Source organism: Carassius auratus, chromosome 17 (assembly GCF_003368295.1).
Source record: "Carassius auratus strain Wakin chromosome 17, ASM336829v1, whole genome shotgun sequence".
Lineage (NCBI taxonomy): Eukaryota > Metazoa > Chordata > Actinopteri > Cypriniformes > Cyprinidae > Carassius > Carassius auratus.
Genome location: NC_039259.1, coordinates 3076586 through 3364943, shown reverse-complemented (window position 1 = coordinate 3364943; position 288358 = coordinate 3076586). Strand labels below are relative to the sequence as shown.

Below are 288358 nucleotides of genomic sequence, written 5' to 3'. Positions count from 1 at the left end.
TTAATTTGCATATTTCAAAAGCAAATCAGAGATCTTATGAAAAAGGATAACAATTTTAAATTCATGTACAAATATTCAAATGGATCATTATTTAATGGTGGAGCTGATTTTTTTAGACCGTCGTAATTTGGGGGGGGGGGTTAGAAAGAGTAGTGTGTGTGTGTGTGTGTGTGTGTGTTTGTTTTCCTGTAAATATATATTTGTAATTTATTTAACTTAGAATTTGGAGTGGTGTTTTCAAAGCTATGTGCCACAATTACATTTTGAAACAGTTCATAATTTACAATTAACTACAATTAAATAAGTGAAAACCTGTAATTAAATGATACACAGTTAAGACATACAGTACTATACGAATAAATGAAATGCTGCATTCTGTTCAGTAAAGGCAAGATCTCAGCCTATACATGATCACACAAAAAAACACCGGCATCTGCTTTACGGCTTTATAGCCCACAACATATGTCCCTTCTTCGGTGACAAAGCTGCCAGCATCTCTCCCGCTGTTCCCTCTCCCTAGTCCAAACACACATCTTTAGATACCTGTCAGCATTTATTATGTTGTCCTCTGTCGCGCCGCAGATAAGGCCAGTTAAAGTTTAATGAAATTCAGCCTGGTTACGCAGGCCTGCCTTTCATAATTTGTCACAGCCTGTGTGCTGGAGACCCACTGCTCAGTAAACACGGCGCTTACATTACCAGCCATTAGGGTCTAAACGGTGTGGTCCTGTATGCAGTGCTAGCAACACAGCCAACCGCTGCTAGGGGCTGGCCATTACTCTGTTGCCCTGCATGTAAACGCTGCTCTCTGTAACAAACATTGTAGGCATGTGACTGAATATTATTTGGAAATGCTTTTTTCTACACACCTTTCTGTAATACTTCCTTCTGTCTGGTCAATCGCAGCATTCTCCAGATTATTGTATAATAATCACTGAACTGTGTAATTGACCCAGGCGTTGTCCCAGGCAAACATTTCTCTGCACGGTGAACTCAGTGGACTGTCTGTTTTCTCTTTTAATAAGAGGAATCAACATTTTATTTAAGTAGACATATCATAAAAAGCATAACATATTATAGTACAAGAAACATGATGACTCTATAAATTATTTATACATTACATAAGCAAAAACTATAAATTTACTTATATTAAATTTATTATATACTGTATGACTGTCTACTACTTGTGCTAAATGTTTTTTTTATGCTCAGTTTTTCCGACATTAAATATCTAAACATTGGACGAATGGACTTGTGCATAACACTGTGTCGTACACAGTTTGTGCAGGTAATGTGTGTTTGTGTACAATCAATAGCCATATTGATGATAAGGTCGAGCTCAAGTGAGAAAACTGAAAATGGATGCTGCTCAGATGGCCTCGGTGAGTGGTTATCTCCGGAGATTATTAAGCTCCAGGGAAAATGACTAGCTTGTCTTAGTAAAGGGCTGAGGTCAGGCCTGGTGTGTCCTCTCGGGCGCAGGGCTTCTTATCCCTGAGTAGCCTCTGTCAATATGACAGCTGGAGCTGTCAACTACTCTGTACTTCAGCTTCAGCAGTTGAAACACTTCAGCACAGCTGTATCTGCTGGGGAAAACTTATTTGCCTGATAACATTTGTGATTGCAAATCCCCTTGTTTTCCCGATTCAAAAAAAAGAAGAAGAAATATAATACATGCACAAACAAACAAATAAATAAGGTTTGATATGTTTGATATGTTTGTAGTGCTAAATAATTTGGCCACAAGATTGTGACTATATATTAAAATGGCAATTAAAAATAATAGTGATAATAATGATTATTATTATTTGGTAAAAAAAAAAAAAAAAAAATATATATATATATATATATATATATATATATATATATATATATATATATATATATATATATATATAGTAAATTTAAAAATATATATATTTTACAATGTTGTGTGTATGTGTGTGTGTGTGTGTGTGTGTGTGGAAATAAAATATTAATATAATTTACAATACAACAGTGAAATGACAACACCATAATCTATGGCTGTACTCCTTTCTTCATTTTCAAACATTAAAGTGTTGATTTTTTAGCACATTCTCTGTCACACACTTACTCAGCCAGAACATTTTATAATAGTAATTATTATTATCATTACTAAATAAAATTATAAACAGAACTAAAAAAATAACTAAATATTACAATATTATGTTGTATGTATCATACATATATAATATTTCTATTGTTATATTTCACTTAAAAAATTTAAGAAAAAGAATGTGATAATATTTACATTTAGTCATTTAGCAGACACTTTTATCAAAAGCGACTTACAAATGAGGACAATAGAAGCAATTTAAACTAACAAAAGAGTAATGATTTGTAAGTGCAAATTACAAGTCTTGGTTAGCCCAACGCAGTATATGTAGCAAAGTATTTTTTTATTTAGAATAAATAGATAGAAATAATAGAAAGCTATTATTTATTTATTTGTATATAAAAAAAGAAGGTAAATAGATCAAATAGAATTAAAATAAAACAGAAAGTTCAAGGCTTAGAGGGTCAAATATAGTTGGAACAGATCTTTATTGCAATATACGTGTTATTATGTATATACATTAAATAAGCATCAATTAGTGACTTTTTTCGTTTTTTTAATTGAACAAATCTAGTTCCAAAACGACAGGTCCTCTTGCCAGCATGACCCAGCTAAAAAATATGGAAGCAACGCAATAACAAACACTTATTACCATGGGACAAGCATCTTTTCTTTCACACATGCACAGCCAGATATAATAAATAAGTATAATAATAATATAATAAAAGCTAAAACCCTCATGCCACAAGAATAAATAAACAGCATTAAGGAGTTTCTCCCCATCCGTACAAATACAGACTCACTCGAAGCTTTGAGAGAAAATTGTCTTTCTTTCTCACACTTGCTGTAACGCGGGGGACAGGAGCCACACACATACACTCACACACCCAAAAGCGAGCTGCACGGCAGGCTGTAATCAGTGGCTCTATGACAGTGGGGGGAGGCAGGCTGGTGGGGGAGACAGAGGGACAGGAGTGATAACAGATTGAGCGACTCTGATAAACTCTCCTTTAATGGCTCTGCCTGTCCCCCCTCGCCTCTTTTTTTCTCCAGCACCTATTTAGTGGAGTCTTTCACTGCTGCAGGGATTAGGCTGCTGGATAAGGGCAAGTAAACATGGGCTGCTTCTCTGAGCAAGCAATGGAGAGACAGAGACGGGGAGAGATAGAGAGAGGGGAAGAAAGGGAAGGGAGGAGAGGGAGAGGGAGGGAAAGTGAGAATGCTAGAAAGAACGAGAGTTTGGTGAGAGGGAAAGAAGCAGAGCAGGAGAGGAGGAAGAGGATTTTCTAGTGGATGAAATCAGTCATGGCAAAGGAGAGTGCGACTAGGAGGAAACTGGAGTTTGGAATTTTCACCTAACTAATGTTTTCCACAGAAATCAGTTATATGTTAATTGTTATTCTTGTTATTTTAATTTTTTCATTTGTTTGGTGTATTGTGGAGCTGTTCGTAGGTGTTGCCGTATCTCTGTTGGGGATATAGTTAATGCGATTCCCAGTGGTGTCAGAAAGGAACCTAATTCTGTGTGTTTAGCACTGGGGCACGACACACAAACCCAAACACACACAAATTCGCATGCAGACAGCAATGCAAACATGGATTACTGTGATGTCTTAATCGTGGTGTGGCAGGCAGGCAGACAGACAGGTCGCGTCATCTCCGCTGAGTTCCTAGAAAAGCATTTCAAGTACAGGACACACTGACGAGGGGGAGATGAAGACAGCAAACTGATGGCAACTGCTTGCATAATTTTGTAATTAAACACAACACTATTACCCTTAATGCATTTTATAGTCACAATAGTAACCAAACAAAAAACAAACTTTAATTGTTGATTATGGAATAAATTGCAATGTTATTAGTTACGTTATTAAAAGAATTAAGCAGATTCTTTATGGCTGGACTATAAACGGCTTTGAACCGGGCTAATCATGATATCTATTAGCTAAGCTTTTAATCAGCCACCTGCCTAATTGCATAATCAAATCAGCAACCTCTCTGAAAGAAGATGGTGTGTGGCTAGCAGTCTGGTGCTCTTTCTAAATCTTTGCTTTCCGAAGGTGAATGTAAACCAACAATGCATAATCTGAGAGCCGTCAAGCAAGCCACATGCTTGTCTGCAAATCACAAATACGCATGCATTCATCCATACATGTGTTTACGTCAGCAACTGTATCTTTAGGGCAATGTGGTAATGGCATGTTGTTGACATGATTTATTGGTCTTTGTCTTCTGTTAGGCTACTAATATCTGATATTAAAATACACACTTTTTTATTCTCAAATAAATACATACATAAATTCTGCTTAAACTTAAAGATTTAATAACTGTTTCTATTTTTCAGTTTTATTTTTAATGTCCGAGCAGGTACATCTGGTTTGTAGTTGTACTATTTACTGCGGTTACGGTTACTGTTTACCTGTAGCAACTAATACATTACAAGTTGCACATTGTCCTAATTAATGCTAAAGCTATGCAGAATAAGACCACATTTATTTTGCAGTCCTTATAACCATAGTAGTACAGTCCACCAGTACAGTGAAATATATCAAGTGTATATAAAATATACATACATTATACAGTACATATAAACATACAGAGAAAGACTTAAAAATGACTAGAAGAAAGATTTTAGGACTAGGAATGCACTCGATGATTTTGTATACTGATGACTGTAGTGTGCTTCCAATACTATATTCAGGATTTGTCTCTCTGTGAACACAGCGCGGCATCAAGCTGCAATCAGCCCTCTTCAGCTGAGTCTGATTGTGGTCAGCTGCCATGAGTAGGCCTTAAACAAACACCTTGTGTGCTGTCATTATTGGCCTGTGCATTTCAGCACGAGGCTGGGCCACCACAGCCAAGTGTTTCAATTCCTGAAGAGCTTCCAGAAGAAATTAGTATGTAATGACCGCACTCTGCAAGAAGAAAGGCCCATTATGGCTCTCGCTGACTGTACTTGGCTTTCATTTGCAAGCTAAATGGATGCGCGCGAAGGTGAGAGTTCACTAGCCATTCAAGTATTTGGCTTTAACAGGCTCCAGTACTCTTGCTTTAATTCAAGCAGAAGGAGAAGTATGAATAATCGTTCTAGATAAGACTCATCAAAACACGGTTCCAGCGCATGCCTGCTTTTTTTTTTTTAACTGCCAGCCTCTTTCTCGTCCCCCTCCTCCGCATCCAAAGGACAGTGAAGCCCGGTGACAAAATGCACTTCACATTGTGTCTTTTCATTTGTGATTTGCTTGCTGTTTGCCGATGTTAACAGAACCCAGAATGATTTTGATGGACTGAATATTGAAGTTTAGCTGTAGTTGTGCAGAGATTTTGGTAGAAAACGTAATAGGCCCTATAAATGTAATTCAGCTAAAATAGTAAGCAATCGTCACCTGATGCTAATACATGAAAGTGGCGTCCCCCCTCCTCCATCAGACAGCCCACACTCCCTGTAGCATATATAGCCCTCCTAAATGATGTGTGTGTGGCCAATTTGTAGAGAATGACTGTGTAAGAGATGTCTCTTTGTTAGCCCATAATAGCCAAGGACGGAATGTTTTATTTAGATACATGAGGGTGCACAGCCAAAAGCGCTAATTCGTGGCCCCGAGGGTGTTCATTTCATGTAATGTATGCACAGGCTAATTTATAACACTGTGACTAATTTCCATTTCTTGTGCTTGGAGTTGCCTTGCTAATTACGGGATTTTTTTTCTTTGGTCATTTTTTCTAGACTCTTCTTTCATAATTACAGCTCAGCATTCAGGGAAGGAACTGTTGCAAATGAGATGGGCCTTGCTGTGTTGGGTGACTGATGCACTCCTGTGTCCAGGTGAGCCCAAATCCCTGACAAGAGCCACCGTTTCACCCCCATCTGCTCTAGTCGCCGCTCTTGCCGCACTTCTTTGATGTGAGCCATCTTCGCTTGTGCGACTATACCTTATCCTGTTTCCCAATGATCAGATAGAACCGCCTGTAATTAGCTGGGCGACTTTAATTAGGAAAAAGTTAACTGTTACATGAAAGCTGCCACATCTGTGATCCTACTGCTGCCTTGGCGTCAGGCTCCCAGGGGGTCCCATCAAAGGGCTCCCTCCCGCTGCGCAGCCCCACTCTAGCATGCTCTCCTCTGCCAAATCAGGCCTGCAGATGCCAAGTGACAGAGCCGAGCGGAGATGTAGACATGAGTTAACTGTGCAAAACAAAAACAGAAAAGAAAAAAAATAGAAGGACGGAACGCATCACTTCGGTCTTTCTTGTCTCTCGTTAGGCGAGGAACACGAGGCTGACACAAAAGGATCTGAGGCCAAACAATGTCACTTAACAAGACATCACTGGCTCATCATTAGCAATTTACCAGGGCATAATTTGTTCCTCCCCACACATAATAGGTATCTTGGGATCTTGTGAACGGCCTTCTGCTTGTTTCGCTGTTTATTTTTCTTGGCCCGAGCCTCAGAAGCAAACTTGCCACCTATGGCGATGAGCAGGACGTTGCTTTTGTGATTTCGTTTCACAGTTCCAGTAAGTAAGACCTCCTTTAATTAACTCCCAGGCTCATCCTCTTTCATTTAGGTATCTATTTATCTGTTTTACTTGAGACAATAAGCGACCGTCAGGCATGTCACTTTAAAAGTGCAAAATGCTCGCAGAAGGAAGATTAAAAGCACTGAAAACACTATGATGGATGGCATTTTTATTTTTGGAACCTATTACCCCTTGGGTGGAATTACAGAGGCTGGGAGATGCTGCATGACCCTTTTCTTTTGCTTTCCATCCCTCTGCCCTCGTCTCCCTGTCTCCCAGCCATATTCAAGAACAGCTGCATTCTGCTATAGTCGTGGCAAATATGCTTAAATGGCTTGACGTGTATCACTGCCATTAATCAGAAAGAGAAAGGCTTTTAATGTCATTGTGCTTGCATCCTGTGTTCCCCACAGATGGTACAGACAGAGCTCTAGAAACCAGCTCGCGCTCTGTCTGCCTGTCCCATCGCTTCCTATTCTGTGGGCCTTTTGTCATCAACAGACATTGAGCTGCCATTTATATTCAACGGACACGTGCGCTGGGGAAAAAGCCATGCCAGCTCATAACAACAATAAGATGATGTGAAGACTCAGATACATCACACGTCTTGACAAGTGCGCTTCAGATGTCAATCACTCGGAGAGGAGCTCAGGGTTTTACTCCTTACTTGCTATTAGCAGTACTTAGCATGCTAATTAAGACTTGCGTACAATCTAAGATACCACCCCATGTATTTTTGTTTTCAGCGGGGAATGTTTAAGCCTTCGGTTTTTGTCATCCAGGGCCGCAAAATCCAAAAGTTGTCTTCAAAAATGCAACTGTAGTGGTACTACATTATGTCAGCAATCCAGTCAATTTCAGACCAATTGAAATTTCCTACCCGTCTTCCTCTCATCCGAACTCAAACCTGCATTAATTTGTCAAGCTTAACAACGGTAGCATAAATTGCTAAGTCCTTCATTGTTGAGTGTGTTAAATGTACAGACATGCACCGTGTAGCACTGACATAGCGCCTCTCTGCTGGCACAGTGAATGAGGAGATTGTGAAATCGATTTCCACATTGTATTTCACACCCTTTCATCAGGCATGGTTCCGCTGCCTGGAAAGCTCACAATTTCAAAAGCACTTAACATACTCTAGCCCTTTTGTTCAAGCGGCACACTACTTCTGTTGAAACATCAGTGCGAATAAAACCAAATATCAGCGTGGATGTGACTTGTACTGAAGAACAACCAAATTAGTCCTAGTTAATGTATCTTCATTACTGTTTTCCTTCACCGGCACCAAAAGAATCTGACGCGGTAATGATTGCGCGGCATTAAAGTGACAGCTTCTTCTGTCGCTTTGAATGTGAGACGCAAAAGCAGATTATTACAGAGATTTCTTACATTCCCTGCTGTGAACACCAGAATGACACTTAAAACATAATGATGTTTATAACCACGCTCATTAGCACGGCTGTGTCTCTTCCGCAGAAATAATACTCCTCTTCATTGGAGCCAAACAGATTTAAAATTGCAGCAGAAGAGAAGCAGGCAGTTATTTTGAGAAAAAAAATATTGAACACAGAGAACGGGCTGTCTGTTTGGTCCTGATTAGAATGCATACTTTAGGAAATACCACGCACAGTTAGAGAGGGGAATGCTGCGTTTCAGTTTTCACTTTGTGGTAAGTGTGAATGTATCTTCATCATGTTTCCATTTTTAATACAGCTTTGAATGACACTGACACCTTTAAAACAATGGCGTTCGCTTATTTTTATGTCGGGATGGGACTGCAGAAACAGGAAAGGAAGACATACAGTACCTGCAGGCCATAGTTAATATGTATTTTTCTATTACAACTGCACCTCTACATAAATACAGAGCATAAATCTTTTACAGTGACTCACCAGTATAAGCAGGGACAGGACAGAAAGTGCATGCATAATAATGAAAATAATACATTTTAATTTAATACTTTATGCCATGCGCTGTTGTCTTATGATAAGAAACTAAAACACTGCTTGTAATAGTCCTTGCATGACCTGGAAACATTCCTGAGAGAACAAACTCGTCTTGTTCTCTCAAAGGGGCCGGTGTTAAAATGTGGACAGTGATTAATAGCAGAGACATTGCTGTAGTACTGTTTGTGCAAAAACAATACCGCTAAGTTCATCTCTTTGAAGTGTGAACCTTCTTAAAAAATAAAAAATACAAAAAGGAAGACAAATTTGTGGTAGAAATCCACTTCTCTTCAAAGTGCATGGTCACAACAGTTATTTGCTGCACTTTGTGGCAGGGTGTACAGTAGACATATGGCAGTACCTAAATGATTCTTTGTCAACACAGACATAAGAAAGTACTGATTGTGCTGTCAGTGTTAATCCGACAGCAGAGGGAAGCAGTCATTTATCTAATGACAGTTTTCCGTGTGAATGATCAATGCCTAATGAAGAGAGGGGAAATGATGGCACTGCAAAGTACTGCTCCTTTATCAGTAACAAAACCTTTTTCAGTGGGACTTGTTCTTGCTTTGCCCGTAATACTGTCAGATAGAAGTATTAAAGAATAAACAATAGCTTTTGTCATGTCATTCCCCTACAGTCACGTTGTGGTTCATTTAATACAGCATGATAGGGACCGTTTTGGTTTTTTAATGGTTTAAGGTAATGGATTGGTTAAACTGAGGACATCTGTTTTGTTTCAGTTTCAGACACTTAGAGGCGTCATTCACACGGTGCTTTGGAGTTTATCCTTTTTCCCCATCTCTCTTTTAATGATTAATCTGTGCAAAATGACAGAGACATTTTTAAACAGCTTAAATTGTTAAAGAGCCACAGAACATTAAGTGGTTCAAATACAGCTGTTAATAGAGAGCCAGACAGTGAATAGACAGACACCTCTTTCAGCACTCTCCAGAACATTTAGTTTAACTCTCAGTGTACTTCTATGTGTGTCTCTTAGGTCAGTTTATCTCTGCTCGGCTCTCTTGAAAGGACTGAATAATACAGGAGAGAGAGGGCACTGGCACATACCTAGAGTGACCTCTGTTTGCTTCATATCTCCAAGAGCTGGAACTAGTTCTTTTCTTCAGACTGGGCATAATGGAAGAATTTGTCGTGGCTTTGTTGCTTTAGGGCTGCAGCTGATGTCACTGTAAATTGGATGTGCTCATAAATAGATTGCTACAAAGGGAGCATTTGAAGACTGGTGACCATGTGAGGTTTGAGTAAGGTGCCACCTACACAAGCGCATATAGATTTGCTCTACCTGACTGCTGCAATTCACCTATTAGTGAGCAGGCTTTTCAGTGCTTTAGACTGACTGAATGCAGTATTGTTAAAATAAGTATATGTACTGGACATTGGATCAGTAATGTTACACAGAATACAACTTTGATTTATCAATGCCACTGCAGCATTCTAAAGCTGAAAAATGTACTGGCATGTGGTGAAAACCATGTCATCGTCATCAAAAACCGTTATCATGATTTTATAGAGATCAGCGAAAATAATCGCTGGCTGTATCTAAATGCTTGCATTTCACAGTCGATCGAAGTGATGAAACTTGTCTACCTCAATCCGGTCTTTTGAAATCATGAATAGAGAATCAAATTGAAATAGGACTCATATCGGAATCTGTCTTAACTAAGTCTAGGGATTCATGCATTTTGACAGGGCATTTCAATTGCACTGTCTGAAAGAGATGTTGAAGCACAAGAAAAGGCAGGAAACTTTGACAAATATCATTCTTAACATTCAAATGGCCTCTATTGTCATTACGGACGGTGAGATTAAGTTCACCTCATCAGACATGAGTATGACAGGTGACTCAATAGGTTGATGCCAAGCCGCGAGCAGAGGAGATTAGCAGGGCACTGATATCATTATTTGCAGCTATCGGGGATTCAGCAGGGAGGCAATTGTAATTTCTAGGCTTATTAGTCCACACTCTGTGCAGGAGAAAAGCCTGGTGATAAAGCTTGCCGCTGACAGCCCAGCATTTCGCCACCAAGTGCTGTCACCGTGACACTTACCAAATGCCAGCAAGCTAGCAGCCTTGTAATCCTGCCTAATAGAGGTTAAAACAGACCACTGAGAGGTGCTCATTGATGATCATAACAAATGGCACTATTTGAATTTGGATCTTGCAAACAGTTCACGGACCAGGGAGCAGGTTTGGTTGAAGACTTGCGTCACAAACACACAAATCCTTCCTGTTGAAAAGCAATTGTCAATCATAACATAACATTTCTGTTTACCACACAATTTGTTTCTGTCTTAAACTTGTATTCTTTGAAGAAGTCTCTTGCAAAAGCAGCTTCCTATGCTATCCTGTTCTGACATCTGTCTCTCAAACAGTGTCTTGTGCCCACAGTGGCCCTGAGGGGCTTCTGTCGGTGCGGTTCTAAGCCTACAGCTCTTTGGCAAGTCTAATTAATATTCCTCTCTGCTTCTTCGTTAAGCTCATTAATGTTTGTGCATGTCCGTTACTTGCATGCAATGTAAACAAGCCTGGAATTGAAGGCCCTTTTGGAGACCGCGACAGTCACCACCTCCGTGAAACAACTTCAGAGTGATGAGACTTAGATGAACGATGAGAGAGGAAGAGGCACCTGAAGCTTCCTTTGGCCAGATTTGCACATCTAAATGCAGGCATGAATGAAAATGTTGTCCTGGAGGAACGGAGATGTGTGACAGTATTTGGCTGTCAGTGCCCCTCATTACTCTTCATTTGTAGATCAAACAATAGCTTAGCGTCTCACCGTCTCTGACAGCTTAATCTGGTTCTATACCGGGATATAAGGAAAAGCAGCAATGGTATTTGTATGTTTTGGAGGCATTTCTCAATTATTTTTACATTCAGGTTGTACGATAACCATCACATATCGGGGCATGTGGTTGTCGTTTTATCAGTGATGGAAACAATTCCACGGCAGAGGGTGGAACAAAAATGACATTCACCGAGATCCCCTGAGAGCTGTGGGTTTGATTTCGTCTTCAGGTACTGACATTTCAGAGTAATACCCTATGCAGTCCGGCAAGACGGAAGTGCTCCATACAGCCTTAGAGGACAGAATGTGGACACTGTAACAACAGAAGTAATCTCATAGAAATTAGAAATGTCGCCTTTTAAAAGGCCTTTCATATTGCCTCTATTTTGAATTGTACGGAAGACCCGACTAGCACCCATGAAAGGTTAATTATACTTCACAGTCCAGAAAACCGTGTTAGGGTTTCTTTATTTCCCTCGTACTGGATATTGCTCTATTTGTTCATGCTGGATTCCATCTTCCTGGTCATTGTTTTTGGAATACTTTTTCTGCATGCTTATGCATAAAGAGTCTGATGCGTTTGACCGTAACTTAGAGCAAATAACGGACTGGAGAGATAGGGACAGAGCGAGAGACAGGATGTGTTTCGGTGTGGGCGTATTGGCTGAAATCTACCTTGGTTTACCTCGACTGCTGCAATTATCATTAAGCCCCCTATATAAGCGTTCCTCTCAGACAGGGCTGAAAGCGCTGCGAAACCCACATATAATATTAGATTAAATGGGCCCCCCCAAAAAATCAATACACAATGCAAATGAAAAGCAGCACAAGTAGCCACTCAGTATGCATATTTTCTGTCAAGTACACTCTCTGACCTGCTGCAGTGCACTTGCCAGCAAACTCGGCACTGTGGAAAATAACAGCTGATGTATTGTAACACCGTTCCTACTTGCTCCCTTCCCGCTATATCTATGGTACAATAAACCAGCTATGAGCAACCAATGTATTGAACAGATGCTGGCACAGATTCATTTACTGATTGCATGTAGAGATAATGTTTGCTTCCTTCCGCTGCAAACATAGCTGTAATGAACAGCTTTAAGCATTGGGGACTTGTTTTGTGTCAGGGATGTACAAGGATACAACGGTGCAAAAGGAGGCAATTATGTGTGGGGCATGTGTTGGGTGAGCCCACGCCTCTCTCCTCCGCTTTGTGTCCATTGTGTGTGGAATTACCACTGGACGTAAAAACGAGGGGAAGAACACTCAGAGTGGAGCACGATACAGAGCGACTACAGTGCAAACAGATAAGTGCTCATCATGTAAGTCCAACCAGCAGGTCAGAGTCAATATTACCTGTGAGTTTTCAAGATTCTCAGCAGGGCTCTGAACCGGTTCAAGGAATGAAAATGAAAACCAGAAGTGAACCAAATTTAGACAGGAACAGAAATTTAATAAAATGTTATAGTTCTGACCGGAATCGAAAATTTTAAATGGCCATTAACCTGTTCATAATGTTATTTTAACGTTCCATTTAATATTTGAAATTTGCTGTCAACCAATCAGGAATTCAAGTAGTAAATTATGGTTAGCAAATGTGACGCATCCAGTGAGTGAAATGCCCTGCAATGCACCAGCATAGTGTTTACCGAGAATAGTGTAAGATGGATTCAACAGATCACATGCACCTGTAAGCGCTTCTGTAAATGGAGAAAACAGAACAGAAAGAAATGCTTACAAAAAAGGAATATATTTCTTAAATCATTGTAAGATTAACAAAACAAAAGAAAATGTACGTGATCAAAAGTTCTTGAAAAGGAAATCTAGATTGCAGACAGTGGTTTTCTTTATTTTACAAAAGCTTTGTTTATTTTACAGTTTAATTTGCAAGAGTTTTGAAGGTTGTCTTGCTTGTATGACCATATCGCACCGCCCCCTCACTCACACAATCCACATAACATAACATATTTTTGTGATAGAAATAAATGAAAATAAGAAATTAACGTAAGAAATAAAAGAAATTTATAAAAAGTTCAGTTGTACAATCTGTTGCGTTCAGCATGACTACTGCCTTACTGTGCTGATATAGCCAATGTGTAGGATGATGTTTTACATTGATGCGAGTGAAGTACACAGCCTAGCCTATAATAAATAATATTTTAGCACCCAGATAAATCGCGAATATGTACATATTTGGAATTGTGAGGATTTTGAGGAATTTGTTGTGGAGAGAAACTAATAACTGTTTATAATGTTTGTAAACATTTTGCTTTACCGGTATTTTAGCCTACATAATTGCTGAATGTAATAATAAAAAGCTAAATGAGCCTAGCCTACGCAACTTATTTTTATTTCAAAATGAAATGTTATAAGCTACAAGTAGCATTTTTTTTTTACAATGCAGTAAACATGTTTTTTTTTTGAGTAAAGAAAATGCTGTACTTTATAATTATTATAAGCTTATTACAAGCTAATTCTTTTTTTTTTATAAATACCATTATTAACCGGTATTTCTTCTTCTCAAACCGGTTTCGGAATGGTAATAATACATAGAAATGCAGGAACAGAAACATGAGAATATCGATTCTGCTTTGAGTGAACTGATTGAATTATTTATTTTTTTACATTTTTTTTTTGTAAAAGTCCTGATTCTCAGTTTGCATCCCAACTAGTTGGCACTTTATTAAGCAAGGTTTTCATCAGGCTGAAGTGTTGGCTCAAAAAAATTACCTGACTCTTGTCATTTGCATTTTCCATTTCAGTTACTCTAGGAGATCATGTTTATTTATGGGTTGTTTGTTTGCCATGTATTTTTATAGAGTGGCTAGCATTAAAAAAAATAGAAAGATCTATATTGATATCACATTTGTAACAATATAAAAAAAATAGTTTTAAATGGTGTGAAAGGAAGTAACAGAATATTTTTCTGTAAAGAACAATTTTATAAAGGCTTTCTATTTCTGGATTGTTTAGATGTAGGTGAGTTTGTCTCATCTATCATTTCCATTTGTTACTTTATTTTGTATCTTCCATGGTTTTCTTTTGCTCCTGGTTCTTGTCGCACACCTCAGCAGAGAGCATTTGAATGTATTGTCAGTTATGGTGTGAACTCATTATTGAAAAGGTCAGGTGTATACATAAATGTATAACATTGTGTTTAGTATCCCAGACTCCTACTGGAAGCCTCTGGGGAAACACAAAGCAGACTTAAACACACAGCAGCCTTAAAAGAGCTGTCAATCATCCAAACTCTCCATCCCAAACCACTTTTATAATTGGAAGGAATAGTGTTGACAAAACTTGGGGTAAAAGGATCATTGACTGTGATTCATTGCATGATGATAACGCCAGTATAACGGGCATAGGTCCTGATGTTCGTGGAATGTGGAAAACGTTTGGTGGACACCCAAAATTAAGAGGTGATTTGGGGTTGGCTAAGTCATCTCCTAAATATTTTTTGGCGTGCCTCTCAATGAATAGGTTTAAGTGAGAAATGCAAAGAATGTATTGCTGAACTGTGCGTTTACAGTCTTCATAAGATCAATTGAATGGAGAACTATGAGTATCATGCATGCAGTTCACCCTTGTGGAAGTGTGTTAACCCAGTGGTCCCAGCATAGAGCTGCTTTTCTTCTGCTTTGGCATTGTCCATTCACACCCCCTTGGCTCTTAAAGAGTCATATCCTGCCCTGTTTGGCTAAAGAAGACTTTCTGTCTGTATGGACCCTGTAACCCCCCCCTCCTTGTCCATCACAATGGGAGACTTTAAGCTTCGACACTGGTGATGGTGAACAGGATGGACCACCAGCACACTTGGCCACCGCATGTCCCATAATCGGAGAGCAAAACAAAAGCACATTGAGGCCTCCCAGCCTCTCCGTTCTTTTGTGAGACAACCCTAAGGTACTAACACTCACAAGGCACCACACAACCACTTCCTGTGCCTCGACCGGCAAGAAATTTATCACCCGATCCATCAATAACACATCCGTTAGAGCTGGAGATGGATGTCTAATGAGATGACTTTTTAGATGCTTGGTTAATTAGTGGTCCTTTTTTTTTGAGTGCGTTTTTTATACAATGGGTCCTGTTATTGCCAGTTTTTTTTTTGTCCCCCTGTCTGCTACTCTAATATATGAGACTTGGTGGGGGAGCTTCACTGTCCCACTGGCAGATATCAGGAGCGCTCTGTCTTCACCCAGCCTGCTGCAGCTTCACCCTTTGTTGGGCAGCTCTAATAGGATTAAAATGGGTTTCCAGGTCTATCAGGGAAAGCTCCTCACCAGCCGTAAATGGATGCATCTCTTGGGGGACGTGTCATTGTTGTGTATCCTCCAGCCATAATGTTTACGGTAAACTCTTGGTGTCCTGGTGTGGAGGGGCAAAGAGAAGGCATTGCCTGAGGTCAAGCCAAGGGAAAATCCCAGGATTATGGTAACACTCATTACAATGCACACAAAAGCAGTGGGACCAGAGAAAGCACAAATAGGGCGCTTAAGTCAAACAGCGTGGGCCAAAGGATTCTCTCCTCAACCCTGACATTGATTAGGTTTGGCTCAACTAGAACCTGTCTCCACAGTGTGTAAGGTGCATTATGCAAGTTTATCACTAAATATGCAAATTCATTATTAAGTCATACTTCCTCACTATTTACTAAAACTTTTGCTAACATAAACTTCTAATTTGTTTCCTATTAATATTTGGTAAGGTAGCTGTTAAGTTTAGATATGGGGTAGGATTAAAGGATCTAAAATATGTTTGTGCAGAATGAGGAGTGCAGAATATGCTTTAAAAGTAGTAATAAACATCCAATATGGTAGCAATACGTAATGAAGTCACAAAATTTGGGCAGTTATATGAGTGCATATCTGTTCGAGGTGAAGTTTGGAGGGTGGGGGATGGGGGGGGGCAATTTTGAGGACATTTATGTCTTCACTTAGGCTGTCCAAATAAAACAAATCAGTTTTTGTTAAAGTACTGGTTTTGTTGATCTGTATTTTAGTGGCCAAAAGTTATATTCACACCAACCTGCCATTGAGACAACAATGAGAACAATTTGCATACAGATGAGACTGTACAGAATATGCGTATTTCATTGCTATCCCAACAGTAACTGAATTTGGCAAATGCCCAATGTCAGAGAAACCTAGCAGGCCACTACATTCTGACCCGCAAAGCTGTAAATGTACTGGGGCTGGCACAGAGTGATGTTGTGTTGGTTTCAATGGGTCTCTTGAGACTACCTCCTGTGGAAAATGTGACTTCTCATGTTGCATATGAATATGATAACAGCATTTCAAAATAAAGGATGTTTTTTGTTCTTCGAAATTAGGAAAGTTGTTATGCATTAGGAAGTACTATTAAGACAAGTTCCACCTTACAAATGCATGGCTGTATTAAATCTTTCAGTCTGCACTCCAGCTATTGAAAACTGTTGTAGATAAACAAATATGTACTGTCAGTGTCGATAAGCTTTCTTCAGATTACGAATTGTTACCACTTACCAACATATTCTCATAAAGATGCATTATTCTAGCAACTTTTATCCTGTACATTAGTGTTGGGCGGTATGGTCATTTTTCAAATCGCCATATTATCAGCCAATGAGATCGACAATTCACGATATTATCGTGCATGGGTGGAGCAAGAGAGAGACTCTTTGGTGTTTTAAACCGCGCAGGTGCACGAGAGAGCGCCTATGAATTCACCAAAAAAATATATTTTCAAACATACTGATAAACTAAGGTTAAATATAAAAATACTGTATTTAAAACAGCTATTTCATATATAGACATACGCAGCTGTCATATCATGCGTCCTGTGACAAATCTGCCGCATCTGTGCACAGGAGTTATCAGTTTAAATATTCAGCAAAATCAGTCAACAGTGAAAATCAATAAAAGATTTTGTTTAAAGTCCAGCATTCTAACACTAATATTGGACATAAACAAACATGTTAAATATAAAGTATTGAAAACAAGTAAGTTCATATGTTTGTGTGAAAGATCCGTCATGAGCCTGAGCAGATCACAACAAAACAAATGAGTACATAGCCACAAAACAGGGAGAAAAGTGGTCTTCAATTGTGATAGGTTTATTAATTCTTGCTTACGCAAGATAAAAAGTGATCTAACCTCATTAGAGAGGAAAAAGACCAAAAATGGTATTCCCATGTAGATTACATCACAGGAGATTCACAAACAACATAACTGGGTATGATCCTCTCAAACTGACGGAGGACAACATTCCACACCACCTTTACCAGGATACAAAAGTTTTTGTTAATGAAAAAGGATTCTATTAGACAAAAATCACACTGATCAAGACATCACATTTTCCTATGTCCCTTCTTATACATCAAAGTTGGAATAGTCTCATTTCGTTTAGAATTCACATAAAACAGAACAACTTCCTGTTTGAATCTCTTTGTTACTAGGCTGGTCCATTCCCACAACACAACCGGTAATAAACATTTTAAGTCATTGAAATTTCAAGACAGAATGAACTTTAACAATTTGCAATGTTTATATAAAATCACATTTTAGCCAAAGAGGAATTTTAACTGGTTTTAATGTTTTAACCTTAAGCCAAATAACTAAGCTCGTGCACTGACTCAATACAATGACAAATAAAGATTGTAAACCAAACCAATATAGTAATGTCCATTTATTTGATCAACTGCAATGATGAATATATATATAAGAATTGTGTGGTTTAAATCTAGGCCATCACAATTTGGAGTAAAGTTGAATTGAACTGCTGCATCAGTCTTACATCGCTCCAGACCGCGCAACCTCATGACGAGACCGACGCACCACCACAGAAACAAGAATGAGATGTGTTCTAACATAACTGTGGCATTACACTCAGTTAGTGAGGGCTCGTTTAAAATATTACATCCATATAGGCCGTTCAAATTATTTGTAATGGCCATAAGTATGTATTTTGCATGCATCACATTATAGTGGGGAAAATAATAACAAGGCGGCAGAGCGAACTTATCCATAGGTGGTTCTCACAGTCCTTCTACATCATCACCACATAGTGTGCTTTATAAGTTAAGTGATCAGTCTTTAAGCGAAGGACTATGTGAGAACCATTGTGGATGATAAGTTTGCTCTGCCGCCTTATTATTTTGTCTTTACTTTATTTGTAACGCAAAGAAAGATTTAATCTCTCATGAATGAGAAGAGCGCGTTGCTGTGTAGCAGCCATTAAATGTGTGGGACACCAACTCCTCGTTTTCTATCTCTTTCATTTCATGGATTTAACGAATTATCTGAGTCAAAGCGGACAACTGCAACTACAGGCTCTAATCCTTCTGTGCTCACGCGTGCGGTGTGTGTGTGTGTGTGAAATGCGTTGCTGAAGTGAAATTGCTTGGCAGTTTGATAGTCGAGTTATAATAAGCCGCGTAATAAAAATAATACTTATTATAATCTAATACATTAATAGGAAAATTAGTCTAATATCATCTTGATTATCGACAGAGAAATCTGCTTATGCTGATATCTCTGACTATCGCCGACACATGATACTATCGTCTATCGGCACAACCCTACTGTACAATCCAAATGTCATTCTGGTACCTTTTGTTCGTACATCACCTTAACCAAGGCTAATTTAAATGTACATGTACTTTTTTTATTTAAACCATTTGAAAACTCTCAGAGCTTTTTTATGTAAATGTTTTAATTATTATTTATTTAAAATTATTGCATCTGCTTTTGTCTGACAGTTAAACTGCAATGCAGTAGTTGAGGGTAGAAATAAGGTTTGAGCTATACTAAACTATACTGCACTATACTATACTTATGTACACCATTTTTTACTATGCATTTCTTATTTATAGTCATATAAATATTGTATGCATGTACATTTATCTTAAATATAATAAAACATTATAAAATGGTCACAAGTTGAGAATGTCTCAATCTCATATTATGGAGGTGCAGCATAGTTTTTGAAATGTATAGCTGTAGCTGTAATGGCAATGAAACAATGCATGTAGCTAACTCTTCTTGCATACTGTATGTTTCTTACCTTAGACACGTAAAAGTGCTATACCCAGCATCCATCCTAGTGCTACAGAGATTTGTTTATTTGTGTTATCCGAATTAGATCATAAAATTGTTAAATTATTCTCAAATTGCTTTTTCGAGAATGGCAGGATACTGAAAATGTACACAAACAGAACACGAAGGGGAGAAAATCTTATTTTACCATGGGTCTGATAGGCAGGCAGGCCACATTTCCATAGCTTTAAATAATGTCAATCTGGGCAGTCCCCGGAATGAAGCCCAGGCGCCGCAAGGCACAATTTTGCCTTTGCCTACAGTCTGATAATTTTCAGAGCTACTGGCAACTTGGGAATTTCTGTCTGTCTTATCACTTGGGCTCAGCAAACTTCACTGCAGCTAATCGGAGCTGGGATCACTCACTCAAGGATTGCGCGATCATGTTTTTCCCCTCGCCTGTGACAGCTGTCCCCTGCCCGCATTAGCAATGCAGATGAGCCTTCCTAATAGGTTAATGCGGAACACCCGAAAATGAGGTTTAATCCCCCAGTGAAATAATCGAACACTGGCAAATTCCTTGATGTGGAGAGATAGAGTCATTGGCTGTGACTCAATTAGGCCTCACGCAGTTCAGTGCCGAGGTACCTTGTGCCCCGTGTCCCTAAACGCCGTGTGGTGCGCTGACAGCAAGGTAGGCGTTGTGTGCGACTTGCTGAGCCGAAACTGCAGGGACACAGAGGGCAGTCATAATGCCCACCTGACAAACCTCATCCCCTTATTTATTCCCCTTTTACTCGGCCCACCTCTGATGTCAACACACACACACACAGGCGAATGAAATGAATAAACACGTAGCTGTGGAACCTGCAGAGCTGCGATAAGTCAGGCACTGTGCACGGGCTCTGCCACAGCAGCACTGTTTTCAGCCTAATTGGAACTAAGTAGCAGACGCATGTGGGAGCAAATATATGGCTATATTCATATGCACGTTCCCCTATTTGGACACGCCGTCTATTTAAATATAAATTGAACTGGGGCTGCTCAAACTCAATCCAACTGATCAGGCTAATGTCAAACCCAGTCTTGCATTAGATATAGTGGTTATTATAGCCTCCGTTTTTATTTAACAAGTAACTGCACGCTGACCGTGCTCTGCCGTCATCGAAAAATAAAGCAATCGTGTTATGCTGGTCAGTCAATTAGTGGTGAGTGGAGTGTCCACGATGTAGGCTGGGACTCTCGGGCTGTTAAAGCTGCGTGTCTCCCCGTGACCACGGCCTCTCTGTGACAAGACAAAACAGTTCGTGAGACTCTTTTCCAAGGAGACTGTCAAGAGAGGTTGCGCCTCATTTCTCAAAGCAGGTAGCGAGTAATAAAGTCCTCTCTTAAGCCGTCGTACATTAGCAATCCAGCGAGAAAAGTGAGAGCTTGGAAAATGAGCAATGTTGTGGAGGGGAGGGGTCCATCAGACATCACAATTACAGCCTGTGCGTCTTGTGAAAAAGAAATAAGCTGAAATCAATACAGAAACAAACTGCACAATCAGCCGGGGCTTGCTATCACGGCTGGAGTGGAATATGCAAAAACAGCAATTAAATGTGTTAGCATACACACTCTTTTCCATGATATCGGGGCATCTGTGGCATTAGTGAAGCGACTCCTTATGGATAATGGAGTCAGGAAATGAATGCGCAATCTAGCTCTGTGTTTTCATCATTAGCGGGAGACAACTCCGCTAACATCACCTAGCGATGCCAGGCAAGAAAGAGGAGAGAAAGAATTTATGTGCCCTCGCATGCCAAATTAATTCTTGTCTTGACATCTTAATTCTCAGTTCTTGTGTGTGGTCAAATCAGCCCGCGATAGAAAAGCAATCAAGCAATTATTCCTAAATTATATTTGCCCAACACACACTGATTGGTTATTCTATTCTTATTGGCTAAGCTCATTAATTCTGAGCAGCTTGCTTGTTATGCCTGTGCCGTTACTCCTTTCCCTCTATCCCCTACCCCCTCTCTCTCTCTCTCTCTCTCTCTCTCTCTCTCTCTCTCTCTCTCTCTCGCTCTCTCGCTTGCTCATTCACCCTCTTCCCATTCTGTCTTCTGCCGTGGCCTATCTTCTGTTGCCAGCCCTGCCAATGTTTCAAGATGACACACGTTTTAGAGAAAGACCCCCACCCCCCACCCACCCCGATCTGTGGCATTGTCTCCTCCACCAATTACCATGCCCATCTCTGATTAACTTTGATGTGGAACCTAATGAGATAAGGCCGACCGTCAAGGCAGTGGCTGATAGCTGCCTCATTTATGCCCATGTGCAGCATTGCTGAGGCACACTGGCTAATGAGAGGAGAAGGGGAGTCTTCCTCATTTCATCAGCCTCGCAGGAGTGCCGCACTATCGCTGCATTCGGAGACACTCCATATCCATGCACATATGGCCATAAAAAGAAAGCCAAATATACTTCAAGAGTTTGGAAAGCAGGAACAGACTCTCCACTGTCTCGCACACGTCATCTTTGCCTGGTTAATGGCTGCACTAGGGTTTAACGGCCACGCTAATTGCTGGAGTATTTTGGTGTGTGTGCTTACAGAAGCCTCTATCCTTATCTACAGCTCCAGCATTAAAACCTTATTGTGACACATCTGGGTGCCCTGTAAATCCTGCCTGTACAAGAGAGAAGGAAAGGAGAGCTGTTATTGTTGTTGGCATTGTTTGTAGTCTCCCATTAGCACTTGGAAGGTCTTGGGAGCAGTACGAATATTCCACTGGCAGAGAATCATTATACCGTTCTCATGCATTGACCTCTGTGACTTAATTCTTAATGATGGATTTCTTTGTTTTAATATATATATATATATATATATAATTTTCTTATACATGCATATATAATGCCTTAAATGTTCATTTGCCAATGTATAATTTTGTTATTGTTAGGTTTGCTGCTATCATTAACAATTAATGATATTATTGCAATTAATTGTAGAAATAAATTCTGTGTAAAAAAATTATCTTAATTTAGGTGCTTTTCTCGGCAACTATATGTGGCAATTCTTTTTTTTAATCGTAATAATCAAGCACATAATGTATTGTTTTGGTAACACTTTAAGATTTCATTTATTAACATTGGTTATGATGGACAAAAATGAACAAAACTTCAATTTTAAATCTAAGTTTATGTTAATTTCTGCATTTACTAATGCATTTTTTTTTTTTTAATTAGTTGTTGTCTGTGCACTGTAAAATAACAATAAACAATTAAATTTTTTTTTAACTACCATTAACAAATGTTAATAAATGTAAATGTTTTGCTGATAGTTCATGTTAGCTAATGCATTAAGTAATGTTAACAAATTAAAACTACACATTTTTTAATTAATAGACAGTCTTAATTTTATAAAATCAATATTGAAATTAATATTGTATACTCTTTATATTGCATTATATTGCAAGGCCATCAAATAATGACAATAATAATTACAGCTGTAATATATGTAAGAACTTAAAATGTAATATACAATATATTTAATACATTTCAGGAAAATAAACATTTACTGAGCTTTAGCTTTAGTAACAATTTTATTTTTGTTTAATGCATTTTTTTTCAAATGTAAACTTAATTGAAAAATGTATTTAATATATATTTAAACATAATTTTCCATATAATGGAGATTATTGTTTCTCCTCTATTGTTTTGCCTTCTGAAACACATCGATTTTTATAAGGCTTATGGGTCTGAAAAATTGAGATGTGCTCTTATTGGCCAACTATCCAGTGTGTCGTGATTGGCCGAATGCCTCAAATGTGTGACAGAAATGTTGTCCCCCTTAACATAATGTACAAGTTGAATATGAATATTTTATGAACATTTATTAGCCAGTTGCTCTGTTATTATTATTATTATTATTATTATTATTATTATTATTATTATTATTATCATGGCTCCAGTCTGCGACCAAATGGTCGTATTTTGTAGTCCACCACATTGTTCAAATTGTGCTGCCATTTCTGTTACATATGAGAAACATAACACAGCAAATAAAACAAAAGTGTAAGAAAATCCTGCTACTCGTTTGAGCTGCATAGAGTGGACCATTTATCAGCTCGCAATGTGACGCAAACAAACGAGTCTGAGCTCAGAACAGCCTTAGTCATAAACAAAAGTTGAGCTTGCGACACTTTCAGTAGATCGCTGTGAGATCCATGCAGTAATGCTAATTATAACCATGGTGTTGTGGAAGACATACTCAAATGTTATTACATTCATTTCAGGGTTTGTTCAACCTTTTGAGAGAAAAATTCAAGAAATTTTTAACGACTTACAAGCATTTCACAACCAGCATTTTAAAGCTCCTAAATGATCCAATTTGAATGTTATTTTCAATGGGATGACCGAAATATACTGTGGTAAACAAACACTAAAATAAAAAAATATAAACAGCAAATCATCATTATAACTTGTAGATGGCAGCAGAGGAGCAGTTATTGGCTTATTAGTCATTCGTTTATATTTTTTCCTTTATATTTTAAAATGATACAATGATACAAAAAAATGTTTTCAGTTTGCGATTAAATCACGTAATCACTGATTGAATCGTGGTTGGTCAGTGCAGTAGAAATAATTTATTTTTTTAAGCTTCCCAACTCAAGCTTAGAGTTTTACTGTCAAATGTGTATAAATATGAAATAAACAAGAATATAATATATGTAATATTATTATTAACTGCACTTATTAATGCAAAACCATAGTAATTTAATCATATATATGTTTGTCATATATCTCTGTAATTAAAAGAATACTGCACATTGTAATCTCTATGAGTTAATTATGTTTATTATTTATGCATTTGTCAGTAATACAGTTACAATCAGGAAAATATGTGAATGATTGCATTGCAGGCTGATTTAAGGTTCGCCCCTAAATGTTCTGCTTGCACTCCTAAAAATTTCAGTCGGGGGCTACAGTGCTCCTAGTAAAATGAGTTAGTCTAAAGCTCTGATTATTATTATTATTATTATTATTATTATTATTATTATTATTATTATTATTATTCCCTTACTGAGTTCTCTGTAAAATGTAAAGAAGACTGCAATCCCTCTGTGTTTTGTGGCTTTTGATTTGGATTATAAATGTAAATAAAATATCTTCATCTAGCACACACTCGAGGTAAATGGGCAGAGCATGAATGCAGCTCTGTGAGCTGTGGAGAGCCCTACAGACTTTAAAGCACAGGCCCAATTAAGCTGTGCCTCATCAGCTGGAAGAGAGAGACATACCCAGAGCTGAAGACTGAAGATAATACTGCCTTACAAAGCAGCCGCTTCGCACTCAGTGTAAAATTAGAGCCAAACATCTTGATAACACCCAGAAAAAGAAGAAACCTCCAAACAGAAGAGAGAAAGAAGAAAGTTACGCAAATCCCTTAGCCAAATAAAGGCCTTCCTAGTCAACACAATTAATGGTCTCCTTTTTGTGTTCTAATAATACATCACAACTGTATGTGAGCGCGTGCGCATGTGTGTGTGTGTGTGTGTGTGTGTGTGTGCATGCATGTTAGGTGGTTGTTAAGGGGGGATTTTTTTCTTTATCTAAATTGTAACCAATTAAGGACAAAGCAGTGCCCTCTAGCTTTCCAAAAAAAGGAGTCGCGAGCATAAAAGGAAATTGACAGTCGACATTCCAATTTCATTCAAGGAGGCAATTTCCTAATGCTAATCACCATCTGCAGATGTTGTCCGCTGATATATTTCTCTACATTCATTTTTTTTTTTTCATCCCAGCTGCGACCATGTAAAATTTGTGACAAAGGCAGAAAGCTCAGTGCTAAGATGCTTGCACCAGGTTTGTAGAGTTCAACAAGCCAGACAGCTTTCTGTCTCTCGTACTCGGTCTCTCTCACTCTGATATATCATCAGAGCTTACTGTCTGAGGCGCTGAATGAAAGCACTCTTACTAGAGAGGTGTTAAAAAATAGCAGCTCTCTGGATGTCTTTGCACAGATATTTCAGTGTGAAGAGTGGAAGCAGATGTGATCTTATGTGAGCAAATCGGTTTTGCTTTTGTTTGGATTTTTCCTTATTATTGCAGAAATGGATCATGCATTGCTTCAGTGTTTTTAAAATGATTAGCCAGTTGAAATTAAATAATTATTTTTCTGACTTTATTTTTATTTAGATTGTTTAAATATAATTGCAATTTTAAAAAATGTAAAAAAGCAAATGTGCTTCTACTAGACATATAATTTCAAGTACGGATTTATTTAATTATTCACTTTACATTTAATTATTTTGATATTATGATTTTGTCATTTAAATACATTGCAATTAAATATATTTCAAAAATCAAACGTGCTACCCCTTACCCCTAACAAAAATGTTTAAGTACTGATTTATTTTTATCTATTAATTCTAATAACATATGCATAATAGTTACCAAAAAAAATAATTATAATATTATTGTATAGTATTATTAATATTATATTATTACTATTACTGTAATAATGGTAATATTCGGCTATTAAAGGCTTAGTGTTATTTTTGGAGAATGAGGGTTAAGAGCTCTTGAACTACACACTCGTGAAATCACCACTATGAATGAAGAAACCTTTCTGAAAATATGTGCCATCACCGGGATCCATTATTGACTGCTAACAACATTAAAATTACAAATCGAAATACCTATTTTGCATAGTTATTACACAGCTAAAAATTCAGCATTTACAAATAGTAAGTATATTCTTCTACTGTGACCTTATACATTTGTGTTGGTGTTTAGTAATATTCCTGGGACAGAATGTGTCTAGGTTTTTGGCTGCGACGCTGAAATAATCTCTTCTTTTTCTCGCTCTCCTTTCAGAATCACATTTGTTCCTTTTACACTTTCTGTTTGGATTTTGGAGATAGCAACCACTACAGCAGTCCCAGCACTTACAATGCCAGACTCTGTTTTGAAACAATTGTGACTCGTGGCCTCTTCAAGCGTGCTAAGCAATCAAAAACAGGCCAAGACAAACAAGGCCTGCAGCTGTCCACAAAACAAAACCACAGATAAATACTCAAACACGTCCGGGCCAGCGGAAACGGCTTGGCTCTCGCCTGGCTCTGAAAGGACCCATTGTGCTCCCCAAAACAGCACAATGTCACGCAGCCCACATTTGAGAGAAATTTTTATTTACCACCTCTTTCATTCGCGGAGCGCCACGGCGGTGGGAGCGAGAAAAAAGGAGGAAAATACCCACCCTGCTGGAACAGAGTGGAACGGCTCCAACCTCCCTCGCTCAGCCTGGTTTTACAACCGGATCTCTCTCATCTTCCAGCCAGAGATACTCGACGTGCCGAAACAGTTCAGACGGCGGCACTGAAAAGCCTCATTTTAATATGCAGCACGGCAATTCATTATCATTCTATTGGGTGCTACAATGATGACTGAAGAGTCTTTGACCCCCCTGATTGTCAGATCAAGGTCAGTTACTAAGAAAATAAAATCTGCATTCCTGTCTGACTGCTCCCACCTCAATCTGCATCTTTCCGCTTATGAAAACTAGTTTCTCCTCTCCCCACTTTGATGGGTGTATTCATGTTCTCAATGGGGCCACTTCTAACAGAATGGACTTGTTTTTAAGCAAAATAATTGTTTTGATCTTGGAATATGAAAGGCAATTTTATCTCAAGGGTGAGAGATGTGCAGCATGATGGCTGCTGAAGGATGAATTTGTCGGATTGTAGGTTAGCTATACACGAGCAGGCATGCCATAAAAAGGATAGCGTGAGTGAAGACATGGGCGACAAGGCTTGTTGTGCTGTAAATATGTCCTCGTATTCATGTGGGCAGTTCAGCGGTGGGAACACAAAGCCTAATTAAAAAGCACCCAGACGCAGCGCAGCTTTAGTGGGTGTCAATGACGATCCATTAAGAAGTCTTTACAGTGACCTGTCCCAACCCACTGTCATGTATCTCTCTAGCACACACGCACATGCATACAAATCTTGCTCATGCATACTAGGTGCTCTTCCCTCTGAGCGTCCTCCCAGAGCCACTGCTCCAAGACAGCAGTAGTCGCTTCTATTAGCGCCTGTGTGGCCTGCCTGCCCCTGGGGTCAGCGGTAATCCAGGGGGAGTTTTCACATTGTGTTTAGGGACATGGGGTCAAACTGTTTGAAATGAGGGGGTTTTGTTAAACATCCATTAGCAAGACCCAATCTATTGTCTTGATTTATTGGGAGATGGAGGCACTCCACCCCGCTACCGTGGTGAAAGCTGTAGACGGCAGTAAAACACAGAACAGCTCGTATTTAACATGGGTAGTCGAGCAAAATTATTATTTTTTTATGTTATAAAAGAAAAAAATAAATAAAAACAATTAAATCCCACTGATTTCCTAAATGTGACAAAAATGGCCGAATAGATGTATAATATTATGTATAATAATATATATATATATATATATATTTATTTATTTATTTATTACCAGTTCTGATTCTGCCTTTATTCTAGCCATGCATGTACTGTGCATAATTACACCAATTACCCCGATTCAACAGAAGAGAATACAGGACTCGTTAAAACAATCTACTTAAAGAATTGAAACTCCACTTTACTTTATTTGACAAGTTATCCTTCGTGGGATTTTGGCTTTTGGCATCATGCGGAATGATAGAACTGTGATTTTATATCATCTTCTGGAGACTGAAGGTAAACAGGCTCTAATTATAGAGGCACTACAGCAATTCCCCTGCACAGGCTAGGAAATGTCAGCCTATTACTTCACTGCGAGTTTCAAATGCTCAAGATAATGACCAGTTACTAATTGGTGCTTATACTTTAAATCGGTTAGCATGGAATATAATTGCAGCTATTATGGAGGTAAATAATCCCTGGAAATTAGCATCTTTTAGCCAAAACACATCCTAAACAGTACTATGGGGGAGAAAGGGTCTTGGTGTTGACAGTGAGATGGTGTGATTTTTCATTAGCATAAGGTTCCCAGGGGCCGGGGGGGCTGTGTAACATCACCTGGCTGTTGAGACCCTTTATTGGCCGTGAATTAATGTTCCTGATGGATGGTCCGTGCCTGTTGGTGCACTTTCTTCTATCAGCTGTCCAAGCACTATTTGTTATGGGCAGCCATGTTATTTTTTTTTTTGTATGTGCCCGTGTGCTTGTCCTTTTTCAGAAATGAAGAGATGAAGAGCTGAAAATTTTACACGAGGGACTTTATACTCTTAAAAAATTAAGTTTTCAACATGGTGTTTTCACAGCAATGCAATAGATTAACTTTTTTTGGTTCCCCAAAGAACTTTTGGATGAACAGTTCTTCAAAAAAAAACATTAGTTCATCTAAAGGACCTTTTGAGGTTCCATGGGTTCTTTATGGAACCATTGATGCCAATTGAGAACCGCCAGGCTTGGACCCAGTGGAACAGCACTTTGGAGGTTGGCAGAAGAGAGCATGGTCATTTGACCGGAGCGGTGGGCAGCGTAACCCCCACCACCATACAGCACCAATGCCACCACTGTGCCTGTTTGCACCCATGTCACGCTTGTGTGACACCCCACTTTGCTGTGCTTGTTTGAACTGTCCCACCCAATTAGCGCTAATAAGTGACTCGGTAAGGATGAGCAAACATGGTGTATCCAATCCTTCCTTGTGCCCTCCCTGACGCTTAGCAGCCCATGAAAATCCCCCAAAGAGCACAACCCCTGCTAATAGACAGAGAAAGCCAAACGCATCTCGTTTTCTGAGCAAACAAGTGCCAGTAAAGAGGCAAATTAATGACAAGTCATTTGAAGGGGTTTGTCGGGGAAATGATTTTGCCCACGTCTCACCGCTGAAGAATTGATTAGGTTCTGCTTGATCAAAGTACCTGAATCAATAAAGTAGCGCAGAGAGAAGAGAAAAGACATGCTCCAGCTTAATTTATCCCCTGCACCATTTCTTGTAGGAAAAGAGAGACGAGAGGGGAGATACCATACTAATCTGTTAGGTGGAAATGAGCAGTCTTATTAAAACCAAGGCGTTGACAGAAGGTTTTAGTGGCTGTATTTACCCGCAGTTCACTTCTTTACCAGGCATCATATTGTAGGCCATGCTGCGAGAAGGCAGTCACAGTCTGAAGTATTTAAAGGGTTTGTATTAGTATGTGTTTAAAGGTCTATAATGCTGTGTGTGTGTGTGTCGGTGTGTGTGTGTGTGTTTGTTTTGTACAAATATATATATATATATATATATTAGTGCTGTCAAAATTAGCGCGTTAACGCATTCGATTAATTTGAAATATTTAACGCGTTAAAAAAAAATAACGCAATTAACGCGGTTGCAGTTTTTTTTATTTCCAGTTGTGGCCTATGTGTGTTCAACGTGCAAATAAATATGGATAAGACCAAGGAAGGACTTTTAGACGGAAAGTTTCAGTATAAAACTCTGCCGGATTACTCTTCAGTCTGCCACAAGAAACATTACTCTTCATTTAGTCTGCCACAAGAAACAGCAACATTAAAATCATGAACTCAAATGTCATTGTTTAAAAAAACAACAACAATGACTGTAACAGTGCGTAAATCAGACATTTCTGTAACGCTTACGTTAATAAGCTTAAACGAAATAACGAAATAATTGTGTACCGGAGTATTTTTTGTACACAGTGCCGCGAACTGTCAATCACTCCTGTGCGCGTGCATCACTGTCCTCCTCGCAGCTGCAGCAACTTGCGCTCTCTCTCTTCATCAAGCTTTAAAACAAAAAGGGGACAAAAAGATCATATTGTCTTTGTGCATAGGCTATAGATTAATTAGATAAATGAATATCTAAATTTGTGCCTTGCCGTCTACGGTATTTTTTTTAGAACTTAGAAAAAAGATGCTGCAGCCAATGAACAGCCAGCGGGGGCTGCAGGACGACTCAACCTCCGCAGACAGTTTTTAATGTTTATCAGACAATAAATACTCAAGATTTTGCTTTAGTATAACTCACAACGAGTTTCACACACCTTCTCCGGCCACGTTGAGTTGTTGACACTTAACAGTGGGAAAAGCGACACATGCGCTATTCACTTGTATAACTTAAGGGTGAATGGGTAATGTAGTTACTGCTCTGGGTGGGATGAATTAGGAAGCTTGCATTGTGAAGGGCGCTCTGAAAATCGGCAGTGCAGGTAAAAGATTAAAACCTCTATTAAAACAGATGTCCAAATGAGCGTACCGGTACGCTACAAGCACGTTCTGGGCGCACGGAGAGGTGGCGGTACACTCAAGAGCTATATTTGGAAGTGGCGGTACTGAGTACTGGTGCGTACTGGCCCACTTAAAGCACTGGCAATGACTATACTTTGGAATTTTTTTGCATTCCACTTAGAATTCAACATGGAAATCATTTTTGTTTTTTATTGGCATTGATTGTTTTGAAATTCAAATGGTACTTACATGCCTGTGTTTTTATTTCTGTAATAAATATGGCTTTCAAGCCAACAGTTAATTTGGAGGATATTGATGGTTTATTGCAGGTATGTTGTTTACATGAGAAAATCTGTGTTACAAGTTAAACAAAAATTCCAATAAACAATCATATTTTGAATTTAAATAGTTTCTTTGTCTTGAGTTTACATTAATTATTTACATTTTACATTTACATATCCAAAAAGTTTCAGTCTTTTAATTGCGATTAATCGCGATTAATCGCGATTAATTTTAAAAAATTGTGCGATTAATTAGTTAATTTTTTTTAATCGATTGACAGCACTAATATATATATATATATATATATATATATATATATATATATATATATATATATATATATATAACACTTTAAATTAAGGTTCCATTTGCTAACATTACTTAAGTACATTAATTAACATTAAGATTAGTTAACATTAAAATTGTTATCATTAGATTTAATTTAAACATTTACTAATCTGTTAATATTATTTAATGGACCTTGTTTGACATGAACAACAATCTTTTTTAGGCATTAACTCATGTCAATTAATAAGACCTTGTTGTTAAGTGTTACCAAGAATACAGTTTACAGTATGATCAACAGTGATGAAACAGTGCCATCTGATCTTTTGATTACACTAAATGTTATTACATTATAATATCAGTCTCAGTCCAGCATTATTAGCACCTTTTTTGTTAAATTTGCTCAAACCTATAGGTTTAAAAAATACAACATATTTTATAATACGCTACATATTAGATAGCATAATAATATTAGATTAAGTGCAGCATTAATCTCTGACTTAGAAATATAATTAATTTATTTGTAAAGTAATTCCTGTATTAAGTGGACTAGGTTGATGATAGAGTTATACGTTCAGCGCTGATGTTTTATGAGTAGGTAACAAGCATAAACTCCTGGTCCGAGGTAAATCACAATATCTGATACTGTATGCTGCTAGAGCTGACTGAAGTTGAACTTCCTTGTTCTGTCTCACATGTTTGTTTTTGTTTTTCCTCTGGTTTATTCGCGCCAGAAGTTGGAGGGTACTGCAGGCAGATTGGAGCGTTATTTTAAACGTGGCTTTGCAGATTAGCACACTTGCCAAGCCCTGTGGAAGGCCCTTAATTGATTTCCCTTTTGACTGTTTACCTCAGCTGTAAGGGTTCCTGGAGCAGAGTGACAGCAGTGTCCTCCGTGCGCCGTAGCTCTGTGCAGCCGCCAGCAGCTCTGCCAAGTGCCTCATTAGTATTCCACGCAGTGGCATTTGCCAGCCTGAGTGTTGCCTTGGCAACACTGCCCACACAAGTGATGATAAATGAGGCTTTCAGTCTCCTCTCCGTGTCTCTTTTTGCTCCTCGAACCCCAGAAAGCAGTGCAGAGGAGGCCCTGGCCAGTGTACAGCTCCTCCCACTGCAGGGATGGCCACAAAGAGTGGGGTGATAAGGGTTTATACGATGCTGTTTATTCGATCGCAAGTGGGGAAATGACTAGAGCACGGTGAAGGACTGATACAGGATACAGTTGTATTTCTTTTAAAGAGTAACTCAATTTTGATGACTTAAAATTCCCAGTGGAGGGGGGGGGGGTGTGATATGTCATTTCAAACCAAATGTTTTTTTTTTTTTTTTTTTTTTTTTTAAGTACATTTGCTACAATTACTTTGGTGCAGGATTTACTTTGAATCACTTTCTTTCTCTTTCTTTCTTTCATTTATTACTTTATACTGACTTATTTAATTTTTAATCATAAATGAAAAACTGACAATAGTTTATATAATAAATTTTTAATTTCTGCTAAAAAAAAAAAAAAGTAAAAAGAAGAAAATGTTACTTAAAGATTTCCGAGCCTAGTAATTAAATGCATTTTCCTTGAGACTAAAAGAAAATGATTTGAATGCAGAACTCATTTTCAGTAATATCATATTACACGCAGACAGACTGTAGCTGGACGTGTTTCAGGATCCTCTCCTGATCCTGTGGTGATCATAATTAGCGTAGATCAATCTAAGGAACAAATGATATGTATTTAGGGAAACAACATTAAAGAATAACAAATAATCATTTTTGGCACACTGGGTGTTTTTGAATCGTACTGTGTTAATCGTTTCATATTCCAAACATAATCAATATAAATGTAAATGTTTCAAAATGAACATGTCAAGTAAATTAATTCACATTCAGTTTAGATGTGGAACAGCAGTAAAGGTATTCCGGCTTAGTTTGCTTTCATCACTGCCACCAACACCAGACATTAAAGAAATGAAATAACTAACCGTGAAACATGTTCTTCTGTATCTTCACATTTTAAAATGAAAATCATATAATAGTATAATAATATAATATAGAACAGAAAAAAAGTCTTACGATCACAGTGCACACAATTTTGCTTTAGACTGGCTGTTGTCACTAAGGCCATGGATTACATGTAGATGAGAGGATGAAAGAGGAGATGTATTCTTCCACTCCCAAATCTTCCTCGTCCCGTTTAAACAAAGTAAGCCGAGTTATTGGTGTATTAGAGAGAGGGGCCTGAGAGGCTGGTTGAGATGAGATTCAAAGGCACTTTATTAAGAGTGAGGGGAAATGATCCGCTGAAGTATCTCTCCTTTATTTGTGTTGCAAATACTTCATTTGGCTGCACAAATAGTCTCTCTCTCCCTCTTGGTGTATGGTGCTTCTTCCCATCTCTAGGAATTGTATGATGAGTACACTAAGACAAAAAAAATGTATGGCTTTTTTCTATCTCTTATTATAACGTACTTACATTGAAACATTTTAGCTTGAAATGTTTTCAAAATGCATATACCATAATAATAATAATTAATAATTATTATTATAGTAACACAATTATCTATAATTCTAAAGTCCTTAATCATAATACTAAAAACAGTAATATTAGAGGAAAATTTATTTTTTATTTATATTTTAATAGCATTAGGTGCTTTATTTTCAAGGATATTTGCCTTCCTTAAGATGTTGTGATTTGACCATTGAGAACATGCAGTACTGTGTCAAAAAACAAAACAAAACAAAACAAAAAAACATAACTGAGGCTACGATAATTTCATTGATCATGTAAATATAATGCAGACAAAATTTCAGGACAGAGTGGTCACTCGTTAGCTTTTCTTGGTGAGTTCAACATTCTTGAGAATATATGCATTATATATTGAAAAAAATATTTTTCTACTGCATTAGAAATGATGGCTGCAAAGAACAAACATTTAAAAAAAAAAGAAAAAAAAGAATAACGACTGTTTCATAATTCCCATTTAGTACAGAAAAAGGAATAAGTATATCGCTGGCAGATCAAATCAAGCCTGATTAAACTTCTCTAGGACACTAAGAAGCGACCGCTTCAAACAGACAGGAGACAATTGACGAGTGTGAACCTCAGCCTCTAGTGTCAGCCTAACAGAGTGGGAGTAGCCAAAGGGGGCCGTGGGGGAGGCCATGGCTATTAAAAGATAAATGTATTTTTTCAATCCATTATTCATGGCAGGGCTAAGCATGGAGTCAGGGGCTTAGCACTGCAGAGGAGCCCACCCGTACCGGCCCTCCCAGACCCCCACACTACGATAGAGGCCAAGCCAGCGACAGCTGGGAGAAGCTGAGAGAAAGGGTGGGAAGAGGGAACTGAGAAAGGTCAAAAAAGAGAAGAAGAGACACAAAGAAGACACAAAAAGGTTTTTTGGGATGGGAAAAAGAGGGAATGAGGAGGAGCGAGATGACGCAAGAAAAAAAGTGAAGAACTGCAAAGCACTTAGACACTTTTGAACTCTCTCTAAGTTCCGCCGAAAACAACACTAACACACTCATTCTCTTCGCACACACTTGTTCGCATTTCACTTTTATGTATTTTCTGCATGAATGGTTTGAGCAGATATTTCTAAAATAGAAATGGACTCATTGCAGTTTGTGCTGAGACAATGAACTCCTTGTCTGATGGGAAAACAGATTAGAACTGGACTAAATACCTTTTGTCAGTCATCTTTAACGTAGATGCAGCTCTGACGAACAGTAGAAAGAAAGTCAAACATCTTAAGACATTTGTGAAAGTGGCTGGAAGAGGGGTTTTCCCCCCATAATTTCACTTTTGTAATAGTAGGTTTAGAATGTCCTATTTAATCTAAATATGACATGACTTTTAATTGCATGCATTTAAAATACTGCTGCATGATAACATATGAATAAAAAAATAGCATTGCATTAATTTCTTATTTTGTATGTAATGTATTCCACACATGCACTAAGGCTTGCAAGATCAAAATCTGATGATCTATGTTATGTTCCTTAAGTGCTTCGCTGGAAGCATGAATTTTATTTTATTATTATTATTTTCTAGCAAAGGGGTGAATATGGTCAAGATTGCAAATTTGCTTACCGACCTAGAAATAGAGATGGATTAAATGCTTTTTATGTTCAATATCAGAGTAATTTTCCATTTTCTAAAATGTTCTAAAAACCAAGACTCGATGTGGTTTTAGACTTAGGACATACAAAAAATGGTCTAAAACTGATAGCATTTTTTATGCAATAATTCTTAGATACAGACACAAATAAATTAAAAATGTTAATAGTATTGTAGTCTTACTACAATTCCCAGCTGTTGGCTTTGTTTGGGTAAAAATGGCGGCAGATGACAGATTAGTGATAAATTGTTGGGGAAAAATAACCTGTTCTTATTCTAAGCAGATACCTTCGGAATTGTCTCATGATTGGTGATAATTGAGCACATGCTGCACGATTTATGTGTTCCCTGCCAATGGCCATTTAGCAGTCCTGGTTAATTGATGCTCTGATTATAAGCTTCTATGTGAGACGAATGCTGCTCCGCCACCCATCCTTGTGTCCCCGCTCGCAGAGGCCACATGTTCTCAGTATGGAGCACAATCAGTGCCTTTACACAAAGAGACACATCCATCAAACCAATACAAACATTGCTCCTATAGATGTATGTGCGTATGCATATGTTAAGCAGAGGTTAGATGTATGAAACTTTCTTTGCATAATTTTCACATTTATATTATCAATTCGATACTTTTTTTTAAAATTGAATGCATTGTTACACCTCCCGGTATTCAAAACATGCTTATACATGTGTAACGTGAAATGCTAACTCAGATATCAAAATGAAGTAAGACTTGTTAAATGTTTACTTAAGGCATTTTGGCATGAAAAATCCCTCAAATAAGTTATGTAGTTGCCTTGCTTCATTAAAATGGCTTCTTTGGAGGTGCAGGGAAACTTTGGTACAAAAAGCAGACATATATTGGCATAAAATGCACACCCACGGCCAAAAGAAAGGAAACGCTACATTACATGAAGAGAGGGTGGACTGAACAAGCCGCCATGCTGAGCACATTTGTATTTAGACAAGAGAGCACAAGGGTGGGAACAGAGAGCGCAGGGGCTGGAAGATATGTGGGGCAGCGGAGGGGGGTTGTTTGTGTGTGTTTGTGTATGTATGGGTCACCATTCCCATTTTTCCCACTTTAGTGTTGTGGGCGAAGCGAATTGCAAAAACAAAGCATGCTCATATTTGGGCTTTGACATGTCAAGGATTACTTGTTCCATTGAATGTGTTGCCTATTATCTGCTTATCACTCTCTGCTCTTTACTCTCTTTCTTGTCCCTGCTCAATGGCTTCCTCTCACTGTCCGTCCAACCCCGCGCACACACACACAAACACATACTCCCTCCCCGTTCTCTATCTTTTAACACTTACAAAACTGAAAAGATTCGGTCTGGGCTGGGCTCAGGCCACCTGGAAGCTGCAAAGGAGTTTGGCATCTCGCCAGTGGCCAGCTGTAGTATTGTGCTCTCCGTTGCCGTCTCAGTTAATTCCAGGCACTGGCGATTGTTGCCGTCCCTGTTTACGGCCCACCCCCTCCGCCGGCCTTCCCGGGCTCCCCTGGGCCGATTGTCCCAGGCCGTCTCTTGTTTAATGCTGTTTTGCAAGTTATTAAGCCCTGGAAGTCTATTAATCACAGTTCAGGGGCTGTGGAAGCCCACACAGCGGCGGCTGGGGGAGGGGCAGCGGACAGGCACGCTCGCTGGCCTGAAAAGGCTTAGACGGTGGTCCATTCAGATCCCTAACGAGATCATTACCACTAACTAAATACAAACCTGACCCCTTCGACCCGCTGGGAAATTACGTAGGAGGTCCCTCCCAGTGTGGGACATTAATATGCTGTCCCGGTTCCCCCTCCCTGTTCCTTCTGCCCATCCCACCCGCACCTCCCCCAGCCTTTACCCTTCCCCTCTTTCTATCCAATGGCCAGAAAACTAAACCTATCATCAAAAGAAGTCTAATCACTGCTGTGATTGTGGTAAACCAAGCCTGACAGACATTTCACTGAGACCTCAATAGAGCACATCAGTGCAACCTCCAAACCCTACCTCCACCCCCCATCGTTGGTGCTCTTATTTTCTCGCTTTTTAAAGCGGGAGCCAATGAGCGGCGAGAGAAGCTGGGTCTTTTCAGATTACTCGACACACTGTGTCCACTTTTCGGGGGACCACCTGGCAAGCTCATTTTAATATAACGCTGTCCCTCTTTCATTTAGACTGGCTTTCTTTCTTTCTTTCTTTTCTTTCTTTCTTTCCTTCTTTCTTTCTTTCTTTCCTCCCTCCCTCCCTCCATACTTCCATCTCTGTCACTTCTTCCTCTAATTCTGCCTCTCAAGCCAAGCCATGTCCGTGAATTGCATCTAATCCATTGACCCTGCTAGAAAATTCCTGGTTAGCACTCGTCGGAAGAGGCTGGATTTGGGGGGATTACATGGTTGTGGTACTGCTGGGTGGCACCTGTGACTGGGAGCGAAGCGAAACAATTACGGCTCGCCACAGAGAGGACGAGAGCCCCCCGCGTATCCCAACTTTCATTCTTTTATCCTCCTCTTTTTTTAAGTCGAGGGATCATGGACTATCACCTCTCTAATCTCTACCTGTGACAGTAACGCTGCGCTCCCACGCAGGGTGGCCTGTGACCCAGGAGAACAGTGGAACGGCCTCTGGGTGAGGCGTGAGAGAGGGAGCCCTCCTGGCTTATGTGAAGTTTCTGTCACTCTTAGTGTTTCAAGTGTCTCCACTTCAGGGAGTGAGAGCTTAGCTGTACCACTGAAAACAAGTGGGTGTGTCTTTGAGAAACCAGCACAACATTCCCGGATGCTGCTGCCCCATATTATCTCCTTCCGAATTTCCTTCTCTCTGTCGGACGATTTCAAAGGGCTCAAATTGTGAGAAATCCAACTTTCCTTTTAGGAATCAAAACTAGTCCAAGACATGATTCATTGAAACTGCTAGAAACATGACTGAACCTGAACTTTCTAAATGTCCAGGGAGCAAGATTAATAAATCAACACATGATTGGGCTTATTAAAACAAGATATTAACTAAATTTTTTCTCTGTCTGCTGGCTTTCACATCACAGGTCAGGATAGTTGTTAGCTAAGCGACCGTGCACATTCTTGTGATTAACCACATGACATTATGGCTTGGGTAATCGACTCAAAGGTGGCAGATCTCAAATTGTGTACTTACAGATGGTACAAGCAACTGCAACTGGGAATCTTCATGTATTCCTATGTGAAAAGAAATACTCTTTAGTATGGAGGACGAGAAATTACTTAAGTAATAAATAATAAATAATAATAAATTTATATTTATTTATAAATATTTTTAAATATTTATATTTATATAAATAATAAATAAATAAATAAATGCAGAAATACATACAAAAAATAAATAATTAATTGCTAAAATAAATAAATGTAGAAATGACTCATGTATAAATACATAAATGCATAAATGAATGAAGAAATAAATGAAGAAATACATAAATGAACGAAGAAATAAATGCTGAAATAAATAATGCAGAAATATATAAATGAAGAAATAAATAATTATTTTAATGTTAAAATAAATAACTGCAGATATGCATAAGTGAATGAATAAATAAAAATAAAAAAGTTTATTTTTAATTGTGCTATTTTGTACCATTTGTGTTATACCACATTTATTTCTACATTTATGTATTTATTTCTATATTTATTTATTTTACATTTATTTGTGCATTTCTACATTTATTAATTATGTGTCTGTATGTCAATAAGGTAGGCGGTCCAAAACTCTCTTAATACAGGGTTCATTGAACAGGATCGTTAACGTTACAGTTGTACTTCATCTGTTAAATACAGCAGGTTTTTAAAGTACCATTGCTAATGATTTGCGTCAAGGCAGACCTCCTGTTTGGGACACAGCGCTGGAGATATAGCTAATTTATTTGGAGTGTGCGAGAGAACAATTTGTCGTAGGATGGCACAGCATGGGATAATGTAATTTATAAACATTGCGTCAGTTAAATGTTTTGAAAAAAGGATGTGTGCCTCGATTACATCCAAAAGAAAAAGATACACAGCTGGATCGAAGTGTATCCATATCAGCACTGAGATTAACTAAAACATTGACTACATGTTTCAAACAAAACAGGTCTGCTTGGTGCATGATCTATATAATTTGCTATTAAACAATTTTTTTTTTAGTAATGTTACTTAAAAAAAAAACACCATAGCAATCCTGTTTAACAAATCCTGCATTGAGAGCGATTTGGACAGGCTACCTTTCAGAAATATAGAAATGCATTAATAAATGTGGAATACATAAATAAATGTTGAAATTAATGTAGTGTAACACAAATGGTACAAAATTAGCACAATTAAAAATGACAGTTGACAAAATAATTTATTCTTTCATTTATGCATATCTGCATTTATGTATTTCTACATTTATTGATTGATTATTTTATGTATTTATTGTTTTATTAGTAGTTAAGTCATTTCTAAATGTATTTATTTATTTAGGCTTTTATTTCATTATTTATTTATTTATTTCTACATTTATGTATTTATTAATTGGTTAATTTATTTATACTTAAAGTCATTTCTACATACTTTAGCGAGCTTTGAAAAAAAGTGCTAATTCCAATTAAATGAAAATGCATAGTTAATTAGAAATTAAGTTAAGGTAAAGTTTATGATTAATTTGGTAAAACTTTACAATAAGGTTCCGATTGTTAAGTATTTTATGCATTCATTTTAGTAATGCAGTTATTGGAATCAACATGACCTAAGATTAATAAATGCCATATAAGTATTTTTTTTAATTATTATTATTATTAGTTTGTTAACTAATGTAATGTTAACAAATGGAACCTTAATGTAAATTCGGTTGTACTTTATTTTACAGTACGTGTACTAACATGTACTTATAGTGTACTTGCAGTGTATTTATCTAGGAAAGTTCTGGTAATACAAGGTAACTACATGGGTAGGGGTAGGTTTAGGGGTAGGTTCAGGGTTAGTACCTAGTTATTACATAGTTATTGTAATTACTATAATAAGTACATGTACATAAGGAACAGGACTGTAAAATAAAGTGCTACCGTAAATTGTCATGATTCATTTATATGAAGACAATTAGCTTAGGACTTCAGACCATCTTTATTATTTCATTTAATAATTTCTTATATTGTGATTGAAATATGGTTTAAGTGTACATATGAGTGTACTGACAAGCATTTATGGTCAACCAAAATATTTTGTGTGAAACCCTGTATATCATGTATTTAAATGATAATGTAATGGCACATTTGTAATGATTATGCAATTTAGTACATTTAATATTAAACTTCCTATATCAAGTAACACACTAGTTAATAAAATTATTAAGAAGTTATAATCAAGGCTATTTACACAAACGTATGCTTATTTTGATGTTTTGACTAACATAATATGTTAGTAAAAAAAACGGAAATTAAAAATGTTTTAATGCATGTTTATTGAAAATTATTGAAAATTTAATTTAAAGTGAAAGAAGACAAATATGAATGTGCTCTCTAAGTAGAAATTAGTAGCCTTTTTATTTACAAGTAAAAAAAAAAAAAAAAAAACTACCTATACAATTTGAAGTACACTGTTAAGTGTACACATTAAGTGCATTTTCTTTTTTATAAAGATTATACTGTCCTTCAAAGGTGAAACACAAAAGCTCCCCATTTTGTCAAAATGAACACAGGACAAAAAAATGATAAAAAAAAAAAAATCAAAATTCAATCAAAAATGTAAAAAGCATTTTTCTGAGTTTGCCTTTGTTGTCGTTGTCTGTAGTTTCCTTCTCTCTCAAGGCCTTGTCATTACGCTGTCCATGGTGCTTAGCTGAGGGGCCTGAAGATTGCAGGCTGCATGTTTATGTTTGACAAATTACTTTTATTGGTTGTGCTGATATTCTCTCCTCAGCAATGTACTTCTTAAATAATACTGTATAATACAAACTTTTCTACATCCAGTACATTTTATATTTGTGGGGAGGGGGTGTCATTATTACAAAGTAGTTGATTTTTGTTTGCTTGCTTGCTTGGGCTTGCTTGCTTGGGCTTTTGGATTTATGTAAATAATATATATATATATATATATATATATATATATATATATATATATATATATATATATATATGTGTGGTCACATTTTATTTATACCCCTGAGGTACAATTCTCATTATTTACAAAACATTAACTATGACTCTTGCCTAAATTAACTCCTAATTTGCTGCTTATTAATAGGTAGTAAGGTAGGTTGTAAATTAAGATTCTGGGTAGGGTTAGGGATGAATATTGTCATAAAGAATATGTGCTTAGTACTTATAACAGGGTTAATAACACCTAGTTAATAGTGAGATTTGGTGTTTCCAAATGTGCATACTTTTTAAGCAACTAATAAAATGTATATGAGGAACACAAACTGTAGCCTTTTAAAGACAGTTCAGACAGTTTAACTGTTCCACACATGTGATGAATGTTCTTGTTGAGAAATGAACCTCTATTCCTATTAGTTTCCTGCACTAAAAATGACAGGTATGTTAGGATCTTCTAATTGAAGGCCTGTACGCCATGCCTGGTATGTGGCCATGCCCATTCAAGACATGGGAGCTCTATCACCTCGTTAATCCGTGATAAGATCACTCTCCTCAGACACTTCAAAAATGGAGATGTTAAGCAAGCAACGATCCAAACGTCACCCTGCTTTACCTGGATCTTATCTGACCCAGAACAGACATTTATTCTCCATTGCACTGCAGACATGTCACTTCTATTGTCGATGTCACTTCTTTTATTGATTATTTTGATTACAATGGAACAACAGACATGAAATGGGTTAGCTGACATCCAGATGCAATCTTATCAAGAAATATAATAAGTTGTCTTTGGTAACATACACACGGAAAGAATTGCTTTATGTTTTCTCCCCTGATGTCATTCAGACATATACGTACAGCTGAACTGCTGCCCTGAATTTTCCTCATACACATGCACAAACACTCATATCCATCAGCATTCAAGCGGTCATACCACAAATGAAGCGCTTTTTCCGATGGGCCATGTTGATTGTTCATCGGCACTGACCAATTGGAATCCTATCATGATGATCTCCAGCATAACAAGTAATTTTAACCTGCCTGCGATCCACCCCCTCACCACACTGCTGCTTAGCATCACCCCACAAACAAAAACACTCACTGTGTGCTCATGTTTAAGAGCACGCTAATTAATTCCACTCTGAAGCACTTTTCTGCTTCTATTTGCTCGGATACAAAACGTCAAATCCCTCTTATGCGTGCAAATAAAAACTCTGAACAACAAAGAGACGGGAAAAAAAACTAATAAAAACAATGATGAAATTGACTGAAGGTATAACATGATGAGCGCTTCAGAAATAGGCTCATGCCACCCTGCTAAATTACTCTCACCCCCAACAGACGACTTTTGCTGATTTGCTCTGGTTTTGTGTACAAGCTGCATTGGAATATTTCCGAACTAGTCGCATAAGCGATGTCAAGCATTGGTTTACACAATGTTTTGGTTTTCTGAGTACATCAAGTGTAAAAACAAACACACAAGGTCCCTCTCAGTTTCACACACACACACACACACACAACACATTCTCTCTCATCCACACTTCGTCTTCTCATCATGTCTCACGGCCACACATGATCTGCTCCATATTTCATGCTCCGCTGGTGTCGACATCTTCCAATTCCACAGCGGCCAACCGGCTAGCATATGTTCTGGCTGAGTAATTAGATGAAGCCCAACAGGTGTGAGAGAACCAATGGGATCCGAGCCGTGACACCACATCCCTCTAGTCATTACCCTTGCGCTCACCACCGTATCAGGACCTCATATAATATTCTGAGCCTTTCCTCATCCTGTTCTTGCTAATCTCCCTCAAAAACACAGACGCTACTTCCCTGTCAGGGTTCGCCTAGGCCAGAAGTGAGCTGCCACGACTCCAATCGCCACCCCTCCAGGTGAGCGTATCTCTACATTTGAGGGCCAAATGAAGCGGAAATGGAGTGTTTGTTTTCCCACACTCGTTTTCCTTGTACCCTCCACTCTTCCTTTTCGCCTCCTCCTTCTCCTGTAGTTAGGACTCATCAGCGCTGAGGCGCAGTACCGTGAAGTGAAGTGTTAATTTAGTGCTCCTGCTGGGCAAGAGGCTGCTGAGGAAGCAGAGGTGAGCTCTTGCAGAAAATGACCCTCATGCTGTGATTGTTCTTGTTTTTTTTTTTTTCTCTGCATGTTTGAAAGCTTCAGACTGCCACTCAGAGATGAAAACAAAGGAGGAGAGATGGCGAGAGATAATGCATCAACTGGAGAGGATTACCTAAACCACACTGCAACATATTCATGTACTGACTCGCAATGTCTTTTAGTGAGCTTGTGCTATTGAAGTTGAACATGCATGTGGAACAAATTTAGATGTAACATTACACAAGCAATGTTTTATTTAAACACATGTATCTGCACATACACAGGCTCACAATATTCCAGCCTTTCATTTCCCCCGCCATCGCTGCTCACTTTAGCAGAATGATTAATTGGGCCGGGCTCAGCTCTGTCCTCTGAGAAACTTAAACAAAAAGCCAGGCTCTATCCGAAGATTACAGCCACACATTACAGGCTGAATGAACCATGAAATTGCTTTTTTCCCCACCTGCAGTGCACTCTCTTTGCAGCGTGGTCACTGCCGCTCTCAGGAGGGGAGCAATGAAGTTTCCTCACTCTGAGATAATAAAACAATCCTTCAGACCTCCAGCTCATAGCACCAGCAACTGTCCATTTGCCAGCACATGTGTGCAGGGGTGTATTATGTTGTTAAACACTGCATATGTTATGCTACAGTGGTTTAAAATTATATAGGGGGTGAAAATTACAGAATTGTGGATTGAATATTATTTGCAATTCCAAAAGATAAATTATTTATTCTGAATATTCTACAGATTTTTTATTATAATTTTGTCAGTGCACAAATATCCAAGGCATAAAAAGTACCAATTATTTGCTTTTCAGATGGTCCAATATATATATAATGTATATTAAAATTAAATACTGTAAATAAATTAAAATCTATTAATTTATTATATATAATAAATAATAATAATTGTAATAAATAAAAAAGATTCCCTGGTCTGATAAACCTCAGTTCTAAGCAGATACTGCTCTTCACCTGTACAATATTATCCAAATGATGAAGCATTATGATGCAGCTGTGTTTCAGTGGCAGAGACTGGTGAACTGGTCAAGGTACACAGAAAGTTAAATGCTAAATAATAATAATAATAATCCTGAAATATCCTTGTAACGGAAACAGGTAAATTTAGCTCAAAGGGAATCATTTAAGATTTTAAGGGAATTTGAACAGAATCACTGTTTCACGGCTGGTCACTGAGACGCCCTGCGATTCAGTGAACGAGCCGTTTAACATCAAATCTGCGCTGGATACTAATATACAAACTATAGTGAAACACTATCAATTAGCACAGTAACAAGATCGCCAGTTTAAGACATTAACTTGTAAGCACAAAACGTTAAATTGCATAGACATGAACAACCATCAATCACGTAATTAGCCCTCGCATTGAGTTCCTCAGTGAGGTTAAAATTATATTAGATACACCAGTAAAGGTCACAGTCTGGAGGTAAAGTTACTTGCGTCTCCTGTGAAAGAGTCCCGGTGAAAGGGCTATCCCGAGGTCGTTGATTGCCTGGAAGTTCAGTCGCTGAAGTGAAGTCTTGGGAAGCCCGTGGTGGGGCGTTGGCTGAAGCTGGAGTTGTGTGGCTGGTTGGAGTTGAAACGCGCAGACGAGGTCGATGTTACAAAACTTAACTCAGAACACGAAACTCTCAAACGGTAAAGAAAAGAAATAAAGTTTGACGAGACAAGGTTGTGTTCCTTCTCATCGTGGCAGCAGGCTTGCAGGCCGAAGCACGCTGGAACCGCGCTCAAAGAACAGTGATGACTAAACAGCATGGCTAGAAGCTAAAAGCTAAAGCTAGGTAACAAAGCTACAAGCTAAAAGCTAAGAGCAGGCTAAAATGACTAATAGCAGAAGCATAGCTAGAGACTAAAAGCCCAGCATTTATGGTGTCCTCCATTTTTAAACTGGCCTGTTGGCCACACCTCAAATGTTGTCTTGACCAATCAGATATAGTCTTGGCTTGGGGGTATCATAAATCATATGTTTATCTTACCAAGCATGTGGTCCGAATTTTTCTGCTCTTGCAGGGTATAATTTTGGACATGATTCCTTTAACACGAATATGATACATGTGACAAATAAATGATTGTCAGTGCTGTTTCAAGCAAGTAGATTCAATCACACACATACCAGACATGACTATGTATCCTTCAGCTATCCCATAGTTATTAAAAAGAAAAGTACACAATAAGTGATTATAACATGATAGTCAAATGTGTGGGTTACACATAAATGAATATGGAGTGATGCGATGGACTGATTCATTTATAAGTCTTTTTGAGTTCATTCTGCTCCATATATATGTACAAAAGCAGTTTCTTTGCCATTCTCATGACAAAGACTTTTCTGTGAAGACAGAGGTTTAAAGCCCTCCCCCCCCTTAGGAATTTCAGTCTGGTTCTGCTAGGTGGGTGGAAGTCAACGGAAGTGTTTAACTCATGGGTTTCCATGTGATGTCCAGCGTTGCATTTCAATTATGAACAACAAATTTGACAATCTCTTCTGCAAATTAAATTTGTCAATAATTGTTCTAGTGGTGTTAATGTTGAAAGCTGTTGTGTGCACAAGTTGGTTGGTCATCTTGCTTGGTTCTTGTGGCACTAGAACTGATTTATGACTTCCTGAGGAATTCAGCTCTCGTGTTTCAAACATCGCTTTGATAGACTCTTTAATTTGTCTGGTTCGACTCATTTCTGTTACATCCTTCATGAAAAGAGGCTAGGCTGGAAGGTTCACCATCCAGTAGGACAATTGCCCTAAGCACATAGCCAAGACAATGCAGAAGTGGCTTAGGGATTCTTTGAATGTCCTTAAGTGGCCCAGCCAGAGTCTGGACTTGAACTGAATCAAACATCTCTGGAGAGACCTGAAAATGGTTCCCAGCCAACCTGATTGAGCTTGAGAGAATCTGCAGAGAAGAATAGTAAAAAATCCAGGAGTGCAACTCTTGTTGCACCAGCTAAAAAAATAAAAATACTGTAATTGCTGTCAAAAGTGCTTCAGGTGAGGACTTAAGAGTCTGAATTCTCTAGAATATGTATTATATATGTATTTAAATGTAATATGATTGTGTCACGGTTGGTAAACCATGATCTCAGGGTTTTTCACTATGTGGGTGAAGTCTGTGTGTTTCGCGTCAGCACTGATTGTTTCATGTGGTCCACTAATTGTTATCAGCAGCAGCTGTCACTCATTACTCCTCCCTATATATTGCCCTGTCTAGTGTCTTGTGTTTGTCAGAGTATTGTTTCAGTTTCTCGTCTCATGTTCTGTTCTCCTTGTGTTGTTTCTTCATTGGATTGTCTTGTCTCCCGGAACCCCGTCCACTCATCTCATCTCACCGTTGGAATCTTCATTTACCTTCTCGGCTCGCTTCCCCGCAGTTCCTGTGTCACCCTCTCCTGCTGCCAACTCACCACCGCACCTTGAATCATCTGCTCACCAGCACCTTCCCGGACTGTGTATCCCCAGCCAAGTATCACCTGTGTTCCTGTCTTTATGTACTGTGCTATTCATTCCATTAAAGACCCTCTAACTCGCACTTGCTTCCTGTCACTCCTTTCACCATTCGTTACAGATTTTCTTCGTTATGGTGCCATATACAGTTTTGGTTGCTCAATTTTTAATTTTATGAAAGCTTTAAGTGCAGTTAATTATTCGGCATGCTAAACATGCAAACAGATGACAGCATTGTTGAATCCATGCTATTTTGTTTGCCTTCAAGCGGTTGACCGCTGCCATGTCCTGTCACAAAATACAACAAAAAAAATATTGTAGATGGTAATAATGTGATTAAGGTGTGTACTGTACATGTCTTTTCCCTTCACTTCAATAATGCAACTAAAATAGGAATGCTGCGCGTCTTAATTATATTTCTGTTTACTTTAAATTAAAAAATGCAGGTTTTGTGTTTAGGGGTAGGATAAGGGAATAGAAAATACAGTTTTGTGCAATATAAATATCATGTGTATAAAAATGTATCTGGCTTCTTTCTATTTTGGCTTTCTTCTTCAATTTAGGCCAGATTTTAAAAATTCTGCTGAACATGCACTACTGCCATGTAGATCCCTGATGAAACACTGTGGTTCTTTAAAACTACATGAAGTCGTTTTAAGATGAATTTGGTGGGAAGAATTGGGGAGTTTAGAAGTTGAGCTGAACGAGCAGTGCTTGTGACTCTGGCTCAACAGTGGTGTGATTTATTTGAGCTCAGTGCAGCATCAAGACCCAAATACAAAAACAATACAAAACCTGAATGTAAAATGCAAAATGAATTCAGAGAACAAATGGGTGTGACAGTTTGGAATGAAGTATCGCCAAAACGAAAAGTATTTATGAGTTTGTGGAACAATATAATATATGAATAATATAAGTCTGATGAAACTTAAATTTGTCACATTGATTAATATTAACTGGTTGGGTTGAAACTGCCCTCTAAGTAAGCAGATGCATTATTGACAGTGGACACTTCCTTTTCTAATGGTCGTACCTTTTTGAGCAAGATTCAGATAAAATTAAACCTTCTTCAGGCTGCGTATACATTTGGCATTAACATGCGACCTGTATCCAGTGTTGTCTACATACAGATTGAAAAGACAAGTCTAAACACACTTCTGAACGGAATGTTATCCGATCAGTGTTTCCTGGTCCAGAGGTAGTTGAGGACGCATTGTGATCGGATTAATAAATTATGTATTTCATCTACTCCATAAACAATTCTAGATCCCTTATCCAAATTGTTTAACAATAGAACTACCGGAATTCCATAACTACTGGAAAGCCCATAGCGGTCATTCTGACCGGTCATACTAGACTGAAATGAATTCCATTTTTGTCATATTTACATTTGAAGGTTCTTTGAGGTTTTACAGTGAAATTTTTAATATCTGTTGTCGTATTTTATGATGTCATCGCCCTAAAAATATTATATTTTTGTAATATTTGTGTAAAGAGCTCTCGAATATGTCTCGCTTTGTGTTTAGTTTTTAACTGCAGTGAAAATGTTTTCGCCTATTTAAAAGTCTAAATGGCAATAAATATGAACTGATGCATAATATTTCTCGAGATAACGTTGTGAATTTTGGAAATGATTACATACATCTTTTTTCAATACATTTTTACTTTTGTACTTTACAACGCTCTGGAGTTATTGGAAATGTTTGGATCAGAGGAACTGGAAATAATTCTATGCAGCCACCACTGGAATCGTGATCCATGAATAGATGGATCTGTTATGATAGTATAGGTAAAATAAATATTTTCACTGTCACAAAAAAAGCCTTATTAGTTTGTTTTCTATTTCACAATATCAGTCTTTTCCAGGCTAAAATGAGCATACAGTATATGCATTAGCTATTACACTAGCATAAAAATAATAATATCTATTATTGTTATTATTATTATGGCTATTTTATCATAACACTGAAGTAAGCTATTACTTATAACAGACAGGATATAGTCTTCCAGCCTAGCATAGCCTACCTGGAACCGTGGCAGATTGAATGACAGCAGGCATTGTATTTGAGGTGTCCACCTGGCTTTTTTACGAACAGGAATTTTAGCTTAGCAATAAAAAATAAAAACAACTAGAACAAAAGTTGCTAGGCAACACTGACGTCCCTCTTCAGTCGTGGGAAAAAGTCACGAAAGCAGCAATTATACACTATGTAATGCAAATGGTCAATTTGACCACTTTGGACATTCAAGGTAGAAATACTTTGTGACGGTGGATTGAAGGAAAGTCAGGAAACAGATGCGAGTTAAAAGTTTTAATGAGATGAGATAAATATAGAGACACAAATAAACATTGAGGCTGAGAAGACAACACTCCGTGGTGGTGGTGAGTAGGTGAGGAATCCGGATGATGGCGGAGAGATGGTGAGTAGTCCGGATGACGGTGAGTAGGCAGCAGGAGAGGATGGCACAGGAACTGCGGGGAATAGAGCCGAAGGTAAGAGTTTGTGGCTCAGTGGAAGTGCGGAGAGTGAATGAGTTTCTAGCGAAAACACAGACATCCAACGCAGACAACACTAAAGCCGACGAACAGGGTAACCACATTAAACAACGATCTCACAAATACAAGACGTGAGACAAGCCAATATATAGTGGATGAGTAATGAGTGACAGCTGTTGCTGATGACAATTAACGGAGACGCCCACAAGCTAATCAGTGCAGACACGGAACACACAGATATCACCACAAAGTGCAAACACCCCGAGATCACGGTTGTCACGGAAAAGAAGACTGGATGCAAATGCAAGTTAATATCTCTTTAATGAGAGCTTTCCACAGATAGAGTCAGATGTTCAGGAATTGAAAAGACAAACAAGCAGCAGGAGAGATGGCAACACAGGGACCTTGATGGGCGCTGGTGTTCGTGGTGAGTGGAGTCCGTGAAGTGACCGTGGCTGAAGTGATGAATGAGGTAATCCAGAACGAATATCCACAGGAACTAACAGGCAACAGGAAACAGCGACGAGAAATCCAGAGCAGGAACAACTACACGAGGGACACAACAACACCAGGACTCCAAACAACGATCTGACAAACATGAGACGAAAGACAAGGCGTAAATATAGGCAAGATGTAATAAGCCGCAGCTGCCGCTGATCAGTAATCAGCGGCGACGCCCACACAGAACAATCAGGTGATACACCCCGCAACCTACACACAGACAACAAGATGACACCATGTATCTATGAACCGTGACAGTACCCCTCCTCCTAGGAACGCCTCTCGGCGTTCCCACCACCCCTCACCTTTCGATTGTAATCATCGATAAGGGAGTGATCCAGAATGTCCCAGGCAGGTACCAAACTTCTCTCCTCCGGACCGTAACCTTCCCAGTCCACCAAGTACTGGAATCCACGTCCCCTCCGCCTCGAGTCCAGAATACGGTTAACCGAATAGGTTGGTTCCCCGTCTACGAGTCGCGGCGGTGGAGGAACCGGGACAGGCGGATTAAGCGGTGAATGAAAAACTGGTTTAATTTTGGAAACATGAAAGACGGGATGAATCCTCCTGTACGCTGGAGGCAATTTGAGGCGGACTGCCACCGGACTAATGATTTTGGTGACAGTAAACGGGCCAATGAATTTGGGAGCAAGTTTATTAGCAATGGAGCGGAGCGGAATATTCTTAGTAGAAAGCCACACTTTTTGACCAACGATGTATACGGGTGGCTTTGACCGGTGGCGATCGGTCTTAGCCTTGGTGCGCGCCCTCACCTGCAAGAGAGTCTCACAGGCTCTGTTCCAGGTGTGGCGGCACCTCTGGACAAAGGCGTGGGCAGAGGGGACCGCAACTTCGGATTCCAGACTGGGAAAAACAGGTGGCTGGTAACCTAGGACCTTCGACTCGACCTCCCATGTCAGAGTGGAGACCACTAATGTCTCAGGAAAAATACACTCGGGAGTGGACAGGCGTTCGGAAGGACCAATAATACGAGAAAGGGCATCGGGCTTGATGTTCTTGGAGCCCGGGCGGTACGATAGAGTAAAATCAAAACGACTGAAAAAAAGTGCCCACCGAGCCTGCCTGGAATTGAGCCTTTTAGCTGATCGTATATACTCTAAGTTCTTGTGATCAGTCCAAACGATAAAGGGCACCCCCGAACCCTCTAACCAGTGACGCCACTCCTCTAACGCTAATTTGACCGCCAACATCTCTCTGTTACCAATATCATAATTACTTTCCGCGGGAGATAAACGGTGAGAGTAAAATGCGCAAGGGTGCATCTTGTTATCTGAGGGAGACCGCTGGGAAAGAAATGCTCCTATGCCCACCTCTGACGCATCGACCTCCACCACGAACTGACATGAGGAATCAGGGGCAATCAGAATGGGAGCCGAAACGAAGTGACTCTTCAGTTTAGCAAATGCAGCTTAGGCTGCATCTGACCACCTGAAGGCCGTTCTGGGGGAGGTCAAGGCAGTCAGAGGTGCGGCTAGTTGGCTGAAGTTGCGAATAAAACACCGGTAGAAATTGGCGAACCCCAGAAACCGATGTAGGGCCTTACAGGAATCTGGACTTGGCCAATCCACCACAGCCTTAACCTTGTCAGGATCCATGCGAATTCCCTCAGACGAGACGATGTACCCTAGGAAGGAAACAGATTGTGCATGAAATTCGCATTTCTCCGCCTTGACAAAAAGACCATTCTCTAACAGCCGCTGAAGCACTCGTCTGACGTGTTGAATATGTTCTTGGAGAGACGAAGAAAATATCAATATGTCATCCAGGTAGACATATATGAACTGATCAGCCATGTCTCTCAACACATCATTAACGGGTGCCTGGAAGACCGCAGGCGAGTTGGAAAGCCCGAAGGGCATAGCCAAGTATTCAAAGTGCCCTCTGGGGGTGTTAAAAGCGGTCTTCCACTCATCTCCCTCCCTGATGCGGACCAAATGATAAGCATTACGCAAGTCCAATTTAGTGAAGACGGATGCTCCTTGCAACCTCTCGAAAGCCGAAGACATCAACGGCAAAGGATAGGTATTCTTAACCGTGATGTTGTTCAGCCCCTGGTAATCAATACAAGGTCGCAAGGAACCATCCTTTTTCCCCACAAAAAAGAACCCCGCCCCCGCTGGAGAAGAGGAAGGGCGAATGATCTTGGCTGCCAGAGAATCAGAAATGTATTTCTCCATGGCCTCCCTCTCTGGAACAGACAAAGAGTATAATTTGCCCATAGGCGTAGACTTACCCGGGACTAGGTCTATAGCACAATCGTAGGGACGATGTGGAGGGAGAGAAGTAGCCCGGGACTTACTGAACACCTCCTTCAGGTCGAGATACTCCATGGGCACGTTAGAGAGATCCACAGTCTCATCCTGCAAAACAGAAACAGACACCGTGGGACAAGCAGACAAAAGACAAGACTTATGACCACTGGTGCTCCACTCAGTGACAGTACCCAGAATCCAGTTAATGCGGGGATTGTGCTTCCTGAGCCAGGGATGGCCCAGGACGATGGGTGCGTGAGGTGAGTCCATGAGAACGAACTGAGTCTCTTCGGAGTGGTTACCAGAGGTGATGAGTGTGATGGAATCCGTGATGTGTGAGAGAGCAGGTAGTAACTGTCCATTGAGTGCGCTGACGGAGATGGGGTGCTCGAGGGAGGAAGTGGAGATGCCATGTTGCTGAGCGAAGTTATAATCCATGAAATTGCCGTCGGCCCCGGAATCCAGAAGTGCACTGCAGGTGATGTCGTTGGTGGCCCATCTCAGTCTTACCGGAAGGAGGGTAGATGGTGAGGACTTCTCGGCAGAGATCCCGCCCGATAGTAGCCTCGAGTTTACTATCGGGCCTGGTCTTTTACCGGGCAGTTTCTAACGAGATGACCAGATGTTCCACAGTAGAGACAAAGGCCAAGGGACCTCCGCCTTTCCCTCTCCTCCCGGGAAAGCCGTGCTCTCCCCACCTGCATGGGCTCAGGATCGGACGGTGGACTGACCGCATCCACCGGACTGGCTCGAAGACCACTGCATCGTTCTCCAGATTCCTCCATAGCCTCCACTCGTCGAAGGCGTGAATCGACACGTAATGCCAGCTCTACCAGGCCATTAAAAGTCTCAGGTAAGTCCAGGGTGTAGATCTCACGGTGGACGCGATTAGCCAGCCCCTGCAGGAAAATGTCCCACTGCGCCTCCTCGTTCCACTGGCACTCCGCCGCGAGGGTGCGGAACTTGATGGCATAATCAGCGACCGTGCGGTTTCCTTGCTTGAGTGCGGTGAGTTTCCGGGCGGCCTCCTTGCTCGCCACCGCATGGTCGAAAACCCTCCTCATCTCGGCGGCGAGTGCCATGAACGAGGAGCAGCAAGGATCACGGTTCTCCCAAACCTCCGTTCCCCACAGCGCCGCCTTCCCCGTGAGTAGTATGAGCACGAATGCCACTATGGACTCCTCCCTCTCGAACGTACGGGACTGTAAAGTTAAGTGGAGAGAACACTTGTTGAGGAATGCTCTACAAAAGTCAGGCTCACGGGAATAAGTCTGTGGCACGGGGAGGCAGGGCTCCAAGATGTCCCGTTGTTCTGAAGGCGGTGGGGAAACGGTCGACGGGGCTGGCGCAGTGGGAGCGCGAAGTTGTTGCATCTGTTGGGAGAGCTCAGACACCTGTGTTACCAGCGCCTGGACGGCGCGTCCGGTGTAAGAGATGCTCTCCTGCTGCTAATCCATACGAGTTATGCTGTGGCTGATGAACTCGGTGAAAGCCGCTGAACTCGCTGCATCCATGATGATGGTCAGATCGTTCTGTCACGGAAAAGAAGACTGGATGCAAATGCAAGTTAATATATATTTAATGAGAGCTTTCCACAGATAGAGTCAGATGTTCAGGAATTGACAAGACAAACAAGCAGCAGGAGAGATGGCAACACAGGGACCTTGATACACCCCGCAACCCACACACAGACAACAAGATGACACCATGTATCTATGAACTGTGACAACGGTTTACCAACCGTGACATACTTACAGTATAAAATAACAATGTTATAATAAAATATACACACATTTAGGAAAAATCAGGGTAGTATAGTTATATGGTTTTTATTTGAACAGTTATTACATTTTAGAATTCAGAAACTATCAAAATGACAGTCTTGGTTGTTCTAGTGTTAAATGTGTGGGTTCCATTGGTTGGTTGCCTGGACAGCAACCAATCTGTCTTCAAAAGTGGACACTCAACTGATACTGCTCTGCTCTCGGTTACTGAAGCCCTGCAACTGGCAAGAGCAGCTTCAAAATCCTCAGTACTCATCTTACTGGACCTTGTCTGCTGCTTTTGACACCGTTAATCACCAGATTCTCCTGTCCACCCTCAGAAAGATGGGCATCTCTGGAACCGCACTCCTGTGGGATAAGTCCTACCTCTCTGACAAATCCTTCAATGTGTCTTGGAGGGGTGATGTTTCTAAATCACAACAACTTTCTACTGGGGTTCCTCAAGGCTCAGTACTTGGACCACTTCTCTTTTCCATTTACATGATGTCATTAGGATCTGTGACTTAGAAGCATGGCTTTTCTTATCACTGCTATGCTGATGACACCCAACTGTACTTCTCTTTCCAACCAGATGACCCGACGGTAGCTGTTCGCATTTCAGCCTGAGTGACATTTCTAGCTGGATGAATGACCATCACCTTCAGCTTAACCTTATGAAGACAGAACTCCTGGTGATTCCAGCTAACCCATTGCTTCATCACAAATTCTCTATACAGCTGGGTTCGTCAACCATTACTCCTTTGAGGACAGCCAGAAACCTAGGAGTTGTGATGGATCATCAGTTAAGCTTCACAGACCACATTGCTACAAAGACCTGGTCCTGCAGATTTGCCTTATACAACATTAGGAAGATTAAACCTTTCCTGTCAGAGCAAGCCACCCAACGTCTTGTCCAAGCTCTTGTTCTCTCCAGACTGGACTATTGTAATGCTCTCCTGGCGGGCCTTCCTGCATGTACTGTTAAGCCTCTGCAATTGATCCAGAATGCAGCAGCGAGGGTTGTCTTCAATGAGCCAAAAAAAAGCTCACGTTACTCCTCTCCTCATCAGGTTACACTGGCTACCAGTAGCCGCTTGCATCAAATTCAAGGTACTGATGCTTGCCTACAAGACGACCACTGGCACGGCACCAACATATCTAAACTCACTGGTTAAATCTTATGTGCCCTCCAGAAGTTTGTGCTCTGCAAGTGAATGACGCCTTGTGGAGTCTTTAATAAAGGAGTCTTTACTCATTTTCAAGAAACATCTAAAGACTCATTTTTTTCGCCAGCACCTACCAACTAATACTAGCACTTTTCCTTCTTTTCTTGTTTTTTCATTTATTTATAAAGAATAAAAAAAAATCCCCTGGCTAAGCGTTCCGTACTAGACTAACTGAGACTTGGCATGGCACTTGAAAACTGTTGTTGTTCTCTTGTTGACCTGACTTCTTCTATTGTTCTCCTTTGTAAGTCGCTTTGGATAAAAGCTTCAGCTTAATGATTAAATGTAAATGTAAAACAAAACTACTCTGCCAGCTGTGTGCACGTGAGACTGTTATTCTAATTTTCATTTTAACATATAGATAAATCGAATACAGACTAAAGATAACCTGTTATATTTACCCAAAATGAATGATATTTTATGTTTAACCACTAAAGAGACATCAAAGCCAGCGGCACATACCAGAAGGTCTCTGTGGATACATGAGGACTGAGCTCTCGCTGATCGCATGGACCTCACCGTCTCTGAGATCGGCGAAACACATTTTTAAATAGGTGCTGTCTTTATACATAAACCACAGATTTGAGTTTTAAACAACTACATTCTCGCCTGAAATACTTTTAAAATTATATTTCATGACACAATAACTGCTGCCCACGAGGCTAACAGTGCAGATTTGAAAAATTAACTTTTAAATAAAGTTTGTGTTAGTTTTAAGAATAAAATTAACAGCTCTATTCTTTATTAATCGGTTGTGTGAACCCCACAACATACTATTAAATTAAATGCCACAGTATCTATGCTGAGACTGTATTTTGATGAGGAGTCTGACCTCTGCCCTGATCTGCACCTAAGCAGGGTATCCATAGGGACTGCAATTCCCTATGAGGTTCAACAAGAAATATAGGTGCTGTTGTTCGTCTGGCTGGCGCATGCTGCATCCTATAAGGTCACTGCTTCAGCCTTTGATATCCCTTGATCCACAGTCCACAAGCATGTGCTGTCCTTGGCCTTCTAAGAAAAGTTGTTTACCTGCCTCAAGTTGAAAGGGTAGGTGCAGGATTTGCCAGGCTGATGAGCTCCCCTGTTTTATGTTTATCAGTCATTGAGGGATGCATATTTGTATAGAGACCCTATAAGTCAACACTGCCTGTTTCTTATATATATTTATATATATATATATATATATATATATATATATATATATATATATATATATATATATATATCAGTAATGCACCATAAATGCACCATGCACCACTTTCTGCTGTCTCATCAAAAGACCAGTAGTGAACGTGAAACAAATGGCAGTTGCTCCCCTGATCTTGCTCACTTTATCTCATTCACACAAATATTTTTATTGTTCCTGTAGCTCAATTGGTAGAGCTTTGCATTATCAAGTGCAAGGTTGGGGGTTCGATTCCCCCGGGAACATATGATAGGTAAAAATTGATAGCCTGAATGCACTGTAAGTTGCTTTGGATAAAAGCGTCTGCTAAATGTATAAATTTAATTTTAATTTAATTAAATTTTAATTTAATTTAAATATATACATTTAATTTAATATTTACAAATGTAAAAAAAAATGTTGCATATTTAAGCAGTTAAAAGTGATAAGAATTTTTTTTTTCTTTTTTACAAGATTACAGATAATGACCTACAAAGTACAATAGTAACATTCCCTAACTGTAGTGATGATGTTATAGAATAAATTTAAGACAATTGAGAAAGTGCATGTTGGTTCAGCAGTCAATTGTACATATAATATGCAGCTTCAAGTTGATATAACAAATGGTTGCAAACAAGCAAATATTTGGATTATGTACTGAAAAGGAAGCATTATTTATCTGGTAACTGTTTTAGGAAAATGTTTAAATTCTTCATTCCTTCAAAAGGAGAAAAGTTAAGTCTGAACATTTAAGTCTCTTGGTGGCATTAATTTATTCAGAGGTCATCAGGGTATGAAATATATGCTGTGTATGCTGCACTCTCAGAAAGAGGGACTCATTTCAATAAAGCAGCTCTAACCCATGAACAAGATGAAAAAAAGATGAATTAGTCCATTTTAATGTGTCTCCTTTTCTCTCTGCCAGGGTGTATCAAGGCTACGCTTTACATTGCATTCTAATTTATTTTTACATGATAAAATATTGGCATCAGAGGGTAGAAATAATGGAGAGGAGCAGGAAGCTCTTTTTTTCTTTCTACCTCTATCTCTTCTCTCATCCAATCGCTCGCTTAGTGCTTAGACGGGAGACAGTTCACGGCCACAAGCTGAGGACATTGAGCGGGGTGACAGAGAGACGATTCAGTGTGTGAGGAGAGCTCTGATCAAGCATTCAGATTAAAGTATTTTCTCCTGCCCGAGGACAGCTCTCGATGCACACCCCTCGTGAACAATCTGTGTGTGTGTGTGTGTGTGTGCGTGTCATTGTGGGAGTGAAGGATGACTCCCTCCATCTCTGAGGTCACTGGCATCCAGCTTCAGTATCAATAGAACAGCTTTAGTTTTTATTTAGCCATGGCATACAAGAATACAATAAAGTGTAGCCTATATGCTAGGGGTGTAACGATTCAAACGTTTTCTTGATGACTTAATTGCAAATCCTCCTCATGCACATCGATTTTGAAACATGAATTTTGCATCATCATGAAATTGTTTGGGTGAAGGTTTAAAACTCAAGCATTCATTGTTTTAAAATACAGGATGATCACTGCCTACTACATGGCTAGATGACAGACCTATCGCAATGACGCTATAGTCTTGCGTCAAAGACATGAAAACCATTGATAAAGCTGCCAAATCATTTTGTGGCCACTACTACTTAAATACAGCTCTTCTGGTTTCTATAAGATACAATACTTTTGTTTTACTTTTGTTTATTTGGGTAAGCAGAAAACATATCGTGTTTTTTTTTTTTTTTTTTGTACGTTCAGCTCTAAAATATTTTATTGGCACATTGCACTCTTAAACTGAATTAAACAATCTTAAATAGTTTGTCCTTTTCTTACCATGTACATATTAGGATAATTATTTACATAATAGTATGATTGCATACTATTTCCAAAGCAAACACTTGGCAATTCAAAAGTTACCGCCACAATGCTGGGGTTTGTGAGTGGTTGCTATGCAGATGTTTAGGTGTTCTGAGTGAGTTATAACTTAATGCTAAGCAATTACAAAGGTGTTGTGGGTGGTTGTCAGGTGGTTGCTTTATGACTAAATCTCAAGATCCCTCTTCCAAATCTCTGTGATATTCTGAATTAACAACAGCACTTATTTGATCAAGCCCCTTAACATCTCTGTCTGACAGCAGAAGTACAGTTTATAGCCTGGAGGCATCCATGAAGGGGCCAACTTATCCTGAGCAGGGAGCTCTGTGTGTGAGCCAAAGCCCAGCAGGAAGCTAATAGACTTTTCCAGTGTAGGCCCCTTGAGGCCCCTGAGGCATTATGTCAAGCCCTTGACTACTTCATGCTCATTAAGAGTCATGTTCCACAATTTCACACTACAGTAGGGGAACAAAAAGGTTAGTTGGAGTCCACTTTTATTGGTTAAATGTCAGTGTCATCAATGTCAGTCTGATTGGTTTAAAGACCCCATAAAATGATTTTCAACATGCACAGTTCTGTTTTGTCTGTACTTGCATTTTGTGAAAAAAATGGCAAGTTGTCCAATTCATTATTTGCTTCTCACTTTTGCAATATTTATAATTTGGTATTGTAAAAAAAAAAAAAAAAAAAAGTGGTCTCTTGGCTCATCTTGCCCCCGGTGTGGGATAAATTGAGCCTAGGGAGAGGTTAGGTTAAGCCACATGGAGTTAAACTGGGCCGCTGATTATGCTGACATAACAATTTAACATTTTCGCCATAGGTCATATCAAAAGAACAGAATTTCAATAAAAATGACCTCCTAAATCATATGTGTAAGCCTTGTGATGGACTGACCATCCATCCAGGGAGTTGGCTCAAGACGCTGGGTTAGGATCCAGCTCCCTACCGACCCTAATAACCTGTACTCACTCACATCAATAATTGCAGTCCGTTTTTGCTTTGTTTTGTTTTTTCAGTTCATCAATTTGAACTTTATTTTGTTATCAGGCTAATACTCAACATCACTTATAAATGTAGGGAAACATTAATTCTATAAAAACTTTAATTGATTTTACAATTTTGTTTAAGTTTGCCTAGACATGGGGTGGTTCATCTTCACCACCGGCTAAAATAATTATTTGCTGTTTTATTGCTTGGTGATTGTTTTTAAAATTTACTAGTAATTTTTAAGGAAAACCTAATAGTCATTTTTTTTGTGTGTGTGTACTTAAATTTAACAAATTTCTTCAGTCAATCAAAATACCATAGTCTGTTACAAATAAATGTTATCAAAATTAAAATAATCATTTCATTGCAGATATGAAATAGAAGCTGCATCTGACATGGTATTTATTTCCACATAATGTTTAATCCTACTCATAGTTGGAATACATGTATTTTAACAAGAAATACATAATGTGAATAGCCTACATAAATTATGAAATAAAAATAAAACAGGAACTCATTATGATGTAGGAGTGTAATAAACCACTGTTGATTACTGCTGATTTGCTCTTGGTATGCAATTATTAAAGTCACATTCTTGCTACAAAGATAAACCTAGCTAAGAACCATTTAGGAAGTTCATTGCTTTTTACACATTCAAAAATCAAGACGTCACATTGATTGTAGTAGTAGCATGAAAAGCAAAACTAGGAATAATATAAAGATAAAGTGAAAGTGACTGAAGCAGTCAATACATTTTTGCACACCAAGAAAAACAAAAACTCCTGTTATAATCACTGAAGCTGTCTACATGGCAAATGCATGTCTTACCTAGCCTACATCTCTCTACACTTTATGATGAGAAAATTCACTAGAGTGAAAAATTCAGTCAGTGAGTTTGTGTGCTGAACAAAAGTCTGGTGTTTTACACAGTGACTAAACTAAACGTCTCTGATTGGCCGTTGCAAGCAGAAATGTGTGAGCTAATGCAACATGAGCAACACAGTCAACCGTTCTTTCATTTTCACATTTCACTCTATTTGATTTAGTTTGAATTTAGTTTGAATTTAGTTTGTGGTGGAATTTTTGCCCCTAAGAGCCTGTTCAATTCTGATCCTGCACCTGTCAGCGTGCATCAACATTTATGGGTCTAACCTTTAAGTGTACACTAGCAGACAGGTGACTACACTTGGACTGAAGTTGCTTTCTGTAATTTTGCTACTACCTCGAAAGCTTAAAAAACATGTATAAAATAGTGAGGCTGATGTCTTCTCATACTGAGTTGTTACCAAGTTACTGTGGTATGCAGCTGCTGCTATTTATGATGGTATCTGAGGGGGTGGAAGCCATCTTGAGTTCAGACCATACAATTAAATCAAATGTGAAAACAGAAACAACAAAGTTCCATTCAGGATTTCATGGGGTCTTTTACGTTTTAGTGTTTTTAAATTGCAAAAAAAAAAAAAAAAATTATAGTTTTTTTTTTTATTATTAAATTTTTTTATGAACTTGAGAGAATAGACACGTGCCCTTGTAGGTATTTATACTTTCATTCAAGCTGCATGTTTGATTTGTTGAGAGATACAACAGCTATCGAGGGTCCAGTTGTACTGGAGAACATTTTTCAATGCTCCACTTCAGAGGCTGGAGACGTTTCTACTGTCATTTTCCTCTAGTGCTTCAAGGTAATTCTTCTCTCCCCTCTATTTCTGCGGCAGTATGGTGTGTGGCCGTCTGAATTGTGTGTTATTACCCAGCTGGAGACAATATCATTACTACATATTTGCTGTCAAGGGTCTGCAAAGAATGGTACACCGTGGGCCTTGATGATCTAACAAGCTCACACGGTGCTGCTGAATTACCCACTCCTACCGGGAGGAAGTCAAACACTAGCCGTTTGAGAGATGACTGAACAAATGAGCGTCTCTGTCTCACACCCCCCTCCCTCCATCACGGCTGAGGTGAGAACACACCTCTCTGACATTACTAGCACTGAGTCTGTGTGTAACTCCTGCGGCTGTGCTTACTCTTCCATGTGCTGTAATGGTTTCAGTGTTGGGAAGCTTCCTTTGGAACTGTAATACTGTAGGTTACATACTACTTCATTTAAAATAAATAGTGTAACTATTTAAAATACTTTATTAAAGTAGTGTAACTGATTACCTTTTGATTACTTTTCTACATTTCTGATGAACACATTCAACTGTTAATCATTTGAAATCATTTAAGGCAGACAGGTTTAACCTTACAGTATACTCAACACTTTATCACTTGAATTAAGTTTATAATTAAGTTTTAAAACACAGGCACCACAAAACCAAACTTTAGCACCTCTTTTTACCTTGTGGTGATTTATAGATGAAATACTGATTTAAAATCATAATAGCTATGATACTGTTTTTTTTTTGTTTTTTGTTTTTTGAATAGCTGACATGAAATATTCACATCTAACAAAGCTTTGAGGAAAAAAAAATGCATCTTAAATATATGTATAACAACCTACCTCTGTTCATTGACAGTTTTCAGCATCCCTCCTCCACCCCATTCTCCTCACTTATAGATCCATCTACTCTTACCACAACCGGGGGGAGTACTCTGGGTTCGGGCCACATCCCGAGCTCGGAGCCCTCCACCCAGACAGCACGCCAAATACGCATAAACTTACTGTATTAATATACGTAGATGTGAACTCGTGAATAAATAGGAAATAAAAGAGTTGTTAAATAAGCATGTGTCCTAAACTCCTAAATCTTTGGGCCAATTCAGCCATATCTATCACATGTGGTTGTAGAAAACTGTTTCAGTCTTTCAGTCTTAAGATGGAGGTGAATGGGAATCACAGTAAAAAAAAAAAAAAAAAAAAAAACATACACAAACAAAACCAAATTAAGCCCTGCAGCTCGTGTCAGTATACTGATGTGTAAAGAAACAAAACAATCGGTCTGTGCAAGAAACTGAACAGTATTTATATAGTTTTTTACCTCTGATTGACACAATGTGCAAACTGTTCGAACTCTCCTAAGCACATTCTCCTATTCGCGTTCTCAGCAGCAGCTGCATGAGGGGTTTTCTTTTTCTTCTTGCTTTATGGCGGATCACAGACTTATAAGTACCGCCACCTGTCTCTCAAATGGACCATTGACACTCTATCTAGAATCTCAACTAGGAGTTTCAATGGTCCACTTGGGAGATAGGTGGTGGTAGGCTATATATATACTGTATATATTAGGGCTATCAGTTTAACACCTTAACTTAATTAGTTATGAAAAATAACGTGATTAAAATATTTTAACTGGCCCCACCCCTAGACCTGTGCTTCATCTTACATTTCATACAATCAACTGTTGATAAATGCAGGGTAACAACTTCTTAAATACTGTTATTCCCTAAAATTTAAGATATATAAAAAATAAAAATAAAAATAAAAACATGCCCAATATCAAATTAGCAGCAAGAGCAATGGTGCAGATGTGATTTTATACAACAGTTCAGTAAGTAAGAAGTTAATGCTGTTATATTTGAAACACAATATTGTGTGTTTTTGTTCAATTTTGCAGATTAAAATATTACCTATAAAGCCCCTCCAGAATTTATGTGAAGAAAAGAGTAAAACATAAGGGCCCTATCATATACCCGGTGTGGCGAGTGGGGCGGGGCCGAGAGGCGTGGGAACGAGGAGTGAGGCCAGGTGTAGTGATTGAAGATGAGCTGCACCTGCGCCCCACTGCCGGTATCGAGTCCAACGTAGGAGATGGAAGGATATAAAACTGGAGCGACGACCGTGAAGGACGAGAGGACCAGGCCTGGGACATTATTTCATGTTTTGGTTTTTATTTGCGCGCACCAGTCGTCCGCGAGGGGCTGGTGTGCTGTTTTGTGTTTATTTTGAATATTAAAGTTTCATTTTGATTGTGCGCCGGTTCCCGCCTCCTTCTTCCGGATGATTAGGAAGTGTGTATCGTTACACCCGGCTTACGTGTTTTTGTGAATTTCAGCCCAAGGCAGTTCTCATTTTCCTGTCCTGCGCCACGTTGTTTAAATAGCAAATGCATTTGCACCCATTTGTGTGCTCATAAGCATACTGATCTAAAAACTGTTCAGTTGGTGCATTGCTATATTGAGGAACTTTAACGCAATCATTTTTGTAAGTTATTTAAAGAGTGTGTTAGTAGAAAATGGGCCTCTGGCGGGTTCACAACACGCGTTTAATTTGCTTATTACACACAGGGATGCGCTACAGCACACAAACTTGACAAATATAAAAAATTAAAGGATTAAAGTTAAAAAGAATATTATTGTGTAGGCTACATATAAAAAAGTCATACGTGTCATAATGGATAGTTACTGCGTGTATCAGAGTTAGGCTACCTATTTGCTCACGCATAAGCAGATTCTTTTGCTCTGGTGGATTCAGAAAGTGGATTCAGAAATGCCCTGAGTGTACCTGTGCATTGCGCTTCAGATAATGCACTTAGATTTTTAAAATAGCGCCCAAGGTTTTATTTGCTGTAAATGATCTTTCTCCATTCACACACTTGCATCTCATTCAATGAGACACTCCCATACTTTGGCATGACACAACAGGGCACGAAACACACAAGAGTCAATGGCACAATTCTTCTGGCAGCAATTTTTTTAATTTGCACACAGACTGCACACAGGATCTGGACTTTATGGCTGATTGAGATGGTGATTGCATCTATTCCTCAAATAGATAGAAAATTGTTTTGACTCAGAAGATTATTAGCATGTTTTAAATCAATTATGACTGTAGTTGTACCTGCCTGTTATATACTGTGTTATATTGACAGTGATACATTTAGGGGCAGAGGTTATGCTCATAAATGTGTAAATAGTATAATGTAAATAAAACCGTTGTGACCGACTGTTTACATTGAAAAAAAAATCACATACCAACATAAATGCAATAATGGCAATATTATTACCAAATATGTAATTTAATCATGACGATAAAATTCCCAATGCCTTTCGCGTAAGCCAAAGGTTTCTTATTTAAATCAATGGAGGACCCTGCACATCCAAAATTACACTACAAAGTTCTGACCAAGCATTGATATGTGATGAGTAGGGAGTGAGATTGTGTTAGCTTCTAGCAAATACATGTTAATGTGAAACAGATCCGTGCATGCACGATTTTCTATTTTCGCATCTCACGAAATACAGAATTTTAGCCAGCTATAAGCTCGGACTACTGAACTGCAAATAAACAGAGAGAATGGCTTGTAATGCCTTTTGGATTTGCAACAGAAAATCCTTGATCTGCGCTTTGAGATGGTTTCAAAGGCAGATCGCTGCACAGAATATCTGACAAAACCAAACTAAAACCAATGTGAGGTCATTCCCATGCACATGTCGAGTGAAGTGAAAGACGTGGTGTAAAGGGAAAGAATTTGAGAGAGAGAGAGAGAGAGAGAGAGAGAGAGAGAGAGAGAATGCTGTTTGGAGGCTTTGAAAGTAAACAGAAAGCCATGATGAGGTGCAGATGAGGCAGGGCACCTTTAGCACACTACAGCTCCACAGCCAATCATAATGGTGAGAGTCCTTGATTTCTTGGAACAATAAAGGAGAGACCTGGAGAATGCAGAATTTTTGCCTCTCAATTTAACTGTGTTCAGTGGGAATTGTGAGTTTCACTTCAGCGTCCTCACCACGGAAGTCCTCAGTCATCGTTAACCCCATACATAAAGCTTGCTGCTTTATTCTTTTAATCAGAAAATGTATGTTTGATATCTAATATCCTGCGACGCTCAAAGGGCTCTATTTCGCTCACCATAATGCCGCATCAGGTGCCAACATGCCTTTATTAGAGTTGGATCTGTTTGTTTTCTTTCTTGACCGTGACACCACTGTGGAGTAACATGAATGATGAAATGTTCCATGACCAAGATAATCATGTAATCATGGAATATTGGACCCAAACAGTCTTAAAGGACTACATCCCAGACACTTGTCCCAATATGACTTTAAATATAATCACATATGAAAAATACTGTTTATTCTTTTATATATATTATTTTTGTTCCATTAAGAAACGGAGCATGCTCATTGGCTCTTCAATTTGCCAGAGTACTCTGACCTGATGTTATCAACAAAATCAGATTAACATACTGCAACCCTAAATAAATGAATCACAAAAGAAACACATTCACGCGATATCAATGAAGAAGCAATCTGACAATGTTGAAATTTGCTGCTACCACATTAACCCAGTTTTAATGGGATTTCAGACAGATAATGGCACAAATTAATGTTTCCTTTCAAGTGAATGTACTAACTATGACAAATTGATTCCCCGTTCTCTCCTGAGCTTTTTCTTTTTTGGCTCTATTTTAATTTTAGATGAAGCAATAAGAGATTAATGGTTGCTATCTCATCTTTTCACATCTAATGAAATTACAGAAGAGGATATGATTAGTTGAACAATGGTATAAGAACCCACTTTATGCAAGCAATCTCGCGTTAAAAGGAGCTGAAAACTGACACAGGCTGAAGAGGAGGGAATTTGGCAGTATATGCCAACGCCTGTTTCTATGGATTATGGATTTTCACCCAGGGATTTTAATGGAGCTATGCACAAAAGTCATCTGTGGCCAACCAGTGCTACCCCAAACTTTGGAACGTGAACTTTCTTATTGTTTAATGGTCATTCATGGCTGAAGGATGGGGAACGCAAGCCAGTAACATGGGCCTGCTGTTTGTTTGGGACTAACAAAATGCACCACTGGGTCTTTTAGATGGGGCCTAAAAACAAACATGCCTCTCTAGTTCTCTGACGGCGCCACTAAACAGAAACAATGCCTGGTCAAGGCTTGTTGCTTCTCCTTGCACTGAATCTCCAGAAGGAATAAAACCACCGGTTTGGTACATTGTTCACATTGATCAGCCTTCTGATCACACAGAAGCCTAAATCTTGCTTTTCATTCATTATCTAATTAGCTAATCCATAAGGCGCTAAAACGTGCTTCGTGTTATTAATGTGGTATGAAAGCCATAGGCAGACATGGGGCTGCAGCATTCCATGGCAACGTTATACCGGTGTATGGCTACTAGGAATATTGATTTGGGTTTAAACTTTTTTCTTTTTATGTGAGAAGAAAGAGACCATAGAAGGATACATGGGAGCTCAACAGTCAGTTTTATAAAAAGATTTGACCTCCAAATGCAGCGATTGACAAATCAATAGAAAGATAGATTTCTCTGAACCATAATATCAATGATATTTGATATCGACTTAATAGACTTAAAAAAAAACAATAATAAAAAACTGAACTAATAAATGAATAGTAGGTTCATACTTGGCATAATCTTGCACACAAGCTTTAAAACAAATACATCGTGAATCTAATCTCAGTTAAGAGGCTGTAGATGATATATATATATAAAAAATGCAATTTCCAAATCAGAGAGGAAACTTGAGGCTCTTCTTCAAAGAAGATCAGTAACCTCTCTTTTAGACCCAAGAGGCTTTCAAGAAATGTTCAGAATTGAAATGCAGAGCTAGAGAGATAAGGTCGATAAGGTTATGAAGATAAGGTCATAACTAAACTACAGAGGAAGGATATTTGAAAGAAAAGAACTGCTCTGTAATGGCGTCTGCTAGCAGTCATCTGTCTCATTAAATGGGAATGGGGCTCTGTGGCTCAGCATTTTTAGCTGTTCTCCCCCCTACAAATCTCATTTTAGATATTCGTACGAAAAAAAAAAAAAGACTTGTAACGAGTAGGATTCTGGTATACTATTATCAAATACAGATTCTTGCTCAAATGCAGTGATGCAACCGTACTCTAGACGTCTCGCTAATGTCAATAGTAACACTTGAGTATAGAGACCAATTCTCACTATTAGTTAGTTGCTTTAGCATTCCTATTAATAGCATATTGGCTGTTTATTAATACTTATAAAGCACATATTCTGTCTGCTTCACCATATTCTACATCCCTAATACCTAAAGCTAACAACTGCCTTACTAACTATTAATAAACAGCAAATTAGGAGTTTATTGAAGCAAAGGTCATAGTTACTGGTTTGTTAATAGCAAGGACCTTTAACTGGACCTTAAAATAAAGTGTGGCCCAACAATTCATTGTGAAACTACGGTTTCTACATCCTGTGCATTGAGTTGGAGCTGGCACGAGTCAGGATTTTCCCCACCAGTGTCTAGAAGTGTCAAAACACCGCGCCGTTATGTTTGGAGGAATAGAGGAGCCCTCGTCGGTGCATTTCTAATTCAGTTTAGCGATAGAAGATTGACTGAGGGTTTCTCCCCCCTCTTCTTTAAAAAAAGGGTTTCTTTTTTCCATAGCTCGTTTCTTTTGAATAACGTGGCACAGCATTTATCCCTGTCCTTCACATATCCTCGGCTCTGCAGTCTGCTGCTGCCTTTGACGTTGCTTATGTGTCCTTAGGAATAAAAAGAAGGTGGGGGTAGGGGTGGGGGGAGAGAAAATAAAATGAGCTATTGTTTTCCTTTGATTCCGGGCAACAGTTCAGATATGGCAAGGGCACCGAGCCAAGTCCTCTGCAACAGACGCCGCTAGCAGTAGCACAATACAAACCCCACAACAAAATACACATTTTGTAGGCGTCTTAAACCAGGTTTTGGCTGTAGGAGACTCTCTCTCTCCCTCTCTCTCTCTTTCTCTTTTTTGCAGGGTTCAGGGGTGTTGCGAGGGGTTGAGAACGAAGGTTGGGGAACGGAGGTGCTGCCGTGGACCTCGGCGAGGACAGCCAATCTCCTCATTCAAGCCTGCCTCCACACAGCTCATATTGTCAGTTTGCCAGTTTAAAGGAACCTTGAGCAGCATCAAAGATCTTTTCAAAGCCTTAATCCTAATAGGTCGTGGTTTGTTCTGTCACATCAAAGACGTGAGCGAGGGAGGTACAGAGGGGAAGAATGTGTCGGGGGGAGCTGGCAAAGATTCTTATGGGGAAGATTGGCAGAGGATTTGCGGCACGGCGAGCACTAAAATCTGAAATATCGGCCATGGAAAGCCTGCTGTAATAGATATGAAATGGGCCTTCTCGACAGCATGAAAGGCTGACATTTGCTGAAAGATTGTCACGAGAAGCCCTTTTATTCCCTGCCATCTATCAAGCGTTTGTACTGCCACCTTGTCCGCACTGGAAACTCGCAAGTGTCATTCTCGGCGGTGTGTTCAGGGTTGGTCATTTCCAATGGTTCCTTTTTTTTTTTTTTGCGTCAACCGCTGAATCTTCAGCTAGAGAACTTTGTGGTCCAAACCCGAGGAAATAAATGTATCTCATACGTGCGCACGCATGTGTGCATTAACTTCTCACCTCTTGACACTTTAATCTGTAGTTCAGTGTCTTGTGCACTGGAACCGATACGATTGTCTGACATAAAGCCACTTCCTGTGAACCAACATGACACAAGTGCTTCGTTAATTAGCCGTCTGTGGGAAAGCAGCTATCGATTTTCTGTCGCCGCATCAGAAAAGAGGCCCTATGTCTTCACGGCCGACCGTGCCTTTCACCGACAAGAAGATACTAATAAAACAAACCTAAAAAAAAGGAGGTCGATCGCAGAGCTCGGTCGGAGGCATGGAGGAAAGGAAAGATAATGATGATGCTGAGCTCTCTAGCATTTTCAGTCAACATAAAGAAATAATTCACTGAAGTGACTTGGTTTTTACAGAGAGGAGCTAAACCGGTTCAAAACGTTGGCGTTTCAGAGGACTGCCTGGGTGTGTGTTTGTGTGATGATGGCTTGTGTGAAATCCCACTGGTGCTTGTTATTTCACACCCCTGTGGCTACAAGTTTGAAAACAATCCCTTAAAAACTAGCAATAAAACTTACTGGGCTAACAAGGTTAATCTGAGTCTGAAAAGACTGTTGTTCTTAGCCATCTAAATAGGTCCCTAAAGGGCCACTTAAATCTTTAGGTTTTTGGTGACTTGGACCAAGAAAATATGGGAGGCAATATTGGATAACGGTGTTGCACAATGAAACAAAGTAATCTAATGAAAGCGATAAATGGCACAAATTAGTGATCATTTTTGCATTCGCATAATCCTCCAGTTTGCATTCCTTGACGCTTTATTCTGAAAATAAATTTACACACTTCTCACCATTTGCAATATTATTTAGTGATGAGTGTATTCTGATTAAACAAAGAAGTGCATTTATCCCCCTCTGCAATTTCCTCTGAAATACTAGACTAGTTCACTTTTGGCGTTTGTTAATTCTTTTAATAATAAAGTAGAGAGCTGTAATCAACTCAGTAATTCTCATTCATGCCCTTGACAGTGATGAAAATGGAGGTCAGTGATTTCATTCATCTTTGTGATAATTTTTTTAAATCTTTGTAAAAAAAAACAACAACAGCAACAACAAAGGTGCTTTCATGTGCTCACCCTCACATGGACATGTTTGATATTTTGTTACAGAGGACATTCTGAAATCCAAAATTCTTTCAAGGTTACGACGTTCCAAATAGATTTTTGCAGCAATTTCATACAAACACCAATTCTGGTTCCCCAAAGATCCTTTCATCGAACACCATCTTTTTTCTTACTTTGAGGAACATTTATTTATTTATTTATAATATTAAGAACATTTTGTGAAATGGAAAATTCCCATGAATCTTCAGGGAACCACTGATGCTAATAAAGAACCTTTATCTTTAAGTGTGGGAGAGGAAATAACATTTATTAAGCATTCTTACACATATATGCTAGCTGCTATGGTGGACGTGCTGGAAGTAACTGCTCTGTTTTCAGCTGCTGAAGGCCATCGTCATCATACGTGCATGGGTCCGATGGACACGGTGAGCATTAGTATTCAAACTGCCGAAGCACCAATCAGTGCTGGAGGAATGGTATGGAGGATATGGGGGTTGAAGAGGTGCTGGGAAGTGATTGTGTTACAAATTCAAGATGGCACCAGAGCAATGATGATGAAACAGGAATCACTCTGACGCCTTCCAGGCTAGATTTCATGGCATACTGATTTCTGCTTTTTGTTTTCTGGTTTACGTCTCTTTTATGTATATGTTTATTAATTAACAGCATGCATTCAAATATTATTATGACATATTTGGCATATTGACAAGTCAGGTTTTTGTTTTGTTTTTTGCCCCAGTGTTATGTTGGGATTTATTTTTTGTTTTCTATTTTTTAATTCAGTATAAGTTACATTTTGAAGTGTAATAAAAAAAAATATATATATATATATATTCATTTGTATCATAGCTTTAGTTATTTTAGTACATCAATTTAAACTATATGAAAATAATGAATGTTGCCTTGTAAACTAGCTAAAATAATTAAATGTATTGTTATTTAACTTAATAATTAAAGGTTAATTATATATTATATTATATTATATTGTGTGTTTTTCAGCTCATGTATATTTAATTTAGAATAGTAAATATATTATTGTTGTTGTTGTTGTTGGTATAGCTTTAGTTTTAGCTGTAATAACCCTGGTGTGATTTCAGTGAACTGGGATCAAACCAGCAAGTTTCCAGCACAGTCACATTTTGAGTTGTTAAAATGCATAATAAAGAAAATGAAAACATAAGAACATAAGAATAAGTCTCTCTTTTGATTGATAACTGCCACATGTTGAAGGACACTGAATTTCAAGCAGTCTTGTTGAAAACCACAATCTGTTTGTCAGATGAATACTACTATTTGAAACACGCTGTTCCTAGTCTGTTATTTTCTGAGATGAATACATGAAGAGAGAAATGATTTCCCATTTTAACTGATGTACAGTTCACCGTGTCCATTCGAGAGCTTAAATGCTAGGGCAGGTAATGTTACATTTAACCGAACTCAATTATGACAGAGATGTTTGGATTACAGATCTACGATCTCCATTCCTAAGTGTCTGATGACAAATTTAATTGCAATCAGATGATAGAGTAAGAAATCCTGAAGCTCTCTTTGCTGTGTAGTCTTTATTACACATTCAGTGTGTCATATGTAATATGCATTCAGCACAAAACCCCTTCCCTCCCTCACAAGAATCCTCCTCGCTAATGCTTATTAATTTCACAGTAGATAATCTGATCAGATACATCTTGTGTTTTGAGAGAGGGTTTATTATTATTATTATTATTAGTTGTGTGAATGGTTTTATAAGTCCTAATTAATGCATTTAAATATGTCCTTTGAATTGCAGTTTCAGTTTACAATATATATTTTTCCTTCCTAAATCTTGAATTGCTAATGCTAATAAGATGAAATGCATCCTTTAAAATTTTACAACACAAGTATATAGCACAAATATTTGCCTTTTATTGATGCATTAGTATATAGTTTACATTTCAAGACTGTATGAAACTGAAACACAACTGAAATGTCTCTGTAAATTCACCTTATTGCAGCTGTTCGTAGAAAAGAAACGTACTTTAAAACGCCCTCTGGAGGACAAACAAAAAACAAAACGCCTGACTCAATATGAAGGAAAGATTATCGGGAAAAGTTTATAAATTATTTGCAATTACATTTGTCTTCCCTGAGATTTTTTTTCATCGCATATTCTTTTATTATTATTATTATTATTATTATTATTATTATTATTATTATTATTATTATTATTAAAAAATTCCCTTCGCTTTGACTGGCTTTGTCTGAGTAACTGACCGGAAGAACTCCAGGTAATGTTTAGTAATTAATAGTTTTCCTGGAGTTGGAGGTTATTCCACATACAGCTACATTAGTGTAAGACTAAAGGCAATCAGCATCACTGACACACATTTACTTGAGGCTATTTCTTCACACAAGAATCAGTTGTACGGTTGCTATTCACGGATGTGATGATATTCTGTGTGAAGATTCATTTACGGTGTGTTATTTTACAAGCAGAACATATTTGGGAATAATATGACCCGCTCTCTCCTTTAATCTTAATCGGATACGTTTACGTTTAATGACACTTTGATTCACATCAAGGAGAAAACATAACCACACAAAGAGAGAAGTCAAGTATTTGCGAGCTCTTCATCTGAGTTTAGTAGAGACAAGTGTTTTCAAGCCCTGGGTGAATGTGTTTAGTGCGGCTGAAGCAGGGCTTTCGTGGAGTCATCTCGCCTCCCCGTGGCCTCGTTTCTCTCACATCCTCCAAGACATCTTAAACATTTCCCTGAGCTCTCAGCCTGTGTGTTTAGAAGATATGGACAGAGACCGATCTGAATGCATGCTGCAGTTTTACAGAAAGCTGTTGCTTACACGAATATTATTTTCTCCTTTTCTCTCAAGATACAGTACTTTTCTAATCTGGTTGTCTCTAATAAACTTGCCATTGTAGGCTGTGAATATAGTTGACTCTTTAACAAATTGCTTTTACTCTTCTTCTTCTTCTTCTTCTTCTTCTTCTTCTTCTTCTTCTTCTTCTTCTTCTTCTTCTTCTTCTTCTTTGTGTTAATGTTGTTGTTGTTATTAAAAGCGCCTGCTAAATGCATACATATAAATATAAAACAGGCCTACACAGACTCATGTATTTTGGCAACAGGTATAAAACAGATTTAACAGACATCTGTGACTGAGCCTGAAAACTCAACAGCAGTATGCTTTTCTTTTCTTTTCTTTTCTTTTCTTTTCTTTTCTTTTCTTTTCTTTTCTCGTGTTTCGGAAATAAGCCTCGAATATGTTTTTCTTCTTCTTTTCATTCAGGTTGCTCAAAGACGCCATCTGCTGTCTGTTTTTTTTTTTTTTTCAATTGCAGATTATTGGACGTCTAACATGAAGTACCAAACAAGACATTACAGAACACATACAACCTCAATGAAATATGTTATTACATTTATAATATATTTTAAAATATGTTTAAATCGTATTGTTTGACAATTTTACAGTAGCATTTATGGATCAAATATGGATTGACTACAGAGACCAAAACTGTATAATGATTTATATAATAGTTATATGTTTTTTAATATCATTATATTGTTTTCAAGCCAATTAATATGACAGAATGCACAGTGCAACCTTGAGCTGAGTTAAATAAAAATAACATTTCTTTTAATATTCAAACTCTTCTCTTCCATAACATTCTAATCGAAGCAATATATCTGAATCACATAATATAATCCTATGAATTTATATGTAGGTCTATATTTAAATTTGTTAATTATCACAATATTTTAATCATTTTAACAGCAATAGAGTATAAATTCCATGAGACTAAATGGTCAAAAGTTCAAATAATTCAGATATTTTGATTCAGAGATTTTAAAGAAGTCTCTTGTACTCAGCAAGGCTGCATTTCAAGGCATAATATGGAGAAATATTATTACAATATTAAATAACTAACAAATCATTTAAAATAAAATAATTCCATATGCTGATTTGCTGCTCATTAAACATTTTTCATATTTATTGGCAGGATTTGTGACAGATCATGTAATGATACAGAAAAATTCATCTTTGCATCACAGGTATAAATGACATTTTAACATATATTCACAGAGAAAGCAATTATTTTAAATTGTAATTATATTTCACTATTTCATTCATACTGTTATATTTTACATTTGATCAAATAAATGCAATCTTTGTGAGTATATAAGAGACTTATTTTATAAACATAAAAAAAGAAAGAAAAAAAAAAGGTAAAAAAAAAAATCATTATTATTCCAAACTTTTGACTGGTTACGTTATAGGTTACGATGGAAAATGAAGACATTTAAAATGTTATTAAAGGAACTATTAAATGATAACGTAATGAGTTCTATTAATTATTACATCAATAATATAAATACCAGAAACAACACTCCATCGGGTCTGGCCCTAATCAATAAATCAATATAATAATAATAATAATAATAATAATAAAAACCTGGCTGTAGAATATAGCCTTACTCTGGCTATAGAATAACTAAAAACTAGCTGAAGTAATGCATACATACATACAGTCTGCCAATCAACCTAAAAATGTTTTATTTGTCTTGTGTAAAATTATTTTGGTCTTTTACAGGAGGCCGAAAGCGTCATGAGTAGATCATGAGTAAAGCATCTCGGAAGTGTTACTGTAAGCGCACTGATAGCAGCAGGCGATGCCTCAATCAAGCACCAGGGGGCGCGCCGGTATAATCTATCACTACACTACACCTGACACTGCTGAAGCCCTGGGTTACGTCATGACCAAAGGCGTCATATCTGGCTTGTATCATGAAAGAGGTTGAAATATACAGCAAATAATGGCATAGCACATAACATTAGGTAATATTAATACCTATAGCTACATTTTCTGAAACTAGGCAAAAATAGCAAATGGTTGATTTTTTTATTCAAATTGTAAAATGCCTATGTTTTTTTCTTTAATGCTAATAACAACAACAACAACAACAACAACAACAATAATAATAATAATAAACATAATAATTGGTGTATCTCTCGGTGTGCTTCCGTATTTACACACCCACAACGGCGGTACGTGTTGCCATATTTTCTAAAAACCCTCTATGTGTTTGTGTGTAAAACATATTGTCAGTGCATCTCAGTGTACTCTTTATCCTAAGGATGTATTATAATGCATTGCTGTACACCAAGATGTACTGAATGCATACAAGAAGAGTTAATGTTTTCGTTCATTTTATTTATTCATTTATTTTTGTCAAGACCTTGCCATCTGATAATTGAATAAAAATAAAAATGTGTTTACTTAAGCTTTCCTCGTAATTCTTCTTTTTGTCTTTTTTTTGTGAGCTTTTAGGTTGATCAATATCATCAGCTTAATTAGACGAGAGCAGCAGTCGTGCGAAAACGGTCTAAATCTGGCATGTTGTGCTAACGGGGGATTTTTTCCAGAGGATCTGGCGCCCCGCTGTCCGTCCGTCGGTCGGTCAGGCAGCTGCTGTTCTTCACACATACACACAAGAGACACACGGGTCTGAATGGTGAAAGGAAGGTAAGAGAGCGGCTACAGAATCGCCTTTTACAGCGGAATGTTCACTCGAAGGGGTTATGGAGACGTCAAGAAATCTACACAGAAAGTTCTGGACTCAAAGAAGGATGTTTTCACGCGTCTGAAGCATCTTCGCGCGCTGTTAGGTGAGTGAGACTCTGACAGGACTGACACATTCACAGACATATTCCCTTCAGCGCGTGTTTATCCTCATCAAATCAGCTGCTTCGGGGGTTTAAATACCACGGAGATGTTCAAATGACCGTCTGAATGTGAAACAGGGCTGTATTGTCCGTGTTGCTCCATTTGTGATCGATAGTGTGGATTGAATGATTAGCGTTAGCTAGCGTATCGTGCTACATCAACAACAGACCTGACAGCCTCTTATGTGTCGATATGTAGATATTCAAAATATATAAACAACAGAAATGACACTATGATATGTGTGTGATTAAACATACCAAATAAATACATAAGACATGATACACCTATATGTCTGTAAATATATAAGGTTACAGGATATATAAGCAGCAAACCAGTCGCCCTGTTATGTGTAAATACATTTAATATATACCAAATATATTAACAAATGACATATCTGTTGTTTATTTTCTCAGTATTAACTCGCACACATCAGACATGGCACCCATATATAGATATATAATAATAAACTACAGACTTGACACTGAAGCAATAGGCATGAAACACTTATGTCTGTGAATATAAATGCTGAATTCGTAAACAACAGATGTGAAACACTGACTGTGAATATATACACCAAATATATAAACAATGGACACAACACCTTTATATGGTTGTGAATATAGATCAATTATACACAACAGCCCTGATGTGTGAATGTATACAAGCTTCCCAAACAACACACCTACATGTGTTACCATACAACAGTAATCACTGGTGCATGTGAGGTGTGTTTGAAACACACAAATATGTTTGTTTTTCAAATAAGAGAATTAATCTGTGCTCAGACGTGCCATTTATGTGATGTGTGTTAATTAGATGTGAGTGAGTGTCTCTGATCAAGTAAGAGACAAAGGTGAAACAACTTCACACTTACTCTGCGGAGCCGAATGCTTGAAAATCATCAGTATTTTTGGGCACCGTCGCTGTTCGCTCACCTGTGATCACTGACTCAAGCCTGCCTGTGATGTCCAAAACTGCAAGTCTGTTTGGCAGCTCACTGGGATTTCAGCTGCATGTCACATCTCTGTACTTGGGCTTTGTTTCACCTTTTAAACTTAACTGAGCATCTGAATTTATTTTTATTTTTGACTTAGTTTTTCACTCTGAAATATAGGCCTATCTTAAGTAAACTGTAAAGCAGTCTCGCAGAGGTCAGTCTTTATAAGAACTGTTTGTCAGTGCTTTTCCTGCTGACTCATTTCTGGTCGAGTGTCGGGACAGGTGAGCAGGGGTCACAGGTCAGAGGATGCTGTCTGCTACTTCCCGTGTGTTTGTGTAGTCATGTATTAGGAGCTAGATAAAACCGGTCTGGTCTGCCATCAGCTGTTATTAAATAGGGCTGTGTATTGCCAAGAATCCGGCAATAAGATACATATGACAATACCGGGGTTACGATACGATATTTTGCGATACATTGGGATGCCGTAAGCAAGGCAATATATTGGGATATTTCTTATTTTAGGAATAGGGTATATTTTTAGGAAAGCTGTCATTAAAAACACACCACCGTATGCTTAGCAAACCTTAGCAAAAAAAAAAAAAAAAAAAATGAATAGGCCTAAATAAATACAAATATCTTACCCGAGCACAGTGGGATGTGCATTTGCAATAATCAGTCCCTGTAACATTCAGTGTTACTGAACCACATTTTGTGCAATATGAGTAAAGGGGGGATTAAAGTGCTTGCAGGATCCTTTAGTTAAATTTATAATCTGTATAAAATATGTTTTCTATACATGTTCTTTAAATGTTCACAGTTTAAGTTTACAGTTGTGACAGACGTCATAACATTTTGATCTGAACAAAAAAATGTAATCTGCTTAATATCAATGAAAAATAATGTGATTTCAGGGTTCCTAAAAAAAAAAAAAGTTGTAAAGCAATAAAATAAATAAACGTTAAACATTCTCAGAACCGTTCAACTTGAATTTCTCTGGTTTTTAAGTTTGTATTTATAAATGCAAGAAAATACATGAAGTTTGTGGAATGGGCGAGACCGCGCCCCTAGCATCGCCCCAACTGCACAAAACACCCCCAACACGCTGCAGCCGATCCTGCCACCTGCTTTTTCTCCCAATATTTTCTTACACCCCTATTATTAAGATCTCCATATACTCTTGCCCGGCAGCAGTGTGACATTGTCTGCTGTTTTCATTAAAGGAAGAATTTCCTCTCACTGGCTGCTTCCTGTGTGAACAGGAAATGAGGAGGAGTGATGGAGCTACAGAGAAGCACCATTAGTGGCCTGACATTATTCATTTATTTTTTTCTTACTTTCCTGTTTTATCATCTGTTCTCTTGGTTTAATTGCTGGTAATGTTTAATATGATTTGACATCAGTGTGTGTTGAATAATGGTTGATAAAACGCATTTAGGCAGATCTTCAGCAGGTCCTTTTGTCCATTAAATGAGCTGCTGTTTAATGCCATTGGCCAAATTGCTAGTTCCAATAAAAACAATGTTTGCATTGCAATAATGTAGTTTTATGCATCATGAGCCGGTTTAAATAATGTCATTGTTAGTGTTGTCAGTGGTATCAGTACTGTGGTACCAAGTCAGTACATACATTTTACAATGCCAGGCCCAATATCAGACATGTTTGATGAGCTTGTGAATGCACTGGCCAATCAGAAATGTTTTAAGTTAGTCAGAATCCACTCAAATGGACAGAATTTGTGTTCAGTGTGAGCTTGTCACTTTGGAAATAAAACCAAATGTAAAAAAAAACAAAGTAGAATAACAGTATTATTGAGAGCTATCAATTTTAACATTTGTTAGACTTTAAAAATAACTTTTAATTCAAGAGAACTTAAATCCCATTATAATAAATGTCATATTTACCTGTGCCCTTCAAGTAGGATATATCTGTATATTTCCTACTTGCTGAAGGGCACAGTACTAAAAATACTAAAATTGAATAAAGTTATGAAACACTAAATTCTAAATTAAATATAGATGAATTTCTCTCTTTTTTTCTTGTGTTCTTTGATAAGCAGACATCACAACAGCTGGATTGTTAGGTTATTTTGGCTGCTTTAAGAGCTGCTGATGCTGATCTGATCTGAACTCTGACCCACTTCAGGTCCTAAAGTCTCTACTAATGATAGGACGAGTTGAAAACTATATATGAATGATTATGACAAATAAAAAATAAACAAATGTAACAATCGGTGCATAATCAGATCAGTAAGAGTAAGACTTCCTTTCTTTCTTATTGAAGTGACAAAAGTCCTTCGGTCAAGAACAGTGAGTGATTTTGTTTGATTACTATTAATATTAACAGAATATAGCCCACTGTCTCTTTAAGAGCCGCCCCGATCCAATTGACTGTTTCACACCTAGTTTCATTCTCAACTGTTTACGCTCATTTATTACATAACCAACAAGGGTTTACCTGAATAATCACACGTTTGCATGTATTTGTCAGTTTAGGTGCTAATAGATGACTTTACTTGTCCCTGTTCTGTTCTGTCTCTGAGCTGAACCATGCAAGTTCGCTTTCATGCTTTTAAAATACGATTAGTCCTAAATCTAATCAACTTTAAGAAATCAAGCATGTTCCATTTTGCAAAAGTCTAATTACATAAATTTACTTATCTGGCGTGAAACTGGGCTTTTATGGAGGAGTGAAATCGCACCGCTGGAAAGGGGGCAGAATGGGGCATAATAGTTGTTATATCTTGATTATTAAAATTTCATAATCTATGGTGGCTAAAATCGTATCTTTTTGTTTTTCTAACAGTAGGTTGGAGCTATAGAGCTGCTGTGTGTGCATTCACTGGTCATGCGTGGTTGAGCATGGTTGAGTTTGGTCATTAAAGCTGCACCTGATCACACACAGCCTGTCTTTACCCCTCCATCACAGTGACAGGACAACAGTCCACACCACAGTCCGGGTCACCACTGGCCTGTCTCTAATCAAAGGAGGGGAAGGCATTTTGGGTCTCCAGAATGAATTTTTTTTCTTTAGTTTTTTTTTGCCCTTGTGAAAAATATATATACAAAAATGTATTTGAAATACATTTATTTCATACTACGTATATTACAAATACATTTACTTATTATGTACTTAATAAATATGCCCTCAATTGTTTTGGTTTACTAAATACAGGCACCTTAAAGTTTGTTAAATGTAATTTGTACTAATGCACTTCAGTTGTGCAGAAGTAGTGCTGAAGTCCAACTAAAGATATACTGAAGTATATTTAATTACACTGAAGTGGAACTATTGCAAGTATATTTCAGGTACACTGTAAATATATTTACATTTAAAGACTGATATTATTCGATATTACAAAAGCTCTGTTTTCGACAGTACACATAGCTATCACACACACACACACACACACACACACACACACACAAAAAAAACTATAAAAACTGCAAAAACAAAAACAAAAAAATGTATACGTTGGGGTTTATACTCAAATAGTGTGGAAAAAAAGGCCTTTTTTTAAGACAGGCCAATGTGCCCTTTTTGTAATGGGCATTTTTATTAAAACATGTAATTTATTATGATTTAATTGGCATATCCTAATTTGAATAGAAATATGAATGGAAAATATGATGAATTCAGTTATGTAAGGATAGCTGAGCACTTGTTTCCCTGTGCAAGGTGACCAGGAAGCGGATTTGAATCTATTTCCATGAGTCCTGCATTTACATGTTGGTTTGAATGATGCAAATCATCGTCTGTCCTTCGTCCCATTAGAAGTTCCTGCAAACCTTGGATTCGGTTAAGGAGAGAGTAGCATAGACATCCATCCGTCAGTCTCAAGGCCTCAAATGTCTACAAAGCATTTTCTGATTATTATTTTCTGTTCAGTATTTTGTCTCTTACTGAAATTCTGACAGCTTTGCATTCAATGAATTGTTCTTTTGTGTCTTGAAAAGCCAGACTTAGGCTGTTGGTATGAAGTCCAGATGAGAAGAGAGTATCCGACTGACATGTAGTGACTTACTACAGTTAGGTTTGTTGCTATGTGTTTCTGAGGGACGGACAAATCTGAAACGTATGATAGAACCATAATAACACAGCAAAAACATCTCATTGATAAAACACCATTTCAGTTCTGTGACTGCTTCTATGGAGAATACACATACTAATTGTGGAAGTAGTTCAATTATATTCCATCAATATGTACATTTTGTAAAATACTCAACTGAAATGAAAAACGTTTCTGAATAGTTCTTTGGTTGCCATCAAAGGTCGCAGTTACACTAGCTGGAGATCAGCTGCCTCAGTGAGAGGTCATTGGTTTTCTGTGATTTGTGTGATGTGGTGTTTTGTTGGTTTGTAGCTGTGAGTGTCTGTGAAACACCATGTCTCTTAAACCACTTCACTTCAGATCTGCTGCAGTTGCATTTGCGTCACGAAGGACTCGATTTTGAATTTGATGACACTGACAAACCTCAACTGTTTCTGTACATTGGCAGTTCTATTGTGAAAAGGGACGCTGTACAGGTTTGGTGACTTCAGAAGACGTTAGGAGTGGCGTGCTTCTGCTGTTCCCACTCTGATGACATCTGTGCTCACAATGAGTTGATTTTGGGAACTGAAATGCTGGAGGAATAGAGGGAGTGTGTAGAGCGCCCCTCCTGTTCCTGCTCAGCAGGCTGTGCTGCCACTCCTGTGCATTATTCCTGTCCCCCAGTGCTCAGCTGCTGTTTACTAGCATAATAGAGACTGCTATCATCTGTGTGGCTTTAATGCAAGAAAGATTAAATGTCAACTACTGTAGCATTAAGATTACCTCTGTCAGGAATAGGCTTGCAAAAGGATTGGAAAATAGCCTGTAAATTTCCAAAAAACCTTGGTAGATTCCAAGGAATCCTGGAAAGTTCCCAAAATTTCTGGAATGTATGTGAAATTTACTGAAAATTTTCCACCTTTTTGTACCCTCGTCAGGAACAGTGGCTTTCGGTGGTTCCTATAAAGTGATTGAAACTTTAGAGGCAGTAACTTTAGTGACACAAAGTTGCCTGAGATTTTGAAATGTATTTTTTCTCTGGGTAAACCGAACACTCAAAGTGGGAATATCAGAAGTGTGGTTCATTGTTTGACAGATGGCAGCTTTCTGACACTTGGACTACCGTACACATGCTGTTTGCCTTGTGCATGAGTGCTCTTCAGTTTCTCTTCAATAACAGTTACTCTTCTTGTTAAAAGTGTCACATTGTTTATTTGAATAATTAGGCTACTTCAGTAACTTAAACCAGTTTTAACACCTGAAGGCTATTTTCGCATTGTATTAATTAATTATATATTTTTGGAGCATATTAATTAATTATTAAATTAAGCAGTGTGTTCTGTTGCATAATTGTTTTTTGTTGTGGTTTCATAATTGCTTCAACAATTGGAGCAGTTCCAGCATTCCAGAACCGATATTCACAGTGAGAAAAAATAAAATAAAATAATAATATAATAGTGTATCACACTGCTCGTATATTATAACCACAACCTCTTCAATTATTTAGCTATTATCATTGTGGTGATAATTATTTCTTTCTGTTGATATTTTCACTGATACTTAGGCCCTGTCCACACGGAGACGCGTTTCAGTGAATACGCACAAATTTTTTATCGGATAGGCGTTTCGTCCACACGGATCCGGCATTTTCATAAGGTGAAACTGCTATTTTTTGAAACCGGGTCCCAGAGTGGATAAATTTGAAAACGCCGTCTTTGCATTTTCGTCTGGACGGCTGATCTGTATATGTTCTGAAACGATGACGTCATCAGCCCACGTCTCGCCCCTAGTCAGACACCTCTACGTCACGTAACGGCAACAAAAACATGAACAAACACTGAACGATTGTCTTTTTATTGTCTAGCATTAACACAGATTAATAAATGTATTGTTCCATGTTTGTTTGTGTACCACGCACAAGGTTTATGAGCATAGTCCGAGTCCGAGTCCTCTGTTTTTAGTGTATCTCTGTGGCAGAATTACAGCGCCACATACTGGTCTGGCATGTAAACTACATTATGCGGTTTCGTGTGGACGCGGATACTTCTTGAGATGAGGAAAAAAAAGATCGGATTGGGGTAAGCTCCGTCTCCATGTGGACGGGGCCTTAGTCCTGGTATATTTGTGTGCATCAGAGCTTTTGTCACAGTGTGTGTGACCTGGGGGGTGTTCCAGAAAGCAGGTTATGTCACATACCCGGATATGTTTTAAGAGTAAGTAAGCGGATAACCTCAACTTTCGGTTCCAAAACACAGGTAACTTTCAGCAACTCACTCACTCTCCGGAGCAGCGTCTGTTCCAGGGTTAGTTCACTTCAGCGAGCCTTCAGTGGGCGTGACAGAACATTATATAATATTACAATATGTAATATAGCCTATTATAATATATATAATTGTTATGATGCGTAATATGTTAATGAGTAAGCGCTAATATAAGTAATAAGGTAATATATTATTCTAATATGATTATTTCGTTTATTGGCATATTTAAGAGTTATCTATAAATTATGTATTTAGAGGTATGTATAAATTATAAAACTATGACAAGGTAATGTTTAACTTATATATAAGTTAATCTGAGTTGAATGAACTTACTCCCGGACGCGTTTTTGGAACCACATACCTCGAGTAAGCAAGGTTTGGGGTTAATCAACCGAGAGTTCAGGGTTTAGTTCACGGTAAGTTAACCCTGCTTTCTGGAATACACCCCAGGACTGTCTTCAGTTATCATGTCACAATGCTCTGTCTTGTTTTTATTGTTATTATTCTGGTTTATTTCAACATCTTTGGATTTTTGATGTTGTTTTTGGGCTCATTTTAATCATTATCATCTGCTGTAACTAAAGCGATACCGTTGTCATGAATAAGTAAACGTTTATTACTAATTGTATATTACTACTAAAGGTGGGCGTACACGGTGTGAATTCGGATGGTCGGAAGATCGTATGTCCACGCACACGGCACGAGTGAGTTTATCTGAAAATCGTACGGACGAGATGATATACGACACGATTTTACAACCGGCGAATTCCTGAAGCAATCGCACGAAGTTGATAGACGCGTTCGACTTGAAGCAGCGCTGCACGCACAGGTGATCATTCTGTGCGTGCAGCGGTGCTTCAAGTGGAACGCACCTAATAACTGCTCTCCCTCTCTCATAACTGCAAATAAAATATTGATACGAGCCGTGACTGTTTCCTACACGTACAGGTTATTTTTCAGCAATAGGAAACCGGGACGTTTGATTACCCTGTGTGTGTGTTCTTGTATATGGTTTATAAATATCTGAAATGGGTATTAAAATGTAAACATGGTTTGTGAGGATAATTACTGTGCCCTCGTAAACCTCGTAAACCAAATGGCTTTAAAAAATACTATACAGTGTTTAATAGAAATTTTAAACATGCATTTTTCGTGATGGATAGAGGTAGTGTTTTGGGATATACAGTATAGAAAACAGTTACGTTTAAGGAGAGTCCCTGTAAACTACATATGCGTATGTGAGCGAGAGAGGGAGAGAGAGAGAGAACTAAAAAGGCATTGGAATACGTTAGTAGAAACATCATACAGCACTCGCTGTTCCTGACAGACTTCAGCTGCCGTCTTCGTCTTTCTTCTTCTGTGGTTTTCCTAGTTCGTGATTGGTAAACTTCAGATAAATCAACAAATCGGCTCGTGCAACCGCACAAATGGCATGAATTCAAACCGATAGCTCACAAACTTTTTAGACATGTTTAAAAATGATCGGGTGGTCGGGAAGTGCTCGTAAGCCACTCTGCTCGGCTCGTAATTCATCGCAAACGATACGCAAATGAGCCGCGACCATACGAGAATACGCGATTTCCACACGATTGAAAAAAAATCGCATGCGAACTCGTACGACAGCAAAAATCGCACCGTGTACGTCCGCCTTAAGTGAGCTATCAAGCAGACACACTGGTTCTCACGTTTAATATTTAATATGATTTCATGTTAAATGTTTTTAACACACCTGTAACACGTTTCACAAGCATTTCATAATACTTAATCATTAATCATACTTAACAACAACATAGATTTGTGACTTTCAGCTAATTCATGTCAAAACTGATTGAAAGATTAAAACTTACCTTTTAAAATGTTGCAGCCTAACCTGGCTCTGAAACGCAGCAACACAGCAACCTCATAAATTTGGCTAAAAAAGGTTTGCAACCATGGCAAATGTGAGGTTGATGAACAATACAATATATATGTATATATATAACTATAGTACAGCAAAATATAGGATTTTATAAAATGAATGTTTTTGCTTAACCCGAATGTGGTTGTTAATCAGTATCTGTAATGACTTTGAACCTATAGAGAAAACAGGCATTGTGATCTTGTTTATTTATACAGCACACTTTGCTGATGGGTTCAGTCAGTTGCTTCAATTTATTCCTCAAATTGCTTTTGGTCATCTTATTGAGCAACACTGCAAATTTGCTTCAAAACATGAACAAAAGCCTAGATTAAATCTGTTCATCATACAAAGCGATTAAGTTGTATTGCATCATTAGTTTCATATGGATTACTTTCAGAATGTATTTTTGTATTTTCATGAACGTTTTGGTTGTGTGGACTTCCAGTGAAAAGACAAAAATGATGAGGGAATATTGAAAATATCTTTCTTTGTGTTCTGAAGATGAACCAAAGTCTTTAAATTACTAAATGTGAGAATTTCCATTTCTGAGTGAACTATCCCTTTCACAAAGCATGTTCGGTGGCAGTGGCTGAATACTTGTGATCGGATTACCTGCGAGGAATGTTAATAGCTGTAAACCGGGCTCATCGTTTCATTGAGAGCTCTGAGAGTGAACTCAGTAAAGAGCCTCTGAGCACTGGGAGGGGAAGTTAAAGTGCCGGAGGTCTGAGGATTACAAACCCTGTCAGTTAAAAACACATGCAAGGCAGCATGTGACCGACTCTACTGTTGTCTGACTTTACTACAAGGACAGTGAGACCTTGAAACAAAGCGCTTTCTTCAGCAGGGATTTTACCATGCTGTCTGTACCTCATAAAGAGCAAACAATCTGACCTGTTATATTGAGTAGATAATGCTTTTGTTTTTGGGCTTATTGGCATTGCACACTGAAAAAAATGATACTACATTTTGTGAAGGTAATTGGTTGCAAACAATTTATTTTAGCTAATAAAATAAAATGTTGAAAGCTAGTCAGCTAAATTTTTTTATTTAAATGTAGTTAAAATAAATTGATTGCAACTGGCGCTTACCTTAAAAAAATGAGTAAATTCAATATACATATATAATTTTTTTTTTTTTTTTTTTTTTTTTTTTAAGAGCAGGTCTGTTTTCTTCAGCTCCTGCTGTGAGACAGGTGAAGCTTTATGAAGGCCACACTTGTCGGTCACAGCTCTGCATGTTTTCAGATGCTTTTAGCAGCTCATGCTGGAGTCTGAAGAATGGCTTCTGGCTGGCATTGTGATGAAAGCTGTCTGTCCCACTGAGGATGAAGAATTGATTATTTGTGTCTGAAAGTTGATGCCGTTCCAAGAATCTGTCAGCATTCAGAATCGCTGAACTAGAGTGCTGTAAAACCCCAGAGTTCACAATATCTTTATTGCCCTCTGCATTCATATCTGTTTAGCTCCGGCTGACAGGCATGGATTTGTTATTAACCTCTGTCACAGTGTGCTCAAAAACTGCTGCCTCTGTCGGTTTCTCAATTTACTGTAATAGTGTGTTGCAGGAACACTTCCCCATAGAGCCAGTGCACATTTGTGCTTTAATGTTGTCATTTTCTGCTAGTGTATTGTATTCATTTTTCTTTTTTACTGTGAGCTGAGAAATATTGCAGCATTTGTAAATAATGTTTTCTATAGGGGTTGGTATTATGGCCATATTTTCTGCAGTATGCCTACACATAAGTATTCATTAACAGTAATTAATACTTGACCTAAATATCTGCTATTCTTTTTTTTTTCTTTTTTTTTTGTCTTTACAATAGAGAAATTAGTTTGTCTGTAATGCTCAGACAACTTGCAAAATAGTAAAACCAACGACAAAGAATTGTGATAAAATCATGATATTTCAAAAAAATAAATCATGATATGAATTTTTTTTCCCCCAAATCGTTCACCCCAATGCACAAAGTTGCAACTAGAGATTAGAGATGTTCAGTAATTTTTTTCTGTCAAAGTCCAGTGAATCTGCATCAAGTGTGTTTGGACACCCTTTATTTTATTTTATTTTTTCTCTATATACATCATACTGCAACACGTTACATGTGCTTCCATGTTTGCTTGCTTGCATTTAGTCACTGTGTGTGTGCACTTTTAAGTTAAATCAATGACTTAGTACATATGTATTTTAATTTATTTTAATTAATTAATTAATTAATGTATTTATTTTGTTTGGTGTGTAGAGTAAATGCTTTAGAATTGCCTTGCTAAAACTATTGATCTGTTTCACAGACCAGTCTAGTCCTACTCTGATATTTCTTCTTTGTTCTGTTTGATCACACCGAGAATCTGCGCGCTTTGAAAAGCTGTTATTTTCTCCCTGAATGCCCTACTCTGAATTTTTTATATGCCCATCAGGTCTTGCTGTAGGTTTATTTATCTCGCTTTCTGTTCCTGTGTGGTAACCTAACAGATGCTGCTGGGCCCGTGGTCATGCCTGCAGGAAACAGCCGGCCTGAAACATACAGCCCATTAGGAAACAACTCATAACTCATTCTGCAGAGTTAGGAACTCTGTGTAAACCATGCCACCAGTTCTGTGTTTTGTAAAATTAGCTAAATCATATATAGCATATATATATAATTTTATTGTATTTTTTTGAGAAGTAAAATAATGAATTGGTCAAATGAAAAGTAGAAGGAATTTTTTGGCCTAGGTGGGGTGTAGAGAGCGATATCCCTGTTATGGGCTTGAAATCAAATCAAAAGCTCTGCAGTTAAGCGTATCTCATCAAGATGTGTGGTAAATAAGCTGGCTGCTTTCTAACAGTGGTTAATTTGTTTTTCTTTTAAACTTAGCTTCTTAGCTTTTCACTTATAATAGGGATTTTCGTACTGGTCTTAACCCCAGGTTATCATCGTTTTAATCTTTGTATTTAACCCTGGGTAGAGGTACATTTCACACTTTTAGTCTGATGAAACCATGGTTAGGTTATGAAACCATGATTTGGAGCAGGGTTAGCACTGTTTTTGTGGTATTAATTCTGCACTTTAGTGCAGACAGTGTTACAGTGTTTTCATCGTTCACTTGAAGTGTGAATCCGAATGAAGAAAGGCATGGAAAACAAATAATGCGTACTACGGAGCCACTATGAGTTCATGGTAAGCCGCTTGCTAGCAGTAGACTGTTACAGTACATGAAAGTTCACTCACCACATACACAGAGTTAGGAGAGAAGACAGATAGCACAATAACAAGTGATCAGAATCAGAATGAGCTTTATTGCCAGGTATGTTTACACATACAAAGATTTTGTTTTAGTGACAGAAGCTCCACAGTGCAACAGAATGACAGTGACAAGACAGGACACCAATAATAATAAGAAGAATATAAAAAATAGACAAAATAGACAATGTACAAAAAAAGCAAAAACAATATATAGTATAGACAGTTATGATGAACAGGTATGATGTGTGCAAATTTTAAATACAAACAAGTATGGTGTTAAATAGGTAATGTATATTGTGTTGTGTGTTCCAAGATTATTGTTAAGCACCCGGGGAAAGAAACTGTTTCTGTGTCTGGCCATTCTGGTGCTCGAAGCTCAGTAGCGTCGACCAGTTGGCAACAGTTCAAAGAGGGAGTGTGCTGGATATGAGGGGTCCAGAGTGATTTTACTGGCCCTTTTGCTCACTCTGGATGAGTACAGTACTTGGAGAGAAGGGAGGGTTGTATCATGGATCCACTCGCTCAGCATTCGTTCGTTATCTGGCTCGGCTCTGTGTTCATCTTCAGTTCTCTCTTCATAGCAGTTCAGTCAGTGTACTGTTTGAGTAATGAATTACTCCGGGATATTGGTTTGAACTCAGAGGGAGTGTCAGCCACATTAAACAAGTTAACAGCTTAAGTCATCTGTGGATTAATGTGTATTGGAGATGCGAACTGTTTAAAACGATTCAGTTCGATTTGGTGAACTGGTTCAAAAAGATCCGGTTACATCGAATGATTCATTTGCCCTTACCCTTAGGGGTGCTGGATGTGTGTTTTCCCAGCCTCACTAGCTGCTACCTGTCTGTCAGCCATCGGCCCAACCCTAGTTAAAAGCCATTTTTACCCCCCACACCCAAAACAAATCTTCATTCTTAATGTTACTGTCAGACAATGTATAGTTTCTTTTCTCAATAATAGCCCGTAGTTTCCATCCGTTATTTTTGAAAATAAAATAAAATAAAAATAAATAAATTAAATTAAAAATTTACATTTACATTAAATGTTACTGACATGCATATCAAACACTTGTCTTAAATTGTTAGTGTCATGCTGTACCAGTTGAGATACATATTCATATTTAATATCATGCATCTGATGTGCACCAAATCTATAGTTAGGAGCATCAGAAAGAAATGAATGTAACTGACCAATACAGTTCTGTTTTTTCAGAAGGCCATTAAAGTGTTAGGTTTATTCTGGCTGGTCTGTTATTGCGGTTGAGCTTGGCAACATGAGCTGTAATGCCTCGTTTTATCCTGAAATATAAAGACTTCAGCTTTGAATTATTCAGATAAAGAATTAGCAAAAGTCAACAGGGCAAAAAGGAAATAAAATGGTCTTAAGCCATGCAAATTTTGTGAAGCGAATTCATGTTGGCTTGTGCGATTTGTGTCTTTAGCTGTCAGTTCCCAGTAGTGTTGGATGCCAATTTTTAGGTTATTATAAAGATTATTTTTAGCCTAGATTGACGATAAATCGTAGGGGTGCTCCGATCACGATCGGCCGATCGGAGCACCCCTAATAAATCGTGATAAAATTCCCCATGTTTAGTATTATTTTTTATATTTTTAATTATTAAAACCGTATACAGCTATTTGAACAACAAAATACTGTCCAGCATAAACAACCGTTTTAAGTAACAGTTTCATATGTTCACTGCACGCAGAGTAGTTTTGTTTTGTGTGAAAGCAAGACAGAAAGCCTTAAAAACTCTTAAAAGGTTTTTAAGAGTGCTAAGTAAGTTATACAAATAAATCAATGAATGAATGAATTAATTATATGAATGTACCTTTGAAGAATCTGAATGTCTTGAAAAGTTTGTTTTCATCTTTGCTCCATGTAATGCTTAAGTGTTTTTATTTGCAATGCTGCAAATGAGGTTACGGGGAAACAGCTGTAATTCTGCTGTTCCATAAGCACCACCTAGTGTCAAAGAGTGGATTTACAGAGAGTTACATTTACATTGAGCCTGTAAAACAGACCGAATTGCATGCTCTGCTGCATTTTTTGACCAGTGGATGAAAAACATGCTTATGTGGATTCTACACATTTAAACACTTAGTAATGAACTCACCGGTCTCGAGTCCCACGGAGGAGATCTGGAAGGATACTAAAGAGGAGTTATGACTGTGAAGGGCGAGAGAGGAACAGGCCTGGGTTTTATTTTGTGATTTGGTTTTGTTTGTGTTGTCCGTGAGCGGCTATCGCGCTGTTTTGTGTTTATTTTATTATTAAAGCTTCATTTAAATGTTCGCCGGTTCCCGCATCCTTCTTCCCATCTTACAAACTGTGTTACAACCGATATCCATCATAAGAAAGGTTCTTAACTTTACGTCTCTAAACTGTAATGATGTCAGCATCAGAATGATGCCAAAAACAGAGATTATCTGTCAGTGGCTATAGAGGACAATTAAAGATTTTGCCTCTGCTTAAGTCCATCATGACTTTGCACTGTTGTGCTGCACTTGCAAGGTGCATTAGGAAAAATAAAATCCCTATGGAGGCAGTTTGCACTTTCACGCAAACCGCTGGCTTATTCAGTCATTCATTATGCATTACATGAACATTAGATGCTGTAGTTCGCAATATGAGGAGAGAAAGTGAGTGATGATGAATGTATTTGAACACTCCCCATTTTTGGCTGTATGAATTAAAGCTTTGTCGCATCATACCCCAAAACCTTGATCTGTTTAGACTGCCAAAGGTGCTTCAACTATGTACTGACATAAAGGTCAGTATACATGATGTTTTTATGTTTGTTTTTTTACATTGTTACCACAAAAATAAAAAATAAAAATAAAAATACCGAAGACTGCAAACTAACATATTGTGAGAAAGGAAGGAGGGAAAAGGAAGGAATACCGTGTGAGTTAACTGTAGCCTGGGTGCCAGCCCGAACCCCGCCCACAACATTTTTTGGACGGGAAGTTCGGTCTGGACTCGATCCATTGAGGTGTAATTATGTTTGGCTCCCAGAAGGCCGAGCCAATCAAATTGCCAGGGCGGGCTTTAATCGATGATGGACAGGCTATCTGCGGTTACGTTAACCACCCACGTCATCAAAGAGCACTTGAGCGCTCTTTCGTCGTCTCTCCATTTTTTAGAGTTAGTCAAGTCGCGTTGCAACCGTGTAATAAAGTTGAGACAGGGCCGACAAATGCGATAATATATATTTTCATTATTGTTGAGATCTAATCCTAGACAGAGATCTTGTTCGTATATACATGCACCTTTTGTGTTTCTCTCAAAAATGTTATTCATGCTTGTAAGTACTCCGCGAATTCTTGAATTCCTTTTACAGCGAAAAAGATCGTTTACACTCATTACTTTCCTACTTCTTCCAGTTCCTGTGTGCGTGCGTGCAGTTGAACCGAACTCTGTTGACAACTATGCGTCGCTCAACATACGTCTCTTACTGCATTGCTCTGATTGGTTGTAGGTCTATCCAATTGAGTGCAGAGTTTTTTTTTTTTACTGGTTCAGTTAAGACACGCCCCATAATTCAAGTGCAATGGAGCAGTATCAGACTCACATTCTGTCTATAATATGAGTATGACGAAGTCAGGCTAAGTTAACTGCACTCTGTGTATGAAAACACTGAACTATTCCAATCTTGGATCAGTCATGTCATGTGGACAGGATCTTCCTTTATCCGTGATTCAGTGTGGTTGTCCTTGACAGGCCAGGATGATGTAAATGGGTATGAGAGGGACATGTCAGGCTCCGATGGGTTTTGACTTTCATCCCACTGGAGCAGTTTGACACACACACACACACACACACACACACACACAGAGACAGACAGTCTGCATCTGTATGTGCCACAGACCTTACTGCTCGCTTTCTCCCCTGTCAACTTTTATTTTGGCTTTGCCAGGACCACAAGACATAAATCTTGATATGCCTGTCTCAGATGTTGCTGTTTGATTAAATATATGCACTGAATGTTTCAGGGTATAGTATAATACTGTGTTCATTTAAATATAAGCAGCTCATAATCCTAATTAAAATGCAAATGTGAATTATTAATGCATTTTTTTTAATACAAATTTTTACAGTGGAACATACTAATAGAAGGGCTCCAGACTAACTATTTTTACTATGAGCTCTGTAGCATTTGTCTGAAAATGTTGAGTAGCACAAGCAGAAAACGTGCCGGCTCAGCATTGTGGTGCCTATCAGCTATCGGCAATAGATGATATCATCTATCAGACTAACGCTACTAGCATGTTGGTTTAATAATTGTTCAAGGTCATATAGTGATTGCAGACATGACTTGGCTATCATGGTGTCTTGGGTCAAAGTCTGCTGGTTTTAAACCATTTTAGATTGTTTACTGTCATCATGAGCTGCTTTAAGAATTCATAACTATGTCTGTGTGTGTGTGTGTGTGTGTGTGTGTGCATGCAAAATGTATGCATGGGTCATATTGCATGTTATTTTTAAATGAAACGGGACAAACTATATATCATTATAAAGATCTAAGCCTCAAGCATCGACAACAGATTGCTGTTTTTCAATGGAAAGCTTATAAAGACTGTATTTGCTACATTTGTGTAAGCAGTACTCATACAAACATGAACAATGGAAACGCTGTACATAGCAGATCCGTGGTAATAACGAGTCATAAACACATCCACAGCTGTAAGTCCTGGTTTAGTTAGAAAGGTAAGGGTCCACTGAACGACATCTCATGAAGCACGTTTAGTCCAACGAAGCAATAACGTTGTAATATGGATCATAATTGCTTTGTTTACGTTTCAGTTCTTCAGCGACAGAACTGTTTGCGTCCGTTATGGAATAACTCATGGTCGGAAACTGCGTCTTGTTAGTAAAAACACGGCATGGTTTTGCAGCGTACAGTGTCACAAACAGAATGAGGTGATCCACCGGAAAAAAGAATGAATGAAAGATAGGCGAAAGATAGTTTATCTGAATTTTTGCTCTCCTTCGTGACGCGCTCTGACGCACCTGTCAGCTGATGGAGGCGGAGCTTATAGCAATCTCCTTTTTCTTTGTTTCTTTTATTTTTCAACAGTTTTTATATATGTGAGACTGTGTTTTATGTTGAATGTATCTGCATGATTACCATCTGTTTGAGTGCAAATCAGCCCAAATCAGCTCGCTATTACTGCATGATCATGGCTATCAAAGTGAACGTGGAGCGACCACCTGCTTACGCTTTCTGTAGTATAAATACAAGTAGTCCACGTCCGCGCTGTCCGTGTATGCTTCTGGATTGCTCAAGTGAAAAGTATAATAAAAGCTTTATAGCTGAAAGTCTAAACAGATTTTTTTTTCACAAACTTTGAAATTAAAAAGTTGTTAAACACATGAAGACACTTGCACTTAGTGGCACTTCAGGACTAGAGTTTAGGAGCTCTGACATACAACAAAGGAATTTGTTGCTATTTTGTGTCTGTACAGGTGCCTTTGACAGCTTCTTATGCGGGTCAAATTGTCCTTTGAACATTACAACGTATAAAAAATTCTGTATGTACATTTCACAATTAGGGCTGGGATAAACGATTATTTTTTAAACGATAAATCTAGCGATTATTTTTTTCGATGCATCGATTAATCTAACGATTAATTTTTTCCGACCGATTCGATTTCGATTATCTCCCCATTAATTGAATACTAACAATTTATACATGTTGATTTACATATCTGAATGAAAAAAAAAAACATGAATTCCTTAAGATTGCAAAATTGGTGTTTACTGCTCTTAAAATTACAAAATAAAAGACTCACTATGAATGCATTACTTTGCACTTGTATAGAGATAGCATTCAATAAAACCTTGAAGCCTTGAAAACACATAGCTTACTAAAACAAGCTTACTGAACACATTGGGCCTAGCTTACTGAAAAAAGTGCTTCTTTCAGATGAAAACAACAACAACTTGATGATGTATAGCATTCAATAAAAGGTCACCCAAAATACTTGTTTAGAGCAATTGAAAGAATACAGTAACCAATGTAAACTTGAGGGCTGTAAGCTAATATAGAGAGTGCTTTTACAAAAAAATAAATAAAAATAAAAATAAGTGGGAGCAAGCAGCCTGTCATGGAGGAAAAAAAAAATCTCTGAATGCTCCACGTGAAACTTTTTTCTATCGTGTCTAATAATTTTGGTTAATATGCATGAGAGAGAGCAAGACAGCGCTTGTGTAGTTTGAAGGCTGTGAGTGCGCGAGCGCGCATGAAACTTTGGTGTTTTGCCCTTTTTCTATTGTGTCTAATGATTTAATTAATATGCACAAGGGAGAGAGAGAGCAAGAAGCGCTCGTGTTGTTTGAAGACTGTGAGTGCACGCGCAGCCAGGGCTCTCTCTCGTACGCGCCCTGTCATTCATTCTATTCTATATCACTCACCGATCAAATAAGGCTTTGACAGCCGCCAAAAAAAAGATCAATGCAGAAAAACCCCTGGATTGGTTATATAACGTTGGACAGAAAGTTGATCTGGCCATCGCGTATATTCAGCGCACATAAGGTAAAAGTTTTTTAGAGAAATAAAAACAGGTCGACGAATCGATGCGCATATTTTGCGTCGACGTATTGTCCCAGCCCTATTCACAATCCATCAGTGTGTTGAAACTGTGTCTGCATGTCCCTAAATGAGAAAAAGTCACAACATTTCAAGAAAATCAACATAGGTTTAATGTATTCATTGATGTATGTGTTTATGTATGCATCTATGTATTTATTCTTTTATTTATTTATTTTTGGTGTTAGTTATGTCAAGTGATGTGTATTGAGCAATTAAACCTGGATTATTCCTTTAAGGCAATCAGGAAATGCCAATTTCTTATGAACAATGCTTTCAAAAAAGGTTTATAGTAGTCTAGCTGTTACCGAATGAGGGAAAATGAAGTGACCTTTGTACGGTGGCGTTCACATCTCAAATACAGTGGTGTTGACATAGCTCATTGACGTCCAACTGTCATTGGAAGTTACCGATCTCTTGCTCAGAAACACTCAGGCAGACCTCAGGGTCAGTGTGTTTTCTTGGGCAGCAGGAAGAGGCCCAACACACTGAGGGTTGAAAAGCAGAGCATGTGAGAGGCTCTGATAAGAGACACGCCTGTGCTGTTATTACGCCCTCGACTCTCTGTGTCAACTCTTCTATGAGTGCGCCACAGTAATATTAAGCATGGGCTGCTATGATATTTTAACATTATGATAACCTTAACCTTAGAGCTGTGACGGTCCCCATCACAACCATGTCACTGCAGTTGTCTACTGCCACCAGCGATAGTGCACGTGACGTCACACACTCTATGCCCACTGTAGTAACTGTAATAATTGAAAATTGTTTATTTAGACTATGAGTCTATGGTAATTTAAAAATTACCTGAAATGCTATAAACAGCATTTCCTTTGAATTGGCAGGGTTTGAGTCCAGGAAAATAGTTTATTTATTCAGCAAATTAATTTTGTGTTGGGCGATGGACCTTGTTCGGAGACCAAATGCTACATCACTGATCTGGAGTCATCTCCATTCATGTCACCCATCAGCGTTTGGTCTCAGTCTCCACAAATAAATACATGTATGGGAAACACATCCCACAGCACAATCGCCTGAGCCCAACTTCAGTCTGCTCATCACTTTAACTTTAAAGAGCCACACAGATGGGAAATCAAAAATTACCTGTATTAAGGCGGTCGCACACCGGACGAGAAGCGCTGTGTTGCGTCGCGCCACATGTAGGACAACTCAAGGTATCGCACACTGGATGCGCACATTCTATATGCGTGAGCTCAATTTCGCAGCAAGATGGGAGAGTTTTAACTTCATCTATTATTATTATTTTAAATATATGAATTTAATTGATAAAAGCTGAGTTTTGAACGTTAATTAATGAAGAGAATCTGTGTTATAATAAGTCTGTTATTGTTTTGTTGTATCTGTTGTCTAGGCAACTGTGCAGCTGAAAACGTAACCAAACACTTTGTAATGTTTTATTTGAATGAAACAAGTGTACTGTATTTTAATTTCAGTTTCAGTTTATAACATCTGGGTTTTTTAATATAAAACTATGCAGATGACGCTCTGTGGCGCGGCAGAAATTTGAACAGCGTTCTGAATCGTAGCTGGGCGCCGCGGACAGACGCCGAATGGCGCCGCTGGTGTGTGTACACCCATAGAGAATAATGTGTTTGAATTTTAAAGATGTGGCGCAACACGGCGCTGCGCTTCTCGTCCGGTGTGCGACCCCCTTTACAGTGTATGATGTAGCTGTCCATCAGTGTAAACAATGTGCAAAGTAATTAAACCAAAAAGTACACGATTTATAAAGTTATTGGATTCTAAAGTTAGGAGTCGACTCTGAATCGCTGAAACGAGTCGTTATAGATTTCAAATCTTTTGCCCATCTCTATGTACGTCACTAGGAACACTTTGCATAATAATCTCCGCCTACCGTCTTGGGAGAAACGGAACTCTGAGCTGCCCCACCCCCCACACAGACGCTCTGGTTGGTGTGATAGCATCATGTCGAGGAGACAGTGTGTTTTTAATTGTAAAGGCAAGTTTGTTTTATTTTCACTGCCAAAGAATGAAGATCAGAAGAACCACTGGCTAAAATTCATTTTCACCACAATACCAGAGCAGTACAACAAATCCCTTTTGTTGTGTTCACAACATTTCACTGATGACTGCTTTTCTAATCTCGGTGAGTACAAGGCGGGATTTCAAAGCGTTTGGCCATAAAAGATGGTTCATTACCAACTTTATTTAGACCAACGAGCATCTCCGAATCACAACGCGAAGTATGATTATGAAGTTATGTGTTTGTTTTCTCCCGAGCGTCTTATCAGTATGTGTGCTGTCTGCAGCCTTTGTCTGCGCTGCTGATCTTCATTTACAAACACGTCATTAAAATCAAGTGCTGCTAACAGATATTCTGTGATAAAGTAATCCATATGAAAACAACGCGATGTCCGTTTTTCACGTCTCCCTTCATTATATCTAATGTGACCACACCCCCACGCTGAACTAGAGCTGCACGATTAATCGTTAAAAGATCGCGATCTCGATTCAGACACCCTCTCGATCTCATTTCTAAAAGACGACGATTCCCTGAGTCTGTTAAACCTTTGACAAAGTCTTACTGGATCATTCAAATCCGTGCGCGCACTGCCGCTGACACAGAGAGAGCTCTTACCATGTTTGGTTAAGAAACATCTTCACAAACAGTCTTTTCAACTACACAGTATTATATCTGTCTTACAGTCATTTATATTATCACAGAAATACTGGGATAAAGTTTATAGTTTAAATATAAACATTGATGTCTATATGGCAGCGATCAAAATATAACAAATCCCCTTTTGAAAGTACTGCGCTTTAAATAACGTTTGTGTCGATTGCATTGTTTCACCAATAGGTGGCGACAAGTGTCTTAATTTATTTGTCAATGAATTAATTTTTCATTCAAGTGTAGTAGGTTTATGAGTGAGTCGTTGAATCAGTGATCTAAACAACTTTTTCATCATTCTAATATTAAAAAAACTGGGGTTTTAAATATATTATATATACACTACCAGTCAAAAGTTTTTGAACCATAAGATGTGTAATGTTTTTTTAAAGTCTCTTCTGCTCACCATACTATATTTATCTGATCCAAAGTACAGCAAAAACAGTAAAGTTTTGAAATATTTTTACCATTTAAAATAACTGCTTTCACTTGAATGTATTTTAAAATGTAATTTATTTCTGTGGTGTGCAGCTGTATTTTCAGCATCATTACTCCAGTCTTCAGTGTCACATGATCTTCAGAAATCATTCTAATATGCTGTTTTGCCATTCAAAAAAAACATTATTATTATTATTATTATTATTATTATGTTGAAAACAGATGAGTAGATTTTTTTCAGGTTTCTTTGATAGAAAGTTCAGAAGAACAATAATTGTGTGTAATAGAAATATTTTGTTATAAATGTCTTTGTCACACTTGATCAATTTAAAGAATCCTTGCAAAATAAAATAATTAATTTATATACTTGTGATAATGATAATGTTAATAGTAATAATAATAATAAAGAATCGTAGGAGAATCGTGATCTCTATATGAGATCAAAAAATCGTGATTCTCAATTTATCCAGAATCGTGCAGCCCTACGCTGAACGCGCTATTCAGATTCAAACTGAAGCGTGCGGTTTGAATACGCACACACAGAAGAAAAAGCAGCGAGACTTTTCAAGTTTTTTATGTTACTGTTTGCTTCGCGATGAGAGGAATAAGACATAATTCACCCCAAAAAGATGCTAAAGATGCTTGACCAATCAGAACACAGTATGCTACAGAAAGGTGGGATTTAAGGAAACTGAATCTTTTGAACAGCTTCGCGCGAACCGTTTGGGGATCTCTGAGAATTGAGGTAATTTTAAAATGATATTTTGACAAAATGACAATGTTTTTTTAAACTTGGATGGATTTAAACCTTTTGTACAGGACTTATAAACAGTGATAGGAAGCTTAGAATTTTCATCTTACTGGCTCTTTAACTGCGTTTACTGTGATGGCACCGCTAGCCAGACCGATATACGCAATACAGACCGGAAGTTAACTTAGGGGCAGGCACGTGTGCCCGATGAAACCGTCTATTAGGAAGGCCATCAGCATGCGATCACCGACTGTTTGAGTGTCTAACAGTGTAAATGCTGTATTTCTAGCAATCTCAGGATGTACTGTCATAGGCATAGGCCTATAGTTAGTTCTTCTTATTTTTTATTTATTACTTATTATTACTAAAATTATTCTTATTGTGTTAGACATAGTCTCAGAAAAACTTGAAACAGAAACTCATGAGACGTGTGACCTTCAAACCATTACTTTACTAGATTGCTTCAGGACTGATTTCATGTATTTTTATATTAAATATATATATATATATATATATATATATATATATATATATATATATATATATATATATATATATATATATATATATATATATATATATATATATATATAACTTTTTCTATTTTTGAGCATTATCAACTACTGATGATGGACAGTAAAGCCCAAAGGGTCTTCTTTCCAAAGAAATCAAAATTGTTTGTGTAGCACATTGAAGTAAGGAACTATTACAATTTCCCTATTACATAGTTTCTCTATGAACTATTACAAGAGTCCCATTAAGGGGGGTCTGGTTAACAGGTAAAAGGTGACATATCATATCAAGTTACCATGCATCTGTAAACCCAGAAAACGTGAAAAAAAAACAGCCCAGTGTATATATATATATATATATATATATATATATATATATATATATATATATATATATATATATATATATATAATTTTTTTTTTTTTTTTGGTAAGACTTTCTATGCTAGCTTGTGAAAAAACGGGTGCGTCAGATATCACTCCCCCATGACATAGAAAGAGGATCTTATTATAATATTTCCACCCTTGAGGGGAAGTCGTGGCCTAGTGGTTAGAGATTGTGACTCCTAACCCTAGGGTTGTGGGATTGAGTCTCGGGCTGGCAATACCATTACTTAGGTAAACTTGAGCAAGGCACTGAACCCCAAACTGCTTCCCGGGCGCCACAGCATAAATGGCTGCCCACTGCTCCGGGTGTGTGTTCACTGTGTGTGTGTGTGTGTGTGTGTTCACTCTCTGTGTGTGTGCACTTCGGATGGGTTAAATGCAGAGCACAAATTCTGAATGTCACGTCACTGAATGTCATGTCACTTAATCTGCAAGTTTTCACCCGCGGCACTGCCACTGAGTTTTCTCAAGCGATGAGACATACCAGTTCTAATGCCATGGCGAAGTTCGAGTAAAGCATGCTAACTGTTCTGTCTTTGGCTGCACAGACGAGCACAGAACACTATTTTGAGTCAGAGGCAGTGTTGGGAACGTTACTTTAAAAAAGTAATTAGTTATAGTTTTACTCACTACTTGTTCCAAAAAGTAACTGGGTTAGTAACTGAATTACTCTATAATAAAAGTAACTCGTTACCAGGGAATTTTTTTTTTTTTTTTTTTTTTTGCAGTTTTCACAAGTCAGTTGAAATGAGTAGAACAGACAGGTACATAACTTTCTATATTTATTGCATGTCAACAGACAGCAAGAGTTTTATCCTGTTTTATCAAGTATTATCTTTGTAAGAAAAGTGTTTTTGGCCACTAGCTTTGTAGATGCGTGTCACACATTACATGTACACATTACATGCACGTTCTTGCCTTTGACCACAATTAATCTGAAATAGTGCTTATATCTTCACCTTGAAAATGCCAACTTTTCATCGGATTGCTCCTGACTCGCCATCTCTGCTGCGAATCTCTGTGTAGCTGTTGCGTGTGTGTGTGTGTGTGTGTGTGTGTGTTTGGCGCTGCTGGTGCAGCCGCGTGTGCCGGCGTGTGTAAAAACACTGGCTCTGATTGGCTATCATGAAACACATGACTATACCTTAGCCAATCACAAGCGCTTATCTCGTCATTAACCCACCTGCTCACTCGCTGTGTGTGAGCCAGGGGTCCGTTCGGATTGCATAGTTTATTAAATCAATGCATAGTAACGCACCGCATTTAACATTCAGTAACGTTAACAGCGTTGTAACGACGGAAAAAGTAATTAGTTAGATTACCGCGTTACTGAAAAAATAACGTTGTTACCTAAAGCCGTTCTTTTAAACGCCGTTATTCCAAACACTGGTCAGAGGAGACGAGAAAGCAGTGGGATTTTTTTTGATTAATCTACTGTATATTACACTGCAGTGCTGCCACACAGATCTAATATAGACATGCAGTTTCTTTCCCAGCTGTTTACCTTCACAGACATAACTAGGGTTGGGTATAGTTTGAATTTAACTGACTTCGATTCTGATAATATCAATGCTAGAGATGCCATTTACATTTAGAATTTCTCGTACTTTTTCTCATAAAATGTTAATATTCACTGGACAGTTACCTAAAAATCAGTGTGTCCTAACATAATCACCACTGGCCCAGCACAATGACTTCATCCACATTTGTCAAATGGTTGTTCTCACAGCTCTGTCAGTCTGGCTTCAGGCAGAATATTATTGCAGCCATCAAATTCATTCCTTGTCATCATCTATCATCTGTCCCTGCTACTATTAAAAATCAGGCCAGTGCCACAGCTACAAATTGGTTGCAAATGCCAGTGTTTCCCTGGAGCCAGTCTAACAGCTTTTGCTGCTTTGATCTCTTTGTTTAGGAAAGAGGAGGTGAGATGTGAACATTAGTCTCTGCCAACCCTAGGGTTGCAATGAAACCAAATTTTTCATTTCTGTATGATACTAAGCTCTGGTACCATGGTATCAATGCTCATTGTAAATTGATACTGTAGGAAACATATTGATGACCACCTTAGATGAGTGATGAGCTTATTAGGGATGCACTGAAATGAAAAGCCAAACAAAATGAATGTTTTTTTTTTTTTGAGTGCAGATTTTCCTTGCGCTTTGGACTTTGAACAAGCAGATAGCGCTGCGATCTCACACAGCAATGTCACTTTATTTACTAATTTTTTAAGGCCATTTCACAAGTTTAGTCATCATACTGTAAGAAGTAGGACTGTAGCTATCGAATATTTTAGTAATCGAGTATTCTACCAAAAATTCCATCGATTAATCGAGTAATCGGATAAAATGTGTTTTTGCTTAATTAAAGTGCAATATAAACTATGCAAGAGAAAATAAGACTCCTGGGTCTCTTAAAATGAACAACTAAGTTTTAAATGCATAAAATGCAATGTATACATCAAAAATAAACATTTAATTATTACCCATTGTTTCTCTGTCTGTACTTGTACTGTGAACAATGACAATAAAGTTGACAGATGAATTAAGTGAATTTAAGTGCCATTCAGTTGGGGTTTAAAATAAAGCCTTTTCTGAGATGCACATTAAACATTAAATGCATAAAACATTAATTTAATTTATCTTTTAATTATTCAAAATTAAGCAAACTTAACTTTTTGGTAAACAAAGGGGATTTAAAAATAAAACATGAAAGAAATGTTGTGTGATTAAACCTTAAAAAAACAGACTTTTATTTTGACGGCTTGACTTACCTTTACAGTTCTGTGTGTGATGTGACGCTAGTTTTACTCAAATCAAATGGTCAAATGCTCATGAAGTGACTGTCAGAGCAGTTGGCTTATTCTTAGTGAGACAGCACGTGATAAAGTGTGTGTGATAAAGGAACTCGCGCTTCTGCTCCATTCATTAACAGAGACACGCAGAACATGCAGGATTGATATTTAAATAGACTGTTCCGGCTTAATATTTACAGATATTAGTCCATATCGTGATTTGATGTAAGTGCAATTACCTATTTTTGATTAATTCATTCAAAATTTGGCAAATTCCGTGCCATTCCGCGTTAAACTGTAAAATCCGTTTTTATGACTGGATTCCGTGTTTTCTGCATCGCGGTAATCATAGGGCCCTAGTTGTGGAATGCCAGCTCTATCTTGCAATGGACAGTTGGACACACACCACGACATTCTCTTTACGTTTGTCCGCGCCCTCAAATCAAAACACTGCTGACTCTTCCGCTTTGTGGGTGACGTAAACTCGCTGTGTCACTAGCATTGCGAAAGAACCTGACGTGAGATTTAAAATAAATTAAAAGAGGCTTCGAGGCAGAGGAATTTGCCTTGATCATTTTTTGCAATCGAGTAACTCGAGTTACTCGAGGAATCGTTTCAGCCCTAGTAAGCAGCAACATCTACTCTTCCTCTTCTAATCGAAGATATGCGATGCAGTGCTAAACAGTCTCTGGCTGTCTGCGTCTTTCTCAGACACTTTTAAATGCTTACACACTTCTGACATGTTTGCTGCATTAGTGCACCCCACTATTTGATTGTGCCATGCCATTGTTCGGTACAATTTATTTGGTCTTTTCAATAATTCGGCCGAACACCGAAACAGGTTTTTGTTTTGTTTTTGTTTTTGTTTTTATTTTTTTTGGGGGGGGGGCTCTGCTGGATAATTCCAGTTGCTGAACATCCAGTGCTTCTTTAGAGCTTATTATAAATAAATAAACAATTAAATAAATAGAGTGACTAATGTAGCAACTGGCCAATGCAGACTGACTGAAATACACTTGGATACACATGAAGGGTAGGAGCACCTACTGGAAATCTACCAGCGACCTTACAGAGATATCAATGACCCTAAGAAGCCATCTGCTCTCACTCCATCTGATCGTCTATCTGAACATCAGCAAGGATATAATCTGTTCATTTCAGCTTTAAATATGTTTGGACCAAAAGATAAGCATCTGGGTCATGAGTTTGGAAACAGTGTTTCTTGGAAGCAAAATTGCAGCACAAAGGTTTTATACATGCACTTATTCAGCAACCACAAACATTATAGTCAAGATATAGCAAATGGTACAAGTGGCCTCACAAGGGAACTGAGCTGTGACGGTGGCAGATTTTTACCATTGGTAATGGGCCAACTTACGTCAGTAGTATAACATTTTTAAACACAATGAGGCACTATTAACAAATGTGCATGTTTATTAGCACTTCTGTTAGTGAACATGCAGTCTGCAAAAAAGTAAAACTAATATGTCCGATATATGTCAAAAACTGTCTACACTGATTGTGGCATGGCACGAGTCACGACACGACAAATCCCCAACAGTAAACTGCCTCGTCCTTTTTATGAGGTACTGACACAAAGTTCAAATGTAGTCAGACTCAACCTGTCGTGTCTGGTGTAGACATGGTTCACTGTTCCAACGCAAGCGGTGCGTTAACTCTTCGTCTGCACGTGCTTTCTGTGGAATAGGAATCATGGCTCAAGTTTCCAAATCCATTGTTAGCATCTTCCTTTTACCGATGTCTTGTTTGTATTTGGTGAGTTTGGAGAAAGCCTTGCCAATACCCTGACCAGCCGGGCGTTTGCGATCATGGGGGCATCCTCAAGATCGGTGAAGTAGTATTTGGTTTCCCAACAAGGTCCATCGCCCAACATGAAATGAATGCAGAATAAACTATTTTCCCTATTTCCAAACCCACCGATCTAAAGAAACGTTTAAAAGTGATTTGTGAATTAGCATAGACTTACAGTCTAAAAAACTATTTGCGACTGTTACTGTTATAACAGTTGCATACAAACTTTGTATGTATTTATGTAATCTTTGGTATTATGATTTTTTTATAGAGTCTGTGACGTCACAGTTATCACTGCGACTCATTGCATTTTATTTGAGCAGAATATCACACAAGAGACTAGAAAAACACCCGGGAGAAAATGTGACCTGATTGGGGAACTTAAACTCTTGGTATATGGCAACCCCAAACATAATAACTTGTGGAGGCTTGTTGTCAATGCAAAATAATGAAAATGCCCTCCGCCCCCAAAAATAAATAAATAAATAAAGGTTCTTTATAGTTGCTTGCTTACTGTCTATTTAAATTATTATGATTAATTACTCGGGAAGCCATAGTGATCACCAATAAGATACAATTATCTTCACAGCCCTATTGCATTACAGTGTATATCTATTCCATGCTGTCAGTTTATTACGCAATTAAAGGTGAACACGATTTCTGTTGTTAAACAAGATTTCAAATGTCCTGTTATTAAAATCTTGGTACACTTGGTACTATTATATACGATATTATTATTATTATTTTTTTATTATTATTATTTTTTTTTTTTTGCAGGCAGTATATTGAGTTAATTTTATAATTTCACGAACGTTATGTCTGGATTAAATCTATTGTCTACATGCACATTCATATCTTTGAATTGATTTGTTCAGTATTTAATTATACCATATTATACAATCTAACTCTGTTTCAGTCATGCACATATTGGACATATCTGTTTCTGTCTAATTCTTTATTTTCTGCTTGTTTTCTCCACAGATATTACTGACAGGAATGAACTGAAGGCATTTTTTGAAACCAACTGCTCACAGATTTATTTTATCTTCTATGAAAATTTCATTACACTGGAAAGTAACTTAAAGCAAAAAGGTAAGATATGTTTGTTATGCTGTATACTGTATACATAACCTTTACCTTATAAGAGCAAATTAAACTGTTGCTATCCCTAAATCTAAATATCGTTGGAGACAGGAATCTAAAATTAAGTATCTACTGTTTACTGATAAATATGCATATATAATCACTTACTGATATATAAAACAAGAAATCACCACCAACAGCCAATAAATGTGATTAAGAATACACCATTTTTTTTTTTTGTTTTTTTTTTACTTCTATCCTTGCTGATAACTTGAAAACATACTGATGACATTCTGATTATATTGTACATTACTAATTCTAGTATATTTGACACATTTCTAATGTTTTTATTCACTTTTTATTGGAAGATATCTTGCTTAGATAATAAGGCAGCTCAGAAAGGTTTTGGAAAAGACGTTTGAAAAATGCAAAGAAACAAATAACAAAAAAAACAAAAAAAAAAATCCTCAGCCTGTTGTCACAGACCTGCCTCCCTGCTGCCTGCATGCCCCCCTCATGTGAAGTTAATCAGGCTTTTGTTGTTAAAAAGAGGTTTTCCTGCACTGTGTTCAGTGAAGGTCATCTGTCCTTCATGCTGAAGCACAACTCTACAGTAGAAGTATTTGTTTGAAACTCACACCTCATCATTTTCCTGCAGATCAAGAGAGCGATTTTATGATTCAGCTGAGCAGTTTTAAACTGAGATCACATTTTGTCATAGAGCCCACAATATTCATAGTGCATAATGCTAAATAAGTTTAGTGTTTTATTTATTATTTTATTTATTATTAGCAGTCTAGAGCAGCAGTTAAGAAGAGAAAGAGAGCACTATATTTTTGTAGTAAGTGATAGATTGTTTACTTTGCACCCAAAAAACTCCAAATTTTGAAAACGTATCTTTTTATTGAGTTGTAACATACAACGCAATCGGTTTGATTCAAATGAGTCCTATGAGCATGTGCTTTTAATGAATTATTCAAAATAGACCCAAGAACTGATGATATATCATTTAAATCAGTCGAATGGCCGGGAGGTTATGCACATCATTACTGTTAATGAAATGTTTTTGATTAAAGATATTTTGATATAACCAGTAAACTGTAGTGCTTTGGTAGCGCTTTAGTTAACCAAAGGCGTTCTACATGAAATTTCCGCATGTGTTTTTCCATATTCAACATCCTTTCCTATCAAAATGCATGCTACGGATGCAAAAACGCAGAAAATCAAAACTGATCCGAATTATTTTTTTTTTTATGACGGATGAAAGTTTTGTAAGCAGTGTGTAAACATTATTGACAACACAGTGAGGTCGTATTTATTTTTCAACGTGCAAAAATTTCGGATGAAAATTTCGGACTCTGTGCAAAGAGCTTTAGCCTTGAATGTGTGACTCTTGTTGTGTATGCACTCATCCCGTAGTGTCATGCTAAAAAAACACAGGCAACTAAAGCACAAAGAATTGTTAGAGCAGTCTTTTTAGTTACTTGATGAAATGTTAATCAGGAAGTGGTTAGAATAGAATCAAACTTAATATTATACATTTTTATATAGCGTAATATTATACATTTCTATATAACAAGCAGAGGCTGCTCTGTTGTTTCTTTTGACATATTGCATGTTTTTTTTTTTTTAATTATGGTGGTGGATGGCAACTTAAGGGTTATGTAGAAACATAGAACTATGAAATATAGTATTTAAAAAAAATTACAGCACAATTATTAAAAATGGCATTCCATTTAAAAGGAATGCAAATGAACCTGAAATTGATATAGGTTCTAACTCCTGCAAAAATGCACTAAAACACAGGCAGCTTAATTACAAATAATTTACTGTAATACTTTACAATAAGCTCCAATTGTTAACATTAGTTAATGCATAAGCTAACATGAACTAACAATGAGCAACAATGACATTTCTTTGTATTTGTTCACTGCACACTTTCAAAGCCATAGTTTGACTGGAATTATCCAGCCTGTACGGCATGCCGTTCCAACACTAACCAGTCAGACGTCAAGGTCCTGGACAAAATGTGATCATCAAGCGATCATCACAGACACCTTTATGTACTCTGGTGCTCATGCCCACTCCTGAGTCATTGAAGACTGAATATTAAATATTCAGATCATGACTGTATAGCTAACCACAGCAAAAGCACAAGCCTGAGTGAAAAGACTAAGAATGAATGATTGTACTGTAAAATGACACAATAACTAATACTATTGCTTTCTTTCAGGGAACAAATCTCAACGGGAGGAGCTGGACTCCATCCTCTTTATTTTTGAAGTAAGCCTTTTCTACATGCATTCATGCATTCGTGTTTAAACAGCTGAAGTATAGGTATCTGTAGACCTCAGCTTCACCTACAGCTCTGCCCAGAGCAGGTTTTTCCACTCTCTCTACTGTTTTTTTTTTTTTTTATGTTATGTTATGGAGGCGCCGTCCTCCCTGTGTATTTTCCTGCCTGGCTGAAAAGTAGACTCTAGTTTGCAATACAAATAGGCAGGCAGGGCATTCTCTGGTTTCATTTGCTCAGGGTGGTGACAGGCTTTCTTTTTTAGGAAAACTGGTGTCTTGGTGTGAGAAGAGAGTTTGTGTTGCATAAACAGACGCTGACTTGAAAGGTCACCCTGGTGAAATGCTTTTTAGATGCTTTATCAGAAATAAGTTCATTAATTGTATTTTAAGTGGAAAAAGCTAAAGCTACAACACGATAAATATACTTAATTTTAACACAGTCAGTCAATGCATACTCACGTTGTTTTTGTCCAGTGCCTGTGCTATTTCTCCCCAGAAGTTATGACTGGTTAAGATTCTTTTAAACTACAGTTTCTCCTAACCTTCTCGTTTTGATGTGTCGTTGTTTACACCTGCACATCTAAGATGAGGGATATTGTGGTTGTCTCAAAGGGTTTTTAGGTGTTGGATGCTTTTCCGGTTTAACGATCAGGCCCATATTCAAAAACATCTTGAGGCTAAAAGTAGCTCCTAACTTGCTGTTTTAGGTGAAAGTAAACAATAAAATATAAAAATGATCCTAAAATGTCTGTTGTCCACCTCTGAACATAAGCATTTAAGAAAAGTTTCATGATAATTTAATTGTGTCCTCCTTTTCATGTACAAGTTGGTCAAATCGTAACATCTGTTCTCAAGTCCAGTTATAATGCAGACATGTAAGAGGCAGCAAATTAGCTCAGAATATCCTTTTAAATAGGGTCCCTGCATTTAATAACTTTATTTTATTTTTTTAATATAACATTTTTATTTTAAATTCATAGAATTTAAGATAAGAGGTCAACCCCACCCTTTCTCTAGAAAGAACTCTTATCTAAGAACTTTCACTGCTGTTTATGAGAATTCTTAAGGTCCTTGCACACTGAAAATTTTGTACTTCTGTACTTTCACTCATCATAGAAAAATTCAAATCGAGTTTGATTTTCTGCATTTCTTGTATTCGTAGCTATCATTTTGAGAGGTGTTTTGACAATTCAGAGCAGGGATGGAAATTATGTATTGACACTTTAGGCTTTGGATCTGTACAGTTTCAATGTATTGTCCCTATGGTTTCCGCAATGCAGAAAACGTGGACAGAATCGCGGAATCCAGTCATAAAAGTTTAACTTGGAATTTCACGGAATTTGTAACTTTTTTTATTAATTAATTAAAAGTAGGTCATTATACTTAAATAAAATGGACTATGGACTAGTATCTGCAAATATTAAGTTGATTTTAATATGTATTCTGCATGTTCTGTGTGTCTCTATTAATGGCGCAGACGTGCAGTTTCATTTACTACACTCATACTGAAGCACACAGCGTCATATCACAAACATAGAACTGTAAAGGAATTCACAGCAACCCGTCAAAATAAAAGTCAGGGTTGATTTGAGGACATAGTGGCTATTACTGTTTTTCAATAGAATTCACACAGCTTACCACTACTACTACTACTACTACTACTACTACTAAAATTAAACAAACATTATTTTTTAAGGAATAATCACACAACATTTATTATTTATGTTTTAATAGTTATTCCCCTATGTCTGCCAAAAATAAAGTTTACTTAATTTTCAGTAATTAAAAAAATTTATGAAATTATTTTAAACATTTTTTAAGGAATAATCACACAACATTTATTCTTTATGTTTTAATAGTTATTCCCCTTTGTCTGCCAAAAATAAAGTTTAATTAATTTTCAGTAATTAAAAAAAATTATGAAATTGTTTTAAAGCTACTTTAAAGGGTCATATGATGCGATTTCAATTTTTCCTTTCTCTTTGGAGTGTTAGAAGCTCTTGGTGCATAAAGAAGATCTGTAAAGTTGCAAAGACTAAAGTCTCAAATCCAAAGAGATATTCTTTATAAAAGTTAAGAGTCAACCACACCCTCCTAAAATGCCTCGTTTAAACATGCCCCCATATCTCCATCACTGTGTGGGAAGATTTGCATAAAGGCAAAATGTCCGTGAATAGAAAGAAGGCATAACTTTTATTCTAGCTGTTGCTTCTGGTGTCCTGACATTTTATCCCATCCATCAGATTTTCCTACCAGGGTTTACTGCGCATACACACATCAATATTGCGTCCTTTATTTGTTTTTTATTATTATTGTTGGTTTCGTGTAGCTGTATCCCTTCTAGCTTCAACTGCGAATATAACACATAATTACTGTATTTGCATTACTGTAAGAGTAGGTTTAGGGTTGTGGTAGGCGTAGATTTTAATAAACCATGATTTTATCGGTAGCATTTTTCGTTGTCATTGTACTACCCATTGTTTTAATGAGAGATGGCAAAATCTGACAGGGTAGCGCAAATCAGCAGAACCATGTTGTGGAGAAGCTGCGTGTTTCGTTGTGAAAGAGAAAATACTTTGTTTGGCCTTCCAAAAGAGGACAATATCCGCTTCGCCATCCTAGAGCTGATCCGTGCTGGTCGATGAGGAAATACATCAACTTCATGCCGGATCTGCTTTCATCAGATGAAGCAGGGTCCAGCCCGGGGTCATCACATGTGGTTACTACAAGCCCTCCAGCCACTCCATTTCATTACACCAAATAAACAAAATAATGTTCTTCTTAGCAACATAATATGACCCCTTTTAAGAAAACAACAAATGCTTTTTTTCTGCATTCAAATAATTAGACATTCTAAAACACAGATATTGGTAACATTAAAAAAAAAATATGGTGAGGAAAAAAATAAAAGATTCGACAGGGAAACATTTTATAGGGTAAATGTAATTTTTGTTAAACTTTTAAGAAATTGATGTAAAAATGTATGTTTCATATCATCAATCAATTAGACATGCCTTTTGATTAATACAATTTAATTTAACTATTAAAAAGGAGTCCAAATTTAAACGGGAAAAATTGCATCCTGAAAAATTAAAACAAAAACATTTTTGAAAAAAAAAAAGAATTTTGGAAAAAATAAAACTGATCTCATAGGGACCTAATTAATAAATAGGTGAACCTATCTCATGATTAGATGGACCTAATATTTCCTCTTTTTTTACTCATCTATTTAAGCTGTGTTTTCCTCTCTGTGGATTTAAACTATTTACTTTCAAGTTTGTTATTTACTCTTACAAAATCACCTGGTTAACAGATTTAGCTATCTTTTTTTTTTTACAATTGTGCATTGTGTAATATTTATTTTGTACTACAAGTGACAGTAAGCTAAAACCTTGTGAGATAATTGTCAGCTCTTCTATAGTATTAGATGATAAGTGATATATTCACATTCAGATATTTTTAAATAGATTATATTGACATCGCCGGCATCCTAGTTTTATTACTATGGTTTGGGACAAGCAAATTCTTGGGTTGGTGGAGATAACTTAAGTGCAGGCTGACTGTAGATGGTTTGATGGTGTAAAAAAGGTGAAAGTCCTTCAGAGTCTGAGCCAATTGTGCATACATTTAACTATTTACTCCTAATTGAGGGTGTTTTTAAAGTACCAGTCATGCTTCTGTTAGATGGAAATGTTTTGATGATTCCTGAACTCATGCTTTCACTATAATTTCTAAATCTGAAACAAAAATAAATACAACAAACATAAACTTCACATGAAAAATAAAATGCAAAGATTATTATTATTTTTTTTTTTATATATATTACCTATTTGGGTAAAACTAAATATGTAAAAGTGCTATGATAACTGTGTAATATAAGTATAATGCTCTTACAGGATAAGTGGTAAGGAAACAAAAATGTCTGCTGCAAGCATCAAAATATGCAATCATCGTGCATTTGTCTTGACAGCAAATGAGAAGATTGGACTTTGCGCTTAAATCGAACGTCTCATTAGCTTGACAATTTCTCGCAAGCTTTTCATGCTGCGATGTGACTGTGTGGCAGAGCGCCCGTGTACAGCGACAGCAGGAGAGGAGCCATTAGTAGACTGAAGCGGTGTGTGTTAATGCAGCATGAAAGCTTCACAACCTCCATCTTACACAGGCCCATCTGCACCAGCACACCCTTATTCCTCCCTCGTCCCTCGTCCTGTCATGGCTGCTGTTTTGTGTGTGACCGTGCTGGAAGGGATTACTGAAAACACCTCCATGTAGTGGGTGTCTGACCCCCTTTTTTATGGGTCGGCAGAGGAGAGATGATCGCTCGGGTTGCAGTCAGGCAGGGGGTGTGGGGGGCTGGTATTGTTCTCCTCCTCCTCTGTGCCTCTTTCTTTGTGTCTGGCACCATTGAGACATCTAGCACAGTTGTGGAGTAATACTGCATTCTCCTGTGTGTGAATATGAAGCAAACTCTTGTTTGTGTCTTGTTAATGTGTAAGCCATGTTTCATGTTTGATGACACAGCACCAGGGTTATTATCACACTAAAACCATGAAACACAATTTTGTTACCTGAAACTAAATAAACATTAACCGAATTAAAATCAAACATAAAAAAAAAAAAAAAAATGGCCCCTTAACTCAAAAACACAAAATAGCACTTGATTTAGTAATTTACTCTGATCCAGCCCTGTTCAAATCATACTGGGAAATAACAATCCACAACCCAGTATGAGTTAATGCAACAAAAAACATTAATGTAGTCTCAACAAATTAAGTAAACATTAATTTTAAATATATTTCAGTTTATTGAACTATTAATCTAGAGGTTTACAGGGCTTTATAGTGTGACCACTTGCGACTGAAAACTATTGTGTGAGACTATTAAAAAAATATTTAGGAGCATCATCGCAACAGACTCGATCAGGATATTTGTGCTTGCGCTCATCGGAGCTTTAAAGGTTTCTACTTGCGAAGTGGATTTGCAGCGTTGAGTATGTATCACAGAAATATCTGTTGATTCCATGAACCCAATGTTAAAGGGGTCATATGATGCGATTTAAATTTTTTCTTTCTCTTTGGAGTGTAACAAGCTCTTGGTGCATAAAGAAGATCTGTAAAGTTTCAAAGACTAAAGTCTCAAATCCTAAGAGATATTCTTTTTAAACGTTAAGACTCATCCTCGCCCTTCTAAAATGCCTAATTTCAACACGCCCCCACATGTCTACATCACTATGTTGGAAGATCTGCATGATGCCGCCCAGATGCTCAAACAAAGAAAGAAGGCGTACCTTTTATTCTCATTGTATTATTGTTGTTACCGCCACCGCAATGTCGTATAGACGCTGTGTGTTTGGTTGTAAAAGCGGAACAACTTTGTTTGGCTTTCCAAAAGAGGACAATATCTGCTTAGTCATGCCCGGAGCTGATCCGTGCTGGTCGTTAAGGAAATACATCAACTTTGCACTGTTGATCACCAGATTGGCTATCACCAAGGATGAAGCGGAGTCCATCACGGGGTCGTCACATGTGTTTGCTGCAAGCTCGTCCGTAGATTCGGCTGGCCGTGATGTTCTCAAGCCGTTCCACCACTGCTTACTCAAGCTGGCCTCCGCTCACTCAAGGCCGCGGTGTATGTATGCAGTGTGCTGTTTGCTTGAGAAAGGGAAACTACCAAAAAAAGACCAGACTAGAAATTGTTTATATTACGTTTATAATGGAGTTTAATGTTTAAGTCTCGTCGCTCCGGCCGGAAAGGGGATCACAGTATGTTGAGGGGCAAAACATTTCCGTTACAAGTCTGAGATATTCAGCCAATCGCAATGCAATGGATAGCTGGCCAATCACAACATACCTTGTTTTTCAGACCGATGAGCCTTGTAAAAATCAACACGTTTTAGAAAAGCGAGGTGTAGATGAGAAACAATAATGTACAGCAATATATATATATATATATATATATATATATATATATATATATATATATATATATATATATATATGTGTATTTACCTTAAACCACATAAATGCATTTCATTACATCAAATACACAAAATAATGTTCTTTATAGCAGCATCATATGACCCCTTTAATCAGAATCCACTAGTTCTGGGTGGTAGGATAAAATTTATATCACTGAATTTTTCAAAATGATACTGGTTTTAAGGTATATAACTTTTTTTTATTATTTTTGACATTAATCTATATTCAGAAAGGCATGGAAAACAAATAACAATTGTTGTGGACAATTGTTATTTGTTATACCACAATGCCTGTTATATTACAATACATAAAATTCCACTTGCCACATTAACAGATTAAGGAGAGATGACTGAGGATGAAGTTAAATGATTTGCTGATCCTCATCACCACTGACAAATTTGACATTTGACATTTAATCTTGTAAAATGTGTGGCAAGAACTGCCACTCCATAGTATAAACAGAGTATGTGCGATTGCAAATCTTGAAAGTGAAACTAAAAAGCGATTGTGCATTCAAAAGCAGTTTCATTGGTGATGTCGGCTTAACATCGTGATGTCTATCAGCCAACGGGACCCTAATACCAACCCTGATAAGATAACGATAATACTAAGAAATTCTACTATTAATAACATTATAAACACACTAATGATTAATGAGCTGCTGGGTTCATGAATATTAATCACGGTGAAATCAAAAGAGGGACAATAACAGGTGAGTGCCTTCCAATGGGATTGTTATTTTGCTAAGAGGACGTTTCGGAACGATAACTGTGTATATAGCAACTGGGATTTCCCTAGCGGCAGCTGCAGTGACGCGCTGTCTTTACCGATTAATGATTGGCTCGTTCATTCAGAAGATGGGCTTCCTGCAATTGAGCAGCCATTTTGAGCTTTGCATTTTTCCCCATTCAAAACTATACGAGTGACATGTCTTGGGTATTCTATAGTATTTAGAGTGATGCAAGCTCACGAATCCTCTCATTATAATGAACAAAGTGTAAACGATGTGAATAAGAGTTTCATTGTGCAGTGTAGAGAGCTTTGTTAATTATAATAGGACTTGTGAGGTCACAAGGTAGCTTGCAAATGTGATATTGATTAAATATAAGCGTTCAATAAAAAATAAGTTAATATTAAGTAGGGGTGCACCGATTGAGATCGGCCGATCGTTTCTCTAAGCCAGTTCTCTAATCAGCAGTAAATTCCCTCAGGTGCGTGATTTCACATAGAGCCGCTGTTACTTCACAGAGCCGTTTTTAACTGAGAAGATGCGCAAATGAACGCTGAAAATGAACGTGGATTTGCGCATCTTCTCAGTTAACAACGGCTCTGTGTAGTAACAGCTGCTCTATGTGAAATCACGCACCTGATGGAATTAACAGCTGATTAGAGAACCGACTTTACTGACGATTGGCCGATCTTGATCGGTGCACCCCTAATATTAAGTGACTTGCATGACTACAACACTATTGCCTAATTTTGCTCAGTTTCATCTACAAAAATAGTTTCAATAAAGTCACTGATGAGCTGCTGAGTATCTCTAAGCAAACACAACAATTTTGTGAAGTGCTCCTGTTCAAGTCTGAGATGACAGAAAGTGCATCATGTTTGTTTTCTTTATTTTATAAAAGCACGAAAAAAAATAATGTTGTGACTGCACTTTTATACTGTTCCGACTGGAGTATTACTCTTACCTTTATGAGCAAAAATGACAATGAATTTTAAGTTGTTTCCACTGAAAAAAATGCAAGTGATTGCACTGATGCCTGAAGTGAAGTGAAGTGAAATGAAAGTTACATTCAGCCAAGTATGGTGAACCATACTCAGAATTTGAGCTCTGCATTTAACCCATCCAAAGTGCACACACACAGCAGTAAACACACACAAACCATGAACACACACCCAGAGCAGTGTGCAGCCATTTTATGTTGCGGCGGCCGGGGAGCAGTTGGGGGTTCGGTGCCTTGCTCAAGGACACCTCACTCATTTAGCTTCCAGGCTTCGCATAAACTATTGGATAAAGCACACATTTATCTAGGTTTAACTTTTAAACATTGTAATATGCTTGAAATGTTTTATATCTATAGATTTTATTTTAGGCAATTCGTGATTATTTGAGAAGGCTAAATTGATTAAACATGATATGATCACCTCACTGTCTGGCGCTAGCCGTTTGGTCGTTACTTGGGACAATTCAGATGTGGATTTAAAACAGACATCAAAAATTTCGGTCGCACTTTATTTTACAGTACGTGTACTTACATGTACTTATAGTGTACTTACAGTGTATTTATCTAGGAAAGTTCTGGTAATACAAGGTAACTACATGGGGTAGGGTTAGGTTTAGGGGTAGGTTCAGGGTTAGTACCTAGTTATTAAATAGTTATTGTAATTACTATAATAAGTACCTAGTATGTACATGAGGAACTGGACTGTAAAATAAAGTGCTACCAAAATGTATATATACAGTCTAACCCAGGCTTATTCACAATGACAACATTTTCAGATACAACGCAAACTGTGGTAACTATTTAAAGCAACATGGACACAAAAACCATTGACAAGAGCTGAGCAGCTTTACGCAAATATGCACCGATACGATCTCTATTAATGCAGAAAATAAAGACAGTATCTTTTGAATCTGAATCACACAGCATTTCAGCTTTCAGTGTGGACAGACAAATAAAGTGATGCTAAAAACACAGTTAGGACACACTGTTGCTGTTATTCCACGTGCAGTAAAATCGGGGCATGGCTGCATTTCATCTGGCTTTGTCAACATCGCAGCGCTGCACAATAAACAGATCAACTTTCTTGCCTTTCTTCCAGACTCAATACAGCCACTACGGTCTGTAGTGAACTTGAGTATTCTGTTGTCTGCAGCGCACACTGATCCTGGCTGCTCATGAAGCTCCTTGGATGATGAATGAGAGCACTGTTATCACCCTTGATAGTCATTAGCTTAAGGCAGTTCCTTTGGCATCCAGATGGGCACATAATGGCAGCTTCCTATCCGCCCGCAGCTCACTGTGAGCTGCCCAAAGACCCATCTCCCGCTCGCAGGTGGCACTCACACACACACGCACACATACATACACACACAGACACACACACATACAGACACAAAGAGCCTCTTATGGCAGGAGGGAGCTGGTTGGCGCAAACAAGACACATTTGCATTGCGTTTTCATCTCCTCTTAAAGCTGTCCTACACTAAAAAGAATACTGTGAAATTTACAGTAACTTGCTGACAGCAATCAGCAAGTATGTTGCTGTAGTTCATTTCACAGTATGCTTACTGTAAACTTAACTGCAGTACCTTTAAAAATACTATAAACCTTTTGACAGTAATAATTACAGTACTGTGTTTCATCACCTCACATATTTTACTACTGTAATAGTGATTACTGCATTAATATTGTGTACTGTCAAATGAAGACACTGTTTTTGTCACAAAAATGACATTTATTGACAACTTTTAACACTTTAAATTTCTAAATTCATAAAATAAAAATGGCACAGGAAAAAAACACATTTTTTTCAATGGGTAAACATTTTTTTTTTTTTAACATTTCGTTTTGTATACAACAACACTTTTTCTGAACATACAAATCAATCCTGTTCAAATGTATTAAAATGTTCGGTTAAAATTAGAAAGTAAAAGACAAATTAAATGATTTAAAAACAGCAGGATTTCAAACAGTAGAATTTGGTCCCTGAATGTTTTTTTTCTCCCAGAACTGTATTTTTCTTCAAAAATGTGCCTGAACTAGTCAATTTCCCGGGCTGGAGTCTTCTACCCTGCAGTGGAAGAAATTAATTATTAATGGAAAAGTTTATAAGCAAGACAGATGGGTTGATGACAATATATATATCTAAAAGTCTGATTGGATCATTTGATTTAGCCGATCAACATGTAATACAACGTCCACTTCTCTATAAACCAAAACTCTTAAAACACAGATTTACATATATATTAGGGTTTGGAGAGAAAAGCGACCTAGATATAGCGTAGATTCTAAAATACATATATATTTTTTATTTTTTTATTCCAGAATCTATATTAATTCAAATTCAATTGCTTTATTTTTGTCCTTGCTTGTAGATGAGGTTGACGGAAGTGAGCCACTTTTGTTCCAAGAGAGGATGAAATGTGTCGTTATCTATGAGTGTTAAAGTGGTGTAATATCCAGAGTGGAAGCGTAGAAGAGACCTGAGACTGAACACACTGAAAAGCCTTTGCCCTGCTCAGATGCTGAGAGAGAGAGAGATTATACAATTATAAAATTTTCTGCCACAATACTATGTTTACATGTTTAAAATGTATGGTAAAAGTTTGTGAATGGAAAAGATTTTCTAACAGGATGTTGTCACACAGTTCAGTGTGGTTGAGAATGTCAGCGCTAGTCTTATGTTGATGCTGTGGTACGGCATGACTTGTAAATTATGCTTGGCAGGCCACATATGTATTTTAATAGACAAGCTGTGACCACCAACTACCCACCCAAACTGGCTTCCAGAAGCCATTTTAAAGCTCTGGACCATACGATATTTACAGGTGAGCATAGTTCATAAATACACAAATAATGTAATCTTGTCATACTCAATGAAGTCCCTGATGAACAATGTCACGTGTGGATTGAGGGACTCGTTTTTTCTTTGGACCACATTCCCATTTCTTCTGCTAACCTGGACCTTCGAAGAAAAATTATCACCCTTATCACAGAATCCTGTTAAAAAAGTACTAAAACTAATGAAATCAATTCACCAAGTTTTATGTCGAAAACCAGCAAATAACAAATAAAATTAGCATCAATATGCACTTTTTGTTTACATGTGAGCTTTTAAAATGAAGTGTTGAAAGCATTTTGCTTTTATAAATGCATTGACCTCTTTTTTTATCTATTGGATCAGTGACAACTAGAGATTTCTGGAATGTAAGTGCAAGATGACGTAAAACTTTGTTTACACACAGTGAATGGATACAAATATACTTAACATAATACTTTTACACTTAAAACTGGGATCTACGGTGTATGTCTAGTGCTGTTATCTTACTGAGATCTGACACTGTTTTTGTGCACTTTAACGTGTTTGACATATCTAGGGATTGTGTCTTAAGAGAGACAACATTGTTTGCATTTGAAAAACATTGTATACATGCTAGTTCATGTACAGTAACTTATGTTCCTGGAACGATTGTTGAGGCCTCTTTGCTGCAACCTGTAAGAAATGAACCAAATGGTAAATAAAAGAACGATTAAGATCTCAAAAAACCTTAATACAGTGCGAGTTTATTATTATGCTTCCAAGAGTCATGAATAAATCTCTCGCATGAATAAAACTTTCGAATCGGCCCGCTTAAACGTCTGATTCTTCAGGCGCCAACGTTAGCAAGCAAGAAAAAAAACCCTCAAAAAACAGTGAGATTATTCAAACGGCTACCGCGTCAACACATACATCAAATACACAATTTCAGATGAATTTTATTCAACAATGCTAAACGTTACTCTTTAATCAAATTGAAGATGTTATAAATGTAATGTTGCCAGATAAGACCAATCTTAATACTGTATATGCATCCACATGATGGGAATGACACTTCAAATTTGGCTATCAACAATCTCGTTTCTGCAGTTTGACCTGTGATGAAGTTCAGAAAAATCATGATCCTATGAAAAATGTGTTAAGTCTTACCTCTAGCTGCATTTTCTGTCGAGTCGGGACTCTTGAGTCTGCTAGCTTCACTGCTTCACGCTCACGCGGTGTCGGCGGAGACAGTTGACGTTCGCTGGCTAGAGAAAAATCCAAGTGTAAAGGATGTCGGGATCACATTTCCGGCAAGTGCACCAACCGATACATCACATGCACAATTCCAAATGTATTTTTATTCAACAATGCTTTCAGTCTCTAAACTGATGACATTATCAAAATGATGCGCAGTTATATATAGATGTTTTTATTTTTATTAATTTTTTTTTTTTTTTTTTGGTAATAAAATGCACACAAGACAAGAATTTACTAGAAAGTGTACTCTACTCGTTTACCCCTCTCTCTCTCTCTCTCTCTGTGTGTGCACTCTTAAAGTTGAACAAATAGGTAACTTTACAAGAGTAAACTGTGGAAATAAATCAGCAAAGTTACCTTTCTGAAGTAAAAATTCTGATAAAAGTGTGGAATCTCGTAGCTTACTTTAGAATTTACCCGCCATATATAATATATAATTGACCATGATGCTTTGCAGATCTACAGTAACATGCTGTATACAGTTTCTACAGTAAGCATTTGCTCATTTTACAGTAATAATGCTGTGAAAACTACATAAATTTGTTACAATGTACCCAAACATTTCTCTTAAGAGCCAAATTAAATCTGAGATCTTTAAAGATGATTTTGAAGAATCAATGAACAAATGCAGAAATGATCTTGTGTATTAAGATTTTTCTGGTTATCAAATGAAGGCATAAAACATTCCTTTAATTTATTTTTTCTTTTTTTATTATTGAAAATTAAGCAAACTTTATTTTTTGGCAAACAAAGGGGATTTACTATTAAAAATATGTGATTATTCCTTAAAAAAAAAAATGTTTCATTTTATTAGTTGAAGGCTATGTACATTCAGCTGAACAATAGCAATATATTTCTGGCAAAAACTTGTTTTTAAATTAAACCGGACTTTTATTTTGATGGGTTACTGTGAATACCTTTACAGTTCTGTGTATATTCACTAGTTTTGCTCAAATCAAATGGTCAGATGCTTATGAAGTGACTCTCAGAGCAGATCTGGGGATGTTCTTCATGTGTTTTCGTCCTCATTTAGTGAGATGACAGACGCTGAAATCACCGCGAGCGTCACACGCTTCAGTGTGTGTGATAAAGGAAGTCGCGCTTCTGCGCCATTCATTAACAGAGGCACGCAGAACATGCAGGATTCATATTTAAATAGACTTTTCCGGGCTTAATATTTACAGATTAGTCCATATCACGATTTAATTTGTGTAATGACCTACTTTTGATTAATTCATTCAAAATTGGAAAAATTCGGTGACATTCTGCGTTAAACTGTAAATTCAGTTTTTATGACTGGATTCCACGATTCTGTCCGTGTTTTCGGCATAGCGATATTCATAGGAACCTACAGTTGTCAGTCTCATATCTGTATCTGCTAATTGTTTTAGGCAAACCTGTGCTGTTTGAGTAAAATGTTGTAAGATCAATGGCGGAAGTTATGGTTATTTTTTTTTTTTCTTAAGTTAACCAAAGGAATAATTGACTAATCAGAAAATAATGATTAGAGGAATTGACTAAACGAGAGAAAAAATAAATAAAATCTAATTAAACAATTATTGTAAGTTGCAGCGTTAGCCAAAATGAATGATGCCTGGTGTCACTGACACATTTTAACAAGTCTCATCTGAATCTAGTGAAACACATCTTAAGAGAGCACAGAGGAGGATGTGTGTGTACAGCGTCTGTGAGATTCCCTGACCTGCTTTTCCCGGACGCTGTGGTCCCAGGCCCTTTCACTCCACAGCATCACCGGACCTCTGATCCCTGAATCCCTGAATCACTGATCTCATGTCCTGTGCCTCCTTCCTGGAGCCCATCTGACTGACTGACCCTGGCCCAGGGCTGCTTGGCTTTTTTGCTGACTGTCGAGTCTCCAGTGAATATTGGCCCTTTGCTGATGGACATGTTCCTCTACTTTTATCATGTGTGGAGCCTCATGAAAAAATAAATTATATCTCGATATTGTCAATTTTTTTACGATATTCGATATATATCTCGATATGTTTGCATTTTAATTTAAATTATACAAATTTGGGGAAAATAATTAAACTGGGATAAGTATTGTATTGTAGTATTGACAAGTTTTTAGCTAAGAGCACAAGTCTGTCTACTGTCTAAAAACCCTCTCAGATGGAGAGCTATTTGCTGAAGCACAGATGTATTTATATATATGTACAGTTATGCCCAAAAATATAAAAACCCTTGGTAAATATGATCAAATAAGGCTGTGGAAATTAATATGCACTGTTAATCCTTTTGATCTTTTATTTAAACATTTCACAAAAATCTAACCTTTCATTGGATAATAAGAATTTACAATGGGGGGAAATATCATTATGAAATAAATGTTTTTTCTCTAATACACATTGGCCACTATTAAGGACACCACTAGAAATACTTATGAGTAAAATAACTCTGAAGTATATTCCCAGTCATATTCACAATTCTGGGTACTCCAGGGTGATTATGTACATGAAATTATCCAGCCATTGCTTCCTGTTTCACAGAAATATAAATGGGGGAAACAAAGCCCAAATGCCCTTAATCATCCATCACAATGAGAAAAAACTAAAGAATATATTTCTGATGTGCAACAAAAGATGATTGAGCTTCACAAATTGGTGAAGTGGCTTTAAGAAAAGTATTGGAGCAGTGACAATTCCCATTTCCACCATCAGGACAATAATGTGTGTCTATATCGTCCTAATGTGCGGTGAGAAGGAGAGTTTGAGTGGCCAAAGTCTCAAAAGACCACAGCTGGAGAATTGCAGAAAACAGTTGAGTCTCTGGTTCAGAAAACCTTTAAAAAAAATTCAAACAGCACCTACATCACCACATGTTGTTTGGGAGGATTACAAGAAAAATTCAAAAATAAACTCCAGCTTATTCGTTTATCAGACACGACTGGATCTTCAAATGGGACGGGCTTCTATGATCAGATGAAACTAAAAATGAGCTTTTTAGCAGTAAACACTCAAGATGGGTTTGGTGAACACAGAGGGAAAAAAAAGGACCCCGGCATGTGTACAATGAAATATACAGCTGTATTTTTGATGTCGTGGGCCTGTATTTCTGCTGGAGGTCCTGGACATCTTGTTTAGACACATGGCATCACGGATTCTATTAAATACCAACAGATAAAAAAAATCAAAAAGTAACTGACTCTGTTAGAAATCTTATAATGGGCCATGTTTGGATCATTCAACCGTACAATAATCCAAATACAAACCTCAAAAACAACACCGAAATGTGTCACTGAGCTCAAAACCAAGCTTCTGCTATAGCCATTCCAGTCCTCTGACCTGAACCCTAGAGAAAATGAGAGGAGTGAACTGAAGAGGAGAAGCTGGGAATCTGAAGGGTCTGGAGTGATTCTGGATGAAGGAATGGTCTCTGATCTCTCGTCAGGTGTTCTCTAACCTCATCAGGCATTATAGGAGATCATTTAGAGCTGTTAATCTGGCAAATGGAGGTTTAAAAAAGTATTGATTCAAAGCTTCATCACCGCTTCTGCAGTGAGGAGCGAGCGTTTGCATGCGCATGGTTGCCAGATTGCTTAAAATAAGTAAAACACCAGGAAGAAAATGAATCTATGTAACAGTGAAGCTCTGATTTAGGGATTTGAACACTTTTATATCTGGCAACCGCGATCATGAGAGTTTGCGCAGTAGAGGAGTGTAGACCAGTAACATGTTCTGTTTTTGGACGTTTGGCGCGTTCTTTTGGGAAAGTATGCTTGAATTAGAAATATTCTATATTCACGATATTTTCAAATTGTACATTGTCGTCAAAATTATTCTGATAGTATCGTGGGTATTCGATATATCGGCCAGCCCTACTGTGCATGTAGCTTGAATCATGTTGATATGTGATATGAATGCTCATGAAAGTCCGAAGTATTGGTTCGGTATAACAAGAAATAATCTCTCAGTATATGATTGAATCAGCACAGCCTTAATACGATGAGAGCGTGTTAATATCATAACTCCTGTACCAAATATTATTAGAGTTCGAAAAGGGTTTATAGTGAGCAGTCCATTTGTTCTTGTGTCTGTCGAGCTGAATGGCCATCAGTGATGTCAGATTAGGCTCATTAGTATGCAAACGGACCAGAGAGGTCATAAATGAGCAAACGAGGATCTGTAATCTCTCTCTGTCTGACTGGGAGTTATTGCAGGCTCTCAGTTTTTCGGTGCTCTCCTCTGTTGTGCTGGATTTTGATATTCTGCGTTTGTGGTATTTAAGGGGTGTGCTGTATTTTGATGGCTAAATGATTACACTCTCGAGTGCCTTGTTGCTTTGATGAAAATGTGTTACTACATTATTAAAATATATTAAGTACATGCATTTTAATAACATTAGCACAGTGGTGGTGCTAAGATTGGTTATGCACAGTTAATTCCTTTTCTGTTTGGATAAATTGCTGCTGATCTGGAGATTATGTCTGGATGTTTATAAAGGGAATAAATTCATGGATCAGCAATCAAAAGCCAAGGATCACTTCTGGATACCAGGGTCATTAAACAGCAATATGTCACCCTGGAATGTATATTTATAACCTTGTGTGTTATTGATAACAGATTTGGTGTTTTAGCTTGTCTAATTATGTGAAAGCATAAAAACAAGTTTCATTTATTCTTACAATGGCCTTATGATTTATTTATTTATTTATAGAAATTATGTATTTAAACATTTTAAGGTATAAAACATTAATTTAATATATCTTTTTTGAAAATAAAGAGGATTTAATATTACATCTAAATCACTAAAGAAATATTGTATGATTATTCCTAAAAAAGGTTTTAATAATTTTAATAGTAGTAGTAGTAAAACTTGTTCATTTCATTTGCATTATGTTGTCTTTTATTTGTACTATTGCTCGTTATTTATTTGTTTATTGTTGTTATTTTTTTACTTACTGTTTAGCCCAATATAAACTTATTTATGTATTTATTTGTTGTTTATTTGTTGTAATTAAATTAAATTTCAAATTGAATTTAAAGAAATCTGAATGTCTCAGGAGTTGGGATATATTTGTTTGCATTTGTTTTGTGATTAATGAAAAATAAAAAATACATAAAGAGCAGGAACTCAACAAAAAAGCTTGAATGTGTGACAGTGGTAGGCAGAATTTGAGATTATGCCCTTAGTATTTTGTCAATATACTGTTTTCAGTTGGTGATTGGAGAAACTGCCACATCCTGTTCCTCTGTTCATGTTTCTCTCTTTCTGGTGCAAATATTGAAACGGTTGTTGAACTGGAGAGATTTGTATTGCTTTGCTTCCCTCTTCTGGAGTGTCTAGGTATTGCAACAATGCTCTCTTAAATGTTGGAAGATGTTCCTTCATCAGCTGTTTTTTGGTGCTGTTATATTTATTGAACTCAAAGATATTGACTTATGGATCTATAGTTTTTACCATGTAAGATTGAACCGTGTTGATTTCATTTCCCATTACAAACAGACACTTTCTAAGAAAGAAGAAGTGAGACTCCAGTAAATCTTTCTGTAATAACGACTACTGGACCATGTATTGTTTTATACCTGTTATACAGTACATGCCAGTGATTGATTTAATTATTTATTGTAACATATTTTAACAAGAAATCTCTTGTTTTAATGTATATTGTTAACTTCTCATTTTCACATAAACATCATGTCAGCAACTGAGTCAGATATTAATTTAGTAAACATTCAGATTCAGCAAGCTGTTCGACTGATTTCTGATGTGCTTAAATGTAGTGCATTTATTTCCATAATGATAGTCTTTATTATTATTTTATTTTATTTTAAATTGGCATGCATTAAAAAAAATACAACAAATACTTACAGGATGCATAAAAAAAAAATATATTATTAATTTAAAATGATAATCAAGGGTGGTTTTCATTTTGTCAAATATATTTTGTTTTGTAGCACACAATTAAAAGATGAATGCACTTTGTTATATACGTCACATTATGTATTTGTAAGAATTTTATATTTGGGAGTACATCTGGTAGCACAACTTCTTCATAAGTATCTCACCGATTGAGTGTTTGTTGCACACAAACATGTCCGTGTGTCTCAGTCAGTGTCAGAAGACTAACTCCTGAATCAAGCTTCTTTCTCTTTAAACTAATGTCAGTTATTTGAAGAAGATGATTAAGAATAGCAGATGCTATCTTCCATTATCTCTATCTTATGTATTTCTTGTTGAGGCTCTCTAGCAGTGATTTGCAGTGTTTCCTATGCTGTGTCTTGAAGGCTAAATTCTTGTCATTAAATTATGAGATTGAACATCGTGTACAAACCATGTGTTTACAGACTGTGACCTCTGACCTTCCTGGTTGTTTTTCAGAGTACTTGCTGATCCTTGTATCATATGACTGCCTTTTCCACGCCACTGGGTTTCATGTTTTATATCGATGGACTTTGACTTGCCTGAACTCATAACCCACCTTTGAGTTCTGTGCTCTTGGGATATATAAAACGAAACCTTATCAGCATTCAGCAAGTCTGTGGATGTGTGTGTTTGCACAACTAGTTGCTCATAAACAGGTCGCTGAAAATTTTAAATGAACTGATCCAAAACATGTATGACTGATTTTATTCTCACTTCTCTATTTTATGGATTTTTTTTTTTTTTTTTTTTACTCTGTAAACTCAACTTTACTTAAAAATGAACAGCAACGCCCAAACTATTGAAGTGCCCCTATTATGGGTTATGAAAGGTTCATATTTTGGTTTTGGGAGTCCCCAACAACAGGTTGATATGCATGCAGGGTCAAAAAACACTTCCATTGTCTTATAATATGCATTTATTTGTACCTTTTTTGCTCAACAACACACAAACAGTCTACTCAACAATTCATTTTTCCAAACCCCTCCTTTGCGTGACATGAATTTTAATTTCACCTCACCTGTAATGCCTGATAAAGCAGTGTTTGTGAGCGCAGTGCTGCTTTCTGTACAGCATTAGCAGGGAAACTTATGCTCCAAAAGTGGCACCTAGTGGCAAAGAATCGACTCTTTCCTTTATAACTTTATACACAGCACTTTCAGATGTAACACTTTGCAGGATGTTCACTTGGAGCTGTGTTCACTTTTCACTGCATGAAAGATCATTAACTATCCATAATAGGAGCACTTTAAATTCAGCTACTATTTATTTACGTATGATCTTATATATTAATTAACATTCAAACAAAAAACGTTGATTCAGATATTTGAATTGCTCGTTGAATGGCACTTTGAGTCAGCAACACATTTGTGCTTTAATTAGACTGATGAAAAGAGTAAGTCTAATGATACAATTATGTTTCTTCTTTAATCCATTGTGGAAATATGATAACTTCCACTGTGGGTGTCTTAGAGACTTGTTTACATAACAGATTTATTCAAACATACAGGAAGAAATTAAGACATCTAGCAAAGAGTATGTCGTTTATAATCACTTTAGCTTCAGCCTGAGCTCTGCGCTTAAAAACTCTCATCATAATCAGAAGCGTCCTACACTGCAGAATGAGTCTCTTATTTACATTATATTTACACTGTTGGTAATCATGAGAGCGTCCTCCAGTGAACAGAAACCCCTCTGATTGGTCATTGTGTTCATGCACTGAACATGCATGCCTGTGATTGGCTACAGCAATCAACACAAACACAGAAAAAAAAAATTGTGTTGAGCACTGCAGTGATGGCACATTTTTTGTTGGCCAACCAGGAAGTGTGTAAAAAAAAAATACAATGGGACTTTACTGAAAAATTTGGTCACAGAATAAAAAAAAATTAAGCACTTTATTTCAGACATTTAATCAAAAACCCATTAAAAAAAATGGGTCCAAAACGATTAGAAAACTAGTATTTTCAGCAGCTAAAAAATGGTTTTAAGTCAGTTATTTCTATCTTTTGCTGTAGTGTCTCAGTAGGAAATATGTGTTTACATTTCCAAACATTAATTTTTCCATTAATTGTATTAATCCAGTGAGATTTCAGTGCTGCACACAAAGATCTGATCTGATCATTATCGATCTGTCTGGAATAACATGAAGAAGCAGAACAAACGGAGACAGACTCAGTCCAGAAAACACCTCAAGAAACCTGCAGAGCTACCTGAAAAACTCTGCACAAGGGCACAGAGGGCAAACACTGCTTTAAACGCTAAGGATGCTCACACCAAATGTCGATTTAATTTAGTTAATAGAAGTTAATCGATACAGAAAATCTATTAATGACATTATTTTTGACAGCATCCTCATCTTACGACATTTTTATACTAGTGCCTAAAACTATTAACAGTACTGTAGCTTTGCAGGGAAGCGTCCTGGAGACATTGCCACAGTTGTTCTGGATTGAGTCTGTCTCAGTGTGTTCTGTTTCTTCATGTTATTCCAGACAGACTGATGATGATCAGATCACATCTCCGTGTCGTTTATATTACACACTACAGCAAAATATACAAAGAACTGACTTAAAACCATTTTTTTAGCTGGTGAAAATACTATTGTTCTAATCGTGTTGGCCATCACTGTGCATCCTCTCCACCAGCACTTCATTGAGTCTGTTCTTGGTGCTACTGGAACTGCAGACAGATGGTGGACTTCTCAGTGTCTGGGTGTTTCTTCTCAAACGCGCTGCTTCAGAAGTTGCGTTTCACGTGGTAGTGGTTCAGACGCATCTCTCCACGGCTGGTGTATTCTCAGTCATGCTCAGCATGTGGTAAGCACGGCGAGTGTGCATAACGCCGGTGCAGAAAAGCCTGCGGTAATGCTGCATTCTTATGCTTGGAGAGCTGCGGCAGATTAGCACAGACTCTGGCAACCGGCAGCAGCTCGCAAACTCCACGCCACGCTCCTCAAATCCTCCATCCCAGACACCGCTGCAGCGCAGCAGGGGACCGCTTTCCGTTACCTCAGCCGTCTTCTGCGATCCCCGAGTGTGCGGGCTTACACAGAAGCTCCAGTTATTTGTCAGTTTCCTCACGATGAAGACAGGCTGTAATCCAGAGCTGTCCTTCCACACGCTGAAGATCAGTGCAGCGGTGCTTGAATGCTCTCATACTCATGTGTCAGCACGCTCCACATCAACACAGGACGTAAATGAGAATGACACGATGAGTGACAGCTGTCACGTAGCACGTGAGATTATGGTGTCCTCTTCTTGTGGAGTGTCACGGGTGTCACTCTTTCTTTGCGCTGACAGACTTGACCCCATGTTGCTGTTCTGTGGTTGAGTGTCTTATAATGGCATTACTCATAATGCACTGCTACTGATGACATTACCGTTGTCCATTAGAGTGAATCTTAACCCACTTGTCACTGTGTGTATCACTCAACAGGGACACGTCTAACTGTCTGTGAATAGCCGCTAATGATTTGGTGTCAGAAGGGTCTTGTGGTAGTAAGGTCACAGCTCAGCTCTTTCTCTGCTGACTGTTTCAAATAAATAGCGTGTAGGTGTAACCTTTGTCAGAAAGTATTTTCTGCGTTTTTGTTGGTAATAATAATTTCGAAGCTATTTTGCAGAGTGTGTCTTTGTGCTGGTTTTCACATTCTTTAGATTCTGTGCATTTGTCAGTTCACAGTAGTGGCATGAATTCACTTTTTCTTTAAGCCGTGAAATTTGCTATCTTCAATTGATTTCCAAGGACATTTTTTCTTCATAAGGGTGTTTTATTTTCTAACCTCATTAAATTGATGCATCATCTTTTATACCAAATGTTTGCATTAAATCAATAACACATATGAGAAACTGTAGGCTGTTCCCAATCAAATGAAATCTGTTGCACTGCGGAAGTGCTGGACATACTGTAAACCAGCATTTACACTACAACTGCGTTAATAATACTACGAGATTAATGTTTTAAAGATATTACATTATTAATGCACTAAATATTAAGTTAAAACCAGCAGTAGATGGTGGCAGATCTTAATCATTGAGTCACTGAGTAATTCATTCATCAATTTTATTCAAAAACTCATTCATTTATTCAGAGACAAAAGACTGCTGTGTGTTCTGAGAAGCACAACGGTTCTGCTGTGCTAAAAAAAGTCTAAAAATGTAACTTGTAAAACTGTTGGTAATCTGTATCACATTTGTATACATAACCAGAATGAAAAAATAAAAGGTTTACTTTGCTTCTTTTGTGTTGTGGCCTGGTGAAAAATAAAACCATAGACTTGCATTGAAGGAGAAACCTGAGACTGAAACCTGACAAGATTTTATTTTTATTTGTATTTTTTTTTGCTGCACCACTTTACTATTATTGGGTGTAAACTATATATGAAGTGAAAAATGACTGCTATTGAGCTCTTGAATTTTATGCTATTAGTTTAATGTGATTACGGAGTGTCCTTATTTTTCCTTTCAGAAAATTCTGCAACTTCTACCTGAGAAAATCAACAGTCGATGGCAGTTTCACAGTATAGGTAAGTGCTGCTCAGACCTCATTTTACACTCACATGGTTCATGCCACACAGTTTAGTTGTCGAAATTGAAATATTGCTTACAGTATCAGTATTTCTTTGTGCAGTATTATTTATGAGTCATAAATGAGTCAGTCTGTATGAGTTTTGCTGTTAAAGCAGGTTCAGGAGAGAGTCAGTGTAACCTGGTTTAATACTTTCTCAGAAAAAATAATTAGCTACAGAGAGAGTGAGGGCAGGAGGTTAATAAATGAGAAATGCAAATGAGAGGCTTCATTTGAAATGCAAATTGCTGAATGAAATTATGCGTCTCGTGGTTTCAGTCTTCCGTACAGGAAGACCCTCAAAGGATGCAATAACCTCAATTAGAGCCCTGCACAGACAGACAGACAGAACAACAGAGAGACAGACAAACAGACAGATAGAATGACAGACAGACAGACAGACAGAGAGGCAGACAGAGAGGCAGAACAACAGAGAGAAAGACAGAACAACAGAGAGACATGACAGACAGACAGAGAGGCAGACAGACAGAACAACAGACAGATAGAATGACAGAGAGACAGACAGACAGACAGAGAGACAGACAGACAGACAGACAGAACAACAGAGAGACAAACAAACAGACAGATAGAATGTCAGGTCAGGGCCAGGTAAATAAAGGCCAGGTCCTGCAGCACAGCTCTAGCTACAGCTATCTGGGCATCGACATCAGCGCTTCGGGACGCTTCGGTCTGGCTGTGAAAACACTCGCTGAAAAGGCTCGGAGGGCTTTCTATGCTATAAAGTCACGATGTGGACACTTAAAATTACCCATTAAAACCTGGATAAAATTATATAATTCAATAATAAAACCAATTCTTTTATATGGATGTGAAATTTGGGGACCAGTACTAAATTTAAAAAATTGGGATAAAACATCAGTAGAAAAATTACAATTGGAAATTGGCAAAAATATTCTTGGGGTTCACAGAAACACGTCCACTGCGGCCTGCAGGGCTGAGCTGGGCCTGTACCCGCTGAACATGGAGATCCAGAAGAGATGTGTTCAGTTCTGGCATCACCTCCATCAGTCTGACCCAGAGTCAGTGCAATATAAAGCCTTCCTCGCCAATGAAAGCTCAGCAGAACCTCATCCTCTGAACTCACTCGCTCTTCAACTCGTCCATCAGAATATACTCCCCATCAACCCCAAACCTTTTATTAACCATATCCACAAACATCTAAAAGTCACTCATGATGAAGCACTAAAAGCACATTTTGCCCTCCAGAATAAACTGCAATGTTACTCGGCCCTCAATAGAACCACTAAGTTGGCCAATTATCTATTTATTAAACATTTTAAAGAAAGACAAATCCTCTCCAAATACAGATTAAGTGACCATGATCTAGAGATAGAGAGAGGAAGACATAGACAAACATGGACAGAGAGAGAGCAGAGGATCTGTAGACACTGTGACCTACAGCACATCGAGGATGAGGAACACTTTCTGCTCTTCTGCTCTAAATACACCAGTATAAGAGAAACCTTTCTGCCCAGATTTGAAATTTTAATTCCATCATTCTCTGAACTGAGCGACACTGAGAAAATGTTCTTCTTACTGGGAGAAGATGATAGTACAGCTGCACTAGCGGCTAAATATGTGTTAGCTATTCACAACGCCAGAGTCAGCTAATTCTCTAGAGAGACCGACTCTATTTATTCATTTATTAGGATAAATTGTGTTTATTTATCTATTTATTTATATTTACTATGCTACATATGACATGATTTGTAAATATATGTTTTGTTTGTTTGTTTTATTATTTATATATAATATGTTGATGCTTTGGCAACATTGTGTTCCACAGTCATGCTAATAAAGCTCATTTGAATTGAATTGAATTGAATTGAAATTGAATGACAGACAGACAGACAGAGAGACAGACAGAAAGACAGAGAGACAGAATGACAGACAGAGAGACAGACAGAACAACAGAGAGACAGACAAACAGACAGACGGAATGACAGACAGAGAAACAGAGAGACAGACAAACAGACAGATAGAATGACAGACAGACAGACAGAACGACAGACAGACAGACAGACAGATAGATAGACAGACAGACAGAGAGACAGACAGAACGACAGAGAGACAGACAGACAGACAGATAGAATGACAGGCAGACAGACAGACTGACAGACAGACAGAATGACAGACAGACAGACAGAACGACAGACAGACAGACAGACAGAGAGACAGACAAACAGACAGATGGAACGACAGACAGACAGACAGACAGACAGACAGAACAACAGAGAGACAGACAAACAGACAGATAGAATGACAGACAGACAGACAGACAGAAAGAGAGACAGACAGACAGACAGACAGACAGAATGACAGAGAGACAGACAGAGAGACAGACAGACAGACAGAACAACAGACAGACAGACAGACAGAGAGACAGACAGACAGAAAGACAGACAGAGAGACAGACAGACAGACAGAGACAAGACAAGACAGAGAGACAGACAGACAGAGACAAGACAGACAGACAGACAGAATGACAGACAGACAGAGACATGACAGAATGACAGACAGAGACATGACAGAATGACAGACAGACAGACAGAGACAAGACAGACAGACAGACAGACAGACAGAGACAGACAGAACGACAGACAGAACGACAGACAGAGAGACAGACAGAACGACAGACAGAGAGACAGACAGACAGACAGACAGACAGACAGAGACAAGACAGACAGACAGACAGACAGACAGAGACAGACAGAACGACAGACAGAACGACAGACAGAGAGACAGACAGAACGACAGACAGAGAGACAGACAGACAGACAGACAGACAGACAGACAGAGACAAGACAGACAGACAGAGAGACAGACAGACAGACAGAATGACAGACAGACAGAGAGACAGACATAGACATGACATAATGACAGACAGACAGACAGACAGAGAGACAGACAGAACGACAGACAGATGCCTAGGGGAAATTCAAGCAAAAATTGATGCAACAGTATTGAAGGTTATTGATTTCAGCTATATGGCTTTCCTTGACTAAATTATTTCCTTACACTCGCAATCCACTTTCTGTCAGCTAAAGTATCAAAACATAGCTTTGCTTTTTAATAGATTTGGTCCACTTCCAATCTGTATTGAAGTAGTTCCTCAGTTGATTATAAGCGAGTCTGATCCTCCAGTCTACTGTAGACATTGTGTGACTGAGTGTTTCTTTAGATTGCCAAGCAATGCCACAACTGCCATATCATTATGAAATTAAGCAGATGGACCTTTTTGCATTTCCTGGTTGAAGTAAACTACAATAGGCTAAATGTGGTCCTAGTTACAAGATGGTGAGCTTTAATAGCTTTAGTGTGGGGAAGAAATTATAATCACGTGGTGTGTTGCAAACAACATCATTGTAAATTAAGCATAAATACAAAAAGCTATTGATGTTAAGTATGTCTAAAGAGACAGTCATTTATTGCAATATGTGCATACACAGCTTGAGTAGCAAGATTTTTAACTATTTTTAAAGAAGTTTTAACTATTTCTTCCATTTTGTATTTTTGGGTAAGAATAAGAAGCATTTCTTAGTGTCTTTCATTCCAACATAAGAAAACATTTCTGGAATCTGCATCAGAAATAGCATGTAATTACAGCGTTTATGTATCTCAGAGGGGACATGGATTAATTTAAGCTGCAGTTACAGATGCATAAAAAGGCCTAATGTTTTGTTTTTAACATAAAACATTGAATACTGATATTTGAAATAATTTAAAACATGAAAAAAAAATGTTGAAAAGGGAAATTAAGTGAATGTTAATGAGTCTCACTGCATTCAATGAGTCACTGAGATTCAACCTATTCGTTTAAAAGCTGATTCATTCAATAAGTAAACACTGTTAGAGGTGCTGTGATCTGTTTGGAATTATTTTCTTTGGCAAAATTGAGCAAAAAATAAGAAATCAATACTATGTCCAAAATGTATGTCACTTATGGCTTTACCGAACTTGCGTAAAATGATGATGAAATGTGTTCATGCATCTGTAGAAAAACAGTACACTTTGTGTGATATAATGATTTCCTTCAGGAGATTCCGATAGTAAAACAAATCTTGGTAAATTGAGACACTGACTCCTTCATTTACTATTATTATTTTTTTTGTTCAAAGTAATATATTTTTTTAAAGACTTAAGCAATGAAAATGTCAAAAGCACTAATATTTTATTTATTTATTTAGTTTAGTTTTCTAACCTTTTTATCCTTAAGAATTGTGAGATAATCATGATCTCCAGTGTGTGTATATATATATATGTGTGTGTGTGTGTGTGTGTGTGTGTGTGTGTGTGTGAAAGATGTGAAAGAGCCCAATTCAGTACTCGCGGTGTTCTGGTGTTCAGGGCTCACGCAGAGAAAGGCGTCTCAAAACACTTGAACATCGAATTTGCTTGTTTTTGCTCTTGTGCCGACAAATTCATACAAAATATGTCAAAATATCCACCTTGGACATTATGCTTGAAAAAACTGTCAGTTATTTCTTAAGTGAAAGTAAACAGTTGAGGAAAAAAATGGGATGTGTATTATATTGGATGCGTTCATCGTCTCTTAAAGTGACCGCGCCTAATTTAGCTACTGGCTGCTGTAATGTTAATCCAAGAAAATGAAAATGAAAATCACTCACTGCTCTTGACTAAATTACTTTGTAGTTTTAACAGTCAAACCAAAAATTATTCAGACACCAGGTATAATTTTTGATATATATAGCAAAACTGTAATAATGTGAGAAATGTTGAAGGTGAATAAATGTAGGTTTGATTGTATATTTTATTTTTACATTGAAGACTATCCAGTGCTATTTTACATTAATTATTTGGTTTCTGTACCTTGACACCTACAAACTTGAAAAAAACTTAAACACTGTGTAAATAGCACAAATAAATAAAAATAAACAAACATACAAATTAAACAATTTCAAACAGGTCCCACTTTTTCAAGCACTTTGTGATGCATTTTGGAAACAGGAGATGAGCCCCTTTTCAAATGCATCACCTAGCTTGATAAACCCCTTCTCAAAGACTTACTGTTTGTCAATTTTATTTGGGTAACACATATTCTGAATGCCTTCAGCAGAATTTGAATGAGCCATTTTAATCTAGATTAATTTCAAGATCACAGTGAGATTAATCTAGATTAAAAAAAATAATAATCTATGCCCACCACTAATATATATATATATAAACATGATTCTCAGTTTATCCAGAATCGTGCAGCTCTAGTTTGCATGTTGTTTATTGCTGCATATAATAGATATATTATATTATATAGATAAATAATAGAGGTTTCATTTCATAAAGCACAAGTTGATTCCAAAATTCTCCTAAATTTTTTGTTTTTCAGTTGAAAAAAGACAGTTGTTCCCTGTTTCATCATTGAGGATTTCTTAAAAAAAAAAAAAAAAAAAATTCTAAAAATCTCATCTCGTCTGGTCTCGTTTCATGGGATAAGTGTTTTGCCACACCCCAATGGGATACCATAGAAAATATAAGTAGACACTGGTGTGGCTTTTTTTATTTACATTATTGAACTGTAATATATAACATTTTGAGATGCACAAAGAACAATGCAGTGAAAACAATGCAGCAGCAGGTGTCAGCATTCAGATCGCTTTATCAGAGTAACCTTTTTAATCACATTTAGTTGTGTGCATCACAAAGCAGTGTACTGTTTAAATAATTTACTGATTGTGTGTTATTTTAAACCCTTTTCTTTTATAGGTTCTATACTCAAAAAACTTTTGCACACTGGAAACTCTTTCAAGGTAAGTCGCTCAATGAACCAGGAGAGCTTCAAATGATGATACACACATCTGTTGTGGATCAGTGTGAATGCAGGAGTCTGTGTGTGCAGATCCGCTGTGAGGGAATGCGTCTGTTCCTGCTCTGGCTGCAGGCTCTGCAGAGTAACTGTGCCGAAGAGCAGCTCCTCATCTTCGCCTGTCTGATCCCAGGATTCCCTGCTGTACCCTCATCCAGAGGACCCTGCACACTGGACACCATCATATACAACCCCTTTTCCAACCCGCCCGACGGTAACAAACATGCACACGCACTGACATGGGCAACTATGCTGGGACCCACTGTATATGAAGTGTCTTTAGCAGCTGTCTACTGACATTTGATTAATTGATTTGATACTGTGCACTTACTGTGTGCATACATATTTGTGCATTGTAACTGCAAATACAACACAATGGTGAAATTAATTTATGTAATTACATCTGTATTTAATCTGTTGACTCTACCCCTTAACTCATGTCCCTGTCCCTTACCTGTATCCTAACTCTATAACAGCAAAATTGTTTTGGGTTGCACTTTATTTTAAGGGTTTTTGTTGCAATATGAACAAACATGGACTGAATAGTATTAAGGGTTAGATATGGATAAATCTGAAATAAGTGACAGCACAATAATACAGTGCTGTGTCAAAAATAGGGCGGTCATGTCTAATTGAAAGAAAATATAGACATGATTATTAGGAAAACATATATAAAAAAATCCCAACCAATCAATTGAGAGCTTGCCATTTTTTAAGAGCTCTTTCTTTTTCATGTATGTTTTAGGATGCTGGATTTTGTTTAACAAAAAACTCATAGGAGTTTCTATTGGTTTTTGGATTAATGCAGAAAATAAACTCTGGGACCAACAGAAGTTTCTGATTCTTATATGTTTTGTTCATGCTGAGAAGCTTCATAAATGAACACAACATTTAATCGATTCTGAAGCTGAAATACAGTTGGCAAAAGCAAAAGCTAAAAGGAACTGCATAGTTAAAAACATAGACTCGTTTCCAAGAAGTGCTAAAATACAGACTCATTTCCAAGTTTGGCCTACAAACACACATAAATCAGCTGAACTCAGTGTAAATGCTGTACATGTACGATCTTATCTGAAGTAACAAAATTACCCTGTTATTGTTCCATGTTCACAGTTTTACTCTTCATTCATTTCATCCCTCACCATTTACAACAAATCGACTGCGTTTCTGTCTGGGAATGTACTTTTTAATGATGGCCATTAATGCTCTTGTGGCACAAAGGCACTTTAAATCTAGTATTAGAGTGTAATAATCAAATGGCGGCACAGCATCCTCAGAAAAGGAGGTCAGAGTCTGTTAAATGCTGAAAGGAATGATTTCCCTTGATGTTTCCTCTCGGAATAGATTTTATTGATGCCCTTGAACCGGTAATGACCCATTCGTTTCAAGCACTGTGGATGTGTTCAAATGCATCTGGAATCAGTGAACATTCCTTTCTGTCTGTGCTGACGTGCTTTATGTCTGAATAGATTTCATTAGTGCAACACATAGGCTATTCACACTGAAGGCTGTTCAGCCTTCTGCAGTGACAGAGACAGTAGTGGCAGGGACAATGTGGCACGACGCTTTGAGCTGACACAGTCCATGTGATAAAAACAAGCCCGATGCATTCTTGCTCAAAAAGTTTTTGAATAATGAATTATTAAAATAAGCTTCAAATATTATCCCAGTTAAAGTATAAACTATTTATTTATGTATTTTTGGAAAAGAGGGGAAAATCCCATTATCACAGAAGACTAGAAACATGTGCATAAACTCTATTATTTCAGCAGAAATACTAGTCATATTTTTGGAGATCTTTTGAATATAGTCTTGAACAGTTTGGCCCTTTGGAGTCAAAAAGACTGAGTTCCTCTGACCTATAGAGCAGGATAGCACTTTTACAAATAAATGTAATGCTTTCTGGATACTGAATTACACGCCTCACCTTTCAGATGTTTATAAGTACATTCAGACTCGGTGTTTGTGGTTTTGTAGCCAAGATTGTGCCGGAGGAGATCAGCCCGCTGGTGCCTGCGGTTCCCGGAGAGAAGGTGGCAGAAGACCACACCTGCTCTGTCCTCCAGATTGTGCTCAAAGTCATGGTTCTCCAGGTGAGACAGAGCTGCTCGTGTCAGTGTTTGGCTGATAATGCTTGTGGCCTGCTTTGTTTCTGTTTGATGTCTCCATGTTGCTTATAGCTGAACTGATATTTGTGCAGTTTGAATAAGATAATTTTTTTACCCCACAGGCATCCAGCTTGGACTGGAAAAACAAAGAGAGCCAGGACACAGGCTTCAGATTTCTCTTTTCCCTGTTCAAGAAGTACTACCTGCCTCACCTCTTCCCCACTTTCACAAAACAAACCAACCTGTACAAGCCACAATTAGGTGAAGAAATGTTTCACACTGAACTTCCTTTAAGCAGCTCATATTTTAAACTGCATTTGGCTTAATGATTATTTTCTTTCCTTAAAAGAGGTAAACCTGTGGAGCTCTTGTTTTGGTATGAAACTGCAGGGCGGCAGGTTTCTCTGACAACCGAACAGTCTTCTTTTTACATCATTAGTAAAATGACCTGTCCACAACAATGATGGGAATGTGAATATAAAGCATAACTTCCGGGACGCATAGGTTTTTAGTTCGCCGCATTCACTGTGAACTACAGTAGGTGGACAGACTAAAGGCCCTTTTTACCGCCACACATACCGCCGCCGCCGCGTCTGTAAAGTGCATTTGCAACTTTTGAAGTTATCAAACAAGATCATCAAAGCACATTTTCAAAAATAGATGTCGTTTTTGCCTCGCTGATGTGTTACATTTGACGGCTTCAGTCACAGACAATTAAAGAAAAACACTATAGTTTAAATATTTAAAATGTTTCATATATTTAATATGTAATATTCACAGATGAAAGTTTGGTACTTATGAAGTTATGTGCATTTCTTAGAACAAATTCAAGCAGGATAAATGTCAAGCCTGTGCCTGTGCTTATATTTTCTTTAAGCTACATGGTATTAAACCATATTTTAGATTTGAATAAATATATATATATATTATATGAATTATGTGTTATATTAATCAAAAGAAATTGTGGTTTACTTTGCATCGGAGCATTAACCCCTTTGCGTGCAAACATCGCTGACGGCCCCAGTTTATTATTGTTTCACTTTCACAGCACATTAAACATCACTGTCTTACTTCATCTGGACAAACTGTGCATCAATGGAAAGTTTAAAGACTCAAGCTTCGATATTTGACCAATATTTTGATAAAACATTGTTGCAGTGACAGATATTTAGTGATTTATGTCAGGAGTGCAAAATAATAAATCCGTATTATGCCACATTTTGAATAGAAATTCACAACTCACTCATATTCAGTCACGTCAAGAGCGTTTTATTTGTGTTCACATAGACTCACTGAACAGCGTCAATAAGGATTCACAGACCAAAGATGCATATCTGCGGAGATATATGGATATATTTACTGATGTTTACTTCATATTTCTTCAGACAGAATCGTCATTTCTATTCATTTTCCACGGATTTACGCGATCAGATGATAAACAGCCTCTCCCAGCGATCTGTGTGTGCGTGCAGTAGTCACAGCTCGTGCGGTGTGTGACTCAGACTCTGATTGGGTCTTTCAAACGTCAATCTTAGAGTTTCATATCTGGACACCGCCCCATCGTGTCACATGCTTCCTGCACACTTCCTGGTAGTTATCTGGCCAAAACAACACTGAAACACCTCTGTACACACAAAATATCCGAATAATAAACCCGCGATTACGATAGTAAAGCTTGGTATGAGAATTTCTTGAGATCTGGGGCGTTTTTATAAAAAAAATCGAAAATGTACATCGGAAATGCTAACTTGTGCAGCGATGAAAAAGGCTACAAATAACATATTTTTACAACAGTAAACGACCAAACTCCACCCCTGATCGCTAAAGGAAGTTATTATAAACACTCGATCGGGGTTTAAAGTGAGTTTTGAGTAAAAGTGTACTAATAATTTCATAAATTGTCAGATGTAGCTTGATGCTAACGTTAGCACCAATGCTACTAATAGCAGGTGCTTTTCTTCTTCATAATGCATTTTTGTCTCAATAATTCACGTAAGGTCGTAAGAAAATGTTTTGTTGTATTTTTATAGTAAGACTTTTGATAAATAAGGGCTAAATGTAAAGAGAGACTGAAGTGAGATCGCTGCTTTGTTGCTTTGTAAAGCCTGAAAAACCACAATCAAGGCTAATAAAGGTGGAATAAAAACAAAAGAATAATGATAAAAGAATAATGCGGATAATGTGTCATACTTGGCGGAGGTGTGAAAGAACCGTTTGGTGAGAACAATACAATCATGATTCGGGCAGTTTTCAACAAACATACACAAAGAGCACAGGAAAGTTTACATGTGAGATCTTACAGAGATGACAAGGGCCATAAATCAATCTGATTAGCCTTCTCTAAAAACACACATGACATGGCCTTAGAAAATATTTCATAAAATTCACAGTTTTACAGATTCGATTATGAAATTTTTTATGAAGTCTTGGAAGACTTGTGGCCTTAGCTACACTGTGTTTTCAAACTCATTTCCTACATCAACATTTTTTTAAATACATTTAAAACATATGTTTTTAATATTTTTATTTTTGTTTTTATGTTTGAGCTTATATATCTCTATTATCATAACAGTCTGAGTGATTCTGATTCCTGAACAGTAAACTTTAAAGTGTCAGCTTTGTGAACAAAGGTTGATTATGTATCTAGTCAGAAAGAATCATGAGCAGAAACCTTTTTATTTTGGGTATGTAATTTCGGTCTCCATGCCAAAAAAGGGGGGTTACTAGTAAGGGGTTAATAGTGGTAGCCTATTTTACGAGGGTAGGCTGCATGCATGCAATGTCAATATTTTCATATATTATGCCTATATTTTAATTTATATTTAAAAATTCCTTTACTAAAACAACATGCATTTTTGTTATTCGTTACATGTCCTTTATTTCGACTAATAACTTCTTGGGAAAAAGACATTTGTCTGTAAACTGATTAAGACATTGTTGCATGTTTAAATGTGAAGCACTGTATAATTTAATTCCCATTATTTATGCCTAATTAGACTAAAACAAGAAGCAAATGAAGTAAACCTTCACGATTTAGCTAAATCTTTGAAACTCCAAAGAATGGACGGATTAATAAACTGTCCCCATGATTAAACTCAAGTTCTCTCATTATAATCAACAAAATACACACAATGTAAAAAAGGGCTTCATTAACTGACAACATAAGTGATTTTAAAGGGAGCCTTCTTTACTTGCTTTTAGTGCTGGGCGATAGCATATGGCCTAAAAAAAAAAAATCAGATTTATGATTTAAATCAATTTTAAAATCAATATTCAAATGACAAAGAAATTTTTCAAAACAAGTTTTAATATAGTTATAAATGCATAACTGAGACAAGATGATAAAAAAAACTAATGTTATTACCTTAATGCTGGAAAACCTTTATTATTATTATTATTATTATTATTTTTATTTTTTTGTTAATACTAGCCCATCATGCATCTAACCATCCACTCGGCGTTAAGAGCTGTAAGCATTAAATCTATAATTGCAGCTTTCTGCTGTACAAATGATTTGTTTGTGATGAAAATAACAGTACATTTTTGTCAGTTATTTTATTTAAACAGATCGATGAATTTCTTCAAGATTTCAAAATCAGATAACATGCTGATAATGTAGTAGCACTGTAAGATTACATGTGTTTGAATGCATTATTGCTAAAGCGATTGCGTGTGAATCTGTTTAAATCATGCTCTAACCCGAAAATAATCAGTAAAAGAAACAGACAAAGTCCTTAGCCTTTAACATCCTGCTCGACTCTCGCAGTCATTAAAACCTGATCAAGCCATAGCTAAATGTGTTTAACATGAATTCTTGCTGAATATGCAGTTATATTACGGGCTTTTGGCATGATTTGTACTCGTGATGGAGGCTCTTGAAGCGAGTGAAAACCGCGACGCTCAGACTCTTAAAAACATCCTTTCCTCGCTCCAGTCAGAATCACTCTGCTCCGCTCATCCTCTGCTCGGCGGCGTGTCTCTGTCAGACTTGTGGTGGAGGGTTGAGCCACTCGGAACTACGAAAGCCTGAGTGGAGCGTCGGTGGATGTTAAAAAGAAAACCCATTTTCATTCAAAGAAACCGATTATTTTTACACATGACTGAATTACATTTACGCGTCGGTACGCGCGGCGGTAAACCCCATTTAGGTTGTCCACCTACTGTATGGCCACTGTTTGAAATGCTGAAAACAGCGGATTGATCAGTGTTCACCTGTAAATGAACACAGTGCTGTGCTCTGACAGGCTCTGTGCCAAAGCAATGGTTCAAAATTAATTTCTTGTTTTTAATTTTATTTCCTTTCCTTTCCCCCCTCTCTCTCTCTCTCTCTCATAGATCTTCCCATTCACAGACCAAAGCCCCTGTACGTCCCTGTGACTCGTAACAGTGAGAGCACATACTGCACTAGGGATCAGTATCTGGCTCCTCGCGTGGCCTTCATCACGTGGCTCGTTAACTTCTTCCTGGAGAAGAAGTATGTGAACTCGGCCACGAGCAGCTCTAAGAACGGAGGAGAGGTGCTTCCTAAGATCATCCAGGTGGGAGGAAGACTGAGAAGCGCTGTCTCATTGTCAATTAATGTAGCTACATGGACACACATCATCTGAGTGTCTCACTAAAATGAAATATATGTTTTCTTAATTGAAACTAATTTGTCAAATTCATTATAGGAGCAATAAAACCAAAATTGAAATTTCCGTCATCACATACTCACCCTTATGCTGTTTGTATATTTATTTATTTATTTAAACAAATAGCTCTTTTGAAAAAAAAAAGTGCAGATGCAAAAACATTGTAAAGCATTTGTTGCAACCACAACTGTTTCTGAGGATCTACGATGTTTGGTGGAAGAATACTGTTTTTATTAATATCATTACACTTTATTTGCTCTTTTTTATTCTGTAAAACCTTACTAAGTATATGAAATAACGCCCTTTAGCTGTTATAAATTCACTGTAAACCACGGCTTCTTGGGGTTTATTGCTTTATCTAAGAATGGCTTTTTGCTAATAGAAGCACATATTGTCCTCTATATAAGTAAGGTGCATATGAATACGAAGCGGTTGGCAAAATATAGGTGTTCTCTGCCATCTCGTATTTGAGCGGCGTTCTCTTCTCATGTATTAGATTTATTAACATGTTGCATTACAACAATAGCCTCAGAACCAATTTTTTTTTTTTTATATATGTACTTTTTATTTATTTTCATTTAAGTTTGTGTTTTCCCAAGGAGTGTAGACACTTTTTTAATTATTATTATTTTATATCATTTTATATTATTGTATTAAAAAATGGGTGAAGTCTTAGAAATTTTTATTAAATCTTGTACTGTATATTTGCTGTGTTTGTGGTCAGACTGTGACTGCGGGCGGGATCAGTCTGGAGAAGAGCTCGGACTCGGAGCCCAACGGTCCTGTGGAACAGGAGAAGAGCCACTCGAACAGCAGCACGCTGTCGGACCGCAGGGGCAGTAACTCCAGTCTGTGTAGCATCGAGGAGGAGCATCGCCCCGTCTACGACATGGTGCAGTCCATCCTGCTCTCCACACGAGACAACGTCAATTTCGTCAACGAGGTCTTCCATCAGGTCAGAGACCGCGTGCTTCTGCTGCTTACATCATGTCACCTCATGTTCACGTTTCTTTGGCATAGTCTACTTGGTTAGAGATAAGGTGACCCGAACAATAAAAAGTCCTAATTTCAGTATTAGTATTTTTATTGTCAGCTGTTTCATATTGCAGTATATTTTAAGTTACATAAGTAACGATATGATATGTATGCAAGTATATTGAATTTGTTTGAATTCAATGGAAATTCTGTCCTAAGAGTGCAAATAATTTTATCTCCCTTATCTGTTTTCAAAATAAGAGTCCTGGTGTATTTCAGGCTTCTTTATAATTAAAAGTCCTGCATTTTGCATATATATTTCCTCCTCTGGAAATTTTACCTTATTATTGGTATTATGGTTAGACAGACTGTATCTAGCATTTAATTTTTTTATAGGCTGCCCAATGACAGGAAGGGAAAACAAAGAACATTATTTAACATCTATTGTGTTTTCAATAAGTAGATTTTACCTGTAGATTTTTACACCTGTACGTATACACACAATTAGAATACATACATCTGAATTGAGCAGTTAATCAATTGATGATTTGTATCAGAAAGCTGAAGTTTTGTTCAGATGTTCTGTGTTTTGCTGCCACCTTGTGGCCAGAATCATATTAACTGCTTACATCTGAATATTTATATTTATCTGTCTATTTAGATTAAGCTCCTATTTTTGATCAGAATTGAAACAATGTGTGTTACTGTTGTTTTACATTTTTTTTTATATTTTATAAGAGGACCCTTGGTATCAAACAGTTCCAAAGTCCCTGTTATAAGTCCCTGTTGTTTTTGTCATTACTTAGGCTTTCCTTCTGCCGGCCTGTGAAGCTTCAGCCACTCGCAAGGTGATCAAAGTATATAGGAAGTGGATTCTGCAGGAAAAGCCTAATTTCATGGCTGAGCCTGAGACAACGAGCCAGGAGGAAGATGTAGAGGAAGAGCACCTCGTCTCTGAGACGGACACTGCGCACGTGCAGGTACACTCAGGCACAAAATGCTGTTGGTGCTGATTCATGTAGTTATTTCCACTCACCTGCTCTGTATCAACCCGTCAGGTCTTGGAGACTCATGGACACAAACGCTCGTCCAGTTGGGGGCGCACTTACTCCTTCAGCAGTGCCATCAGCAGAGGCTGTCTGACAGAAGAACAGAACCAGAACGTGAAGGCTGGCGTCCAGCCCACCCTCCAGGTGCTCACACACATCTGTTTCTGTCAATAGACTTCTATTACTTTTATACTGACCGAACCATATTTTCTACCCCTAACCTAGTGGTTCTCAAACATTTTTCACCAACGTACCCCCCTGGGGCATTTAACACTCTTCTGCGTCTCCCCACTCTTCATCTTAGACCCCACCTTTTCTGTTAAAACATAATATTTGCCCCTTTACATTGATTTACAGGTGTATTTTTACCTTTATGGAAGCAAATATTTTCTATCCTTATTAATTGTGTGTCATGTTTGGTCATATTCTTAACATTCCATTAAATGTTGTAGAAATATAATCAATCAAGCAACTGATAAACTGATAAATAATAAAAGTATAACTTATTAGACATTAGCAGTGATACATTTTTTTTTATTATTGTTATTTCAAATAGATGCTTTTTTTTAAAAATGAAAGAAGGAAAGCAAGAAAGCTAAATGACAAATATTCTCATTCCTTAAAATAGCTTGAATGTAACTCTACAACAGTGCTCACGATTGACTGATAAATATTTATCACTATCCCAGATATCTTGAAAATAACAGTAAAATAAGAACAAAAATGCAGTACATTTACACTGTATTTTTGTGATAATTTCGGGATCTACTGAGGCAGTGATAAAGAAAAATACATCACGCCTGAGTCTGTCAACAGGACATTAACAGGTCAGAGATGATGAAGACAAGTGCAAAGAGGAGAAAAAACTGTAAGCAGGCAAAGAATAATAGCCCACTGTGTTCACAATGTTCGAGATATGGGAAGAAAATGTAAATATATTTTTTTAATTGGGCGTATAGGGTTATGTTAATGTCTCACTGAAGAGAACTGTCTTGAGAAGTTTTGATGGCAATGGCATTTTCTTCTCCTCTTGCCTCTGTCTGAAGCGCAGCACTGATTTGTTTACGGCGGTAACCAAGTAAACGAAATATCGTGGCTGGTTCATAAGCGCCACCTGCTGTCAGAGAGAGAGCTCACGCCTCATTCAGATCTGCTGTTTCTGTTTCATGCTGATGTGATTTAATTTATACAGTCTATGGTTTTATGCAGCACATAAAAATAAATAAATAAAACCTAAAGTCTGTTTTTGTTTTAAATCCTGAAATTATACAATCTAATTCAAATCAAAATCAACTGCTCGTGCAACATGCGTGCAGCATCTTTGTTTGGATTGTGATTAAAATGCTGTGGTTGCCTCTAATTTCAGATCGGTACAGATATTTTTGTTTAAGGCCAGTTAGTTTGTTTTATTTATTTTATAAAGCAAATAGCCAATAATAAAAAAAATTCTTTAAAAAATCGCTTTCAGAATCAGCCAATTTGCTATTCAAAAATGAAAAGAAAATGTGATTCTGTATCGGTTATGATTGGTGCATCACTAATTAAAATAATAAATAGAAGGCCTCAGAATGGAAGTACAATCTGGGATGTGTTTTTCTATCAATTCTTCAGTAGGTCGATCTTATCGTTCATTAAAGCTGAGGTCAGGGATCCTAGGCTTAAAAAATAAATAAATAAATACAAATGTGTTGTGCTGCTTGAACAAAAATATGTGGGTCAAACAGAGCCCCAACAAAATGAAGAAAAGAAAAAAGATGGGAATTATAATACAGAACTAGTACCTGGATTTCAACACGACAGAAGTGTTCAAAAACCGTAGTTATTCCAAACGTACACCTGCTGCGTCGTTGACAGTGAGCTGTCCCGTGTGTCCTCAGGTGTTCCTGACAAACTCTGCCAACGTGTTCCTGTTGGAGCCGTGTCAGGATGTGCCCAAGCTGCTGGAGAACCAGCTGGAGGTGTGCAGAGCTGTGCTCAGCGTCTACCGTCACATTATCATGGAGCAGAACATGAACCGCCCCACCTGGTCAGGCACTGAACCTCAGTAGAGCTCTGCTCTGGTTCACAAACATTCAGCTGATTGTGTGCGTCGTATGATTCTAGGGAGCAGTTGCTGCAGGTGTTACTGAGGATCACAGAAGCAGTGATGAAGAGGCCACAGGAGAACCAAAGGAAAGACACGTTCGCCCACAGCCTGGCCAGCATCCTCTTCAAAGTGAGTACAACACAAACAACCCAAGGCTTCACACAGGCTCAAAACAATCTGATCATGTGCACACATTGTACGCACGGTTCAACTGGCTGAAGCAAACACTTTTCACAAGCAACCGATTTAGGTTTTCTAATAATTAGATGAATTAAAGCCACAACCAGAGGTTTTTCATTTTGTAAAACCTCATCATCCGCTCCTTATAGTCCAATGCCTATTGGCTCCCATCGCAGAAATACATCCTATATAAAGTCTGTATATGGTAAAAAAAAAAAAAACACTTCGGATTTAAAGTCACAGTCTCTAAATGAATCCAGTTATGATTAACATTTTTCTCAGCTATGCTATAAACTTAGTAGAGAGCTCAATTACTGCACACACATATATATAGATATATATATATATATATATATATATATATATATATATATATATATATATATATATATATATATATATATATATATATATATATATATATATATAAAATATTAGGTTACAGTTAACAACAGAATCCTGTTAGATTTGATTCATTTGTTAGATTTAACCGTTCAGCTTCAACATCTATTTGATTCTATTGCTGTTAATTTTTTAGGCATTGTATGAAAACATGGAAAATTTATGTCACTTATAAATCTAACTGTAAAGGTTATGTTTTCCTTTCATTTTGGCATATACTCTTGTCATACATATATAACAGGTTAAGTAAAATGTAATGTATATACAATATTATGCATTTATTTAGCAAAATGCTCTTCTTCTATGAACGAACAAGCTGTGAACACTGAATGACTTGCCTGAGGTAAATGTAATGCTATATGATGTTTTGTTTTTGTTTTATTAATGTCTTTCCCCAGTTGAAAGGATTACATTTATTCAGCAGTGATGCATTTATAAAACAATTGTTTTCCAAATGTAAAAGCCCTTTTCAGAACATAAGTGAAATGAATACACCTCAGGCTGAAGGAAATGTAAATTTAGAAAGCGCAGCTCAAACTAATTATAGGGATGCACGATAATATCGGCACAATATCGGTATCGGCCGATAAAAGCTTAAAATGACCATTATCGGTATCGGCCGATATGAATATTTCTGCCGATGAGCCAAACCGATATTCTCCAAGTGAAATAATTGACCTGTTTTTCAGATGTGAATGTCTGTCTACATTTGTAAAATAATAAATTTATGGTAGAATCAGTACAGAAGAGATACATGGATTTCTCTTCAGTAAAATTAAAGTTTAAATATATCAGTATATATTTGTATATATATCGATATCGGTATCGGCATCGGCCAAAATTATTTTGAAAATATCGGCATATCGAATATCGGCCAAAATCCAATATCGTGCATCCCTATAATTACATGAAGAATATGATGCAGGAGAGGAAAACTCAACACTATTCAGCAATATCAAAAATTATCACATGTAATTTGTGCTTAGTATGGTTGAATTGGATCATCGAAGGGCAGTCACAAAGACATTGGTCATGTACTGTACTGTTTTTATTTTATACTTTGTAATGCTTGTAAGACTGTTATTGCTGCTGTGTATGATGCTGTAGTTGATGTGGCTGTGTGCGCTGCTGTCGTTTGCAGACGATCTTCGTGGCGTGGGTGCGGGCCAACCTGACCGTGTTCATCTCTCGTGAGCTGTGGGACGATCTGCTGGCTGTGCTGTCCTCTCTCAGCCACTGGGAGGAGCTGGTGTTCGAGTGGGCCAGCATCATGGACTCTCTCACTGCAGTACTGGCCCGTCACGTCTACGGCCTGGACCTCCACAACCTACCGCTCGACAAACTCTCAGAGCAGAAGGAGAAGAAGCAGCGGGGCAGGGGTGGGTGGCACATGCTTAAAAATAAGCTAATGCATTGCTTTATTCACAAATATGAAATGAAAAGGATGCATTTAATAGGTAATACTAGTAGCACCCCTGGGTTTGTATCAGAGACAGTCACAGTAGTAATGAGGTGTGTGTGTGTGTGTGTGTGTTTCAGGAGTGTCGCAGGACTCCCAGAAATCCACAGATGCAGCGCGGCCGTTCTCCTTGAGCTGGAGGAGCTCTGGAGATCAGGTGGGCGCTCAGGAGCCCATGAGGTTTCGAAGTGCCACCACCACTGGAGCTCCTGCTGTGGAGAAAGCTCGCAACAATGTCAGGCAGAAAGCTTCAGGTCAGAGTTCGTCTGCAGCACTCCTCCGGATCAATTCTCCGGATGAACACAGTCTATCGCAGATGTCTGCAGGGGGACTTGCTCACAGCTTGCTTTGTGTTATTCACTTCATTCTAAACTTATTTGACCAAGATGTTTTCTTTTTCCAAGATTCCTTTTTAGTTTTTTTGTCTTTCTCCAAATCCAATTTTTTTCACATTTCAGCTTTTCTGAATTCTGTTTTAATGGTTAAATTAAAATTTAATAAACAAAAGCCATGTCTAATCCGTTAAATTCATAAAACGTCAACAATTTAATCATTTTATTTTGGTCTTGTGACGTGCCACACGACAGAACTTTAATCTTAAAATTAAAACATGGAGGACACAATGTCACAACTTTTGCTGTAAAATACATTTTTATGACTGCATTCCACAATCCCATCCGAAGTTCTTCTGTTGCTTTGGTCTTACACGCACATGCACAGAAACATTTCCCTCTGAATCTTTCCTGGTTTGGAGATGATTGTGTCTCGTTGTGGTGGAGAGCTTGTTGAGTTTGGAGCAGATGCGTTTGAGACTGAAGGACGCCTCTCACACACACCGCCCCCAGAAACATCCTCGATGGTGTGTGTGCGCACATGAAACGACGTGGCTTTTCTTTTGCCTAATTGGATTTCTCCTACATTGATCTTCAAACAGCCCAGTGTCCTCCCTCCTCGTTAGGAGAGCCGCCTCATCAAACTGCCTGCCTGTTTTTGATAGTTTCATTAAGAGCGTAATTAATGCTCATTAATATGCATAAATAGGTAACTCGGCGAAAGCGATGTAATCTAGAAAGAAAAGGCGGTAATTAAAGCACGCCGTAGAGGGAATAATAGAGCGCTCCGCTTTCACGGCTCTTCTCCAGACGTGACATGGAGTGGCCAAAAAAACACAATGCGTATATTTGGTCTTATCAGAGCTGGCAGAGCAAACTTGAAATAATGTGCTTCATATTTCCTTCTCGGGGATTGAGTATCAAAGCACGCCATGAGCCGAACGAGAGCGCGGTTAGAAATCCTCAAAGTGTGTCCTCTGTTTGACTTCAGCTTATTTCTGGTAAAAATACATTTGGTTCTGGTATGCACTTGTTTTGGACCCTTTTTTATGTTTGTGAGTCTGAGAAACGCGACTGTAGGCATAATCGTATTTTCCATCATCGTTTTGCTTAAATCCCACTTGATTTCAGTTTGCAAGTAATATTGGCATTTACAAAACATCAATAGACAAAACAAAAAACTCAAACCCCCTCAATGACTACCTCTATTTTAAACTGCAGGCATGGTCATTTACAGCTCAAGTGTGTAATTTTTTATAATTATAAAATACTGTCTCCTATTCCAGTTCAAAATGCAGAGACATTTCAGAGTAAGCTTATTAATAGGGTCTTTCTAACAAACCATCAGTCTGAGCAGTGTTGGCTGACCCATAAGCTAGCTTCTTCACAAAAAACAACAGGATTTTCCATTGGCTTTTGGATTGTCGCAGAAAATAAGTTCTGGACCAACAAAAGGTTTCTTCATCAGAATAATCTTACAAATGAACACAACTTTACAAATTCTGAAGCCTTAATATTGGTGTAGTTTTCTGGCACAGAAATGACCCCCTTCACCTTTAATAAATTGTCTTGCTATTACCAGAGCTATAGAATGCAACTGATCCTTTTCCCCATCTCTCTCTCTCTCTCTCTCTCTCTCTCTCTCTCTCTTCTGCTTCTGTGGGCAGCTAAGCGAAGTCAGTCTATCAGCAACTGTGTGCATCTCTGTGAGGCTTTGCCGGCCACTAAGAGTGTGCCCATGCTGCTCCACACTGTCAGCTATTTCTTACCTGGTATCTCTCACAGACTCTCAGGTAACTTCCTGTTTCCTGTCTCTGGCACAGAACTTTCTTTTCCTGTTTTCTGTCTTTCCGTCATCTGCTTTAAATTAAGATTTAGCATAGCCAAGAAAAAGCAGAAAATCCGTTGTATAAATGCTTTGTTTTTCCAAGGATACTTCTATTTCCTTTCAATGCAGACACCAGAGGAAGCGCAGAGAGCACTAATGGAAACACTCACTCATTTCATTCACGCTCCAAGAACTGAATCAAAGAGTATGTCTAGACGCAACTGCAGGAGCATGAAAAATGTATAGACAATCTGAGATTGAAACCCTCACGAACCAGAGGGAAAGCCGCAAAAACTGTTTAAGCGCACTATATTACTTCTTTTGCTCGATTCTATATCATCGTGTAAATTCAGAAGGTGTTTTCCATTACTGCCCTCAGAACTGCTTGTGGCAAACTTCCTCTTAATTATTAAAGCACAGTTTATGATCAGAGTTTCAGCATGCATGCTTGCCCTGTCAATATGAAAGGGGCCTATGAATAGAACGTATTTCTTGTGATTCAGGTGAAGCATCGGTGACTGTGTGTGTGTGTGTGTGTGTGTGTTTGTCCTCTAGACGTGGAGGAGTGTCAGCTGTCTGAATGTGAGATGGGGGATGGAGACAGTCCTCTGCCCCGCAGCAGTAGCACCTCTGACATCACACAGCAGATCACCGACACCTTCCCAGGTATCCACACAATCACACACATTACACTCATGAACATGTAGTATGTGTGTTAAATGATGCAGAATCACGGGAATCTCGTCACTTCTTCAGTAGTTTCAGAAAAACAAAAAACAGTGCCAGTAGGATGTCAGGTGACTGGTTTTTACAGCCTAAAATGACTGAGCTTTTCCGTTTTCTGACAGCTTTTCTAAAAATAAAAATAAAAAAAAACTGAAAGAGTGAGAGAGAGAGAAACGGCATGTTGCATTTGCTGCTTTTATGTGGGTTGTACTTTAAATCTTTATTTTTGCAACAAGTAAAGAGCTTTTATTTTTGTGGACAACTGTTGTTTCTCAAATTGTGTGAAAAGGTGCAGATAGACTGTATGCTTATTTACATAAATCTCAACAGGAAGGGACAGAATATACTGTATTGATATTAGTGATACCGATGCAAAAAGATGCCATTAATCAAAATATATGCATTGGATGGTTTGCACAGTTGTCATGTTAGCCAGTGTAACTTATAGTAAGTATTAGTGTGCTGTAGGAATATTCTTGACGATCCCAGGCAGGGAGCATGGTTTCTGATATGTGGGCTGCTGTATGAACTGCAGGTCAGAAGAGAGAGGAGTCTGTGTCTGAGAGCAGCTCTGCAGGGAAGAGAGAGAGCGACGCTCCCACGGTCAGTAACATTGCACGGCCATAGATTTAGTAAATGATTCTTCACCTGCTAAATGTATTGAAGTATGTGGATCTTCTCAGATTGTGATCCGGCGGAGCAGCAGTCCAGCAGATCTGGACTCTCCTGCAGACGGAGCCCCAGCGTTTCTGAAGATTAAACTACGGGAGAAAAGTGAGCTCTGTTCGATGCTCACTCCTGACGTCTTTCTGTTCTTCTTGTTAAAAGAAAACCTTGTTTTTGCTTGGTTGTATACCATACTACTACTACTACTTAAAATAATAATAATAATGTCAAAATTAAGTTTTATTTGTTTTGTTTTTGATTTATGCTTGATTTTAATAGAACAAATGTCAATTACCTTAAATTAAAATAAAGAATAGTAAGGTAGTTTGATATACATAATGTATTGGTATTTATGCAAATATCAATAGGAATTTTGTTATATTAGAAATAATTCACAAAATAATGCTATAATAAGATAACACATTAACTAATAATTATAATGTATCTATCTCTGTGTGTGTGTGTGTATTTGTGTGTGTGTATATATACACACACACACACACACACACACACACATACATACATACCTGTATAGATGTACATTATGCTGCCTTTATGGCTACTTGTCATGTAAGTAAATAATTGGACTTAACTGAAAATGTACATATTATATATTTTATTAGCTCACTAAACACAGAGCTTTCAAAAATAATGAGTCTGTATGAAACAGAAGAGGTTGAGTGTGTGGTGTGTGTTATGAGAGACACAAAAGAAGCACCATCTTCAGATAGCTGTATGAGCGCTCTGTATGATTATACATTATCAGGGAATAACAGACCGCAGAGATCTGTGATAACTCGACATAACCTCTCTTCTGTCAGGTGAGAGTGTGAGCAGTGAGACGTCTAATGGCTTTCTGAACGATGCTGACGTGGGTCTGCTGGCGTGGCACGCGGTCGAGGAGGAGCCGGACTCTCCCTCCACACATGACACGAGCATGAGCATGAGCATGAGTGTGACTGTGGACACCGTGAGCCAGAGGAGCCTCCTGCTCAGCCACACTGAAGCACTGGCAGGTACCACAACTCCCCTCTGAACCTCCATCCTACCCAGCACTCATGTGTCCGTCTGTGTCAACCCACACCACTGTGCAAGCTGTCGTCTTGTTCTTGACCACTAGTTTGGTCTCAGTATTTATAATGATGATGATAGCAGAATGCCATATGATGAAAGGAATAGTCTGGGATAAAAACAGCAGCATCAGTGGGATTCTGTCATTGATTACCAGATAGAAAAAATGAAGCACATTGCACTTAAATTCTGTAAGATGATACAGCACCAGAATAAACATTACAAATAGACAAGTCATCACACTTTATTGAAACTTAAACATTATACGCTTAAAGATTATAAATATTAGCATGAGATTGGTGCTAGAAAAAATGCCTTGTGTATACATATATAGGCATATAAAAAAAAAAAAAACACAATATTTGTAAACGGTTTATTATCCATACTCTAGGTTAACACTGCTGCTGTGAGCAGAACAGTATTTTTTAACCCAGAATGTTCCTTTAAATCAGTGGTTCTCAACCAGGAGCACGATGTCCAAGGGGAATCAAGATGCTACAAATTGTTTACAATTTTTTTTTTAAATAAGATAATAAATAAAAAAATCAAAATAGTTCTTATTTTAATTTATCTTCTCTGAAACTTATATTTAATTATGTCTCATTTTTTATATTATTATCATTTTTTATTTCATTATTATTATTATTATTATTATTGTTATTCTATATCTATATATTTATAAAAAAAAAAAAGTCCCAGTGCCTTGGAAAACCTGGGTATTTGAGAAACACTAATTAAATAATGAATAAAAATGTGTACAATTTTAAAGCTAATATACATTTTTTTAGAATGACTGTTTATTCATTGGATTGAAATGCAACATACACATGATATGTAAATGTGTGAGACAGTAAACAAGTTCATGCAAAGGTCACCCCCCCCCCCCCCCAAATTAAAATAAAAAAAAAAGTCTTACATTTTCTTATTTTTTTATATGTTGAATTTATGCTTTAAAAAAGGGACTGCAGAGTGTGACATGGTATCACAACCATTGCAACCTTTAAATATATATTGCATGAAAGTTTAGTACATTTTTGCCTTTTATTTAGTAAATCACAAACGACTGTAAATCTCATGTAAATTCAGTGGTTAAAAAGCGGGGAAGCCTTGAAGTCCATTCATAAAGCCTCTAACCCTGAGGTTTATTGTCAGGCCTTGGAATAAGGTGGAGAAGCACTGCTTTAAATCATCTTAGCGTCTGCTACTGATTATTCAATGATTGTATCAGGATCAGCTGTTGTGCCTCGTGTGTGGTTAAGTGTGTTTGTGTAAATGTGACTCCAGCACCCTTCCATCCATCACTGTGTTGTTGTGTAGGGTCTGATTGTCCCCCAGTGTCTCCGGCTCTCCTCCTGCCTCATGGCTGCTGTGAGGGCCCTCAGCTCCTGGAGGATGCCATGAATGTGTCTCACCGTCTGGGTATTACACTCATCCTCTCGACCTCCCTCAGACCAAACTCATCTCGTGTGCTTCACTCTACCTCCATCCGTCCAAGGCAGAATATTTCCAGACCTTCACACAGGCAGCTTTCTTCTAGGACAGCGTCTTGACCAAAATGAAATCAAAATGAAAACCACAGGAACATGGCATTTTTTAATTCTTGGCATCGGATGATGACTTTAGCTGATGTGTCAGAAGTGGGACTGTTATCTTGACTGTGCACTTCATTAGTTAGCTGTCTCAGTTTAACAGTTCTGTCTTATTAATTATTAGACACCGCTTTTAAACGAATAAAGTAAACCGTATATGAAAACATACTCTATAGTGCTCTCCCAAATGAGTTTTTAAGGCTCATATAGTATAATAGAGTGAGAACGAGGAGCTCAGCAGGAAAAAACACCTCAGTTTTATTCAGAGACACAAACTGAGGGAAAATAAGCAATTTAGTGCAGATGCTAATATTCATGTGACCGAAAAGTAAGATGAAATTCTGATCGCTTGTGATGTTAATCAATGAGATCTTTATGACTGTATCACAGATACTAACATAAAATGATATAAATATCCGTCGTCATCACTCTATATCTCTCAATACTGTCTCAGTAAGATGATATTTAAATGAGACACATGTAAGAGGTAGATGAAGGGGGAAAATATTATACTAAAGGCATCAATCAGACTCTGGAAGAAAAGTTAGGTTAGGGTTAGGTTTTCCAGCTAAATTTTGATCATGCTGATCATTTAGGGACCTTAGAGATGTGTGTAATCAAATATGATAGATAGAGAGATTGTAGACTTTATAGGGCTAAACGCCATTTATTTCTTACCCAAGCCAACATCCAGCAGAAGATCCTTCAAGCCTTCAAAGCTGTTAGTTGCTCACTCTGTGTCTGTTCTTCCTTGCAGACAGCAGTGAGTTTTTGGCCGATGACGTCAGCATCATCGCCGGCGGCAGCTTGACCGGTTGGCACGCTGACTCTGCCTTCGTCCTCTGGAGGAGGATCCTGGGGATCCTGGGGGATGTGAACAGCATCCGCTGTGCCCGCATCCACGCCAAGGTCTTCAGTTACCTCTACGAGCTCTGGCACAAGCTGGCCAAGGTAGGTGCCCTCCGTTCCCCACAAAGCCTTGTTTACAGGTAACTCAGAAATGAAATGCGAAAGATCCTGAACCGGTGTTTCAGATCAGAGATAATCTCGGGATCAGAGTGGATGCAGACACAGCCGTGGCCGGACCCCTGTTCATCCCTCCTCTGCGCATGCTGGCCTCCTGGCTCTTCAAGGTAATGCACAAACATTTCTCTGCTAGAGCTTCAGTCGTGAAACATTCCTGTCTACACCTGGTGATAATCTGCCCCAGATCGAGATTATAACTGGGGTTCTTTTCTTGGGTTTCTGCATTAGGCTGCTAATGTAGTTTTTGTTATAGTTATCTTTATAGGGATCATTCTTGGTGTGAATTTTATTGGGAATTCATCTCTATGAAAATGTAAGAGAGAAGCAGTCAGATGTAAAGTACTAGGTGGAATGCAAACAGAGCACAGTGAAGTCATGATTATGCTTTGCTGTATTTACTCTGGACCTCTTGGCACACTGAGAACTGAATGACTTGTGATGTGTGTGTTCAGGCTACCATGCTGCCGTCAGAGTTCAAGGCTGGGAAGCTCCAGGCGTATAAGCTGATCTGTGAGATGATGACCAAGCATCAGGACGTGCTGCCCAACAGTGACTTCCTGGTGCACCTCTACCACGTCATGCACAAAGGCTTCACCAGCGACGATCAGGTACAGCTGATCCTGCATGTGTTTTATTAAACCTGCTTGTGCTCTGTTCTTGGTTTTACACTTCTGTTTGGCACATTATTGATTATAAATATATATGCATTCACACAAGGAAGGGGAAATGATATGAGAGTTGTGGAAGCTCCAGAGAAATGAAAGAAATCATACTAATCAAGAAAAAGTACTTCCACCAATAAAAAAGGGGTTTTAGACTGCTGTACATCTCAATAACAAAGACTGTTCTTAGTCTTAAATTGAAAACGCATTGCTTTATTGTTTTTCATTCTCTTCTCTTTCATTTTTAGAGATACATCTTTTTTGATTTGTTGATGATATGCCATAAATTCTGCTTGTAGAGCTTAAGTATTTAATCTAAAATATTCCATTAAAAAAAACTTCATGCAGTGGACCACTAGATGGTGCAACAGTCCTGCTTTTTGTGATTGCAGTAGAGACTCTCTAAAGCTGTCTGATTCTGTACTCGATCACGTGCTTCTCTCCTAAACGTTCACAAAGAATCATTATTGAATAATCAAAAGAGAGTTAGTCTGATCTGATATTCACATATTCTCTTTTTTTGTTTTTGTGGTTTTGGTGGTAATGCACTGTGATGAAACATGTTCAGATCTCCTGTGTGTGCGTGTGTGTGTGTGTGTGTGCTGGCACTGCACTGCGGCCGATGGAGTGCCTTACTTTTTATTTCTGTTTCTTGTCATTTGGTCAGAAAAAAAGAGCTCCCCAAATGTTGAGCTGCAATGGAGATTGAACAAGAAAGACAGAGAAAGTGCTCTTGGCCACCGTTGTGGATCTACACACTGTTGTGTGTCCATAATGGTGTCCATTTGTGTCACTGTTGACTTGAAGTCTCCCTCAAATCCACACAAGAACAGATTTGAAGGCCAGATAGAGCTCAGAGACAGCTTGACGGTCGTGCAGAAGTGCATCTCTCCTGCTGTAGTTTTACCATCCACTCGATGGAGCTGTTAAAGTTAAGCTTAGAGTACACATCTTACACACTTCTGAAAGAACACGGCGGTACAGTTTAACAGCCAGCTGCAAAAACAGCATGGACTGGGCTGGACATGGCCTGCAATTCAACACACTTGTTGTTCCTTTCTGGTGCACTGAAAATTGAACAACTGTTAAAATCTTACGAACAACTATAAAGTTCTGTACCATTAAAGAGCTTTGGCATCTACACCAAGTTTTGTGCATCACTGAAGATTAAGGGGCACATGTTTATTGTAAATTAATAATGATGTGGGTGTAATTAACATTGCATCATAAAATAACTAAATACATACATATTGTCAATTTTATGGTGATTTTATATCAGTTGAAAATTATTGTTTCACAATTAGAATAACCAGAACAACATAACCCTCTGAGTGATTCATACATCAGTATTTACTGATGTATAATACATTTAATAATTTAAAATAAATGATTAGTACAAGCATTTGTTTTACAGCAGTAAAAGGTGCATTAAACCGTGTGCTGTGAAATGTATCCGTGCATGAACCCTGATCAAACCGAAGCTGTAGTTAATGATCAAACCTTTCTTTGTGCACCACTATAGGAACAGAACAGTCAACAGAATAACAGCTGTCGTACTGCTGGCAGGATTTAGTAAATACACACTAGCCATCAGCACATTGATTTTTACCTCCATCGTTTGGAGTCATATAAAGGACACAAACTGAGGTATTTGTCTAAGATCTGCAGCACATCTAGTGTCTTCAGATGGAAGGGACCAATCGTGGCATGTTCACCCATGTGTCTGTACATGTAAATGTCTTTACACTGATCTGACAATGGCTACATTTACATGCAACCAAATAATGTGTTTCTAATTGGATTGACGGCTTAATCAGACTTAAAAAACCTTCATGTAAACACATTAATCGATCCGATTGAGCTCGATCAGAATCAAATTTCCATCTGATTGAAGGGGGTGGTTTATTCCTTTTGTATTAAATTAAAAAATTAAATTAAATTAATGCATTTAGCAGACGGTGTTATCCAAAGTGACTTACAGTGAATTCAGGCTATCAATTTTTACCTATCGTGTGTTCCCAGGGAATCGAACCAATGCTCTACCAATTGAGCTACAGGAACACTAATAATATGATTCATAATATGATAATATAATTATATACAATTTAATATAATTATATACTATATAATTATAATTATATACTAATAATATGATAATATAATAATTTGAGTAATATGATTGAGAGTGCTTGTTACCCCGATTGAACCCCAAATCTGAACTGCGCATATCCAATGACGCAGAAATAGAGTAATGACGTATGTGCCTCATAGAACGAGTGTTTCTTTCTTTTGAATAAAGTGTTGTATAAATTAATGTACAGCACAGCGGTTTATATGTATGTTTATCCATAAATAGATACATATTAATTCTGCTGTTAAAAAGTATAAGAAAAAAAATATATTTGTGCAGTGTGCGACTGTCAAAAAAAAAAAAAAAAAACTATTCTGATTTTAAGCTAGTGACATATAAAAGCACACATCAGCCTGATATTTATTTTTTTGTGTTCATGTAAACACTACATTCAGATTCATCAATTGTAATGAATTCAGTCCGATTAAACCCCAAATTGTGCATGTAAACGTAGCCAATTTAAACTGTTTGGCCATGTCAAATTGTCACAGACACACATGCTGCAGTTTCAGATTGTGCTAGTCGTATTTACCGCTGCATAATAGTCCCGCTTTGCAGAATTGCCGCTTCCTCCAAAATGCTTATTTTGGGTAATCACACAGCAGTTTGGTGGCGCTTAATTACTACTGGTTGCTAAGCATTGCAAAGGTCAGTTATTGCAGAATGAGGGTAAAATGTCCCTGCAGATGCACCGCTTCCACCAATTTCACATCTCCCTCTCAGCAGGACTCTTTTTATGCTGCTAGGTTGCCTATATTGGTGTTTTTTTTTTCTTCCTCTGACAGTGTTTACAAAGGATTCAATTAAGAAAGATGACTGTGGCAGTTACGGAGCAGCCGTGTTTGTTTATGCATTTGTTTGTTCGTGCACATGGCACACTGGTTTCAAGAAACTGGTGTGAGGGAGACAGAAATGGTTGGTGGTTTGTGAAGTGGTTAAAACATACACTGAGTTATGTAATGTTACCTTCAAAGTAACATGAAGTCCAGAGATTGTGCCTCGAAATGTTGTATGCGGTTAACCTGAGTCTGAATCTGTCAGTAAAAAATAGGTTTACTCTACATTTTTTTATATGTAATTTATTGGAGGTTTTAGTTTTGTTTTTTGCCACACTTCTTGTTCCTCGTTATTTTGACGTGAAGACCCACTATGAAACACAAAACAATGTTCTAGTTGTGATTATGAATCTGTACCAAAACACAGTGAAGGATTCATTCTTGATCTGAACAACTTAATGATCCAGTTACTTTCCAAGGCACTGAGTTGTTCATGTCTGTCTGACTTGTATTGACCTTAAATGTGCGTGTGACTGATGGTGTGAAACAAGTTATTTATTCTGAATTTTAGTATTGATTATTACATGGCACATACACATTGAGATACATAAAGTATTAAATGCATATTAAAGGGATAGTTCACAGAGTATTAAGTTTTGTGTGAGTTTCTGTGAGTTTCTGAGTTTAGTTTGGAACATAAAAGAAGATATTTGGAAGAATGCTGGAAGAATGCTGTAAAACAAACAGTTTACTTCCAAAGTATTTATTTTCCTACTATTAAAGTCAATGGGGACCAAAAACTGTTTGGTTCTTCAAAATTCTTCAAAATATTATCTTTTGTGTTCAACATAAGACAGAAACTCATAGAGGTTTGGACATTTGAGATGTCAAACTATTAATTTTCTATTAATCATACACATTAAGTTATTGCAGAATCACATCATTATTATGTATATATAAATACAAACACATGCATGGGCACATTTCAGAAAAAAATATGCTTATAAAATATATATTTATAATATTAATTATATGAATATAAATAGACAGTCAATTAAATTGTATTTGTATAGCGCTTTTTACGATACAAATCATTGCAAAGCAACTTTATAGAATATTAATGTTTCTATAATATTTAGTAGTAGCTTATCAGTGGTGACTCAGTTTAAGTACATATGGCAGAAATGTACAGGAAAATCAATTAAAGATGTAATTAAACAGACAACGAACATTATTAACAGCAATTATTCTAATGCAATCAAACTTATAGCAAAATTTGTTAGTTCTGTTGTTGATTCAGGGTAAGCATCATCTGATGTCCTCTGAGGGGTCAGCATCATCTCTTCTCAGGTGTTCTGGATCCAGACTGAAACTTGTTTAAATCCTAGTTATGTAAAACAGAGAAACAAATAGAGACATTATTAGTGTAGCTGCTGTTCCAACAAAGTAAAATGTATTAATTTAACCCAAGCTAAAGAATAAGAAAGCACATTTGATCAGATACAACTGCAGTCACAAATTATGAGATTCATTATTCAAATGCTTGGCCAAAGAGATGCGTTTTTAGTCTAGATTTAAACAAAGAGAGTGTGTCTGAACCCCGAACATTAACAGGAAGGTTATTCCAGAGTTTGGGAGCCTAATTAGGAAAAGCTCTACCTCCTTTAGTGGACTTTGCTATCCTAGGAACTACCAAAAGTCCAGCGTTTTGTGACCTCAGGGAGCGTGATGGGTTGTAACGTGGTAGAAGGCTAGTTAGGTATGCAGGAGCTAAACCATTTAGTGCCTTATAGGTAAGTAATGATAACTTGTAACTGATACAGATCTTAATAGGTAGCCAGTGCAGAGACTGTAAAATTGGGGTAATATGATCATATTTTCTTGACCTGGTAAGGACTCTTGGGACTACCTGTAGCTTGTTTATTGAAGATGAAGTCCAACACCTAACAGTGCATTACAATAGTCCAGTCTAGAGGTCATGAATGCATGAACTAGCTTTTCTGCATCAGAAACAGATAACATGTTTCATAGCTTGGCAATGTTTCTAAGATGGGAAAATGTTTTAAATGTTTTTGTAACATGGAAAATCTGATTTTCAAAAGACAAATTGCTGTATAATATAACACCCAGATTTTTGACTGTAGAGGAAGTAACATTACATCCGTCTAGTTGCAAATTGTAATCTACAAGATTGTGTGTACTGTGTTTTGGTCCAATAAGTAATATCTCTGTCTTATCCGAATTTAATAGTAGAACATTATCTGTCATCCAATCTTTTACATTTTTAACACACTCTGTTAGCTTAGATAATTTTGTTTCAAAGTTTCATCTGGTCTCATTGAGATATGTAACTGAGTATCATCAGCATAACAGTGGAAACTAATCCATCATTTTCTAATAATATTACCAAGAAGCAACATGTATATTAAAAATAGCAGAGGACCTACGACAGATCCTTGTGGCACCTCATATTTTACTGGTGATAAATGATACATGTAAATACATATAAATATTTTCTAAATATGTCCTGTATTGTGTGTGTATTTTATATACATAATAAATATACAAAGAACATACACACATATTATTCAAACAAAAACTTTTATTATGTATGCAATTAATTTGCGATAAATAGTTTGACAGCACATGGACAGATATTGTAGTATATTGAAGTTTAGCATTTTTGTAGTGCATGTTTTGATGAATGCATGAATGTGCAGATCAGTACATATTCAGTGTATCCATCTATCGGTAAAATCGAGTAATATATTTTTATTTATTTATTTTTGTATATCCTTACCTATTCAAGTACTTGATTTGTGTACTTCATCCAAAAAACATGATTTTCTTTATTGTTCCTCCTCTCTCATGTTCTGATGTGCTCAGGATGTGTTGAACACGATGATTAGGTGGTGCTCACCACGCTTCTTCTTCCTGGGCCTGCCGGGCTTCACCATGCTGGTGGGAGACTTCATCACCGCGGCTGCTCGTGTCCTCAACACTGACTCCTTTGAGGTACCACTGGTCCTGTCAGTCTGCATCTACACTACACACAGAAGAGCACAGCTTCATGTTGGTGTTTTCTCCATTCATGCTCATGTCAGGCTCCACGGGTCGAGGCTCAGACAGTTCTTGGTTCGCTGGTGTGCTTCCCTAACCTCTATCAACAGATCCCCTCTTTGCAGTCTGTTCCTGGATCTGAGGATATTGTAGTTGGCAAAGAGGATATGAAGGTATGCTGTAATAAAATCTCACTTTTATACCACATATCTAATCATGGTTTTTACTTTCATTTGACTTCTGGATTTTAATAACAGCAAGGATACACCGCACCTAATGTTAATTCTTGCTGAATTAGGTTCGTTACTGCAACATATCTAATAATTCTCACTCTCACTGCAACAAACATATTATGAACTGTTAAGGTGGCTTTAAAATGTTTCAAATTTCATATAATATTGAAACCAACAATATTCATGTACCAAATCAATAGATAAATAAAAGTACATGGTGAGACACACTTTTTTCCTTTTTGAAATTAACCAAGTATATACAAACATTAACCTAATATTAATTATAATCCTTCAGTCATCATTTAAGTATTTCTAGCATCTTCATAGTCACATTGCTCAACCGGATTAATATTGTTGTCAAAATCAGTATGAGTTTCCTTATGCCTGCTTTGAAATGGTGTGTGAAAAGGTTTCATTTTTGGGTGAACTACTGTATATCTCAAAAAATATGATGTACAAATATGTAAACCATGCTCACATGACAGCAAAACTGAACCTTGAATCATCTGTAAGCCTTAAAATGTTACCAAATGTATTAGCATTAACTGTCTTTGTCATGCTTTCTATCTGCAGGACTACCTTGTGAACATTCTTTTGAAGACAGCACGCAATGAGACATGTGAAGGAGCCAGGTATTGCACAACCAGATCATTCCTTACCTAATGTTCTCCGAAGTAACGTAAATCCAGTGATCTTGCATTCATTTTTGATATTTTATTTTGTTCCTATTCAAATGTCATGCATGTGAACAACAACGCTGATGTGTTTTACAATGTTGATGCTATGAATGGCTGCTCCGTTGGGCCTCTGATGATCTGGCGGCGTTTTACCATGTTTTAGGTGTGTAGCGATCTGCAGTCTGGGGCTGTGGGTGTGTGAGGAGCTCAGGCAGACCGAAACTCACCATCAGGTCAAAGATGCCATTAACGTCCTGGGTGTCACACTGAAGGTGATTATATTTAATCTGTTCTTCATTCTGAAGTCATATTAGTCTGTTTTAATGGTCTGTATTAAAACTAGAGGTGGGCATAGATTATTTTTTTTAAAAATCTAGATTAATCTCACTGTGATCTTGAAATTAATCTAGATTAAAATGGCTCATTCGAATTCTGCCGAAGGCATTCAGAATATGTGTGTTACCCAAATAAAATTGTCAAACAGTAAGTCTTTGAGAAGGGGTTTATCAAAATAGGTGGTGCATTAGAAAAAGGGCTCATCTCCTGTTTTCAAAATACATCACAAACTGCTTGAAAAAGCTGTAAACTAATTCCACATTGCACAAGGTACAATCAACCTTACGCCTGTTTCACACCAATGTTTAAGTTTTTTTCAAGTTTGTAGGTGTCAAGGTATAGAAACCAAATAATTAAATGTAAAATAGCACTGGACTGGACTTCAATGTAAAAATGAAATATACAATCAAACCTACATTTATTCAGACACCTTCAACATTTCTCACATTATTACAGTTTTGCTATATATATCAAAAATTATACCTGGTGTCTGAATAATTTTTGGTTTGACTGTTAAAACTACAAAGTAATTTAGTCAAGAGCAGTGAGTGATTTTCATTTTCATTTTCTTGGATTAACATTACAGTAGCCAGTAGCTAAATTAGGCGCGGTCACTTTAAGAGACCATGAACGCATCCAATATAATACACATCCCATTTTTTTCCTCAACTGTTTACTTTCACTTAAGAAATAACTGAAAGTTTTTTCGAGCATAATTTCCAAGGTGGATATTTTGACATTTTTTTATGTATTTGTCGGCACAAGTGCAAAAATAAGCAAATTTGATGTTCAAGTGTTTTGAGACGCCTTTCTCTTGGCAGAAGAGAGCTCAGTTCAGTGATGCTGTCCGTGATAGGCGGCTCTCTCTCTCTCTCTCCGCACCGAACACAGCGCGAGTAACAGCTAACTGTTACTCCGTTCAGCTTTTCCGTGTCTTGTTTTTGGATGCTTTAATGTTAAAGGCGTAAAAACATGTGAAAAAGATAAGCTTTCGTGACAATGTGCAGCAGTGGCCCGTCAACTGTCCTGAGCATCTTTTTAGGCTGGCCTCAGCCAGTCGGTTATATAAAATATCAAGGTGAAAGTCATCATAGCTTGCTTAGTATAGACCCAGCTCCCAACCCAACTTTGAGAATAGATTAACGGCGATATTTTTTTTTATCGCCTGATAAGAGTCTTGCGTTAACGCAGCACGTTAACGCCGATAACGGCCCACCACTAATTAAAACCTTTTTGTTTTTTACCCGCCAAATGGACTTTTATTTTATTTGTATTTTTTTCTGATCGGTGCGACAAAAAAAAATTTGAGCAGTCACACTGTCGCAACCTCGTTGCCCAACTCATACATTTTTACGTTTCTGTTGCATGTGAGAAATTTCGAATGGCAAACAAAACAAAAGCCTAACGAAAATCGTACTACTACTTTGAGCAGCGCATCGTGACCGTTGATTATTTGAGTCTGAAATTTTCAGATTCGTCATCCTTTCCTTTCAAAATGCGTACCACCAATGCAAAAACGCAGAAAATCAAACTGATCGAATTTTTTTTATGACAGACAAAATTTTCGTATGCAGTGTGTAAACGTGATTTACACAACCTGAGGTGTTTTTTTTTTTTTTTACATGCCAAAATTTTGCCCTCAGTGTACAATGACTTTAAGTCAGAAAGTTTGAACATAAAAAGAAATTAATACAACCTCACGTCATGCTAATCGTGTTTATACACTGTCTGTGAAAATTTCCTCTGAAACTTTTTTCCATAATAAAAAAAATTCTGATTGGGTTTGTTTTCTGCGTTTTTTCGCATCCATAGCATGCATTTTGAGAGAAAAAGGATGACAAATACAAAAAAAAAAAAAAACATGCAAAATTTCAGACTGAAAATTTTCAGCTGAAAATTTGCACATTAAAAAATAAATACAACCTCACGTTTTGTCAATCACATTTACACACTGCCTCCAAAACATTCATCCATCATATATATATATATATATATATATATATATATATATATATATATATATATATATATATATATATATATATATATATCAGATATATATCAGATCTAGTGAGAAGCATTCAAATTCTGCACAGATCAAACAAAGCTGACGCAGAAAACCAGAAACAGTAATGCTAACTAGCCTATACTATGGTGTTGTGGTAAAAATTGTTTAATATTATTGCATAAAACCCCTGAAATTAATGTACAACCTTTTGAGAGAGAAATTCAAGCACTTTTCAGTGACATTCAAGTATTCCACACAACTATTTCCAGCACTTTAAAGCTCTAAAAGTGATTCAATTTAAATGTTATTTTTAATGGGACGAAACAAAATATAGTTTTGTGTTAGACTCTAATGTAAAATTAAAAAAGTCAATTTAACCAGTAGATGGAAGCAAAGGTCATTAGTCAAAATTTTTTGCTTTGTATTCTAAAATTATAAAATTATTATAATAAAATATCAAATCAAATTTTGTCAAAGTTTTGCACTTTTTTGTGTATTTATTAAGAAAAGTCATAAAACACCAAAGTAAATACTATATTGTTAAAATTGCAGTATTGTTGGAAAGATTATCTGGAATGCAGTCGAGTCATTAGAAACAACTCATTTTCAAATGACAACTTCCACCTTGAGTGTAACCACCTTGAGTGTAAAAACACTTTTAATAGTTTTGGGTTCTTTGATAAATAGAAAGTGAGAACAGCATTTATTTGAAATAGAAAGCTTCTGTTACATTATTAATGTCTTGACATGACAATTGACTGACATTTTTGTTCAATAAAGCTTTTTAAAAAGAAACAAAATGTGAACAGTAGTGTATATTATAATATTATATTATTCAGTAACCTTACCTATTTAGCATTATAGTAAATTCTGCAGATAAATAAAAAATGTCTTTCTTCATGATCATGCTCATTTAGTGAAAAAAGTAATAAAAGCATGCCTTTTTTATGTTCATCTTTTTCATTTTGTCTGGACTGTAACGTGAGAGTGAATGTAATTTTGTCTTTTAGTTTGGAAATAAGGTGGTGGCCAAAGTGGCCTGTGACATCTTTCAGCTACTGATTTCTCACTGGCAGCACTTACAGAGACTGGATCCATCCCTTCCCCAAAGAATTATAGAGGTACAAACCATCTCCCTCAGCATGATGCATCTGTTGCAGTATTGTGTGTGGGTGCCTGCCTAATCTCCAGTTTTCGTCTGTTGTAGATATTTGTAGCAACCATAGCGTTTCTTCTGCCCAGTGCTGAACACTCAACAGTTGAGGCAGATAAAAAGGTGAGCAAGCAAAACATCTCTGTTTGTGTAAGAAGTGCTGGACATGGGAATTCAGAATGAGCAGCACTCCACACTTTCTCTGTTTCTACTCGTTGTTCCATTCTTCCTAACAGCTTGTCTTTGGCAGGTTTATTGATTGTTTTGTGGTCGTGTCAAGAGTGTGCTGAATGAATGCTTTCTCCGTGTGCTCTAGTTAATGGTGTCTCTACTGCTGTGCCTGCTGGACTGGTGCATGGCCGTACCCCTCTCCATCCTGCTGGAGCCCATCACTATGCCAGTGCTGGACGACCCCGCCTCGCAAAAAGCCCCTCTTCTCGACTACATTTATAGGGTGGGTACAGGCATACTCTAGTCTGTTACTTCAAATTAAAGCCGAAATATTCCAATGCATGTGTGTGCGTTCTAATATAAATGCACTCGCCCCCTCAGAGCTCATATTTAGTCATCAGACACTAATGAGAGGGCATTGAGGGGCACAGAATAAATGAGATATTAGTCCCGGCCTGTTGTGCAGATGCAGACAGACACAGACCTTTGTGCAGATGTCATGCTCCCAGAAAAAAAATGGCCAAATTATTTAAATGTCCCATTGTTGGATTGATAAGCTTACCAATGAATGCTGAACTCAAGAATTCAGTTCATCATCATATGAGAGAAAATGCACCTGCTGCAAAGGGGCAAAGGGAAGAATAAATGTCCTTTGTTTTCCTCTGCACTCGTTTGACTGTTAATCATTTTCCGCTAGTTATTATATGCTCAGTGGGATTACTTTAATCTCTCATTTGTCAGAGCTGAATAGCGTCTAACACGAGCACATGTATATAACCCTCACCAGTGGAGCACACCAGTACTCGCACATTCGAGTGTCGTGTCTCAGTTAAGTGCAAGAAATAATGATTAGCATCTCAAGCTTATAGTACTACTCAAATAATAATTGGTAATGACTGTCCTTTAATGTTATGGAGTCTTGGTTCATTTATGCAGCACAGTTTGAGAAGTGCCACTTGCTACATTTATAGACTAATGAAAATTGCTCTGAATCTTTAGAACCGGCAAAAGTGGTTTTAACGCTTAAGTAAAGTAATGACTTTTCCTAAATTTGTTTGCTTTTTCCCCTCTTCTTGTCACAATATGACTGCTTTATTTTGTCCCAGTTTGTTTCCTAAGAGGAAAAACAGTCCGTTTATGACTCAAGAAATTCTGCCCTTACAAGTTAATATGGCCTGACTGAAGTCCATTGTTAGATGGTCTGTTACTGATTTACATTGAGAGATGATCCATGACACCTCTGAATGACCTGTACATTTGATTTATCAGCAGTTTCCATTCGAGCCAGATGGCACTAATGGCACTAACTGGCAAAATTAAAGTTATGTGGTTTTATTTTTAGGTATTTATACAACATTAATATATTATATCTGATGGTGTTTATGTAGCTTACAGAGTGGTTGTTTGCTGCGTGAGTGTGCGGTGTTCGAGAATGAGCCAAGGGATAAAGCCTTAATTAAATCAAACAGAGCAAACCTGTTCAGGCACTATGATAAACTGTGCTGGACTGTGTCTTATCTTCTCCAGCCAATAGAGCCATGGCCATCTGTTTTTGCACATCGATACACTCCCATATCACTGGAGAAATAGATTATTAGCCCATAAAGCCCCTCTCGCTGGGTTTCCTGGCTTAGCATGGTAAATATCGTCCCATCTCCATATGGCGGCCCTGTAGTGCTCAACCACACCGTCTGGGTGTTACAACAATTTTACAATCTATTACAGATTTCTTTTTAATGCATCTCAGTGGAGTGCCAAGGAGAGTGTCTTCATGGCTGAAGTAATTAGTGAGTTGTTGATCCTAACAGAGCTCGCTATTTGACTAATTCTCATTAGGCTTTCAAAATGCACTAACATCTAAACAATGCCATTAGTATCTTATGCATTACACTTTTTATTTGTAATTCAGTCTAGAACAACAAAGAATGTAGCTCATTATTAAATAAATAATCATCCTTTTTTTCCAAAGGTGTCCCCCAGGGTTCTGTATTAGGCCCTCAAATCTTTTTTTTTTTTTTTCTTCTTCTTTAATCATTCTTTTTGTAGTCTATTACCGGTGTACTTAATTCACTGTTCTGCTGTCTTAGGTGCTGCACACTTGTGTATCAGGGTCAAACCTGCACACTCAACAGAGCCACTACCTCCTCAGCCTTGCTGATCTGTCGACAGACTATGAACCCTTCCTTACTTTAGGCAATGTCAAGAGCTTTGAGCCACCACCCGTCCACAATGTTATGGGAGACTTCGGAAATCTTCTCACTGTGGCAGAAGGTAAGGACTTGTTTTCTGATTTCAGGAGGAACATAAAGACTGCTATTGTGCTATCTTGTTGTTTACAGCATGTTGTCTACAGGGTGCCTAGGGAAATGACATGACTAATCTGTCATGAACTATCCCGGGATATATTTCACCCCAAAATCTTTAAGACCCCTGACAATCTTTGCATAATTTTGCATTTTTTCTTTTTTTTTAAATGATATTATTTATTTATGTATTTACTGCCTTTTTAAAGTTGATATGTAAAATACTAATACTAATGGTTCCACATATGTATTTGTGTATAGTGAGTTTATCTTCATGACCTTAAGTATTAATTTTTTGTTAAATGTAAGAATTTTTGCTTCACATTAACACAAATCATTCTTTAATGTATATAATACATTTTTCAGCATTAATGTTGAAACCGCTGCATCTCCCTTGAAAAGAAAAAAGAACATACTAAAAAGGAACATTTTTGGTTTGTCCTGTGAGTTTATCCTGAGCTCTCGTGAATTATATTAGAGCAAATGTAGCACAATGTGAAATGAAATAGAATTTTAAAGAGGTGTGCATTAGTTCCCTCATCCACTCAAAGCAAGCCCATTTATGCCAATTATTAAAGAAATCATTTTTTCCTCCTCCGACCTTGCTTCATCCATTAGGCAATATTTCTTGTGTGTTTTCTACTTTGGCATGTCATCAGATGTTATCTGTTTTTGGTTGGGGTGGGGTTGGGCTATGGGCTGTGGGGGGTTGTTCTTTCCTCTTTCAACAGGGATGCCTTTTATGACAGTACATTTATATCTGTGGAGTAGAGGAAGAAAAAGAATGCTGGCTTTTGCAGCGCAAACATCTCCATCCATTGACATGCCTTTTATATTTCTGTGTAAAAAAAAAAAAAAAACTCAGCCAAAGAGCAACTCATAAGCAATATCCCACTACCTAGCTCATATTGATTAGTTCACTTCAAAGCCCTGTGCATCCCTAATGCAACTTGCTCATCTTTGCAAAGAGCTTTTTCCACTTTGATGGGGATGATGGTATTGATAGCACTGTCACAATGTGAGCACTTCGTTTTTTCCCTCCTTCTCTCTCTATCTCATCTTAATCTTTATATCCACTAATGACAACGCTAGATTTCTCACTTTGAGAGGTGTTCAGCATTCAGAGGACTTTAATTCATAGTGCTTGCAGAGCCCTATTCACTCATCACGAAAGGTGTGATGCACATTAGTGCAGCCCTTTGAGTCAGTTTAGTGAGAATGAATAGATATTTTAAAGGTGTCCGTGTAGACACCCGTGTACATGGTGCAAACGTGGGAAAATGGCCTCCATCGGTCATGACAGCTAAAAGCCAGTATAGTGACCAGCTTTTGAGAACAAGTAAGGCAAAATGCTGTACACAGTCAGCCGGCCGGGACTTATATCCGTCATTGTACAAAAAAGATGTATATGACTGTGTTTTCCAATCAGAATCAAGTATTCCAGAGAGATGTGTAATAATTTGTGATGATGGCCAGCTGACTGTAAATCATCCCACTTGCATGGCTACTTGAATGAAAATTAAATATTGATTTAAGTTTTTATTTTTTATTTGTGTGAAGAGAGTTCAAAGTTAATTGAGAGAAATGAAACTAGCACAACTATAACAGCATTTCCACCGCTGGAATTTTTCACCAGGAACTAGGGACTTTTGTCTGTTCTCTGTGTGTCTCCACCGCAGGAACCAGGATCTAAATAAAGTTCCGGGTAAAAAATTGCTCCTCAAAAAGTCCCTGCTTGCGAGGTTGTACTTTTTCAAAGGTCCAGAACTTTTGGGGGCGTGACTTGGGCACTAAACAATGCTGATTGGTTGAGTTCACTCAGCATTGTGATTTCAACCATTTATTCAGATAATTTTTTAAATATTACTGTTATTGTGTCATGAAATTTAGTTTTAAAAGTATTTCAGGCGAGAATGTAGTTGTTTAAAACTCAAATCTGTGGTTTATTTATAAACGGTTTATTTATAAAGACAGCTCCTATTTAATAATGTGTTTTGCTGATTTCAAAGACGATCAGCTCCATGCGATCAGCAGGAGCTCAGCGGGAGCTCATGTTTCCCAACGAGAGCAGCCTCACCTCGGCTAGACCTTCTGACATTTGCCTCTTTAATGGTTAAGCATAAAATATAATTTGTTTTGGGTAAATTTAACAGATGATCTTTGGTATGTATTCAATTTATCTGTATGTTAAAATTAAAATAAAAATAAATAATTGATGTAATATTTAGTTACACTGTAAAGTGGTTATTAATATGGAAGCAAATCGTCCCCTTGGAATTATAAGGTTCTATCTGCGTTCTGAGTAGTTTTGAGATATTGAGCTTTAAAGTTTTTGTGTTCCATAGACTTCTGTAGATAGAACCTTTTTGTTTTTTCAAAAAATCCCAAAATGTACACAACTTAAAATAAAACATCACATAATGTAAATAAATTGTCACAGAATAAGAATATGTGAATAACTCAAAAAGTCTGCAAAGTCCGAACTCGCAAAGTCCGTACTACCGAGGATGCAAGTCTGAAATTTGCGTACTTTGTATTGAGAAAAGCATGCAGAACTACATCACCATCACCATATAAGACATGATACATAAGAAGTTCACCTGAAATAAATGTATTTAAAAATAGAAATTGATTAGATGGCCATTCATTTTAAAACTAAATACAAATAATTATACAAGTAGTGGTTGACCGATATATCACCAATGCCGATATATTGGCCGATATTTGGCATTTTTCAAATATCGGCATCAGACGATAAGTTTTTCTGCTTGGCCGATGTGTTCGAGGCGGAACTTTTCTTTTGAGGGCACTGAGAGCGGCAGCGCCTGAACGCACATAGTGCTCACACTCTCTCTCTTGTTCGTCATAGTTTTTAACAGTTCTGTCTAATACTAATAGAAGTCTGTCTAATAATCAGATAGGATGGTTAAAAAAAGGAATTAATGTATACTGAAAGTATTATAATGATTGCTTTCATAGTAGGCCTATTAGTAATACTGTCATATTCATGTAATTTTCACTTGAGGGTTACCCTGGCTTTATTTGAAAAATATGATTCCCAATGCACACAGACTTCCCAGAATACTAAGTGACCTGTTGGTTACAGTGTTTACTTTCTTTTTAATTCTATTTGATTTAAATATTTATTTATTTGTGGAAAATACTGTAATTTAAAGTATAAGCATGTTTCTTTTACACGTTTAATTTTGAAACCACAAATATTAATAATAATAATTGAAAAAATCATAACTTAAGCGCTAAACATGCTGATTGTTTGAGTTCACGCAGCATTGGTTGGGTGGAACCACCATTTATTTGGATTTTCAAAATATTACTGTTATTGTGTCATGAAATATAATTTTAAAAGTATTTCAGGCGAGAATGTAGTTGTTTAAAACTCAAATCTGTGGTTTATTTATCAAGAAAGCGCCTATTTAAAAATGTTTCGCCGATCTCTGAGACGGTGAGCTCCACGCGATCAGCGGGAGCTCAGTGATCATGTATCCGCCGAGAGCAGCCTCACCACAGCTAGACCTTCTGATATGTGCTGCTGGCTCTGATGTGTTTTTAGTGGTTAAACATAAAATATAATTATTTTTAGGTAAATCTAACAGGTTGTCTTTGGTCTGTATTTAATTTATCTATATGTTAAAATTAATTTCTACACATATCCCTGAACTAAGTACATTTCTGCAGCTGTTATTATGTTTAAATGAAAACGAAAGGAGGCAGTTGTATTTGATATCCTATTTTGTTTTATTGTAAATGTACAGAGAGGAAAATTGCAGTAGCCACGGTCAGCTGACTGATGTTATCAAGTACGCTGCTGTTTCGTTGCGGACATCACACTCCCAGACGAATGCACAAAGTCTGAACTACCGAGGATGCAAGTCCAAAATCAGCGTACTTTGTATTGAGAAACGCGCTCAGACCTAAGTCACCATTCTATTTACCTAATCTTCCCAGTACTTTACACCGTGGTGGAAACACAGAAAGCAACAGGTCTGGGGGAAAAAAGTTCCTGGGGAAAAAAGTTCCTGGTACAAATGTTCCGGGTAATTTCGGTGGAAACGCGGCAATATTGGTCTGTCACAAGTGAAAACAGTGGACCCACAATACCACAGCTTATCTATCAGAATCACATCCCACAGAGTGGTGTAATATAAATGGGTAATGGGCAGATTTCTACATAATAGTGATGAGGCAATACAAACTTCATTAATTTATATTAAAAAGCATAGTTCAAACAAAAACTTGGAACTTGGAAACACAAATGAATACACTTTTAATGAAACGTGAGTGTTTTCTGTTGCTCTAAATTTTGACGCTTCAAAAACTACATTCATGTTTATTTGAAATTTTCATTTCTGTTCTTTGTCCCTTTTAAAATAATAAAATAGATTCAATAAATTGATGATAGAACTGCAGGGTTTAGAGTTCTCCAGCACTGAGCCCAAATTAATACCCCCCTCTATGAAATCGCTCCCTGATTGCCTAATCCTAAACCCTCCCCCAAACCTAACCGTAAACCTACCAATACTGGGGGGATAATAATCTGGCGGGGTTCTGAATTTGGAACTGCAATGGATCTCCAATGTGTTTGGCTGTCAGTGTTTGGCTGTGGAAAAAAATTATCCTACATTTAAACAAACTGGTTGATATCACTTTCGAGTCCATGAGTTCAACTGCCAATGGTATGAGAGGAACACAGCTTTCACTCTCAACCACACTAACATTTCTAGCCAATAAGAATGTTTTGCGCTTATAAACACGAGACGCGCATAATCGTATCCAATTGCAGAGTCGCAGCCCTGGAGAAGTGCTTAAAAAGCTGTGAGGTCACCTGGCGCTCATTTACATAGAAAAACTAATTAAAAAGCAGCGGAGCTTTGTAAACAGCTCATAGTAATTGTGTCATCTCTATAAGAACGATATAATTGGCAGAACAAATTTACCAGGATTTTTGAAAAGGTCCTGTTCATGAGTTCACACATTATCTACTAATGGTAACTTACCGGTAATTTACCAGTGAAGACTGTATGTGTGAAAGGGGCTAAACTCTTCCTCTGCATATGCTGTGAATTTGAATGGCTTTACGTACATCTGGGAAAACAGTTTGCATTATCTCACTAGATTTGTAATGTAAATCAATTATAAACTTTGCCAACACGGGAGAATGCATGAACCTATTTCTAAATATGCCATTAATTGTACATTGCGATTACAAAATAAACGTTTCTGTGTTGCATGTGGCCAGACAATACAATTTTATGGATTTAAACATTGTTTAATCATGCTGCAATACCAATAATTTTTTAAAGGAAAGCTATAACTTCGCCATAATATCCTAGACACAGTCATTGCATGCTGCCCCACCAACAGAAAAAAGTTCAGACTCAGGATTTATGATTTGCTTTGTGTATACCTGCAATTATTTATTTATTTATTTATTTTAATTTTTTGTAAGTGACTGAACTTGTTGTTTCATATCCCAGAAAAGAAAAGGAGAAGTCTAGAGCTGATTCCTCTGACTGCTCGGATGGTAATGACACACCTGGTCAATCATTTGGGCCACCATCCTCTCAGCGGTGGCCCCGCTCTCTTAAACAGCCTGGTCAGTGAGAACCACGACAACCCCTACGTAGAGTCCTCCGAGCTCTCCTCTGAAGTCTTCAAAAGCCCCAATCTGCAGCTCTTCGTGTTCAGTGACAGCACACTGGTCTCATACCTGCAGATCCCCTCTGACAGCTCCAGCACATCGGTGGCCAACCCGAGGGATCATTCCTCCGAGGTCCGTGTCATCGTCAGGGACATCTCAGGAAAGTACTCGTGGGACGGCGGTATTCTGTTTCACACTTTGGACGGAACTGGCTTGAGTTTGGGTGGCAGCAGAGATTGCTCTGAAAAGCAGGACTCCGTGTGCTCCAGTAAATGCTCCTCTGAGCTGGAAGTGGAAGATGGCGTGGATGTGTTGGACCAGCTACTGGAAGACCTTGGCCACAGCAGCCCAGAGTGCCTGACGCAGCCCCAGCTGAAGCTCACCCAGCCGCCCTCTCCACCCATCGGCATGAACCCTGAGATGGAAGGGCTTATCATGGATGCCATCCACAGACAGGCCAAACAAGAGGATGAGGAACTGGCCCGCCGACAGACTGAAGACCCCAGCATCAGAGCAGAGAGACAGAGAGAGCCCACACACCACGAGCCCAAATCTGCTTTTTACCTCTGCAGACTTCTCCTCAATGACCTCGGCATGAACTCATGGGATCGCAGGTACAGTATTTCATTCTTAAATGAATAGCACATCCCAAGATGAAAATACAGTCACCCATTTGAAAAGCTGCTCTTTTCCACATCATTACGCATACGTTCTTACAAGACTTGAGACCATTCCTGATGCTAAATGTGGATGTGTGTGAATGAGATTTGAGAGCTATGGTGGAGAAGAAGACATTTTGTGAAAATCAATAATTTTGGTTTGTTGCCATTGTTAAAAGGTAACATAAATAAGTACATAAATCATGCATTTTGATTATAATCAGTTACATAGCTGATAATATACATATTGAAGGCAGCATTTATTTGATCATAAAAGTACAACAGTAAAAGTGCAGTGTAGAGGTACAGTACAGTAATAATGAAATATTATTACAATACCAAATAACTGTTTTCTATTTGAATATTTAAACTAAAAATAGTAAAAATAGTCATGAGTTGATTGTGATTTTTGTCAGAAATTTCCCGTCTACAGAATGGGCCTGTCACCAATCATCCTTATTCACATTAAAGTGTATGTCATGTTTTAATTTTTTGAAATGGTAAAACATAATACTTAAATTACTATAATTATGTTTGAGAGAGGAAGAGCTCTGACAGTTTCCATAAATCTACTTTTATGGTGCCTTATTTTGTTGCTGTTCTAAATGGAAAAGAGCAGCTTTGACATTACATACATTTTCCCTTTTTTACTTGAGGGCCTCTTTGCCATTTCATTCATTTATCAGATATATAAATATTTTAATTAATAATTATTAATCATTTTTAATGGAATTTAAATTTTTAATCGCGAGCAATGCTATGATGCTGTGGTGTCACAGTATTTACGATCTTCAGAGAAGTAAGCCTACAGATTGCTTATAGTACTTGGTTGAACTGGAATAGAAGAAAATATTTGAGCTTTAAAGAAAATGACAACATTTTGGATTTTGCCTGTGTCTCAGCATTCATCTTTTGGAAAGTTTTTTTTTTTTTTCTGGTTTTCATGACTGTTCCATTTCTCTCTCTCTTCATAGAAAAAGCTTTCATCTTCTCAAGAAGAACTCTAAGCTCTTGAGAGAGCTGAAGAATTTAGACTCAAGGCAGTGGTAAGGGTTTCTGCTCGTTTCAGAAGACCACAACATCTGATGCCCGTGCCTTAACATTTCATACACATAATCACACACCAATGCAATTAGCGCACGGAAAACATATTCGTAACCTTCTGTCTGACTCCTTGGCACTTAACACAAAAAATCAGCAGCAAACAACAGCATGCATTTGAAGAGCTCAATCATGCAGCCTAATGCCAGTCTACAGAGAGTGGCTAAATCCTTTAAAAGCACTATTAAGGAGACATGTCTTAAGACCACTCTCAGATACGCCGCTCCTCACGGCCTAATCCTGCCCACGTCTGGCTGATCACAGCTCCACACTTCTCAGCCAACAGCGATCAATAGGCGCTCAGAGTGGCTAATTACAGAGGCTTATTAAAGAATACCCCCAGGATCGGGCCACTGTTTCCCTCTGCATGCATAGCCGGTCCACTCTTGGCAACGGCTGACTGAGCATGCCAAACATCACACTGCACAGGCATGATGCTTCCTTAGCAACACTGTTCAAAGAGACACACGCCGTACACACACACTGTATATCTGGATGTGATTTATTAGCAGACATTTTTAAAGTTATACCATTTTTTTTATTATTATTATTATTATTATTATTTTATTTATTTATTTTGCAAAAAGTTATATAATAAAGCGTGTTTTGATGGAAAAATAATAACTGCATCCCAAATGACTATGTATTGTATTCATCCAATAGTGTATGGATTTTATAAGGATATTTTTTAATTAATAATCGGAGTCTGATAGCACCTCGCCCTTTGTGACGTAATTAAATATTATTTCATGAGCACAACAAAGGTCACCTTTACTTAACTTTTTAACGAAGTCACACCTGTTCTTTGGAGAGAAAATTATTAGCTGAGAGTTATTAATTATTAACTAAAAACATATATGAAACCAAAACATCATATTTACCTCTGGTTATCAAAAAGGGGGATACCCAGGTGACACCCAGATATTAAGATCATTTAGACTCTTTTAACATTTTTCAATTCGTGTACACATTTTAGAGTTGAAAACATGCAGCAAATGTATTTTATTTATATATGCAACCTAATGCTAAAATGTGTTTTGTTTATATAAAAGTAAATAAAATGTTAATTGCTAAAACAAAAAAACACTATAAAGATCTATTAAAAAATCTAATAAAAAGGATGAAAACACAAGAAAACTGAAAAAAAAAATTAAAAGTGATTTCTTTTTTCATTTAAAATGTTTTTCATAAATTGAAAATTCATAATATTCACGAAAATATGCTTATGCAATATCTCAGTACACTAATAGTATTTCAATGACAATAAAATAACACTGATCTTAACTCAAAACCTCGTAATGACAAAGCAAAACCAAATTTGTGAAAATTTTGCAAACTAAACTATATTGCATTGCATCAGTATTCTATGGAAGCCAGTTTCCACCAATTGCAATTTATAAAGTCAAATGATATAAACTCCCAGTTGGGAGTTATAAAGTCAAAATTGCGTGAAATAAATGGAATTGCAAGTTCATATTACACAATTCTGACTTCACAACTGTAAAAAAAAAAAAAAAAAAAAAAAAAGATTTTTAGCACTGAGCCCAAAGTAGCAGCCAGAATTATTTTTCCAATTGTTTATTTAATCAATGAGAAAAATTCAGATAAATGTTTGTGTTATATATTTTGGTTGCATTTTTGAGTTGAAAAATGTAGATGTATGTTTAAAATAGATAAATATAAAACTATTGATATATCGATCTATATACCCCTGTATCGAATCGTATCATAGAATTTTTGGAGGGATCGGCAAATATCGTATCGGGGTAATGAGAATCAATGTCATATCGTATCGTGAAGTCAGAATTGTGAGATAAAAAGTCGCAATTACCTTGTTTTATTTTTTATTCAGTGGGGGAAACGGGCCTCCATAGTATTCAGACCCTTTTGCTATGGCATTTAAAAATTTTCTCAGATGCATCCCATTTCGACTTTTAGATGAGATCTCTGCTTTGATTACATACACAGACCACATCAAATATGGTGATCCCTTAAATGTATTGACATTTGGCATGATTTCAATCCATCTTGTGTGTTTTTGCTTCCAGTCGAGAGACGCACAAGATTGCTGTGTTCTACATTGGAGAAGGCCAAGAGGACAAATACTCCATTCTGTCCAACACAGAGGGCAGTCAGGCTTATGAGGACTTTGTCTCTGGGCTGGGATGGGAGGTGAAATAACACATCCAATCCACTTAATGAGTCTGTAGTGAGCAGATGTCATGTCCTGGGACTATCAGAGCATCAGGAAGTTTCTCTCTCTTTCAGGTGAATCTGGCCACTCACTGTGGGTTTATGGGTGGTTTGCAGAGAAATGGCAGCACAGGTAGCACAGCACCATATTACGCTACCTCCAACGTGGAGGTCATCTTCCATGTGTCGACTCGCATGCCTTCTGACTCAGACGACTCCATCACCAAAAAGGTAGATCAAGCACCTCTTTTCCTGCTTGACAAGAACCATACACATAAAAAAAACTTTATGGTTTTAGATGGGTGGTTTACTGATTGAAACTGGTGGAAAGCTGTCTTATTTATAATTTTTAAAGAAGTTGAAGAAAATGCCACTGCTTTGTCAGGAGAGTAGGCTTTCCAGTCACTATACATTCAGAGATGAAATCAGAAAGTAAAAAGGCCACACTCTTCAGTTTTTAAATGACCTAATGTTAAACCCACCCTTTTAGTTACAGTTGCTGTCGCTATAAAGCTTTCTGCCAGTGTCACACAGTAAGAGAGAAGCAGTAATTAAGTGAAAATGATGTGCATTTGTGTATCTGGTAAGGTTGGGCAATATATCTAATGTGTATGATATAGCAATATATTTTTTATTAAGTAAATTATATGGAATGAGGCAATGCTGTTTATATCAATATGAAGTAGTTTGATTGATACAAGGGCATTTGACAAATACAGAGTGAGGTGCTGCGGGGAAAGTGCACAATCCAGTTTGAACTCAACTTATGCTTTAAAAAGCATTATTTTTTGTTTTTAGATCGTAATGTTAAAATGTTAGAATGTAATGAAATTTTAACCCATTTTGCACATTACATATGGCATTGCCTACATGGTTGCAATTTTCTTAAAATAAATATAGTTGTTTTTTTTTTAACAAAGATATTTTCTTTTTATTTTATGTTTTAGACATTTTTCAATTATGACAATTATCTCACCTAAATGTTTGATCATGCATTGCATTTTAGTTTTTACTGTGAGGCAATAGCTACACAATAGCTTACACACAGTGCAAGCTTGATTTTGTGAGCTGTACACTAAGAAATAATATGTTAGATCAACGAAAAAAAACAGTTTGCTTCAGGTTTTTTTTTTTTTTTTTTTTTTGAGTTATGACAACTTCTAATAAAACGATGTTCAACCAACGAACTAAATTGATTCAGAAGAACTTAATTTGTAACATAAACATATTGAATTAATTACTAAAAAAAATTATTTGTCCAACTAATGGATTTGTCAGCCTGGAACCAATTTATATGATCTTTTTTCAGTTCAAATCCACAGTTATTATAGCACACACTAAATGTAACTAGTTTAGCATGAATAATGAATAAGAAATATGTTACTTGTCATTGGCATTAGCACAGTCACTGCTAATAGAGTCAATGTATTGTTTAGCTCCATGTGGTCTACTCTTCAGCACAATGGTAACCATAAGAACTTCAACTTAAAAGAAAAACATAACAGCATTAAACACTAATATGTATTACCTTCACAAAAACACAAAAACAAAACAAAAAATATACATAAAATGACACCTAATTTCAACATTTGCTCTCTATATCCTGTCCTATGCAGAGCATGCTGGGAACTAGAAATCCACTAATTAATTTCCAAATGAGACAGTTTTATTGAGTTACTACAACTTAATTTTTAACGAAATTCAATTAACACAGAAATTTTAGTTTAAATTAATGTAATGATCAACATTATTTTGTCAACTGAACGCAACAAAATAATGTTTAAAGCTTAAATGGTTTAATTAAATTATTAATTAAGAAAAAACTCGCAACCATGCATTTATTTAAGCTGTCAAGTCAAGTCACCTTTATTTATATAACGCTTTAAACAAAACTGATTGTGTCAAAGGAACTGAACAACATTCATCAGGAAAACAGTGTCTCAATAATGCAAAATGACATTGAATTCAGTGATGTCATCTCTGTTCAGTTTAAATAGTGTCTGTGCATTCATTTGCAATCAAGTCAATGATATCGCTGTAGATGAAGTGTCCCCAACTAAGCAAGCCAGAGGCGACGGCGACAAGGAACTGAAACTCCATCGGTGACAGAATGGAGAAAAAAACCTTGGGAGAAACCAGACTCAGTTGGGGGGCCAGTTCTCCTCTGACCAGACGAAACCAGTAGTTCAATTCCAGGCTGCAGCAAAGTCAGATTGTGCAGAAGAATAATCTGTTTCCTGTGGTCTTGTCCTGGTGGTCCTCTGAGACAAGGTCTTTACAGGGGATCTGTATCTGGGGCTCTAGTTGTGCTGGTCTGCGTTGTCTTTCAGGGCAGTAGAGGTCCTTTCTAGGTGCTGATCCACCATCTGGTCTGGATACGTACTGGATCCGGGCGACTGCAGTGACCCTCTGATCTGGATACAGACTGGATCTGGTGGATACAGTGACCTCGGAATAAGAGAGAAACAGACAAATATTAGCGTAGATGCCATTCTTCTAATGATGTAGAAAGTACATTCGGTGTTATGGTTAAGTGTATTGTGGTTGTTAACTGATCCCCTGAATAATTTTTGAGTGCTCTATAATCAAGCTGCACAGTTGACAGGCATTGTCACTTGCACAATTGAGGCAGTGTTGCATCGTCACTAAAGTTTATAAATTCAAATTTTTTCAGTCTTGGCACTGTTTAAAGCATTTAGCACTCTGCGATTTCCTTGAGATAGTCTGCTCATGCACACTCAAAGTGCACACACATAAGGCCACCTCACATGATGCAATGAGGTGATTTGAAGTCATTTGTGCATTTTGAGAGGGAAAGAGAGAAAGTGTATAGTGATTCATTCACGCTGTTTATAAAACTATGTCTCACAGAAAGTTTTCAAATTATTTTGTAAGTTATTTAATAAAGAAATATGAATTGCACCTCACCTTCAGCAATATAATTATTTGACCCAGGCTAAACACAGATTGAGACCGTGTCGCTGCATGTCATGCCAAACCACTCATCATCAGCTTGAGATCGTTTTTTGAGAATCGGCCTTTATAGAGACCGCCGATCAAACTTCCCAAAGTGATTATTGGCCGATGGTGATGATCGGTAGCTGATCAATCAGAGCACCACTAATGGAGGATTGTAGACTCACAAGTTAATGTCCACTGGTATGTGCATTTACCAGTTGTGTATGTTTGACAGCTACATCCTTAACAGATGGAAGTTGCTGTGATTTAGGTTAAAAATGCATAAATACTCATATCAAGCAATCTGTTTTACAGACAAAGGAACAGTGACCACGCAATGAATAATCCAGTATCCAATATAGTCAACACAGTGTCGTCTTTTAGTTTCAGTCTGAAAATCCTGCATGGAATTGTGCCTTTGAAAACAAATCCGTGGTAAAATTAAGTGATCAGAGGACCAATTTCTTACTGACGGGGTCTAGATCTTCATGAAAAATTCTGAACAGTGTATATAAATATACCTTTATATATATTTTTTTTTTTTCTAAAACAAAACATTTTTTTAAAAACTGCAACACAAATGTTTGCTTACCCTTAGAAAAACTGCTATTTTGTTTAAAATGGATTTAATGACTACAGTTCATCGTACAGACTGAACAGCAGGTGAGTGACATGCATGTAGAGCGTGACTTTTGGACCGTGCTGCTGATTGCACGGCTCTTGTCAGGCCGCTGAGAGCTGTGAGGCCGTGTAGTCAGCGAGGGGGCTGAGCATGTGCAGGTTTAGTAACAGCTCTCTCTCTCTGGACTCCTGTGCGTTCTGTGATCGGGGCCCCGATCAGCACATTAACTCACGCCGCAAGGGCCAAAGGCCTGCCGGATACCAGCAGGGCCCTGCTATCGAATTCCGCCCGTGTCGGCGGGACGGCGATCGACATGCGTTAGCAGGTTAACGCTGGCAAAATGAGCCGGTAGGAACCTGCTTAGTTTGAGTGCTCAATCCGATCATGCGCAGGCCTGCAGAGAGAAAAATTCATCAGGCTACCAGACACTGAAGTCTCTCACCATCAGAACTCCTATTAGCCCATCGCAGCCACACTCCGCTTCCTCTGTTCAGTGTAGGGAGGGAGTGTGTGTGCCGCGAGCCATGCTCGATTCATTTTGGCCTGATTTTGGCCATCAGGCCCTATAATTGCTGTGCTCCTGCTCAGGCAGCGAGAGAGGGCAACTGTTGGGCGGCGCGTGTGTGGGGAGGGGTGAAAGGGCTATTTTATCAGCCACAGGCAGACAGGAAGTAACTCCTCTAATTTACAAATGCAACATTCAGAGGTAGTGAGAGAAAAGAGGGGTGAAGAGCCGACAGCAAGGAAAGCAAGAAGAGAAAAAGAGAAGAATTCCTGAATCCAATTGAGTGCTGGGGGGCAGAACGGAACAGAGCAGCTGGCTGGGCTAGTAATGTAGTTACTGGGAGGGTGTTGCCATGCGAGGCCATGGTGTCAGGAGGCAGCCGGTCATCCAAGCACACACACACTCTTTTGTTGCAGAGGGAAGGATGCTGCTTCTTTACAAGGCAACATTTAAGCTTGAGGGCATTTCTAGCTTTGCTCCGTGTCTGTGTGTTTACAGTGTGCATGTGTGTGTCATGCTCTACACATGGTTCTTTCAAGAACTGTTCGCTGAAAGGTTCTTTGGGATCAAAAAATTATTTGGGATCACTGTCAAGACTTCCTTTTGGAATCTTTAAGAGCGTACACCCATGGGGCCACTAAAGTGCCTCTTCCACTATTGGGCCGAACGTTTTTTTCTTTGTTTTGTTTGTTTTGCTTAACCATTCCATTCTGTGCCGATCCGGGCCAGTCAGTTCTGATACGGTTTCATTTTCAACTGTGGTTCTGATAACGGAGCGCTTTGGAACGTAATACAAACGTGTCAGTTGTTGCCTTGTTAACACAAGTGTAATGTAAACAGCGATATGGACAATGATCAGATATATCTGTTTTTTGGGACTCCTTTTTATCTGATATTTACTTTCTTAACAGAAAAAAGGACACAACTCTTGATGCGAAAAATAAACAGAAGGCAATGACCAGTGTACCAACAAATGCTGAGGGGATATACATGCCCAAATATCAATAAGCGCAAATACATTTATTTATTTATATTGACTGTAGTGTAGCTGTTTACTTGGCTATATCATTAAACACCATGCTTCGGCTTAGTCAGCTATGGCGAAACTGGAAGCTAGGCAACAGAGTGGTAACGTCATGCACACGCACTCGACCAACACAATTGTCTAACCTTGCCGAGAGTAGTTGTAATCGTGCCACGCGGTACCAGGCTCATGTGGAAATAGAAATAGAACCGTACCTGACAGTACCTTAGAACCGATGGGCTCAATAGTGGAAAACCGGCTGAATATTTTCATAGTTCACGACATTCAGATAGCATGCTTATCCTCTAGGAAATAATAATTGCAATGTTAGGTGCATTTAAGTCACTGGCCGGAACAAGATGGCGATATACCTTTTCTACATAAAAATACTTTGGTAACACTTTAGAATATTGTTTCTTACTTAATGCATATCTGATAATTATATACATACTGATTAGTTAACACATCTTCCTTAGCGGTTAACAGTAGTGAGTTAAGTGTTAATGAATAATTACCTATTATTTGTTCAATTATTCCTTATTAGTTATGCAGTAAGTAAGAAACCGTATTCTAAAGTGTTACCAATACTTTTTAAAGGGATGGTTCACCTAAAAACAAGTAATTTTTTCAGTAATTACTCACTCGTATGTTGTTTCAAACGCATAAAAACCTTTGCTCATCTTCGGAACACAAATTAAGATATTTTTGATGAAATCCGAGAACTTTCTGACCCTCCACAGACACCAATGGAAATACCACATTCAAGGCACTGAAATGTAGTAAGGAGAACTTTTGGCCTATCGTTATGTACACTTAGTACTGTAATGACGCGCTTCACTGTAATAATGGAGGGAAGCACTTCTGTGGTATTTTTCACAGTCGCGTCTTTTATTAGGGCTCAAGCCCAAAGGGCGAGAGGCCTATTGTTTTCCTTAGGATTATTTTTTATTATTATTATTATTATTATTATTATTATTATTATTATTATTATTATTTTTTTCCAACGTCTCGGGGGCTTTTGGGGCCCTTAACATGCTTAAAAAGTCTTGAAAATTGGCACACAGATTGGAACCTGCGGCCATTAGGGCCGGGCAGAGACTGATACACGGGCGTGGCACAGGGGCTCTACAGCGCCCCCTGGAATATGGAGGGCCATATATCATACATTCTTGCTCGTAGACGTATGAAACTCGGTACACATATAAATCTCATCAATCCAAACAACTTTTGTATTGCATATCATAGGCTCCGCCCAACAGGAAGTTGGCTATTTAGGGTTTAGTATTCAAATTTTTCGTCAAAGTTGTGGGGGCTTTTGGGGTCCTTAACATACTCAAAAACTCTTGAAAATTTGCGCACACTTTGGAATCTGTGGCCTTTAGGAGCCTGCAGAGGCTGGGACCCGGGCGTGGCACAGGGGCTCTACGGCGCCCCCTGGAACACAGTCAGAAATGTTGATGTATAGCTCACACATACTTGCACATATTCATATGAAACTCAGTACACATATAGATCTCATCGTGCCGAACAACTTTCGTATTGCATGTCATAGGCTCCACCCAACAGGAAGTCAGCTATTTAGAGTTATGTAAAAAGCGCATGCTCTGGAATTTGAAATACTTGTCATAGGTTTTTTTCTCGATTGCCGCCAAACTCGGTCAACATGATCTCAAGACACTGGGGATGAAAAATTGCCAGGGGATTTTTGATATCTCGAACGGTTTGCTCGTGGCGAGGCGTTGAAATTATGGCGAGAAATTAGAAACAGGAAGTGTCTAATACCGTCCACATACATTTCCTGATTTTAATCAAACTTCATCAGATTATTCGTTGTATGATGTCGATCGCATATATGTGACTATTAGGAGTCAAAGTTATAGCGCCACCAACTGGCAGAAGGAAGTGTGTCATTTTCAAAATGATTTGAATTCAGCATCTTATTATAACTCGATTTGCTTCAAACTTCATCAGAATAATGTTAAAACACAGCTGATATAAATCTGCAAGGGGGATATTGATATCTAAAAAATTGTTGCCGTGGCAACATGTCAAACTGGAATACTTCTCAGGTGATTTTGAGGCAAATAACATACTTAGAATTTCACAAAACTCTGAACACACATCAGTATTTCTGATAGGAACTTAAATTGTGAATGGATTTTGGATAGCTTGAATGGTTTTGCCGTGGTGATTTTTTTAAATGACCTTACAAAGGGAATCATTATTGTATTTTTAAATTGCAGCTTCCAAACACGTCAAAGAATTTTTTCATACAGATGAAAAAGTCATTCTGAGGAAATATGCATAGTTTCACGACTTTACAACACTGTATGGATAACAGAAAATTAAAAAAACTGTCAGACATCTCATCTCACTCTGTCCCTCTGTTTGAGTGTATGTGCTTCAGACTTCCATTGTCTGAGAGAAATAGCGCCCCTACAGGTTCAATTCCCGGACTTTTACTTTCACTTTTAAATCGGTTAAAAATACAAACAAATACTTAGATTTAATTCACACTGACAAGCTAAACCAACATATCTGATTATTACCGGTTCAGGGCTCATGGATAAATTATTTCTGGCCAGAGATACGTGAGAAATAGGAGAGATGAATCACCGCTGTGATCACGAGCGTCTGGAGTAAAGAGCTCAGAGAAAACGAATTTATTCCTGTTTTAAAGCTTTTAAAAATAAATTATTACAGCGATATCACACAATCAACCAATTAGAACACACCAAGAGCTAAATTAAGATGTTTTTGAACTGTTTGTGTGAAAATGAAATATTTGCAGCTGCCTATCTGAAATCACCGCCTCCGATCAGCGCGTACAGTGTCGAGCTCAAAACAAACGAATTTATTCTTGTTTAAGAGCTTTTTTAAATAAAATATTACCACAAATGCACACAATAAACCCATTGTAACACAACAAGAGCTAAATGCAGGTGTTTGTGACCTGTTTAAGTGTGCAAGACTATTTGAAAGCGCGACTGGCAGAATAACATATCTCTCGAGCTGCAGGTTTCTGTCTTTCGTCGTACGAACGAACACATCACGGACAAGATTATTTCAAAACACATAATAGCTTGGCGACTATAAACGAAAACAGCCACGTGAACATAAACTGGATCTACTGGATTTGAATATTAAAGTGACCACATTTACCACTTGCTTCTGTCTTCAATTTTAATCTATATAAAAAAGGAAACTCATTCGACTTGGCTGCTTTTTTAATGTGTGCGTATTTATTTATTTATCTTTTTATACATTTTGTATAATTTCATAGTTTGTGTATTACAATTATAAAAACAAAAATAAAATTAGCCACTCACATAGAAATAGCTTAGGCCTTAACCTTTTTCTGACAGTTTTAGGGATTTTTAAAAATCCTAAAAAAACCTTATTTGTGCTGCAAATAATAATTTCAAACTCATTTGATACTGACCTATGACATCCTGTGACATTATATTTATTTTAATTTACATAATCTCATGGATGTAACAGTAAATCTGTTCAGCTCACAGATCAATACTAAGCTGTAATACAAGCAGAACTTTCACAAATGCTTATGAGTCATTTAAGGATTTGATAACACTGTAAAATAATGTCTAATTTGTTAACATTAGCAAATTCATTGATAACACTTTATAATAACTGCACTCATTATTAAATAGTCAGTTCATGCTTTATAAAGCCTTGTCCCAATATTAATAGTCAGTAGTAAGCAGTTTATAAATACAGCTATAAATAGCTTGTCCTTGGTTTATAAGCACATTTATTAAAAATGAGAGTAAGTTATCTTCCTATGAAAAATAAAAGATAAAAATAAACAAACAACAACACAGATTGATACAGAACTCAGAAATTTTATTGTGGATTTATGATAAAGCCTGCAAATGAATTCATACTCCTACTCATACTACTCCATACTCCTTTTTCAACATGATGCCAATATACTGAGATGTTAAATTGTGAATGGGTTTAGGATAGCTTAAATGGTGTTGCCATAGAGATTTATTAAAGTAACATAAAAAAATACAATAGTTATTTTACTATATCTTTACAATTTTTCATTCTAAATCTTCATAATTTTTTATATAAGTAGAAGTCCTCATTTGAAGGAAGCACAGTAAGTTTCATAGCTTTATCACTTTCAAGAGCCAGCATAAAATTTAAACTATCATAACTTATAAATCAAGCTTGCAATTCTTAGTACCTATAATGGCCACCAGAGGGAGCTATAGGATTACTTTTAAAGTCCCCGTGAAACGGAAGTTGCAAACGGCTTTTCTCCAGTGTTGTGACGTATTTCCGAGAGAAACGGAATAATAAATGAGGAAAATAGTGGGCGTGGCTTATTTTCCAACTAGTACCTGATTGGATCTAGATAAGTAGGTGTGTTCAATTGCATGAGACATGGTTCATTTCAACTCACCGTCGTCAAACTTTGTGAGGTACCAACGGTGTACACTGACGGGACAGCGTTATCTGTTAATGACAGATATTTCAAGAACCCCATTACGTGTTCTGTCCTATTTTTGGAGTATTCGCGCGTGAAGTGCTTCGAGCACATCCGTGAACACTCTGTTATCCCTCCTTCCTCGAAATGTAATAAAATCGATCCATCTGGACCGTAACGAGGGAATTTTAGGGAAAGGGAAAAGTGTTCCGTGAGTTCCACAACCAAAAATGCACCTCCTCGCCATCTCTCCTTTCACGCGCTGTCAATGCTCGCAAACACACAGGCAGCCTGTCTACTGTCAGTTGGAGGGGCGTGGTTACGGATTAAGCAGACGCCCAATTCCTCAAGCCTACGTCATCAGTGAAGGTCCTCCAATGCAGAGGGGAGGGGCATTTTCAGATTTTGATTAAAGATTATGAAGCCAAAAATTTTTTTTGTGTGGATTGACTCGCATGGATGAATTGTTCAGCACAAAACGATCAATTTAGGCGAACAAAGTAAATATAGTCATTTTGATTTCATGTGTACTTTAAATAATTATTGTAGAAACGAGTATGATTTAAATCATTTATAGAAATCTTTCAAAAAAAAATGAATTGTATATATTTTACTGATAAAATGACCCTCACTTAATTAGAATAACAAGCTGAAGTATTTTGAACTGTATATTAAGAATAATTCTTTATAGGCTTTATGGACAGATACGTTTTGAGTGACTCTTGAAGGATCAGCACCACATCCTCTTTTACCACTGTTTAAACAATTAATCTTACAGAATAGGTGTGAATGAATTTTGGATAGCTTGAATGGTTTTGCCGTGATGTTTTTTGAAATAATAGTAAAAAAGGAACCAGTAAATGTCTTTTTATTTTTTTAAAGTGCAGCTTCTAAACACTTTAAAAAAAAAAAAAAATGTACACATAGAAGACCAGTCATTCTGAGGCATATTTCCTCAGAATGACTGGTCTCATGACCATAGTTTCATGACTATACAACACTATATGGATGATAGAAAAAAAAAAAAAAAACTATCATACATCTGATGTCACTCAGTCCCACTGTCACTGTGGGTAATGTGTGTGTGTGTGTGTGTGTGTTAAGTGAATTAGGTGTGAAACTATCAGGGTGCATTTAGTCTCCAGCGCCAACATTTTACAGAACTGCCACTTTCCTGGAGTCTCCAGAATTACTCGGTGTCAGACTCTGAGAGACTTAAGATCCCAAAAAATGATTTAATTAGAATACCATGAAGTATTGTGAAATACTATATATTAAGTCTTTATATATAGGCTTTATGCACAGATTAGAGTGACTCGTGAAGGACCAGCACCACCTCCTCTTGTTCGATGGTTTGAGGAATATATCTTCCAGAATCCAGGATTAAGATTTAGGAGCTAATTTTTATTCCACCTCCTTTCCTGAAAAGTCTGTCTTGCAGAATTGACTAAAAATTAATCTTCACATTAATTACTAATTATTTTGCAATTCTTTTTGTCAGTTCTTCTTGACCTGCTTTTTTCTTCTTCTTTTCTGACCTCATGACCCAGTCAGTATTTTTTGTACAATGGTCAAGTCTTAACTTATCCATTTCTGTATTGCATTTGTGTTTGATATTTCACATGGGTATTTCATAATTTTCGACCTTACAGTTTGAGTTAAAAGTCTATTTTAGCACATTTCATCTGTAAAAGAAAACATGCCTAATAATTCTGCACACATGAATATAAGGAGTTTTTCTCTTCCAGCTTTCCTGGACTATTGTATAGCACTCATAAATGATTAAATAAAAAATAATGGTAATTATTAAGATTTATATGGTTTGGAATTGGTAAAATGTACTTGGAAAAAAATCACAATAAAACAATGTTTTCATGTTTAAGTTTGGAATATTAACTGACATGAATGAATGCTATATAAATATTGTTCATGTTAACATAATGTTTATAAATGAAATCTTATTGTACAGTGTTACTAATATATATATATTGTTCTGTGAATGTGATTTTAAAGTCTAGATGATTCGGATTAACCCTTTAACTGCCGTATCCTTTAAAACCTCACTGCCAGAGGGATATTGTGAATGCAAGTGCCCGCTGGGCACAGTTTACCTGATGCCACCGGGGTGGCGATGGCATTGGTGGCTTGAGCCCGCCATCGCTGCTTGCAGCTATATTAATTTTTTATCTTTGTTATCTAAAATGTGCTGTGACGGATATTCCAAACCCACTCATAATATGATGCCGAAACACTCAAGCCAGCAAAACACGCGCAACGCGTGCATGTATTTGTACTGTTGCAGAACGAGAGGTACAGTAGTAACGTACTGGGAGGCGAAGTGAATAAGACACATGCCTTTGGTGTGAGAGACCCGGGTTCGAATCCACTGTGAGACACCAACGTGTCCCTGAGCAAGACACTTAACCCCTAGGTGCTCCAGAGGCATGCGACCTCTAACATATGTAGCAATTGTAAGTCGCTTTGGATAAAAGCATCAACTAAATGAATAAATGTAAATGTACTTCCTTGCACATTACACACAGGCTGCTAGATTCACTTTGCCAGAAAGTCATGTATGCTTAAGGTTGAAAATAAATTATGTTTATAGTGAATGCCCCTATCAGTGGTCTTTTTTTAAGATCCAAATGCGAGTGCTACGTGAGTGAACATCAGAGATCACACAACAGAAGAGCGCGAGCATGCTCGCTCCCTTGCTCTTGCTTTTGCTCTTGCTCTTGCTCTCTCTCTCTCTCTCTCTCGCTCTCTCTCTCTCTCTCTCTCTCTCTCTCTCTCTACAGTTAAGTAACTTGTGCATTGTTTTACTTGTTTTTGACATATCTGACCGAACTACAATTTTCCTGTGATGAACATAATATTGTATATTCACTTTGACAAGCTTGCGCATCTCCGCTGCTGCACGCTCAGTTCACTCAGTATGCTTTATCAGCTCGCACACGTCAGCTATACAGGCGTTAATACTGCATGTTTATCATTATATTCATTGCATAGATATCCTACGTAGGCAACCTTAAACTCTCATAACTCCATTCTGCTGTCTGTTATTCTGTTGTCTCTGTTTCTTTGTCTGAATAAGTCACTTATCACATGCTGCGTCGTATCGGGGCATTTTAACGAGTACGAGTACAAGAGCTCAGTATCGGGCCCAAAACCGATAGCAGTATTGGTATTTGAGCATCCCTAGTATGTATTTATTGTTTTTATGTAATGGTAGGGCTGTGCAAAAAATCAAATGTGATTTTCATGCACATCTCATCAGTAAAGATGCTCCTGTTATTAGAAGTATATCTCCAGCACGTGCGTTCAGATCATAGTTGCCAGGTTTTCACAACAAATCCTGCCCACTTCTTCTCAAAACTAGTCCAAAACTAGCCCAATCGCGTTTCCAGGAGGTTCCCCGATAAAAAATTGCTTTCCGGGGCTTAAAATTTAAGTTTTATGGCATGGTTGTGTTGGTAAAATTCGCATTTTAGGGGCTAAATATCATGTTATTGGTTTTGTCGCTTCGACCTGCGGACATGAAAAACAACCACAGACTTGGCAACATTGGTTGGCATTTACTACACAGAGCCGTAATTCACTGACAATCTACACAAAATCGATTTTAAAATCTTTGTCGATTCTTTGTCGATTTTGAAAGCGACTTTGTGTTAGTTGTCGGTAGACTACGGCTCTTTGTAGTAACTGCCGCTCCACCTGAACCAGTGTTGCCAAGTCTGCGGTTGTTTTTCATGTCCGCGGTTCGAGGCAACCCCAATACCAATAACGTGATATTAATCCCCTAAAATGCGAATTTTAAAAGTATATTTTAACCCCAGGAAGCATTTTTTTTTATCTGGGAAACCTCCTGGAATCGCGATTAGTTTTGGACTAGTTTTGAGAAGCACCGGGGCAGGATTTGTTGTGAAATCCTGGCAACCCTGATCTGAACACACGTGCTGGAGGTATACTTCTACTTAAAGGAGCGTCTTTACTGATGAGATGTGCGTGAAAATCACATTAAATTTTTTGCACATCCCTATGTATTGGTACACAAAGCAATTTGAATTCATATATATAAATTGGCTGAAACATGTTTTGAGTATTTTATGCTTGCAATTATCCTGTTTGTACCCCAACGTGTTGAATCAAGTATGTGAGGAAACCCTGATTAAACGCTGTTTAATCTATAGATAGGAATGATACTGCAAATCATAAGATTTAAGAAAAAAGTATACGGTCATTTTGGTAGATGCTAAAATGGGTAAAGAATCCCAAAGCCTTTCATTGGTGGAAGAACCTGAGCAATATCTAGAGACCAGTGAATAAGAAGGTCTTCGAGATGGACTATTGGATTGTGTGGGGAAAATCCACCAACCACCTAGACTTATCTAGCAACCGCATGGAACATTTTGGCAATGCATAGCAACCACCCACAACATCTTCACAGGTGCCCTACTTAAGCCTGTACTAAAGTTCAGGTTTCTTAGAAGTCTGCGGTCTTTAACATCTGCTCCCTTTCATTGAGAATGGCATCTGGTGTATGTGTACAATGTGTTGTGTATTTCCTCTCTCCGCCCAACCTGTTTACATGCCGCCAATTCTTCTGCTGACTCTCCAAATGGATCGGTATGCAACGACCCAATCAGCTTGTTGTGGATTTGTTTAATTTTAGCCCATTAGCATAATTAAGGGCTTATGGGGAAATGTGGTAATTGCATTTTTGGTGAAGAGGACATGTTTTGGTAATGGCTAATTAGGCATGGGTGCATCGGCAGATGTTTAACGACCCATTGAGAGGAGCTCGCTTAAGGCCGTGCCGTCGCAGCAACATGCTTCCAAGACTCCTCTTTTTTTATTACAGAGGTCACTTTAATTTCTCACCATTTTGGTAATAGTCCACTTAATTGTTGTTAATTATTTGGAATGGAGTCTTTATGGTCTGTCTGTGCTGCTTGTTTTTGCTTAGATTTTGACAGTAAATGATGATGTGAGCACCTGAAACAACCACTTGTGTGTTGCATGAAAAAAATCACTTTTATCACTTAATGTATGCATTGCTAGGCTTGGACTGGGGTGATACATGCAAACATTTCTATCACGTCATTCTCAATTGTTTCACGTCATTCTCTTTTTTTCTGCTAACAATAGACTCCATAGTATTCAATCAAATTTTTGTAGACTTCAGTTAATTACATTTTCCTCTTTTCAGTTTATTATTAAAAAGATTGGAATGCCCGTTTGGATACTTGCAAAACTTCGTTTTGGGAAATTTAGTTTTGACGTTTAAATTTCTAGCACACAAAACTTCTGGGATTTGCATGAATGAGTTTTTGTATGAATCTCTGAGTGTTTTATAGCATTTCTGTTAATCTTACCTCCATATAATACCTAAACGCGGTGTTCATAAGTTCAGTGTTATTTCAAAACAACATTGTGACAGAAACAACGTGTAGTTCAATTCAAACATCTGAATTTTTCAAAGTGACTTTCTTTCGGCCATTTAATGTTGATGATTAACTGTTTGATATTTGGAAATCTCAAGGTTATCAGCATTAACACAGAAGTCGTCATTCCCAGAATGCTCTCTAGATATCTGAATCAGAACTGACTCATTCTAGAACCAATTTCCACTGGTAATTGTTTTAACGTCTTCTGTCTGAATATAAAAGCCTTTACAGGATTGTCGGCTAGTAGTAGCACACCTCTGAGCCCACTGTTCTGATATAGTTTTCCTCATGTACAACATTAAACTAATTATTGCAAAAGATTGCTGGTGCTTCAACATTAGAGCTACATGTTAATCAGACTCTCAGCGCCCATGTATTTCATGTTCCTGAGGTCCCAAAAATAATCTTCCGAAAAATGCATTTCCTACAAATGTATGTATATTTTTATGTAAAAATGACAATCTGTCCAATTTTCTGGCTAAAGTCAATTTGTTTAAATGGTTGAAACATAATGAACCCAATTTCAGTAGCTCATCTGACTTGAGATTGAAAATTCCCAAAATAATTTCAGCTTTTATGTACTAAAATAAATGTACAGTCTTTCTGGAATTATAGTTGATCATGAAGAAAATGTACATGTTTGTGAGAGAGTCCTGTATTTGATGACCACGGTAGTTTTACATACTCTTAAAATTAAAGGTGCTTCAAAAGGTTCTTCACAGTGTTGCCATTGGAGAACCATTTTTGGTCAAACGTTCTTTAAAGAACCATGTCTTTCTTAAGTTTCATAATCTGAAGAAGTCTCATTCTTTCAGATGTTAAAGGTTCTTTATGGAACCATTTAAACAAAAAGGTTCTTCTATGGCATCGTGAAGCACCTTTATTTTGTGCAATGGCTTTCGAATTTGTTATTCAATAAACATGCACTGTGTAAAATGATTATCTGTAATTGTTTTTTTCCCCTGATGTGCAGCCCTCATAATGTTCCGGAGTAATGTTGACAGTATTTGATTGGTTTGCATGTCAGATTTATTGATGCTTTTGCCTCTGATTGGTCATAGCTTCGTCACTTGGGAAACGATGAAGTGCACATCGTGTGGTCGGAGCACACGCGGGATTACAGGCGAGGAATCATTCCCACCGACTTCGGAGATGTCCTCATCATCATCTACCCCATGAAAAACCACATGTTCTTTGTTCAGATCATGAAAAAACCTCAGGTACGTCCCTCGTCATGAAGATAATGACATTACATTACATTACAAACCACAGTCGTCCACCATTATTTACCAGATTTTCATATATTACGTGAAATGCCTCTCCCGAGGCGTCTTAAGCTCTTCGTCAGGATGTGCGATGTTTCGTTGATTGTCATGAGATGTCAATTGTGGCTGGAAGGACTGGATGGTATCTCTTCCTGTCTCTTCTCTGAAAGCACTAATGCTGGAAGTCCATTACTGCACTGTCGGCACGCCACTCTCATCGCGGTCAAGCTGCCTTTCATCTTCCTCCTCCTGCGTCTGCCGCTAGATCCCCAGAGAAACCGAGCGTGCATCATTTGTAATTTCTCGCAAACACGTCAGCTCTCCCAGACTTGACTGCTGTGTGTCGAGTGGCCTGGATGCTGTCGGATGTATGGCTCCTGCAGCATGTCACCAGCTGCAATTAGTGAAATTCCCTCAGCTGTAACACTGCTATCTGCTGTTCCACCCAAATAACTCTCATTTCATCCACTCGAGAAACGCGAGCCTTGGCAAATGAAACTGATGCATTATCCATCCACTAGATTAATTTGTCCCGTATATGTATTACATGCAACATGGGGTTGAGAATTCATGTAAATTGATTTTGCATTTAAAACTTAAAACAATATTGCTTCATTATTTGCTCTGTCTCAACCAGGTTCCTTTCTTTGGGCCTCTGTTCGACGGGGCAATAGTGACTGGGACGCTGTTGCCAAGTCTGGTGCGGGCCACATGCATCAATGCCAGCAGGGCTGTGAAGTCTCGACTGCCACTATACCAGAGTTTGTATCCTTCAACGTTATGGTTGGGAGATCACACAGCGTTCTGTATGTGATTTGACACTCATTTTGTGCTTGTAGGTAGAACACACTCGGAACATGTCTCATTCCACTCTGTAGTTCTCAATGCTTTTAATCTTTTAGTGAACATGACTTCTGCTGAAAATTGACACTAATATCACTGATACGATTAATTAAGTTGTTTGTTAATATATACCTATAGTGTTTTTTAGACACCATTGCTGTGTAACACAGTATGAGAGACTCTGTTTTCGGCATTGTGTGTTGTTGTTTGTTGTTGCTGTTTAAAGAACAGCTCATCCATTTCTGGCAAAGACGTGGCATCTTTTCCCGGTAAGTAAATGTTTTTTATGGTGTATGCTGGGAGTTTTTAGGGAGCAAAAGATTAAGTGCACTGGAATGGCCCTAGAAATGCCTTAGTAGTACATAGTTTCTAGGGAGAAGATTGAAACAGACCTGCTGTCTCTTTTCTATAATTGTCTCCAGCTGATGAATTATTACAAATCAATTTCCAAGTTGAATTGTGGAAGCCTTACACCTTGAGTGTCTATTTATTTTCAATAATTCATTGGCCAAGAATCAATTGTCAATTGTTTGTCTCATATCCTTTTTATCTGCATGTAGAATTTATTCCCTTCTCCACTGATTGAGTGTCTTGTTTGGAAAAACTGCGATATGGGGGAAAAGGGTAATTTGGTAATTCATTTCGTAAAGTCATTGGTAATTTTCACAAAATGAGAGCTAAAAGGAATGCTGACATAAAAGGTCATTACTTCACAATAATGTTCAGCTGACTTATTTCCATAAAAATAAAAAATATGATCATAATTTGTTGATTTGACAGGAAATAATTTTGGTATATGAGGATAAAGTGCCTAGTCATATTTTATTTCTTTTATATTTATTTTATTTTAACTTTAATCAACCAGAACTATGAATGGTAGTGTGGGTAAGTGAGAAAAACACTTGCCTGATGACATTAATTTTACAGATTAGCGATGTATTTTGACAGTCAGGTATTCCTATAGCACTGGGTTTTAAGTTTATTTAACACCTGTAGTGATATGCGGAACATATTATAAGTAGATATTGTCTGGTTTTTCATTCTGCTCTTTCTTTCCTATCTGCAGTGATATTGCGTCATTGTGATCATTATTGTGAGTGGGTGTGTGTGTGACTGTTAATTGTCTCTAGTGAAAAGGGTGTGAAAGGCCATTAAGGATATTCTGCTTTCACAGCTTCCTGCAATGACTTGATCTGTCTCTATGAATAATTGATCTGCTTTTGGGTGCTGCTTCTACACCACTGTCTCTTATCTGTCCGTCACATGAACATCTGCTCGACAGTCACCTCTTACACTCACACAAAACTGTGTGTGTGTTTCCCATCTCTTTGTCCAAGTTCACAACACAGGCCTGATTCCAAATCATGTTGTCGTTGGTTTGAGGTTGTGAAATATGAAGTTTGTCCCATGTCAGACACCTCCTCCTATACTGCTCCTATACTGACCCATATGTGTAAGACAATAGTGATTCATTATGAGGGTAAACAGACAGGGCAGTTTTGTCAAGTTAGCGGTAAATGAAAATGTATCTTATGTTTTTTTTTTGTTTTGTTTTTTGTTTTTTTAATGCAATAATTTTATTAACGTTATTAATCCTATTGATAGTAAACCATGTATATATATATTTGATCAACATGTCATAACTCTATCTTCCGGTGAATTGACAGACCAATTTAGTATTAATTGTTCAGTTTGCAGTGATAATTCAGTATTATTTATTTAATATAATTTTTATTCATATTTTGAATTATCTTTTATTTTTAAAAGTTATTTAAAAGTTTTAGAAATTTTGCTATGTGCTTTTGTCATTTTTATTGCTTTGTTTTTGTATTTCTAAATAGTATTTATTTATTTTTTTGTTCAAAATTTGAGTATTTTCAGCTTTTACCATGGATAGTTGCAAAGGCAACATTTCTAATTCTCATTCAGTTTAGGTTTTTATGTAATATATTTATATTTAATTTCCAATTCTTATAAATGAATAATGTTTTTTAATAGTTTTAGCTTTAGCTAACAATAAAATTGCAACAGATTTCTTTCTGGTAATGCATTCCAGGCTCCTCCAATCATTTATTTTGCCTAAACTCCTCTCCTTTCTTACTGTCGACTGCAAACTCACATTCAGACCCGCCTCCCGCATCTCAAAATCAAATCAATGAGTAACACTTGACCTATCGGTAAGCCCCTCCCCTCGAACGCAGATGAGCCAATTACGTTTCATCATGCACCTCAACGCTATTGTTTTAAATAACCGAATGATGTCTTAAGGAACCTTGGAAAATGTCAGGCTTTCAAATCATGACCGAAAGTCACTTCGGTTTCATCCTGGCTGTTCACACTGAAGTCACATTGTGAAAAATCTGATGCAGATCCAGTTTATTTTCACATTCGAATGCGGCCCAGATTTGAATGGTCAGATTGAGTGTGGTTCGAACCATTTACACTCTCATCCAAAAACAGATCTGCCTCACACATCAGGGAGGAAAACACTTCTTCTCTCTCTTACAGTCTGTCGCTCCCCGTCAGAACAATGACCTTGCCTCACAATCTGAAAGATGAAATCTTCTCTGGAGTTTTCTGCTTCACAATGGTCGGGGTCCCTGCAATCTTCCCGCTTGTTGTGCTTGGTGCTCCAGTGTAATTAGTTGAATATTTCTTCAAAGCCAGTCCTCATGTTCCCTGCACAGGCTGATAAAAGCAGGTGTCTCTCTCTGGCCCTGCCGCAGAGATGGAGGGGCCTCCAGCAGGCTACACCATCACTCAGCTCTAATTGGATGGGTTTTGGTGAAATGACCACCAGTGCTTGGCATGGGGCACTCCAGTCCACCCCGTGCCTTGCGCTGTCCCACACCCTTGCCTTCTATTGTCTGTGTATGCAGGTGAATGTTCAGAGTTAATCTATGGATCTCTCTCCCGCCCGGCTCTGGGATTACGCTTTTCCAAAGGGCTTAGCTTGAATGGTGAGCCCCGCTCCTGCTGACACCTTTCACAGTGCGCATAATGTGTCTTGATTATTGATTCATCAGCTGCTGCGAGTTTGAAGTGGTCCATGCCGAAGCCCTGCGAAGGGAAACTTAGGATATATTACAAGATCAATAAATGAAGAAAATTCATCTTCAGCTGATACATGAGCCTTTTGTTCCTTCATGTTCTCACTCTTATTGACATTCTTCGTATTGCTCTGGAGCTGATTGGGCTTTCTCGAAGGGATTGTTCACACACAAATGAGAATTCAGTCATTATTGTTGTTCTAATGCTGTATGACCTTTCTTTTTCACACAACAAAAGGAGAGATAAAAAATAATGTCCCACTTGTTCTCGTACATGTAATGGCATTGAATAATGACAAGCTTTAAAACAGAGGCAAATGTTGTAACAGAAGGATACCATGTCTAAATTAAATACACTAGACTAAAGCCAGCTGATTTTTTTTTTACATCATTTACATTGACTAAAAATGTGCATATGACCATGTTTAAAAACATTGCTTTATACCACAAATATTACAGCAAGTCAAGGCCTGTTCTGCACAAAAATTCAGTCATGATTTCCACATGTGATTCGTCTTTTCAGACCATTTAGTAAAAAGAAATGGCAGATAGCTGACTGAAATTGCATATTTACAAAGCACTATGTAACTTTTCTGACACTTGCTTGTCATGGAGAAGAAATGAAGTCGAACATTATTTACGTTTTCAAACAGTCTTTTATGTTTTTGTGTTTGCTGTTATGTATATCAGATAACACCCAATACATAAATACAAAAATGAGATGCAGTTCCAGGTTCTTCCTCTGCGGTTCACGGTCACTGATCCTTTGATTTTGGTTCATTCACACTGCCAGTGATTTTCCAGAATCTGTGTATGCGTTCATACACACATCCCGTAAGGATCCCTTAAAAGACATGTGACATGTAATGTGACATGATCTGTTTCACTTAAGCTAGCGAACGATCACAACTTCAGCACAGATAGTGAGGAGCTACCTGATCTCTGCTTCATTACAGTTTGCACATATTTTCTGCTTTAAAAAATAAAAATGTTAAAAGAGTCGTGCGATAATGTGCATCATCACTAAGACACACCCTTTTCTGCATTGGCTCTGGTTTTTGTTTCGGGACGTATTCGCGTTCACTCAGAAGGCACTCTGGCAATTTTCGTGGACCAATGTGCAGTGTGAAGGGGCTTTAGCAGAATACTCATCATTTCTTTAAGCATAAAATTATTTGTATTATTTTCTTACAAATGAAGTTATGAATATTTTATATTCCCAGAGATTTCTTAACAATGTTCTAATATTTTCTAAAGATTGTTCTAAAAATATGAATTTGACCTCTTGGGAAAAAAGTTCTTAAGAATTGTTCGTAAATAAAAAATTTTAGTCGGGATAAACTCCAATTTAATAATGAAGTTTTAAATGATTTGAGTTATTTAAATAGATAAAAGATTATTATAGTAATCTGCAGTCCTTGAGTTCCACCCACGTCTCAGGGAAATGTTCCTGTCAGTCTGATCACATGTAACAGCATTAGCAGCCGTTCATTCAAATGAAATAGTTTATTGTGTGAATTGTCACACCAAATGTTTGTCTGGGTGTGAACAGGTCTTCAGATGCTGTCTATGGTAATAGTTTATGTTTGCGCTGTGCTGTTTTTTCTAATTCAGCCAGCTTTGCTTTGACTTGCAAGATGTCCTGTTGCAATACAGGTCAAAGACCGCTGCTGTCAGCTGTCCATGTGTGTGACATCACACATCATTGAGTTATGTAGAGTTGACAAGTGAGCAGCCGGTTTAACTCTTTTACCACTGAGCCCTTCCTTGGTCTAAGGTCAGTGTGTCACCGTCTCTTCACTCTCTTTCTGTCAGTCTCTGCGTGAAGTAGACATGCTCCAGTCCACATGGGGCTGGCGATGGCAGACCAGTGGCCTTTAAGAAGTGAAGCAGAGATTCACTGACCTTCAGTCTTTGAGCTGTGCTGTACAAGAATCGATGGAGTTACTCCCTCTCTCCTCCTGGCTCAGATCCATCTCTAGGCACCAATCAATAGCCATAATCTGTTCCTGCCCGCCGTCAGTCATGCGCGATTCAGCTTTTAGCACCCGTGATGGATATTTGAGGGTAAGTTGAGGATGTGGTCTCATGTAGACCGTAATACAAGTACCAGCGATTTAGAATGAGGATTATGAATGTGATTGTTTGCTTGTCATTGTGGCCATCCGGCCATATAGCACAGATCTGACTGTGTTCATATTAGTTGCTTATTAAATCAGAATATCCATGCGCTATATTGAAATGTGTGTCAGGGTTGAGCCTACTTCCTCTATTGCATTGTGTTGCAGAGTCTGACATTTGACTGTCGACACATTGCAGATTATTCTAGCAAAGAACCACTTAGTTAAACTGGAAGAGGCCGTCCCACTGACCCCATCAGCTTTTTTGCATGATGTTTGAGGCCATGAAATTAATGATACTGCAATAATAGGCCAACATAGTATAATAGTAGATAACAGCATTCAAATAATGTTGTGGCATTTTCTCCAAATGGAGTCCCCCTCCCCGTCTGCTTCAGTGGGTCTCCCAACTCGCCAGCTGTTACTGGAGGTCCTGACAAAGTCCAGTGTGTTAAGATCACGGAGTTATGCCAACTCTCTCTCCCAGCAATCCCTCTCTGTCCTTCTCTTCTTGTCCAGCCCAGCACACATTCAAGACTGGGTTTTGAATCGCGTGCCTCCATACTGCACTTGTCTTTGCTTTCCATTTCTAATTTGATGGCTGATTTCTTGGCTCACTATTTGCCACTACCAAATGATAAATATGATAAAAAATATTTCAGATATAAAACATTTACCTTCACAGAAAACCAAGAATAACATCTTCAGAGGTTGTGGCGTATCCTTATTAGGAAAATAAGGAATTATTAGTTATTCAGGTTTCTTAACTGTTCATTCTAGTGATCATAATATATATATATATATATATATATATATATATATATATATATATATATATATATGAAGAATGTACTGGCTTAATAAGGCATTTTGCATATAGTGAATGAGCAAATTCAAATAGACCAAAGTAATTTTAAAAGTGTAATTTTAAAGAACAAGTTGTATAGAATTTTCTTGTTCTTCCAGCAATTGCTTTTTGATATTGTGTGTGCCTGTGTGTGTGTACATGTTGTAGTGTTCTACTGTGTGAAATATTACTTACGGTTTCAGTTATTTTTCACAAATTGCTGGCAGTATATACTGCACAGTGTTCAGTAACTTGTAACTAGCACACGCACACACACACACACACACACACACACATTCAAGGGGGCTCCCATCCACAGGCCTGTCAAGCCCAGCCGTGAGTGGAAAGTCAGTTTTGTCCATATGGCATATGGCGTCTCACTGCTGCCTCTTTATATGAAATACTCAAGTATTCTCCCACCCACCCAGCCACCCACCCTCTCTTTCTAACACTCAATGACTCATAGCATTACTCTTCTCTCTCTCTCTCTCTCTCTCTCTCTCTCTCTCTAACCCTCCTGCTGCTTGTGATGCCTGGAACAAAGAGTAGTGACACACACACACACACACACACACACAAATGCCCGTGGGGGATTTTCTCTTATGGTAAAGCCAGGACTTAAACACATGTCAGTAAACAACTCTGTGACAGAACAACAAAATAGGACAAAAACAGGTGGCAGATGTGATAGGTGTGTGCCTGAATCTCGTGTACTTCATGTTTATCCAGCCTTGGCTCTGGCTGGGCTTTCTTTTCTGCACATCATCATCATGCTCGGAATCCTCAATAGCTTTTTTAATCAAATTTCCGCAGGGAGCAGGAAGACTCCCGGGTCATCGAGTCGTGTCTAATTCGATATGAGTACAGCATGCTACTGGGTCAAACTTCTTCATACTTTATCAACCTGAAATGAAATATGCACTTGATGATATTCCTGTTTTCCTCCTCTCTAAGCACTTTTTTTTCTTGATTTTTACACTTTCTAAAGACATTTTTGTGTTGCAAAACTAATTCTGAGTTGTTGGCGGGGTATTCAGGACTCTTAAAAATAAAGATCCAAATAAGGGGCTTTCATAGCACAGCAAAAGAAGAACCACATTTGGTTCCCCAAAGAATATTTCAGCAAAAAGTTCCAATACAGACGTTCCATGGTTGTTAAATGTTGTTCATGGAACCATAGATGCCAGTTAAGAAACTTTATTTTTAAGAATGAAGAAATATTTTAGTTCCCCAAAGGTTTTTTCTATTTTTCTTAGTGAAGAACATTTAAAAAATCTAAAAAATCTTTTTTTCATTATGAAGAGCCTATTGTTGAATGGAGAGGTTTATTATTATTATTATTTTTTAAACAGTATAGTTTGCATCAAAGTAGTCTCCTATTTATGCAATGGTTAATAATAGCAATGGTCGCTTTATTAAGGACAGTATATCATTTAAAAATTTGCTTAAGTTGTAGCAGCATGTTTTGCATCACAGTACGTCTGCGGCCAATGTGATTGAATTTGACAATCTACATTTAAACTTGAACCTCCTTCTCCTCCCACACAAAATGGAAAAAAGAAATCACTAGCACTCCATTAGGCATTCATGCTTGACATCTGTCTATGTTCTGCTACTATTGTGAATGGAGGAGCCATTGCCAGATCAGGGTGGGATCCCCCCAGCGAGTGTGTGTGTGTGTGTGTGTGTGTGTGTGTGTGTGTGCGGTAGAGTTACCCAGAGCTTGCTCCTTTATTAATGCTCCCTCAGGAGTGACGTTACTAAAGCGCCTGTAAGCGTGAGAGCAGCTCCTGTGGGCACCTGCTAGTTTATGTTTTTGCACTCTGCCATAGTGTTTTCTGCGGTGCTGTTGTTGTTTATTTTGTGCAGATGGGAGACTACTGTATTAAATGTGAAACAATGGGGAAACGATTGCCTCCAAGGAATGGTGTAGATTTTAAAAATAAATGTTCTACAAACATATCATGTTTTCAATACACTGGACATTGATGGTTTTACAACTTCTATAGTCAAGTCAAGTCACCTTTATTTATATAACGCTTTAAACAAAACTGATTGTGTCAAAGCAACTGAACAACATTCATTAGGAAAACAGTGTGTCAATAATGCAAAATGATAGTTAAAGGCAGTTCATCATTGAATTCAGTGAGAATTCAATGTCATCTCTGTTCAGTTTAAATAGTGTCTGTGCATTTATTAGCAATCAAGTCAACAATATCGCTGTAGAGGAAGTGACCCCAACTGAGCAAGCCAGAGTCGACAGCGGCAAGGAACCGAAACTCCATCGGTGACAGAATGGAGAAAAAACCACCATCTGGTCTGGATTCGTACTGGATCCAGGTGACTGCAGTGACCTCAGAATAAGAGAGACACAGACTAATATTAGCGTAGATGCCATTCTTCTAATGATGCAGCAAGTACATCGGGTATTATGGGAAGTGTTCCCGGTTCCGGTTTACCTAATTAATGCAGCCTAAAAATCCTTTAACGGATTTGGATATTAGAAGCATATTAGTATGTTATGTGTATGCCAGGTTAAAGAGATGGGTCTTTAATCTAGATTTAAACTGCAAGAGTGTTAACCTTATTTATTTATAGTAAAAAAAATATATATATATAAAAAAAATATATATATATATAATTTAAAAAGACATTTTGTTGCTATTATAAAAAATAATTATACTTTAAAAGAAATTAATACTTTTATTCAGCGTGAAACCGATCAAACGTGACAATACATGGTTACCATTTCCATATTAATACAATTTTGTTCTTTTTAACTTAATGGTTATTAAAGAATTGTGGTAAAAAGCATCAAGGTTTTTCAACATTAATAATAATGATGTTTCTTGAGAAACAAATCAGCATATTAGAATGGATATTCATTCATTAATTAAATATTACAAGGATTTCTGTAGGATCATGTGACAATGAAGACTAATGGTGCTGAAAATCAGCTTTGATGACAGGGAAAAATAAAAATAATATTAATAAAATATATTCAAAGAGAAAACAGTATTTGCCATTTTTACTGTAGTTTTGGTAGTTTTTGTTGTCATGGTAGTGTAAACACATTAGTTGATTGTAAGCTGTATACGGTAACTAGAAAAGTTTCTCTGATAAGTTTGCCGCGTGACATTCCCATCTATACCCAAGGAAAAATCTCTTAACGGGTATGAAGTGCTGTAGCTGATCATAGTTTCTTTTTATCTCTGTCTCTCGCTCTTCCTGCTGTTGGTCCATTGAGCAGGATGGACGTTTCGGAGCCGTGCTAATTGTGATTGATGGCGGAGGAGGGGAGGACGAGTGTTAAACCTGCTCGTCTTCTCAGAGTAATTAGCATCCAGCTAGCGCTTCCATCTGTCTGCCCAAGCCCTGTTTAATTAATGAACTTTCTTCTCCTCCCTCCTCAGTCTGCCAACTCTGAGAGAAAGCTGTTAGCCCTCTCAGGTTATCCAAATGGATGTCGTTCCGCTTTTTGTTTGTCGCCCATGTGCACAATGAATGCGTTCGCATTGATGAGCGGTGTGTGGGTTCTGTCTCTAGCGCTTTGTCTATAGTCTTGTAAAGGGAGTGATAATGAGCAATTCTGGCAAGCTTGGGCACTTAAGTGTGGGAGTATTTGAATGTACGAGAGCGCGTGTTTCCAGAGCACTGTTGCTTTTGTTTTGTTTGTGCTTTGTTTCTGGCTCATTAGAATGAGATTGCCTGCGGCAGCGGAGGTATTCTTCACACGATGGTTGTTCTCAAAAGATCTCTGACGTCTCAAGGCTCGTGCCATCGTGCCAGGATGTATACGCGTTTGTTTGCGGGAGAGGGGTTTCGGATCTTTGTGTTTGCGTCTTCACGCATGCCTGATTCTCCTCTCGCTAATCGTCACGGTTGTTCAGCGGCGGCCCTCGTTAAAGCTCATCTCTCATTCGGGGGGATTCTTTGTCTGAGGCCGCTGCTGATAAGAATACTGCCTCTAGGGCTCTTGTGATACTGAAATCCTCCAATGGTGAGAAAGGGTCTTCAATCGGTGAATATCAGCAGTGCTCTGATTACCCTTAAATCTCCCAGAGCTCGCTCACTCATTTCTGGCTCTCCGGGTCTGAATGAAGACTGCTTATCCTCTCTAATGCCACACATATCCAATTCTTCCCTAAATGTCACTCAAATGTCAGCCACCATATAAGCCGCCGACTATATTGTACGTCCCATGATATGTTTTTTCTTTTGTTGTTTTTGTAAATCAGATTTGACACTAATTTTAAAATAATAGCACACTACAACAAATAAAGTAGAGGTGTATAAAGGCCTTTTTTTATTGGATCATATTCTTGGGTATTAAGTATGAGCACAGGAAAAGTATTTAACCCTATAAAAGCAACTTTATCATATTTAATACTCAAATTTCTAAGGTCTCTAAATGATCGACATGATCAAAACTGTAGTTCACAATCTACTACATGCTGTGTAATTGTACAAACTTACAGTTTTTTGTAAAGTAAATGCAAGAACTCTGCAACCTGCAACATGTATACAATTAAAACACTTTTTTGCATGTTTTGCAAGCTACAAAGGAGTATGCAGAGCTTTGGTGTGGGGCTGCTTCTTTAAAGCCTACAGCGCTCTCTGTCTCCAGTGCCCCACTGGCGGATATCTTTAAAGAGGAATTAGTTGATTATTTATAAGTTGGCCATTAATACCACTTTAAACAGTTCAAAGGCAGAGACGGCTCCTCCACGCGCTGCCCCTGATTGTTCTGAGCTAAAGGATGTCCTTGTGTTTCTTCATTTGCATGTTCACACAAAACGGAGTCTCTGCGAAGAGGATGGGCGAATAAACAAAACAACAGAAAAAACCACAGAGCGACATAAAAGTGTGCATCCTGCTTTTCTCCAGTCTGGCTTTGATGTGGAAATGGAGCTTCTTTACATTGTGAAGTAGAAGAGTGCAGTTTGCTTGGTGAAGGGCTAAGCTCTGCTAACGTTCCTCCATCAGAACTGTAATAATCCCGTAACGTTTCCTGTGATTTCTGTTAATTTGCTTGTTTAGGAAATGCTGATTATAAGGTAGTGCCTCAACCAGAGACCTTTTCACTTTTGAGCGCCTGTTTGGAAGTTCATTACATGTCTGTGATTGGTTTTATTTTTGCTGCTTCTTTTGCTTGCCACACAATGCAGCATGTTGCTGAAATGGAAGCACTTAGCATTTCATTGTGATTTGCACGTCTTGGTTTCAAACGCTTCATACAGCCTTTTAATTATTGTGGCAGAGCCACTACAGATCTATAGCTGTTGTCATGTATATGAGTCTTATTCACGGTTGGTGCACAAAGCTGAGACGTGAGGATGTGTGTGTGTGTGTGTGTGTGTGTGTGTGTGTGTGTGTGTGTGTGTGTGTGTGTGTGAGTGTGTATGTGCGTGTGCGTGAGTGAGTGTGTGTGTGAGTGTGTGTGTGCGTGTGCGTGTGTGTTGTTCACACAATAAAATTACATTGTAAAATAATTTAAAACAGAAAACATTTCAAATTTTACTAATATTACACAATATTGCAGTTTTTACTGTATTGTTGATCAAATAAATAGAGACTTCTTTCAAAAACATAAAACAAAAACGTACAGATCGCAAACTCATCAAATAAATGAAGCCATAGTGATTTAAACAAACATTCAAAAATGTTTAATTATTCCAAACTTCTGACTGGTAGATTTCTCTAAATATGTCACAGTTCAAAATGTAGCATCACGGTAACATAGTTGGATCACAATTCTCAATCCCTGAAACATATTGTGTTTTTATATTTTAATTTTGATAAAGCACAAATATAATTAAATTGTACACAGAAGCTAAAATCTTCTGATTTAGATGGCATGCTGCTTGGTTAATTTATCTTATGATTATGTAAACAAACATAAAACAATCTAAGCATCAATGTATTAAAATATACTGTAGATAGGTTTGCATTACCGCAACACTGTAATTGTGCAGGAAAGGAGCCCAGATGGTGTAGGAATAAGGTACAACATACAGCTGCTCCAGCAGTACATCCATAAGATGTATTTACATTTTAAAGACAGCCTGTATGCTTTCTGATGACAAGTAACATTCCCAAATTGTGTTTGAGCTCTCTTTATGTGGGTGTTGGGAGAACACATTGTTTGGTCAGCCAATTTAAAGAGCCAGTGTCTGTGGCTAAGTGAATGGGATTTGTGCAAGCACACTGGGCCAATGCGGGCTCTTTATTAACCCTGGAGTCACTAGCTAATGTCATTGAAGGAGGACCACCTGGCGTGGAGGACACTGTACAGTCAGCTGCTGCTGAAAGCCACTGAATGTCTTGGACCAGGTGCCGGCTTCCACATCCTGCTTAATTGTTGTCTCGTAATAATGCGCTTGACTGCATGGAGCGCCTGCAGGCAGATATTACCAAAAAAACAAAAAAAAAAGTGAAAAGAGAAAATGGGAGAAAGAATCATTGACTGTCCAGAAGTCTGTTTACCATGTTTCCCCGTTCCCACTTAGATGCATTCCCATTCATTTTTCAAGTTTTCAAGTAGTTGTGATCAAAATTTTATAGTGATACTAACTTCAGAGTTATTATTGCTAACTAAAACCATAATCTTCCAATGTTTCTCTATGGTGCTGAAACTTGAAGATGTCTGAGTTCCGCTCCCTGAGCAACTGATACTCGCTGCCTTTGGCTCATCTGCGTTCGAGGGGAGGGGCTTACTGATAGGTCAATTGTAAGTGCAGAGGGGGAAAAAAAGACTTCTTTGCAAATGAATTATTAGCAATGTATATTACTAATCAAAAATTAAGTTTTGATATATTTACTGTAGGAAAATTACAAAATATCTATATGGAACATGATCTTTACTTAATTATCCTAGTGACTTGAAATGCAATTTACACCTTTACAAAGCTTCTCTTGAGCAAGCAAATTTAATTTACCCTTACAGTCTTATGTGTGTACTTCCACAACATTTCCCTGCATTTGCAAATCTTTTAGGTATTCTTTTACCTTCATAAATACACCATCCTCAATACAGTACTCATGTCTGGAAGGTCACAAACGTGTAGATGGTCCTCATTTGTGGCTGTTAAAACGCTATGTAATTCATCTTTGACTGTCGTTGGTCAAACTGTATTGGTAGCATGCTGCTAATTAAAAGCATGTAGCAAAGGCATGATTTCAAGCTGATACCACTGATACTGTAAAAATAAATTTTTTTATTTAACATTTTTATCACTGAAACTAGCAATAGATTTTCGGTCTTTGTCAGATTTTGCAGTATTGTTCAACACCTTTATTATTAATTTTTCTTGCATTTGTCTGATACCTTACAAGAGGATCACAGATTCTCTCTTCCAATCCAGGTCCATTCAGGACAGCATGTTTAGCTGATTATTCAGCACCCAGTGCATATTCGCTTGTGAATTAATCTCATTGTCTCGATGAGGAGGGCTTTATAAACGCTGGAGCTGTTTATCACAAAGAGCCCTGTGTCTGATAGAAAAGAGCTCTTCAAAGAACCTCTGACTTGAGATGCGTCTGCCTTGATGGCTCCATCTTATTATGTCTTCTTTTAAAAGCGCTGCTGTTGACAATTGCCTTTTATAGTAGCAGTTTGTTTTCTTGATTATTTCCCTCATTACAAGTCATATTAAAGCCTTTGCCAGTGTGTGACTCAAAGAGTAAATAAGCTCCATCTAATTGGACATCTGACAATCTGAAGTTGTTAAATCATTTACCAGGAAAATTATGAATAAATCTTGCAAGACAGAAAAAAAATATATATATTTAATCAATTTCAATTATTTCAATGCCTGTGGTTTGTCGAAAGAAGTGCTAGAGTTTGCAAAAGTGACTCTTATGCTCTACGTTTCACTGCCGTTGACATTTATTGACCATTGACCAATTTCAGAGACGCATCCAAAATCCCGTTTGCCTGGATCTTTCCACAGCATCAGAAGTTTCTTAAAGTGCCCAACTATGGTTTTTTGAAAATTACCTTTCATGCAGTGTGTAACACAGCTGAAAACATCCTGGAAAGTTTTAAATCTGAAAGTGCACCATGTATAAAAAACGATTTTTAAAACAAATCCCAAGTCAATTCATGTTAACGTCAACATGAATCATTAGCATATTGCCCGCCCACTTGTAGCCTGCACAGACCTGGGAAAACTTGAACACTTCCTCCATCAGACACTGTAGTGGATTCCTGTCTATAGCATCATGTCGAGAATACACTGTGCTCTGCACTAAGAGGGTAAATCCTTTTTTACCCTCAGGTTTTGAAAATGCTGATTCATCCTTTGCCACTAGGTGCTGCTTTTGGAGCGGTAAAAATAGCTGTAACACTGTACACAAAGCAGCACTGTGCTTTATCAGGCATTAAAGGCATGATGAGATGGAAATGAAATGCCGTACCAATCACCTCAGATCAGCATCACGCAAAGGAGGAGTTTGGAAAATTTATTAAGTGAATTGTTTGCGAGTCGTTGAGAAAATAAGCTAAAATAAATGAATATTATAAGACAATGAAAGAGATTTTTTTTTACCTTAAATGCATGTCAGCCTGTTGTTGGGGACTCCCAAAACCAAAATGTGAACCGTTCATAACCCATAAAACCCTCTTTAAGCATTCCTATCTGAGAAATGCTGCATTAAAGCTTTTAGAGTGTTTTGGTCGGACTGGAAGACCGCTGAGTCACATACATCTCACCTTACTCAACAGCTCCCCTGAGATCTATAATATGAGTGCCACCTGTATCACCGCAGCGGATCTTTCAGTACGCTGTGACCCGTTAACCTCTCTGCATTCTCCCTGTGTGCCGACAAGCCCTTTCCTTTGACCCCTAGATCGGATCGATACTTTGAGCGCCGTAGGCAGAGGAGCCTTTGTGTGTCACACTCAGATAGTGCAGAGAGTTTGATTTAGAGCCGTGGTAAATCTGCGCTCAGACTCGGCCGGCCTGGCAGCTCTATGTGGGAATCTGCATGGCCAGTGATGTCACGCTCGTAATTCTGCGTCGCCGTGTCTCGTACTGAGATGAATGCTGGAGAGGTGAGATGTGGAGGGTGTGAACGTCCCCCTGGAGGTTCAATTAACCTGTCTTAACTCCCCTTCCTGTCCCCTCAGCTCTGGGCTCTGGGCTTAATTAGCCTCTCGCTAAAGTGGAAGATGCATGCACACACACATATATCCCTCAGAAGCTGACATTACCAACTGAAAGACAAGAGGGACGCTTTCTGATGCATCCCCACCCTTGTTTGTTGTAGTTTGTCATCTCTCTCTCTAGCTCGCTCTGGTGCTCTTGATCAGTAATCATCGTCTCTTTCTGAGAACAAGCTGACTAATGAGACGCCAGGGCCTTGAGCTAATCACAAGCACATCAGCAGCATTGTTTCACTCGTCCCTCCGGAGTTCTCCCTCTCTTTCCCTCCCCCATCCATCCCATAATCACCTCACACCTCCTCTGGGCTTTTCCACCGAGACATGCTTCGCGCCTCCGTCCAGGACCGTGACAACAGGTACCCTTACAGCGGTGCCACAGAAAGCCACCAATCAACACCTGCTATCCCATGGGCACTGGAGCTGACGGTAACTGGCTTCGAGTCCATTTGTGAGGAAAAACTCTCTCTCTCTCTCTCTCTCTCTTTATTGGTACATCTCTCGCTGCTAGCTCTTCTCAGATATGCTTTTGGACACACTTTCCTCCATCCCTTAAAAGCCCTCATACTGTAAATGGTTCATTAGTTACAGAAGCGATACTTAGCTTCTTTCATTGGTGGAGCATTTAGAGTCTCTTTTGAGTTAACATTTAGGGCTGAGTAGACTTCATGCATTTCCAGTTTAGAGTAGTGTGGGAGCTGCATGGATGTGGATGTGGATTTTTTCACATTTCGTATCCGATCTTCGATTGCGGTGAAACATTTGAACTTTTGTGGCTAGGCCATATGTTACAACCTAATAGGACGTGATGTAGTCTAATCGAAACTATGAAAAGCAATTTTTTTTCCACTACAACGTTATTCTCAATATATCAGATTTTTATTATTATTATTATTATTACTACTATTACTACTATTATCCTACCAGGTTTTTCTTTTTTTTTTTTTTTTTTTTTTTTTTTCATCAGGTCATTTGTGTAGATATATTCATCATTGTCATTCATCATTATTCATCCATTTCACCATAGTGAATACGAAGGGAAAACAGTGCTTCACAACCAATTTGAAAGTTATATGCAACTGTCACTAGGGGGTAAAATGCAACTCATGTTAGAGAAAAAAAGGTGACTTAAACCCAAAAGTACATATATATTTTTGTCATAGTTGGGTAAACTTCTATAGCGGTCAGTGGTAGAATGCCACAAATATATTTGTTTGCATTCCCATATGCTAGTTTTTTCCTGGCATTCCTGGAACAAGGATAAAAGAGAGAGAAACCAATAACGGCAGTCAGAAGAGAATGTCAAATTTCCCATAATTCCCATAGACACTGTGTTAGAAACACCCTTACATTACCATAACTAGATTTTTTTTTTTTTTTATTGATGCACAGGTAATATAATACAAAGTATTTGGGTTATGTAAAAAAATTTTTTTAATCAATTCTCATTTTTACGAAACAATATTGATTCTTAAATCTTAATAATCGATTAGTCTTGCCTGTTTTCAGTTAAACGACGGGACATTGAATGGCACTTCCCATCCAGTATATCACAATAAGCATTGTGCTTTGGTACTTTTAATATGAAACAGTCTTAGATTTCAAATTGTATCCATTGTATTGCATTATTCAAACAATAAATGCCCTGTTTAAAAAAGGCACTGTTTAAATTTGGAGTGAGAGATTGTGAGGCACACGTGAACTGATCCTCTCCTCCACATTAATACCAGCTTCAGCACAAAATAAACATGACTAAACATCCGAAGGTTAGTTAAAAGAAAGAGTACAACTTTACAATCCATATCCTGTCTCATGTAATCGCTCAATCAGTGTTTCAGCCGTACAAAGACGTCAATATAACAGCTTGTAAACGTAACGTCACCTTAGAAAAAAATTACCATAAACTCATTAGTCAGATAGAAAATTAAACTGTAGAGAGGAGCATTTTGCTAATCAGTTAGTTTTAACTTTCAATATTATAGTAATGTAGTACTAACTGACTGTCATGTATATTTTACAGCATTAGTTAAGATAATCCTTTTCACTGAGAAAATTTGGCATGTGTACCTGATATATATCCAAAATAATCTACACTGAATTAAGAATCGAATTGCAAGCTTGTGAACGTGAATCGAATTAAATTTGGGAAATTTCTGTCAAATCCCAGCCCTACAAAGTATAGTGTTGGTGTTAAAGTGTGTATATATATATATAAATGAAAATATAATATGCTGATGAACATTGAAACATGTCATCACAGTCTTATAAAAAGGGTCCCTGCCAACACACGCCACATGTATAAATAAATTTGGTCATCAGAATAACACATGTCCAGATTTTTCCTACACTGTATGTTCAGGTTGCACATGCGCTTCAATGTTTTGCACCAATTAGTTAGGTGGGAAAACTGGCCTAGCCTATAAATGGATATTTAAATGGATGAGACAGAACAACGTCAAACTACTAGAGACAGCAACAACGAATGATGCCAATGTTGGCAAGTGCTTGTGTGAGGAAGTTAAGAGATACACACAACATTTATATTGCTTATAAAGGGAAATAGCACACACACAGCACAAAGATTAGCATTGCTAGTGTGATTGTGTCAAATCAAGTATACTATGAAAGATTGTGGCTGTAAACATATGCTAAGCATTTGTGTCAAAACTGAAGTATACTGCTTAATAATGTGATCTGGCCTTGACTATATTTATACAGGGTTTGGACAAAATAATGTGAACTACACCCATTAGAACAGGGGCTAATAGAATATTTGCTGGCTACAGTTAAAATAAATAATTAATGCTGTGATATTCTTTTTCTTGTCTATATTGTCAAGATTGTATGTCAAAGTATTATAAGCAGTGTTAAGAACTAGCACTCAATGAAATGATTGACTTGTCAGACTTTCAAAAAATCGCGTATCCCGTTTGGCAGGAGTGTCTTCACGATTATGACTGTGAACATTCTAACTCCTGCAGCAGTTTTTGCACAACTTGCTTGCACCTCTCACGGAGCATGATTTCTACAAAATTCAGCTGAAGACACAAGATCAAGCCCCTCTCAGTCTGTGGTGGTGATACTATGTAATCAGTGGAAATGAGTCAGGCTGCGCCATCTGTTTGATCTGACTGATGGTGTCAGCGTCTAATTAGAGCAAAAGTGCAACAGAAATGCAGAAAGGCATCTGTATGCAGAACATTCCATTCACAGACGGAGAATGTCAGAAGTACGCTCGCTCGAACCATATCCCAAAAGCAGCGGGGCCTTTTTTTTTCCTCTCTCTAAACCAGCCAATTATCCTCTTCCCCGGCTAGACAGCAAGGTCAATGTGATTGGTGGAGGTTAATGGCTGGTGCTTGGCTGGAGTGGAGGTTGAGCATGCATGGTCACTCTCCAGTTCTTCAACTTCTCCATCCTCTCACAAGAGCCCATTCAGAGGCCAAATAAGAGAGGGCCGAGCAGAAAGGTATTGTTAACCTTTGCCGCGTCTTGATAGTGACAGCGGTGAAATGACGGAAATTTGCATTTGCTTTTTAAACTCTAAAATGTCTGTCCTTCAAAGTTCCTGTCCATCATATTTGTTTGTAAGAGAGGTTCATTAAAGTAACATTCTAATAGCAGTGTAATGAGGAAGACCATTTGGTGAACTTTTTAGTGAAATATTAAACTGTTTGTAGTACAAAGTACATTTTTTTTTATTTTCCTGTGTTATGTTTAAGTAATTTCTTTTTGATTCCTTAATTAGTGCAAAAAAAAATGAATGTTCTACATTTTGTTCTAAAAGTAATATTAACTCATCTCTCAGTTTAAAAAAAAAGATGGTTACAGTAATTTGTAGTGACAGTGAAAGTTTGTGGGCATTCCTACCTTTATATGTTGTTCATTCTTCTATACAGAAAAAGGTTTAAATTTACTTATTGTTTTAAGTCATCTTACTAATGGTGGATGAATAAGCAGTATTTGATGGATGGCTGATGATGGATTTGATGGATTGACTTTCAACTTGACATGCATGACAGGAGTTGCTTGTACACTCCTGCTCAATAGTTCGGGCTTTTAGTGCTTTTGAAATTAGCATTTATTTAGTCAAAAATACAGTAAAACAGTAATGTTGTGAAATATGATTACTAATAACTGTTTTCTGTTGAATATATTTGAATATTTTAAAAAGTAATTTATTCCATGATGACAAAGCGAAGCTGAATTTTCATGCGATCCTTCAGAAATGATTCTAATGTGCTGATTTGCTGCTTAGGAAACATTTCTGGTTATTATCCATGTTGAAAACAGTTTTGTGGAGTTGGCACATTTCTTCAGGATTCTTTTTGAATAGAAAGTTCAAAAGTACTTTCAATATTTCAATATTTTATAACATTATAAATTACGAAGTATCAATATTAATATCTTTCTGATCCCAAACCTTTGTAGTGTAGTGTAAACAGACAGTGTTGGTTAGTGTTTTTATTATCACTCTTGTGGCTATTCTTTTGAAGCAGTGTGTTGTAGTTTGTCCTACTGAGTGCATTGCTACATACACATCCATTGTATGTGCATTACAAAATTAGAAAATATTTGTAAACATTACTTTAATGGGTTAATTCACCCAAAAATGAAAATGCGGTCAAGTAATTACTCATTCCATGTTGTTCCAAACCCAAACCCATAAGACCTTCGTTCATCTTCGGATCACAAATTAAGATAGTTTTGATGAAATCTGAGCACTCTCTGACCCTCCATAGGCAGAACTACCATGTTCAGGGAACAGAAAGGACATCGTTAAAATTGCCCACGTGGCGTCAGTGGTCAACCGTTATAGGTCTGCAGTGACACAAAGGTGAATAGTTAATGACAACATTTTTATTTTTGGTGAACTATTCCTTTCACAGCAGCAGAAGCCGTGTATGCTGGCATTAGTGAGGAACATTGTGACTGTTGCAGCTGCTTCAGGCTCTGCCGCTCAGTGGCCTGTCCTCAGGCTAAAACTCCAGAGGCTCCTTATGTTTCAATTACAGCCTCCATCTCCGACCCGACCTCGCTTTTCTCCAGCTTAACCAGAAACAGCAGTGCAAGGCCTCAAGACTCTGTTTGCTAATTGACCCCTGCGATGCTAATAAAACACTAAACCCAACTTCAACAGCTCTAGCTCTTTCTTTTCCTTAGGTCTCAGAGATAGCATGTCCATCTGTGCTTTGTCACAAACCTGTTCCATTTTATCAAAGTGCTATGTAGGTTTAAATAAAAAAATACTAGATGTTTAAACTTTCTGAATCAATGTTTACAGACCTTGGTCAGACGAGACACCATTTTCTTGTTATCGATCGCCAATGAAACACTGAAAATTACACTGAATACAAAACACAAACAAATCAAATAAGATCAAATTTCCCATGCATGTCTGTCTCTCACAGCCTTGTTTTCATTCATGTCACTCTACATATGGTGTCTACTCTTATTAAAGTCCATTAACAGGATAGTTTTGTCATATTTCATGATGTAATCTTAACCACAGCTACTTTGCTCCTACCCTGCGTCATCTGCTACTTCCTGATCTCCACGAACATGTTAATGACAGATTTCTGTGTTTTGTCAAACTAGCATTGTGACCCTGAGTCAGCGGTGTTATATCCAGGCTGAGGTGTCCTGTGGGGGGAGATCTTTTGTTGTGTGTGTGGACAGAGGGGAGGGGTTTCAGGCTGGGGTGGGTTCAGAAGGTGGTCCCAGGGGTCTGGCCCCTGAGTTGACTGCTAATGAGAAGCCATCTGAGGCCCTCTGAGTCCCTGTGCACCTTGAACATGGCCACTACTGCCACCTGACCTTGGCTTTGATCTGCCAAAGTGCTTGACCTCTCAATTCCCCACTGGCCACCCCTTGCCATCTGGACAACAGCACACATACTCTTCATCTCGCTCTATCACCCTCCTGCACACGTCAGAAAACATTATCATTTCAGGATGACTGATTTGGGTGATATAAACAAATATCAGTTTTTTCCACACTTAAAATAATGACTTATTATGTGTGTAGAAGTGTGGATTATCTATTTTTATTTATTTTTAATAATATGTAGACAGTATTTAGCTAAGTGTGTTTTTGTGCTGGTGTAGGTCAGTGGATAGCTGGTAATGGTGGTAATGAAACACCACTGTGTTTTACTCAGAGACACAACGATTCTGCTGTGAATTTGTTTTTGACCATTTTTGTTGGCCCTCAAAAAAAAAAAAAAAAAAAAAATGAGTCAAAAATATGACTCACAATAGCCTTTTTTTATATTTTACTGTTGAATATAATCCATCACATTTGGAATCTCACTGATATTTGGGAAGAAAACCATACCCTTGCCTGTGATATTGCTTAACCCTATGAAGCAAAACCTCATACAGGGCCTTTAAGAATTGCCCCCATATATTGGATTTTAAGGTCATTTTAACTGCATTAAACTAGGCTACATCACAATAAGAGCATGCGTTCTCGAGGAATGTTGCATGTTTTGCAAAGTGTGCATTAAAACAACAATTACGATATCAACAATCCTCATCCTCGCACCCCTATACATGGATCGATTCAGATTCATACTCGAACCCAAGTGTTTCCCTACCATTTGAAACAATCTTTTTGTTGATGCAGTGTTCTGCTTCGGGTGTTCTGGGTGAAGACCCCGTTGAATAGATTGTTTTGGACTGTTCCTGAATACTCAATGAGTCTGTGCGCTCCCCTGGGCTTCTGCTCTCGACAGCCTTTAATGCCTCGCCTTTGTCACCTGGTGCACCGTGGGGTGGCAAAGTGGCCTCCAAAAGAGTGGAAAAAGAGCATTATCTCTTAAAACCCCTCCGCAAACTGCTTAGAGGACATTTTTTTCCTCTAAAGTGGATTTGCTTCATCTGTTTTTCCCAGCGCTATTGTACTGTTTGTTTACACACTTTCTTCCCCTTTCTCCCATCTACGCACAATCTGACCTGTGCTCGAATGAGGTCATCACATTATTTTACATGGCAGGGGGATGTTAAATTTTGACACCACATCCCCAATCTCCAGCGCTTTCTAGAACATTCTGTGTAGATGTTCTGGGAGCACAGAACTGTGGGAGTCATGTTCTTGCCATTAATGCTTTTGGAAATTCCCACTTTGCTTGGTTTGCATGGGACTGGAGTGTTTTCCATCGCAGGTGCTGTCAGGGTGACTTAAGTTACAATCACGTTGGGAAATCCCTAAACTTCAGATAAGACTTTCTTCTCGTCGACAAATTGTGTAGATTCCCGCTGGTGTGCGTAAAGTACAGAATTACCCCGTGTTTGTTTTTCTGTCCTGGATCGGTGTCATCCGAGCGACCTCTGTCCGTGCAAACATTCAGCATATTTCCTGTATGTTCTGTTCTCCCTGCTTCCGACAGAGACGAGCGCTCGGACGGCGTGCGAAGCCTGCGTCACTGTCCTCTGCTTTATTGAATTAATCCACACCACCGTCATCCAGCCCAACTCACGCATTCAGCAGAACAACTTGTGCCACAACAATTAGAGAAACCCGAGACGGAGAGGAGATGGCAGACAAATCATGCTAACAAAAGCAGCTTGATTGTTTTTACTCCTGATGCATAGCTGTCTTTGCCTTTCTCATGCTATAATGTTCAATAAAGGACAAATCCCACATCTAAACACCGGTATACATTTATGCAAACAGCTGCCGAATCTACGTGGTATCACGAAAATCAGAGGTGTGCCAGAAGCCGCAAACATCGTTTAGGCACAGATAAATGTACAATACATAATGTGCTGTGACTGCTGCATACATTTGTTCAATAGATGAGAGGTTCGTTTTTTTTTTATCCTCAGGAAGTGGGAGTGCAGGTTGGCCGATGGCTGCGGTGACTCCGGCTGAGGTCAATATTTGTTTTAGGAATCTCAATAGCTGAGCCACGCTTAAGTCATCTGCATCTCTGATAATGGAACGCCATATGGCTCTGTTGACCTTGTGGGATCAGGCTTATTATCCCTTATTCTCATTCCTCTCTCTCTCTAGTTCACGCACATACACTTTTCTTTTGCTCCCATTACTTTACGGCGCTTCATATTATTCCTTTTTTAATGCTTTTAATTTTCATTCCTGGCGAGCCATAAAGTCACTTTACTGTAATGCTGTCCATGTTTCTATAGCAGCAAAACCTGCTAAATCATTTTTAGATGGTTCTCAGAGCAAGTGCACTCAGACTTGTGTTTACACACAGAGAACATTGTAGTTTCAGCGATGGTCGGCTTTATTTAAAAAAAGTTTTTCTTCCAGATATGTGTGCCTCCTTCCTCCCCGCTGTGTGTTTTTAGCAGAAAAGCATGCAGAAGTGAAGCAGATTGCTCTCTCCTTGTGTGCAGCCCTCAGGCTCAGGTGCCTGTCAGTGCTGGGTTCAGACAGACCTTTTCAACAATTTGTCACGGTTGCCTCAGCCCCTGCTGCGCCGGCACGTGGCACACACACACACACACACACATGCGCTGTGCTGCAGCCAGCGTGGTCATGATGGAGTGCAAAGGCCTTGGCAACAGCCTAGCGCCTGGCGGAATAAGCAGCCTCCCTAATGAGATGGGAATGGCATCAGTGGGGCCCTCCAGAATTTCAGCAGGCAGACATGTGGCCCTGGAACGCCCCTGCCTCCACTCCACCACCTATTCACTAGACATCAGGGCGCACACACATACACGCTATATATACATGTAAATACAGCAGTACACACAGATTGTATGCGTGTATCAGTTTTCGAGTGATTGCCAGGCTTGCGTTGGTGTGTATGTGAACATCAAGGCAGAAACACCTGCTCGAGCGTTTGTTTGGACGGTTAACGGACTGTGGCTGTAACTGAACAGGCTACGCTCACCATGTGTGTAATGGCTTTAGGAGTCTGCTGGAAGATCTGATTTGTTTCATCTGCCATAGTACAAGTGCCCACACTATTACATGAAGTTGCCATTTGCCCTGAAATGCCAACTGGAAAGTGCCGGACCATAAAGGAAAGCTTTAATTAAAGCGAATCATAATAATCTTTTTTTGATGTTGGGTTTTTGGGTCCTTCTGTTACATATCCTTTTTAATTCATTTTTGATTAATTTAGCTTCCTGTACATGGAGAAAAAGATGAATATTCTTTCATCATTTAGATCCTCATGTGACTTTCTTCCGTGAAACACAAAAGGAGATGTTTAGCAGTATGTTCACACATGCAGTCAAAGCATATGCTGTCGCCAAGACTTCTACATTAAAATACACTCTTTTAAGCTCATTATGGCAGTCCCTCCAGAAAAACGCGATTATGCGATCGCTTGATTTAATGCATAATCAGCCAAAGGCCGCATATTTATGCGGGGGTCGCATTTTTCAAATACGCCGCTCTTTTGCCGCATAAATTACCGATTTCAGAAAGCAAAATATGCGGGGCTAGCATGATTTCATAATCCCTGTATTTTCGTTGCAAAAAAACAGAAAGTTGAAAAATGTTGCGTTTACTTCACACAAGTAAAGCACCATTTTCCCCTATTGCCATGGGAACCTTATGAAGTGACGTAATTACGTGACGTGAACATCATCTACAAACCCCGCGGTGAAACCAGGGTGAAACTTGAAGCACGCAAATCATTCGTATTTGCCAAAAAAATAAGTGCAAAAGAACGTACAAAGCAGTTTCCCGATTTGTTACATGACAGTGGAGCCAAATTATATTGCGAGAACTTGCGAAAACTGCGGTTTGATGAAATAGAGAAAAAAGGGTGATTCCCCCAACACCCCCTTCTCACTAGGATACTAACACTGTTGTAGTTTCATTCAGAAGTTGATGCAACTTTACAGTTGTAAGATTGCACTTTTTTGTTACAGAACAGTACCAAAAACTTACAGTTGTAATTATATTAGTTGTATGTAAAATAATTTATGTTGCAATAAGAGATTACAACTTAAATTTTCTGTGATTAAGTATGCTCGCTTTTCATAGGAAGTAATAAGAAATTACTCTTTACATTAAGGTAGTAGCCAAAACATCAAACCGCAGTTTTTGCAAGTTCACGCAATTTCATCGCATAAATATTTTTTTGTTTTATAAATGCATTTATTTGTGTTTATATGTTTATATATGAAATATCAGGGTTTTCAGCTCCTTGATACCACTCCTGGTTTAACTCGCTTCTCTTTCATTTGCAAGTATTTCTTGTCATCTTAATATACTTGTGTAGGTGTGTTTGGTTCTGGCTTCTGAAGACACGGTCGCACGATAGCTTTGTTTCAGAAGCCGACCAAAATTATTTTAGTAAGCTATTTCTTCTGTTTTTGCCCCCCACTTACTGTTAGATCTCAAAATGCTTCCCTGCACTTCTGCATATTCAGACTAACAAAACTCTCGAGACCCGGTGGCATTTGGCGTCATTGGCATCAAACATGGTGCAAGCATCTTGCCATTTTTGAGTATGCATGGATTAATTTTAGTGTGTTTCTCACACAATACATCTGAATAACTCCAGAGCAGTCCCTTTTTTTGGATGATTCTGTTTCTTCCCAGTGTTACTCTGTGCTGTTGTTTGATTTCCTTGATAATCTGTATTATCCCATTGTCTGTTCGTTGCTGCTGGGTAATTTCAGTGGCTGTGTTGATTTTCCTTGACGGTCTCTCAGTTATGAGGAGAGGGCTCTCTACCTGGAGGCCATCATTCAGAACCACAAGGAGAACATGACCTTTGAAGACTTCACTGCCCAGGTTTTCTCACCTTCCCCCAGCTACTGGCCAACGGGAGGTGCAGGTGAGACACTGTTTCTGTTTTTATTCTCCTTTCCTCTTTCCTGTTGTTGATAGCAATTTATTTCACCATCTTGTTCTTCATGTACATACAATAGTAATCACGACAATTGTGCAGTAAGTAAATCTAACCCTAAATCTAACATTAAACTTTACATATGGTACACACTACAAGTGCACATATGGTAAAACAAAGTGCAGTTATTTTGATTTCATTTGACTGTCCCATGCATTCTTCTGAGGTGGATGATGCACAGGTGCACGGAGCGCTCAGCCGCTTCAGTTTAAGATCAATACAGCCTCCGACTGTGAAAGCCCAGTAGATCAGTCTCAAAGTGTGCTTTAGCACAGCTTAATGAGTTACACAACTGAACGGAGAAAGTGATGTGGTTAAAAATCTATTTCAAGTGCTCTGGATCAGGGTCCCAACAGGAAATTACAGGTTAAAATCATTTTTGATTTCTAGACCTCGAAATGTCATGGAAATTAATCAAATATTTAAACGTCTTGGACATGTCTTCTGTAATGAATATATATTTGATTCACTTATGCTCAGCTCTAAGAGTTTTTTTTTTTGGCTAGAAATGCCATTTGTGAGTTCAATCATTATAAAATATATTTTTATCTAATAATTACATGACTGGAAATTAATTGGCAAACCTTTGTGGGAACCCTGGAGAACAGTCTGATCAGTGTTATATACTATATTGTCATTTTTGTTCACTTTATTGTTTTACATTTTCTGTTTTCATTTTGATTTAATTTTGATGTGTCTGTCATTTTATTCTTTTTTTTTTAATGTCTATATTGTTAAGTTTAATTTATTTCATATGTCAACTAAACCATAATGAAAAATGATTGCTAGCCAGCTAGCTGAAATAAAATGAATTTACGTTTTTTTTTTTTTTTTTTTTTTTGTTTCAAGCTATATGTTTGTTTTGTTTTTGTTTTTTTAAGTTATCAGTAATTACCCTGTTTCTCATACTACAATCATAATTCTAAAAACCTTTTCATCTGAGTTTTTCAGGATGCTGTAAATCTTGAATCTTTAGTTCAGTTATCTTTTTTAATTTCCAGAATGACAAAAATGTTCTCCTTGTTCGGTGGGGCATGCAGTGCATTTTTCATGATGTGTTCTGGATGTTAACTGACCCAGTCCCTGAATGCAGCAGTGATGGTGTAGTGCACTATTCAGGACACATTCTTTGGGATAATTTAGCAGAGTGATGCTCTGCCCGTTTTGATTTCTCTAGCGGCACCCATTTACCTCGCTGTGAAAGTCTCTGTGGTGACCTCTGTTGACTGCATAGGGAGCAGCACACTGACCTCAGAGAGAATGAGAATCTCATCCATTAGACACTTCAATCTCCATTTCTCTGGCGTTCTCTTCTTTTGCCTCTCAAAGACATCAAAAACTGCTTCCCCAGATTGTTGTTCTCTCTTTTTCCTTCTTCTGTTGGCCTCATTCTCTCTTTTGTTCTAATTAGCTTCTCATGTTCACTCTTTCTGTGCTTCACCTCAGATGTCATTCCTGTTTCCTTTCTTCTTTCTGTTTCTTCTCTTTGTGTTACAAAAACCAAAGTCTGTATTTATTTACTAATTAATCATTTATCCATAAAATGCAGGCTTAGGTTGGAAAAAAGTTTTCTATATATACATAAACAAAATATAAGCTCTGGTCCCTAGAGAGCGGTGTAGCCAGACAGCATTATAATGATTCTTTAAACTGAGATACATAACTTTATAATTGCACAATTACAATGTCATTCTGACCAGTGTTGATGCTCTTCAGAATTCCTTTGCAAATAAACTGGATATATAGTAATTCACATGTTCCTAATTTTACAATTTGACATGAGGTACAGTTTCACTGTTCCAGTGTAGACATAGTAAAGGCATTGCTGCGGCTCAAGCTCTTGTGCTTTTAGGAGATAACTTCTTATATAGACAGATATAAGAAGAGCAGTTGTGGAACAGAGCCATAGATTCCCTCATAAATGCATGGTCCAGACCCATAGAGGAGCGTTCAGACAGTGTGGGTTACAGTCTATGACGCTGCTCCATGTTTCGCCACCATCTCACCCATGACAGCAGGCAGGCGCTGGCCAGGGATGGTTTGGGACGTGGAGTACCTCTGGGCCAAGCTGGACTGTAAGACTTTTCTGCCTGCTTCCTTCATTAGGCATGTGGCCCACGATCCTGTCTCTGTCTCTGTCTTTCTCACCTTTTCTATACACCATGCATGTTCCCTCTTTTATGACAGTGAATTGAGCACATAGACTTTTTTTCTTAAACGGCTTCTTTTTAAAAATGTTACACTTCTGGAAGGAAGCACAGTTTATCAGATGAAAAGTCCACTGATGCAGACTGTTACAAAACCTAGTTCGCTTCCAAATAAGCAACTACTTTTCAAGACAGCATTCTAAGCTGAATGAAGGATTTCCCCTGCAAGCATGCATTAAATTGATTAAAAGTGACAGTAAATTTCAAATAAATGCTATTGTTTAGAACTTTATATTAATCAAAGAATACTTCATTATTATACTTCAGATATTACTAATGTTGCTGCCAGTTGTTGAATATGATGCCTTCAGATGCTGTCTATGTAGGCAGCTCACTAGGTTTTGGAACAGCGCTTTGAGGTACACATATATACATGCAGGGTTCGGTGCCTTTTAGTCATCTAAAAAAAGATGGCAATGATTTGTTTAATTTCAGAAATGGTAAACTGGAGTTTCTCTGAAATACAACAGATTTTGTTGCTTCTATATCATCACCTTGCACTGTTATGAGTGTTATTCCAGTGCAAACACCAAACTATCACCTTTGTTCAGAAATGACCTCAGTTACATCACACAAGGTTAAATGCACATAACGTGAAAAACCTTTTGAAGATTGTTTTGCATCCCGCAGATTTTCTGTTCGGTTTCCTGTGTTAAATATTCTTTCATTCTCAGAAAACACAAAGAAGTGAAGTGGGCCAGTGTGAATAGAAATGTGTTTCACCGTCTGCTTGTGTTAGCAGCCACAGTCTGTCATGATCACTTTGTGTTGTGTATCTTAACATTTTGTTGTGTTGTCCTTCCCTGACCCCTCAGCATTAACATCTAACAGCCATATTTTCAACAGTGTTCTCATTCTCTCTGTCACACACACACACACACACACACTCGTGACGGTGCGAGGCTTACGTGTTGCTCTATTGTCTTCTCTCCCTCTGTAGATTAAGTGTGTTACAGGTGTCAGTACAGTAACCCAAGGTAAGAGTCTCGGTCTGAAGTCACAGAGACCCCGCCCCCTTTCCCCGGCTCGTCTGCTCATCTTCCCTCTTTATTTCCATTAATGATCTGCGTCTGCTCGGAGCACAGAGGCAGAGCTGCATTGGGGCTGGCTGTTCTCTGATTGTGGACGCCAGCGGAGGAATCGTAACACAGTAGCAGCATGAATGGGTCTCCATCCTCCTCTCCTGCATGTCTCTGCTTTATTCTCTCTTTTTCCCCTCTTTTCTCCTGTTGCTTTGTCCTATGGCGTGTGTCTGTTTGCCTGAGGCCACATCTGACACTAACACCTGCCCTACTGGAAAATGTCTTTGTCACTTACGCTTTTGTTTGGATTGCTGCAGGGAACCGATGGGAATGAAGGGACACTTACTGAAAATATATATATATATATAAAGGCCAAACAGGAAATAATTCTATAAATTCTGAATATGTAGTTTGGGGTGAAAGGTTGTAACCTTTGATTATATTCTGTTTTGACTATATTGTTAGATATAAATTTGAATATGTGCCATTAAAGGTCACTGTAAAGTTCTAGATCTGGTTTATACACTAGCAATGAAAAGTTTGGAAACACTAAACTGATTATTATTTATTTTTTTTATTTTTTTTTTCAGTTGAAATGTTTATAATTTGATGCATTTTTAATAATAATAATCATCATCACAATCATCAGCATCATAATGATAAAGAATGAGGAGGTGTGACCAAACTTTTCAGTGTGTTAGTGTGTATATAAAAATAAATTCCTCCTGTGGAACATTTTGGTGTTCCCACTTTTATTTTTTTAATGTAAGTGTATTTCTGAATAATACTTAAAATAATATTGTTAAAGTATATTACAAGTATAAAACAAAATAGAAAACCATTTAAAATATAATTTTGTGTTTGGCCCCATGTTATATATGTATTTTAACTCTTATTCTCATATTTTCCTTTTCTTTATTTTTTTCAACAGTGTTTAATGAAACAGTAGAGGGTCTGATAAAGACATAAATTCTCAGGGTTTGCATGATTGATTTGATTCTCAAATGAAACCTGATGATCAGACGTTCGTTAGTCGATCACTGTGATGACGAGCGCTCTGGATCTTTCCGCTCCGCTTCAGTGTGGAAACAGAAGATGGCCACCACAGATAGTTCAGTCAGCGTTAGAGAGGAGGTGCGTGCTGGCATCCCGAGTCCTCCTGAGATGGTCTCTGTGGACGTGTGGAGCGGACAGCACCCCGCACTCGTTTACTCCTCCCCTGCTCCTTTCACATGCTGAGACTGTTGTTCTCCGCTCTCCTCCCCCTCTCTCAAACAAGCCCTGGAGTGGAGGTCCTCTCCAATGAGCGCATGTTCCCCACACCATCTGCTCGCAGAAACTTGAGATGCCCATAAAAAAAAAAGAAAACGGTCGAAAAGAAAGAAAGAAAATAGCCAAGCAGATGCCATCTTGACAAAGCAGGAAGCTTGTTTAATTTAGATGCTTTCAGGAGGACCAGTGTCTCAGATCGCCAGCACAATCCATATTTTGCATTTCTTTGTTTTTCTCGTTCTATTGACGTTTCTTTTCTGCAGCAAAGCGGAAGTGCTCTGTGTAATGCCAGTTAGCAGTTCTCAGCATTTTATTTAATGTCCATTTGCATCCGTCTCTATCAGAGGATGTTTTCTGCTTCAGCTGCTCATTAATATCATATCTCTGCTGATTCTTCACTCTGCGTGTAATATGTCCTGATTTCCCAGGTTCCCTCAGCTGCAGCACGAGCGCTGACCTCAGTGTTACTGTGATGACCAACGACTCCGGCGACCAGGTCTCGCCCACCATACCCCGCGCCTCTAAGAACCGTGTTTCGGGAAAGCTCCGCCGCTCGGCCAGCGCCATCAGCAAGTCCTCCAACTGAACGCTTCCTCCGGCTCCAGACTGCAGTGTGGATGAATGTATCATTTGACTCTAATGCTTTCCACCCGTTGTTGTTGTTTGTTTTTTTTCTCCGTTTTGAAGTCAAGTAGCAGTGAAAGTTGTCATAAAATTATGTAGCTTCACTTGCCGTGAAGAAACAGAAACTGAATTTATGCTGAAGCGAATCTGCAAATGTGAAATCAATTGCTATTTTCACAGCAATGCTGCGTTTGGACTGCGATTTGTCCCAAAAATGTCCTTACGACAGAGTAGCGAGTAGACATTTCAAAAACCCTGAGCTATTAGCTAGTTTGTTCTTTGAGCTTTTCTTTATGTCAAACACTGAAACCCAATCATTGAAGCATAGGGGGGAGACTTTTTGTCCCGTAGCAGCACTGAGGCGCTCTTACAGCGCTCTGGGCCAGTCTGAGAAAATACTGGCAATCATCAAAAAGAGTCTCCAGTCTCCTTTTTCTACTTCAATAATGTAATCAGTGGCATCTGAAGTACAGCAGACTGCACTGAAATCACTTTTGCTATTATGATTTACTTTTAAGCAACGTGTTTGATCATTTGACAGAACTGATTTATGCCACATGCTGAATGGAAAAGGCAGATGTTTGTATTTCAGTCGAGGTGGAGCACGAGCGTGTGCTTCTTCATTTGTGAACTGAACCTGTCCCGTTCCTGTCATGTAAATCTACTCCCACATTCCAATGTTTTTGCACTCACTCGGTGGTGAAGATGCCCGTAGGTCGATGTTTGTTCCGTTCTTCCCTCTGTATTTGGATGTACGTTCATTTCAATTTCATTTGATAATATATCTATTTGTTTCATGTTGTGTGTATGTATATATATGGAGAAAGACCTGCCATCGTACTATACCTGACTAAACTCCTCAGGTGGAGCTGTGTGAAGGGAGCTGTTCACAGTGCCTGTGTAGTACCTGTCCGTTTTAATTGCCCCCACTTCCCACACGGAGAGCAGTGTGTTTTTCCGACGAGTCTTACATTTCACTGGAGTAAATTGAATGAGATTGTCTGCGTTTTGTGAGAGTGGCTTCTGTCTGATTAGATGCTGGATGGGGGATCTTTTCCACCTGCGTCCCTGATTCCCGAGTGCCCTTTACCGTACCAGCAGCATGCCAGCGCTTCTCTCTCTCTCTCTCTCCTCTCTGCTCTCTTCCCGTAGAGACACGGCCTGGTTGACATGGAGGCCAGGTGTAACACGCCCAGGCTGCAACAGCACACATGTTGCACTACTCTGCCTTACCTGTACACTTGTCTTTATTGTCTCGCTTCGCCTGATACCTTTTCTCTCTTCCACGCTCTGAATGAAAAACGCTGACGAATGTTTGCAGAGCCACAGCCCAAATCTCAACTGGGACGATGTGGGTCTGAAATGGGCTTTGGGTTAAAGATACTGCAACTGGCCTGACTTCTGTTTGATGATATGTTTATTCAGTGTAGACTTGTTTATTGTGTCTCTCTCTTTTTTCTTTGAATGTTCTTAATTCTGAAGGATATAAATATATTAATGCCTGTAATATAATCTTTGTATAAGATGCTGAAGATAAGGAAGCTTGAAAATTTCGTCATGACTTGTTAACATATCAGACTGTTTTTAATAGAAAAAGTAATCGCTTTATCTTTACTAGAAATGTGAAGGAATCGAAACATTTCATTAAATCGATTTGAAGTTCATGTTTATATGCATTTGTTTGGTCTGTTTTTGTTCAGTGTTTCATGATTCATGGGTAGTTGCTGTGTCCTGCCATTTGATGTCATTTAAACTATTTATAAATAAGAAACGCCAATTCTATTAAAAAAAAAATCATTGGAGCAAGGTTCACTTTGAAAAGGTTTTCTCTCTGAAATTGCTAGAAAATGTTACAAATTATGATGGATAACGTTGAGTTAAACATTAAATTTTGAATTATAAAGGTTGATATAGTATTTTTCTGGTAGAGTATATTCTAATAAGATTTACTTACAACTTTAAAAAAACTATTTGACAGTGTCTTTAAGTGAACTGCAATAAGAGGGGTTAAAAAATGCTGTTCCACTAACTAAACTAGACACTTCAGTTTAACCCAAATGTTGAATAACTATTAAATGTATTTACTATTTTTCCACTACATACAAACACTTATTTCCAAACCTGTACGAGTGTCTTTCATCACAAAATGACAGTCATAGGAGTCAAATACTTTCTTCTGAGTTCAACAAAAGAAATGTGTTTATGCATGAAATGGGACATTGATTTTGACCCCCCGCTATCCTGCTTCTGACCTGGAGAAACTGTATGATGATGTGCTGCTGTACTGTCTGTGCGTCTGAATCCATCCGTGACTGCTCTTGTGGGAGAATGCATGGCCATATTGTGTGTTCGAGCGAGTGGGTGGAAGTGATGCTCGGGGTTAGAGGTTGGTCTGTTGCTGGAGCTGAGGGAATATTGAGGGTAACCTGACCCTCCTCCCATCTGTCTCCCCTGCTGCTCCGTGAGCACAGACGCGTCCCTCGCTGGAGTACAGGTGCACACGCTCCAACACCTACAGCTCATGCAGGTGGCCTCCAGCACACTCACATTTAATTACTGACTGACTGAGTGTGTGTCTGTGTGTGTGCAAAACCTGACCAAAACAACATGCATGATTTTTTTTCTTCCTTTTCTTGCCAATTGCACTCTGAAAATGCATAAAATAGCGGTTCTGCTTAAACTGAATCAAGAGTAAAATCATTAGTGAGAAACGGAGGATAGCTGTGATGCGTGAACTTTACACGTGAAAAGAATGTGCAGAGGATTCTCTAGTTTAAACAATCAGATGCTCATTTAGTGAACTTCACCCAGATGACATCTTTGATTTATTATTTGTATTTGTATATACTGATAAATTGACTCTTTCAGGAACATGTTATGTGAGTAAAGCACAAGATGGATTGGATGCTGCTTTAAAGATGTTTCATGGTCAATCGTACAGACCAGGCACAGATAGAAAAAAAAAAATTTCCCACTTGGCTCAGAATCAATAATGCCTGTGTTGAAATGCATTACAGGTTAATGCCCTTGTACATTATTACAAAGGCTGTTGTCACTCTTTAAATGCTTTCAGCTGAATTTACAGTGGGCCAACTACATTATTCATCGATCAAGCAGAGCTTACATGGTGACTTCAGAATGACCTGACCAATTTAAAATCAATACCGCTTCCATTTAAAGCATGGAAAGGGTCTGGGATAGAAACTGTAAAGGTGTGAATTGCCAGAAGCTGACTTTATATCATTTGAGCATTTGACACCTGTGGAAAAACACCTTGTAGCTGCAATAACAGTTGGTCATGCTGCACATTAACTTTGCAGTAGTAGACTGCACAAAAAAGCCCCACTTTGTCCTTAACATCACACATTTCTGTTAACTGCATGAATCTGTAGATGAAAACAGGAGGGTACCTTTACGTGTGCATGGAGTGAATTACATTACTGTGCTCATATTGTGTTTAGCGTCCAAAGGAAAGGTCGCTGCCATTTACAGTTCCCATATTAAGCGATGGTAACTATCTATGATATTCAAATAAACTATTGTATAAATAGTAGACAGTGGGATTGTGGGCAAGTATGTGCATACAAGAAGCTTTTTCATTTTGAAAATATTTTATTTGAGTTGACAACACGAACGCACATATAAAGCGCTAGGTAGCAAACATTTAGGAAAATAAGCTGTATACGTAGAAAAAGATTGCATCTATAAGAGCTTCACGTTTCAAGAGAGCGCACAAAACCCAAGACAAGATGATCTCGACACAACGATTCGACTGGGAGAAAAGTCACACAATAATTTATACAAAGCCATTGAAAATAAATAAATACATACATAAATAAATAAAATATTACGAATAAACATATTACAATAATTTTACATCATGATAGTAAGCTGTAATTGTGTGCCGACATTCAGAAACAGTCATTACACTGAAGAGTTCTTAAGGCAGTAGTTTGATGTTTTTCTCTAAAGGCATTTCTGGCTACTAAAGGGAAACTTTTCAAGATTTGTTGATGTAGTTTTCAATAGGAAGAGAGAGAGAGACAGAGAACATTTCAGTCCCGTAATCCACATACTAGATTAAAGCTACAGACGTGAAACGCACAGCATGTGAATTCAAGGCAGAGGTACAGGAACATATCTTAGGTCTAGGAGCTATTACATTACCATGTGTGCAAGGGTTCTAGAAAAATACCTTTGTAAGGGCCAAACTAATACATTTCTCCAGACTTTTCTAGCGAGGGGTTGGATGAAGAAAGAGATCGTACTGAAAGGACAGATCGGTGTGGGTTCGTCTTCAGCAGGCGTTACGCACGGGCATCTGGAGAAGGATGACTTGCCTGTTTTCGGTGGGGTGGCATTTGTTGATGTGCCTGGTGAGACCCGGCGAGCTGTAGAAAGTGGCGGGGCAGAACTTGCAGGGAAACGCCTGGGAGTCGTCGTGCAGCAGGCGCAGGTGTCGCTCCAGACTCGCCCGGTTCGGCAGCTTCTCTCCACAAGCCGGACACCCGAGACCGTCCGCGGGGCTCAGATTGAGCGGAGCCGGGCTTTGGCTGTCCTCCGAGGGCATGATGTCGGGGCTCTCCGCGGTGCGCAAAGCCTCTGCGAGGAGCTGATTTTGGAGCGCCTGGTGTCCCAGGATGTGCTTCCTCAGGTAGGCTTGGCGCTTGAACCTCTTCCCGCAGTGCTGGCAGTCGTAGATCCCGTCGTCGGAGCCGGACTCTGACAGACCCGGACTCGGGGAGTCTCTGTCGCCGGGGAACGCCTCGGGAAACGGTTTGGTGGGCTGGAGGGCTTGTTTGGGTGCGTTTGGCACGCGCGGTTTGTGCCAGCGCCGGTGGGAGGCCAGGTTCGCCGGACAGCTGAAGACCTTCTCGCACTCGGGACACCTGTACTCCACCCGCACTATCCGGGAGCACTTGTGCTGTGCCAGAGAGAACGGGTCCGAGTATTCTTCTCTGCAAAGCTGGCAGATGAACTCCCCCAGGGGCTTGTTGGTGTTGCCCGAGGTCGTGCGGGGCTTCAGGTCCACGGGCCCCTCTTTGATTTTCAGGCCCAGCACCGGGGATGTGGTGACCTCGTCCTCGAAGTTGAGTTTGCGTATGGCTTTGGGTTTCTTGACGCTTTTGCTGCTTTTACGCTCGGCGGCGTCAGAAGGTCTTTTGGCGCCGGGTCGGATGACGGGCGCCGTTCCGCTCCGGTTACTGTTGCTGGTGCCGATTTTCAAGTCGACTGGCGCGAACAGAAGATGATGGTCCAGGCTGGTGAGAGAGGCGGGAGTAGGGAACGACTCGGCAGAGACGGGCGAGCCGAGGTTGAGACTCCTCTCGAAATATTTCCTGTCGTGCTCCTTGCTTATGGGCCGGGTGGGGCTGTACAGGGCTTGGTATACCGTCTCCGGATTGCCGAACCGCACCGGCTTGGCGCTGTGGACCGGCACCGGCACCGGCATCGGGGCCTCTGCTCTGTCCGACGGGAACGCCGAGGTGATGCTGTCCGGCTTGGAGGCGCTGGGAGCGGGTGGTGACGCGGCGATCGGCGCAATCTGACAATCTGGAGCGGATCCTCCATCATCATCCGAGCGTATCCGGTACGAAACGAGCGCCGCTTTCTTGTTCCTTTTCACCAGGAATCCTTTGGGCATGATGAAGCGAGGATGACAAGGCACAACAAAACGAGATCCAGAGCTATAAACGCGCCGTCCGCCTCCCTCCCTCTGAGAGATGCTTTTGCTCCTCGACGCATAGCTGCACTCTTTTTAAGCCGGAATGATGTTTTGTTCTCGCCCCTCGCCGCCGCGTCTTCGTCCAATCAGGAGCGAGCGAGGATCTCTGCGGAATTGCCCGTGGGAGGGCTGAGAGACTCGGACCGGGCGCTCCAGAGCAGATGTACATGGCCTTTATTGTAGTAATGCGCGCTGCTCTCCATTCACGGTCTGATGGAGATGTATAGAGAGCAGCGCGTGCCGCAGAGGGAAATGTCACTCACTGACCATCATCGTCGTCTTCACAATTTGGAATGAGCGACAACAAAGAAAGTTCTTCTCGGAATGCTTAGTTTAGAGCTGTGATGGAGATTGTCTTCACTTAAATCCTAAAGCATGCTTATGTGTTATATATTTAGAATGTTTTTAATATTTTCATTTTATGTAGCTACTACATACTGAAGCTTTAAGTGTTTGTTTCGTTTGCAAATCTACATTGAATTAAACTGTCATTTTAATGCAGAATGATTTTAAGTACGTCGAATGCAGAAGTGTTTACATTAAAATTGCATTTATACAATAATTTATCATCGAGCGCCTATAATTGCAGTGGCACGTCCTGATTTTGCCAAGTCCGATGTGTTCCTAGGTCAACATATTTTGTTGACCCTGGAACAACATTTTACTCCAAAAATATATTCTTAACCATATCCCTACACCTAAACCTAACCTTAACCATGAGTAATCCCTAAAATCAGAGGAAATGATAGATGAATGACACTGATGTACAAGCACCAAACACTGATTTTAAGCATAAACTTCACAAAATCTATAAACTGGTTCTTCAAATCTGATTGGTTAATCACAATGTTGTTCCAGGGTCAACAATGATGTTGTCCCAGGAACATCTCTCACTTGGTAAAATCAGGTTAGGCAATTGCAGTGCAAGTTATTACACAATCTAATGCTGAGGTGAATAAGAGGAGGACGCTTTATAGTAGTCATTTTGTAAAATATAAAATATTATGCAAAATAAATGAATCTTCGAGGGAAATTTTTTTTTGAATGGGCTAATTGTTTTGTCTGATTGTGATGGCGTTGTTTACAGTTTAAAGTTTCCGTTTCACGCGTATTTCGTGTAAATAGCGTGTACTAAAAATAGCAGTTCCACAAAGTAGTTACATATTGCATGTTATTAATTAGTGCGTTTGAAACACGAACAAGCTAAATTTGTCTAAAGCGCTTCCTGTTTGCAAATCTGGACATTAAAGAGATTTGTAATGCCACGCGTCAGTCTGAGGGCAGTATAAATCAGCTGGCTAACGCATGCATAAGTCATCAGAAGAAGCCCTCATCTCTCAACACAATAGCCGCGTCTGGCCGGCCGTCACAGGCTTTTTTGCCTTTGAAAAGCAAATTGATCTCTACAGGGATACACAGCAATCTGGCCAAAAGAGAGACGCGTGCTGGACGCAATCAAAGATGAGCACTGACCTCGAGGTCAAGCCAGGGGTCAGCCATCATTGCATTTCTTCAAACCACCATGACCGGTGACAACTTCAGACACTGAAGCGTTTGCCAGAATGTTTTACTGAACGCTTTCCATAGCAGCGCATTTACTACTAAGTCAAAAAAATAAAATAAAACCTTACAAAGTGTTTTAAAAGCAGCTCAACTTCTAAATAAAGTTCACTAGTGTTCACTTCGTTGATGCTCTTCTAACTACAACGTTTTAGTTTACTTTGAAATAAAATCATCTGTGGTGTATTTTGAGTCACAAGCACAGAAATAAAGAGAGTCTGAAAGTTGAATAATTAAATAATAATTTTAGTAACCTCTTAGAATCATCTTCAGTAAGTTATATTTCAACAAATGCACATGGAAAACACTACAGCAGGCTTTAACGCCAACGATTTATATCACAGAAACAAAGGATCTCATTTCTACTCCGTGAAACAGTTGCTTTAAATTCTCTTTTGCGCGCATAATTGGACAGACGTGTTGCACGGGTTTGCATTCATCTATTGTTCCCCTCATTAGCATAAAGCTGCTGTATGACCGAGTCAAATAATTGCTCGAGCATTGAGATATGCGCCTGCCACCATTCACCCCTGCATTTTCACAAATATTACAACACTAGCGGAGTTTAACACGACACGCAATACTTAAATTTCCCTAAATATATCTAATTATAACATGCATAGTTGCGCTGCCTCATCCAAACGTTCTCAACATCATCTAAAGTTCTGCTTAAATCATGCATCTGCACTCAAATGGATTTGCGCTCGTCTAATATTTAACTTCATCTCAAGTTCAGACTCTTCGCTCGTTTTCCTTTTATCGGAACATGTTTTGCTCTGTGTTAACATTCTGTGAAGTTTGTTTGTCTAGGTCTTACCCAGCACAATGCACTTCGATGGCATTTTAATGAGATTGTGTGCGTGCGCACCGGCCGTATGTGAGCGTGTTTGCTGTGTGGCGCGTGCTTGTCCCGTCTCATTTGCATACAGCTGCTCGGCCGACGCGCGCCCCTCCCCCACTGTCCACGAGCCCCCTCTCAATGCGATCACAGTAAAGACTTATCAACATATCACTAAACTCATAACAAAACAAATGTGGGCATCTTAACGAATGCCATATGAGTTCACAAGCTCAGTGCTTTAATGGCAAATGTAAAGCGTAGACTAGAGCAGGCTTTATTACATATGTGTGAGCAGTATGTTTGACTGTTGTTTGTGTTGTGGAGTTTGAAAATAACATAAATAGTTATTCAAAGACTCATGCATTCCCTAAACAGAATTGCACACCCTAAACAGTTCAAATAAATGATCAGATCTAAACGTTTAATGGCTCAGTATTTTGGTTTATATAGCAATGTGTGGTTAAGGGTGATTTGCACTGCTCCTCCTACAGGCTGGCACATGCTATTACACCAACCACACAAAACACTACATGATTGTTTTATCTCTAAACCTTCCAAAGTTATGAAGCACTCTTTGAATCAGAAAAGCGAAATGGTTCACTTCTAGCTTATGTGAAGACATATCAGATATTCTGTCATAAGGATAAGCAAAGCATGTTACTATGTTATGATAAACGGAGCATGCTTGCATACAATTGAGTTGGACTCGAAATATGATACCCATATTACCAAATGGAACCATGAATGAAACGTTTTCTGAAGCGAAGCTAAAGCCATTTGAGTGCTGAAAACAGCCTGTAAACACTGGGACCCGATGGCTGCTCTCCATGGTACTGAAAGCAGCCCTTTGCTTCACAAATCTCCTTCATGCTGCAAAATAAAGGTTCCAAAAGTTGTATTTTTTGAAACTGCCATGGAAGAACCATTTTAATAATCTGAAGAAACTTCTACTGTAAAGAATCTTTTTTGCAAAGCATGGATGTTAAAAGTCCATCACAGAACCACTGATGCAGCTCCATTTGCTTGACTGCACTGACACTAAATACAGAAGATGCAAGAGCGTCAAACACTCGATGGCATGAACATGCAACATGCAATTATCTCTGTGCAGACGCTCACACAGGAACACAAATAAACGAGGCCGTGTTAAGAATGCTGAATGTTGCGTTTCCCAAACAAAGCATTTCCAACATTGACACACAGCTCGTTAGCTGCCGTCATTTGCATTCCCGTATAATTGTGCATCATCCTTGATTTGTATATGATCTTCCTTATTAGCCCATATAATGGGGTTAATAACAGGCAGCTCATTGCACTTATCGTTTCTCTGCCGAGAGGAGGCAAGAACAGAGGCAGGACTTAATTAATTGTATCAGTCTTTTCATCTGCAGCAGTAGTGCTCCCACACGAACATTAATATGATTCTGCAAATGGAGGGAAGTGGTACAGCCTGGGCCAGAGACATAAAAGATTGGACTCAAATTAATTTAGGCCTAATTAGACAGTGGGCGTCAGGGAGTGGTTTGCATAATAAGACCCTGTAAATGAGCTCAGACGTTTAGCTTAAGGCAATGCCTTTACATCCGCCTTAAACTAGACATGACAAAGAGTTTGACCCGTGCTTAGTTAGTGCAGGACCATTTACACGGTAGGCCATGACACGAGACTGCAGGATACAATGCAGTAAGTGTGTGTTGGTTACTCAGTGTATATAATTCAAGCAATTAAAATCTCCCTGCTTATTTAATTGCGTAACAAATAGCTACACTATGTAAATTTTCTCTTGTTGGAAATTTTCTGTCTATCTACATATCTCTCTGACTGTCTGTCTATCTGTCCAGTTCAGAATCCCACAGTATCATGGCCCTTGAGGTCTGAACAGGGTGTGATCTGAGCCAATCTCAGATATGCTAATTATGTAGAAATAAATTCTCCCTCACATGATGGGTGCATTAATCACCAGCATTCTCCATGTGCTGCTCTCCATCCTCAGAGCTGATTTGTGCTGCCATGCCTCCGACTATCACATGATCAGCCGTGATGAGCCGGGTTGGAAGGGTCTGAGAGGACTGACTGATGGAGATTACAAGGAATGTGATTAGATAATCAAATCCAAAACCTACTCTCGTTTGGCTGATGTTGTTTGTCGCGGTTCATAATCTTCTTTGAATTATGTCGTATTTGATCTTATTGTAAGTTTCAAAATCATTGCTTCATATTGAAGAATGGTGAATAACGAATGAGGACAGAAGAAATTAGAAACAGACAAAATTTTGATTTTTGCAAAACCTAAACGTGTAGTGATTGCCCATGCAAACGTTACCATGTGTTATGGGTAGCTGTGCCAGATCATTGCTGGGTGATTGCTGGATTGCAGGATGGTGGATGGTGGCTGGTCAAAAGGTTAAAAGGTCAGAGGATCCCACCCCCAAGTGTCTGCCACAATAGGTCTATAGTGTGCCAACTTACACTGCAAAAAATAACAACCATTGCTTATATCCCTTCACCTTCAGAGACCAAATAAACTTCAAAATGGAAAACTAAAATTTTATTTTTGTGCTAATATTTGTTTGTTTGTTTAAAAAATATTATTTATTTTTTACCAGCATAACTGGGGCCGTTGCTTGTTTCCAAAAGAGTTACTATACATGAAAACTTTCAAAAATCTTTATGGTAAAAAAAAGGCTGCTGTGGTTACTAGGAAAAAATAAAAATTAAAATAAAAAAAAAGTTTTTATTTTTTATTTTATTTTATTTATTTATTTATTTTTATCAATCAATCAATCAATCACCTTTATTTATATAGTGCTTTAAACAAAATACATTGCGCCAAAGCACTGAACAACATTCATTTGGAAAACAGTGTCTCAATAATGCAAAATGATAGTTAAAGGCAGTTCATCATTGAATTCATTGATGTCATCTTTGTTCAGTTGAAATAGTGTCTGTTTTATATATTTATATATATATATAGTATGTGTTGAACTTAATTTTAAAATAAATGAACAAGCAAACAAAGTTATATAATGTTAAAATACCTGCTGAAGTACTATGTTTTGCACCTTTAGTCAAGACTTGATCTTTTCACATCATTATAAAATCAGTTTGAAAGCAACTTCTTCCAGTGGTAAAATTAGAAGTTAATCCCACACTGTCATTGGTTATCCTATATGTATGCCAATATGTCATGTCAAGATTTTAATGTCGGTTTGACTTCAATATTTCACTTATTTAAATTTCATAAATAAATACATTTCATAAATATTTTCGTAAATTTCAGTGTCAATTATTTCAACATCAATTGCCCATCGGTAACGTTCTCACAACTATAAAAAACAGATCGATTAAAGCTTGGCACAAGTAGCATTTTTTTCCATGTAAAACTGTCAAATGTGTCCTGTCACATAGGGAGTTCTGGGAATTGTAAATTATGTGACAAAACAACAACAACAACAACAACGACAAAAACCAACAAACTGTTTTATACTGTAGCATTTTTACAGTCATGAAGATAATAAAATGAAAACCCATGCGCCAGTCTCATATTAAAGGTTACCCAGTTAATGTGATCAACACAATGGCCAAATCTTTTATCGTGATGCCGTGTCTTTTGCACATAATGGAGCAATGCAAAAGGAAGGTGTATTTCATAGTCTCCCTCAGTGAGATGGAGTGGATCTCAAATGTCATGTTGAAATGTCAATGAGGGAGTGTGGCTCTGGTCTTTCACATGACGGGTGGCTCTAATCTGAGGCCGCATTCCTTCAGCATCGCCAGAGAGGTGAAGCAAGCTCTGTGACATGAGAAAAAAAGAATGAATGAGATCGAGAGAAAAAGAGAGCGATGTCTTACAATCTTCTTCTTCTAAAGGTTCTTCACTCGCATTATAGTTTCACTCCATAAATGTTCCATTCCATTTATAGTGGAAAAATGATGTTCTTTACACTAAGAAAAAATGGTTATTTTGAGAACTGTCCACTTAAAGGTTCTTTTGAGAACCAGAATTAGTTTTCAAATGCACATTTACAGTGTGGCATCTCTACACTTCCTCCTGAACATAATATTCCAACACTTTATTGCTGCAGGCCTTTGTGTTCATAACATGAAATCAACAGAAAATTACCCAGATGTGATAACAAAACAAGAGCAAGGGAAGATCTTTACAATGATCTCCAACATTTCTTATCAAATTACAGCTCCTTCTGCATGTAAAAAAAAGTCTCATTGATACTTTTTCCTGAATGAGCTAAAGTTAATGTTACATGGATGATACATGTTTAATGAGCAACCTCTGAGCAATAAAATGTTCCTCTGAATGAAAAAAGTGGCCAAAAATCTATAAAAGTGGCCATCATACATGCTAGAATGATGCAGTCCATTACAGATGCCCCTTCAGATCATGGCTCCTAACAATAACTGAATATGATTGATTTGATTGCTTGATGACAGTCCCACACTGAAGACTCCAAACTTGACCTGAACCCCGCTCCATTGACTCCCGCCTTTATTAGCTGGTGACGGACGCCCATGCTGACAGTCACTGTCATCCGTCTCTGTCCGAGGGGTTTTTGCGAGGGCGTCTTACACTGATTCTTCGGCTGTCCCTGTGAGTTATGTGAGGAGACCCTTCTGTCTTGCAGCACATGGTCAGTATGGAAAGGCCATAGGTCAAAGGGCAGCTGGTAAGGCCAGAGGAGAAGGCGGTGGCTTTCTGTGTGCTGTGTTAGGATGAGAATCCTGATTAATTATCAAAATGATCAATACTGAACTTACATGAGAAATAAGCTGTTCCTGTACGTCATGTGTTGCTGTAGACACAGATTTCCAGGGAACACACATGCTGAGAGAATAATTATTTCCCTGTGAATGCACCACAATGTCTGTCAAATGCATACATGTGAAAGTACGTCAAGCATAGCAAGTGACTGTATCTGCACAAAGTGGAATTCATGGTTGTTGGTTCAGAATTGTCAGAATTGCCCAAAACTTATTACCTGGGCAAAAGTTGTCCCATGATGATCCACAAAAAGGGTGGGATAGGCTAAAACATGCCATTGAACCATGTCTTTATTTTAAATGTATCTTTTTGTTTTAACATTTTGTTCACTTTTTGCATTAAATGGGGAGAATATACATGGTTTGGAAAAAATAAATGTGAATAATCATTATTATAAAGGGTTAATAGCATTTATGGAGGCTACAGTGAAAAAACTGACCACTGAAAACGTGTACATTTTAACAATTTACTTTAGGAGCCATATTGAAATTCTATTATCTATGAAACCAAACCATATAGTGCCTTGCAGATGAAAATGCCAAATGGAAAGTTTGTTAAGAACCAATATCTAAAAGATATCAAGGCATCAAGATATCTTTAATACTTCTTGAGTTACAGGCATTAAAACTTTAGAGAAGGAAAAAAAAAACTGTGAAAAGTGCCATTTCCCCATTTTTGAATGGTCACCATTGGCACATGATGCAACACTGATTGCTAAAGTCAACAGATTTTACTAACAGACCTACCACTCTCTGATGCTGCCATCTTTCTGCAGTCATTTTTACCCCCTTGTAATTTGGCTCTGAATCTCAGGTGAAAATGTAATTGCCAAAATGCAAAATGCTACAAAACAGCGGATTACTCAGTAAATATTCATCCATGACATTTAATATGTTGGCTTTCATCACTACACTGTACATGTCCGTCTTTCTTCAGAAAAATATTAGCGAAATAAAAAAATCGAGCCGGCGACCTCTGGTTGAGTTGAGATGATATGAGCCAAAAAAAGACATTCTGAAGAATCCAAACAGTCCTGGTTATCAGTGACTTCTGTCTGCTTGATTATTTATGATGTAAAGAAAACTGTTTCCAAGTCCAAACCTCGTTTCAAATGGGAATACTATCTCAGCAGCCGTTTACGGGCACCGTTTATGTATTTATCACACATTTATCTAAGCTTTTAAAAACTCACAGTGTACCTGGTCTTTTGCTGTCCTGGACAGTAATATATTACATAATCAGAAAAAATGAAATCACTGTCTGGCTGAGTGAGATTTCAGTATAGAGATAGAAGTTAGGATCAGGAAGTACTACAGCACTGTTTGGTGTTTGATTTTGGGATCTGAAGGGATGTTTGGTAACGTGTGACATCAGAAGCAAACTGTATGGACCAAAAAAAAAGAGAACATAATTACATAATTATCAAGATATTCAGAAGAAAAATCGTGGCAGTTATTCAAAGGCCCGGTGTGGTGAGTATTGGCCTTCAGTTTTAATCACAGGAAGCTGAGCAGTCTTTGTCATTCGCTGCAATGGCTGTGAGCAGCGTAATGTACACAGTGACCTGATCCTGTGTTGACAGAGAGCCAGGTGCTCAAACACACGAAATCCACGACACACGTCCTATATAACACAAGACAGTAATTGGGCCATTCCACCAATTCTTCAGAACCATGCATATCCTTCACAGAGAAAGATAATAGTGTTATTTATGAGCATCTTGAAAAGCATCAAATGTGATCTGTCTGTTTGGGGAGTTTGCTGGGGATGTGCACTTTATCCACTTTTTTAACATATGAGTGAGTGACATTTGCTTCTAGGTCTGTATAAAACAAGTCTGCTTTGCTGCTTAATATCACAAACATTAAAATATGAAAATCATGAACACACTGGTTTGTATAGCAAATAGTTTTACCATTTACTGTACTTTTTTATTCTTCTAGTTACCTACAGCAGCAGCTATAATGAAATGGAAGTCTGGCACACGTACAGAAAATAGCTTACTTCCATGTTGCAAAATAAGGTGCCACCATCAGCCATTTATGCTAATTTGGCACTTTGTCATAAAACAGGCTCTTATTCAAATAATACAGTAATGATGCATCCCATCTAGCACAGAAACGGCTTCACCTCCCTTTAAATGTGTTTTCAAATCGCTGCACATATCTGCTCTCATATCCTCCCTTCTGTATGCTAATATCCTCTCCACAATTGCACATGCCTAATAAAGCTTTACAAGCAAAAGTATCACATCTGCCTCACGGCCATCGGAGCAGGGTATTCAATATTTTCACCTGCTCTGCACACACCGCTGACCGGTAAACATGCCTCTATCCACACTTGTTTGAGGGCCCATCTGGTGCCCTGCATTAAAAGCTCCTATTTAAACAATAGGTCCCAGGAACGGAAAAGGGCAGATTGCACCAGAACCTCCAATAAAAACAAGCAGTGCATGACATTTACCTCCTCGCACTGGCTTAGATCACCGCTTGCCCACTGTCCCTGCTTACTGCCTATAAAAAAAGGCAATCTCAGGAGACACACCTCGGTCTGTCACTTTCTTATTAACAATACATTATTTAACAGTGGGAGAATATATAACGCTTGCACAAAATGCATTTATTTACATATGGAATTACTATAAAAATGGTATGAATGATACAACAAGTGCCAGCCTGCTTTCAGATTCATGGAAAGTGTAGCCTGCTTTATTGTCAAAGGCATTGGGAGATTTACATTGAAGAGATGGTGTTGGAAAAGAAAGTGCAAGCAGGTGACTTTGGTCTTTTGGGAATGGTGCCACCTATTGGTGAAAAACATGTTAAGGAGGGATCTGATACCAATGAGGTGTCTCATGCCTGGAGAGAACTAGCCTATAATACTGTAATGTTCCCAGCAGTCTTTGTGAGCCACTTACTTGAGCTGTAGATCACACTGTAGCTGCAGTATGTCCAGACAACACTGTTTATCTGATGGAGCCACACACACAGTCCTAAGGGCCTCCACTGGTGATCTTGTCAGTGCATGAACTGTGACATGTATGGCAGAAGACAAGGAAAAATTCATTTTATGTTTTAAGCCTCCTGTTGGGTGTTAAAAAATAATAATAAATAAATTATGCACAGTGGTTTCCATGCATGCAAAACACTACTGTAAATACAAAGTATTCTTCTAAGCACTTCTATTGTAGGTTTAGGTTAGTTAGAGACTAAAAAAATAAACAAGTGAGACATTTCCTGTCTATTTTAAATTGTGTTATCTCTCTTGTGCTATGGAAAAATGTGCCCCACATATTTGTAGCCAAATTAGCTGAACAGACCCATCCTACGGTGACACATTTCTTGCCACACACATTTTTTTTTTCGTTCAATCATGGCCTTATTGTTATCGTTATTTGAGAACATATTCTCACTTGTTCTTTATACAGAATATTATTTCTATTAATTGTCCACTGAATTATGTGATTTGTAGAGCACCGTCCGTTTTCTTCCATGTGAGCACATTCACTCTTTTTCTACACATGTAATGTGAAAGTGAATAGACATGATTATGATGATATATTTTCTATATGTGTTTTGTTTGCAGCTTTTGTATGGTATTTGTATACAAATAAAGGATGTTTATGACAACTATTAGCAGTGTAGCATTATTAAATGTACAAAGAGTGCATGTGTCTGCTTATTAATCCAAACCAACTACAGAGCACAACTGGAAGTTATTATAAGCACTTTCTGATGGTTTAAAGTGGGTAAGCAAATACATTAATAATTACATACATTTTCAAGTGTAGCTTGATGCTAATTGTACTTCTAATTATATTTAAGGATGTATCCTATTCTTGTAAGCATTATATATAGTTTGTTTTGGGTGTAGAACCTTGTTTACCTTAATTTAATGCTGTGTATTGAGCAGCAGATGATTCGAGATACATATCTGAGGAAAAATACATTGTTGGTCGGCGCCACTTAGCGTGCAGGCATGTATTTGCAGAAGGCGAAGAATCGTTTCACGTTTGGTGTGAAATCACAGATCGTCACAATTTGCCTTACTTTTTCGCATCGTGCTCAGTGTGGAAAGGCCTTAAAGGCCATGTTGCAGGTTAACCACCACTTTCGATTAATGGGTACATAAATCACTCAAGATATCTATATCATTTTTAAAATGTCTCAAAAATGGTCCTAAAGACCAATTTTTTATGTTTTTGTTATTACATTTTTTTTTAATGCAATTAAGCGATGACGTCACGTAAGGGAGTAGTGGAAGAAAGGTAGCCTCAGCCTAGTACGTGAACTCATACTAGATCGATGTACTTTGAGTTCCGAGGTCACACAGCACGCGAAATAATGATGGCAACCCATACGAATAATATTGCCTACAGATGCAGTGTGTATGCAAATGGTACACATTGAAAAAAATGATTTTAGGCCAATGTAACGTTGCAATAAAATAAATAATCTAGCTACAATTCCTTGCGCTCAGAAAGTTTGGCGTAACTTGCCTGGAACGGGACAAAGTCGTTAGTCGTGGTATGAAATGGTTATTACGAGCTCAAAACCTGCCTGGAATGCAGCATCAGAACTATAGCGACTGACTGGGATGAGGAAGATGTGGCAAGACCCAACATGTATGATGGTCCGCAGCCGGACGTGAAAGGGGAAAAGAGGAATTGCCAAGAACTGATGTCCATCAAAGCCTATGCATGGTCTGAGGAGAATGAGTGGAGAGTTGGTGAAGTGTCCTGGTTAGTTGCTATCATTTAGCATCGCAGCAATGAGCACTGGAGCTAGTCTACAAGCAGCAGTGCACAATAACGACACATATATTTTTTACTGTCATTGAATAGCACAGAGTGAAAAATCTATGTTTTCTTTGTATCTATTGGCAGTGATCATGACGTTAGTTCAGATAAGTACCGGTAACCTTTGTCATGGTGTCGTAGAACTGGTAAACTTTGTCTTTGTCATCTAGAAATAGAAGGCATCGTGCTAGCTGTATGAGCGTTTCGAAGCGTTTATCTCTTCTGGTGAAAATGTTGTTGCAAACGTAGCCGCGTGTCTGTCGCTGTGTTTGACAGGTGCTTGTGTGGGCGGTGCCGTCCCATGGAAACTGCGATGGGAAGCTTGTGCTGTAGGGAAGTGAGTGTGTTTTGGTCGCTGTTGGTCGATATCTGTCTGTCTGTCTGTTTATCAATCTATATATCTACTCTATCTATCTATATATATATCTATGTATTTATCTATTTATCTATAATCTGCGCTATCTGAATACTCTCATCTACTACTCCTCTCTCTCTAGACACTCTCAATGCTCTCAAGGCGGGCATTGGTAAATTCTCTCCCCAACGTGATGTGATGCAATGCATTGTGGGGGAAAGGAGACCGCTGTAAGAAAGTACCTACTTTTTCGTATTATATTCCGTTTATAAAGACATAAAAGTGTCATTCTGCTGTTGAGAGTGTTGTTATATAAACTACAACTGTGCTTGTGCATTAAATCATTAACCTAAACTGCTCACTGCATCATATAATTAATAACTTGAACCATCAGTGTATGATTCAAACTCATTTAGACAGCCAACAGTTTCTTTTCTATGCATAATTTTTATATCCATGTATGTGGTTACAGTCAAATCATATAAAACAGTGAAATCGCTCAGGAAATCTGTCCTGTCTTGCACGCACTCGAGACGGTTATATGTGAGCGCCGCTGACAGATTCTTCACGCTCGCGAAATTTGCTTGTGAAATTTGAATTCTCAACTTTTTTCATTTGACTCGAATCGCTTGACAGTCGCCAGCTTTCCATTGAAAATGCATGGGATTATGTCTCTCTTTCACTATGTGTCCCTGGAGGTGTGAACGGGGCTTAAGTTTGCAATGCTGTTTGAGAATGTTTGTTTGAACTGTGGGTTTGTGAAACATCGAATCGTTGAACTATGTTGGTAACAACGTAACTTACTTGCAACCATAGTTGGTTGGCTAACAATGCTTTTGGGAAATGCACCCCTGATTGAAGATTAATCCTTATAAACATGCCACTACAATTAAAACCATTACATTAAAATAAGTTTAAAACAGTGTATTTCACTAATTCAGCAGCGTGCAGATGTAGCGCAATGATAAATTGATAGATTGAATATTGCACTCCAGTAGTATCAGCCTTAAAATACATAGATTTATATATTAGTCTCATAGAACACCAGCAGGTGGCAGTCACGTTGCATGGAGGGGTTGTGACACTGTGCTCTCGTGTGAGTCTAGTGTGAGTTTGAAGGCGGGATTTCCTTGTGAGTTACAGTGTATGGTGGTTTGCGCTGCAATTAAAACCTCTGATTTCTGTGTTACAGAATAGATTCACGTTAAATGTGCAACCATCCTGTGTGATTGATTGACTGCACACTGGGAAGTGTTACATATTTTGGCGAGCCAGACAGTCAGGAGCTGCAAATTACGAGTAAGCTCCAGTGACGAATCAAAAAAAAAAATCGCAGGCACAGATGAGCTTTGTGATCAAATCAGCGTAGTGCTACTGAAGTTGAGCAACTCCGATCTCGTTCCAGTTTGCAAACACCTCAAATGTGATAAGCCGGCCAGAGGGTTTGAAAAAGAAACACGACGGACTCTCATTAGATTGGTGGAGAAAATGCTGGATGATATTGATGAAGCAGAGGGTAAAGAGGTGTTTCTTCAGTGTCTGGAGGATCTATTGTTGCTAATAGACTCGCTCATACAGTCAACTAGAGCTGCATCGAACATTACACCAGATGAGACTATTGAGTTAGACCTGCTGAAAGACAAGTATTCCAGACTGCAGATGGAACAAGCTCAAGCCCTTCAGTCACTTGAGGAGGAGATTGTCGCAATGGAACAGCGGCTGAAGGAGCAGACCAGAGCTAGTACAGTGACAGCACCTGCACTGCCTGAGGTGACTCTAAGGAGAGAGTTTCGGATCTGTGGACAAATTGGGGAATCTGGACAGCAAGAGAACCTGTCTTACACCAGCCTTATGAACCAGATTGAGTCCGGACTGTGAAAAGGTCATTCCGAGATAGAAATCATTGAAGCTGTAACACGTGCAGTGAGCCCAGGCCTTCACTTGAGAGACATGTGAAGGAGACTTGAGAGAAATTCAATGATGAACTGCCTTTAACTATCATTTTGCATTATTGAGACACTGTTTTCCAAATGAATGTTGTTCAGTGCTTTGGCGCAATGTATTTTGTTTAAAGCACTATATAAATAAAGGTGATTGATTGATTGACATGTTAGAAATTAAACGAGATCTCACACTTCCAACCTTAAAGACAATACTGGTGGGGGATTTCAAAGTCGATCCACCATGTAACCTATTACAAAAGTTGATGAACATCTCACAAGACCCAAAAGAATCAGCCCAGAACTTTCTATCCAGAGGAATCGAGCTCAGAGAAAAGTTACTGTGGAAACTGAGTGAGCAAGGTGAAGGTGAGCAATTCAGCCCAGAATTAATTCAAAGAAAATTCTTCCGCTCCACAGAGACCGGACTACTAAGTGAAGCTGTGAAGCTGAAACTTAAGCCTTACCTGAGCAACCCTAGAACCAAAGATGAGGAGCTGATAGAGCGAGTGAATGAGGCTGCAAACTTAGAACAAGAGTGACATCAAAAACTGAAAAAGGCTGTAATGAGTAAGTCGCCAAAACTGAGCAAAATACAAGCCAACATATGTCCATTTGAGTATCAGCTACATTCTCAAAGCTGCTTGGAATCCAAGAGAGATGAGAGAGCACCTGCAGTTAAAGCTGATTCCACCAACAACAGCAAAAGGAGTCAAGTCAAGCGGTAGGAGGTAGACTCAAACACCAGCCAACTGATTGAGCAGCTCAGAGCAGAAGTCCTAGAAATAAAAAAAAATGGTGAATGAGACAATAAAAACAGCTATGCTGCAAGGCCTTTCAGTGTTGGATCACCATAAGCTTAGAGGAAAATGTAGCAGCAGACGACACAAAGGTGGCCCCCCATCAAACACACCTATACAGTGGACTCAAAACCATCAAACTGACCATCCCACCAATCTTGGGCTTTCCAGACCACACCCAACCATTCATTCTGCACGGCGATGCATCGCAAGAGGGGCTGGGTGCAGTGTTGTACCAGAGAAAGAACAGTAAATTGGTGGTTATTGGTTATGCTTCCAGAACTCTAACTATGCCTGAGAAGAATTACCATCTTCACTCAGGGAAGTTAGAATTATTAGCATTAAAATGGGCAATATGTGAACGTTTTAGAGACTACCTGTACCATGCTCCACATTTTACAGTGTATACTGATAATAATCCGTTGACTTATGTTCTCTCCACTGCCAAGCCCAACTCCACAGGGCAAAGATGGGTGGCTCAGCTGGAGATTTCAACTTCTCCATAAAGTACCGCCCTGGCAAGAGCAACGTGGACACTGATGGTCTGTCCCGGATGCCAGTTGAAATCGATCATGCACTGGAAGAGTGAGTCAAGAGGTGATCAGTGCATCTATTCAGGGACTGTTGGTGGGCCAAGACACTCCACTGGCATGGGTTACTGCAACTCAGCAACAAACTCTCCAGCTGGTGAGTGATGCTTCTGTGTCTACGTCAAACAAACCTCTCACACTAAATCAGATCTTAGAAAGTCAGCAAAAAGATCCTGTAATCTTTCTTCAGTATAAAAGTAAGGATCAGAGACCACCGAAACAAGTATTTAAAACTGAGTCAACAGATGTGAAAATGCTCCTGAGACAGTGTAAAAAATTGTACATCAATGAGCATGGCATTCTTTTGCAGAAAAGCCGGTGGAAGAGATCGGCTTGTTTTCCCAAAAGAGTATTACCAGATGGTATTTAAGGAGCTTCATAAAGAAATGGGACATTTAGGAGTTGAGAAGACAGTGAACTTGATTCGGGATCGCTTCTACTGGGCTCATTTGCAGAGGGACACCGAAAACTTCATTGCCAAGGAATGTGAGTGCCTAATACGGAAGAAACCACACAAGGTCACAAGAGCTCCTCTTGTTTCAATTGTCACCACACGACCATTTGAGCTAGTGTCTATAGACTTTTTACACCTGGAAACCTGTAAGGGAGGGTACAAGTACATTCTGGTTTTCATAGATCATTATACTTGTTTTGCACAAGCCTATGCCACTAAAAACAAGTCAGCCAAGACAGTGGTGGACAAGATCTTTAATGATTTTGTTTTACATTTCGGATTCCCAGAAAAGACTCACCATGACATGAGAAAAGGAATTTGAGAACCAGTTAATGTACAAGCTGCAGAAGTGTTGTGAGGTGCAAGCATCTCATACTACCTGCTATCACCCACAAGGAAATGGACAGGTAGAGCGTTTCAACAGAACATTACTGTCTATGTTGCGTACACTCACAGACACAGAAAAGACACACTGGAAAAAGTCATTGGAGAAGATAATTCACTCTTATAACTGTACCTGCTGTGAGGTCACAGGTTTTTCCCCTTTCTACTTGCTTTATGGTCCGTCCCCCCATTTGCCGATTGATCTGCATTTCAACCTACAGCCGACAGAAGGAAATGAGGATTATGCAGAGTATGTGAAGAACTGGCAAGCAAGGATGCAACAAGCTTATGAGATTGCCTCCAGAACAGCTGACAGGGAAACTTCAAGGAGTAAGCAGGGGTATGAGAGGAGAATTCATGGAGTAGACTTTCAGCCTGGGGGGCAAGTGCTGGTTCGGAATCTGTCAGAGAGAGGGGGACCAGGTAAGCTCCGATCGTACTGGGAAAACAAAGTGTATGTGATTGTCAAAAGAAGGAGTCATGAGAGTCCAGTGTATGAAGTCGTACCTGAAGGAGGAGGTAAAATGAGAGTGTTACATCAGAATTTACTTTTTCCTTGTGATAGTTTACCAATCGAGAAATCAGAAGCAATACCACAACCAGAGACTGTGCGAAAGACAAATTTCAGGAGAAAAGATAGAAAATGTTTGGAAGGGGTTCAGAATTATGTGTCGGAGGACGAGGATTTTCAAGATGGTGAGCTGGTGTTACAGTTTCCTGCTTCCTTGAGTCAAATCCTGAAGCTGAAATCCTGTTATTCTCAATCCTGATGCAGAGCCGTTCATGCCAAGTGTGGAGCAGCACTGGGAACGAGAGCCACAGAGGACTGAGAAGGAGGATGCTAGAGCAGAAGAGTTGCTAGAGGAGCAAAGGGAGGAGGATCTTGGAATGCCTGTGAGACACACAAAGGGATTAGAAGAACCAGCTTCAAGTGAGAGCGAGGATGATGACTCCTTACCTGTGAACTCTTATTCTAGGAGAGTACACCGACATCACAAAATTCTGACTTATGACTCTTTGGGTCAACCATCTGTGGTTGAAGTTGCAATCGATAGACTAAATGTGAGTAAAGAGTCTGCAGTCCAAAGACTGTGGCGACCCTGGACAATGTTAGAAGTATCCAGGTAAACTTACACTGTTTAAACACACCTTATCAGTACTTGCAGGGAAACAGATGTTTTCATGTTTCATGTGTTTGACAATGATAAATGTGTGTGTGGGGGGATTTTTCAGTTGCTAAACATAAGCAACCAAGAAAATTGTTGACTTTCTTTATAAAGGAAACACAAAAAAATGGGAGGTAGTAGACTAAAGAATTGCCTGGCCGAAATTAAGAGTCTATTACAAAAGAGTGTTACGAACGGAATAAGTGTTTATTGTTGCTGAAGTATAATATCATTGTGTGACAATGGATAATGCAATTAATGTTTATTTTGACCTATCTTAGAGTGTATGTCAAGTATTTCGAAATCAGTCATCACTACTATTATTAAGAGTTGAATGGGTAATTAATAATGGTCAAGTCTGAAATGTTGGTAAACATTTTAAATTCAGTAGGGAAGAGTGTAGCGCAATGATAAATTGATAGATTGAATATTGCACTCCAGTAGTACAAGCCTTAAAATACATAGATTTATATGTTAGTCTCATAGAACGCCAGCAGGTGGCAGTCACGTTGCATGGAGGGGTTGTGACACTGTGCTCTCGCGTGAGTCTCGCGTGAGTTTGAAGGTGGGATTTCCTCGTGAGTTAGTGGTGGTTTGCGCTGCAATTAAAACCTCTGATTTCTGTGTTACAGGTAGGCTGGTGAGATACTTGTGAATGAATGCTTCTGATATTATCGTGTATGTTCCTGAAGTGTTTACATAAGAGTGCGAACTCACTATTTATTAAGTAGGTTGGAGTTTGAGGCAAAAGTCATAGTTAATAGTTGGTTAACCGTAAGAATTGGTCCTCAAACTAAAGTGTGACCAACGGATGACTGTTTGTAGTGAGCTTGTAGTTGTAGCAAATAACTACGAGTATAAATCATATCTAACATTATTTGTTTCTTTGAATATCACAGAGGCAGCTGTGGCCTAATGGTTAGAGAATTGGGCTAGTTACCGAAGGTCACAGGTTTGAGTCTCTGTGCTCGCAGGAGTTGTAGGTGGAGGGAGTGAATGAACAGTGCTCTCTTCCACCCTCAATACCCATGACTGAAGTGCTCCTGAGCAAGGCACTGAATCCCAGTTGATCCCTGTGCGCTGGATATATAGCTGCACACTGCTCTGGGTGTGTGTTCACTTCTCACTGCTGTGTGTGTGTGTGTTCACTTCTCACTGCTCTGTGTGTGTGTGTTCACTTCTCACTGCTGTGTGTGTGCACTTAGATGGGTTAAATGCATAGCACCAATTCTGAGTATGGTCAGCCCTCTTGTAATGCTTGGATTCATATGGACAATATGCAAACTGAGTTCAAATCTATTGGTTGGTAACGGAACATAGTGGAAATCTACAGGAAATTCAACAGGAGTTTCAGGGTGAAGTTTATGCTCTAAGACTCAGGCGCAGTAAAAACCTGTGCATGGCTTTAGCAGGCATGTATACATGATACTAGCGGGGAAGATGGTGCCCGAGACCTCCTGAGCTCAACAGTGCCCCCTTATTTAGTGAAGTAAATCTATGGTGAAAAGGGGAACTGCAGCGTGCTCTAATTGAGAGCCATTGGGGCAGATTTACCTTATGTGAACTTCACTCCACCAAGATGATATCAATCTGCTTCAGCTATGTGCCTGCATCAAGGCAGTAACTAGTTGGCATGTCTGTGTTTTTTTTTTTTTCCTATGTGGAGTAGTGGATCAAATTAACAAACTAAGTTAAATCCTTTAGTTTAAATGTGCTCACATGAATAGCCTTTATATGGTTTTGTTGTGTTTGTTTTGTTTATTCTGAGAATAGACATATGGTCTTCTTTCCTCAACCGAATTGCTCCACAACTTGTAACATTCTAAATTAAGATTTGGAGGTGAAAAATACTATATTGAGGCAATTATTATATAGCATTTTATGCATGTAACATTACTTCTAGCATGTCAATCAACATAAAAATTTAAACGTTTAGTTCCCATGTGTCCAGGGATTATAATATAAAGTTTACGAAATGTTTTTCATACATAAGCGCTATGTCCCAGAATCTGCCCCACCTAAATTTACGGTCAGGAGCTGCTGCTGCTCAGTCTGCAGCTATGAGCCGTCTACAGATGCCTACGCAAATGAAGCTAATTAGAAACATGATGACATTAGCGTCTCTATGGGAATGGGAAGTGAAAGCAGACACTGGTTTTGTTTGCCACAAAAGGATATATCCTGGCCATATTTCGCCCCCAAATCCCTGTTCTTCTTTTGAACAGTGGAGACTCCTGTGCTTCTAATTAGACGGTAAAAATGACTTTTCACATTGTAAAAAACAAAACAAAAAAACTATTCAAAATAAAAACTACTACAAAGGTTTGTGTCAGGCTTGTGTTATGTTAAATTCTTTTTTGGATCATTGTGTTCAGATTTCTTTTGCCTGTTGGCACGCCTTCATTTCTCATTAGTTTCCATAGTTACTCATTAGTTCCTCACCTATTTTTTTAGTTCTGTTTATTTGCCCTGCACATATTTAAGTCCTTAGTTTCCTTCAGCTCTTTCTGTGATTTATGTTATGCCTGTGATCTCCTGAGTTTCCTTTGTTGATTAATAAAGAAGTGTTTCTGTTTGATATTCTCCATCACCAATGAAGATTTTCAAAAACTCCAGTTGCAGTGTTATCATGTAGACAGCAAAAAAGAGTTATTGGATTGTGCCATCGCAGCCTGCGCTGCTATCTTCGTCAAATGGAAACTTTTTCAGGCTTTTGACTGGCCAATATGGCTTTACGGTTGAGATTATATCACCTGTTAACTTGGCATGCTCTTGACAGTGCTTCACGTGGACAGGGATTTCTTTTTTTAAATGGACACTTGTGTACGTGTGGACATTGCCTTAGGCATGCCTGCCTGGTGATCCCTGATGGAAAAAGCAGCAAATGCTGGTAAAGTATGTTCTGAAGCATGGCAGCTGGTTTGAGCTTGTACTTAGTTGGTCATGAGCTTGTTTAAGTTGTCCCTGAGCTGGTCCTAAGCAACTATTTCCTCCCACACCCTCCTCCTCTTCAGCCAGCACCAGCCAATCCTTCGGCCCCATCTCCACTGGCTCCTGTCAGCCCCACTTTTCCACCCTCAGTGGTACGGATCCTCCTCGGATCTCTTGGTCTCCAGCTCCTACTTGGTGAGATGATCCACTAATTCCAGCTCTGGTCAAAGAGCCCTGTACTTCACCTTAGCCCTTGACCCATCAGTTTTCTTGTACCTTCATCGCTTTGCCATTGGAATCCAGGCCTCTAGCTATGCCTTGAACCTCCATCTCTTTGGCTCCACCTGCATCTCATACTTCATCATTAAGGCCACGTGTCCACCAAAGCATTTTTTCCAGAGGCTAGTGTGAGTTTTCAGTTTTTCAATGGGATCACCAAAGGCACCTTGCGCTGAGCTTCTTTTTCACACTGAGCACTTGGGTGTTTTATTCTTAGTGCCAATAGTTGAATAATGGTAAACTTTGAGTAAAACACAACACTTATGACTGTTAATCTTTAGTCTGGTAACCAATCACAGTGGATAAAGGGGGACAAAATCAACACTGACAACCATCACTTTGTGCTTGTACAACAGCGACAGATGACAAGAAGTACAACAACGGAACAAAATTATTTAAAACAAAGGCCAGAGAAAGTAATTTGTGTCAAAATTTTATATTCATAAATAAACTATCTGCAAAATCAGATACTTGTAATAGAGTCCTGCACGGGTTTGGGTACCCGCAGGTACCCGACGGGTAACCCGCAAATTTGGCTGAAACGGGTGAAAAATATCCAACTGTGTCGGATACGGGTGCGGGTCGGGTCGGACACAGGGGAAACACGGGTCTAAACACGGGTTCAAAACAGTCACGTGCAAACGTAAAAATAGGCCTACGTTCCACTTAAAAAAAAAAAAAAAAAAAAAAAAAAAAATCACATCCGCGCGAACAGCTGCATGAGTCATTAGTTAACAAACGTGAAAGACCAGCCATCTGTTTTTTTTTTCGTTGTTTTTTTTCCGTTTATATATATAATCTGAATATGATTTATATATATATATATATATATAATCTGAATTAAAATGTGTTTGATTTAAGCCTATTTCAAAATTTGTGTCATAAAATTATATTGCGCATACAGCTCAACTAACGCGATCATTATAAAGGTGTTTAAACAACAATACACTTCTACTTGCATGTATTTGTCAATTGGAATATCAGATATTTCATTCCATAGCTAACACATTTGTGAACATGGGCCTAATCTAGGCTATCCAGGTTTTTTATTTTTATTTATTTTTTTATTGCATCTGAAAATGACTTTGTGCAGCTCATTCAAATGCGTGCTCTGGTGCAGATCCGCCTCTCGCGATGCTCAGCTGTGAACGATTTAAAAATGGGTGCGTTCGACTTGAACCACAACCTCAGACGGTGGTATGATTCGCTCTTTTGCTGTTCTGTTCAAAAACAAACAAATGAAAACGTTTATCTGTATTTCCAACGGATGAGAACTATGCATATACATTCATAAATCAGTCAATTTTGTATTTTATCATGAGACATTTTATTCTAATGTGATCAGTGACTCAAGCACTGATGGACCAAAGAGCACGTATTTCGACATTTGCAGTAAAAACCTGAAATATAAATTCTAAGAAAATGCATTTAATACCAATATATTGAAACGTCTGTTTATATACTCAATCAATCTATCACCTTTATTTATATAGTGCTTTAAACAAAATACATTGCGTCAAAGCACTGAACAACATTCATTTGGAAAACAGTGTCTCAATAATGCAAAATGATAGTTAAGGCAGTTCATCATTGAATTTAGTGATGTCATCTCTGTTCAGTTAAATAGTGTCTGTGCATTTATTTGCAATCAAGTCAATGATATCGCTGTAGATGAAGTGACCCCAACTAAGCAAGCCAGAGGCGACAGCGGCAAGGAACCGAAACTCCATCGATGACAGAATGGAGAAAAAAACCTTGGGAGAAACAAGGCTCAGTTGGGGGGCCAATTCTCCTCTGACCAGACGAAACCAGTAGTTCAATTCCAGGCTGCAGCAAAGTCAGATTGTGCAGAAGAATCATCTGTTTCCTGTGGTCTTGTCCTGGTGGTCCTCTGAGACAAGGTCTTTACAGGGGATCTGTATCTGGGGCTCTAGTTGTCCTGGTCTCCGCTGTCTTTTTGGGCAGTAGAGGTCTTTTCTAGGTGCTGATCCACCATCTGGTCTGGATACGTACTGGATCTGGGTGACTGCAGTGACCCTCTGATCTGGATACAGACTGGATCTGGTGGCCACGGTGACCTCGGAACAAGAGAGAAACAGACAAATATTAGCGTAGATGCCATTCTTCTAATGATGTAGAAGGTACATGTTATGTGAACTGTTTCCGGTTCCGGTTTACCTAATTAATGCATCCTAAAAATCCTTTAACGGATTTGGATATTAAAAGCATATTAGTATGTTATGTGTATGCCAGGTTAAAGAGATGGGTCTTTAATCTAGATTAAAACTGCAAGAGTGTGTCTGCCTCCCCAACAATGTTAGGTAGGTTATTCCAGAGTTTAGGCACCAAATAGGAAAAGGATCTGCCGCCCGCAGTTGATTTTGATATTCTAGGTATTATCAAATTGCCTGAGTTTTGAGAACGTAGCGGACATAGAGGAGTATAATGTAAAAGGAGCTCATTCAAATACTGAGGTGCTAATCCATTCAGGGCTTTATAAGTAATAAGCAATATTTTAAAATCTATGCGATGTTTGATAGGGAGCCAGTGCAGTGTGGACAGGACCGGACTAATATGGTCATACTTCCTGGTTCTAGTAAGAACTCTTGCTGCTGCATTTTGGACTAGCTGTAGTTTGTTTACTAAGCGTGCAGAACAACCACCCAATAAAGCATTACAATAGTCTAACCTTGAAGTCATAAATGCATGGATTAACATTTCTGCATTTGACATTGAGAGCATAGGCCGTAATTTAGATATATTATTGAGATGGAAAAATGCAGTTTTACAAATGCTAGAAACGTGGCTTTCTAAGGAAAGATTGCAATCAAGTAGTACACCTAGGTTCCTAACTGATGACGAAGAATTGACAGAGCAACCATCAAGTCTTAGACAGTGTTCTAGGTTATTACAAGCAGAGTTTTTAGGCCCTATAATTAACACCTCTTTTTTTCTGATTTTAGCAGTAAGAAATTACTCGGCATCAAATTTTTATATCGACTATGCATTCCATTAGTTTTTCAAACTGGTGTGTTTCACCGGGCCGTGAAGAAATATAGAACTGAGTATCATCAGCATAACAGTGAAAGCTAACACCATGTTTCCTGATGATATCTCCCAAGGGTAACATATAAAGCGTGAAGAGTAGCGGCCCTAGTACTGAGCCTTGAGGTACTCCATACTGCACTTGTGATCGATATGATACATTTTCATTCACTGCTACGAACTGATGGCGGTCATATAAGTACGATTTAAACTATGCTAATGAACTTCCACTGATGCCAACAAAGTGTTCAAGTCTATGCAAAAGAATGCTGTGGTCAATTGTGTCAAACGCAGCACTAAAATCCAATAAAACTAATAGAGAGATACACCCACGATCAGATGATAAGAGCAGATCATTTGTAACTCTAAGGAGAGCAGTCTCAGTACTATGATACAGTCTAAATTCTGACTGGAAATCCTCACATATACCATTATTCTCTAAGAAGGAATATAATTGTGAGGATACCACCTTTTCTAGTATCTTGGACAGAAAAGGGAGATTCGAGATTGGTCCATAATTAACAAGTTCTTTGGGGTCAAGTTGTGTTTTTTTTATGAGAGGCTTAATAACAGCCAGTTTGAAGGTTTTGGGGACATATCCTAATGACAATGAGGAATTAATAATAGTCAGAAGAGGACCTATGACTTCTGGAAGCACCTCTTTTAGGAGCTTAGATGGTATAGGGTCTAACATACATGTCGTTGGTTTAGATGATTTAACAAGTTTATACAATTCTTCCTCTCCTATAGTAGAGAATGAGTGGAACTGTTCCTCAGGGGGTCTATAGTGCACTGTCTGATGTGATACTGTAGCTGACGGCTGAATGGTTGCAATTATATCTCTAATAGTATTGATTTTAGAAGTAAAGTAGTTCATAAAGTCATTACTGTTGTGGTGTTGGGAAATGTCAACACTTGTTGAGGCTTTATTTTTCGTTAATTTAGCCACTGTATTGAATAAATACCTGGTGTTATGTTTGTTTTCTTCTAAAAGAGAAGAAAAGTAATCAGATCTAGCAGTTTTTAATGCTTTTCTGTAAGATATGCTACTTTCCCGCCAAGCAATACGAAATACCTCTAGTTTTGTTTTCCTCCAGCTGCGCTCCATTTTATGGGCTACTCTCTTTAGGGTGCGAGTATGCTCATTATACGATGGTGTCAAACTGTTTTCCTTAACCTTCCTTAAGCGTAAAGGAGCAACTGAATTTAAAGTGCTAGAAAAGAGAGAGTCCATAGTTTCTGTTACATCATCAAGTTGTTCTGAGGTTTTGGATATGCTAAGGAATTTGGATACATCAGGAAGATAACTTAAAAAGCAGTCTTTTGTGGTAGAAGTGATGGTTCTTCGATACTTGTAACAAGAAGTAGAATTTACAATTTTGGCTATATGAAGTTTGCACAGAACTAAATAATGATCTGAGATATCATCACTTGGCTGAATAATTTCAACACTATCAACATCAATTCCATGTGACAGTATTAAATCTAGAGTATGATTTCGACAATGAGTAGGTCCTGAAACATGTTGTCTAACACCAGTAGAGTTCAGAATGTCTATAAATGCTGATCCCAATGCATCTTTTTCATTATCGACATGATATTAAATATATCCAATATTAAAATCACCAACTATTAAAACTTTATCTGCAGCCAGAACTAACTCGGATGTAAAATCACCAAAGTCTTTAATAAAGTCTGTATGGTGCCCTGGTGGCCTGTATACAGTAGCCAGTACAAACATAACAGGGGATTTATCATTAACATTTGTTTCTCTGGATAATGTTATATGAAGCACCATTACTTCAAACGAGTTATACTTGAAGCCTGCCCTCTGAGAAATCCTGAAAACGTTGTTATAAATTGAAGCAACTCCTCCCCCTTTGCCTTTCAGACGCGGCTCGTGTTTATAACAGTAATCTTGGGGGGTGGACTCATTTAAAATAATGTAATCATGAGGTTTTAGCCAAGTTTCTGTCAGACAGAGCACATCTATATTATGATCAGTTATCATATTATTTACAAAAAGTGCTTTCGTAGAAATGGATCTGATATTCAATAAGCCAAGCTTTATCATTTGTTTATCCATATTGCATTTGTTTTTTATTTGTTGAACCTCAATTAAATTGTTAGCCTTAACTTGGTTTGCACGTTTTTTGTATTTTCTAGTTCGGGGAACAGACACAGTCTCTATAGTGTGATATCAAGGTGAAAGAGTCTCTATGTGCTGAGAATTAACTGACCTCTGTGACGGGAGGCAGCTAGCAGATGGTCGGTTTACCCAGTCTGTCTGCTTCCTGACCTGGGCCCCAGTTAGTCAAGGATAAACACTAAGACCACTGTTTGCCATATTTCTAGAGAGAAGTGTGGCGCCACCCCAGGAGGGATGAAGACCATCTCTTTTAAACAGGTCAGGTCTGCCCCAAAAGCTCGTCCAATTGTCTATGAAACCAATGTTATTCTGTGGGCACCACTTAGACATCCAGCCATTGAGTGATGACAATATGCTATGCATCTCGTCACCACGGTAAGCAGGGAGGGGACCAGAGCATATTACAGTGTCTGACATCGTGCTTGCAAGTTCACACACCTCTCCATACTCCATTAATAAAGGAGTCCAGAAATTGGAAAAATATCAGTCCACATGAGTTTTATATTTAATATGAGGGAAATAGACATGCATGCATGCGTGACACAAAAAATATTTAACTTGTAGGTAGCAAAATACTTTTTAGTAATTCTGTCAATTACACTAAGGTTATTAGCTACATTGTCTGCTATATATTTGCTTCTTATTCATTAAATACGGGCAATTGATTGATAAAACATTGATCAAAATTAAGATAAAATGTATAAAAAACAAATATCTTTTAAAAAGAGTTTTCCATAAATAACTTCTGTATGACCTGGCAATAAAAAAAAAAAAAAGTCAGTCTAATGTGATTGGCTTAACTGATTTGATTGCGGGTGCACGTCGGGTGTCGGTTCTATTTTAAGCGGGTCAGGATCTGGTGCGGATTTTAATTAGTGCTGCTGTCGGAAAATGGGTCGGGTGCGGTTTTAAGCACTGCGGGTACGGGCAAGTGCGGATTTACAAAATCGGACCCGTGCAGCTCTCTGACTTGTAACACTTCCACAGATATTCCGTATCAGAGCAGCCAAAGGTCCTAACTGAAAACAAAAAAACAAACAAACAAAACACGCGGCCTAATATGTTTTAACTGTAAACTGCCTTTGGCCAAAACATCAGTCCATAATCCATAATAGCGCTTACTCCAGGGAAAAAGTCCATCCCCTGTTGTCCTCTCACATCATACTCAATCTTCGTTTAAAACTTTTTTTTTAACTTTATTTCTTTTTTCTTTTTTGACAAGAAAAAAAGGAAAAGAAAAACAGACAGGCAGACCAAGAGACATCACGTAAAACAGAAAGGAAAAGAAAAGAAAAGATGAAAATAAATAAATAAATAAAGACATATACATCTAAATTTGCATTCAGATTTCCATTTTTCCCAGTATGCTTCATATTTCTTTCGGGCATGTCTCAGAGAGAAAATCAAATGTTCGATAACATAGATTTCCTTAACTATTTCTATCCATTCAGCAATTGTCAGGGAATCTTTACTTAGCCATTTCTTAGTTATTGCTTTCTTGCTACCTGCTAAAAGTATGTAAGTATTTGTAACAAGTATCTTTCTCAGCCCTGTTGGTAGATTTACTAAATATATAACACAGAAATTAAACTCGAGCTCTGAGCCGACTATTGACCTAATTACCTTCACCACCTCTATCCAATACAAATAAATAATAGGGCATTCCCAAAAGATATGGAAGTGACCAGCAGACATATTACCACACATTCTCCAACACTGACCATGTTCAAGATTGTTACTCTGTGTCTTTTTTATATTACGGGTTATAAAAGTGTTTTTCAAGGTGAATTCCCTCCATAAACGTGATCTAGAAGTGGTAGATTGTGTCCTGCATATATTGGACCAGTCGTCTTCGCTTATCTTTATGTTAGCTTCTTTCTCCCACCTCTTCTTTACATACATTGTTGAAAGTCCCTTCAGTCCCTAAGTTGAAAATGTAGACATGAATATACCCTGGAAATCAGTTTTCTGTTAGTATTACCCTTATATGCATCAATGAATACTCTAATCAGGTCTTTTCCCTTCTCTCCAGTAGTTTTAATATGTTTATGTGAATTCTGTATCATATTTCACCCAACGTAATATTCTTACAGTTCTTTCAAATTCCTTATTTTTATGTAGTTTGTGCCAGATGTAGGGTGACCACCTGCTAATAAGCCCAAGTGGGGACAAGGGGTATGTTTCTGAGGGACAATGTGGGACACTGCCTTGCGCGGCGGTGCCCCCACCCCATGGGCAGACTCACTGATAGTGGTTTACCGATTTCTAGCACATACCACCTTACATGGTATATTAATAATGCCATATTCCCCTAAACGTGTAATTGCTGATGTGTGCTCATGAAAGAATTGGCAGATGCACTTCCACTTACGATTTACTTGAACTATTTTATTTATTTTTCATTACAATTTATTCACTTTAAATAAATTATAATATAAAATTATAGGATTAAAATGAACTGTAGTTGCTCAACACCACAGGAACAGTTAAAAAAACGGAATGAGAAGGGGGAGAAAGGATGGTGAACTTGCATGTTAGTAAAGGCAGGCGCAAGAAAAAAAAAAGTTTGAAACAGGACACACCTTCTCTTTTTTAATTGATGATGGCGGTGTCTCTCCATTTTTCGAATTGGAAAGCATGCATCTTAAAGTTCCTTCCCAGTGTGTCTGGTATGCATGTGCGTGCGCTGTCATGCCAACAACGAAAAAGTTGACAACAACCTAGTCAGCAGTTCAACTGAGGGGTGGGTTTGGCAACAGTAGCGTGCTGAACTGTCAAGTAATGTTCGTTTGGCTGCCTGGGGCTCGAGGATATAGAGCGGCCAACTTTTTTTGAGCAAGCATTGATTATGCGTGACACAGTCTCAATTTGTGGGATGCATGAATTGGGCTTCAAACGCTGTGCGCGCACGCGCTACACGGGACGGTTGGTCACCCTAGCCAGATGTTAAGAGGGACTGCCATCCAATTACTTAATTTTTTCAGATGCTTTTTCAGGAGAGTTTTTTCACCCAGTATAGACTGGAGAGGTATGCTTATTTGACATTGCTCTAGGTCCTTCCATTTTGCATCGCACACAGGGTCACTCACACCAACAGACCAGAGAACATAACTGTGCTGCTCTATAATAATCCTCCAAGCACGGTAGAGCCATGTCACCTTTGTCTTTGGGGAGTAGTAATGTTTGAAATCTAATCCTTGGTTTTTGTTTTCCCTAAATAAAAAAGATGAGATAGTTCTATTCCAATCACTGAATCGCTTGGGAGGCACTTCAACAGGCAAGGATTGAAAAAGAAAAAGCAGCCTGGTAGTATATATTAATCTTTATAGCGTCTATTCTACTGTACATATTCATTGGTGATAATGACCAACGGTTTAAGTCTGCTTTAATATCAGCTGTTATAGGAATGTAATCGTGGTCATAAATGGCCGAGATCTCTTGAGGTATGTGTACCCCTAAATATTTAATTGTATTACTTTTCCATTTAAATTGACAGATTTTATAAATATTTTCTTGTGGTTCGTAGTTGAAAGTAAGCGTTTGAATTTTATGCAGGTTTAGTTTCTTAGTTTATAGCCGGAATATGAACGGAATATGAATGTGTCACGAGTATGTAATCCGCATATGCACATATCTTATGTTGTGTGTCACCTATTACTACTGCTGTTATATCATTGTCTTCTCTAATTGCCTGTGCCAGAGGCTCTATGAAGAGGGCGAAAAGAGTGGGATTGAGGGGGCATCCCTGCCGACATCCCCTTTTAAGAAATATTGTTTTGGATAAGTCTCCATTTATTTTAATTCTAGCCACAGTGTCCCATAGATAACTTCAAACTCTTTGCAATCTTTCTCTGAGAAACTCCTTTCTGATATTGCTCCACTATTTTTCGCTGCAGCATTGCATTGGGGGTATTGGTGATCCCCTGCCCATCTTGACTTCTGAGATACACTGCCTCTGAGAGGCTCTTTTTATACCCAATCATGTTGCTAATTGACCTAATAGGTTGCAAATTGGTCCTCCAGCTGTACATTACATTTTTCCGGCCTCTTATTGCTACCTGTCCCAACTTTTTTGGAATGTGTAGCTCTCATAAAATCCAATATGAGCATTATACTCCATATGTTTACTTTCTAGTGATAACAAATTTTCAGTCAGGTCTTTCATTTGTCTCTTTTTCCTTTTTCTTCTGGGCCGACCACATCATGAGTTTACCTCTAAGAACAACTTTTGCAGCATCCCATAATGTGCTAGGAGACACTGCTCCGTTGTCATTATGGGTCATTTAATCTTTAAATTCTGTCTTTATGTACTTTTGAGACTGATGATCATTCAGAAGGCTAGTGTTAAGTCTCCACAAAGTCTCTTTGGGCTTGTTGTCTAAATGTAATGTTAAGTACACCCCTGCATGGTTGGAAATGTCTCTTACCCCTATATCACAATTTATAATCCTATGTCTATCTAAATTTAGGATTAAAAAATAGTCAATTCTTGAGTATGCGGAGTGAGGGTGGGAGAAAAAAGTAAATTGTTTATCATATGGGTGCAATTCCCTAGATATGTATATCATTCCAATTTCTTTAAGCATTTTTTTTTTTGCATATAGCAATTAAGGTCTTAGATTTTTTGTTCTATTTGAGGAGTCTAGGGATGGCCATAGCTGGATGTTCCCGTCCGTTCCACAAATTAATACACCTGATTTTTCTGTAGAGATCATATTAAAAACTTTCTTGATCAGCTGTTTATCATGTCCCAGTGATCTATAGATGTTCATTAATATAACTTATTTGTGGTCGATAAAGCCTTTGACCATTAAGAATCGCCCTTCTTTGTCAGTAATTTGTGAGGAGAACTGGAAATTTACATTATTTTAAATTGGTATAGTTACCCCCCTCACACTTCCTCTTTCGGAGGAGGAGTAATATGAATTTTTGAAACCCATTTTCCTCAAGTTTTCATTTTCAATATTCGAAAGATTTGTTTCTTGCCAGAAAATTATGTCTTGTTTTTCCCTTTTCATTTTGGCAATTATTCTTTTTATAGGATTATGTAATCCGTTTGAATTAACTGTAATTATTCTGTATTAACTGGTCGCCTGGTCTCATATTACCTCCTGGAAATACGGACCGACGGAGACATATGAAAGGCTACATTCTTACAGGTGATCTTTTCAAAAGTTACTCAGTTACTCATGGCACCTTTGTTGCCTCGAAATCCCTTTAGTTTCTCCTGGATGTGTTTAATGCGTGCCTCCCGGTGACGACGTAATGTACCACCTGCTGTTTCCCAGGAAGGTTGTCTCCATCTCGTCGCAGGTGTAGCACGGTCTTCCGCCGGGGGCCCGGCCCGCCATTTGGCACCAATCCCTTTTTCTTCAGGCCATCCCTGAAGTCCACCAGTTCCTTCTTTGGTGGCCCCATTGTTTCGATAAATTATTTTTTCAAGTCCAATGCTATAAATGACCACTTTTCCTATCTGGATAACCAGTATTTATTTCAGGGGAATAAGACCGTCTGGAGGCCTCTAACTTATGCTGCTGACCATGTCTGCGCCATGCCAGAAGACCGTTTAAAAAGTTTTAAGACTGGAGTCGTGTAGATTACCTGTGGATCAGATGTCTGGGCTCTCATTATGATGGCACCCATTCACTTTAGAGGATCCATTTGGGGGGAAGTTATGTAACCCTACATTTCTTCAAATTTCTTCCCATGAAGAATCAAACTCCTCTACATCTTGGATGGTCTGAGGGTGAGTACATTTTTATGCTTTTTTTTATTAATTTTTTTGAGTGGACTATACGTTTAAATCCAGCTAGATTTAAAAAAAAAAAAAAAAAAAAAAAAAAAAACTTGAGCCTTATTCTGTTGCACATGCTGACATATCCACCTATAAGCTCTCACTCTCTACCTCTCCCACTCAGTGTCTCACTGTAATTCTATTCTAGCCACATAATCACTTTATCTGCTTCAAATATGCTCAAGATAATTAACAAAGGGAGGAAGTCTCTCTACACTGCTGTGAGGTAACAGTGTATTTCATCACAGCAGCATGAGGAGAGGAGAGTCTTTCATTCTGAGCACTTGGAGTCCTGATGATTGGTAGGTAGTGATCAGTGAGGTCAGACACAGAGAGGGTAATCTTTAATCAGTACTGAGCAACTCAGACTCAATTGTACATTTGCAGACAGTAAACATGAATGATATATTGATATGGTGCTGGTGTCCTCTGTGTAGAGGAGGAGAATTAGAAAGCACTCTAGAAGGACACTCATCTGAGGATTACATCATCTCTGGAGATGTCTTCATCCACATCTGCTACACTTCACACATCTCTGAATCCCACTCTCTCAGACTTATTGAGATCTGCTGGAAACCTCTGGATTTTATCGGAATGGCAAGACCAGTTAATGTTGCCAAATCAATATTACTGTAGATGAATAAATAATTATACTGAATCAAAACATACTCTCATTTACGTTTAACCCAGCGTGATCAAAATGCATCAGATAATTTGTGCAGGTTGATGGCTTATTTTTGTGGTGAATGAAACAAAAATTGGAAAATAATACATATCCACTACGAAAGGCACAAAAGCTGTGACTGGTCACTTTTAAAACCCCCTCCCACCCCACCTTAGCATTCTTATCTCCAAGTAAAATATCTTAAATCTAAAATCTCAAATATCATGTATCAAAATTGTTAATATCACATTTTTATGCTTATAACAAGACAAATATCTGCCAAAAAGATAAGAAACTTAAATTTGACTTAAAATTTCATTTGAATTTATTTTATTTTCCTTACCTCTAACCCTAAAGTTGTCTCACTAGCATTTTGGCACGGGTTGTGTATGGCACGATGAAGCAGAGACGGTCATATTGGCTAGCTAGTACCTTGTATATGTTCCACATGTTAAGAGCATCATAACTCATAGGGTGATGTATCTCTGCATGTCTGTTGAGCAGAGCCAGCTGAGGCCAAGTGCAGATTCAGGGTCTTCTATTCAATTGTGAGCAAGGTACTTCTCTCATGGACTTTATTCACCACAGTGTCACCCGCATGGATCAGCAGCAGGAGAGCATAGTCAACACCGGACGCGCGGTCCAAGTGCTGGTGACACAGGTGTCTGAGCTCACCAAGCAAATCCATCAGCTGACCGCTCCTGCTGCGCCACCTGCACCGTCCATTCCGGGGGACATCCCCGAATGTCACTACTGGCCCGTACCTCGTCTTCTGGTGCCAGAGAATTACTCTGGTGAGCTTAATTTCTGCAGAACATTCTTGACTAAGTGTTCTGTGCACTTTTACCTACAGCGTCACACCTTTGAGACGGAGGAGTCCAAGGTGGTGTTTGCCCTAGCACTACTCTCCGGTAGGGTCACTTTGTGGGGAACGGCGTTGTGGGAGAAACCCGTGCTGCACCTCGTTCCATTCCCTCTCTGAGGAAATGAAAAGAGTGTTTGACCAGGCCATGGCTGGCAAGGAAGCGGCCCATGAGCTCGCGGATCTCAAGCAAGAAAATCTCTTCGTGGCTGACTTTTCCATCAAGTTTCTACCTTGGTGGCTGCGTGCAAGTGGAACGAGGAGGCGCAGTGGGATAGATTCCTGCATGAGCTGGCCGACCACAAGGAGTTCACAAGGAGATCTACCTCCAACCAGCCTCAATGGGCTCATCGACTTGGCGCTCCGCGTGGATTAACCGCCTGGGGGTGCAGACCAGTCACACATGCCTTCTCAGCATCCCAGAGAGTGTTAACTTGAGTCGAGAGAACATGGCTAGTCCCGTCATCGATTACAAAACAAAGACCATCTCTACTTTGCAGAAGATCTTTCTGGTGGACTGGAGGTAAATTGTACTCTACTGAAGGCTACTTGGAGTGAATAATCTGCTTCTTGCAGTCTGTGCTCTCTCTGTGTACTGATGGGCTAGCTGGATTTCAGAACCTGGTCTTTTGGCTGTATTGTCTCGCTGCAACCTGCTGTTCCTCTGTACAATCAGGATCCCTCAGTGGCTGACGACCACTAAAGGTGGGGGGTGTCATCTTGGCAGCTCCTTCTTCCTGTGAACACAACTCCTATTCATGCCTACTGATTATTGGTTCAGATAACTGTCTTTGTGGCAGCACAAAAGCAATTTTGTACTCATCATAATGATGTGGGGGTGGGTCTGATGTTTAGATCTGGTTGAAGCTCTATCATTCATCTTCTAAAGAAAAAAATGACACACATCCGGCTTGAAGGACCAAATGTTAGTGAGGCTTAGAAGGACTTTATTTAATTTCTATTGCCAGTTCTTATTTTGTGTGGTAATCAATCTCGGGTGTCGGTTCGGACACAAGAACCAGACCAATAGCTGAATTGAGGGTATTTAATGAACAGTTGAGTAGGCATGGGAAAACAATCTTTCAGTTGGCTTTATAATATACGTGTGTTTGTGTGTTTTATATGGCATCAACCCACACAATATAACTATTTTAGATCCCTGAATGGCGTGAATACTCTCATCTGCACCAGGGCCTGAATTATGTTTTGGAAAATGGGGGAGGGGGGATTCCCCCTTTAGGTGGCACTATGAGGGGGATCTTTTTATTTGGGGGGGGGGGTATTTTTGTAGACATATTTACAAATTATAATGTTGTTGATTCATATTTATATTATGTGAAAGATACTTAAAAAAAATTACTAATTTTTTTTTTAAATTTATTTTAACTAAAAAAGACAAGTAAACAGTGAGTAATAAAAAAAGAATAGATTAATTACAAGCAATGGCACAAACAAATGCAATAAAAAAAGATACAAATAAAAATTAACAGGTTTTTCAAGTAGTTTTAACAGTAATATTCAGGTACAGAAATACCACAGAAACAGAATAATCTAACTTTAAAATAACACTGGCTAGTCTTCAATGTATAAATAAACATTATTGACAGCAGCAGGCTTATTTAGGTTGCTGCCTTTTTAAGACCTCATGCACAGATCAAACTGTTACACATAAGTTTTGTTTCACAACTTTTTCTCAACTGTATAGATTAACTTAATAACCTGTATACTGACAATGAGCTGTTTACATGAAAACTCAAGATGGGCAATTTGACATATATTTGGTATGTGTTTGGCCGTTTACGCACAAAGGAGCATGCTCTCAGATGCGTCTCTATGTGCGCACGATTTGGGGATGCTTTTTTGAGGCGCCTCACAGAAAGGGTCTCACAGCCACAGAGTGCGCAAGTACTGAATTGAGCACTTGAATGTTTAAAATTGTAAGACTCAAAAGCACGTATAAATGATACATTCCGTTGTCTGTTGTGAGTGTCTTACACATTGAAATATTTGCAGGGATTTCCAGCGTTACAAGAACAGAAATTGCATTAATCAGTAGAATTATGTGCAACCCCTGCAATCCCACACTGAAATTCATTCATTCTTTGTATAGGACCATTTAGAGAACTTGGAAAACAACATTGTGCGGTGGATGATTTGTGATCAACAACTGCCACACCACAGTAACACCTCAATGTTGTGACACTTGTGCTGCAAACACCCTTAAAGGGTTCACCCAAAAATTAATATGTAATGTTTATTTGCTTACCCCCAGGGCATCCAAGATGTAGTTGACTTTGTTTCTTCAGAAGAACACAAACCAAGAATTTATGGTCAACCGTTGCAGTCTATCAGTCTTATAATGTAAATGGATGGGAATCACGGCTAAAACATACAATAAAACTAAAAAGAACATACACAAGCAAAAATAAATTAAACCCTGCGGCATGCAAACATTGATGTGTAAAGACACAAAACGATCAGTCTGTGCAAGAAGCTGAACAGTATTTATATAAATACTTGAATATAGATATAGAATATAGAACTCTCCTGAGCATGTCCTGTTGTGCACGTTCTCAGCAGCAGGTGCGTAAGGCTGCTGCTTCTTCTTCTTCTCCTTGCTTTATGCGGATCGCAGACTAATAAGTACTACCTACAACTTGAATGCCCTGGGGGTAAGCAGATAAACATCAAATTTTCTTTTTTGGGTGAACTATCCTTTTAAGTAGATGATGGGCATACATCTGTGGTGGAGGTGAAGAATCTGGTGTACATAGACAAGTTATGTATAAAATCCATAGCTTTAAATCTTCTGGGCCTCTAACTGTGAAAACTGCTTACAATTTTAAACCCTCAAAGTCTAAAAATTAAGTATATTATAAATAACATTATCACACAATAAATGGATTAGTCAGCCACTTTTATTTAATTTTCAGGAAGGCAAAGGGACACCGATGAAGGTCTAGTGAATCAGAGATTAACAGCCTTTTTCAGTGGCAGATGATGAAAGCTTCAAGGGTTACTCCACCCCAAAAATTTAAATTGGATCGTTAATCACTTACCCCCATGTTATTCCATACCCATAGAAGCTTTGTTCATCTTTGGTACATAATTTAAGATATTTTGGATGAAAACCAGGAGGCTTGTGACTGTCCCATTAACTGCCAAGTAAATGACACTGTCAAGGTATGAAAAGAATGTAAGCAGCGCAGCCGTGCAGTGTGGCTGACACAAGAGCATACACTGCTTGCATTCAGAGGATATTCTCCAAAATGAGACTACAGTAATGCGTAGTGACACAGAGGAGACAAGTTGAATTTACAATTTGCACATTAAAGCAAAACTGTTTTGTTTGATTCTCAGACTCTATTCACATTAGACACATCCCATGCTTTGATTACACCTTAAGCCTGGTGAAAAAAAGCACTCTAAAAATCAGTGCAGAAACGTAGTTACTTTCCTAAGATCAAGCACTTTTGCCACAGAGAAAACATCTACAATCTAGCAGCAGATGGTTCAAAAAAGAAGCTGTTTCACCAACAGAACACCCTTGAACAGTGGACAGTTTTAAGCCATCCGCTCACAGTATCTTCATGCCCTCCATGCCACAGTTGATTTCTTTGCAGAGAGGGTGTTACAGCTTTAAAAATATGTATTGTCTGAATGATGTTTTGATCATCAATCCCCAACTGCAACTGATCTCACAAATAACTTAATTAAAAACATAAAACATGAAACCATAGCTGTAAAAACCCTAGAATATTAGCCAAAGACTGCAGATTTAAGACCATTAGTTTTGGCAGTCAACACTGATGCTGCGGTCAAGGAATGTATTGCTGAATGCATTGCAGTGATAGCAGCAGCAAATTCAGCAAGAGGATGTGGACGTGGAGAGGAGAAGCTATGGGAACTATTAAACAAGACCTAAATTAAGATAGACACAAAAGGTCCAGAGTTTCACTGCAGATGCAATGGTTGTACAGCATTTAAATGTTTAAATGCAAAAATATTGGAACAACTTATATTCTTAAAAACTGTAATATTTCTGTCTTGTTTTATTCTTGTCACAGTTTAATTTTTGCAATTATAACTACTTTTTCACACAAAGCCCTATAAAGGTTTGTAAAATAATAATGTAATTCTTACAAATCATACCTGCACCTTAAAATACTACTGTTATCATCCTCCTGAGGCATAGTGTTATCCTTCCCTTTGCTAGTGTTTTATAGGCCACTTTAATGACAAGCATGTGTTTAAAATGATCTGATTAGGGAAATTCCCCATCTAAAATAGAATGCAAGCAATAATATTTATTGTCATTTGCAGTCTTGTGAAAAATATATTAGAATTTTCTTTTTACATTATATTTTATTATATTTGGGCCAAGATCTGGTTGCTGTTACATGGTTGTGACCAGCAGGTGTCGCCAGAGTGTGGTGTTTCTAATGCTTCAAAACAGATCATTTTGCAAAGCAGTTGGTTCTTTGGATTACTGCTTTGAAAATCTTTATTTTTCCCATCCTTACAAACCTGACAGCAACAATTCAAACAGGTTGAGGCCAGTGTGAGTGGAATCTATGATGAATTCACCTGCCCTCTTCCTCGCTAGAGTAAGTGTTCTGGAGAGAGGGTGGGCAGGGGAGCACTGGATTATCCGCTGTAGTCTTCTGATGTCTCATTTGGTAGCTGAATCTAACCAGATAATTGTAGATGAACACAGAACAGACTCAGTTTCGGCCGAGTAGAATTCGTTCAGCTCCTGGAGCAGGTTGAACTTTATTTGGTAAAGGAAGTACAACCTCTGCTGGGCCTTTTTCACAATGAACTCTCACTTCAGGTCCTGTGAGATGGCAGAGCCCTCAGCTCAGGAACCTGAAGGACTGTCTTGCGACTTCAGTGTTGTCCATGATGGTGCTGGGAGGACGTGGTGATGGAAATAAAGTGAAGTGAAAAAGTCTATGTCAGTGCTTTTGCATGCAATCACAAATCCTCTGCATTCTCTCCCCATGGAAAAATGAGTGTTCTTTTGCAAAAAGTCCGGTTAGGGTTATGGTGAGTGCAGATGGTTTGCTCCTTGCCTTTAAAATAACTTCTGTTGTTTGAGTGCTGTTTCTGTTTCTGAGTGCTTGCTGAAGTCAAAGATGTTTGAAAACATGAAAAGAGGATGGTTTCTACAAAAACTTTGGGTGCAAACGACCCATCTGGAAGCATTTGGTACATTGATGGAATCTCAGCTGAGCTCTATAAATTTCCACATCTCATCTGAAAAGAATAGAAACAGCTCTTTGTACTGTAACATTCCTTCTTGAGGGTTCACATTGTTTGGGGTGAGATCTCTCCAGGATGCCACCATGCCTTTAGACTCAAATCTCCAGGTCAAGGCCAGACTGTGGAGTGATACTCTGTGCTCCAAACCAGGGGGTTTGTGTGAGTGTGAAGGTGCTCGTCAGTTATTTGAGATGACAAGGACCTGGACCTGGACCAGGAGCTGTACAGCAGGTAGGACTGGGCGGTTGTTGACTTGTGGGTTGTTACCTTGTCTTCAACACCAGTTGATCACTAAATGATTAACTGAAATCATCCCCGACCTTTAAATTACCCTAAAGAGAGGATGCAATTAAAAAGAGATTATGAAAATATTTGATTCATCTGTATTTGGACCGTAAACATTCACAAGATTACAATATTCACTGAGAATCTTACCAGTAATAATAACATATCTACTAGATGGGTCAAGAATAATTTTTGATACACGAAATGGTACTGATTTATGTATCAGCACAGCTTCCCCTCTTGAATGTTAACCATATGCTGCTGCTATAAGCTGACCTGGCCATCTTCTACTGTACATAGTTTAATGACTTCGTCTGGCAGTAAATGTGTTTCTTGCAAGAACAATATTTTATAATGGAGAATAATTTTTAACCCTATTCATCAATTGTTTCACACACACACACACACACACACACACACATAAACCTACATCAGAACCATTGTAATACAAAATAATCCTACAGCACCCGCACAAATGCAGAAAAAGTGAACATCCGTTCGATGTCATTTTCCGACCGCATCACAGCACAGAGACAGCACTCATTAAGATAATAAATGATATTAGCTTAAATTGTGACTCAGGCAAAATATCGGTGCTGGTATTGCTAAATCTCAGTGCTGCGTTTGACACTGTCTATCATAACATACTACTAGAGAGACTGGAAAACTGGGTCGGGCTTTCTGGGATGGTACTCAAATGGTTCAGGTCATACTTAGAAGGGAGAGGCTATTATGTGAGTCTAGGAGAGCATTAGTCTAAATGGACATCCATGACATGCGGAGTCCCACAAGGCTCAATTCTAGCACCGCTCTTGTTTAGCCTGTATATGCTTCCACTAAGTCAAATAATGAGAAAGAACCAAATTGCCTACCACAGCTATGCTGATGATACCCAGATTTACCTAGCCTTATCTCCAAATGACTACAGCCCCATTGACTCCCTCTGCCAATACAATGATGAAATTAATAGTTGGATGTGCCAGGACTATCTTCAGTTAAATAAGGAAAAAACTGAAGTCATTGCATTTGGAAACAAAGATGAAGTGTTCAAGGTGAATGCATACCTTGACTATAGGGGTCAAACAACTAAAAATCAAGTCAGGAATCTTGGTGTGATTCTGGACACAGACCTTAGTTTCGGTAGTCATGTCAAAGCAGTAACTAAATCAGCATACTATCATTTAAAAACATTGCAAGAATTAGATGTTTTATTTCCAGCCAAGACTTGGAGAAACTTGTTCATGCCTTTATCACCAGCAGGGTGGACTACTGTAATGGGCTCCTCACCGGCCTTCCCAAAAAGACCATTAGACAGCTGCAGCTCATCCAGAACACTGCTGCCAGGATTCTGACTAGAACCAGAAAATCTGAGCATATCACACCAGTCCTCAGGTCCTTACACTGGCTTCCAGTTACATTTAGGATTGATTGATTTTAAAGTACTTTTACTCGTCACTAAATGACCTAGGACCGAAATATATTGCAGATATGTTCACTGAATATAAACCTAACAGAGCACTCAGATCACTAGGATCTAGTCAGTTAGAAATACCAAGGGTTCACACAAAACAAGGAGAGTACTCTTTTAGTTACTTTGCCACCCGCAGCTGGAATCAGCTTCCAGAAGAGATCAGATGTGCTAAAACACTAGTCACATTTAAATCTAGACTCAAAACTCATCTGTTTAGCTGTGCATTTATTGAATGAGCACTGTGCAATGTCCGAACTGATTGCACTATATTTTCACTGTTTTATTATTTTTTTTTTATGTCAAATCATTTTCTAACTGTTTTTAATCATTTTAAAAGTTTTAAAATTGCTTGTTTCATTTTTGTTATTATTTTTCTTCATGATTATTTTACTGTCTTTTATGTAAAGCACTTTGAATTACCATTGTGTACGAAATGTGCTATATAAATAAACTTGCCTTGCCTAGATCCCTAGTTACTTACTCTAACGTTCCTTTAATAGGAACGCTATGAGGTTGCTGAGTTAATAGACAAAATACAAATCTATCCAAATCCTTTCAAAACAAACATATGCTCTCATATAACTTAAATGTTAAACCTGTTTAACCACAGGAAAATAAATTTACATAAAAATCTGTAAGCTTCATTTTAACATTCTTTATCTAAATCAGAGCCAGCCCTTCGTGGACTATGAAATCCAAAATTACCAACCTTACCGGCTGACTTGGTAGTTAACCTAAAGAGTTGAATAACTTTAGCATCCACAGACTAATCTTCCTCCTCCAAAGTTCTCATTTCATGTTATCAAATCGCCTTTGTTTTTTTAACACCTCAGGCGATAGATCCGGAAAAAACAATGTTGGTGGAACATCACTTGTATCTCCCCAAGCTGCTCTCAGCACTCTGACTTTGCCGGCATAGTTAAGAAATTTCAGTATCAGCTTGATTGCCATTGGGTAACCTGTGTGCCTGTTCAGTGATCACCAGCACTGGGAAAGAGTCCTCACCTAGAACCTGAGGGAGCCAGTTTTCCAAAAACGAAAAAGGATTATTTCCCTCAATTCTGTTTGGAAGTCCCAGAATATGAATATTAGAGCACCGGCTACTTTCGGCCAAGTCAAGAGCAGAGGCAAGGTTAGATGTAGTGTTTTCAAGTTTGAAAACCCTTTGGAGTGCTAGTTTTGTTGATAAGTAAACAGTCTCAACTTGGATGGCCTATGGGTGAGTACATTTTCAGCCAATTTAAAATTTTTTTTGGTGAATTACTCCTTTAAGCACAGCTGGTGGAACTGGCCCCAGGTTCCTGGCAGTGCTGTTAAATCCAGTTTTGTAGTAATGTTGTGGTCAGCTGATGGCTTTGCTGGGATGACAATGAGTTCTGTCTGCACAAGTGAGCTGAAGGGGGTGATCATTCATCCAGGCTGAGATATGTGAAAGGCAAACCTAAATATGAGCAGAGATTGGGGGATTGTAAGGCCAGAATGACAGATAGAGGTGTGACAGAAGTCAGCAGACAGTAGCAGTCAGTGAGGTGATGGGAGGAAGTGGAGGAGCACTCTGGATGGATGTTGTGAACCGTATGTAGGTGTCTGAAAAGTGAAAGGTACTCTTCCAACATATGGAGCAGAAGTACTTCAGGTGACCCGAGTTTGAGCTCCCCCTTTGTTTCCTGTTTCTCCTCCTACTGTCTGGTCTAATAAAGGTGATGTGGGAAAATATGTTACAAAATCTACTGCCACAAGAACAGAGTCACAGTCATTTAATACATAAGTATTATTTAGTATTATATTAATTATAGATGTTATACACCTGGGATTGATTGTGGTTTCATTGTATATTATCCATATTAAAATCAGGTGTCTCACATCTTTGGATGAGGTTAAATTTTCCCAATAGTTTTGGAATGCTGTTTCTTTTAAAGAGCATTGTACTGACTATAAAGCTTTCACTTCTCACCTCACGGAACATATTATCTTTAACATTGTATTTTGGAGACTGGCTAAAGTGCTGGCTGTTCCTCAAACATACTTGTTTCTCTGTTTTAATGCCAGTGTCTGTGAGCAATTCAGTCTCCCATTCCTACAGTTAGTGTGTGTGCACATAATTTACCATATTTTGGGGACAAATGTGTAACCAGATGTGAGCTAAACATGATTAAAACTTCCTTTTGAGGGTGTATAAAAAAGTTTTCAAAAATGTGTTTAAAAAAAAATTTGAAAGTTGTAGGTTAGGGTGAGGTTACATTGTTTATAGCTGTAAATGAGACAATCTGAACTTGATGGTCAGTGGGAATTTAGATTTGTTATTGCAGTACAGATCTCAACGCACGAAATGAATCTGAATCTTGATGTGGTTGATTTTACCATGATATACTGTGCACTTCACTCACATCTGGATGCCGTGTGCATGCAGTTAAGTGTAAATGGCATTGCATAAATATTTTTGCAGCTCTGTCCATCAGCCAGTGAAGAACAGCTATAAAGTGATATTTTGTGGCTTAGAACATGGGATTGTTTTTATTGTTTTGGGTAGTGTATCTGCAGTACTGAAGATAAATGATGACAATAAACAGTTTTTTTTTAATGAAATTTTGTATAACAAGATTAAGTTCCCTGATAGCTGGTCCAAATAGCTGTGCCAGTGCTGAAAGGCATTGACTGCAGTTACTGTAAGCATGTGTGTAAGAACCTCATACTAAAGGAGATTTATAGCTAAATTGCTTTAGATTTATAGTATGTTTGTATGTTTATAGTATGTTTAAAATCTTATGTTGTTACTTTAATATGGTTCTGTAAATGAGAATCATGTGGATGAACTTCATTCCCAGAGAGGACTCTGATATCTTTTCAGATTTCTTCCAGAATAGTTCAATGTTCACTTTATTTATAAAGCACATATTAATACAACAAATGTTGACCACAGTGCAGTACATGAGACAATGCATAATAACAATAAAGTCACTTTAAAATTCTAAATCATAACAATACACAAACACAAATAAAACCTCAGAGAGGCAATTGGTAAAAACCAGTTTCACCACTAACACCACACTCATGTATGCTCAAACGCCACAGTAAAAAATAAATTACTAGGCATTATTGGACGAAGCCATCTTTTAGCCAGGCAAAATTTACTTGGCTGGCAAGGAAGAGAAACAGTACATAAAACCGGATTATGATCAGATACCATAAAAAATAAAAATCCTCAATGATAATGTCCCTGACAACTAAGCCAAGTACCAGAACCAAGTCCAGAGTATGCCCATGAGTATGCGTAAGACCATTCACCATTTGCTGGAAAGCAAGGTCTGCTAAGAAAGCAGCCAGTTCTGAGATGCAGTCCTTATTAGCTCTCAGTGGCCGGTAAATAACAGCACAAAGTACAGGTGTTGTTGATTGAATTTCAAAAGCTTGGAATACAAAACTTAAAACTGATTAAAAAAAAAAAGTAGTTTATGCAAAGTACAAATAAAATTGCTGCAGTAGTTTTTATTGATCTGAAGGTATTTTTGTACTCAGCATCTTTGCAGTTCTCCAGGACAGATGGAAATGTTTGTGTTCTATGAAATGCTATCATATCAGATCACAGGAGTCCCATAATGGAAAGCAGCTTGTGCTCTGTGATAAGACTGCATTTGGAGAGCAAAGAGACGTGCTGTCTGCCAGCATTCCAGAGGCTGAGGCTCTCATATAAATGAAGCAGCATTTGCATACGTACATTCATAAAAACAGCCTGTGCTGTTAAAAAGTAAAGTTATTTATGGAAAAAAAGAGTTGCTAAACCTAGAGCAAATTTGAGCAGTTTTTGGCAATTGACATATAGAGTTTATTGATATTTTTTTAAATAGCTTGTCTTTTATGTTATTTATTTGTATATATATTTTTTTTAATTTTAAGGTTTAGAAATGTTGTTGTTTTTGTCTATTTTTAAATTTTCTATAACATGACACTGTTTTGTTGCCACAGAAAAGGTAAGATTACAAGATTAAAATCATAATATTTTCAGAAAAAAGTCACAAGAATTTTAGTCTCATCTTTTAAATATTTTATACATTTTATTTTAATACATAAAAGTAATCCTTTTAACAAATTAAGATAGCACAGAAATTGTGCCATTTACAGAGACAAATGAATTACAAAACTGAAATAGCCATTGGCTTCATAACCCTGAATTTTAACTTTTTTTTTTTTTTTTTAAAGTGAATTACTCCCATAACACATTACATAGGCAGAATAAACTCAAGACACTAGGTGGCAGCATTGAATTTGTCCTATGATTTTTGCTTTAAAGGAGGAGGCAGATCTAATTAAAACCAACAGGAAACCCAGTGTAATGTATTACAACTGTTGAATGATTACAAACATACATGAATGATTAATTCTTATGAAAAGCATCATTGTTCCTGACTCTTCCAATTCAACTAATAAATTACAACAGCTAGCTGGTTTTAAAGTAAAACATACCACAACAATAATAGGTACAGAGAAAGCATAAGGGCATTTAGTTGAATATGAGTGCATTCAGCTTTCATTCTCATTCAGATGACAACTGCTACTTTTATTGTGGTCATGTTCAAAGTATTCAAGTCTGCAAGTGGGAAAATTGTATTTATGACTGAACAAATGCTCCAACACCAGATACGTTGATTACTGAAGGGGTCACAGAAGACTGGCATCACTTTCAAAGAGCAGCCATTGAGGGCTCTTAAACAAAGACACTTAATCCTGGGAAATACAGTGTGGGCTTGTGTGAGCCGTGGGGGTTTCTCTGTCAGGACGGCTGCAGTTGTTTGGCAGGACTTGCTAAAGTCATCAGGGAGACGTATGGAAAAATTATTTGAGTTTCATCCCACCCAGAGTACCTGTTTACACAGCTTCTATATTGTACTGTACACGTCATGCAGTCCTGCAGCAGCCTGTTAAGTTTTTAAGATTGAAGATGTTTTACACACATAGTCCACATTCTAATTTGAGCAGCTGTCACACACAATCTAGAGCTCTGGATGCTGTAAAGAAGTCAAACTCTGAGCACTTTAACCCCAAAGCCAAACAAAACTATCAGTCAAATTTCACATGTTGGCCCACCCACTCCAGATCTTGCCCCAGGTGTGCATGAGATAAGTGATCCTATACCTCATTCTGTCTTCCTGCTCAGACGATGACATATTTATTACCCTAAACACAGGAGGAAGAGAGAGGCGTTTTAAATGTACTGAATTAGGATAGTTAACTACATATAAAATAAATTTAAGTCAGCTGAAATAAAATGGGCTGTTGAATGCTTGACTCTGATTGGTTGACAAAAATTCTAAGGGGTGCAGTTATTCTACAGGAAAAGCACAGCTATGAAGTATATCCCAGTCTGTTGACCACTTTACAGCTCCAAATCTCTGAGCCAAATTATTTCAGTCATTTCAAAGATGCTTACAGTCCACGAGCAAAAGAACCAGAACTCAACATGACATTGACCAAGCAAGAAAATATTACCAATAATAGACAACAGAATAAAAAAAGAAATACATACATAGAAACATGTTTTCAGCACTGATCCATCTTTGACTTTTTTGGTAAAATACTTTGCAGCTGAAAAGAACACATTAAGTTAATAAAAGAAAGCTGTTTATTAGAAATTACTTTTGGAATGTTAAACAAAAAGCTGTTCTATTAGTTTCTATTTATCAAAGAATGTGTCAAATTTTACACAAAAATATGAAGCAGCACAATTGTTTTCAATATTGATAATAACAAGAAATGTTTCTTTGAATGATTTCTAAAGGATCAGGTGCCACTGAAGACTGGGGTCATTTAGCTTTGCATCACAGAAATGCTCAATGCTTTAATAGATTCGGTTAGCAACACCTAATAAAATGAAAGAAGGAGCTTACTAAATACCCTCAGAAAGCTCTTCATTAGCATTCCTGTTCATCACAGTGTGACTAATCACTCTGAAAAATGATGTCCTAACATGCTGACTGGCTGAAGGCCCCAGAAAAACAAGCACAGTCCCAAATCCTTCACTGGCAACTATTTTGAGCTGTGATGCTAAAGCCAGCAGTCCACTTAACATTTCTAAGATGTTCACTGGCAAGACATATATAATGAAACAATTTGGATTTATTCGTTGCTTGCATAAAGTTTTAGTTTGTCAGATATTTTGCCCTCAGAATGTCATACACTTATAAGGGTATTTTTAAGAATCTTGTACACCAAGTCTACAAGACAAAAATATCTGAAAAATGTAAGCACTCTTGCTGGGCTCTTTATTGGCATTGATAGTTCGGTAACACTTCAGTATAGAGACCATTTCTCAGTTTTAACTAGTTGCTTATTAGTATGCATATTATTAACATATTGTCTTTTTATTAGTTTTAATGATGCACATATTCTGCATGAACATATTCTACTTCCCTAATCCTTCCCAATCTCTAAACCTAACAACTATGCATTACTGATTATCAATAAGCAGCAAATGAAATAATGTGACCAGTGGTTCCAAAAATAACTTTTTTTTTTGTTTTTTGTTTTGTTAAAAGATTATCTAGATTAGGGGTGTCAAACTCAATTCCTGGAGGGCTGGAGCCCTGCAGAGTTTTGTTTCAACTATATATATATATATATAGTTATTTTAAGAACTGTTAGCTGAAAGGAAACCAAATAAATAAATAAATAAAATAAATGTTCTTTTAATAGCATCGCTGTGAAAACCCTTTTTGGAACCTTTACTTTTAATAGTGTAGTTCATCAATTTACCATCCAGATCTCTTGTTCCAAACACGTTTTCCAATCACTTCAAAATGTGCTCATCTTCCTTGTTTGGACAAACAGGTAGGACCACCCTGAACTCTCACCAGGGGTTGAGTCAGAAGTTGACATATCAGGCTGCTCAAACAAACAGAGCGAGGTTCTGAAAGCACAATAGTGTTTACACTCTTTAGCAAGTCGGTCCACTTCTTTCTTAGATGTCTAAAATTTTAATCTGAAATAGGAAAAAGAATACATTTTAACACTACACTATTATATTTCATTAGAAAGGTTGTACAGTAAACTCTGATGTTGAAGTTTTATCTCTTTTATGCAAATATTGAAAAGCAGAATTCAGATAGCCACCACACACTTCCTCAGTCAGTTAGTTAAATCAAAAACAGTTGGACACATTTGCTTTCCCAGCCATGATTGGCATGTGGAGCTATAGAGAGATCACCAGTGGAAAAAGTAACTGAAGGCCCCACCGCTTGATGATGTCAAACCATCCCTGTTTAATGAGTCTGGGCAAACGCTAAGCTATCCGTGGCTCTGAGTAGCCATATCAAGTGGGAAAACGAAACAATTCTGGCTGAATGGGCCTGGAGGCCGATGTGGAACCTATATGCAGTAGCAGAGTGTATTGGGTTGATTAATGGTTGGCCTGTTAAAATAAACCCCTGCTCACTGTTATTACAATGACGTATGCGTTGGCGGCTAATGAAGAACTTCCAAACCTCTGAAATGTTGGTAAGGAGGAAAAAAGCAGTGTGAAAATAAATTGCTCCAGGCAGACAGCAGACACACAATTCCTTTCCCTGCCTTGCTTACGTCCTGACCAGTTTCTTCGGGGACCACTGTGTCTCTCTGAGACTGACAGGGCTGAACTGTTATCTAAATATGGCCTGTCACAATATGAAGACTTTTGCAGGAGGGATGAGAAGAATAAATCCTGCTTGTATGATTTTCCATTTCTTTCCTGGAGAAATTTCCACAAATGCTCAATTTGATCTTTTTCACACAGAATAACCTACTTGCGCTGGGAAAGAAACCTTCCTGTTTTCAGTATTCTTTGGTCTGATTTCATGAGTGTCTTTACCAAAATCATTACGGAGAATATCAGAGTCATTTAGTGTGTTTTACTCATAATGTAAAGTGCACAGCATTATCCCTTTGACACTTTTAAAACCTATAAATTAGATCAGTCCTAAATATCCCAGCACAAACCAACAATGACATTTATGGATGAATAAAGCTGTGAATACTTTCTAGACTGTGTGCCATTTGCTCAGTATTCATGGCATTTCAAATATGTGGCCATTTGATGACTTCCTTATAGACCGTCTCTCTCGCAGCATAACTATATTAATAGTTTGGCAAGGGCACCGTTGCATAGACTCTTGTTCAATGATGGTTTAAACACTAGTCTAGTCTCGCTGTTTTCTATCTGCTGATGACTCCAAGTATGCTGGAATGTGTCACTATTTCACATCATCTGGATAATACATTTCCCATCATCAACATATCAGTATCGTTTTAATAAAATTACCAAGAATTGCCATTTCTCAGAATCTGAATGCTTTGAACAGTGTTGCATGCTCTCCTCACCTATTTTTGCCATTTTAAAGGACAAGTTTATCACAAATGACAATTCTGTAATAATTTACTCAGTGCACTCGGTGGCCGATGTCCAAGGTGCTTCTTTCCAACACAAGCACACATTGATTAATGGTTGTTGTAACCCCTTATCCCTGTGATTGTTATACTAGTTTAAATATTTTGGTAAATGTCACACAGGAATGGGGTCCTGGGTTTTGTTTAAATTAAATACCAATAAACTAAAATAATAATTCTGATGCTATGTTAGTCTATAAAATGGTTTTGAGCACAAACTGGTAAACATTTATTTGGACAGAAAATCAATGTTCCCTTTCGATTCAACACTCATTCTGCATGTGCTAAATGCATACTGTATGCAGAAAAACCCATTTTTTTCTCCTGAACTAAAGCTATTCATGCAGTGAAAACTGCATGGCCATTGATTCATGCAGTGTATTAAAAATAAACTATTGGCTAGGCAGCGGAGCTGCATGAGCCTATGGCAACGAAGCCTGCAAAAGCATTGCCAAAGCCTGTCAAAATTGGTGGGGCAACTGGCTATATAAGTGAGAGTACGCTACAGGATTCTCAGATTTCTTCTCCTTCAGTGACGACTATGTCTCTACACTGATTCGAAGCCACTCGTCATTGAATTATGCCTTCACAACTGGATTCAAGACCTCGGAGCACAGCTGACCTGCTTCTGATGCAGCAGTTCCGGTCCATTTCCCCTGCCGTTATCCATCGAAAACTAAAAGAGATTACTAAAAGAGCTTGAGTTTGTAGCAAATGCCACGCCATTACTGCGGCTGGTGCGGGTCTCCCATGCACACTGATTACCATCACTCGCAGTGCATTACATGCTTGGGGAAATCCCATGCGAAGCTGCACTCGAGGGAACTGATTGTCCCTACGCCCTCGCGTCCTCCCGTTTTCTTCCTCCCAGGGACGTGTGAAAAAATAGCGGGGCAGAGGACTCAAGCGACCAGCTGAGAGTGAGCTCACATTGGCCTAGATCCTGCGTGCCTCACCCTCACCACAGAAAGAGTGCTCTCCCATCCTCTTCTCTCATTCTGATCAGTGTAAATTGATTTGGGGAAAAAGTGATGACAGGATGTCATTAACAGCGATAGGTGCATAGGAGATGTTGGGCTGTGTAACTGACCCCACCCCCTTGCCATCCTCAACATACAGGCGCCACCAAAGACTCTCTCGCAGCTGTTTGGGTGAGAGGCCTCAGCCCTTCATTCACTGGTGGTTCGCTGCCCCTGCTTACCCAAAGTCTGCAACAACTCAGCAGCCAGGAAAGCTAGTTCCTCATCTCCAAAAAAGATGGTGGGCTCTGGCCTGTCCTAGATCTCAAACACCTGAATCACGCCCTAATGTTTGTTTAGTATAATTACACTGAAACAGATCCTTGTGCAAATTCTCTCAGAAGACTGCTTCTTTCCTCCGGAACTCAAGTATGCATACTTTCACATCCAGATAGTACCCAGTCACAGGCGATTCTTGAGATTTGTGTTCGAGGGTTTGGCTTATCAATACACGGCCCTTCCCTTCTGGCTGTCCCTGCCCCCCAGAAGAACTCTTGTCAGATGGAACAGGGGATGGACATGGGGATGGTTTTCAGAAGAACAGTTGTCACAACGGATGCCTCTCCTCAAAGCGTCTCTTCATGTTGGTAGAGAGCCTCCTGGAATGGGCTCAACTCAACCTGCGCTCGCTGAAAGCAGCCCACATACCGGGCAATCTGAACCAAGGAGTGGACATGTCATCAATGTCCCCGCAGGGGAGTGGATGCTCCATCTGCAGATGGTTCAGAGGATCTGGGATAACTTCAGTGAGGGAGATGTATACCTCTTCGCCTCAGAAGGTAACTCTCATTGCGCAATTTATTTCTCAAAGACCAAGGATGAATTGGCCCAAGATTGGCCAAACCTCCTTCTCTATGCAATTACCCCAATTGCCCTGATCCCACAGGTTATCACTCAAGTAAGGGAACAAAATCACAAGTTTCTCCTGGTGACTCCCCTTATGACAAACCAGCCATGGCAATCAGAGCTAACTCAGCTGTTGATAGCAGCCCCTTGACAGGATCTCCTCATTCAAGTGAATGGGACAATATGGCATCCTCTGCCTGACCTATGGGCCTCGGACCTCTGGCTGCTCAATGGGAGCCTTCGAGCCTCCCAGAGCGAGTCTTAAACACAGTTTCAGAGACTAGAGTCCTGTCTATGAGATGGCTCTATACCTTGAAATTGTCTTTTTTTTCTCCACTTGTCCAAATGTGGCAAAGACCCTAAAACTTCTGATTTGACAGAGGTGCTGTCATTTCTGAAAGAGCTGCTGGATAAGGGACAGTCCCCATTGACGCTTAAAGTCAATGTGGCAGCTATAGCAGCCTCTCATGTCCCTATTGCAGGCCAGTCAGTGGGCAGAAACAATGTAGATATCCACTTCTTAAGGGGTGATAGGAGGCAGAACCCGCCTCATCCCCCTACTGTCCCCTCAGTTTGTAATTTGTGCTTAACGACACATAGGCCATCCTGAAACCAAGGCAAGGTTATGTACCTAAGGTTCTCTCCACTCCATGCAGAGAACAGGTTATTACAATTTCCGTTCTTCCTTCCTTTGAAGAGGACAGAGAGTTATCTCTGCTCTGCCCTGTCAAAGCTCTGAGAATATATATTGAGCATTCCGCCCCTTATAAGCGATCGGAACAGCTCTTTGTCAACTTCGGTAACCGCACCAAAGGGCTTCTGGTCACAAAGCAAAGACTCTCTAGATGGATAGTAAAATCCATCTCACACGCTTACTCTTCTTTTGGCTGTCAATGCTCCATTGGAGTATGGGCCCACTCGACTAGAGGAATCGCCCTTGTAATGGGCATGGTCCAGTAGTGTGTCCATTGTGGATATTTGTGAGGTGTTCAGCTGGGCGTCACTGTCCACATTTGCAAGATTTTATAACCTGGAAGTCCCAGCCTTACAGGCCAGGGTCCTTTCTGCTTGAAAAGACATGCACTGTGTAAACAGATCTGCCAGAGAAGCCTTGGCTGTATCTTGCTCAAGCTCTCTAGTATCAGTTCACCTGTTAGCAGTCGACTCCTGGGTGACGATGTTACAGGAGTACTCTGGAATGATTAACCAAGCCAGGTGTGACCTCAGGAAGCTCAGCAGGTCTTAGCCTTGGATAGATTGTTAACTTCTTATGGGCATTGGATGCTTATGGATGTTCATACTTTTAGTCATTCCACTACTTTAGCACAGCGTGATTGTACTGTTTCCATATGTGTCTAGCAGACACAGTACCAGAGTGTAGTATCAAAAGGTAACGTGCTTGGTTACTAAACATAACCTCAGTTCCCTGAGATACAGGAACGAGTATTGCGTTGCTAGCCATGCTATGTAGCTGCATGACTCAGTCGTCGCTTCAGTTGAAGTAACCTGAGGATTCCTGTGGTGAATGCCCGCTTATGTAGCCAGATGCTCTGCCCATTTTTGTTCGGCAACACTTAGCAAGATTCGTCACCATAGGCTCATGCAGCTCTACTGCCAAATCATTTTTTCATTTTTAATACACTGCTCGAAACAGTGGCCATTGAGTTTTCTCTGCGTGAATAAAAAAGTCTTCAGTTAAGGAGAAAAAATACTTTTTCCCTATATGCGTCTAGCAGACACAGTACTCGTTCCCGTATCTCAGGGAGCCAAGGTTATGTTTCATAACAGGGTATGTTATTGATGGTTATTCGGTTTAAAAATAGCTTTTACCCTGCCAAGTACACAAAGAAATGGAAGTTAAACCAATTATATATATACTGTATATTAGTAGAGATTAAAGAATTATTAAATCACAAAACAAAATGAAGCCAGTTAAAACATGTATAGTACACAGTGAAAACATTTGAATAGGAACCCAAAATTCCCCACCAGTCAAAACTGAATTTAAAAATAAGTAGAAATATTTATAGGCTAATCTAGTGGGCACCACATTCACACACATTACATACAGTCACATTGTTAAAAATAACAAAACCAATCAATGCAGGCCTGTGGCGTGGCTTAAGAGCATGGAGGCCAAGAAAAGGAAAAATGGTTGCTTCACTTTAAAAGCAAACAAAATAAAATAATTGACTTGAATGTTCTTAGAAGTACTTACGACCTGACGGGAGGTAGGACACCCAATCACAACAAAAGGTTGATAAGGTTATCCCGGTCAATAAACACATGATCATCAGAAACAACTGGCCGTATCCTGTGCAAACATTATTGAATTACAAACATTACTGGAGAAAATAATAGTGCACAATGGCAGATTTATGGTTACTGTTTCCACATTGCATGCTAACATGATAACCATGATTAGCATTTGGAGGGTTTGGGGGGCCACTGAGGATTAAACCTTCTGGCACCCCTAGGGAACCTGATGACAAGGTCATGTTTCCCTATCGACTTCCCTTCCACTGGGTTGTGTTTAGCAGCAATTGAAACAACATTCATACTTTAAGGGTGGAGGGAGACAGCCTTCACTCCAACCCCTGCTGCAGAAAGGACAGCACGACTTTGATCGGGCATCTTCGGGGGTCCTCTCTCTTCAAGGCGTAGGCGTATCTTGTAGACAGTATTCTTGCTGAAGTAATGGTGTCAGCTACCTCCTGGTGTAGGTCGCCTAGAACTTCTGTGTCCCATCAAGGTACCAGACATGAAGTTTCCAGAGGTCTGGATGCAGGTGCCATACAAAGGGTGCTCCATCACTAAGTCAGCAGATCCTTCCTTAGAGGAATCTGCCAGGGAGGGGCTGTCATGACATTTACATTTAGTCATTTAGCAGATGCTTTTATCCAAAGTGACTTACAAATGAGGACAATGGAAGCAATCAAAATCAACAAAAGAGCAATAATATGCAAGTGCTATAACAAGTTTCAGTTAGCTTAATGCAGTACATGTAGCAAGGTTTTGTAAGTGATATAAAATAAAAAAATATAGAATAGGAAAAGGATAGCGCAATCTAGTTTTAGAGGTCTTTTTTTTTTGTTAATTGCATAATAAAAAATAAAACAGATAGAATACAAAAAGATTAGAGAAGCCAGTGTTAGGCCCCGTCCACACGGAGACACGTTTCTGTGAATACGCAGACATTTTTTATTGGATAGGCATTTCGTCCACACAGATCCGGCATTTTCAGAAGGTTAAACCGCTATTTTTTGAAACTGGGTCCCAGAGTGGATAAATCTGAAAACACTGTATTTGCATTTTCGTGTGGACAGCGAATCCGCATATTTTCTGAAATGATGACGTCATCAGCCCACATCTCGCCCCTAGTCAGACACCTCTGTGCCACGTAATAGCAAAAAAACATGAACACACACACTGAACGATTGTTTTTTTTATTGAACTAACATTACCACAGATTAATAAATGTATTGTTCCTTGTTCGTTTGTCTACCACGGGCAAGGTTTATGAGCATAGTCCATGTCTTCTTCTCTGTTTTTAGTGTATCTCTGTGGCAGAACTACAGCAACACATGCTGATCTGGCATGTATACTACATCGTTTTGTGGTTTGTGTGGATGTGGATATTTCTTGAGATGAGGGAAAAAAAGATTGGCTTTGTGTGGATGTAGCCTTAGTTTCTTTCTTCTTCTTTTTTTGTTTAAAGAAAACAAGCTGTAAGTGTCATGAGCTGTGTCCCAAACTTAAATGCATGGACTCCAAAGTGTGCATTTGAAGTGCGAATGCGCCACAGTGGTGCGATGAAGGGTGTCCCAAACTGGAGTGTGTGGACTCCGATGTGCGGATGTTAAGTGTGATTGCATCATAGCGTCACAGCTTCACGACGTAAGCTGTCCCAAAGTCAGAATGTGCACTTCGAAGACCGCATTTGAAGAGCGAATGCGTCACCGTGGTGTGACGAAGGCTGACGAATTTCGAACACCCTACCATATCCCAGAATCACTTGCGCGCCTATGACGACGGTTTTTATATTCAGAGAACAGGGCAGGTGAGAGTTCTTTGAAGGAAATGAAATGTATTGAAATGTAAGTGTTGTGCTTTCATTTACCCAAATATCTAGCGAAAGTGTTAAAAGTCAAGATTTTTTTTAACATAAAGCCAACAAACAATAAGACAGCCACTATATAAGGCAATGGTCTTTCCCTTTGTTGTGTTTTTGAAGTGCAGTCTGGTAAGAGATGTCTACAAATGTTTTAACCAAACTTAAGCACTCATATTTTCTAATGTTAAGATTGTTTTATATTTTTCTTAAGAGTCTCCATTTTTATGCTGAAATTCATTGTGCTGTTATTGTTAACAGGCATGGTTTATTTGCTAAGCAGGCCTCCCTGCTCAAAACAAAACCATTAAACAAATTTCCAGCGCTGCCAAATTCAGATTTATCCTGCAGTACAAGGGTTTGGTCTGATTTAGGGTAAGACAGAAAAGAGAAATTGTTTCAAGCTATGACAAAATAATTAATAGAGGAAATATTGAGATATTTAAGTAATTTGTGTTCCTGTAGCTCAAGTGGTAGAGCATTGTGTAGAGCATTGTGTAGAGGTTTGAATCCCAGGGAACACGTTAAGTGAAAATTGTTAGCTTGAATGCAATGTAAGTCACTTTGTAAGTCACTTTGTCACTTTGGATAAAAGCGTCTGCTAAATGCATAAAATTCAAATAAAAAAATTTAAGTAAACTACTTTTATTAACTAACAATATCATATTGGGGAAGAACTAATAATAATATTTAAAACCTTAGCTAAAGGGAAAATTAATTTATAAAATGCACATAAGGGTGAGTAAATGATCACAGAATTTTCATTTTTTGCTGAACTATCCTTTAATTAAAAGTGTTATCTTGCATACTTGAATACATTTAAGGTATTGAGAGTAAAAGTAAAGGTACAGTATGTACAGTATTGTTCTGAAAAAGGATTTGTCAGTATGGTTTTACATTAATATTACTGCTGCACTACTGTGTATGTTGCAGTTTACTTCTGAATGTTCAAGGTTATTCAATTTAAAGTTGCCTAATAAATATAATGTTTGGGAGTTTAATCTACAACAATGCATCAATTTGTAAAATACCATATTTTGGTAGTGCTGCTGTCCTGTGAGAAAAATAAAGGCAACGCGCTAATCGGAAACACATGGTGGCAGAATTAGGAAATCCTGCAAAGGTGGAGCATCTCACGCACTTCGGAGAGCCCTTCGTGCACGTCCATGGCCTTTGAAGTGTGTACACTCAACTTTGGAACACAGCTATGGAATCACCTGCCTCACCAGCCAAACAAGCCCCTTACACCCGTTCACAATCATCTGATTACTAATCAGTGACACCTGCACCCACTTACCACACCATTCAAAAACACACTCAC

General features: G+C 38.3%; 2 protein-coding genes and 1 long non-coding RNA gene across 6 annotated transcripts in view; 2 read left to right on the top strand and 1 right to left on the bottom strand.

Moving 5' to 3' along the window:
* The window catches only part of LOC113116987 (uncharacterized), a 78167-nt gene extending 70859 nt beyond the window's left edge, over window positions 1–7308 (top strand). Inside the window, exon 5 of the long non-coding RNA XR_003294111.1 lies at window positions 5808–7308. This is a non-coding gene — a long non-coding RNA (uncharacterized LOC113116987). The remainder of the gene's footprint in view (window positions 1–5807) is intronic.
* Window positions 7309–74974: 67666 nt separating this feature from the next.
* On the top strand, window positions 74975–228184 carry LOC113116984 (ral GTPase-activating protein subunit alpha-2-like). Of its 4 annotated transcripts, XM_026285317.1 has the most exons (42): window positions 74976–75204; window positions 104541–104651; window positions 106876–106925; window positions 129059–129116; window positions 134900–134943; window positions 135033–135213; window positions 136977–137092; window positions 137230–137368; window positions 141443–141645; window positions 142463–142693; window positions 143520–143693; window positions 143772–143906; window positions 145640–145788; window positions 145866–145977; window positions 147572–147809; window positions 147970–148143; window positions 149889–150014; window positions 150605–150715; window positions 151311–151378; window positions 151459–151549; window positions 152263–152457; window positions 153830–153931; window positions 154859–155052; window positions 155136–155234; window positions 155580–155735; window positions 161583–161711; window positions 161801–161929; window positions 162563–162621; window positions 162830–162938; window positions 166021–166131; window positions 166218–166286; window positions 166480–166617; window positions 168422–168605; window positions 174133–174910; window positions 175930–176001; window positions 178105–178228; window positions 178325–178480; window positions 194323–194481; window positions 195164–195291; window positions 221193–221317; window positions 224537–224573; window positions 226319–226490. In XM_026285317.1, the coding sequence occupies exons 1-41, from the start codon at window positions 75099–75101 to the stop codon at window positions 224539–224541; spliced, it is 5838 nt and encodes a 1945-aa protein (XP_026141102.1). In that variant the 5' UTR covers window positions 74976–75098; the 3' UTR covers window positions 224542–224573; window positions 226319–226490. The 4 variants fall into 4 exon arrangements, with proteins under 4 accessions (XP_026141100.1, XP_026141102.1, XP_026141101.1 ...); XM_026285313.1 differs by lacking the exon at window positions 224537–224573 and having other exon boundaries at window positions 75099–75204; window positions 226319–228184; XM_026285315.1 differs by lacking the exons at window positions 153830–153931; window positions 224537–224573 and having other exon boundaries at window positions 74975–75204; window positions 226319–226476.
* Window positions 228185–230106: 1922 nt separating this feature from the next.
* On the bottom strand, window positions 230107–232559 carry LOC113116985 (insulinoma-associated protein 1b-like). The gene has a single exon (XM_026285318.1). It carries the CDS (start codon window positions 232156–232158, stop codon window positions 230812–230814), a length of 1347 nt encoding a protein of 448 aa, XP_026141103.1. The 5' UTR covers window positions 232159–232559; the 3' UTR covers window positions 230107–230811.
* Between the last annotated feature and the right edge of the window lie 55799 nt (window positions 232560–288358).

Coding starts and splice junctions, on each gene's coding strand:
- LOC113116984 (XM_026285313.1), top strand. CDS start 75,099: ATGTTCACTCGAAGGGGTTATGGAGACGTCAAGAAATCTACACAGAAA. Junction 143,694..143,771: donor CGGACACTGCGCACGTGCAG/GTACACTCAGGC, acceptor TCAACCCGTCAG/GTCTTGGAGACTCATGGACA. Junction 195,292..221,192: donor CTGCCACTATACCAGAGTTT/GTATCCTTCAAC, acceptor ACGGTCTCTCAG/TTATGAGGAGAGGGCTCTCT.
- LOC113116985 (XM_026285318.1), bottom strand. CDS start 232,158: ATGCCCAAAGGATTCCTGGTGAAAAGGAACAAGAAAGCGGCGCTCGTT.